The sequence below is a fragment of the Pseudopipra pipra genome, chromosome 6 (genome assembly GCF_036250125.1).
Source record: "Pseudopipra pipra isolate bDixPip1 chromosome 6, bDixPip1.hap1, whole genome shotgun sequence".
Lineage (NCBI taxonomy): Eukaryota > Metazoa > Chordata > Aves > Passeriformes > Pipridae > Pseudopipra > Pseudopipra pipra.
In genome coordinates, this window is record NC_087554.1 from 47,874,985 (window position 1) to 48,123,126 (window position 248,142).

Here is a 248,142-nt window from a genome sequence, read left to right on the forward strand (position 1 = left end):
ACCTCAGTAAAAAATGTATTTAATATAACTTCCCGTATTTTTACTCCTCATAGGAGTAAAAGACTTAAGCCTTTCCTGATTAGTATTGAATATTAAAATTTATATAATATGTTCTGTGTTCATGCAAGCCTTATTGCATTTTATCACATAGTGTTTGTACTTTTATTACTTAAAAGTTCCAAGACTTTTTTAGCATCCTCTTGTTTGTTTCTTTTAATCATGACTTTTCTTATTCATCTCTTTTCTACGATAACTGATCCCAATCTTTCCAATTTCTTCTCACATGCAAGTTTGTCCTTATCTATAATACTTTTTGCCCATTCCTGGAATTTTTCCATTAAAATCAAATCCCTTCCAAGTCAGGAGGTAGAATTTATATGGTCTAAATTGTCATCAAAAAGTTCTGTCTAGTTGAAACCAGTTATCTTGGTTTTGTCTAGCCACTGAAGAGAGGGAGAGACACTTTCTGAGGAGTCATCCCATCCTGCCACAGGTGGGATGAATCATCCCCTGTAAATAATTCTTTAAAAAGATGAGAGAGGAGACCATCAGTTTCCACTGAACCACATGGAGCAACCAAAGGAAAGGAATAACAATTTACAGCATTGTATTACAAACATTCCAATATTGGTTTTCTCTTGTTCCCTTTACTTCCCAGCACTATCTCCGTATATTTCTCATATTGCTGAATACAAGCAGACATATTAAATTACACATTTATGATGGTTTGGAGGCTGTTTCCTTGAGAGTTGCTGAGTTAATTTAGAACTGAGGATGCACATGACTATTGCAAACCATTTCTTTGGCTACATATAAACCTTAATTCTGTAGGTAATGGTGTTCATCTCCCATTGGGCTAACGCTTCCTTGGCATTGAAGGTTCCATTAGATATTTTGATAAACTCACACAGTCTCAACCAGCATTAAAAATCTGATATTCTTTATTAACCAGTAACTTCATTATTCTCCCCCCTTTTGGTTAATATACATTAAAAATGTAGGATTTAATAAGATGCCATCCCACTATTCAAGTCTCATGCATGTACTCTTCTGTTTTCCAGACATAGACATAGTCATAATCCTGAAATTTCCCAAAGGTCTGATTAGCAAGGAAGCTTGTATGGAACAAAAAGTAAAATGTCCACAGCATCTTTGTGGAAAGAAACATTTTTTTCCCAACCTAAACTCACTTTCTGAAAGAAGGTGTGCTTTTTTTCCTACTTCTACACCTGCCAAGGCCAGGTAAAAACCAATTTGAATTAAGTACATAAAAGCAATTAGGTACACTGGCTCCCCCCATGGACCCAAAAGTCCAAGGAAAGTAATGAGATCCCATTATTTAGTAGTGTAGATGTAAAAAGATCATGTGAAAAAGGAGGCAGATGATGGTGTAGAAGCCCAGAAGATAAGGGGCTAATGTGTATGTCTCCAACACTGATAGCTGGATGGCTGTGGAGGCAACCAGGGATTGTTGGTGATAACAGACAAGGCTTGTAGATAATAATTGATGATTGGTGGTAACAACATGCTGTGGGAAAGAACAAGATGTAGCTGGAGAAGGGGTCATGTGGAGGTAGGGCAGCACTTTTCCAGGACAAACATCCTTGTTCTAGTTCCTGGAGATAAGCACAACACAGAACACAGCCCAAGCACAGGAATGAGCTCGAAAAGTGGGCATGGAGTTTACGGGGAAAATCAAGACCACTCAAGAGCCCTGTAGCCTTCTGACCCATTTCCAGAAAGGTCTGAAACAACAGACTGCACATGATAACTGATTTGCATAGAAAGCGAGAAACCTGTCTCCAGAGCAGGGAAAACCTGTATATAAAAAAGCAACCACAGTAAGCCCAGGCAGTGCACCCAGGAGCCTGGACATTCCATCAGCTGGATTGACAATAAAGCCAGGACTGGTGATTTCTTTATTTCTTTTCCCTCTTTTCTTTCTTCCTTCCTTCCTTCCTTCCTTTCTTCCTTTCTTTCCCTCTTTCTATTCTTGCCCTCTTTCTCCCTTTCTTTCCCTCTTTCTCTCTTTCTTTCCCTCTTTCTCTCTCCTCCTCTTTTATTCATCTCTTTCTCTTCCCTTAGTCCTTGGTCCAAAACCCATTGCCATGTATAAGAGGTCAGGGTCTAACATACCATTTTCCATGCCAAGTGTGTCATTTACTGATAAAACTTTGTGAGCTTTTGCAGACCCTCTGACTTTTGTCATTCCTTTCGCCAGTGAACATTTATGAATCTTGGGTGCTCCCATCCCCTTAAGGGTGGGATGTCACAAATGATGAATGTTTTAGAAAAATTAGTAAATCTCCTACTACACTGTATCATTCATCATATGTAAATTTATTTATAATTATTTATTAGAATTTTGTTTTCTCAATGACAAAAAGTCTCTGTGATCAGACATAACTGTATATTTTATACTGAAATACTGCAAACAATCTGTCAACAGCTCTATAAGCAAAACAAAAAATCAAATGAAAGCAGAGTAGTAACTAATGTCTACTTTACTATTTAGATAAAAATACTATATTCTTTCCTATGAAAGCTTGTAGTTGCTCTGTAAATAAGTTACATTTCTGTTTCTCAAAGGAAATCGTACACAATTGGAAAGACACTGCATAAACAGTGGAATGTGTCATTCCACTTAAAAAAAAGATATATGAATTTAATAACCAATCATAGACAGAATCATAAAGAAGAAATATGGCTAGCAAACAGATGGTCTAGTCTAGAACTGGAGGTCTGTGTTCAGTTACTGGTGCTTCTATTTGTTCCATGCGTGACACCAGCCAAGCCACTTCATCTACTCTCTGCTTCAACTTTCTTGTTTAAAACACAAAGAGAATGCAACACTTTATGCTCCCAAACCCTCTCATTATACACCTTAGGAGTGGCTGTAAGGTGCTCATATCATACTCTGAGGACATAAAAGTTCCTAAGAAATTGATGACACTTAACACTAAGGTAATTCATAATTTTATCGTGATATCCAGCATAAGAAGACTTTTTTCCCCATTTTGTCCAACATACAGATAAAATCACCACTGCTTAGCTGTTTAACCATAAGCCAGCTAGAGTTAAGGGGATGTTTTCCTCTTTTCATTCCTACCTGTGCTTCTTTTTCCCTGTTTTCACATAACTCCTGTGTCTCAGTAGCCTGAATTAACCTAATCTTAGCATTAAAAATGCAAGAAAACTAACTTGCTGAATTCCATAGGTAAGTTTTTTATGATCACAGAAGAAACTTATCATCATTATTTTCAATGACAAAAGGAAAGATATTTATAGAAAATTAATGCGACTTTGGGGGGAGTTTGGGGGGGGTTGTTTGTTTGTTTGTTTGTTTGTTCAATTTTTTGTTAGTTAGTTTGTGTTTTGTTCATTGCTGATAACTTGCTTCAAAGGTAGAAAAACGTAAATAGGGCATGGTCAGGCTACTTAATTCTCCCTGGAAAGTTAGACACATGTTATGAAGGGACTTTTATATTTGTATAAGAATATTTCCTCATGCATTTCCAAATGAGTAGATGGTTCTTTCATTTGGAACTCCAACATCCAGTTTCTGTAAGACAAAGAACTTAGTTTCAGGATATCAGTTATGATAAAATCAGTGTCATATTGTCATAATTGAGATAGTTCAAGAACTGAAAATTCTGTGGGAAGAGGTAATATCTTTCATCAGACAGGGGGATAAATCAGGCCAGATTTCAGGCATACAAGTTCTTCAAATCTTGTCTCTTTTATTTAAATTAATTGGATTACTTTATATATAGAAACAATACATTAAATACAAAATCATAATTTAAATAGAAGTAAGATAACAGAAATTTTGACAAAATAAAGAAATTTTAAAAACAAAAATAGCACATGCAAGATTTTAGCATGTTTAGAGGCCACCACTGAAAGTTCTTTTAAGTGTGACATCTAAAGTACAAAAACACCTAGCTACAGTGAATAACAATGATAAATAATGGTCTAAATACTAAAAGATCAACTATATCTGACTCACTCAACTCTTACTAGAGCTAGTGAAGATAATAATTCACAATGCTATGAAGAAATTACATATGAATTTTTATTTTGTCAATACGTGACAATAGTGGTGGCATTTTTGAAGGAGAAACGTTTGCTGACCATCATTCTCCAAAAGTAATTTTCTTCATTGCATCTGACCAGCTTTATCCAGTTGTGCAGAACATAGTGCATTTAGTCTTTTAAAAATTACATTTCCAAAGATCATCAGTCTAAAAGAACAAAATATTACAGTTAAGTGCTGAAAAGTGTACAGCTGCCCATGAATTCAGATGGGCAATTATGCAGGATAAACATTATACATTGTAGCAAATGGTATTTACTTCCATTCCATCCAATTATTTTTCTGTTATAGAGGAAAGTCATGCTTTTAATTTGTAGCTTCTCGCATTTTTACTATGCAAACCAATGAGGCAATAAATTTTTTTGTAATGAAGGAATAGTTCTGTCTATTGAAACTTTAATGATAGTGGCATCACAATACAAATTTAACCTCATAACTATGAAAGAGAACAATGAAAATAAATTCATATGAACTGTAAAATATCCAGAAAGAAAATACAGTTCTGAAAGGTAGAAAATACTGTTCGTCCTTTACTCTTACTTTAGTGGATTGTTCACAGGTCCTAAATTCACTTACTAAATACTTCTGTGCAGATAACATTGTTTTAATAATAATTTTTTGGTTTAATTGTTTTAGAGAAAGAAAACCAATCTTTATCATGTGTGAATGGGTCAGAAAGTAGATACACAAACTAATAAACAAAGAAATCAGTTTAAAGTTTCAACAGAGTTTGAAGATATATGCTACCTGTTTCTTTGTTCACAGTGGCATTTGCAGCCCGATTCCCCATTATCAGTCTTGAATTTTTTCTTTTCTCTAAATTAGTATTTCTAAATAAGTATTCATATTTCCAACTACTTAATCTTTCCCCCTAGTGCTTAAATCGTCATTGCTATTAAAGAAAACATATTTCTTCCTTTTTTCCTTCCTTTCTCCCTTCCTTCCTTTCTTCCTTTCTTTCCAGCTCCCTCCTAAGTTCCTAATAAAACATCCGTGTTGTATTCAGGAACACTAGCACTTGTATGGACTTTTTCTAATTAGTCCAGTAGAAAACATATTGGAAAATGCTGATGCTGTAAATTAGTACTGTAGTGGTTGGAAAATAGCTATAGCTAAATGGTCTAAGTCAGTAACTGTATAGTAACAGTTTCTTTATCAGTGTCTTTGGAGGGTAGGGGAGAAATTGCTAAAGTTTCAATGGATTGGTAAGAATACTATACTATAGAATAGTATTGCTATAGGAGCACTACAAACTGGGTGTTTCCATATCAGAAGATTCTGATGAAGGATATTTTTATGAGTATCTTAATGCTGGGAAAATTAGCAGTTACTAATGCAATTCCCTGTAATCATTACTACGCACTGAACAGTCACTACACAGTATTACAGTTAAGTCTTGTCACGAACTAGAGAACAGTCCTATAATATTTGAGTGTAGGACACATGTTGTGCCAGAACTGAGGGTCTCAACACTCCCAGATAGAAATGCCAAGAGGATTCAAGGGAAACTGGCAGCAGAACTGAGACTTGCAACCAGGAGGGATAAGGAATCTCGTATTTAAAAGGTTCAGATAGGAAACTGAGACACTTATCAGCTGAGACAGGAAGTCATCCAGCCTATGTACTTCCCTACTGAAGAAATTCCCTAAATTCTAACTGATTTGATATTGAAATTTTCAGCAAGAGATTTGGTTTATTTGTCAGTTGTTGCCCTATCTGCTCACTGCTTAAATAGGACATTTAGAAGGTCCTTATTAAAATCCATATCTCATTTTGAGACAGTGAAAAATTCAAAAGAGAGAAAAGTGATAAATACTTAGTATTAAGTGGTAAAATTCTTGACATACAAAATCAGACTGAAAAAGAAGTTCCAAGAAGGCTCTATTGTCTCTCAAAGTAAGACCCACTTCTGGAACACTCTCATTAGTTATATAACCAAGTATTCGAACACATTTTCAAATCCTAATTAAGAGCATTATTTCACATAGGTATAATGGCCTACAAGTAGCAACATCCATTGCCTACTAGTCTTAACTAGTGAAAAGAAAAAAAGAGCATTTTTTCAAAATACAGAAACATAGTGTTTCAAATGATTCTTTGTCTGACAACAGTGAAACTATTCTTTTACCTTGTAGTGTCTTAAAAAAATCCAAAATTCAACTGGTTACAGACAGATGATTATTAGATTAATGAGATAAAAACTAAAATGGATTGCTATAACCATCTAGTTCTTCCTTGATACATATTAGACTGCAAAATTTCCAACCAACAATGCCTCTGATGAAGTAAATTATGCAGTTTGGCTTCACAGCAAGTCCATTTTGGCTTTTACCTTAGATAAAACTGCTTTATTTTCAGCAAGCTTTGAAGAAGTAAGAGCTGTTTTCCATGGGATAGGAATCTATATATTCATTAAATGTTTTAATGAGCTGATTTAGATAAATAGACAAAAGGCAATGGCTTTGATCATAAAATACTGTTTTACTCCTGGAAACCATCTCCTTCACTATAACCTTGGATTATATAGTTAAGGAATATCACTTTATTACATTTTATACTTTCAAGTTATAACAGTATCATTTTATACTGTTTATATCTGAAACATTTGCACAACATTAAAATATTACAAGAAATAAAACATTTAAAAACATAATGTTATAGGTTATAAATCTGAGAGAGGAATTTTTCTTTCCCTGCTTCCCTGTAAGAGAAACAGAGTTCAAATAGGGAAGGAGGAAGGGAATCAATTAGCTTTACAAAAGATCTGGCCAAATTCCCAGCTGATGGCCCATCAGAGGCTGGGGGGAGCGGCCGCCGGGACAGAGGACAGGTCAGACTGCGGAGTTGGCTCTTGGACAGAGACGGGGGTCTGCGTGCAGGCATTTGGGGAGAAGGACTGGGGATCTGGCTTTTTGGCTTCTCATCCTAGTCAACTCGGACTACTGGCTTCAACTTGCCTGGGAGCTGTCTCTTGTCTCCAGTCCGGATCTGCTGTGTTTCATCGGAGAGTTGCGTGCACACGGGAGAGAAGGGAGGAGTTTTGAGACACCTTCAGCTGACACAACAGTGAGTCCCGTGGGAGTGGACCGCTTCCCTTCCCTTTTTTTCTTCCTCCCACTGAAGGAAGGGTCCCCCATTTTCTTCTCCACTTCTCCCGCGATCCGAGACCCCCCCTCAGACCCCTCTCCCTGTGTGGTGACCGCCAGAGCCCAACGGCGCCCCCTGCTGGTCAACACAGAGAACTGCAGGCCCTGCACCTTCAGCGATCCAACAGCGCCCCCTGCAGGCCACGGTTAGGGCTGCGCTAAGGGACAGAGAAGTATTCAGTCAGACCCTTTTTTTCTTTTTTTCTAGGATTACTGTCTAGTTTTTTTGTGTTCTGTTACTGGTTTTGCCAACATACATATATCTTTTAATAAAGGTTTTTTCCACACTTCCTCGATTAAAGCCCCTTAATTTTGAATTTACAATTGCTGAGAGAGAGGAGTTTGGTCTATCTTGTAACTCATCATCTTTAGCAAACATTCCAGTCTCCTCAGACTGAGACACCTAAATTTCAGTTTAGGGGACTCATTCATTAGAAAGTTTTGTGACAAAGATAAAAGATTAGCTAAATTTACAAAAATCCACTCCCGGAACACATACAGTGATGTGCATCTTACCATTCTGTGGGAGAGCTTAAATGACATCACTCATACCTCCTTGGTCTCAGCTGTACTAAGATCTAGATTTTACCTCTCTGAAGAAATAAGAAGTCTGATGCTCCTGTTCATGCACCTCAATTGTATCATTTAGTAATGCTTTAATTTTAATGAATATTATGACTGCTTGAGGCAGCGGAAAAAACTCTGACTTTTACATGAGACATAACAAATTGCAATACAGAGTATAATGTTAGTAAGGGACTCACTTAAACATATACTGAATTCTTTCTATCCCTCACAGACCTTCGCCCCTTATATCTAAGGAATCTAAATTTAACAGTAGGGATAACTAAAGACTAGCTACAAAGAGTGACATTTTCTTTTCCCATATGATTTTCACATTCCATGTTCATAGATAAAGAGCCAAAGATACAATTCCTATTCAAAATCTTTATGAACTCTGCAGAAACGAAAGAAAACCTACCACCATTTAGTACTATATATCACTCTGTCCAGGGCTCAACTACAAAAACTTCTTATAGGAGAAAAGCTAGTAGGAATCATCAGACTAGAGTCTGGTGTCATATGAAACATTGCATATAAAATGAAATACTTTATTTGACTGGTCCCCTCATCAGTCTTACATGCTGATAACCATGGAGGCAGAGTCTATGATGGAAAGATGCAAATTTTGCTAATGATTTCATTCAGCATGGCATGATGTTTCTTGCATTATATCTCTCATATGGTAAATTGAAGTAAAAGTTACTTCTTTTGCCTGACAAACAAAGAAAATAGAATAAACCATAAATACAAGAAAAAAGTTTAAAGTTGTAAAAAACTGTATGTCATGGTTTGAGATAGCCCCAAAATCCAATTCCCTAGTTCCATCCCCCCTCCCACATCTCAACCCAGTGTGAGATGGGCTTTTCCAGACAAAACACACACCAGACTCAAAGTGGGGGAAAGGTAATATATTACAATGACTGTACAAATAAATATAACATCACATTATACACATGATCACAACTATCTCTACCATGACATATGTATTTACAATGATCAGATCTCTTCTCCCCTCCAAATAAAAGTCCAGGAGGGAAAGAAGGACAGATCCCTTCCAGTCCTTAAGCAGCAGCTCCTCTTCTGTCCTCCATGCAGCAGTAACTGGGTTGTTGTAGCTGGATCTCTGTTCAACATACACAAGGGGGTCTCCAAGCCCCTCGGCTCTCCTTCGGTCCAAGCGAAGGCCTCACCTGTGGACTGCCAGCAGGGACAAGACTCGCATCACCACAGGCATATCACGAGATGCAGGGGCATCTTCGTGAAAGTCCCTTCCTCAGGGGATTCAAATTCCCGTTTGCAGAGCTCCGTGCTCTGTCTCCAGGCAGCGGGGGGGCGAAGCCCTCCTCCGCATTCCTTTGGCTGTCCTGGTCCAGCTTCAGGATGAGCACTCCAAGGCTCTTTCAAGTAAGAGTCCATCATCTTCCTCCTTCCAGGAGGTCTCAAAGGAGTTTTGGGGGGTCTGATACAGTCTTACCCCAAACTCTGTCTCTCAGCTGCTGGTTCTCTCTCTCTCCCTTTCCAGGAGTCTTCTCTCTGGTGCTGCATGTTGTTTCTGCTGCTTCTTCAGTTCAGGTCTTATCTCTGGCTCTCTGCCACCGTTTCTCTGGTCAGTGTCGGCTGCTGCTCTGTGCCCATGGAGACAAACATCTCCCGGCATAACTACAGGCACCTAGCCCAGCTTATGCTGTTCCAGGTCCCTGCAGCCCCCCAGCCAGGGGCTGGGAGGGCCCAGAGGGCCCAAGGGGCTTAGAGCCCCTTCCTCGTGGCTCTACAACATGGCCACCTCTCCTACAACAACCAAACTACAACTCTTCTCTTCCGGTCTGGTTGTGATATGTTTACATTTCTGCAGGAGCGCCCATTGGGCAGAACTTCAAAACTTCTAGGGGTTTCCACCCCTTGGGGTCTACCACTTCTCTTAGCCTCGGGGGGAAAACAAGGTCCAAACCACGATAACACTCCACCCCTCGCTCCTGCGAAATTGTCAACATATCACAACAACTTAAAAAACCTCTAATCAACATGCAATCTTCAACAAACTAAAATATAACCAAAATCTCTCTACTACACATCAATAAAACATTATCACAAACTTAACTCTACTCTTAATACTTAACTTACGTTACTATAGCCTTACACTTACTCTACAATGGTACAGTCTGTGTTTTGTCTGGAAAACTCTTTCAGTTACCACAAGCATCATGGCTCTTATCTCTTTCCTCCTTGATGGTTCGCAACCATCCTCTGCTACCATTTATGTCATGGTTTGAGATAGCCCCAAAATCCAATTCCCTAGTTCCATCCCCCCTCCCACATCTCAACCCAGTGTGAGATGGGCTTTTCCAGACAAAACACACACCAGACTCAAAGTGGGGGAAAGGTAATATATTACAATGACTGTACAAATAAATATAACATCACATTATACACATGATCACAACTATCTCTACCATGACATATGTATTTACAATGATCAGATCTCTTCTCCCCTCCAAATAAAAGTCCAGGAGGGAAAGAAGGACAGATCCCTTCCAGTCCTTAAGCAGCAGCTCCTCTTCTGTCCTCCATGCAGCAGTAACTGGGTTGTTGTAGCTGGATCTCTGTTCAACATACACAAGGGGGTCTCCAAGCCCCTCGGCTCTCCTTCGGTCCAAGCGAAGGCCTCACCTGTGGACTGCCAGCAGGGACAAGACTCGCATCACCACAGGCATATCACGAGATGCAGGGGCATCTTCGTGAAAGTCCCTTCCTCAGGGGATTCAAATTCCCGTTTGCAGAGCTCCGTGCTCTGTCTCCAGGCAGCGGGGGGGCGAAGCCCTCCTCCGCATTCCTTTGGCTGTCCTGGTCCAGCTTCAGGATGAGCACTCCAAGGCTCTTTCAAGTAAGAGTCCATCATCTTCCTCCTTCCAGGAGGTCTCAAAGGAGTTTTGGGGGGTCTGATACAGTCTTACCCCAAACTCTGTCTCTCAGCTGCTGGTTCTCTCTCTCTCCCTTTCCAGGAGTCTTCTCTCTGGTGCTGCATGTTGTTTCTGCTGCTTCTTCAGTTCAGGTCTTATCTCTGGCTCTCTGCCACCGTTTCTCTGGTCAGTGTCGGCTGCTGCTCTGTGCCCATGGAGACAAACATCTCCCGGCATAACTACAGGCACCTAGCCCAGCTTATGCTGTTCCAGGTCCCTGCAGCCCCCCAGCCAGGGGCTGGGAGGGCCCAGAGGGCCCAAGGGGCTTAGAGCCCCTTCCTCGTGGCTCTACAACATGGCCACCTCTCCTACAACAACCAAACTACAACTCTTCTCTTCCGGTCTGGTTGTGATATGTTTACATTTCTGCAGGAGCGCCCATTGGGCAGAACTTCAAAACTTCTAGGGGTTTCCACCCCTTGGGGTCTACCACTTCTCTTAGCCTCGGGGGGAAAACAAGGTCCAAACCACGATACTGTATCACTGAGATTATAAAAGATTTGGCACAGTCCCAGATCAACCTAAGAATGGAACTAAATGTGTACAAAGCCAACACACACAAAGCAAATAATTCCTAGAATGGCAGAAACTCACTAATCAAAAGATTTGCATAATAATCATCCATCTGTATGGAGCACCATATGGCAAACAAGACTGTAATTTCACTAAATATGTTTTTCAAAGGAAACAGGTTGCTTGCATTTTCATCTAAGTAAGAATAACCAACCTAGTCATAAATGGCTGATACACCCAAGTGAGGGGAAACTTTTGATGTAAATATGAGAAAGGCATGGAAAGCAGTGTACTGCAAGAATCACACATCTGAAAAACATATTTCATGTGTGTAACAGAATACATAAAAAAACAGTTTCAAGAAGAAGAGAAGCAGTGAGCTACTGGCAATGAATGACATGTTCAAATCTTCGTAAGATTTGTTAACATAAATAATATCAAGTTACTAATGTATCAAAAACTGAATTCCAGTTTAGCTTTTCCTAGTTACAACTATACTAATAAAATGAAAACTTCAATATTACTTTCTTATACATATCTGACAGAACAGAAAATATAATCAAGATTACACATGCAGGGATAAGATTCAGAACTCTTGTATCTGTTTATGTAAATTCTGAGAATATTAATATTGACAGCTTCTTCAGGAACAGAATCAAACTGTAGCATATCTATAAAAACCACATACCAGTCTTTCTATATTTAAATAGCTTTATTTAAACTCATGAACATGAGTTCACTGATTTTATAGTAAACAGCAATTTTAGCAAAGCAATACTTTCAATAAGGATTTTAGGAACTCTGTGGAACTGCATGCTTCCTCTGTTTAACCATTGATGAGACAATTATTTTTAGGACTCTAGGCATTATGGTATATAAATCCATTGCTTGTCTGCTACAAATTCAGGTGACTAGAGAAACATCAAATGAAGGAAGAAACATAATTCAGCAATGGTTGAATGGGCCTGTTTTGTGGATATATTTTTATAGATGTGGTAAGTGTGGTGAGGAGTCCCTTGCCTTTGAAGAGGAGGATAAGCAAATCTATTTTTGTAGGCATATATTCTTAGCTGTTTGGAGCTTTCAACAGACCACTCAGTAAGAAGATACAAGAACAGGTTGTATTAATCTTCAAGGAAGAAACTTGTTAAATTTCAAGCAATCTATGGGAAAAAGGAAATAACATTGTTTAGTCTAGGGAAAACTGAGAGGAGATCTCATTAATGCACATAAATATCTTAAAGGTGGGTGCCAGGAGGGTGGTGCCAGACTCTTTTCAGTGGTGCCCAGTGACAGGACGAGGAGCAATGTCCATAAACTGAAACACAAGAAGTTCCACCTCAACATGAGGAAGAACTTCTTTACATTGAGGATTGCAGAGCACTGGAATAGGCTGCCCAGGGAGGTCATGGAGTCTCCCTCTCTGAAGACGTTCAAAACCCCTCTGGACAAGTTCCTGCTCTAGGTGACCCTGCCTTGGTTGGACTAGATGATCTCCAGAGGTTCTTTCCAACCCTAACAATTCTGTGATTCCTATGATAAAATATTCCTCAATTTAAACCATTATCCAGCAAGCTTTAGCATATTACTAGTGTCTAAGGAAATGTATGCTTGCAACATGGTTTTGAAACATAGGCCTTCTCCTAACCTTTATTAACATTATGCTTTAAATTTCAAAACTGGAGCACAGAATTTCGAGTTTTTATCAGGATCTGCAGATTCCGTACCAGTTACACAGTTTTAACCATTTAAAGATTTCAGTTGTAATGCTTCTGAGGAACCTTAACATTCCTATTATTTATTTGACATTAAAAAAAAGCATAAATGTAAGATATTAATGGGCTTACATGGACGAGAAATTTCACATATCAAACCTGCGATCCTCAGCCATATCCAGTACATGTAAAAGCAACTGCTTCAGGCTCCATATTTTTCTTAGTTATCTTGCAGAACTCATGCTTATATATTTTTATGAAAGAGAAGAGGTAGGTAAGATAATTAGTATTGTCAGATAATCATAAAAAAATACACACATAGGGCAGGTAGGGGCTTCCAGTTTAAGGAACTCTTTTTACTGACAGAGTCTTCTGAACTTCTTATATAGTTGCTCATATCTATCATGTTCATTTTTATGAGCTCTACAAAAAGGTTACATTTTTGACCTCCAGAGCTCAAAGATCAAGTTATCACAGTTTCACTTCTTGTTTAAAAACTCTGGATTCTATTCATATCATGGGCATTATATGACCAATTGTTCTAATGAAAATTGGGCAGATTCTGACATATGAGTCAAAGTAACATATTGCCTACAGCTTCAGGGTCCATAATTGATTCATCTTTAAATAATTACCATATCACCTATAACCCTGCCAAAGCATGTTTTAAGACTCAGGACTCCCTGGAGAGAACCATGTTTTATTACTAATTGGTGTAGAGAAGAGAAGAGAAGAGAAGATGGAAGGAGAAGGCAGCTGGCTTTAACTCTACTTCTTCAATGTTAGCATAAAAACCATGTAATTATTTCTTTTTATGCTTGTCTTTGGTGTTTCTAGGTTTGTTCAGTGCTCACCTTTATGCAACTGGGTAGCAAGACTAACTGCAGGCTAGTAATGGGTCTCCAATGACAAAATCACAAACTTTGCCTAATTTTAGCAGCTATGGTGCTGTAATTTGTTTTCGCTTTGCTTTCCGAGCAGAGATAATGAAGGTGAGGCACACACAGAACCTGAAGCAAAATATAAAAACCCCATGTAATTACTTCAGAAAGATGGCAGTAGCCATGCAGTAGCTCTGAAGTTGAGAACATAACAATGTGAAGAGCCTGGATATATTGTCTGACAGTTCATACTGCCTCTAAATGGTAGCTGTAAAAAGCATGGTCTTTCCTGTAACTTACAAAGAAACCCTAATGGCACCTTGTAATGGTCAAGAAAGCTCAGTTTTGAGCCAAACAAGAATACTACACACTTTAAAAACTTGTTAACTGAACAGAATTATTAAAACTATAATTAAATGTCAATCCTTTTGTCCAAGCTAGATGAGATGGGAACTCTCAGTGGCAGTTATGCCTCACTGTTGTTATTGGACCTTTAATTTAAAGCAGATGGCTGGTTTTGATCCAGATCTAGAAATGATACATCTTGCACCTTGCTGGACTGTCTCACTAGTGTCATTGACAGTGCTGCTGCCAGCAGAGGTCTTGGCTATGTATGTCTACATCATCCTGTGACTCTGCAACAACGGCCTTAGGAGGAGCCTGAAGACATTCTCTAAGAATGGTAACCATGAATATGGATGTGCTTGGTAGCTGAGTACATTATTATGCACACACATATAGGCTGTCTGAGGGTTATTGCAGAGATTAATATGTTAATCTGACTGATGACAAGTGTTCCTCAAAGCAATACAAACAGAGTTATTTGCCTCCTGCTACTGGAACAGGCAATATGACTACTGGCTATTGAGACAATTTTTCATAGATTGATAATTTTAAGTTAAAAGAAAAGATTAGCAAATCTTGTTCGACTTCTGGTACTGTAATGAATACATTTTTTTTGTTAATTGGCTGCATGTGTACTTATTTTAAAATAACAGGTAGTTCACTATTTCTCTTTGATAACTTGATAATTTGTTCCAATGGTTACTCTCTAACTGCCTTTTCACCATGGTTCTTTGCTATTTTCTCCATCTTACAGTCATTGACAGATTCTACCAACACTGACAAATCACAAAATATTTAATAAAATGAGATCTTGTATTAATAACTGCAAAATCCAAAAGGAAATACCTCTGATCATTTATAATTTTCCAATAACTTTCTGAAATCTATTTAGTCAGTTTTGCATCCATATAACACATGTATAATCATAGAATCATTAAGGTTGGAAAAGACCTTTAAGATCATCAAGTCTCATCATTACCCTAACACTACCAACCTCACTACTAAGCCATTTCCCAAGGTGCCACATCTCCCCCCATTTTAAATACCTGCAGAGTTGGTGGCCCCACCACTTCCCTGGGCAGCCTTTTCCAGTTTTGGTGAAGAAATTTTTTCCTAATACCCAATGTAAACCTTCCCTGGCACAACTTGAGGCCATTTCCTCTTGTCCTGTGACTTGTTACTTGGGAGAACAGACTGATCCTCACCTTGCTATAACCTCCTTTCAGGTGGTCGTAGAGAGGAATAATGCCATCTTTTAAATCAGTAAGTTGTATAAATTACATTGTACAAAATTGTAAGTATGTGAAATCTACAGAATCATCTTTATCACCAAAACCTGTATTTCACAGAATGAAATAAAGCACTGTCCAAATTCTGCTGTGCCGTGGACAGTAAGGGAAAACTAAAAAAGAGTCTGTCACACCTATTAATTTTTACTGTCAAATTGTAGAATCATAGCATCACTAAAGTTGGAAAAGACCTCCAAGGTCTTTGAATCCAAATGGGACCCTACAAGGCACAGGGAACACACATAGCTTAGAAATCACTGCTAACAAAATTTCTTGAGCTTGTGATGCCAAATTTGCCCCAACAGGCACTGAAGAACTGCTCTGTTTCACTTGTAGGCATGAGTGGTATGTATATTATAGCGAAAGCCACATTTAGTTCTCCCTTAAAGGCAGTATTTCTCAGAGACATTGGAATAAAAGACTATTTGATATAAAAGATTCAAAAGCAATAGGATCAAATATGACAGCATGCCTTTCAACATAATAGTATTTTCATAAAGATAATTTCAGTCGATCTAGTAACTCTCTGGGACCTTACTTAATTGTTAATTCTTTTTTAGTTACCTGTTTTCATACAATCATGAAATCATAGAATGGTTTGGGTTGGAAAGGACTTTAAAGATCATCTAGTTCCAAGCCCTCTGCCATTGGCAGGGGCACCTTTCACCAGACCAGGTTGTTCAGAGATCCATCCAACCTGGCCCTGAACACTTACAGGAATGGGGCATCCACAGTTTCTCTGGGCAACCTGTTCCAGTGTCTCACCACCCTCACAGTCAGGAATTTCATCCTAATATCTAATCTAAATCTACACTCAGTTTAAACACATTCCTGTTGTCCTGTCACTGCATACCCTTGTAAAAAGTCTCTCTCCACCTTTCTTGTAGGCTATCTTAAGGTACTAGAAGGTTGTAATTAGGTCATCCCAAAGCCCACAAAGTTCTATTTCCCAGACTAATCTAACCCAATTCTCTCGGCCTTTCCTCATAGGAGAGGTGTTCCATCCCTCTAATCACCTTAGTGCCCCTCCTCTGGACTTGCTCCAACAGGTTTGTGTCCTTTCTGTGCTGGGGACTGCAGAGCTGGATGCAGCACTGAAGGTGGGGGTCTCACCAGAGCAGAGTAGAACAAAAACTATCAGACTATTTTTGTATTATATTTAAGAGACAGTATTGAACACTATGCTTATAATGACATTTTACCTTTTCTACTGTACCTTTGCAATTGCCAGCCTTCCAATTCTAAACAATACAGGCACAACATAATTTTAGAACCTGGGAGAGGAAAATATTATGTTGGGTGTATCAAAAGAAAGAAAAAAAAAGAAACAAAATTCCTTTATTCATTTCCAGAATCCATCCTGTGTCTACCGATAGCAGAAAAATAGATACAAGCCTTTTAATATGAATGAGAAAAGTGGTGCTGTGAGAAGAGCAACAATGCTAAGCTAATCAGAAATCACACTCTAACTGTAAAGCATACCATTGATTTTGGGATGACAAAGGACATCATTTAAAACTGGAAATAATTTGAGCTGTGGATGTCATCTGTACACATCCATAGCACAAAGTAACCTGCTTGGATGGTGTGGGGTGAGCAGTGAACACTGGCTACCTGAAATTCTCCAAGGCTTTTGATGTGCTTTCCCACAGCTTCCTCCTAGAGAACCTGAGGCATTAGAGTCTAGAGAAGTGGTCTGTGTGGTGGGTGGGGAACTGGCTGAGGCATCACACAGTGTGGGGTGGTCAGTAGCTTCTTTTCAAACCAGCAGCCTGTCATAGGTGGGGTCCCCTATAGGATTGGGCACAATACTTTATTATAATCTTCATAAGTTATCTGGAAGATGGGATCAAGTGTACCCTGGTGAAGTTCACTGATGATACCAAATTGAGTGGGGAAGTGGATACTTCAGAAGAGAGAGCCACCCTGCAGGATGACCTGGGTTGGCTGGAAGAGTGGGCTAAAAAGAACCTTAGGAAGCTCTACAAGACAAGTATAAAGTCTTGCTCCTGGGAAAACATAATCTAGGGGTGCAGCATGGGCTGGGATCTATCCAGCTGGGGAGCAGCTCTGTGGAAAGGGACCTGGGGATCCTGGTGGACAAGCTGAGTATGAGCGAACAGTGCACTGCTGTGCAAAAGGAAAGCCAAAAGGAAGAAGGTTTTCATCAACAAGGGCATCACCAACAGAGATAAAGAAGTCATTATCCCACTCTTCTCAGCACCTTGTCAGGTAACACCTGGAATACCTGTGTTTGGTTTTGGTCTCCACTATGCAAAAAAGCTGTGCAGAGGGTGGAGAGTGTTCAGAGAAGGGCCACAAAGATGATCCAAGGACAGGGAAGCCTGTCATACGAGGAAAGGCTGAGAGAACTGTGTTTGTTCAGCCTTGAGAAAAGAAGGCTTACAGGCGACATTATCATCATGTTCCAGTATTTAAAGGGTTGCTACAAACAAGATGGAGACTCCCTTCTTACAAGGAGTCACATGCAAAAGCTGAGGGGTAATGAGTACAAGTTATTCCTGAGGAGATTACAAACCAAAATTTTTTCACAATGAGAACAATCAGTCATTGGAATAATCTTCCCAGGGAAGTGGTGGATTCCTCAGTGTTAGACACTTTTAAGATCCAGATAGACAGGTGCCAGGCCATCTTGTATAGACTGTGCTTTTGCCAAGAAAGGTTGGACCAGATAATCCTTGAGGTCCCTTCCAACCTGGTATTCTATGATTCTATGTACATGGTGGAGTTCTTCATGATAAGATTAAACTGAAATCACTCTCAGGGAGTAATATAAAATTGAGTTCCCATTCAAAACTCAGCACTTCACTGGCTACTTTCCTATACAACAGCAGAGGAATTAATCATCACACAGGTCCAGGAATGGACCCTGAAACATCACAGTTCTACTTATTCTGCCTTTCCTCAGGACTTTTATTAGCTGCTACTCTCACAAGATTGATTATTCCCTCCAAGCAAAGCACATGGCTACATCTGATTTAACAAATGTATTTTTAAGGAATCTCTTTTCAGGGTAAAACTTCTACAACAGGTAGTTTGTTACTTTAGGAAAGATTTTTACTAGGAAAAAAATATTACCAAGGAAGTTAAATGAAATAGAATGTGACAATTTGGGAAGTCTAAATTCCTCTTATCTACCCTATAGAACTAATACTTCACAGAACTTTTACAGTAAATTCTAAGCCAAAGGTTTGGATATTTTATTGTGTATCTGTGGAAATGGAGTCTTGCCTATGTTTCCTAATGCCTAATTCAGAGCAGTATTTGTTAACCAATTGATTTTTGTGCATGTGCCAAAGTACCAGTGCAGCTGTTAAAATCAATGGATCTCAGTCAAGTCTGAGTGCATCACTAGTTTATCTACATAAAGGCCTATAATTGGAATGTATATTTGTAGAAGATTTAAAGAAAGATTGAAGAGTCAAGATCAAAGGCCAAATCCAACCTACATATTCATTATGGTAGAACAGTCTTCTGCTTGCTATTTTTTCTAGGCAGCAACATGAGAGTGAGGTGGCTAAGGTTTGATACCTCAGCCTAAGCAACTAGATACCCATTTACAACAGATAAATTCTGTCACAAATTCAAATAAAGATTGAATTTATACTCAAGACTAATAAAGAAAGGCTTGGCTTTCTGACCTCAATAAAAGCTGTTACATCTGAAAACTTCTCCAGTTTTTCCAACTGTACCAACTTGTCTATAGAAAATATTATTTACAATCCTGTCTCATCTGTCTCAGTGTCAATGCTAATCCATTCTCTTACTATATCCATGAAAGCTGAAAGCCAGCTCCCAACTCAAAGACCTCTGATGGTCCTTAAATAATGAGAAACTTTGTTTCAACACACGTAGTGTAATATTTGTATATATTCCAAAACCTGCAAACATGAACCAGGAGAAAAAACAAAGCAAAGCCAAAAAAATGTTTGTCATCTAAAGAACACTTAACAAATGACAGGTATTTTACCATGAGATCACATTTTGCTTCTGTGAAATGAAAGAATGAAGAAAACTGTTATACAAAGAGCTTTGTGATGTGCTGATGAGAAGTACTATACACTAATTAGGTACTTGTGAAGTTTCCACTGCTCACACTCTCCAGAACTATACCTTTTCCTACTTTTGATTAAAAAATGCTCCATCTTCAACCAATGTTTAAAGGCCTTCTGGCCAGCACAAGTGCAGCTAAAACAAATATCACCTTACTTTCTATCCATGCTATTTTCTTCTAGGCACATCTCTATCCTTTTCCTTTAGTTCCAGTTTTGCTGATTGTTTCCCCAGAAAACACACTCTTCAAAATCTGGGGAAAATAATACTCACATAGAACCACAGAATCATAGAATTATTTAGGTTGGTAAAGACTCTTAATATCATTAAGTCCAACCATTAGCCCAGCACTGACAAGTCCATCAGTAAACCGTGTCCTTCAGTGCCACATCTCCATGTCTCCTGTTAAATACCTCCAGGGATGGTGACTCCACCACTTCCCTGGGTAGCCTGTTCCAATGCTTGACAACCCTTTTGATGAAGGACTTTTTCTTAATATCCAATCTAAACCTCCCTGGTGCAACTTAAGGCCATTTCCTATGGTCTTGTCGCCTGTTACTTGAGAGAGAAGATGATCCCCACCTTGCTACAACCTCTACCTCAAGGTCCTCAGCTGCTCCTCATAAACTTGTGCTCCATACCCTTCACCAGCTCCACTGCCCTTCTCTGGACATGCTCCAGCACCTCAATGTCTGTCATAGTGAGGGGCACAAAACTGGACACAGGATTTGAGGTGTGGCCTCACCAGTGCCAAGTACAGGGGGATGATCACTGCCCTGGTCCTGCTGCTCACACTATCTATTTCAGATACAAGCCAGGATGCCACTGGCCTTCTTGGCCACCTGGGCACACACTGCTGGCTCGTGTTCAGCCAGCTTTTGACAAATATCCCCAGGTCCTTCTCTGCTGGGCAGCTTTCCTGTCACTCTTCCCCAAGCCTGCTTTTGCCAATTCTTACTTGGTGGCTGTGAAGCTGCTTCTGTCAAGGTAGCAGCAAAACTCCTTACTATTCATATAACTTTCTCAAATTCTTTAATACAGCTAAGCTTTAGACTTTGATTTATATTTCATGGAATGCATATTTTAGACAACTATTCTCTCATTTGAGCCAAAACAAATATCAAAAAATAAATCTTTCAGCAAAATGAAATTCTTTCATTCAGTTCTATTATCACCCCTTTGCTTCACTCCTGTTATCATATGAAAAATTTTAACTGATAGTTAACATTATTGAAGTTTGTCCAAAATGTTATTCTAAAAAGCCTTCGAAAATCTTGGAAGCTTGACTTCATTTAATATTTATGGAGTACTTGGAAATCATAGTCTTTCTTGAGAATAGACACACATATCTTTTAATTCATTGTCACCACAGAACTGTTAAGGTTGGAAGTGACCTCTGGAATCATCTGGTCCAACTCCCTTGCCAGCTAGCTTGACCGGGATTGTCTCAAGTTGTTTCTTGAATAGTTCCACAGATGGAGACTCTATAAGCTCTGGGCAATCTGTTCCAGTGTTGTGACAACCCTTACACTAAAAAGTGTTCTATTGTCTTTCCACCAACATTTAAATAGTATCTTCATTAGAGGCAAGTTGCATATTGCAAATAAGTTTCTAATTTTCTTATTTAAACCTCACATAAAATTAAAGATGTGCAAGCTAAGATTAACCTCAGTATTAGCACAGAATTCCACAATTTTTGGATTAAAAGCATTTTGGAACCTACTGGATCTAATTTTTCTATTTAATCATTCTCATCCAGTTTTTCTACAAGTCTTTGTTGTCTCCTCTGGGAGACGTTTGTTGCTATGTTTGTATACAGAGTTCACTGGTTCCAGTGTTCTGCAAGTCAGATTACTTACTCATTTTGTTTATTTCACTGCTTCTGAATCAAGACAGACCTACATATTGTAAGAATATAAGTACTTTACACTTTTAGAGCATATTCCACACAAAGTATTGATTTTCCTCATAGGGACCAATTATAAATTATAAAGGAAAATTATATCTCTTTACTGATACTGCACCTTTAAAAAGACCAGTAGAAATCATACCAGAGGAAAGGTACTACTTAGTTTTGGCTCCTTGCAGAAGTTGATAATGATGTAATATTCCTAACGCATTTGTTAGAATACTTATGCACATTGGAGAACTTTAGCAAGTTTTAAACATTCATTTAAATCTGTTTCTTTTCTCTCTGTAAACTAACTGTGAATATTGACCAGAGAGTTTTAAATCTTCTTCAGCTTGGTTTTCCATTCTTTAGTCTTTTGCTTTCATGGCTGAAAAGAGGAACAGTAGCCTTGCTGTCGGTAAACTGTTCCTGTCCCTTAGAGGCTTAAGAATAGGTGTTCCATGTGAAAAGAGACAGCAAAGATATTTGCAAGTATTTACAAACAGGATTGTAGGAACTGCCCTTAATCACAGAATTAGAATCCCTGATGTCTATGCAAAAAGCATCCAGACTGAGGAAGGAAAGGAGGAAGTACTACTACTGACAAAGGGTTTTCTTTTGGTTTTAGGTAATGTGTTCTAAATAACTGGAATAATCTGGGGGTTTTGTTGATGTTTGGGGACATCAACATCTTCACACTTAAATCTGTGATATGCTAACAGTTCTGAGACTTACTTGTACATTGGTACTCTGGAAAACTGTGTACATGGCTATTTACTGTGACCTAGCTAAGTGGAAAACAGATGAGGCAAAGGCAAACACTGGACTGAAGAAACCACTGGAACAGCCAGCAAAAGCTATCTAGTAAATAAATTCCATATGCAACCTGGGACTAAGTTTTAAAGGGCCCATTTAACATTGGAATCTTCCTGAAAATTTAAACTGGAATGTACTTCTGTTACACACCTTCAAAGATTAAAATTAACCTCCTATCTTCTACTGTCCCAAAGAAGCTCCAATCATCTAGCTGGGTTTTTTTTAAAAGTGGTTACACTTTTAAGAACCACAGGCTATGACTCTGGAAATCTCAATACTTACTAGTGGTGCAGTACTAGAGGATACAGTAACTTGAAAATGGTTTTACAGTTTGATTAATTATACCTGAATTAACTTTGCAGAGTTTGGATGGTATGGATTAAGTTAGCACAAGGCCATGCACGCAGCAATAACACTGAGCAGATGCTCATTAATTGAATAATTTCACTTGATGAGTCAGAATGAAACAAAGAAACTGGAATTCTTTCTTTAAAAACAAAAAGAAAGCAATATAACTGAAGACCCTTACAAAATGCATAATTTCCAAATGTCTCAAAGAAAACGTACAGCAAATCCATCTTTGATTGCTTGATTCTGCAACTTCAATATTACTTTAAAACAAACTTTGTAAACATAGTTTCTCAGGTTTTCAAAAAAAAACAACAACAAAAAACAAGTACAGGTATAATAGTATTCAAATAGTGATTAGAGTTGAAATCTATCCTACAATCGTAGAATCATAGAATGGTTTGTGTTGGAAGGGACCTTAAAGATCACCTCATTCCAGCCCCACTGCCACAGGCAGGGACACCTTTCACCAGACTGGGTTGCTCAAAGCCCCATCCAACCCGGCTTTGAACACTTCAAAGTAAACCAGTAACAAGGTTCTGCTTAACATCTTTTTTGGTGACATGGACAGCAAGTTGCCGATGACACCAAGCTGTGTGCTGCAGCTGACACACTGGAGGGAAGGGATGCCATCCAGAGGAACCTTGATGAACTTGAGAGGTGGGACTGTGCAAACCTCATGAACTTCAACAAGGTCAAGTGCAAGATGCTGCAGCTGGGTTGCAGTGACAGTACAGCAATTCGCAGAAGAGTACATGGTATCCTTTGGCAGGTACGTAAACCACAGATCCCCTCACTACTCTTACAAGACAATAGTTTTAAACACATTCATTGATCTGTGTATGTTAGAAACCCTTAACATAACTTTCTAATTCATTGGTGTAGAGAAGAAAAAAGGCTGATATTTATTTTGATAGATTTTTATTAAAAATTCTTCATAAATTCCAAACCGTACTTGAAGACAGTTAAGTGAAAAACTGTACCATAGGAAATTTTGTCTAAGTATTAGAAAAATAAAACTTTAGAAGGAAAAACATGAACACATTCTTTGAAGAAGCAATTCAGAGGCAGAAACTGTAGGAAAATTGGATTCTTGCTAAAAAAGAATGATATTATTTCAAATGCTCATTTTCTAAGTAACTGAAGTAATTAAAAATCTGTGTTGATCCTATGTTGTCAAATAAACTTTTATTGTATTTTACATTTATTATCTAGTTGGAATGTTTTTATATTTTTCTTTATAGTCAAATCCCATTTTAAAATGTATTTTTCCTTAGAGTAAGCTATATTATAGTGAGGCACTATTACAGAGGAAGTTGCTGCCTAATTTTTTTCTAGCTAATGTTGCAGGAAAAAAAAATCAGTCTACAAAGAACAAAAAAAGTTTCAGTATTTCTCTCAACATTCTTTAAATCTGTTTTTTTCTCCATCTTTGCTTTTCTCATCTTTTTTGTATTCTTGGTTATTATCCATACCATGCCATGAACATGCCTTTTTCCTTTAATTACTTTTTGTACTTACTTGTTCATCCACACTTTTACTGCCTGTTGCTAAGCAACATGCATAACATTAGTACATACATTCACTTATCTGTGAACACATTCTACTTCCTATTTGTGTCATTCCTTTCCAATATTTCACCCCATTCCATTCTGCTGTTGATTTCTACATTTTTTCAAACCTCGTTCAGAGTAACTTGCCTAAGAGTATTCATACAATTTTTTAAATAATTCCTAAACAGCCAATATAGTTTTAATACTCAGCGTTGATAGTCTTTTTCTGATTTTTATCTCTTTTCATTAAAAAAAAAGACAGTACAGAAAATATTCTGCATGAAGAAATGTATCTATTAACATGGACAGAGGTATGAAGTCAAGAATACAGGAAATACAGGCTAATACAGGTAAATACAGGCTTAACCAAAAATAGATGCAGGAAGGGCAGAAGACAACATGAATTAGCATCCAAGATAGAGGTTGTTCCATAAATATAACGAGGTCTTGGAGGTAGAGAGAACTGTAAATTTGAGGTAGTTAAGACACAGGAGCAAATGTAGGACTTCAAACACAGAATGTCTTGGATAAACCAATTACTTCATCCATCAGGAAACAGAAGACTTCGGTATTGTATGTTTCTTGAAAGCTACATAGAATAGCAAACAGATTAACTTCAGTAAGCTTTCTCTGAAAGACTGTTAAGACTTACTATACAAACACCACAGGTGTCTACTTTTAAGCATTCATATTTAACACTAAAAATTGAAAAAGTTTGGTTATAAACTATTATAGAATATGAAAGAAATTCAATCACCCATCATCCTTCAGTCTCCCTTAATTCTATTAATTTTTATTCTCTGACATTCTTTCAGAGTCATGGAATATTTTAATAAATTGTCTTTGAAAAGGCAATCAGGGTTATAGCAGGGTAGAAAGGGGTTAATAACGTCCTAAGGAATTAGCCTTGCCAAATAACAGATGCTGTCAGCGTCAATCCAATTTTCTCGTCTAGAAAAAAAAAAATTACTTACAGGAGTAGAAACAAGATGTTTAATGAGTAAAGAAATAATGAATCTAGCCTTCCATAGATTTGCTTCATCTACCTACCACAATAACCTGATTCCTTGGTGACTTCTCACTTTACAATACTTCTGTTTCTTTTCATCTTCTCATCCTTTTCTTTTTCCTTGTTGTTTGTCTGAGTAAGATAGAGTACATGCCATAATTGATTGAAGCTTTAGGCATGTTTAAAAACTACATATATGTAAGAAATTAGTAAATACAGACTTAATAGATAACTTGCTTCTATTTCTCAGAATGAATTAACCATGTTTTCTGCCTCAGTTGGAAAACAACACATGTTGCTACAATTTTAAGTAGGCCAATGTGTTAACAATAATTAAGGCAGGGTAGACAGAAAGCGTGAATGCATAAGACTTACTTCCCTAGAAAACCAGAATTGTATATAACAAAACAAAAAATAGAGGTAGTATTGATCAAAACTCACCATATAGAATGAAAAGCCAAGGTGTCTCCCACTCCAGAGTAGGCAGCATGTTGTAATGTGCTCCAGCTACCTGCTCTTAAGTCTTTCTTCTACACATCAGCACATAACAGAGTCCCTTCAAAAGGCCTTTAACTTTTCACTGAATTATACAATAAAGACTGACCTCTTAAATCAATACTATATTCAAGCACTGACAAAAGTATTCTGTACCGCTCTGTGAAAGTATGCCAAATGGCACCATCCACAGGCAATGCACAAGATGTGTGTTTTCTAAATTTACAGTTATATGATATGTCAGTCTTGAATCACTCTTTTCACACAAAAAAAGAAAGCTTTATTCTTTGGCATAGAACTTCATCTAAACCTAGTTTTTCCATTCATTCAAAAAATTTTCTTCCACTTTATACATGTCTTCCTGAGACTAAGAAACATTAAAAGGGGTAAGGAGGAAGAGAGGAGAAATCAAAAGTTCCATCAATACAACAATTTAATCTAAGATTTTCTCTAATATATGATATCATTCATATATGAGCATGGTTTAGGCAGCAGCAGCCCCAGCAAAGAAGGCATCCAAATCAAAGATCCCATATCTCTCTGGTCACCTAAGGTAAATCACAGCTGGTTGTGGCTGGACATCTGCCATCATGCTGGATTTTCCGGATTTTCAGAAGGTTAAACTAATTTAATCTGAATGAACCTAAAAACTATTAAGAATGCTTCACGATTTCCCATTAAAGCTGCAGTAGTAGATAATGCTTCCTTTAACATCTAAAAGGTCTTAAATGGTCTCACCTTGAATACTGTGTGCAGTTTTGGGCACTACAATATAAGAAAGATATTAAGCTATTGGAGAGTGTCCAAAAGAGGGCAATGAAGATGATGAAGGGCCTAGAGGGGAAGCTGTGTGAGGAGTGGCTGAGGTCACTTAATCTGTTCACCCTGGAGAAGAGGAGATTGAAGGGACACCTCATTGAAGTTACAACTTCCTTGTGAGGGGAAAAGGAGGGGCAGGCACTGATCTCTTCTCTGTGGTGACCAGGGACAGGACCTGAGGGAATGGCCTGAAGTTGTGTCAGGGGTAAACCTCCCTGGATATTAAAAAAAGGTTCTTCACCCAGAGGGTGGTTGGGTGCTGGAACAGGCTCCCCAGGGAAGCGGTCACATCACCAAGCCTGACAGAGTTCAAGGAGCATTTGGATTATACTCTCAAGCACATGGTGTGACTCTTGGGGATGGTCCTGTGCAGGGCCAGGAGTTGGAGTCAATGATCCTTGTTGGTCCCTTCCAACTCAGCATATTCTGTGATTCTGTGATTCTGTATTGTCTTGGTTTTGTCAGTGATAAATTTTTTTCTAGTAGTTGGTACAGATCCACGTTTTGGATTTAGTAGAAGAATAATGTTGATAACACACTGATGTTTTAGTTGTTCCTGTGCAGGGCTTACCCTAAGTCAAGTGCTTTTCAGTTTCCTGTGCTCTAACAGTGAACAGATGCACAAGAATCCACGAGGCAGCATGGCAGGACCCAAACTGTCCAAAAGGATTTTTCACACAGCAGAATGGCATGCCAAGTATATAAATGGGGTGGGTCAGGATGGGCTGGGAGGGTCCAATAGCTATTGGGGAATGGGTTTGGCATTGCTCAGTGGGTGGTGAGCAATGGTATTGTGCATCACTTCTCCCTCTCTGGTGTTACTCCTCTCTCTCTCTCCTTCTCATCATCATCATCATCATCATCATCATCATTATTATTATTATTATTATTATTATTATTATTATTTGGTTTCAATTGCCAAACTCTTCTTACCTCAAATTACTCTAAAATGTTAATTTTTTTTCAGAATCATTATTATTTTTCACTATAGAGTTAATATAAGGAAAAATCTATTAGGTCCTTAAATTGGAATAACACTCATACTCAAAAATTCTAGTCACAGAATATTATGTATATTTATGCATAAGCAGAAGACAATGCCACTATGTATTTATATTCACTAACTTAGATAAAGAATTAACATTGCATTTGGTATTGTAGTACATACACCATATTAATGTTACCCATGGGAGAAAAACCCAGCAGATAAAAACCAATAGAACGAAGACGAGATTTGCTGTCAAGCTTGTGATTTAGGTATGTAAGACAAACAGCTTAGTATTTATTAGATTAAGCAAGACACACAGTCAGTTGCAGTAGACAAGAGAAATCAAAACTATCTGTCAAGAAAACAAGGGCTGTTTATTTGCTCGTTTCCTAAAATTATTTGATTCCAAAAGAGATTAACAGAACTAGGAGCTTATAATCAGGGGACAAAGACACAAACATAAAACACAGTTGTGTGTGTCTGACTAAGAATATACTAAAAATACACTAAAAATAAAAAATAAAAATCCTTAATACAAGGTAGTCACAAAAAATAATTATTTTTGCTTTGTTAATGTACTTGCTAGTTAAATTACAGAGATCATTGATCACTTCCTCAACAGCAAAACTGCATTCTAAGTATGGAATCTGGCTTGCTTTCAGCAAAGACTCATAATCAGCTTGGAGAATAAGACTTTGAATCATGAAGAACTTGAAATAATTTCTTTACCTGTTTCTGCAGGCCATTTGACAACATGAAGAGATGGGTTATCTTCAAAGAAAGATCTGCATTTGTCTCCATATGCATTTTTGAGTGTTCCTGGTTGAAATGTAATTATGAGGAACTATGGAAAAAGAATGGTTTTCAACAGCAACAAAGGAATGAGAGGACATCAGACAAATAAGTAGTTTCCTCCCCCATTACCTATCAGAATGGGCATCATCAGATGTTCCAGATAAAGAATAGTTATGGACACTTTACTATCTAACAAGTTTTTTCCTGTTCCTAGTTAATAGGACATGAACAAAGAAGTAAATATGGAAAAAAAATAGCTGTGAATTCATAGGGAGGGGGTGAGATAGGATGAAGAATTAAAATATTATAGGACTTTAGGGGCTAGAAACCAAATATAAATAGGGTGAGAAATTGCCATGAAAGATCTTTTTTCCAAAGGAAAGGAGAATTTAGTATGAATCAACTACCTCTCCTGCAACTACTACAGTACACAAACACAGCGAAGAAATCTGAAGACACAATTTCTGGTTACATCTGAGAGACAGAAATCTACAGTGGGGCAATTCTCCTCAACAATGAAGACTTTTTCCCATATTCACACAGAAATTTCCCCAATACAATGTGACTCCTGTAATGGTACATCCTTGTGTACTGAAGACTCCTCTTCTGTAGTATCATCACTGTACCAAAACGGAAGATGCAACATATGCTCAAGTGTATCTGTAAACTTATTTTTTCTAGGATTCCATGGTTAAAAGGGAATCTTTACATAATAGATTTTTTTAAGATAACTTGCACAAGTTACAAGAGATTTGGAGGAAAAAAATCAGTGGATACATTTTAAAAACTCAGAAATCATCTTAAACTTTCAGGATTTATGGCATTTTGCTTTTCAAACTTCTGAGGGAGATATTACAAGAAATGAATACAGAGTTATAAATCATATTAAACAAATAATTCTGTGAACAGCTGAACTAATAATGCCTGATTTCTTATAGATTTGCATGTTATGATTGATTGACTTTAGAGTCTGGGATGGAATCTTTGTCTTCTCCACAGCTGGGTCTTTCTAAGTTGTGGTTTCCATGTAGACTCTGTGATGCCTGTTAAGATTCATTAACCCATATAACATTCCTTTCCTCTGTTGGGGGCACTTATAGCATCTCTTTCTTCTTTGTTCACCTATTTTTATGAAACTTGCAGAAATCCAATTATTTCTTTGATCTCAGCTCTTCGTACAGTTCACTGAAACCAGCCTGTAAGCTCCAAAGGTATCCATGAGCGGACACCCATTACCCTACAAGCTTTAAAAGAAGTCAATTAAAAATCCCACAGAAATTCTTGTAAAGCTGAAATATGAACATTTTTATAAACTTTGTCCAATTTAGGAATATAAGGATTGCTAAGAGTGCATGCATCATTTCAATTCTATTAATAATATCTTTAATTTAAACAGAATACTGAAGATGAAGGGACACTGTGCAGCTATGGAGAGTATGTGGTGCCACTTAAATTTATTAAATCAAATAATAACTCAGGTTTTCATGTTAAAAACAAGTACTGTCATCATGTATTTTTTTACATTAGCTGTTAGGTTTTGTTAGGATGTAATAGTACAATATCCCCTTTTCAATTATGTTGCATTTCTGATGCTGATTCATTTTCTCAAAATGCAGCAGAGATTGTAAGAAAAGAGAACAAAATCTAAATCCAAAGAAAACTGGTTAACAATTTGACAAAAGACTGTTCTTTTATTATTGCATAGACTGGCTCATTTTTATTTTTGTCATGTTTTTGCTACTAAAAAAGGGACCCTAGACTTTGCAAACATTTCTTTGCTACTGCAAGTTATTGCTATTTTTATTATTCATACTATCCATACTATATTATTCTGCTATATTCAATGCAGGGGTTTACCTCAGTCTTTAATAATACTGATAGACCTTGGACTGCTCGAGCCCTTGAGTCAGACAACCATGAGTGTGGGAATGGTGACTTTCCATTTGTGGACACTGAAATTGTAAGGGACCAGCTGTATCAGCTGAATGTTCACAAGTCCATGGCTGATGGGATTCATCCCAGAGTTCTGAAGAAACTGGCAGATGTTATGGCAGGATCCCTCTCTATCATTTGCCACAGGTCTTGGGAGTCTGGGGAGGTCTCTGCTGACTGAATGCTAGCCACTGTTATTCCCATCCGTAAAAAGGATATGAGGAAAGACGCGGGAAACTACAATTCCTGGAAAAATTATGGAGATCATCATACTGGGTGATACTGAAAGATATTTAAAGAATAATGCAATCATTAGACACAGTCAATGTGAGTTCACAAAGGGAAAGTCCTGTTTAACCAGTTTCATATCCCTCTATGATAAGATCACCTGCCTACTGGATGACGGGGAGGCAGTGGATATAGTTTTACTGGATTTTGGTAAGGCTTTTGATGTTGCCCCTCACAGCTTCCTTCTAAACAAGTTGTCCAACTGTGGGATGAGCAGTTTCATGGTGTACTGGGTGAAGAAGAGGTTGAAGGGCAGAGCTCAAAGGGTTGTAGTGAATGAGGCTACATCTGGCTGGTGACTGGTCGCCAGTGCTGTGCCTCAGGGTTCATTTCTGGGGCCAGTTCTGTTCAATATATTTATCAGTGATCTGGAAGCAGGAACACACCATTAGCAGGTTTGCTGATGACACCAAACTGCGAGGTGTTGTTGGTTTTCTTGAGGAACAGGAGACATTGCAGGGGGACCTATATTGGAGCTTTGGACAATGACTAATGGGATGAAATTTAACAGGTCAAAATGACAAATTCTGCACTAGGACAGAGTAATGCCAGGCACAAGTACAGATTGGGAAAGGAGTGGCTGTAAAGCAGCCCTGCAGAAAGGGATCTGAGAATGCTGGTTGGCAGCAGCTCAGTGTGAGTCAGCCGTGTGCCCGGGTAGCCAGGAGGGTGTACCACATCCTGGGGTGCACCAAACACAGTATAACCAGCCAGTCAGAACAGGTGATTATCCCACTGTATACAGTTTTGGTGTGGCCTCACCTTGAGTATTGTGTGCAGTTCTAAGCCCCACAGTTCAGAAGGATATGGAGGTCCTTGAATGTGTCCAGAGGAAGTCAAAAAAGCTGGAAGGAATGTCCTATAAGGAGCAGCCAAGGACTTCGGGCTTGTCTAGTTTGGAGAAAAGGCGGCTGAGGGATGACCTCGCTGGTCTCTACAGCTTCCTGAGGAGGAGAAGTGGAGAGGGAGGTGCTCACCTCTTCTCCCTGTGTTCCAGTGACAGGACATGGGAATCATTTGAAGCTCCATCGGAGAGGTTTAGACTGTGCATTACGAATTCTTTACCAAGGGGGTGATCAAACCCTGCAACAGGCTTCCTAGAGAGTTGACCAATGCCTCAAGCTGGTCAGCTGGGGACTTGAAAAGCATTTGGTCAAAGCTCTTAACAATATGCTTTACCTTTTGGTCAGCTCTGAACTGGTCAGGCATTTGGAGTAGATGAACAATATAAGTCCCTTCCAACTGAAATATTCTATGCTACTGATAAAAGTAAAACGACAGGTTTTCATTCTATCAGCATATGTCACAGATTACACTTCAAATAGAAGATGCAGTATATTTTACAAAAAAATCTTTTGTTCTTAACTCTGGACAAAAATCTACTTTTAATAATATGTATGCTCTGAAAGAGCTTAAGGAACAATTTTCTCTTCAGGGTAGAGGTTCAGCTTTGGATAAAAAAGAACAAGAATTGTTGCCATCTAATGGCTGTTTAATAGGTTATTTGAAATGAGTTTGGTTGGGTCAGTCTTTTCTCCAATCTCTATCATCCAATGCAATTAAAAAATAATCAGCATCTGTGTAGGTAGTCCCTGTAAAGAGATCACCAAACTGAATAAATATAAGATATTGCTAAAAGAACTGATTCATATTTGAGGCATGTTGGCAGGTGCACTGCTATTACCACAGATGTTATTCATAAAAAAAAATAATCTTTGATGTCTATTTTATAGCTGCCACATTCTAATTGTATCACCAGGAATGCATTATGGGAACTGACCACATGCATATCCCTATTCCACGGCAATGGAAAATAAAAAGGATTCGTGTGAAATAAGAATTGTCTATGTTAAAACAATTTGCTGACAGAAGGCAGGAGTGGTAACCAGGAGGTTGGAACCAGTGACTTACTTAAATTTTCTAACATAATTGTAAATACTTGTTTGGACATATTCTCAAAAATAGAAAAAGCACAAATTTTTAATTTAAATATAAATTTAAATTAATGACTTAAAATATTTAAATTTTTATTTCATGTAGTAATTTTTCACAAACTAGAAAAATATATTTTGAACTATTTAGAAGGAATAAATGTGTGTGCGGCATATTGTATAACACTCGTGTGACAGGTTTGGCTTTCAAACCTGTGACAATTCATATCTCTGCTTATGTCAAATTTTTTATGAGTCCCTTTCTCTTCAGAAAAAGTGATATGCAAAAAGTTCAGATTTTTTAATGAATTTTCTGTAGGACTGGGAAAACAGATAGACTTGGGTCACATCTGCTAGAAACTCCATTTAAAATTTTTGTTAGGATGATTTGCTGTCAGATTTATTTATAGTGAAAGATCTATGCTTTCACTGGATACGACATAGATGTATAATAGTTTGCTGCTTCATAGGAACGGTATGCCCAGGTCCTGCAGGATTAAGCTAGTGATGTTTTTTACTAGACAAGTATTAGAATGAATGAATAATTTGAATTTACAGTAGTGTACTGGTCTGGCTGAGATGGATTTATTTTCTTCACAGTACCATGAATGGTTCTGTGCTTTGGATCTGTGACTAGAACAGTATTTATAACACACCAGTGTTTTTACTGCTGAGCAGTGCTTGCACATCCTCCAAGTTTTAATTTTTTCCACTCTGTTCCCCGAGTGAGTAGGCTGGAGTTGGGTAACAAGTTCAGAAGGGACAGAGCTGGGACAGCTTACTCAAACTGACCAAAGGGATGTTCCCTACCGTATGAAATTTGTTGCTCATGCTGTGAAGTGACTTATACTATCACCTATTATTGCAATAAAAGACAGGGTGAGAGAGTTGGGGCCATTTAGCCTGCAGAAGAGAAGGCCCCAGGGAGAGCGTTTTGCAGCCTTGCAATATATAAATGGGGCTTATAAGAAAGACAGACATTTTCACCAAGGCCTGTAGTGACAGGGGCAATACTTTCAAAAAAATTTAGTTAGGTTGTAAGGAAGAATTTTTACAGTGAGAGTTGTGAGACACTGGAACAGGTTGCCCAGAGAACTTGTGTCCCTTCCCTGGAAATGTTCAAGGCTCTGATCAACCTGGTCTAGTGGAAGGTGTCCCTGACTGTGGCAGGGGGGTAGGACTAGATGATCTTTAAAGGTCCCTTCCAACCCCAACTGTTCTTTGACATCATGCTTAGCAATAAAACCCTGGGGAAAGGACAAGGAAGGAGGGGATGTTTGTGGTTATGGTGTCTATCGTCTCAAGTAACCATTAGGTGTGCTGCTTTTCAGGAAGCGGCTACATTTCTGCCTGCTGATGAGAAGTAATGAATAAAGTCCATATTCTGCTTTGCTTGCAAGTGTAGCTTTGCCCTCACTCATTAAAATGCCCTTATATCAACCCATTAGCCTTCTTGCTCTTGCTCTTCTGATTCTCTCTCCCACCCCGTTGTGGGGACAGTCAGTGAGTCACTGGCCACGGTCAACCCCCACAAATAGCAAAGTATGTTGTTAAGTAATTTGATTACAAAATTGGTAATAGTTATAGATAGGAAAAGCAAAACAAAACTCATTATTAATACTAGCCAAAAGACACATCTATCTTGAGGAATTAACTCATGTTTTCTTGCAAAGTATCACCCCACTTAGGCAGAACCTGGGACACATACACCCTTCATTATGTGTCATTTCCCTGTGTAATGAATCATGAAAAAGGTACTGCCTTGAGAAAGAACTTGTGATAGGATACAGCACCTCAACATAAAAACCAGTCAGTTTGACCCTTGCTCCCCTCAACACCCCTAGTATTTTTTTTAATTAATTATAAAGATCACCTTTTTCTTCCTAAATAAAGATGCTGAGTCAGGTCCTTTACACTAATGTTCAGTCTGGTTTGCAATTGTCTTTTACCAACTCTAGAGCAACGGTATATTATTTGTGTGCATGGGACAAGCTTTTAACCCATGACTGAAAACAAACAAACAAAAAAAGTACATACACTGATATGCATGGGTAGACAAAAAAAATGCATCTTTTCTATTGGACATGGTTCTCAAGAGATAAGGAAAAAGACTTGTATAAGTGATGAAGTGTGATAATATGAAAGGCTGCAAGACAGTTGCTTAAGAAACAAGCACAACAAAGGAATAAACTACTGCAGGCATCACCAGAGCTGGAATGACATTGTACTGTGTACTATGTTTCCATAGCAACTAGACATAGGAAGATGAATGTCTCATATTCACTGTGCTCTGCAGTACATGTCTATAAATCAAACTTGCATAAAAGAGTATAAGATTTCTTCCATGGGGTGGCTCTGAAAAACAGGTTATTTTCTCATTACTAGATAATTACATGAAAGAAATATGAGACAATTAGGTAATTTTTTCTATGGAAAGTACCAATACATACAAAAGTACTAATATACCTCTAGTGTGTGATTCTATCAATCTAAAGGCCCGGGTAGCATAAAAAGCAGATCTTGAAAGCCTTCTTTTCTTCCTTATGATCTGATTTACACTTGCTAGCTTTAAAAACTGAATGAGACTTTTCTGTCCACTTTTGGTTTGTAAGACATTTTTCATCATCTATATGTTCACTCACATTCACATGTGATTGATTTTCAGCTTACTTCTGTCACTGTTTGCATTATCATGCTCTGAGGTTTTAGCATACAAATAAATTATATTTCAAGAAAATGTTATAGCTGAGACATATATTTTCTCAGCATCTGTAATTAATAATATTGTATACTTTCAATATGACATTCATACTCACAACAAAAAAGGAAAACAGTACTTGAAAATTTTTTTTTTAAGAATTTGAATCCAACTTTAAAAGATATATCTGTTCTATATCTGTTCATTTATAGACAGCCATTTATCACAAATTATTGCTGCAAAGGACTTGACACGCTTCACATCCATGTAGCCACATGCAGATCAGCAGCATTAGTATAAAGAAATTCTTGTGTGTGCTACCCCTTACAGAGAACCCCATCATGAAAGAACATACCACCACACCATTGACCTTAGCAGACACTTCTGCTACTCCTGTGTCAAGAGTGTTGAGTTTTTAGAGTACAATGGCATTTTAATCAGGTGCACACGAGGTGCATGATAAGCCCTTGATCATTTTGTTCAATGTGACTGCAATATTAGCTCAGAAACAATAAACTTTACTCTACTGTTCAGGCAAGATTACGGTCAGTTAATACAATCAAATAGAAACTGACAGCTCGCCCACATTCTCCAAACTTTAGCAACAGCTGTATGCAGTATATTACTGACATTTGTAAGAAAACAACTTCCCAGGAAAAAGAACATCTACATTAAGCAGTATTTTATCAGTATGAGATTAAAATAATTTCCAAAGAATTAAAAAAAACACAAACCCAAACTGACTCTTTACTATACTTAGACTACTTAATGAGGTATCCTATTTCTTTCATAAAGTAGAGCATTTAACACCACCACTCCACCGTAAGCTCTCATCATCATGGCCAGGCTTCGCGAACGAAGATTTGGGAAGGCTCTATCCACGTTTGTTACAGGCACGCTGGTGACTTATAAGGCCAATACGAGATAGACATATCCGATTGCAAAAGGTACAACAGAAAGACTCCTTAGGTGGTGTATTCAGCAGGATACGATTCTTTCCGCATTGTCTTTTCTCCTCAAGAGTGATCCTGCGTGCGTTCTCAAAGGAAACGGCAGCATTATAGATGGTTTGTCTCCAGGCCTCCCGATTTGAGGCCAGAGTAGACCAGTTAAGATGATCAACGTGGCTGAGGTTGAGGTGTTGTTTCAGGGAGTCCTTGTATCTTTTCTTCGAGGCTCCTCTCATGCGGCAGCAAGTTCACCATAAAGCAAGATCTTAGGGAGGCGGTGGTCCTTCATCCTTGAGACGTGTCCTGCCCAGCGCAGCTGAGTTCTCAGCAACATGGTTTCTATACTTGTGACTGCTGCTTGCTCTAGAACAGATGTATTGGTCACATAATCTGACCAGTGGATGTTTAGGATTGTACGGAGGCGGCATTGATGGAAGCGTTCTAGGAGACGCAGGTGGTGGCGGTAGACGACCCATGATTCGGAACCGTATAAGAGAGTAGACAACACTATGGCTTTGTAAACACTGCTCTTGGTGCTTTGATTTTAGTATACAGTTAAAACAAATATTGGCTTTAGGTACCAGGTGGGTCTCCTTTGTAGCCATATAATCCATTATTCTTTAGGTTCCTGTTACATTATATTAAACATTTTAACATTATTTTGATATTAATAATGAGAAATACAAGAATTCCATTTCCAAGCCTCAAATTTGTTAAAATCAGTTCAACATGTAATGCCTCATTATGAGCACTTTGCATGCCCACAAATAAAGTCTACTTTATCCAAAAGCTAAATGACTCTGGTGGGGCCCTTCATTCTTCATATGAAGCAATTACTGGTATTATTCCTTCCCTGTGTTCTGCTAGCTTGAATACACTTGTTTTCAATGTTATGTCTAAGAATATGTTGAGCAAAAAAAAAAACAAAAAAAACCAAACAATTCCCTGCCCTGTATGGCAAGCAGAGAAGCTAAGTATTATGTATGTGCCTTTAACTTTTTTCCCTACTTCCCTTTCCTTCCTTTCCTTTAAGCCTTTGTGACACTAACCACAGACTTAGTTTATTCTGTTACATTTTACTTTAAAATTTAAAGTATAAGACAACAATGCATGCAATAAAGCATTCCAAATTAAAGCAATGAGTACCTGACATGGTTTAGAGACAGCATTTCCACCAAAGTCAAAATTTTATAAATAAACATAAAAAGCCCTTTTCATACAACAGTACCACAGAGCTCTGAAATATACAAATAAGGCTTTTTCTCCCCTTGTCTCAAAATGTCATTATGTTTTACTTTTGGATTTGGAATGCTCTCTTGAGCTGAATCTCCCAGTCTTTGCCACTGACTGTACTACGGGGAACAGTGATCACAGCAGGCAAACTGCATTTCTTCCAGTAAAATTAAACTGAAGGATGTGTGCTAGGCATGCACCCAAAGGACTCCAACTTCTAGTGATCATTCAGTCTATTGACCAGACTAGATTAGTCCAAGTAATCCTCTCAATGAATACAGATACTGGGTCCCCAGCATAAACTTCTTGCTCTACAAAAGCACAATTAATGGGCTCATTAATTGTTAATGCAGACATAGTTTTAAAACTCACATTTTATCAGTCATTGCATCTAAAAATACGAAACATCTTATCTGCATATGTACTGTAAATTATTTTACTTAACATAAAAGAAATATTTTTAAATTATGTTCAGTCCCAAAATTTAGTTTTGATCTCTGTGCTAAAAACAGGGAAGAACAAGTAACACATCTACAAATATGAAATTATATATGCTCTGTTTATTTCAGCAATCTATTGTAATACAGGTTTTGTGTCACAAATACATGAAGCTTCTGACAAATATCTATGTCCAAAACATTTCCTCTGGCTTTGTTTTTATACAATTTTAATCCAGTTGCACAGCTCAATTTAGGACAAAATTCTTACCTGTGTCTCCCTACAAAAAGTTCAACATCCACACTTCTGAGCCAGTCTCACCTTGCAAGAGATCTCACCACTACTGCTTTGCAATACTAACTGAATTTTCTCAAGAGATAGCTCTTGAATGCAGATTTCCTGATTACAGCACGAAAATGTAAAAGTAAAAAGCTTTAAGCTTCTTAAGACACAGTACAGGCAAAAAATTACTTTCTGTATCTAGTGATATTTATTATTTACAGTTATTATTTTTATAAATACCATCTATACAGCTTATATTAATTATTATATTATTAACACCTATTACTTGTGTTTATAATCTTTATTAATAAAGGCACTGAAACAGCAATGGTGCTGAAGCTCACATCTTCAGCTGCATTACAGAATTTTCAATTAACTGAAAAATATAGAGCAAAAAGACTGCTATCCAGGAATAAGGATCAATTTGTTAATCTTACCTCAAGGCTTCAACTATGATTTTTTTCAGATAACTTAGGAGAAACAGAATTGAAGGCTCTCTCGAAGTCTTCGAAAGTCAAAAATCCCCTATCTTTTAAATCAAGATTAGGAATGGAAAAAAAATATAAATTAAGGATTTTTTTTAATCTACTTAATACAATTATGTTTGCATGTAAGCTGATCAATTCCTAGCTCTCAAATAATTATACACTCTTTAAGTTACTGCATTAGCAAAATATTTTAGAAAGGCTACAACAGATGGATGAACAGTATAAACCAGATCTTTTTAGCCAATGTGAACCCTGTTCAAAAGTAATATGCCTACAACTTCTAAAACTCTCTTATTTAAGTTTCAATTTTAAAAGCAGACACTTTGATTTGAAAATTTTGATTTTGTAAAACTTTGAAAATACTCTAAAATATGCAAAATTACATTTCAAATCTACCCTTTCCATTGCCAACTTAGTTACTTCTAGCATTGTGTTCCAAATTTTTTTTTCATAAAAAATTTCTCCTTCAGTTTAATCCTGCTGAATGCATCATATCAGAGCATATCCACTGATCAGTCACTTAGGTTATGAATTAACTTCCAGATCCAACTGGAAAATGAAGCATCTCAAACAGGGCTATCGCAAACTGTGTGCAGCAGACAGCAAAACAAACAAAAGCATAGTGCTTGAAACAGTTAAGTCCTTTGAAGTAACTCACTAAAAATAACACTTCAAAAGCTACTTTTAGTTCATGGCAAAAAGCTGAATGCATGCTTATCAGACTCCCAACATCTGACCTGCCATATGTTGCACTTTTCTTCTTTTCAAGGACCACAGTCCTTTCTGAGACCAGGAAGAAAAAGGCTAAGGATCATGTGAAAGTCCATCATGTCAGAGGTTTCTGATGGGAAATCCTCTGCTGTTTAATAGGAAAGTATCACCACATCTACCTCCCAACACGAACAAGAAAAAAATCCTTGTTGCTTTGGTTTCCCTTCTTTGGTCTATCAAGAGAAGTAAAAATTATCTGTGGCCAAAACCAAGGACAGAAATTGGTAAAACCTGTGACATAAATGAGTGGACAAATATGAGTCAGAGACATAATGAGAGGCAGTAACAGCTCATAGGTAGGGTGAATGGCTAGAGATTTCCTTTAACAGCTGGAGGAGCTCCTACTACAACAGGCAGAGCTACAGTCTAGAACGCTGCAGCCACTGACCCTGACTTTATTTATAATAATATCATCACCACATGTGTCAGTCTAGTACTGCTTTCCTTAAGTTTGCAGCATCCAGGACATCATCTTTTTATTTCCTTCAGGTGTTCTATTTTGCTTAATTGTTTCTGAATTAAAATAATATTCCAAATATTTAGGAGAAGAAACCTTATGTTGCACATAGCGACAGCAAGAGCTGTAAACATTTGACTTGTTTCATTACTGTATAACTGTGCAGTCTTCATTGCACTCATGAGATTTAAAAAACTTCTCAAATAATGGACCTAGAAAAATGTAAAACAGAAATAAATTTCCCTCCAAAACCAGCTAGTTTCATTTTTCCACCTTAAAAATATGGTCTACTAATTATGAATTATTTTAATTATATAAATAAAAATTAAAACGGAAATAATAGCCTTCAAAATTAGATCATGATCATGCAAACATTTCAATATAGTTTAATTTTTCTCACATATTTTCTACACTTGAGTATAATGCTTCTGTTTACTTCTACTTTCTCCTTCTTGTTACCTGCCATCTCATGTTTCTTTGCACTGGAGAGAAACATGGACTTTTTTAAGTCAATAGCATTTGCATGCTATGGATAAATATACATGCTGCATAAACAATCTATCTGGCATCATTCCCAGAAGTGAACTCTGAAACAATGTATAACCTCAGCTATAGATTCCTACAAAATTCATAATAAAATTGAATGTAAAACTGGATTGGTTATTCCTCCTGTATACTATATGAAAGTCTTTACTTGTACATTTATCTTATCTTTCTAATGAACTGAAAATTAAAGAAATTGAAATGCAAATCTGGTTTGTAAGCTCTTAATTGACCTTTTCTTCTAAAATCAAAGTAAAACATAAAAATTAAGGAACAAAAATCTGACCCTCAAAAGCTCAGGCCTCTCCATAAAATACGCAAGAATCTTGAAATAAAAATTCTGCAGACACATGGCTTCTTGGGAAAAAATTCCCACTTCAGCTCAATATTTAAACACAGATGAATACTCTTTTCTCGTAACTTTCTAATATATGCCTTATGATCATGTTAAACAAATTTGTTTTCCTGAGAAGGCAACATGACTGCATCCTGCAGGAATTTTTCCTTTATCTAATAACATAACAAAAGCTCTGCACTTCTCTTTCTTTTGATTCATTCATATCCTATTCTTTCTGCAGTGGTTCAAAAGCACAACTCCTTCAGCTCCACCTGCTGTCTCAATTCAAATCTTAAACTCCAAGTGTACAGATTTCCAGTGCTTCTTTGCTTATTTCTTATTGGAAAATCATATATTAAGAACCATTACGGTCTCAGTTTCCAGGATTACACAGTCTTGCTGCTTTCAACTGTTGGGTTCTGTACATGCATCATTTCTATAATAACAGAGGTTGCCCAAACACACTGAACTTATCTGCATGAACAGCTTTCCATTCAATTGGATAACGATGGAAGTGAAATGATAAAAAGCACTATAAGCTTTCTATCCTTTTATTTCTCCTCTTTCAGAGCAACATAAGAGCACAGAAAATTATAGTATACAATTTTCCTTCTATAGAATGACTCCTATAATAGAGTCCCGCCTATTCATTGATCTTGAGAGTTGGCAATTCATGTGCAGCTAGAACAGGATGTAAAGTTATGTCAACAAACAAAATATCATCTTAAAAACTGTTAAAGCCAATTGGGTATTAATCTATCTTTATATCGTAGTTCACTATTTTTGGTTCACACCAAATACTGCTTTCATGTGGTATTTCTGTTGAAAAAAAAAACCCTGAGTAAAATCTTTATTTTGTATTTGTTGCCTAAATTAAAGATTTACAAGTAAGGGTGTGGTTTAATGAGCACGGGTTTTGGCATCAACGCTAGAATAAACAGAACCAGCCTCCACAATGCCTTTCCAATATATTGATACAAATACTTGTAGAGCCATGTGGCAAAAGGGAAGAGGAAACTTACTGACAAAAACAGTTTTTTGCCACTTCACTTTTTATATGAATCACTTCTCCAGTAAGACTTGCCACATGACCCCACATACAGAAGTTCAGGGGCAAGGACAACAAAAATCAAGCAGAATTATATAAATGGGAAGCTTGTTTCAGAAAGAGATATTTATTGAACTGTGGTGTAAGACTGCAGTATTTTTTCAAGGTAATAGTGGATCAGTATAAAAAAACTGATAGAAACTTTCATCACCTATCAAGTTGAACACTAAAAATTACTAACTACTTTTCTCTCTCATTAATCAATATAATCTTGCTTTTAAGAAATGCCACTTTGAGTGGCAAGAATAAGTTCAAGCTAAATGTAATACAGAAGCACTAAAGATACTACCAACCTAAATGAAATCTATTTCATAGCCATGGTCAGCTCACTTATAGATTCACAGTATCATTTAAGTTGGAAAAGATCCTTAAGATCGTTTAGTCCAACCATTAACCCAGCACTGCCATGTGCACCACTAAACCATGTTCCTAAGTACCACATCCACAGGTCTGTTAAGTGCCTCCAGGGATGCTGACTCCACCACTTCCATGGGCAGCCCGTTCCAATGCTTGACAGCCCATTCGGTGAAAAAATTTTTCCGAATGTCCAATCTGAAAATCCCCTGGCACAACTTGAGGCCATTTCCTCCTGGCTTATCATTTGTTATTTGGGAGAAGAGACCGACCCCCACCTCATTACAAACTCCTTCCAGGTAGTTGTTGAGAGCAATAAGGTTTCCCCTGAGCCTCCTTTCCTCCAGGCTAAACACCCCAGGCCCCTCAGCCACTCCTCATAGGACTTATTCTCCAGACCCTACACACCAGCTTCATGATTCATATATATTACACAACGGTAGTATCTATGGCATTTAAGTAATAAAATACTTTATTCTAATTAAAATAAAACCATCCCTATTTAATTCAGTAAATTAAGTATATATGTAGTCCTAATAGAGTCCAAATCAATACCCAAATCTTAAATTCAGTATGCTTAAACAAACACACTTAACTTTAGACAGATTGGAGTTCCCTATACACAAAGGAACTGTAATATTCAAATCTAACTTTTGGAGCATTAGCCCCCAAATTTGTTATTTCCTTTAAACAATGAAAGAAATTTCTGTTTCAGTATTCAGATTGGAGGCCAGCTTTTTACTGAAGCCATGTTGGATCAAAATTAATTTGGTAAATCTGTCTAAAATAAAAACTTCAACAAAAAGATAGAGAATAAAAAATGAGAAAGAAATTTAAAAAACATATGTGCATCATTTATGCTTCTACAGCTATTCTGAAACAAATTTCATCCTACGTCCTCTGTATTTCCTTTATGATCTTTCAATAGGTTCTTACCTCACAACTTTACCTCATAAGCATACTTGGAGTGACACTTACATGTTGATTAGCGCATTTCCAAGATTCATTAATACTAATATTACTGTGTTACCAAGATTAATAGTAGAAATGCAATAAGCTAAATTACATGATGAGAACAAATTTTTAAAAAAATGACTTTTCAGAACTGAATTAGGTAGTGACCAAGAGATCCCTGTAAAACATCTTTAAACAATGTAAGGGACAGAAAGGGAGTGCATAGTCAAGAAAGCACAGAGGTCCACTTTGGGCTATATTTACATAGTTTTTTTGACATGACTGAGTGCTCATGAGTCTAAACTCTTGCACGTGCATTATCAGAATACAGGAGTGCACATAGTTGCAGAACTGGGACAACTCACATGAGAGGAGGCCACATGTGAGCAGCTTCTAGTGCAACCTAAGCGTAGCCCACCCTGGAGAATGCACAAGCCAAACAGGCCGTGACCAGTTAACCTAAGGCTACACGTTCCACTTGGCCTGCAACACTTTTCCCATGATGGTGTCAGGTGTATAAACAGACTAGGGAGCCCTGTTTAGAAAGCTTTGGTAAGATGTGCCAGGAGAGCAGCTGGAAGTTGCAGGCAGCCTTGAGTTCAGAGTGCCCTCTGTACTCTGTATGTCAAGGTGCACTTCTGTTGGCACTTTCTTCATCAGCAGGTGCCGACCTACTCATGTACCTCCTATTGTACCTCTGCACCTCATAGGAAGGTACAGAGTTGGGTCAAGAAAAACACTGGACACCAGGGCCTGACCTCCTAGGCACAGGGTAAAGAATGCTTTTAGTTAGATCTAAATGTAACAGTATGGGAAATGAAACTTCAGCCGGGGAAATGACATATTTTCATGATGACTGTTCCTGCAGTCCCCGTTTCATTTGAAACACTTAACACCTGAATGTGCAGTTAGTTAGCTGAATGGCTGCTGAAACATGAGAGTATTTTAGATCATTTCAAATAATTTGGGGGAAAAGAGGATCACTGAACCAAACTGTCAGAGGGAAAAAAAAGTTCCACAGACTTGATTCCCATAACGTTGATAGTTCCAGAAATGGTAATTATATGCTAACAAATACATCAAATACACATACAGTATCAGTCCAACAATCAGGCTAATCTGTTTTCATTCTTTTCCAGTTATTTGCTTCAGAAGCCTTAATTTTAAACAGTAATGTTCAGTAAAGTTCAAAATCTCTATGAATAACCACACTAAAATAATATTTTATAAATCATACAGAATTGTTTTAACAAAGTTATTTTGAAAAATGAAGTGGAGTAGGAATGTGATTCAAATTCTTAGGGCCCATGTTTTCCTGTAAAGAGTTCGTTCATGACATCTAGTGGGTAAAGTCAGTATTACTTTTAGTTTACGGAATAAATACAAATACGACCAAAAAAAATATGTAGCAACAATTTACTAACAGTTCAGTGGTTTTATTGCAGTTGATGCTAAGTTACTGCCGTTTCTACCGAAAAATTAATGTTAGTATGGAGTATAGCTGAGGAAAGAGTTCCACCTTAAGAAGTAATGTGTGCACACTATTCTCTATTTCTTGCAAAAGCAATTGAAAGGACCCTTCTTTCCAGGACTGTTCTTAGTAGCTTCCAAAAAAAATACAAGGGCTGTTAATATAATCCAGGATTTTAATAATTTTGACAACGCAGTAATATGCACAATAACACGCTCAAGAACTGGATCCTAACAATCAACTTTCAGGATTGCAAAATCTGTATTTGGTTCCTCTCTGCTGCATAGAGGGTTGTGTTTCTCAGAACTAGATTAAAAACTACACAAATGTTGAAAGGAATACATACAGGGCCTAATCTCCAGTAAAAGCAAAACCTGTGGCTGTGCCATAAACCATAGCCACAAAAAAAAGTATCTGCCTCTCCAGGGATCTTTTAGGGATCTTCACAATGAGCAGTCACTGGGTAAAGAGCAACAGTTGCTGGAATTGGGCCCACAAAAGGAGCCAGCAAAACCATGAGATGACAGAATCAGTCCTAGGACAAACGTTTAATTAATTTTTGTGCAGCTGCATAGACAAAATGGTCTAACAGCCAGGTGGTCACGGCAGTGCCTAGAGACACAGCAGGTGTGACTTGGCACTTTTTCAGGAAGAAATAACTAAACCTGCAAATCCTTTTCTCCCAGGAGTCCTCTACTTCTATTCTCTTTCCAAAGAGGTGCCATAAGTGACTTATGCACAGAACCTGCTCCTGTTTAAATGCCTTAAGCATGTTTTGAGCACTCCTGCTAGAAGAAACATCCAGGGAATTTGACAGAACAGTTAATTTTTAGATGAAGGTAAAAATAAGTAGGAGAAGAGAGATAATGGGAAGCTGAGTATTTTCAAATTCATAATTCAGTAGTTAAGACTCATGTTAGAAGTCTTTATCATTTTTAGATCTGGCCATAATTCACTGAGAAAATGTTTACCCACAGCTGAAATGTATCGAGTTCATTAAAGTTCATTAAAACATCTCTGTGGGTTTTACTTTAAATTATCATAGATGTAATTTTGTTTATGACCTTGTTAAGACAATTTTTGTAAAATATGTATTTAAGTAAAAAAAAATAATAATTAGTCCCAACTGGTCCTTGACGAAGAAGATTCTCAGGCTGGAAAAGAAAGATGAATGATCATTTCTACTTTATACATACTTTATCTATATAATATAGTTTGTATTGACATGCCATCAGAAAGATAAACTCACAATCATAATGTATTTATTCTGAAATCTTGTGTGTTCTTCGCACTCTTTTTCAATTCACTTGAGTAGAAACGTAACTTCCAAAACTACATCAAGCCATATAATTTATCCAGTATTTTCCTGATTATAAACACACTATTTCTCTCAATTAACCTTTCTCTTGTTAACATTTTTGTAGAGCCATAGGTTTACATTTGAGAAGTCAAGGCAAAAAATGCCCAACTGTTACTTGAAACTTAAAACCAGATATATTATTGAGAATACATCATTATTAGAACATGTGTCAGTTTCACATCTTCTGAAACTACTGAGTAAAGAAATTGAGTGTACCACTATTAAAAACCAAAAGTCAATCAATAACAAGCTCAGTGAGTCATTTATTTCATGTCTTGTACACATATGAAATAGAGTACATCCTTCTCCTCATCACCCTCTGCAGCAGGAGAAGCAGGGGTTTGATTATTTTCTTCTGAAATAAATATCTGCAGATAAGAAGATTACTTTAGAATCTGTAGGTATTCTGTGAGACATCTGGATCTTCAGAACATAGATGAAAAAGTATACACCTTTGAGGGTTTCTAACAAAAAAACATTACTAGAGCAACTTTAATATCTTCTCTGCTTAAATAGCCTTTTGCTGTCTTCCTCACGTGCTTTAAAAAGCTAAAAAAAGAAAGTGATTTGCTTTAAAAACAATAAAGGCAAACTAATATTTTTTTACTTTGCGTAACTGTTATAGGAAAAATAAAATACGCACCTGCTGAATAAATTATGCTATAAATAAACTATTGAAGATTAGTCACATCTCTGTCAGAACTCTATTTATCTACTCTGTTCCAGTAGCTGAAAATGGACCAAGCCCATTCAATTTTAAAGTTAAAATAAAGTTTACCCTACTTCTATGTTTTACATGCTTATAATAAAAAGGCCTTTTGCAAACTTAGAATGCATAGTACAGACTCCTATAAAAGAAATTACATTAAATTTGTCTCTGCAAGCTCTTACACTGTTTCTTAAAAAATTCCAGGTAGCTTTAATTCTCAGCACTATGTAGACAGGAACTATGAAGAGAGAGTGGAGCGCCAGCAGAGTCAGAAGCCATTCCACTTTCTTAAGTACTTCTAGAAAACAAATACTGTTTCCAGAGTCTATATTTAGAGACTATGCCCATTACATACAAAACCATGCAACTCTCCTAAGAGATTTTCCCACAGAAGACCTTCAGCAAGGGTTCATAATACAGAATTTAATCTTACAGTAGTGAAGAGTACATCCTCGGAGAGTGTCAGGAAGAAGCATTACATACAACTCTGCAGAAAAGCACCAAGAAAATTACACAGAGCAGCTGAAATTTCATTGAACACATTTTTCAGTGTAGCTTGCCGATTTTACTGCTGACACTTACATAATTTGTTAACTGCAGTCACAAGCTTACAATAAATTAGAGTAACGCGAACCAAACGCTCCCACAGCTCGCTCCGGCAGCCAGAGCGCGCCTTGATGCAAACCGCGCTCCTCTGATGAATGTCACACCTGCTCCCTCCCGCTCCCTCCCGAACTCCTCGCGCAGTTGTCTCATTAGCGGGGCACTTCAGACGCACTGATTAACACCGCGCTGAATGAACCATTATGCAAATACCGCACCTGCCCTGAGCTAATATTTAAGCCAAATAAAGTCTCATTAGATTAATTCAGGTCACTGAGACGTGCTCCCTCTGCCGCTGTAGCCTCTCTGCGCAGCCTGACCGCCCCCAGCTCCCGTGCGCCACCGGCCCGGCGGCGGGGCGGGGCCGCGCGGGGAAGGCGGGCCGGGGCCTGCTCTCGCTCCCCATCGCGGGCTGCGGGCGCTGCAGGGGCGCCGGGCGGGCGGTGAGTGGCGGTGCCGGCGGAGCGCGGCGGGCAGGGCGGGCAGGGCGGGCGGTGAGCCGGGAGGGCCGGTGGGGCCCTTTGGCGCCGTGTCCCGCGCGTCCCCTCAGCCGGGGGCGGCGGCGGGCGCTGCCGTGCCCGGGGAGCGGCGGCGGGAGCCGCGGCAGGGGGGCCTGGGCGGTGGGGGCGGCTGGGGCCGGGTGGTGCCGCCCGGGGCACGGGGGTGGCGGAGGGAGGCCGCTGTCCCGGGCTCCGCTCCCGAAATGTTTTCCCGCGGATGCAGCCGGAAAGGGCGGCCCCGGCCCGGCCCCGTGTCCTCCCAGCAGAGCGGGCGGGATGGCTCAGCCTTAGGTTTGGTATGAGAAATGCCTGCATCGTGCAAATCCCTGCTCTGACTTATGGAGTGCTTTCCCATAGGTTGCCCTATGCTAGCCCGCCTTCCGTGTGCAGACTCTTCATGTTAGCTGTGTCCCATTGCACGTGCTTCTTTGTTTCCTGGGAACAGAAACAAGTAAGCCTTGTACACTATGAAATTTTCCCGAGTCAGAAGTTGCACGGAGTTTCTGCTAAATACAGAAGCACGCTTCCTTAATAATAAACAAATGGGAGCCAGGAAGGGAAACGGACTTGAGCTTAGCAAAAATGCACTATTTTTGTTTAGTGTTTTGTTTTCTAATCCATAGAAACATGCTTCAGGAAGGCGCACATGGTAAATGGACAGTATCCAGCAGTGATGAAAGTGCAGAGGAAGATTCCGATAGTGAAAAACCATCTACATCTACACTGTCGGATGCTGCACGTGGTAGAATAAGTGAGCCACAATATCCATGCTCTGAAGCTAGGAAAGCTGCTCACAAGAGAAAAGCTTCTCCCCTGAAGCTCACTGATGAAAGTCTTTCTACAGAAATACCTCCAGCAGCAAAACAGAGAACTAGCCAAGAAGGCTTAGGCTGGTGTCTTTCTAGTAGTGATGAAGAGCCTGAAGATCAGCAAAAGCATGCCCCCAAAGAAACGGTGAAAGAAGAAAAATATGATGCGCCCAAAGAGCAGCCTCTGAATCTTTGCAAAGATGACAAACTCTCAGAGAATTTGAAAGCAGAGGAATATAATGAAACACCCAGTGAAGCTCAAGATACCTGGGATTTGTTAAATGGAGGGAATCCCTTCAGGTTTTTTCTCACTAAAGTCAGTGGAATTGAACGGAGTTATAATTCTGGAGCCCTGCACATAAAAGGTGAACAAGTGGCTTGTACAGAAGTGGGCTTTTGGGAGAAAGCAAGAGCATGCTTAATTTTAGTTTGTGGGTATTTTTAAATGCGTGTATTTCTTGATGTAGCTGAAGTTTCGTATTCTAAATATGCAGATTTATAGGAATTGGTTCTCTTATCTGGACTTTTCTCTTCTAGAAGTATAACAAAGCATTATTTGCTTACATGTGGTTGTAACTTCTGAGTTATGCTGCACAAATCTAATGTATATTTAGCCAAGGTAATTCAAATGTGCTTTATTGCTGCTTTTCCTATGAGTTAATATGGGGAAAACCACTTGTCTTCGTGGCAGTTATAGGGATGCTTCTCTAGGATGCCTAACTCCTTAAGTAGTTGTTTGCACTTGCCTTCGTGCTGCTGAGGGATTTGGATCTAGTAATTTGCTATTACTTGATGCAGTACTTCTGAACATCCATGTCTGGGATTTATGGGACCATTTGAATTCAGTTGGCAGTGAACATAAGTCAAGATGAAGCAAGGTGTTTGGTGTTACAATACTGATGCTTCAGGATTGCTCTGTAGTTATAGTTTGATTTAGGGGGAAGAGCCTTGTACACCTGTAAGGATCCCCTTATTCAGAAATGAAATCTCATCTATTACAAGACAGAATCAGAAGCAGGCATTAATAAGAGAGTTATGCACAGAACAACAATAAAATGGGGCAGAAAAAAAATTGTAATTCTTTGAAGGAGAAGAAATCACCAGAGACCTGTAAAATTAGGTTGTAACTTTTCCTCAATCTCATGTGCTCCCTATGAGCACTGATTATTGATGCAAGCTGGTATCAGAGACCAAAGTTGCTTTACTGCTGTATATTTTTATGTGCTTTATGAATGTATTGGGGCTTTTGGCTAGTCCTCTCTCAGGAGTTCTGCTAGGTGATTAGTTGAGGTGGTAGGCAGTATTTTTTGTTTAACCTGCAAAACCAGATTTCTGTAGAGCTAGGGCATGAAATATTTTACCAATCCTAGAAAGTATTCATAGGATATGTTTTCAAGTTGGTGCTGTGCTTCAGTTGCTGGGGTTATGAATCCTCAGTTGGATTAGTTTCCTGTGTTACCATGAACGAACAATGGATACACGTATCCTATAATCAGTCTGCAGCAGACAAATTAGCATTAACTATGCCATTATTGCTGCTACCTTGCCACAGTTCTTTAAGCCCATTCTATAGGGGAGAGAGTAGTTTGTCCCTTTCTCAGTGTGATCCTGGACTTTCTCCTAATCAATTTTTAAAACTTGTTTTCTGCTTTAAAAGTATTAATGCTTTTTATAAGCATATGACCCTGAGCGATTCACTGGAGAATCAGTGACTTGAATACTCAGATAAATAATCTCACTTGTGAATGCCTCTGTTACACCAAGTCTTTGAACAATGTGGCCCTTGTGGTATGGTACTTATCAAGCTGTTTAAGATGCAAAATGTTTACTTTAACCTTTTTTTTTTTAAATTTAATTATACTTTAATATTTTTTAATAGATATTTTGTCTCCTCTTTTTGGGACTCTCATATCTTCTGCCCAGGTGAGTTTCCTGGTTGCCAAACTGATTTGACTTGCTTGTTTCACTTAATTAATCTTAAACTTGATAATCCGTGCTTGTGTCATGCAGCTGACATTAGCAGGGAACTTTGTTAAAGTACAGAGGGAATTCTAAATGTTTTCGACTGTTCAACAGTTTCTTGAAACATAAAAATCATCCCATGTTCTGCTTTAGAATTTAGGCAATTATAGGACTACTTTCTCTTTCCTGTTTTTGAGGAAGAAAAAAAACTGCCTTGCAATCTAGAAATGATTTTTTTGTTATTGTCTAGAAGCTTTTGCTATCTTTCATGGCATAAGCACATGGCAAAGAGATGATCCTTGAACCAAAGCTTTCACATTATGTGCATAGATTGCTTTTTTCCTGCATGTTAAATATTATGACCACTAACACATGCTTTTGATAAACTTAAGTTCATTCTTAAGTTGTCAAGAGAAATAAAAGAAGCATGTGAAAGTAAAAAATACACTTGGTTGCTGTGTATGATGGAAACAGTATTGTGTGATGACTTTACGTAAGAGGGTTTTTCACTGTAGTTCACTGTTTTAACAAACTGCTTTTTCTTTTTAATGAGTCTGTTTTCTTTTTCTTATGTGCAAGTTTAACTACTGTATAGATGTGGGATGGCTTGTAAGACAGTATCCACAGGAATTCAGGTATGTTTATTTTATGAAGATGAAATGATGCGGTTCCCAGATCATTCGGTTCATACAGGTTCCTGTTATAAGTGAATGATGAGCACTTGTTTGCAGTTGCAAATTATTGTTACCAATTGTATATGCATAGACTCTTGGTTTTCTTTCTACTCTCATTCCACAGTTGTAGTTCTCTTGATTTCTTGGCTTTTTTTTTTCAAGACTGTTAAATGGTCAGAGTTCAGTATAGCTGGTTTTTGATTTTTATTAGTTAACATTTGGGAGGTTCCATTGTGGGCCACAGTGACAGTGCAGTAGATGACCTATAAAGATGGAGTTAGAAGCTTTTTGCCCTTACAGTTTATTGAGTCAAGAGCCAGATAGTGCAAGAGAAAGGAGGGACTGTTGGAAGGGCAGAAGAAAATGACATGAAAAGTATCAGGATGATGGTGTGGTTATGACATAGTGAGTTGATGGATGTTGTCATGAAAGCAGTTCTTGTTTGCTTGAAATTCCTTTCTGGTAGTTGCAATGTCCTGCAGATGAAGTGAGTGTATAATGTGCATTTTTCTATACTTTTTTTCTTCATTTTACTGGAAATGCAGTAGAACCAGAGTTCACAGAACAGGTAAGTTTGGAAGGGACCACAGTGGGTCGAGCAGCACCCTATTCCTTCTGGGATCCTCAATTACCTATGTCAGAAAATTGTCATCAGTATGCAGCTGGAAAACCGGTAGTGGGTGATAATCAGTGGGCCATACCAGGCTGGGAAATTTCCTGGTGATGTGTCTTAACTGGGCCCCAGGTAGGCAACACTCCCTCCCTATGGATTGGATCCAACTGGCAGGATCAGAAGTTGAGTTCTAGGGAGTGAACACCAAACTACTGCCAGAATAGACCTAGCCCTCTCCTTTTCCCTATCATTCTTCCCATCTTCTCTCTAAGAGGACAGTTTCTAAATTGTCTTAGATCCCCACTGTGTATATCAGTGCTTTTGAGAAATATAATTTGTCCGTTTCCAGCTATAGGGATAAGAATTCCTTTCAAGATCTTGTATTAATAGTTTCTGTTTTGGCATCTGCTTTATTCCGTGCTTCCTGTTTCCCTTTTTTTTTTCCATTAAAATTTTCTAGTGTCTTTTTCTTAGAGGTTGAATTGTAGTTACTGCTATTTTGAGTTTAAGGAGGCATATAAATTTCAGTGCCATCTTTCTGCTGGCTTGTCCAATGTAGGAGCCAGAAGTCAGAGCTACGTGAAGAAATGGTTTATGCCGATTGCTAATTCACTTGATGTTTCAATGGTAATCTCCTTGTGTTTAAGGAAGAAGCCATTGCTGATAGTTCATGGTGAAAAGAGAGAATCCAAAGCTGAGCTGCTTGCACAAGCACGACCTTATGAGAACATTAGCTTTTGTCAGGTAATTAACATCTGTATCATCCTTTGGTTGAAGTTAAGCCATCTGCTGCACTCAAAATCTTGTTATGAATGAAGAAAGACACACCTTATGTGGGAAGTCAAGAGTTTTTTGTTAATTTTTAAGGAATGTACTTACCAGGACTATAGGAACATGGTAACAATGATCCTGGACTTACGTATGTCCTTATGGTAGGCTGTTGCCCATAAAAAATGTCACAGGGTTTACAGAAGAGCTGCTCTCTTTCTCCTGTTCATCTGGATGTCTAGCAGGAACCTTGGGTTCTTTTCTGCTGGCTGTTTCTGAATATGCTGCTGGTAAGAGATGCAGAAATTTTGCTGGAGCAGTTCCAGCAAAAGTTGATTGCCATTTAAAGTCTAGCTTGTATAAAGTGGAGACTGCATTTAGAACTACTGAGGGGGGAAATAATGTGTTTTTTGATCTGTCCACTAGAGAGCAGTGAAATGAAATAAAATTAGAAAGCAGTGCACAATAGGAATTCTTAATGATCAACTTTTTAATTTTGTAGGCTAAACTGGATATTGCATTTGGAACTCACCACACGTAAGTAACACTATGAAGCAGAAAGGTCTGCCACAAAGCTGAGTTTCACAGAAATTGTGGAGTCTTAAAGAAAAATTTCCATAACCATTTTATGTTTAGAGATGGCAGGATTCTTCTAGTTTAAGGAAACAGTTCAGCTGTTGGGTAGATATGAGATGTGCAAGTTAAACAGTTGAAGTCTAACAGGTCTAAGACAGGTGAACTGCAGGTCCTGGCTCTTGCCTTGCACCTTAATGCCAAAATTGTAATGCAGACTTGATCAGTCAGTTTTACCTCTTGGCAGGGCAGGCACAGCACTGATTTGTGGTGATAGGTGAAGGATCTGGAAATTAGTGAATTTGGAGGGTCTTCTCAAAGAAGAAACTTGAATTTAATATTGTAGAAGTGTCACAAAGGAAATTTTATAGATTAAATCTCTTCTTATCTGTAGCTTTCAATCTTACATCTCAGCAAAGATATTTTGGTTTCAGTTTGGTTTTCAGTAAAAAATACTGCAGTATTTTTTAATCAGTTAACCTTTTGCATAACTTGTTTTATGAAACATGACATTACATTAAAACATTGATCTGAAATGCCAGTGTTTCTGACAGAAAGCATACTGACAAACTCATTGCCTGTTTGGAGAAAAACATGCAGATAAAGGGAAGAAATGCGCTTTCTAAAAAGGAGTCTTGTTTCTCTCAGGTTTGGTGGGGGACATAGAATGAATTGAAGTTGTCTTTCAATAGATAATTTTTAAAGCTTTAGCTTATTTTCACTTAAGCAGTATAAACAGCAACTCTCATTCTTTGTGTGTTCAACTTTAGATTTTTTTCTTCAATTACACTTTGGCATAAATAAGTGATAAGGATACTAAATGCTGCAGTTCTTTAACCCTGTATTTTAAAGGGTTATTCTGGGTAGTGTGTTTCTGAATGTATGTTCCGCTGCAGGTGGAAAACAAGTGATTAACAGAGTAGTAGATTGAATCCTGGTGGGTAATAAAACAGCTTTTTTAAGGGAGGCACTTAACAGATTTCACCCCATCAAATATAAAGAGTTAAATTCATGTAATTCTGGTTGTATGATGTTAAACTTATATTACGTTTCAGTGACTTTTTTTGAGATTAGTGGTGTTTCAGTCAGTTATCACTTTTATATACCTTAATCTTGCACTTTATTTTGCTGTAAAATACTTATTTTACTGTCAACTCCAACTGTGCTTAGATCAAGGCATAAGACAGATGTGGGGAACTATTTTATGGTTACAGGGTCTTGCATATTGTGCAGACTGCTGTAAGCATGGGAAAGTGTGTGCAGGTAACATTAAAAGCAGAATTTACTGAATAAATACTTGCCCAAGTTCAAACCTGATACAATTTGCATCTTGTCATGGGGCAGCAATGAGAATAAGAATGCTTTTCCTTATGGCTTCTATTCTTGAGCATGGGTTTCTGTGGAAACCATTTCATCCCTTGGGACCATATGGATATGGTGTCTACAAAACTATTGAAAACTTGTATATGAAAATTTGAGCACTTATGTTACCAAAAAATACAGATGTTTATTTTAAACTCAGTTACTAGTTTTAAAACTTCTTTATGCAGTAGCTTGAGTTTAGAGTTATGGTAGATAAATAGCTTTTTTTGACATCCCAGTGATTAGCTACCTACGCACCTTCTTTTAAAATAAAAGTTCTCATTTTAAGAGTAAGGAACTAGGTTTCAGTTAATTCAGCTATAAGTAAAGGTCTTTTAGTGTTCCTAAATTCTCTTTCTAACTATCTGCAAAGGGATAAGTTTGTCTGAAGAACTTTGCAAATATAGGAAGTGTTCTGCAAGTATTGATTTTGCTGTGGGTGTTGCATGAAATGTTAAGCTGTATTCTAGAATAAAATAAATCAGGACATTCTAATGACTGCCATGTGAGCTTGGCCTGTGCATGGATTGAAGTCTAAGTGCATGCATGGTGCAGAACAAATTTTTCAAAAAACATTACCTTGAAGCTTTTTAGTGAGTTGTTAATTTATATCCTATTCTGTGTACTTAAAATAAATGAAGAGTTCTGTATCTTTTTTTAAAGGAAAATGATGTTGTTATTATATGAAGAAGGTCTTCGAGTTGTGATTCATACATCCAATCTTATTGCTGAAGATTGGCACCAGAAAACTCAGGGGTAAGCAACAATCTCTAGCAGGTGTATGTTTACTACTTTCTGTAGATATTTGCTACAGCTGAAGATGGGATACTAGGACAGATGATCTAGTGCTAAAGTCTTACACTCCTAAGATAGAGCTGTTCTAAAGAAAAAAATAAAAAATTGAACCTAGAATGCTGGTAGCTGTCTGAACCTGAACTCTGCTTGCTTCCTGTTGTAAACAAAATTACATACCCAGTTGGCTGTTAGCTTAAACCTGGTCTGACTGATATCAAATTTTATTATACCATGCTGTTTTTTCATGAAAAAAACTTCTTAACTGTAAAGTACTCTTTATATAGATCTGAAGCAGCTATTTAAAAATTATCTTAATACTTTAAGAATTCTATGAATGTGCAAATGTTCTGCAGAATGTAACCTTATAAATGTTAGGCACTACTGATTCCATAATACAGTAGATATCCTAGTATCTACCCAATATTCTTTCCTTGGAAGGAATTTTCTTCCTGTTTTATTTTCTTTGCAGAAGTTTTTAAACTTACTGACCAGCCTGGGACATAGTTTTGTTTAGAGCACTACAAATAGGACTAATAAATATAAATAAATATAGTAATATAAAGCTCCTCAGCCTCTTGTTTTTTTTGACTGGTTTTGTGGGAGCATTTTTTTAGTTAGATCACCTCAGTAAATCAGGGTATAAAATTTCTTCAAACTAATTGAAAATGGCTTTTCAGAAGTTACCATCACTTTGGCATCCATTTTGCTGCCATTAAATATGGCAGGGTTTTTGAGGCTTTTTGCTTGTCTGAGGCAAGCTCTGATGGAGGTTTTGAGTGGCAAAAATAGCCACTGATTTTTTTTTTTTTGCCTTTAAATCTTAGAGGCAGCTTTAGTATCTTGTGGCAGTTAGCTTCTTAGAAAGCTAAGAAAGCATGAAAATACCTGCTTGGGATACTTAACAAGTTCCCCTACTTGTCAAACATGAAAAATATTTTTCTTTTTAGCTTTTGCATACTGCAGTGTTGTGCAGTATCACTTATATATGGTGGTTCACTGCCTTCTCTGTTTTATCAATTTCTGAATTTCAAAGGATAATGTCAACACATTGTAAAGTTGATAATGCAGAACCTTTGGTTTCCATGGCTCCAATAGTGTGTGACTGGAAAGAAATGCTAAATGTTTTCCCTGTGTAGTGCCCATCTTATTTTATTCTGATGGAAGTTCTGGAGAGCCAGCTTATCGTTGTGGGCTGCTCTTCAAACTATGCAAAACTCTCACATACTTTAATTGGTGATTTTCTTTATAATTGCACGAACCAAGAGTTTAGCACAATGCATTGCTGTGTTCTATTCCTACAGAAAATGTTGATTAAAGGACTGTTGATTGCTAAGTCTGATTCTGGCCTGTTTAGCAGAGGTGAAAACTGTGGATAAATGTTGGGATGGTTGTTTTCATTTGAAAGTATTAGTTTTCTAGTTTTGAGTATCAGATGGTGATTCTGTAGCTGTAAAGGCAAGTCATCTATAGTAAATATCACAGTAAATCTCTCTAGTATTTGTTTAGGACCTTCAGATGTACTTTTTTTTTTTTTTTTTTTTTTAGAATATGGATAAGCCCTTTATATCCAAGGCTGCCTAAGGGAGCAACAGGTTCTTCTGGTGAATCTGAAACTAATTTTAAATCTGACCTTATAAGTTACTTGATGGCTTACAATTCTCCTATACTCAAGGAATGGATAGATCTGATTCAAGAACATGACTTATCAGAGACAAGGTATATATTGTGTTCTTAGTAACTTGCATGTGTGGGGGTTTTTTTCCTAAAAATTGAATATCTCTGTTAGGATCTATTAGACCTTGAGTTTGTTTTGTAAGCTTACCTTGTTTCAGACTTCAGTGTTCAAATATGACTCTAACTTCCCACAGTTTTTAAATATGTCTTGTATAGATTATGTCAAGTTGACCAACTTCTAGTTTTATAAGCATGAATTTTAAAGGAAGAAAGAAAGAAAGGTGCACCAGCAGTAACTTTACAGAAGGTAGCTGTAAAGTAATAAGGATTTGGTTTCATTTAAGACAGTCTGGCTTAAATATTTACTCCAATGAAATTACCAGTGGAAAACACTGTGTGGTATTTGGTTCATCATGTAAAAACAATCATATATGTAAAGGTTACTGTAATGGGGAGAGTAAGAAGAGGCTTCTGAATTGTAAGGCGAAGTTCAATCCACATACATATATAGAGAATTTTGCCTGTAACAGCCATGAGTTGGGTCTGGTGTGCAATGTTGTGTCTACTTGGTCTTGAAATAGTCTTCTCTAATATCACATAGCTGATACTACATAAAATAATTCAGGTTGCTCAAATTTACTTCTAACAGATATATCTTGCAGTTCCACTGAAATATGGGTCCTTAGTTCAGAAAGTATGTCTTGATGACTTAATTGCAGTTTTATAAGCAGATAAAAATTGTTGAAAAGTAAAGCTGAAAATGGTCATAAACTGCAGTGAAAATAGAGACTGAAACCTTGTCTAGTTCATACATGAAAAATTGCTTTTTTCTTTACATGGAGTCATACAAGATTGAAGGGGGGTGAAGAAAAAAGTATGTACTTTATAATCAGGAGAGCTAACAGCCTGAGCTGCTGCTCTGATTAAATTGATCATCTCCATGAGCTTGGCCAGATGAGCTGAGCCCTAGCTGATGTGAGTTTATGCACGCTCTAGGAAGGAGTCACTTCTTAGAGTAAGGATCGACTCCTTGCCCTATGAAATATGTAGGGGACATTCATTCATGGGTAAAGCTAGGCATCAGATGCAGTAGGGAACAGCTTCTTAAGCCTATGTTTGTTGTGACTTTGGGCAGATCTCTTCCCTATTTTCAGGGTAAAGTCAGACAGGTTACTAAACCATTATTTGGAAGACGGTTGAGAGAGCTGTACTTAGCATCTGAACTATTGGGTGCCCAAATGACAACTCATACCTGAATCTGCTGATTTGGATGTAGCAGTAGACTGGCTTTTCTCAAAATTACATGCCCAGTTATGTGTCAAATGAGCTGTTTGTGTTTATTGCTAACATTGTCTGTCTTCTGCATTTTTATACAAAGAAGTAGGTGTAGTTGTTGTCTATGCTGTTAACATCCTGGTGGTGCTTGACAGCCACGCAGGATGCTAATAATAATTATACAGCTGAAAATATACTTTTCTTTGTATTGTAAATTCTGTGAGAAAGATTAAATATTTCTGGTTGCACTTCTATGTTCAATCTTGCTGATAGGTTTTACTTTAATACCTTGCTACTTCACCAAACCAAAACACTCCAGATCTACAAATAACTTCAGGATTTTTTGCTTCTTTCTGTAGAGTGTATCTTCTTGGTTCTACCCCTGGACGGTATCAAGGCAGTGATAAAGAGAAATGGGGTCATCTTAGGCTCAGAAAGGTACCAAAACTGTAACCTTTTTTGTTAATATCCTTTAAAATGTAAGTAGAATTTTGGAGAGCACGCTTGAGTTCCTTTCCAGCTGTCATCTTCAGTCTTTTAATACATTGTTACAGTTTAAGTTAGCAATAACATACGTAAGCTTGCAACTTATGACAATGTAGACTTTGCACATTGTGTTCCTGGGAGTTATTTCCTGGTCAGCTTGTGGTCTTGTCATGTGCTTACAGATACCGGAGGAGTCAGTGTAACTCAAATGAATTCCTGTCAGCTGTTAGTGTTTCTAGCAAAAGTGACACTGTCAAAATCCAGTCTTCTGTGACTGAGATCCAAATGTAGCTTTTTTCAAAAGCACTAACTGAGGAAAGATTTGTTGACATAGAGACTTGTCTGCACATAGGGAGTAGGCATGTTTTATTACTTGAACGTTAAGGTTTATTGCAGTTTCTTTTTCTCTAATGAGCTGGCAATAAACCAATCAAATAAAAAACCAGTTTATACATAGCAAATGTCATCAGTTCAGTCAAGATTTTAGTTATGTTCCCATACATTGCTAGGATCTTGATTTTTTTTTTTCTATTGCATTTTTATATCAACTAAATAATTAGAAACATGGACTTTTTTTTTGTTTTACATCCATTCTGTCCCCTATTTTGGTTTTTTGCTGGATTGGGGGTTTTTTGGGGGTTTTTTGGTAATGTCAGTATACGTGACATCAAGCCTATTGGCAACAGACAGGGTGGATATACTTGTCTCAAAAGGTAAAAAGGACCTATGCTCAGGACTTAGCAGGGCTCACTGAAAGAGCTTTAAACTAGATTTGAATGGGTGAAAGAATAAAACCAGGGTCACTAAAAATAAGCCTGGAGCAGCACACCAGTGTTTGAGGGACACTGTGCTAACAAGGTCCTTCAGTCTGCTATCTCAGTGGAGGTAGGGGATGGACAGTCATTTAGCAGCAAAGACACAAGACTTATTAGTGTGTCAGAAATCATGAAAGTACCTGAGAATGGTCATGTAGGAATTAGGGCTTCTCTCTCCAAAAAGGTGGCATCTGCACCAATGCACACAGCATGGGCAACAAACAGGAGGGAAAGGAAGCCATTGTGCAGCAGGAAAACTATGACATAGTTGCCATCACAGAAGCATGGTGGGATGGCTCACACAGTTGGAATGCTGCAATGGATGGCTATAAACCCTTCAGAAAGGGTAGGCAAGGAAGGAGAGGCCATTGGGTCATCACAGGTAGCCCTGTATGTTAGAGTTTTGATTGTCTAGAGGTTCAACAAGGCCAAGGTCCTGCACTTGAGTCGCAACAACCCCATGCAGCGCTACAGGCTTGGAGCAGAGGCTGGAAAGCTGCCTGGTGGAAAAAGACCTGGGGTTGCTGGTCAACAGCCAGCTGAACATGAGCCAGCAGTGTGCCCAGGTGGCCAAGAAGGCCAGTGGCACCCTGGCCTCTACCAGAAACAGTGTGGTCAGTGCAACCGGGGTAGTGACAGTCCCTCTGTGCTTGGCACTGAAGTCACACCTCAAATCCTGTGTTCAGTTCTGGGCCCCTCACTAGAAGAGGGGTCATTGAGATGCTGGAGCATGTCCAGAGAAGGGCAATGGAGCTGGTGAAAGGTCTGGAGCACAGTTCTGATGAGGAGCAGCTGGGGGCATTTGGCCTTGAGAAAAGGAAGCTCAGGGAAGACCTTACTGCTCTCCACAACTACTTGGAAGGAGGTTGTAGCAAGGTGGTGGTCATATCTTATCCCAAATAACAAGCAATAGAAAAAGAGGAAATAGCCTCAAGTTGCACCAGGTGAGGTTTAGATTGGATATTTGGAAAAATTTCTTCACCAAAAGGGCTGGCATTGGAACAGGCTGCCCAGGGAAGTGGTGGTGTCACCCCTTGGAGGCATTTAACAGACATGTCGATGTGGCACTCAGGGATATGGTTTAGTGATGGACTTGACAGTGTTGTGTTAATGGTTGGACTCTACTGTCTTAGAGGTCTGTACCAACCTAAATAATTGTGATTATTTAGATAATCCATAATGGTAAATCTTCATACAAGATTGCATATCTCTTGTAGGAACCCTTCTTGTTTGTTGTGGTTTGATTTTCTTTATTGTTGTGTTTTTTGGTTGTTTTTGTGTTTTAAAATTAGATTATGTATTTCACGTCATCTGTTAAAGGCCTCTGATAATTGGAGAGTTTTCAACCTGCACCTCCTGCTAAAGTGGCATTATTTCGAGTACTGTCATGACTTTTACATGGAACTCTAATCCTGTCCATGGCAAACTTCTGTGATATACAAAATGTTTATGTATCACATGGCTTTTGACACTAAGTTACTCTTTTAGACTTCCCATTGCTTGTTAAGAGCTTGTCCTTTCTAATACATGTATTGTCTTCCATGTTTTTTGCCTAGTTAAACACAAAATGAGAACAAAATAAAACAGATAAAGCCTGTAAAGGTGGTCTTGTGGCAAATGTTTCTGTGATTTAAAAAGGTTGATATTTTAAGTACCAGTGCAGACAGACCTGATGATACTACACTCATGGCTGAAGCCATTTAGTTATGTGTTCTCTCTAGAGGGGTCAAGGTAGCCACTACATACAATTTAATATGTGCCTATATCCATCTGGTTTTAATGTGACTTTAAATTCCATTCTCAGCTAAAGAACTCTACTAAAAAGATTATTTCAATTTTGTCTTCAGTTGTTTTTTCTCTTCTTATTGTAGGCTTCTATTGTAGCTGGGGCTACAATATGAGAGGAATTTTATGGCCAACAACCACCAAATATAAAAAATATTTAGTTAAGTTGTTGTGAATTCTGAAGCTAATGTTTCATGTTTCTAGAAAGAGTTTCTAATATTCTTTTCACCTGTTATTTAATGGTTGGCTTTGGTGCTTTTGGATAAAACTTGTGATGTTTAATCTTTTCTTGAAGTGGGTTATTTGGAAAGCCTGATAATTTTTTTTATTGCAAAGTTAAATGTGTAGTATGAATGTTAATCTCTTTCATTATCAGAAGTGAATTATAGAGGATTTATTATATCAGAAGTGATATCAAACCAATAAAGGTGTTCTTTGCCTGTTGAAGTCTAACAGTGTTTTAATTCCCCTCACTAGCTTTTGAAGGAGCATGCTTTGTCGATACCAGCACAGGAATCCTGGCCTCTCGTTGGACAGTTCTCAAGCATTGGTTCAATGGGAGCTGATGGATCCAAATGGCTGTGCTCTGAGTTCCAGGAGAGTCTGGTGGCTGCAGGCAGCGGTGTGACACCTTTCCTTAAATGTGATGTCCCAATTCATTTGGTATGTCCTTTAGATGCTGGTGACCTTTATTTAACACTTATTATTTGTTTTTGAAATCTTAGTCATTGGGGTTTTTTTAACTTTTGAAAGACAGTAATGGGGTTTTCATCCTGAAATCCTAAGCGTGCCACTTGCTGATACTTAATTGTGTATGGTATACTATAAAAATGTGCTATGACTTCCATCTGCATGACACTAGAGTATATATAATCTAATCAAAACTGTCTTCTTACTCTATAACTTGTCTTCTGTTAGGTTTTGTAGATGCAGGTATTTCTGCTACTGAAATGTAACTGCACCCTTAGTCATTAATACCTTTGGTTATTAGCACAGTTAAATGGAGGAGCAGAAAGAAGTTTGTGGCCTTTACCATGTGCTAGTTGCTCCTGCGTACTCATATTTGAGATACAAGACTGAAATCTCATAAAATAATGTTAAGGCTAGCTTTGACCACTTAACAGTGGTTGAAGCAGTGTTGAGTCTTGTTAGCTCTGTAAGAGCAGTAAAAATATTAGACTTTGTTACTCGCATGCATGTAGTTTTAAGCTGCAGTGTAATTTTATTCATTTTGACAAGTGAAGCTTTTAATGTGTTTTTTCCTCAGGTTTTCTTTGAAGTGTCCTTTGTTTGAAAATTGGCAGCTTGCATATTTAGAGCTGTTATTAAAGTTACTTTTTTTTCCATGAAGGTGTATCCTACTGTGAACAATGTGAGGCAGAGTCTGGAAGGGTATCCTGGTAAGCAGATGAATCCCCATTTATTAACTTTTTGTGGTTGTAATGTCCTGCAAAATCACTTTAATGGTTGATGTTGAATGAACACAAAGTTGTCATCTTGCTGAGAACATGGTAGAATAGGTGGCAGTACAATCCTTTAAATTTCTTTTACTGGAGTTCTACCTCCAGCTCTCCTATTGTGATTGAATAGAAGAGGCTTTATGGGCATTGGTAGGTAATGTTTAAGTCTGTCTAGCCATGTTCATACATCACTGTGTATTAAAACAACAGCTCTTGCCCACTGTTCTTACTCCAATCATACTTTCATTTTGGCAGAAAATTCAGGTTTGAGTGTGCCAGTTTCTTCTGTTTTGTTTGCAGTGTCGTTCTGCACATCAAATACAACAGAGGCTAAGATGTTTTGCTACTCATTGGTCATTTTTTTAATATTGTAATATAGAGCTGTTCTGTTCAGTCTTCCGATGTTAATATTCATGAAGTCTGGGGACCTATAGGCTTGCCAGCCTCACTTTGGCCCTGAGGAAGGGTGATGGAGCAAAGAATACTGGAAAATATTTCCAAACATATGATGGACCAAGAAGGTGATCCGGAATAGTCAGCATGCATTTTTGAAAGGATAAATTATGCTCAATTAACCTGATGTCCTTTTATAAAGGGATGAGTGGCTTGATGAATGAGGAGTGCACTAGATGTTGTTTATCTTAACTCTTTCATCACTGTCTGCTAACATCATTACAACAACGTGATTAAGTACAGGCTGGATGAGTGGAACATGGGGCAGATTGGAACTGGCTGAACTGCCAGGCCTCACTGACTGTGATCAATGGCACAAAGGCCAGCAGGGGGTCAGCCACTAGTGGTGGAATGTGCCAAGCACTGATATTGGGGTTGTGCATTAATATCTTCATTAATGACCTGGATGGTGGGGCAGAGTACACCCTTGGTGAGCTTGCAAATGATGCAAACTCAGGAGGAGTAGTTGATGTACCGGATGATTGTGCAGCCATTCAGAGGGGCTGTGCAGGCTGGAGAAATGGGCAGACAGAAACCTCATGCATTTCAACAGAGGGCAATGCAAAGTACTATGCTGGGGCAAGAGTAACCCCAGGCACCAGTGCACACTGGGGGTTGACCTGGGGAAAGCAGTTTTGCAGAAAAAGACCAGGGATGGTCACTAAGCTGAAGGTGTACCCTTGCAGCAAGAAGGCTGATAGCATCCTGGGCTGTGTTAGGAAGTGCATTGCCAGTGAGACCAAATCTGGAGTGCTGTGTCCAGTTGTTGACTTCTCACTACAATACAGACACAGACATACTGAACCAAGTACAGCAAAAAGCCACAAAGATGAATAAGAGATTGGAACATCAATCATACAAGGGGAGACTGAGAGAGCTGGATGATTCTTCATGCTGGAGAAGAGAACTTTCCTGGGAGGTCTTATCAACATGTATAAATACCTGATAGGAGGATGCAAAGTAGAGGCAGACTCTTTGCATGGTGACTAGGGAAAGAACAAAAAGCAATGGACATAGACAGAAATCTCCTGTATCTCAATTCATCCTTACAGCAGAAATGTTTTCTGATGTTTAAATGAAACAGGTTGCTTGTAGAGGCTGTAGAGTCTGTTTTTGAAGATACTCAAAACTTGACAGGACACTGTACTGAACAATGTGCTCTGTTCAACACTACTTTGAGCAGGGAGTTATTCTAGATGATCTCTAGAGGGTGCTTCCACCTTCAGTGATTCAGTGATTTTTGACATTGTTGAATCGTTAAATGCACGTTCCAGTTCCAAGCTGGATGCTCAGAAGTTCCTGTGAAGTATGAAGTTGAGTAGCTGTTGAATTCTTCTAACAGTGTATTTTGAACCTGGGGGAAGCAGAAGTTGTTTCAGCTCTTTTTCTTTCCTCTGAAAAGAGGAAAGTGTTTGGACATATATAGAAACTGCAGCCAGAGAATTTGTAGGTATCTGACTCCTACAGGTAGGTTAGGGTGTCTTGAAATACATCTGGTTGTCTACAGCTCAGTGACTTCTTACTGTAATTTCTTTCATATTATGAAATAACTTGGTGAATTGCACAACTCTATGTTTGTGCAGTTAAACAGCTCTGTGGGCTTCTGCAGTTAGTGCATTCCTGAGAGTACTGAAGATTTTGTGATGGGTCATTATGGTGTGTTCTAGGACATGTTGAATGCAGTAGGCTTTGTATCATGCTTTTAAAATACACAGCACTAATATAACTCAGTATGCCTGGATGATTCTTCTTTATTAAACCTGTTTCAAGAAATCACAACAGGCATTAGCCAAAGGCCAAATCAATACAAATACAATTTCATCAGAGAAGTTCTTGCTTTTAAAAATAATGTTGTTTGGGTGTTGGTAGGTTTTTTTTTCTTCTGAAAGCTGCTTGTTTTATTCCTTCTAGTTTGTATGATTCTAATCTGTTGATATCAAGTCCTATCCTAACAGAAAACTACCTGTAATTCCATAGCCTCTATGCATTTTCTCTTTTTCTTAGTGTAAATGTGCTGTGTAGTGTTTAGGAAGTTGCTAAATTATGAGAATGGGGAAAAAAAAAACCAAACCAAAATATATACCATTTTATACTAATGGAGCATTTAAGGACTTCTGAAAGTAACTCATGAGGGTAGTACAGATAGCTTGTTCCCCAACATGCTTGCTGCTTTTAGAATGTCTTTCAAAAAATAAACGTACATGTTCTGTTTTGTTCCTTAAGCTGGTGGCTCACTACCATACAGTATACAGACAGCACAGAAACAGCTGTGGTTGCATTCCTATTTTCAGTAAGTAGAACTCAATTCTTTGGGGTTTTTTTTAAGACTGTATGTTTAAACTGACAATGCTGTAATGTTTGAGTGTTAAAAGCAAATTAAGTGGAAGTGGTTACAAACATGATATTTTTAAATTCCTTAAAATAAAAGCCTTTAGTTCCTTATCTGCTGGGTCTTATCTCCAAAACATAGTAGAAAACATGCTATTTACCTATAAAAAATTATACAGAATACTGTTGCTAATGCATTTAGGATTTTGTAAACTTCTATTTAAGTTTTTCTTCTTTGAACTGGAATAAAATACTTCTCTCTTTTATTTTTTAATTTACAGTTGTATTTCACTTTCCCCACTTGTGCCTCTGTATTAATAGGATTTCAGCTGAGCCACAGCAGGATTAGGAAGGCTTTTTTTTGGTTGTTATTGGGTGTTTTTAATCTTCCGTGTACAGCAGTCCTGCTGCAAAAATTCTCATTACCTTCTGGTAATATCTTTTGTTAAAGGTGCCTGACATTTTCTATTAAGAACTTCTTTCCATGTGCTGCTAGTTTTGCCAAATTCGAACAGTCTGACATTCCATGCCAAATGTCTCCCTCAGCCTGAATCTTTAATAACTTAAACATGTTTTGAGAACAATGGGGAAAAGTTGTTTTGCAAAGATCAAAAAATTATTAATACATCCTGTAACCTCTTACAAGACCACAACATCCCATTCCTTTCATCAGAAACTTTTAACTCTTCCAGATGGAAGTTGCTCTGGTAAGATAATTTACTAAGAAAGAGTATGCTAAGATGCAATATATTCAGGGGACTGAAACAGAATTGCTGGTTGCAGAAGGCATCCCTAATTCTGGAGTGAATGTGATTGCTGCTGTGAGCTTTGCTGGTTAATGTCCAAGGGATGGAACTCGGACAAAAAGCATGTGAGGCTTTGTCTTCTGCTTTTAAAGTGTTCCCTCTGAGCACATTCAGCAAAGGAAGAAAGCTACAATCACCTTCAAATTTTCAAGCTTGTTCAGTCATGATTCAAAAGGTGAGGAAATCATAAGTCTGGAGGTGTTTGTGCAGTCTTAATTTAGTTTCTGTAGTCATATACCTCATGAAAATCTTACTGGAAGAAACATGTAACCTTTTTTTGATTAGTCTCTTATTTAATGCGCAGAATGCTACTTTAGTAATGAGATTATTAATTGATTAATTCCTGTTCAGTGAGAAAATGCCCACGTACCTGTCACATTGGACATACCAGGTTCCTGCTCTGGCAGCAAAAGGGCAAAAGTGATGGGCAACAGATGAAGCAAAGTTCATTTGTTGAATTGGTTGCAGATGACAAGTGGCCCTGCATAGCTGCTCTGTAGTGACTACCCTGATGCAGACCCTTACCAGTAATATACAACACCAGCCCTGGAGGAGAGCCTGCATGTGAGCTCTTAGCATAGAGCAGGTGACATACAGCACCTTCTTACCCATGGAATCTGGGACATATGGAAAATAGTAGGTTTTCAATAGTATTAAATAGAAGATAAGATGTTTTAAAGACTTGCCATAGTATAAAACTTTGAGCAGTAAAGGGATTAGAGAAATTTCTCTTCACTGGAAAATAGTACAAAACCAACAGGAAACTAGAGATTCTAACAGAGCAGAAAGGAAAAAAATACTTTCATACTTACAGGTTAGGGGAAGAAAATAGCTCTGCTTTACAAGGAGGGAGAGATTAATGGAGTTGGAACTCCACACTTTTCCACAGGGGAAGAGAAGTTTAGTTAGCTGGTTCTGTATCATATATCATATCTTAGTTTGTTCTTCAGAAGCAGACTTCAGTGTGGCTTGCATCAAAATATAAAGATTTCTAGTTAGTGTCAAATGTGTGGAGTGTGTCAGTTCTTGCCCTTTAGGAATACGGGACCAGTTCTTAGAAAGGGTTTCCTTTCTTTCATCAGGGGAGATAAAGTTGTTAAAGTTCATGGTCTTGACCCATGGTCTTGACCCATGAACTATAAAACCTCTTGAGTTTAACTTCACTAACTGTAAATGTTAGTCCTGAAAGTCAACTTAGGTAAATAATTCCAGCCCTTCTAAGTTAATCTTCTCAGGCTTTTAGATGAACAGAGTGCACTTACGAGGTTTTTCAGAGCTGATTAATTCTTTTCGATTTCCATTTTAAAAGAGAATGATAAGTTAGGCAAAGAGGATTGTGATAACCAAAACTAGAGACTATTGTATTCTAAATTGAGGAAAGAAAAGTCTCTGGGTGGAAGATGGTGTATTAGAAGCCTTCTTCCTGAATTTGAGTGAGGACTAACAGCTGTTAGTGGAAAGTGCTTCTAAATGCTGTGATTACATACCTTCAGTTATATACATTTATTTACTCCTTGTTTACAGTTTAGTTCTGTAATACTGATGCTGAATTAATCCAGCAATGGCTTGTTGTTTTAAACTAGTTTTTATATATACACGTAGATAAGATCTCTACTTTCTTAAGCTTTCAAATTTCTCAGCAGCTTAGGGGTACAGAAAAGGGAAGAGGAAGAGTAGTGTCATCTGTCTATCAGTTGCTCTCTGCCTCTATGTCATGGATAATAAATTGTAATAAACTTGGAGAATTTTATGAGGTTTAGTTTGGTGCCAAACTTGTGTGCTCAAAGTTATAGCCATTGATAGCCTTCAAAGAAGAAATATTGGCCAGAAGTTTGGACTTCCTTTCTTAAGTGCGAGCTGGAATGGAGGAATGGAAAAACTTGTTAGGAGAATCTGGCACACTGAGGAGAATATCTGTCTGAATTGGTTGTAACGGAAAAAAAAAATCCTGCCCTTCTGACTACTAGTAAAATTGGAATTCAGGATTAAGAATTCTGTTAAATAAGGTATTTTCAACTTTTGTCTGGGGGAATAAGTATTGAATGTGAGAAATATAGGTAGTGTTACTGGAAACATGACACTGTAATATGGTATTTTTTAAACCTTAAAATAAAACCATACATGAAAAGAATTCCTGTTGTTTTTCTAGCAAATGGTCAGCAGAAGTCTCAGGTCGAACTCGTGCTATACCTCACATTAAGACATACATGAGACTCTCTCCTGACTTCCAGAAGATTGCATGGTTCTTAGTAACAAGGTAAACAACTAATCAATACATCTCTCACTTAAGAACTTTATATATGACTTTTTTTGTCAACTGCAAGCCCAGGTGAGTTAACTGCCATAATCTCATAATACTTCAAATAGTGATATGAATTTTTGTCCATATTTAATAGAGTTTTTCAATGACGACAGAATTGCATATATTTTTTGACTCTCAACTTGATCTACTTCATAGCAGATACAAATGAAGGATTAACTACAGCACAGTGCTGAATAACAAATTGAAACAAAAATACTTCTTTGATAAATACTTGTTTTCATAAGTATATCAAAGAACAAAATGCCAGGAGCAAAAGATACTGTTTAACACTCTGTACTAGAACGTAAAATGCAAAGCCACACTGTACTAAGTGTAACTAGTAATAACTGAGCTAACCTTTAATCTTCCTGAGTCAAATTGAAGCTATTTACAAATACGAAATTCCTTTCTGAAATGTGCAGAGAAGATTCAAAAAGCTGAATTTGTCTTGTAGATCTGTATGACACAAATAGGCTTGTATAATTATTCACATGTGTTGTATGAATGCTCTTTTGCATATTGTCTCTGCTGCTCCCACTGTGCTGTAAAAATAGCAATAAGGAATAACACCCAAGTCACTTTTTGTGAAAAGACTATTCTGATGGAATTTAAGTTCTGCTAGAAGAACGTTGCTACAGATATTATTTAAACATTTTCTGCTTCACTAATATGCTTTGTTTCTTTTCATAGTGCCAATCTATCTAAAGCAGCTTGGGGAGCTCTGGAGAAAAATGGCAGCCAACTGATGATCCGTTCTTATGAACTTGGAGTTCTTTTCTTGCCTTCAGCATTTGTAAGTTCATAGTTCAAGTACAAATCCTGGAATATGACAAAAATCTGCAAATATTTATGAATACAAGCGTGACTGAGTAATCTAATCAGTGGGTTCTGTGTTTCTAGGTTAGAGAGCTAATAGGAAATGGAGTTTATATGAGGCATTTATAGTCTGTTTTTCTACACAGCAGATATGGATTTGGTGTTGCTGTGACTTTTGTCATGATACTGAAAGGCAATAATGTTTATAAATTGTAACATATACCCTAAATATTGCTGGAAAGGATGATCAAACCTTTTTCATACTTTTTTAAAATAGGCCGTACGTGCATATTCACACTGAAGTGAGGTCGTGACTTGAAAAACAATTCCTAATGTTGCACTGATTGCTGTTCTTGCTTGTTCCTGAAATGCATTTGCAAAGTCATATGACTGTCTCTTAAAACATTAGGTTCCTTATTGAACTATACTTGCTGGTTTTTAGCCCTCCACAGAATCCTATGGTAATGAGTCTTGTGAGTTAGTTGTACATTATATTTAAGATAAAAAGCTTCCCTTTTTTGCTTAGGTTGAGTTTTGTCTTGCTTAGATCCACTACCTGATAGTGAGATGTAAGATTTTGCTTCCTGTGGCTGATTCCTCCTTCTCTCTGGTGAACCTGTTAGTAACATGTTATCATCGACAGATAGGCTGTGATCAGAAACCACTCAAACTCCTTCCTGTGTGAAATTTCTTTCTCTTTCCCAGAGAAAAGATTGCAAGTTTCTCTGAAACAGCATTTGTTTGCTAAAAGTTCTTAGAAATATTTTTCTGGTGAAGAATGTATCTTTCCTAGATAATGTTTGCGGATGATCACGTAATGTTCTGTCATTTCTGCTGATTAGTAGTGTACTCCCAAATGAATATTTACTAATGTTATGACATTGTAAAAATGTTTGCTTACCATAACTGGATAATTGTAATCTCCTAAGATTGCAATATTAAGATTGATAGTTTCTGACTGCAGCTAAAGAACTCCTTTATCTCACTCTTGACATTTATGATGAGTTTGCATAGTACTGAGGTTTCTGATATTGTGAACCTTAGAGACATTATTTTCCAGCATGGTTTATGTGGAAGACAACTTTTAGAGAAAATGTGTTTATCAGAGTGAAACAAGAAAAATCCTATAGCTTCTTATAGTAGGAAGCATTGGGTTTTATATCTCTGAGCTCTAAAAAAAGCAGACATCACTTGCATAAACAACTAGTAATAACAGAAAAATAAAACATTGAAGCAGTTAGTTACTTATTATTAAGTTAATATAATTAATCCAATTTCTATACATACAGTGGATCAGAACAACAATAAAAGTTATTTACACAAACCTGGCCAAGATCTTGATCTCACCGAGTAGTTGTAGGGTGAGTTCAGATTTGCAGAAAGGATGCTGACACTCTTGCGGTTGTGATAATCATTTTTGTTTGTTCAAGGCCTCTCTTCCTAAAACCTACAACTGCTACAGGCTTAGGCTCTCAGCCTGGAGAGAATAATATATGGTGAAGCTTTGCTGCAACTCAAGATCATGTTTTGGTGACAAGTAAGTTGCTCTACTTCTCTGACTCAGCAGATAAGTGTAAGATAATTAACCGCCCCATAAAATAGGTTGGAATCTGGCATCTCAAACATGTCAAAGCAATAGATTACCTTAACATGTGAAACTGCATCATTTGGCCCTACCACGAGAGTAGCCTGTCCATGGCTGTCTTTACTCTCTTAATTGTACTGGCATCACTGCTTAGTGGACACCTTGTGCTTTAAACCAGCTTAGACTGGCCAAAACCAAATTGCACAGATTTCCGTGAACCAGCTGAACATGATCAGATGAGTGCTAATGCAAGGAAGAAGTAGGAAAGGCAAGTTCAAGGGGGCAGAGTGCAGGAAAGTGAGCATGAGATCATATTGAGATAGCCTTCATTTGGCCTGGTTTTGGAACCATGCCTAGGGAGAAAGCTGCTCAGTGAAGTTTTGGGTGGAAAATATACATGAATGGCTAGGATCTGGATGAGGATGTATTGTGCTCTATAAATGGTGAAGCCAAGCCCCCAGATCTCTCCCTTTTTGTCACACTGGTTACTTTAAAGTGGGGGCCCCCTGGTGGTCTAGTGGTTAGGATGCGGCGCTCTCACCGCCGCAGCCCCGGTTCAATTCCCGGTCAGGGAACCCCTCCGGGCAGATGGAGCTCATCAGCCCTGCAAGGCCATCCATCTAAGAGAAGGTCACTCTAAACAAACCTACGTCCTGAGGACCTCCCTGCCACCGTCCGAGCTTTGCTCGGCCCTGGCAGTTGAACCTCAGGGTTAAAGGGTGGGCTCAGTTCAGCGCACACTGTGTCTCACCTAAAAAATCCACTGGTAATGACCTTTCCCAAATCTTCGTTCATGAAGACTGGCCATACCTACCTACCTATTTTAAAGTAGCCATTGTTGGGGGAGAAGAAGGATTTTTTTATTTTTTTTATTATATCAAAGGAACATCTCAAAACATTGTGATCAAAAGCAGATACTGCTTGTGGAAAAGTATAATGGTCAGGCATGTATGTAGTAGTTTATCCCTGAAGATTTCTTGACTTCTGTTCTGTGAACATCTTTTGTCTTCTCTTAGAAGTCTGTAAGCTTTTAGCATTGACAGTCTATTCTGGCTGAGTTCCGCAACTTGACAATGTCACGAAGCAGTGTTCTGAAAATTACTCATTTGATGGTTTTCTTTTCCTGCACTGAAAGAGAAAATAACTCTGTGATCCCTAATCACCTTTTCCATGCCTCTCTTTCCATAGACCTTTATCTGTTTCTAGACTAAAAGGTTGTTAGCCTGCTCAGCTGTTTTTAGGGTGGAGATGATTTGATCATTTTTGCTGCTTTTCTCTATTTTTTTCCTCTGTATCACTTGGGTTGGAAGGGTACTGAGTGGAGGGACAAAGGTTGCACTTAAGATGGAAATATAATTATGGAGAAACAGATGCAGGTATAAATCTGTTCTCAGGGTTCTCTTCACTGGGTCTGTTGGCTTGCTGTATTTTTTGCAAAGTGATGTGTAATTAGTTAGCTTCTGATGGTTTTTCAGCAAGTGAATGAGAGAGTTGTTCATGTAGAATTGACAGAAGTGTGACATCATTCTGATATATCACACATCATGAAAAGGTTTAATTTGTTGTCAAATAAATTAATTAAAATGTATGGAATGTAAAGATGCATTGTGGAAGTATAACGGTTTCTCTGTACAGCCCTCACAATTTTTGTTTTTGTGAATTATAGAAAACTCCTATGCAGGTAACTGTAGTAAAATTGTCTTATGTTTGAATCTCAGACCTCAGAATACAGTACATACTTTGGAAGAGAATAGTTAATTCTTTTCATCCCAGTTTCCTACATATTGATACTTAATTGTAAAGACTGGCAGCCTGAAGACAAGTTGTCACCTGTCAGTAGTCACATTATGTGGTGCATTTGGGAGCAAAGCAGGGAGGGAAACTGCAGCTGATTTGCTTTCTTCGTTGAGAAGTGCCTGCAGAGACATGCAAGGAAGTAGTCAGAGAGACAAATACAAATGCTTGGCTGATGTACATGCAGCTATCTGATATTCAAGTTGCACTGCTTAGCTTGCAAATCTGTCCTCTGTATATGTCCCGCAGTTAGCTCTGCATGAAAAGTGCTTCTTCGATGACTTGGTCTGGTTGTCACACTGGTTCACTGTGGTTTTAGCATACTGTGTGGCAGAGTAGTCTTAGGTGAAGATAACAGAGAACTAGGAATAGACTAAAATTTTTATAAACAGAAGAGTTTGTTTGCAACTAAAGTTATACAAAATACAAACTAGATGAAGTGCTTTGAATAATAAGTGAGCATTCCTAGGCCTTGAGAGACTCACCATGCTCTAGCTATTGGAATGCTGATTTAACACTGCCAATTTCTGGTAGTTCTGTTTCTTCAAGTTGTTTTAAAGTTAATGACACTTATTCTGGTAGAAGTTCAGACTTAGCATCATAGCATCACACAATCACTTAGATTATAAAAAGTCCTTCAAGATCATATAGTCCAACCATTAAAATATCCCTGGCAGTGATGGGAATTGAACCTGTGTCCCAGAATAGAGTGGAGCCTTAATCCTGCACCTTGGCATGTTTGGCCATGGCTACCCTGGTGTACTTGTGTAGCACACACTTAATGTTACTCATCTTAAGAACTCCTCTAGCATTGTGGCTTGTGCCTTCTATTTTCTGCTGAATACAAATTTGGAAGTGGATCATTCCTCACCTGCTATCAGTTGACTGCCAGTTTTTGTCTTTTTTTTTTTTTTTAAGATGCTTCCAAAATTATGCTTTGAGGTTGGGTCTTGGCCTGGTGTGCTAATACCGACTCTCAGAAATATGCCAAATGGTTGTTCTTAACACAGCAACAGCTGTTATCATTTACAATTCTAGTGTTTAGGGAAAAATCAGCTGATGCTGACATTTTGATCAATAGAAGCTTGTGATCCAAACTGTTTATAGAATTCATGTCCTGTGTTTGAACTACATTTTCCTTTCTATCTCCACTTCTATTTTGTACTTCCTACATCTACACTCCCTCTCTTTTTCAACTTGCTGTTTCAGCTGCTGGGGGATTCCTTTCCAGAGGCTAAAATAAAGTACATCTTTGACAGGTAAAACATGCTGAGAGAATTCCATCATCTAAAAGCATAGAATTCTGGGAAGCATGTTCCAGTAACTACTTTGTTTGAAAAATCTTGGAAGTGACTAATGGGAAGCTTTTTAAGTAAATAGTTCCTCCTCATAGCTTCTGTTTCTGATAAGATTGTAAGGTAAACTGAGCTTGAATATAAAAGTTGGTGGAATACTTAAATCTTTTTAAAGATTTATTGAATATGGTACTAGCCACTCAGCTTTTGGAAATATAAGCTCACAAAAACAAAACAGTTGCTATTAAACTGAAAACTTACCCATAATTGCCTACCTAGGGCTATAAAATGCTACAGTTACATTTAGATAATCAATCCCAGACAACTAACAACAGTATTTCAGATTCTGAAATGCTGTATTTGATGGTAAGTACTCACTGGTAATGAGTTGACTGTGATAATTATAATTGACTGTGGGGCTGGGCGTATGAACTGAGTCTGGATTAGAGAGCAACCAGGCATGGTCAGTGAGATCATCAGAACTGAACTGCTTAAATTTTTGTGGAGTTGACATAACTGAACCAGGCACCTTCCATCATAGCTCAACCAAAATTAAGTAGGTTAAGCTCTTTGACTGTAACATTAGCTTCCAAGGTAATGTAGTACCCCTTTCTTGGAATTCTCTAGTTTCCCAACCAGGAAATGTTGGGAAATATTAATGTTTCAAAATATATTCTTTGAGCAGCAGTTGCAAAGCAAAATAAAGCTGTGGAGGGAAAAATTCTGAAAGAATAGAATATGACTGAGGAAAACTTACAAGGCAGGCAGAATTATTTTAGGCAAGATCCTGCTGCTTGTTTTTTGGAAACAGCAGTGAGAGCTGTCAACATTCAGGAAATGCTCAAAACAGATAAAGTGTGTGAATTAGTTCAATTTCTGTGTGAAGATAGACACATGAGTTATTTTTAAAAGCATGTGAATCTCCTCAGAGAGCCTTGGTAAAGAATGTATTCCATAAACTAGACTCTTACTCCAGGGTGTTTTGAGGAAAACTAAATATCTTTTCTTAGATTAGTATTTCCTTAATGGAAGGTCTCTCTAGGTTAAATTCTGATACGAATAAAACAATTTAGAGATAAACTGATGAAGTCAAGCAGCATTGGAGGATAGCATCAGAGAAGAAATAAGGCTTTCAGAGGAGAGGAAAATATAACTGCTGACTACTGAGGAAGTACAGGCAGAGGAAAGCAAAGTGTGGCACAAGAGAAGGAAACAAAATGCTTGAAAAGAAAGATGCTGAAGTAATAAGGCATGGAGTGTAGAAGAAACTAAGCAGAAACAAAAATTATTACTAGATTGAAAAAAAGGATGTATAACAGGGGTAAAAAAATGAAAAATGTCCTACAATTAGTGCTTTTTTTCCTTTAATGTTGAGTGAAAACACTTCTATGAACTTTAGAGTGAATACATGCAACATAGTTTGTGATACTTGAATTAAACTGCCATTACTTTGTATGTAGAGGCTGAAATAGGTGTTGTCCTGCACTCTGTGCTTTGATCACAAGGGTTACGCAAGTTTCAAACTCGGATGGTGCCAGGCAGCAGCTTTGTAATTTTGGTGCTCTTGATCAGGCAGGAGTATGAAGTTCATTGTAGAATAAGAACCATCTCACAGTATAGCAGAGAAACCTTCTCTGCCATTCCACACTTATCCCATAGCTGCATGTAGAAGACAGAGAGAAGCTCACAGGCTCTTGGGGCAGTCAAACCTCATACATGCCATTTTAGCTGACGATTTCAATGTTGTGAGGGGTATCTAGGACTGCACACTACCCAGACCCTCCACCAACTGAAACCTGACTACTGTGAGTTCTGAAAAAAGCTCTTGACACCACCACCACTTACACAGTTCCTGTAGTTTGTGAGCTATAGAATCGCTGCCGTATTTCATGTTCTTTCCACTACAGACAGAAGTATGGTTATTTGCATTTTACATGGAATTTCTGCCAACCTCTGAATGATCCACAAAATGCTGTGTCCTGGTTTTAATGAACTTTTATGAAAATTCACCTGACTTTAATGGTAAAAGAAGGGGAAGTTCAAAATGGATTTTCATTTGTACAGTCCTTTAGCATGGATCGTGTGTGTTTGTTTCCCCTGTTTTTTTGCTTAAAAGTCAGTGGCTTTTGCCTAGTCCTTGAAATAATACAAAATGTTTCTTACATAATAACTGGTGGTTTGCTCTTACTTTGCGTCATGAGACAAAAGAAACATCGATATTCTAAAGCAGATTCTTGAACTGACTTGCTAGAACTGCTGTAATACAGCTTGACATTGGCAACTCTCCTTTTTCTCTGTTACTATGCTTCTTGAAAATTAAAGAAAAAAGTATAAAGCTACATTGATTCCCATGCTTTGTGTGGTCTTGTGAATGTTGGTTTCTCCAACTTAAAATGATAACATTTCATGATGTAATACTTCAGTGAAGAAAAACTTGCGGTATTGTATATAGACAGGAATCTCAATTCAGCCAGCATGTATGTTTGGATACAATGGGATTTTTCTAGTGGTAATTAAGATGCTTCCTTGTGCTATCACAAAACAGTAATGCAGTAAAACTTGAACTGATGGACCATGGAGCTTGGGTAAAGTGTAAGTTCATATTTGGACATGACCTGGCAAGGTATACTCACAGCCCAGAAAGCCAGCTCTATCCTGGGCTGCATCAAAAGCAGTGTGGGCAGCAGGTCAAGGGAGAGGATTCTGCCCCTCTACTCTGCTCTTGAGGATCCCACCTAAGTACTGCAACCAGATCTGGGACCCTCAGCACAGGAAAGACCTGTTGGAGCGGATCCAGAGGAGGGCCACAGAAGTGGTCAGAGAGGTGGAGCACCTCTCCTGTGAGAAAAGGCTGAGAGAGCTGAGATTGTTCAACCTGGAGAAGAGAAGGCTCCAAGGAAATCTTATTGCAACCTTTAGTAGCTGAAGAGGGCTTGTATGAAAGGTGGGGACAGACTTTTAATAGGACCTGTAGGGACAGGACAAGGGGTAATGGTTTTAAACTAAAAGAGGGTAGATTTAGGTGAGATACAAAGAAGAAATTTTTTACTGTGAGCATGGTAAAACACTGGCATAGGTTTCCCCAAGAGGTGGTAGATGCCCCATCCCAGGGAATGTTCAAGGTCAGGTTGGATGGTGCTCTGAACAAGCTGATCTAGTGAAAGATGCCTTGCTCAGTGCAGAGGGATGGACTCAGATGACCTTTGAACTTCCCAACCCAAACTATTCTTTGATTTTAGACAGAAAAATATAGCTGTTAGTTATATCTTAAAAATAAATAATAAAAACTTGATAGCCTTTAAACTTCTGTTCTAATCAATTTGTACTTGATTAACAATAGGCTATTTGAAATCTCAGGCTTGCATTTGTATAACTCACTACAGTTGATGAATGGGATCCAACTTTTCTGCAGAAGTGGCTAAGCAATAATGTCTGCCCAAGTTATTTGAATCACTTTAAATCTCTTTTCCCTTCTATTGCATTATAGCTTTTTTTCTTTTTATAGTCCTTAAACTTGTTTGACAGTAATACTGTCATTCTGAGTGTATTCTTTGGAGCTTTTACGCAAGCAGTTTCAAATCTTCATTAAATTTTTTAGGGTCTAGGGATGATGTTACCCAAGATATCTGAAAAGCACAGATTTGAAGACTTGTTTCTATAACAGAGAGTGAATTCTAGTGCAGTTCATGAAACACTGATTAACTAACTACTGTGATCATGGTGAAACTAAGCAGCAAAAAGAATTTTTAAAGCTTTTCACTTTAGTTAAATACTAAACGCCAAAGGTGCTCACCTAGTGAATATGGAATCGATATATGTGTAATGGTCTGAGAAGACAGAGTATATCCATGTGTGAGGCCAAGCCAGTGAATGTACTAGAGAAGAGCCTGAAATAGTAGAAGTAAGGGAAGCTGAAGACAGGAAGGTACTTCAGGAAGTATCTAATCTCAGTAATGGAGGCAAAACATTTTGTTTATTAAAATAATTTATTGAGAAAGCATCTATCCTTGATTAGGTTTGTCTTTTTCCCATAAACTAAGTCGTCTTTCTTCTGTATGTTTCCCTACCTTCATAGGGACTGGACAAAGGTTACTTTCATGTAGGAGGAAGAAAGCTTCCAGAAAGGAAAGATTCAGCAACATATTTTCCTGTACCTTATGACCTGCCACCAGAACAGTATGGAAGCAAAGGTAAGATGTGTCTTCAGAAGAAAAGTGGGTGTATTATACATGAAGTAAACTAATTTGAGTAATTCTGAGTCAGCTGAATACTGCTGTGTTCTAAAGCTTTATTTTAACATTTTTGTGGCATGACTGTATTTGATACGGTATCAGTCCATGTTCTGCTAGTGACTTCAAAGAAAGCAACTATAGAGTTCTTTAGTTTTAATTTTTTTCTTTATTATTGTTTAAGTTTTGGATTAACAACTTCAACACTATTTTTTATTCCTCCTCTAGGGTTCTTATGTGCATTAGGAAAGTAGATATGCTTTATGTAACCAAAATGTTTTTGTGCAGAAACAATGGAGGAAGGAGTGTTGAAAGGGGAATGTTTGGAAGAGAGCAGGCATAAGTTAAAAACAATCCTATGGAAGTGGAGTACTAAGAAAATACTGTAGAGCAAATGTGAAAGAATTGCTGCAAATCAGAAGAGTTGCTTTTGATCCATTCTATACTTCATAGGCTATATTTCATAACACTTAAAGAGGTTTACAAAATCTCAACTTTCTCAGTTTCTGAGACTAACTCTAGAATATACAAATCAGGAAAGTGATAAGGAAGTGCAGCTATGTGGTGATGATGGTTCAAAAATCTAAAAATATTGAGGATAATAGTGTTGATGCACAACCTGAAATACTTGGTAAGAGTCAATTTCTGTATTTTTGTTCTTAAAGATAATGTCAAAAGATTGTAACTTCTTTTTTGAGAAACCTTAATCTAAAAAAGACATCCTCTATAGCAGAGCTTGAAATAACAGTAAGAGTGTTTATAGAAACTCACATCTTTCTGTACATTTTTGAACTAACAAATGATGTGGGGAGAAACAATGTTTAAAAGCTAAGAAGTCAGTAGACTTCAATGAAGTCTTATATAGTAAATAAAAGTGAAGACACATTGTTTCAGGGTGATGGGAGTCCTGCAGCAGGATCAGAGCCTGTGAGCATGATGCTTCTTGCTGTGGTTGAAGTAAGAAGGTTTCACCAGCATACTCTTCATCAGGTGACCTGTAGTAAACAGCAATCATGAGGTTTCCTTTGTTGGCTTGACCTCCAATTTTTTGACCCACAAGTTCTCACTCACATTGCAGCTTTTCAAGCACAGCTCTGTGCAGTCAATCCACTTTTTTATATTTAGAGGAAATCCCTGTCTCTCTTCCTTGCCTGTCCCTCCTGAACAGCTGATAGCCATTGATTGCAGTGCTCCAGGTATGTGATTTATGCCCCTAAGTTTCAGTGATATCAATTAGATCACAGCTTTCTAACTGCATAGGGGCTTACAACTCCTGTGCATCATCCATGCTGTGTGCATTGGTGTACAGGCACTTCTCCTGGGCTGCTGATCATGTCACCTTTTTAGAGGAACAAGCCCTAATTCCTTTGCAACATTTCACAGGTGTTTCCCTGTTGGTTCCTAATGCAGCAGCAGCCTCTGGCTCTTCTGTGTTGTTCAAATCTCCATCCTCTTTTACCACTGAGTCTAGAATAAAGCCGTGCTTACAGTTCTGGCCAGCTTGTTGACAAAGAGGCTCTTGCCCCACTTGGTCTGGTGAATCCCTTCAGCTTCCAGCAAACCTGACTTCTCTTCAGTAGGTCCATGATCATAGAAGTCAAAACCTTAAGTATGGCAGCAGCTACACAGCCTGGCATTCACCTCTTCAATATGATGTATGTTCTGTAGCCTGGAAAAATGATTGTTCTGCTCTCAAGAGCTCACTACTTACCTAGAAGTCCTAAGTGGTATTTCAGTTTTCCCAGAGAAAAAAATACTGGCTCAATGTAGAAATGATAATAAAAGCTTTTTATGCTGTTTTATTTAGTATAAAACAACTCTGTCCATTTTAGTACTGTTAATGTTGTGTTGGGGAGCAGTGGCAGGGGTTGTGCCTGGGTTACAAGCCAACTACAGGGCAAGAACATACTACAACTAGCAATTGTGCTCTAGGGTATGTATGCACTGTCTGCTTGTTAACTGATACTCAAACTCATGGTTTTGGAAGGTTTTTCTAAAAGGTCATACTTAGGTTTTTTTAAATTTTAAAACAAAGATTAACAATTAGAATTTGTGTGTATTCTTAAATGTGTTTCATGTACTGTCTTCCTTGTGCAAAAATGTACTTGTATAGTTAATATTATTCTTGCTTTAGTTCTAGCATTTAACCTACTGTGTCAGTGAGCTTTATGCGTATTTCAACTTAATGTGAAATTTTTTTTTGCAATGAACTTTTTTCACATTCTGCATGGAAAACTTTCTTCTGTAGAGGACTCATTTGACTAGTTCAGGTTTTGTGTTCCAGCTTTCTCCGGTGATATGAACAGATGTCAGAATTCAGGTTGTCTAGGCTTTGGCAGTGGAAGTAAAGTCAACTGCCTGTGCCCTTTCACATCTCTTTCCTGAATATTCTATTTCAGTTCCTTGGCCTCATTGTGGAAAAGATGTTTAAAGAATTCCCATGTTGTGGGATGGACTCATAAAATAATCTGCCCTTAACAATACAGTTGTCAACTTTCAAACTCTCTGGAGAGTGATATAAATAGATTTATTTTAATAAAGTCTTGAGAAGCAGAAATGCGAGTAATTATCCTTTCCCTAAAGAAACCATATTGACTGATCCCTGTAATTGAAGGAGAAAAGGCTCTGGGGGATTTTCCATTAACTCAGATTCTCTAACCATGGGAAAACAAAGTACACATCACTTTCATATAATCAGAAAATTCCTATTAGGAGCAGGAGGGAGGAGAAGCGGGTGAAATAATGAAGAGATGGTCAGGAAGAAGGCTGTGTATTTGCTATGTAAAGTTCTGAGTAGAATATAGGTATTCCAAAGTACATTGTTTTTTCCTGTACAAATTCTAGTCATGGATCAAATATACTTGGAGAATTCTATTATATAATGTAACAAAGGGAAAGAAAAGCAGTTTCATATTTTGTGGAACTAATTTAATTGCAGAGATTTTGTCATTCTGTCACAAAGGCTTTCTGTCATACTAATTGGTGTTTATCATATTGGACAGGACTTGAGCATGAAAACTGTTACAGTGAAGTTAATGCATCTTGAGAAGCAATAGAATAGATCTCAGTACATACACTAATAAACTTGTCAGTAAATTATGTAAATAATCTGCCTAAATTCAACCATAATAATTCATGAGGTTGATCTATGGCCTTTTAATGTCCATTAAGTTTAATAATAATGAAATAATTTGGTCCTTGTCCTACTTTTCTCTCACCCATATAATAGGAGGAAAAAGATACAGAAGTCTTGCCCACCTTTGCCTGGTTTGCCTCATTAGTCAATAGGTTTCATTCTAAAAATGAATTATAGGCAAAACAGGAAAATAGGATCTCTTGGAGAAACAATCATGAAGATTTTCTTCCTCTGCTTCTCCCAAAGATTTTTAGAATATAAATTGAGATCATTGTGAGACAGATAATTTCTTGGGTTTGCCTGTTTTTCTCTCCCAGAGAGATGGATTATCCATCACTGAAATGTAATCATAGGCTGAGCTGTAACCACGGAAGGATGTATTGATGTGCTTTAAGATGTCACTGGTAGAGAAATTATGATATATTATCTCTGTGACACATAACATAGTTAAAATTTTCTCATTTCTTTCATTAAAGTTTTCAGCTGTATTTCAGACTTGCACAGAGACATGTTGGACAATATGTGGACAGGTAAACTCTACCTGCTGCTACCAACCCGAGTCATTTGACCTTCCTGAAGGGAACAAAGAATAAAATTTAACTGAGTCTCAAACCATAGCTGGTAGCAGCATTGTCACTTCAAGTTGAGATGAGTTGGTAACATTTTTTCTGTGAGAGGAATCATACCAGAAATATTTTCATGTCAGGTAGCTCATTGTAACTATATATGATGATTAAATAAAACCCGAAAAACCAAATAAACCGACCCATCAAAGCTACTATCAAACACTAAAGTGCTTGAAAAAATATTTGTGAATCAAAAAATTGTCAGAAAATACTGATTATGTGATTAATTAGCTCAATGAGTCACTGAATCTATGTAAAACATACTGTTGTTTTATTAACCCTCAGTATTTTGGGCTACTTCATCTGGGCTTTTTTCCTATTGAGTTGCACTTAGCTTTCTAGTCACCTTTAAGTATGATTAGATTTCTGCTTAATTGGCTGTTTTCTGCTCTTTTAGGGAAACCTCAGCAGGTGATACCTTTCTGAAACATTTCTCTGTGATGTCATTCTGCCAGATTTTAGGTTTATTTATCTCACGTACTTGTTGCAGAACTCTCTTTACACCACTGCTGAAAAGGGGATGAACTAAAAATAAATCTATCAGCAAAAACTATTGAGTTGACTGGGTTACAAGGTAGGAATTAATATAAGCTTTTTCTGAGCTCTTAGTTCAAAATGCTCTGGAACTTCTTAAACCCTCTGGAGGAGAATTCTATAAAATAGAGAGGTAAGTGTATTCTGATAAGTTATTTCTCATTTAATTTTCTCTTAAGTGTATATATTTAAATCAAGGAAAGAAACAGATTGTTTAGTTGATTAATAGTATAGAGAAAACATGTGTATACAATAAAATAAGACAGGTTCCAACTCAGTCAAGATTAATCTGAAGTTAGAGTGAAGCTACATATTAGTCTCTCTACATGCCAATGATATGAATTACATTAGCCTTTGGTTATTTTGCTCTGTGGTGAAGATTTTTCCTGAATGATTCTAACAACTTGTAAAAACGTACTAAAATGTATTTCATTATTTTTCAGTGGAAAATCTATTTTACCCTTGGTAACTAGGGACTAAAACGTGAGTCAAATCTCATGCTATGAGAGGCTGGAAGAATGGGGGGGAAATGAGATGGAAATTAGCTTTAATGCAAGTTGAAGCATTGAGGAGAAATTAACAGCCCACTTAACAATTAATTAGTTCTCTAGCTGAAGTTTTCAACCTCTGACAGCTGTGATTTCATGTTCTTAAGGATGCACAAAAGGATCTGTAACGTCGCACAGGAACAGCTCTCTCCCTTATGAAGGGCCCTGCTCACTGTTCAATGTTCCATAGCCACGCTTACGTGGAAGAGCAAATTGACCTTTTCCTTGTAACTTCAGATATTCAGTGTTTGAAATTTTGTCTGGTTTTCAATGAGTGGGAACTGGAAGTATGGCAAATTACAGTTGGTAAATATTTATAGTGATTTCAGTGAACTAGTAACACTGCATCTCATTTGTCACATAGAAACTGTTGTGTTGGGTAAAAAGAAAAGAAATTAGTGGCATATTTGCCTCCAGCTCTGGTAGGTTTAGGTATTTATGTTTATCCTGTTATTTCAGAGTTGGTATGATTTTCATTTATCCTGCCTTGTCCTAATAACACAGTGCTTAAAAGAAGAGATGGGTGTTTTGTCCAGCTAAGTTAGAGGAATTCTTCATTACTCTGAGCTCCCTCACAAGGACCTGGTGTATCCTCAGGAGGTCAAATAAGTTCTGGGAAAACGTCACTGTATGTGGTCTCTACCTTTTTCCCATCTTTTGTTTCTTGTCCAAAGTTCTAGAATTCTTCACTTTCTCTGTTTAGTAATTCAAATATTTTTTTAAGACATTAAGAAAGAAGACTTCTGGGGAAGTCATTCATATTTTTCAGTAACCTCCTTTTTCTAATTAATATCGCATAGCTACATGAAATCTGTGTACTTCCTAGAGTTTGAAAGAACTAGACTAGTAGCATCCTGTATGCTTAATACAGTACAAAGTCTAAGAGAATTACCCTTTGTTCTGAGAAGGTGACAACTAGGAGCTAGTCCTGTTTCTAGTGATAGTAATACATTGAATAGAAAATATTTCACTTCTTTAACACTCAGAGCAATGGTGAACATAAATCTGAGTATGTTTACAAGTTTAATTTTCAATTTTTCAAGCAGCAAGTATATTTTGTTATTGTAATTCATTGCAAGGGGCAGGGAGTTGGGTTTGGAACCAGTCTCATCTGTGTTGGCATCGATTTCCTTCCTCAGCAGAACCAAAAGCATTATTATTGACTGGTAAATCTGCAGTTTGAGACTGAAGCTCTCTTAAGGCAGCTTGACATCAGATAATTCCTCAGATAGCCTCCCAGAGTCCAAGTGTAACATTTGGGTAGATGGGAAAACCTGTTTGCCTGGAAGCTGTTTATAATGGTTGTGAAGAAATTAACACTTTGCATGAGAGGAAACTTGAGTTACAGGGTCACCATTTAGTTTGACCACTTCTATATAATGTTTTGATAGGGTTGCAGACTTGAAGACCAGAAGGAGCCACTAGATCGTCTGATCTGTTTTGCATATGTTACTAGCCAATTTCTTTGAGCTCAAAGCTTGTGTTTGACTAATGGAGATGTTCCAAAATGTTCTTCAGAGCACCGTCACAAGATGGCAGATTCACCAGGTGGTTGATATTTTGCTTCAATAGTTGGCCAATTCAAGAATTTTAAAAAGCAGCTTAGTTTGGTTATTCTTTCTCAGGATAGATGTATGATGCCCAGTCTAGTTATAGAACTTAAATGTGATTTGAGCCATCTTGTGTAGAGTGCAAAATTTGTAGGTGAAGTCTGAGGAGATGTAAGAGTATGATGTCCTGACAGGTCAGAGTCAAGGTTGCTCAGAGGACTTGGTCATTTTTCCTTCAGAGTATTTCTTCCCAGCTCCTTTAAATTACCAACACAAAACAATTATATTATGCATGATATGCATAGTTTGCATCTTTCATTGCTGCAGAGAATAACATGGGTATTTTACATCTGGCAGTTTTAAATAAAGATTAAGATCATTCTTACTCTGACATGACAAAGGACTCATTAATTTTTAGCAGATAATATTTGTTGTGTGTAACATGTATGTTATTAACTCTTTGCACATTGCTGGTTTGAGTAATCCCAATTGATCACCTCCAAAAGTCAACTGAACAGCAGAAGGTCATTTGTGGGCAGCAGTTGCATCTTTAGGGCAAAACATTTAAAGAATTTTTTAAAATTAACAATATCTGGTAGCTGACAGTACTAAATTTTATCTCTACAGATAAACTGTATAGATACAACAGTCTCTTCAATGCCTCTGTTGTTAACCAACAGATTCAGGCAGCGTCAATGATACTAACATAAATGAAACCTGTAGACTAGCAGTATAATTGTAGAGTGCCTTGGAAGGAAAGCTGAAAATTATCCAGTCTGGTATTTTGGAAACACAACAACCTATCTTACTTGGCAAGATATCTTTATAAGTAAAATTTCTTTGTGTCTTTTGATAGTACTCAGATCTTTATTTCTCTGTAGAATCTTTCAGATGAGTACTGCAATTTTGTTGTATAACATTATCTTCTCATTGAGCTCCAGCATCATATCTCAGTTGTAATATTGCTGTTCTTTCTTACCAATACAAGTTGACCTGTTCCTCTCATGAAAGAAAGCACAGCATTTCATTTAGAGTGCTTGGGGGCTGATTCCCCTCTTACTTTTGTTTCACCCTGTTGAGAAGTTTCTTACAGCAGATTACATTACACAAAGGAATACAACCCCAGGGTTTCTTTGTAACTTTGCACGGAAAAAGGTACAAGCTGCTTGGTGTAGTCAAGGAATATCACTTAATTTGTGATTTAGATATTACACAGTTTACTGACTGAGGAAATCATCTGCGGTATGGGGGCAACTTGAAACTTTAATACGTAAGTATATCAAGGTGTTTTTATAACAACTTGGGAGAGGCCTCAGAGAAGTGCAAAGGACTTTTTTTCTCATCACATCAACACTTTGAGATACAAAACAAATCATGTGTTTAAACTTCAGTACTGGGTTGTGCTTTATACTCCCCCCACAAGTGGTCATTGTCCTGGCCCTCAGGAATCATTACCTTGTTTGTGAATATTATTATAGATTCCACATCAATTCCCCATCTGCCTTTCCTTCTTCATAAGATCTTACAGGTATGATTTTTGCGTTGAGAGGAACAAGATTAGTTCCGTTTTAAATGTCATGCTCATCCAAAGGGAGGGGAGAAGAGAGGCTGAAGTGTAGTGTGTACCTTCTGCAAATTCTAAAGGGGGAACTTTCCAGCTTCATGCAGGAGGGAGTGAGTTTGCTGTGTTAGAATGTATATGCAGAATGACTTGAAGAACTCTGATTTTTTGTGAGTAACCTTTCTATATATGTGAATACTTACTACTTTGAAGCTACATTTTTCAATTAAGTTGATATAAGAATCCATTCTCTGGGTTTAGAAATCAGCCAAGAATTCTCTCACTCAGGTCTCCACTCACAGTGCAAAAGACACCTGTATTTTACACTGTAGGAAGAGAATCACGAAGTTGCTTTAATTGTGTTCTGTACTTTACTATGCAGCTGTGTGTTCCTGGTTTTGACTGTACTGCCATCTGTCACATTTATGAGAATATGTAGTTTTGAGATGGCCTGCCAGCATGGATTCTTTGAGTGATTAATCAGGTGTTGCTCAAAAAAAAAACTTGCTTTGTACTCCAGGTCCTCTCTATCTTTAAATAAAATATGATAGTCTATTCAGTTGTGAGAGGATGTTCAAAAGTATGCCTGAGTACAACTGAAATAGTGCTTTGCCTGAGCTTTCAGATAACCTGAAAGTAGCAGTGGGGTTGGAATGGCCTGGTTCATTTTACTGGATGCTAACTTTAGTGCTGGAGTTCTGCTGTGTATACCTGAGGCCAGAGGGAAGAAGTGGTACCGGCCCACTGCTGTGAGGTGTGGGTGAGACAAAAAAAACCACTGAAATGTGTGGAAGGCAGATATGTTGAAGACACTTAAAAAATTTATTTAATGGAGCTTTTCCTTTTTTTGCCCCCAGAAGAGCAAAGGAATTAACTTTAAGAAGTTTGGCAATCATTTTAGTGTGCAACAGTAAGCAGCTAGAGTCATACAGTATTTTTACACAATCATTGTCTCTTTCTCCTGCTGATATAGTTCCTATTAAAAGTGATAAATAATTTTAAATTTGACTTGATATTTTAAAAATAACTGAATTATAATTTATTTGAGCAATAGTTCTACACATGACTTATTAAAATATTATCAGGTGGCTTATAAAAGCAACAACATTCCACTAATGGAACAAAGTTCCAAGTACATTAATAGCTACCTTGAGAAAACTTTTAGGTAGCCACAATTAGAAAGAACTAAATTAGGTACTGAGGCCTCTCAGAGTGCTTTAAGGGGATGGCTGAAGTTATTTCTGTGCATCTAAGCCTTCCTTTACCTGCATGTTTTGCTGAATTAACAGAGTAACTTCAAATGGTAGCAAAAACCGATAGTTCCAAGTTACATAATATTCTCTGAGTGATAAATTCCAGTGCTTGAGTGGGACTGGATTTATTCTGATGTCATAGCCAGATGTCAGTGTTCAAATCTGAATGTACATTTGAAATTCTCAGTGCTTTTCCCAACATTTGCATACCTGTTTTTATAACTGTTAATGTTTACTATGTGGTAGGGTATTCACCTGAAATACAGAAGGTACACATGGCTCTCCAGCAGGAGACTGATAAAAGAAGCTTAGGGAAATAGTGGTGCTACTTTTTTTTAATCTTTTTAAGAGATCACTTGAAGTCTAGATATCCTGTAGTTGAGCCAGAATCTTAGGGAGCTCTTTTGGCCATGCACTGTGAATTAAGTGTTATTGTTTCTTCCAGTTTCTCACGCCTTTTTTTTATGCTTGGAAATCACCTGTCCACTGTAGCCAAAAGGAAACAATTACCCTATCACCCTCTTCCTGCTGTAAACAGACACTTTGGTAAACCATTTGCATTGCTTGGATATGTTTTGCTACAACATATGGAACTACAGTACTAGAATTAAGGATACAGTAGTAGCAAATAATAATGAGTACTTAGTAGCAATGCTCCCCCTGCCCCATGTTTAATTGGTGTGATATTTGTCACAATGTGCTGTTGTGTAATTTATACAGCCCTTCATTACTGTTTCTGTCATTTCCTTACTCTCCATTCCTTGCTACAGTAATTCTCAATTCTGGTGTTCTGAGAGCTGGCATTGGATCCTGTAAACTTAAAACTGGACAACAATAATCATAATCAGTAGCTACTGCCATCATCTTTGGTACAATTTGGTTTAATTTGTGCATTGTACAGATTAATGTCACTGTCTTCCTTCGGGGCTCATTTTGTAGATGGAGAAAATAAGCAGGCTAGATTTAAAATTTCTTAATTGAGAAAACTCACTGAAAGGGTTGAAGGATTTTTCTCTGTATTTCAGTAGGAGTAGCCTGAGAGAAATAGAATAATAATTTGGCTTTGTAGAGCAGCTGCATTTCTGCAACATGTAGGAAGAAGAGCCTAGAGCAGGTTGCAGAGCTAGCGGTTGGCTCCTGCTGTGTTGCCTTTTCTCCTCTCAAGAGTGGAAATAGCTTCAGTATTCTGAGAAGTGGGAGGGAGGGAACTGTATGTTGAGAACTGTTGCTCATCTAAAGATGCAACGTTTGAAGAAGTGAGGGGTGAACATGAACTTTTCAAAGGTCAGACACTGTCATTCTTTAGGTACTGAATTCTTACCGTCCATGTGAAAAATATTAATATATTACAGCAGTTACTTATAATCCCAATGGGTTAAGAGATATGCAGTACAACAGTTGCTGCCACTGGGCCAAACCAAGTTTATTGTATAAATTGTATATTGTCTGAAATAAAATTCTTATACAGCTGGTAAAGAGCATGTTGGGTTATGGTAACTATACTTAAAAATTATATTTTGGGTGAAAAGCAAAGCCTTTTGAAAACTTTAAATCTTACCATTTTAAAAAATAGCTGAACAAAAATTTCCAGTAAACTGAAATTGCACATGAAGTTATCTGAAAATCAGTGGGAATTTTGACCTTCCTCTTCCTACAGAGGGAAGGGACAAAGATCAAAATTTTGCACTTAATAAATGAATTTGTTTTGTTTTGGTTTACAGATCAACCCTGGATTTGGAATATTCCTTACACTGATGCCCCTGATACACATGGAAATATGTGGGTTCCATCATGAATGTTTCTAGTACTTCGTGATGTTTCACTTGCTGACACTGAGCCCGCCGTGCTACTTGCAAGATTGTTTATTTCTGTTCTGTAAGCTATAACATTTGTCATAATGGCTAATTTGTAGTTGAAATAAAAATTAAAATGTTGATAATGGAGAGATTCTTGGAGGATCTGTAACCATATTATTGTAAAGGGACCTGCATTTTTTAATACCTTTTTATATGTTTTTTCCTTACTGTGGTTCCTAATATGCTTTTCAAGATTAGAACTGTTCTCAGAGATTCCCTCTGCATTTTTAGCTGTAAGGAATTTAAAAATTACTGTTCTGTGAGACTGTTCAGTTGACCCCACTACCTGGAATAAATGTTATTGTATGTAAGATTTAAATAAAAATAAAGTCAATCTTGTTTACATATCCTTGTTCCATCTTCTAAGTGCATGCATTTCAGATTGGATTGGAATTTTGCTTTGCAGTGATCACTTGTAATGCAAGCACTAATATTCACTGTTTTGGTTTCTTGCATTATTTGGTGGCTTCTCAATTATTTCCTAATGTTTTTTCCCCCTTGCAGTCACTCAGACACTGTCCAAACACTAAATTACACTGGATGGGCTTGAGAGCTGCAGAGCAGTCTTAAACAGTGTTGTGGGATGTACGAACAACTGATCCTGCAGCCTGGCAATCCTGTTGTATAGTGTGGTACTTAATTCAGAGTGTTTTACTCTGGATCCCAAATAATCTAACTGGGTAGCTGTTCCATTGCTACTGCATTCATTTTGCAGTGTCATCCCCAAGATGGTTTGGAGTACACTGGGAGAGCACTACTTTCTAATATTTGTCTAATATCTGTTCCTGATTTATTCAAAAATTACCACAGAAAAGGTGCATGTTTAGGAAACTGTTGTGGCGTCTGCCTAGCAAGGCGAAGTTGTCTTTTGTGTTCCTATACCATCCCAGACCAATCCATAGAGAAACTCTTTGAAGTACTGCTTCTTTTCCATCTTTCAGATCCTTTCCCTGTTTTTCTACCTTCTCTAGTTACACTCAAGTTCTCTCAGAAAGGTTATGGCTTTAACTCATTGTTGGGGAAATTATTGTACAGTCTCATATGCAAGGGGTAAATGGATCTAAATAGGGAAATAGGCTTGCCCGTATCAGAGAGGAATTTTACACATTGTTCACAGCAAATACCAGAAATGTGGGTATTTAGGTTGCTCATTTCTTAGCTCATGTTGGCAATATAGAGGCTCAGTAATCATTCTTATTGCTTTATCTGGTTTTGAGAACTTTGGGATGTCCATGGAACAAATAGGAAAATTGCTTTTGCTTTCACCTTTCATTTCTGTATGCAGACTCTTTACTGTTCATGCTACGTGCAGAAACTGTTTGATTCTGTCCCTGATGAGCCTGAAAAGACAGAGATCAGGGAAGGCAACTTGGAAATGGAGCACTGTGCTCTAAAAACTGAGATAGCAACTTCATTGTTGGACTTTCCTTTTAACAGTGTTACTATTTTAGTAATTTTCATCCTGTGAGAATTAGAGAAGTTCTCTAAGTAGGAAAATGTCTTTACATGAGGAAAGCTTTAAGAGCTCTAGAAGGCTGGCTAACAAGTGGTTTTCCTGAATTTGTTAAAGATGTGATTTATTAATGTTACATACATGAGTATTTCTGGTTTTGTCATAGAATGGTTTGACCAGCTCTGAGGCATTCCTGGTAAATTCCAGCTGGAATCTTTCAGTGTCCAGGAACTTGGCGTGATTTAACTTTAGCTCTTCAAGGCTCAGATTAATGAAAGTGTCAGAAGATCCTTCCAAAGTCTGCCTTTGGGGACAAATAAACCAAGTGATCAGTTCCAGTAGGAAAACACTCAGGAAATCTTTCCAACAAAGAGCCGTGACCCAAAGCAACTTGGCCTGTGGAATAAGCATGGAAGTGAGGCAGTGCTGAGTGGCAGAGGGGAAAGAAGAGTGAATGTGAGGGGTTTGTTTTGGTGGACAGTATGTGGTGTGAGTCTAATGGTTCAAATAAAGGCTGAGTTTGGTTGAAAATGACATGCATGTAGTTCTGTTTTAACTGTTTAAACAATTCTCTTCCAAAAAGACAAGGAAAACCCATTTTGAAAAAACCTGTCCAAAGATAACTAAAACTCCAAGGTGGCAACAGTCTTTTGCAGCCAGTCCTATGCAACCCAAACTGAGCTGCACTTCAGTACGCACTGGAGCTGGACAGAAGGCTCTTGGGAAAACCTTTGGCCAGAAAATGTTATTTAATAACAATTTTCTAGACCTGCATGTTCTCGGGTCCCAGGGCAGACTTAAAAACGCTTCTTGATTGTCCAAATTTTAATTTTTTTCTTGTCGGAGTATTTTTAAATTATATTTTTCATACCACCCTAATAAATGTTTTGTTTCATACTCTGGGTACCTAATGTGTTTGACAAAAGCTAGAATGGAGATGTAATGTTCTTTATGGTGCTAGATGCTGCCTAATCCCACAGATATTTTTGCTGACATTCTACAGCTGTGGAATTAATCAGTGCCCCAGGATGTCAGAATTTTAGCCAAACACTTGACAGTGGTCACACCATTCCCTCTACCTTACCTCTGAGTTTCTTTTAATCTGAGCAACTGTAACTGGCATCCTGAAGGGCAAAGAAAGAAACTGGAAAGTACTGGAGGCTGAAAGGAGCTGAGTAAGTTCAGAGAATTAAGTTCCCATGTTAATCTCCAGTTTTTCTAACCTTGACTTATTTTCTTTTTGTAATATACTTTTCTGCTTCTCTGTTTATCAAAAATTTATCACTACTCAAACTAATTCCCGATTACTGCTCTCTGAATACGTTTGTAGTGCTTTCAAGGTACTGTGATCCCATTGTATTAATCAATGTAAAAGTTCATCCTTTAGTTGAAAGTATTTTCCACTGTTTAGGATGGAGGAATGCTTGGAGGCTCCTAGAGTCTTTTACCAACTTTTTTTCTGACTCTGTTCTGTCTTTAAACAAGTTGATTTGTGTGTCTTAGTTCTCCCTTAACTGCAAATTATTGCCTCTGAACTGTGGTTGGTTGGTCAGCAGTTTGAGAAACTAAGCTGTCAGCCCCACAGTGGTTTTCTTACCTGTTGAAATGATGGAAGATAAACAGCATGCAAGTGCAAAGTGACTTCCAAAAGTGGAAATTGTTCTTGAGGACAGCTCTTTAAGAGCCCTTTATAGGGGCTTCTAAGCCCTGTCTATCTCTGCCTCACTTTTCCAATTGTAGAAATTAATTTGCAAATACCTTCAAATAAAAGTGCCCCTATAGGGTGTTCCCTAACTATAAGTGAACTGTTGTCTTCCCCAAGAGGACTAGAATGCCACACTTCAGCAACTGAAGTAAAAGAGATGGAAAAAGTTTTCACATTTCTCATTTTTTGAAAATCTGTTTTATATAGCCAGGTTCAGCCATCTTATCTGCTAAGTGCCTTCTGGTTTGTGAAGGCAAGGAGCGGCATTCCAGCTGAACATGAGCAGCAGTGTGCCCGGGTGGCCAGGAAAGCCAGTGGCATCCTGGCTTGTACCAGAAATAGTGTGGCCAGCAGGACCAGGGCAGTGATTGTCCCCCTGTACTCAGCACGGGTGAGGCCACATCTTGAACCCAATGTCCAGTTCTGGGCCCCTCACTGCAAGACAGACCTCGAGGTGCTGGAGTATTTCCAGAGAAGGGCAACAGAGCTGGTGAAGGGTCTGGAGCACAAATCTTATGAGAAGCAGGTGAGGGAGCTGGGGGTGTTTAGCCTGGAGAAAAGGAAGCTCAGGGGAAAACTTATCACTGTCTGCAACTACCTGAAAGGAGGCTGTAGCAAGGTAGAGGTTGGTCTCTTTTCCCATGTAACAAGTGACAGGACAAGAGGAAATGGCCTCAAGTTGCACCAGGTGAGGTTTAGATTGGATATTAGGAAAAAATCTTCACAGAGGGTTGTCAGGCACTGGAACAGACTGCCCAGGGAAGTGATGGAGTTAAGATCCCTGGAGATATTAAAAGATGTGTAGATGTGGCACTTGGGATATGGTTTACTGGTGGACTTGGTAGTGTTAATGATTGTGGCTTGGACTAAATGATCTCAAGGTCTTCTCTAACCTAAATAATTCCATAATTCCCTATTTCATATTCCTGCTCCTCTAGCAGAATGTTTCATTATGTATAAAGTTTGCTCAGGAGTATATTTCAGCTCTCCCATAGCTCCTCCCAAGATAATTAGTGATTTTTGGTTAAGTGTACAGCTAATCACTTCCAAAGGAGATCTCTAATTAAAAAGTAATTGACCCTATGAAAGAGTGAGAGTAACTAAATCCCTGCATGAGTCTTCCAAATAATTTGATGATGCATTAATAATAAATCTATTCTGACCAGACATTTGTTGGTAATCATTACTAGTGACTGTAGCTTTCTTAATTACAGGGTTGTCATTCAATATTATCAACAGAATGAGTAAGTACATTGATTTTTTTCCTATTATTTTATAATGGTGCTAAGATTCACCACCACCAATCTGTTGTCACTAAATGCCCACACACACAGACACTGGGGAGCTGTGAGCTTGTGGTGCTGAGGGGTAGGACAGACATAGCAGGTTTCCTGGTAATGATGCCACAAGTGGCTGTACTGAGGTTAATGGCAATGCTTTCAGGGCTCAGGCTCTCGAGATGTGAACTTAGCTTTGGGGTTAATTTAAATATCAGCAACATATTTAGCAACTTTTTTTTACCTGAAACTAAAAGATTAATTTTATTTTTTAGCTTATGCCAGTGAACACATTGCATTTTTTTATTCAGCCTTGCTTAAACGTTCTGAATGGGTGACTGCATCATTACACTATTTGTGCTCTACACACACTCCAGTTTTTCCAGGTACCTACCCAAGAGCAATGGAAATGGTGACCTTTGTTACACGAAAGTATTCTTTAGAGTAAGTGACTTAATTAAAACAGGGGAATAAAGGAAGAAAAGGAGCTTAAAACAACAAAAGGTGCCACGCCTTTGATATTTGCCAGCCTCTTCTCATTTTCTTCTTCAGGATTCCAGTCAATATTAACTCACTCTTGGTCTATCGCTTAAAAAGCCACTGTTTTGAAAGATGATTAAATCACTGCATATCCTTCATAGTGTTTTAGTTTGGTGAAGATCAAATTTGACAAATTAAGGGAACTTGCAACGTTTGATGACCAGTGACAGTGGTAAACTTCATCGTCTTTCAAAACTGTGCCAGATGGTTTTACCTGCATTAATGTGATAACTCCCTCTATGCCCAAGACCAACACCAAAATAACTATTCCACACTAACAAAATAATATGTAAATAAGGAGGAACTTAATAACTTTGAATAATTTTCCTTGGATAATCCTTAGGACAGTGTGATTGTTATTCACATTCCTTTGGGCAATCAATTGATGTCATGGTTGCAAACAGTTAAAGGCTCCTTTTCCCACTGTGCTAATCCAAGCCACCCTAGAACAGCTTTCGTGGGTGGAGATTTCAGTGTGGACTGAGGGTGCTCACTCAGTTCTGCTGCCTATGCTGGCTGGGAGCACACTGATTGAGTTCTGTCTTCTTTCTGGATGGCAAAGACTGGCAATAGGTTGGGAGTTTTTTACTCTAATAGGAACTATTAATAATTTTAAAGATATACCAGCACTTTTTATGGAAGCATGTGGTTACCTTTAGCACTTGTCACAGAGTCTGGTTAATTTGACTGGCATCTCGTTTTTCTATTTTTCACTATTTAGTGTCTTCCAGCATCGCTGCTAATTTTGATTGCCATATGTTAGTCTATACTGAAGACTAATGATGAGGGAATAAAAACTTGCAACATGATGTACGTATGTATAACAACCAGGAAAAAAATGATGAGGACGCATGAATCCTATTCATCCTTGGCTGTTGGTTTACTGTGCAACATGAGGAAAGGACATGGCTTTTCCCCATCTGTGCTACCCAAGCAGCTGTTGCCATGCAGCTGGTGATCCTATCCCAGACACTGGCAGAGAACTGCCCACAGTGCACCCCCAGGGCTCAGACCAATACCCAAATATATCTCAGGCTATGAGACCATCAATGGCTCTTACAACCATTATCTACCATTGTGTGGGATTTCTAATTGCTAAGACCTTAGAGTTCATTCCCATTGCATTTTGACTGCAACATAATTAGAAAATAGAAATAGAAAAGAGGTGAAGGGGAGTAGATGTTACAGTAATAGCTCATTAACCTGATTTAAAAAAAATATATGTAGGTTGTCTTTCACTGGAAAGTGTTTATATACTAATATGTTTAACAGAGCTGAATTCTAGCCTCCAGTTATTTTAAAGTAGAATTCAGCACTGTACTAACTGCCAGATATTGCTGAGTTTAGCTTTTTCTTCTTGTAGTAGGAATATTTCCAGAAGATTTGGATCAAGAGCTCTTTCAACCTGCAAATAACGCCTTTTTAAATCACACTGCAGCTGGAGAGCTGCCTCTGTCTTCTCTTCACGACTTCCCTTTGACTGCCCAGCGCTGGACGATGAAGATGTAACACCTTGTCGGGAAGGCGATGGATAACCAGATCTGTGGAGAAGGAGGTGCCCTCTTTTGGCAAAGGGCGGTAATTTTTATGGCTTTGATACTAGAGGCATATCACCGACTGAAGGGTTTCACTCCCGATCTCTCTAAGAGGCGCCGTTGCCTGGGGCGCTCCTCGGCCCCACGGCTGGGGCTGAGCACAGGCCGGGAGGGAAGAGGGAGCCCCTTGTCCCTGTGAGAGGTGGAGGCAGCGGGGTGGCCCGCCCTGCCAGCTGCTCTCATGGAGCTCCGGGGACACCCTCGGGAACGGCGGTCGCGCCTCTGCCGCGGGGAGCGACCCTCGGGGCGGTGGAGGACACCGTCGGGGGCGCGACCCGGGCGGAGGAGCCCCGCGGCGGGGGAGGGCGGCGGGGCGAGCTGGCGCGGATCCCGCCTCGCCCCCGCCACCAGGCAGGAGGCGCCTGGCGATGCCTGTCCCTGCGCCCCGCTCCGACGTGCTCGGGGCGGGGGCAGGAAGGGGATATGAAACTGGCGGGCACGGGAGCCCGGCGCGGCGGGCGGTGGGGCTGACAGGCTCTGCGGGACGGGACGGGACGGGGACGGGCGGTTCCCTCGCCCGCAGGATGCGCTGCAGCCCGAAGCGCGTCCGCCGCGCCCTGCCCCCGGGGCGAAGGTGCCGGCCGGCTCCCCGGAGCGCTGCTCGCCGCCGCCGGGCTCCGCGGCGCCCTGAGCCCCACAGCCCCGCGCACGGCGGGCGGGCGGTGCCGTGATGCCCGGCGGCGGCAGCGGGGCCCCGACGTAGCGTGGCGGCGCGGAGCCCGGTCCCGCGGGGCGGAGGATGGCGTGTGGCGGCGGCTGCTGCTGCTCCAGCGCGGGTCGCCTGAACGCGGACAACGCGCGGTTCCTCCTGCTGGCGGTGCTGATCGTGCTCTACATGCTGTGCGGCGCCGCCGTCTTCTCGGCCATCGAGCTGCCCACGGAGCGGGAGGCCAAGGAGCGCTGGGAGGAACGGCTGGAGAACTTTACCCGGCGCCACAACCTCAGCCGCGCCGAGCTCCGGCTCTTTCTCCGGGAGTACGAGGAGGCCAACGTGGCCGGCATCCGTGTCGATGACATCCGGCCCCGATGGGATTTCACCGGCGCTTTCTACTTCGTGGGCACCGTCGTTTCCACTATCGGTGAGCGGCGGGACGCGCTGGCGGCAGCGGCGGGACGGGCGGGGACCGGGGCGGCGGTGGCGAGGCCAGGGCGGGGGGACCGGGGATGCGCAGCCCCTTTCCTCCTCCCCAGCTCCCGGGATCACAGCAGGCTCCTGCCGGTGCCGGGCATGTTTCTGTCTCCTCGCTGCTCCTTTTTTGCCTTCTCCTGTCAAAGAGGCGCTGCCGCGGTCGCACCACGCTTGCGGGAAGCGCTCGCCTCTGGGAGCGCCCCCGGAGCCCCGGGCAGCACCGGCTGGCGCTGGGGGTCGTGCTCCGGGCGGGCAGGGCAGCGGACACCACACTATTCCCCTCGCCAGTCACTTGCCTGCGCGGAACAACTTGTCCGGGATGCGGTGGCAGACTTTGTGAGAGATCAGCACATCCAAAGCCGAAAGCTCTAAACGATCGCTGTATGTCTTTAAATTCTGGGAAATCTTATAGCAGATCTTAGATCTGGACGTAGATTGTTTCATAGGCTGTAAGATCAGAAGGGCCCTTTCTGAGGATTATTTGGTTCTAACAAGAACCATGAAACAGATTTTATGGTGTCCAGCTGCAAAGTGTGCAACTTGGAAAGGCTGGGTTTCAAACCACTTGGCTTTTCGCTCTTCAGGCTCTCCGAGGCAGAACCATCAAGTCAGTGGGCACAGCTTATTATGCTGTAATAATAAATAAGTAAACCCAAGTTTATTCTGGCTGAAGGAGCCTTCAGGGGAAGGTGATACTGAATAGAAATTCCGAGGGGTCTGACAGGTGTACATTAAGATTAAAAGGGATAGCACCAGGAACTGACATAAGCACCCCAGGGAGCCCATGGGTGTCAACAGAAAGACTTCATTCGAGCAGCTGCAGACAGCTAAAAGCCTTGTTAAAATGGAGCTTGCTTTAGTTAAAGACAGGCAGTCTGTGTGCAGTTACCACTGTGACAAATGGGGTCACTAAATCTTAGTAACGGTATATCCAGTTCACATTAGACTCCCTCCACAAGTGAAACGCACGCTGAGGTGTGAATGTTTAATCCCCAACAGCAGTTCTTCAGGAAATCTCTATTAACAGTTTTTTCCTGAAGAGCAGTTTAGAGATGCCTTGATTTTTGTGGTATGTGTGAGAGTTTGTGCTGTCCTGCAGCACACTCCTCCCTAATACTGACTGTCTGGGGTTATTCTGTTGTTAAAGGTGTCATCTATTTGGTTTAATATTTCCTCAAGGCCTCAAGATTGGGTGTTTTGTGTCCTTAGACCTAAAGTCTGTAGGACGCAAGAACTATGCTTCACTGTTCTGCTGAACTGGTGATTTAGAGTAACTTATAACATTGTTAAGCCCATTTTTGTGAATGTCTGTAATTTGTTTGCCACTGTAACATCTCCCTTAAAGCATGCTTCTTGTATGATCAAAATAAAATGTTTATACTAACCTTTGCTACAGCCATAAAATCGTATAAAGATCCAGGATCAGATCTCAAAAATCCACCTTGTTTGCCTGTGTTCCTAGAAGAGGTCAGTTATATGTGACTTCTTTTTTTTGTGATAGCTATTGTCCAAGCTGTCATTTCACACCTGCACTGCTGGAGATTCCACAGCTTCCACAAGGAATTCAGCCTTGTTCATTATTACTCTGAGGTTTTCCTGATGTCTACCTTACTGCAGTTCAGTGACTTGCGTTATTTTTGTCTTGCCATCCTTCATACCCAGAGAATGGCCTCTTAGGTCCTCAAAGACCGTTGTCAATGTGTCCCTTCAGTCTTCTCTCAATTCAGAAAACCACAGTGTTGAAACCCCCTTTTCCAGTGATACAGTTGCTTCTCACATGTTAATAGTTCTACATTAATATTTGTCTTCTATAAATGAGATTGGTAAGGAGAGAAGTGTATCCGTGGTATTACTAACTGTAGTTGCTCACAAACACAAGTATCCACTTATCCAGTCACACTTTTTGTTAATTTCTCTGGCTTGCTGATTTCCATTGCCCCCATTTTACAGCTCCATCAGTGTTTCTGCAGAAAAGTCCTCAAGACTCCTTTTTCCTTTAGACTCTGTATGGTCTGTAGCCTTTGGCAATTTACACCCTTTCCCTTCTTTTTACCTGACATTGCTTTTCTAAGTCTTATCAATGGTGGCACTTTCTCAATGTGTTTTATGAATTGAATCATTCTTTCTTAATCCACTCAGGGTCATTGCACACTTTCATCATATCAGTGGTGACAGGACCCAAGGGAATGGCCTGAAGTTGTGTCAGGGAAGGTTTAGGTTGGATATTAGAAAAAGGTTCCTCACCCAGAGGGTGGCTGGGCACTGGAACAGGCTCCCTAGGGAAGTGGTCACAGCACCAAGCCTGACAGAGTTCAAGAAGCATTGGGACAATACTCTCAGGCACATGGTGCAACTCTTGGGGATGGTCCTGTGCAGGGCCAGGAGTTGGACTTGATGATCCTTGTGGGTACCTTCCAACTCAGCATATTCTGTGATTCTGTGGCATATCTCTTTCGTAATCTTCTCAGTAGCACTTCTGCTTTGTGAGACTGATTGTGCATTTCAATGCTTTAACTTAGCTTGTGCTGTGGGCTGGGCTCTCCAGGCATTCACAGGATCCTGCTTCGAGCAGGTCCCCTCAGATGTGCCACTCAGGAGCATTTTCCTGCAGGCTCTGCAACCACACTCATGTGTCAACCATACTGGTGTCCTAACAATAGATTTTATTTTACACACCTAAAATTGAGGGAGCCACAAGGATCATAAAGTCCAACTCCTGGCTCTGCACAGGACACCCAAAGAGTCAAACCGTGTACCCGAGAGCATTGTCCCAATGCTTCTTGAACTCTGTCAGGCTTGGTGCTGTGACCACTTCTCTGGGGAACCTGTTCCAGTGCCCAACCACCCTCTGGGTGAAGAACCTTTTTCTACTGTCCAATCTAAACCTCCTCTGACATAACTTCAGGCCATTCCCTCAGGTCCTGTCACTGGTCACCACAGAGAAGAGATCAATGCCTGCCTCTCTGCTTCCCCTCATGAGGAAGTTGTGGACTATGAAGAGGTCTCCCCCTACTCTTCTCTTCTCCAGGCTGAATAAACCAAGCTACCTCAGCCGCTCCTCATAAGGCTTCCCCTCTAAGCCCTTCACTGTATTCATGGTCCTCCTTTGGATGTTCTCTAATAGTTTAATATCTTTCTTGTATTGTGGTGACCAAAACTGCACACAGGCCTCAAGGTGAGGCCGCACCAAAACAGGGTAGAGCAGGACAATCACCTCCCTTGACTGGCTGGCAATGCTGTGCTTATTTAAATTTGTGCAGCACAAGGTGCCTTGTTCTCCTACCTAACATCTTTCTTCTTTAAATATTGTTTTTCCAGAAGGTATTGAAACAATCCTGCTGGTCTTTATTATGTAAATAGAGCAGAACAGGTTTGAGTTTGGATTTTTTTTCAGTTTTTTTGTGGGTTTTTTTCAAACAATGTAGCGTTTGCATTAAGAGGACTTTCATTAAAGATAAAAAATATGTCACTCAATAGGTGTGTTAAAAGTGGAGATACAAAAGAAAAAGGAACAAAAAGGCTTTTCCTGTTCCAAGAGGAAACAGATAGCAGCTAGAAAGATGAAATTAGAAGGAGGGAAGGGAGCTGGCAGAGTAAAAAAAAAAAAAACAAAAAGAAAAGAGAATGTTTCCATGTTTCCTCTCTCATTTTGATACTTTGAGAAGACAGTTTTGTCTCATATATATGAGACAAAGAAAGTCTTCGATTAATTATAAGCCATCTTTAAAAGTGTTGTAATACACCTGCACTGACAGCCTTGAGAGCCTAAAAGACCTGTATTCTCTGAGAATGAGGATGGGTCTGACTCCTTTCTCTTCAACTTGGGAAGGTGCCTCAGGAGAGGTATCTCTAGAGCAAAAGGCTTTTTAGGGAAGTTACAGGTAAACTGAGGCCATTTACTTTCCTTACAGAGACTACCAAGTAGTTGTCAACTCACTTAAATTGTAATTGCCATCAGCCTAGGACTGCATCTGTTAATAAACTAGAACGTTCCCCACCCTTGAAAGACAAGCTTAACTGAATGATTCACTCTTAAATTTACTGAAAGCTTTCTATAATATATGACAGATCTGTATAAAGCAAAGATGTAGGGAAAATGTGAAAAAGAGAATGTTTATTATAATAACAGGGTTGTCACCAGTCTCTGCTATATGCAGAACAGAGTAGAAATCTTAAATAAAGCAAACCATGTAATAAAAAGGAAGTATAAAACTAAATCAACCTGGAAATCTTGCTTTTAGAAGCAAGATCTAAAAAAGGTACAGGTGTGATATCCTAGCATGTTCTCTCTCAGACACTGGTTAAAATACAAGTTAAACCACATGGTTGTAACCCACAAGGTTAGGGGAAAGGCCAGGTCAGTTCTCACACAGAAATTTTCTTACTTCTACTTGTGTCAGTCTTTAAGTCATTCAATTTTACAGAAGGTATCTGAAGTAGGGGCACAAATACGGGTGATCACAGAGGATTCTATGAAGCCCTGAAAACAGCATACAGGCCTACATACCAAGTCCAAAGCCCTCCACTCAGCACAGATGGTCAAACGCTTCTGACAGATAAAACCTCCATTCTGAATCGATGGTTTGAACACTTTCAGACTCCTAGAACGCTTCCATCAACGCTGTCTCCGTACAATCCTAAACATCCACTGGTCAAATTATGTGACCAATACATCTGTTCTAGAACAAGCAGCAGTCACAAGTATTGAGGCCATGTTGCTGAGAACACAGCTGCGTTGGGCAGGGCACATCTCCAGGATGAAGGACCACCACCTCCCTAAGATCCTGCTTTATGGTGAACTTGCCACTGGCTGCCGCAAGAGAGGAGCCCCGAAGAGAAGATACAAGGACTCCCTGAAACAACATCTCAGCCTTGGCCATATTGATCAACATAACTGGTCTACTCTGGCCTCCAATTGGGAGGTCTGGAGACACACCATCTATAACGCTGCTGACGCTTTCGAGAACGCACACAGGATCACTCTCAAGGAGAAAAGACAATGCAGAAAGATTCGTGCCTTGCAGAATATACCTCCTAAGGAGTCTTTCTGCTGTGCCTTTTGCAACTGGACATGCTTATCTCATATTGGCCTTTTTAGCCACCAGCACGCTTGTAACAAACGTGTGTAGAGCCCTCCCCAAATCTTCGTTCACAAAGCCCAGCCATGATGATGGTGATCTGAAGTAAGTCAGATGAATTAATATGTCCTAATGTGCCTGTTTCTCTTCCCTGACTGGAATAAAACAACTGATATGCCAAGTGCAAAGGTTGATATTTATACTAGTGTTGAAATTTAGTGTTGAAATTTAGGTGAAATAAATCCCACCTTACCAACCTACAGATGGGCACCCAGGCAGTAGCAGAACCAGATCAACACACCACTGCTGACAACATGACTCTAATGTCTCTGCCACAGGTTCTCTCTCTCTCTTAAATGAGATCTGTGCTCTGTAAAGGAAATAGTGTTAGTGGTTACACCTTCTCAAGAAGATTGGAATTAGTTCTTTTTGTGAGGAGTTGGCATTCTCCAGGGCATGATTTTATCATAATAGGGCATTTCTCCATATTTACAGGTGTATGTGCTGGGAGCAGAGCACAAGTTCTCTACCAAGTTTTTGAAACATATAAGCAACTTTAGAAAAAGATTTCTGGATTTGAATTTAACCTAAGAAGTGTAGAAGGCAACTTCCGTGACCACAGAGTGGCAGAGTTCATTAGTCTATAGAGAAGAAGGAGAAAGTACAGGAAAACAGGGGATTTTGAGAACAAAACTTTCCATAAAGAGAAATTTGCAATTTGGAATCTCAGAGGAACCAAAACTAAAGAAGGCAGGCTATCAGTTTTCTGGACAAGAGATGTGAATGATGCTGGCTCATGGGATCCAAATGTGAAATGTAAAAGGACAGGAGATGTAATAAAAGACCCACGTGTCTAAATTTTAAGTTAGTTGTTGTTCTCTGTCACAAGAAGGAAGCATATAGAGAATGCGTAGAAAATTAGATCAGTGAAGACAAATAAAAGGAATAATATGGAAATACAGGGAACAGATACAAAATTATGCTATTAGCAAGGGGTGTCAAGGGTTATGTGAACTGATTCATCAGCACAATACTGGTGAAAAAGACTAAGAAAAACATTGGTCTGCTGTATAGAAAAGAGAAAGAGCTATCAACAAATGATTCCAAGAAGGCTGAAATGTTTAATGGCTTTTTCTGCATCAGTCTTCTGAAAAGGTCAACTCTGAAGTAATGTGTGGTACAATTAACACTTGTGAGAAAGAGGAAAGTGAAAGAACAGGTTAGAATCCCTAAATCTGTCAGACCTTTTCAAACCATTTAGGCCAAATCAACTGCATTCTAGAATATTCAAAGAAATTGCTGAAACAATAAGGAGCACCTTGGCAACTTATGGAAGGGGCTGAAATTCTGGGTGACTTAAAATGACAAGCATTTTGCCAGTCTTTGAAAAATGGATGATGGAAGGAAGGAATTTTCAAAGACTAGGCTTAAATTGCAACAAAGAAGATTCAGGTTGTATAAGAAAAAAAGTTTCCTAAGTGAAGTGAAGCAATTGTACAGTCTCCCTAGGAATGCCATAGAGACTTTATCCAGAGTCCCTTATGCTCAGGTTAACCAGGCACCCCAAAAGAATTACAATGTGCAATTATGCTGCCCTGTTTAGTATACATCTCAAATTAAATAAACTTTAAACCAACCCAAAATAGAACTGATCATGGACTGAGAAACACTTACTTAATTAAAGCAGTGAGGTCAGATATAACAATAACTGCTGCTGAAAGGAAAAAAAAAACTGGATGGAAAAATAGTCATCAAAAAAGCAGCTAAAAATAAACAGAATGTTACTTTAAAGAACTTAGTCCTGCAAGGAGCTGTGTACTTTGCTGGAAGTCTGTGTTTTGGCAGATGTAATTAGCTGTACTTCCCTCTGCTTGTGTTTCATACAGTGGTATGTTTTGGAGACAAAGAGCATGAGGAAAGTACTCCTATTGTCCTTTTTTTGCACAAAACACTGCTGAAAATGGAACATAGTCCTTCAGTTGGCATGCAGCAGGGACCTTTGTAGGAGCTCTGTGTGCCTGAAGGAAATGTTGCCAGTTCACTGGGTGGACAATTGGAAGGAGTCTCCATCCCCAGGCTATTCCACTGCAGCCCTTTTCAGAGAGGGGAGGAGATGAGGAGCACATCGTGCTCATGGCTGCCTTTGCAGCTCCCTGGCAGACTGAGCATACAAACACTGGAACAAGGAAAGCTCCAGTAGGTGTTGGATTTCTCCAGATGGGCCAACTGGAGAATGGGTCCATTCTCCAGCCAGGCTGCTCTTGCCCTATGCACATTGTGAACTGATATCGCTGCTAAAATTCTACTTTGTCTGCCTAAGACTTACTTCTAAGGCATCTATAATTTTCCCAGCCAGAAGTTCCCTGAGGAGCATATGCTGCAGGCTGAACTGCAGATAGTTTTATGTACTGCAGCACTCAGCAAGTGAGGTTTTCTGACTGGAGCAGTGACACGTGCAATGCTAAGTTTTCCTATTTCCTGGAGGAAAAATTGCTCTTTTAATTGAAAGCAGAAGCTGAATCAGGGCTGAGAACAGTAGACGTACCATGAAGTGGGATAAGTTGGATGAAGAAAAGAAAAACACTAATTTAAACAAATTACTGGCTGGTTATAGGAGCAGTCTTAGTTTGTCCAGTGAATGAATTCTAGGAATAAAAATGATCTGGGTATGCTGAATAGTGATGCTGTTTAAAAAAAAATAGATAAACTATATTGACTTAAGTGGTTAATTACTAGTCAGTTCAAGTAATGATTTATATTATAGTTATTAATATAAAATAATTATTTTGACTTGGATTAAGCCACATATACAAAGAAGGAGAAATTTGTCCTAAATTAAATCATAAATGCTGGGGAAAGGTTTGCAAACTTGAATCCCAGCATTAGCTGACTGTCTTAACTGATTTAGAATAATTTGGTCAAGATATAAAATACTGGAAATAAAGGCTTTGTTGCTATTTATGTTTACTTATAGATAGCACTGTTTGCTCAGTGGAATTATTTCAGCTGTTAAAGTGAAGCATTTGTTCAGGTGACTGATACACTAACAGTTAATATATTAAAGCTTTTTCAGTGTGGTAAAATACTTCAAAACAGAATTGTTTCAATATTAAAAATGAAAAAAAAAAATTGTATATGAATGGTGAAATATCTTTCAAATATTATTCTGTAATTTAGATTGCCAGAAGATATATTTAGGATTATAACATCGCAATTTTTATAGCATTCGTGAGACATAAGTGTTCCACTGATTTCACACTGCCATCCCTGAAGACAGAATATGGCTTGTGAAAATGTTTCAGTCTTCTTGACTTGTGAAAATTCAGTATATCAGTAGGTGCTGTTGATTGCAAATATAGCCCAGGCTTTTTGCAACCTCAAACCAATTTTGAGGTTGAGGTGGTTTTGTCCTCACAATGAGAATGTTAATAAGACCTTAAGTGTGATTTTATTGACACAAAAATAATCATGCCTATTTTAAGTGTGATAGTTTTTAATAGAAAATGGTTCTGCTGATAATCTGATAGTCATCAGTTATTAGAAAACAAAAGAAGTGGCAAGTATATATTCCTTCAGAGTAAAACTGTAACATTGTAAAAAAAACCCCAAGTAGTAGCAAAAGATTGAATTTAAAAGTACTAAAGGTACAGACTAAAAAAAAAGTTTTCTATTTGGAGCATAAATTTGCATCCATTTTGTACTTTTCTGCAGCACTCTTTTGCAGTAATTAGTCGGAACTTCACAGGCTGTCCAGCCTTCTTGCTAAAATAAACTGTTCCTTGTGTACATCTGTGCTTGTGATTCTGTCATTCATGCCTGCCTGTATGGACAGCTGAGCTTTGTTCATTTTCTCTGGTAGAGGACAATGCCTGCCAAACAGGCATGATATTGAATTTTGTGTTCTTATGCACACAGATAAAGTAATTTGTATAGTCAAGCTTAAAAATCTTAAACAGTTTGGTTAGAGTGAAACCATGTTCCATGAATTGTTTTGAAAATAAGGAAATGTTATAATCCAGTTAGAAGCAGAAACTTTTTTTTCCCTGAAGTTATTTCTATAAAATATAAATAGAATAATGCTGTTAAGGTAAAATCTTCTCTTTAAATGCAACTTTTCTTTCATATTGCAAATTAATTCCTTTTTTTAATATAACTTCCTTTTGTAGTCTTCCTACATCGTATCTCTTTTCATTCCCTGTATGCTGTACACTGGAATCTGTTTTGCTGTTTATTCTAAGAAAAGTATTTTGTAATGGCCAGTTTCTCTTATTTTCTAAGTAGGAGTTAATTTTGTTACACAGGCTGCCCTTCTTCCTTTCATCTTTCATGTATAATGCTTTAAATAGGAATTCTCATCTGCCCAAAGAACTAGAGTCTGCAGCATCTGTCTCAGGCTGCAATATTCCTATTTCCTCGAGTCAGCAGATACAAGTTTGGATTGTGGATTAATGAGAAAGTTCTTTAGACTGTCCTATGTGCTCCAGGGAGCTGTACTGGCCATTCCCTCCTCTTTCACCACAAATTTAAATATCCTTGTGCTGAAGGAGATCTACCTTTCAGACAAGATGTAAACCAAAACCTTGTAACATTAGAACAGTCCTGACACCTCTTTAAGGGTAAAACTTTATCCTTGCCTATATTTTAATTTGGATGCTCCTGGTACAGGTACAGAAAAGGAATTCTCCCCATGTTTTCAGCTGGACACTGTATTCTGGCTGTTCTCTGATATCCCATGGGGATATAACTTTCAGAAGTTATAATATTGAAATATTGCAAAAAGAAATAAAACATTTACTCATGAGTGCCTTTAGTTACTCTTGAGGGCCATTAATGACAATTTCAAGGTTCTCCACATTTGTTTCTTCCAATTTGTTTGTTTAGAATCCAAAAGAGCAGAACAATAGGAGGTAGCATGTAATATGCTTGTCATAACAAAGTACTAAATATTTTGTAATTTATGCAGCTGAAGCTGCATTAAAAAAAAAAAACAACTTTTCAAGTTTTATAAGGAGAAATGCTCCTATTAGTGATGGCTTTTCTCTGTTCCTCCTCCTGAATGAATTATCTCCTCCTTCAAGAGCTAATTCAGGAGAGTACTGGGAAAAGAAATTAACTGGATAAGATTTTACTGAAGAAACTTTTGAACTGTTTTTCTGATGTGTTTAAAATTGAGCATGTAAACAACAAGATGGGTGAGTTTCCAATCAGTTCTAAAGCAGCCATCTTTTGCACTGCACTTCTATATAGATAGTGAAGTGTTTTACTACCCAAATCAAGGACAAAATACTAGTTTTGGAAATAAGATTTTATTTAGTCTACAAGTTTATATCTTATCTTGGAGGGCTGTTGCACTGATGAAATTGCAAATAATTTAAAGTTGTTTTTTTTTTAATCTTACCAGCATTCAAAGGAATAAATACTATGTTTCATACAATCTGCTGCAGAGGCTTCTCCCCCTAAGGAAAACATTGGTATGCCTCAAAATACACACAGAACAGATATGCTTTGTTTACTAGGTGATTTTACAGTTATGTTTCATAACAGACTTGCACTTTTAAAATCAAATTTTGTTTCTATTGAATAAAACCCATCAAATATTATTTATTAATACTAGTTTATGTGTTTGTTCTTCCCAGAGTTCTTTCCCATTATCTCTGAGGCTCATTAACATAAACATGTCCTAGAAAAGGACATGTAAATCCTACTTTTAACCTTCTGTCCATGCTTAAAGGCAGAGCTGCAGTCATCTGGGTATCACCACTCTTTTTAAAGAAGATGCCTGGGCAGCGAGCTGGCAGAAATGAGGAGGGGATGGCCAGTAGTGATCAAGGCAACTTCAGAAAAAAAGCCCCTTGTAATGGGCTAGTAGCAGGCAAGGGTTTAGGATGAGGATCACAAGCTTAGAGTCACCTGCTGAGCTTCACCAGCAGCTCAGGTACTCACTGTGCCTTGCTCAAACTGAAGTGATCCAGCTGTCTTTTAGTGCCACTGAATATTTTCCAGGCTAAATGCCTTTGTCCTTCATTCACAGGTACTTCAGGTATTTTGAAGGCATAGGTTTGGATAGAGTGTTTTCAGTATAGACACTTGCCTTTCCACAATGATGCTGTGCTCCAAAATCTTCTGGCTTGCATGTTCCTGAACTGCTTGATTTAATAGTGCACTCAGCAGTGTCAGGTTAGCAATTGGACTCAATGATCATAAAGGTCTTTTCAAACCAAAATAATTCCATTATTCTATAACCAGTCCTAAGATAGATTTTGTCCCTTACACATGACAATTAGAGCATCACAGAGGTACTTGTTCCTACAACATTTAATTTATTTATCAATGATTTACAGCGTGAGGCTTTGTTGCTAACTGGCGTATCTGTAGTTCCTGAAGATGAAATACCTGTAATATAATGACAGAATCCATTCATTAACAATTTATTTCACACAGGGAATGCTATTCTTCTCACTATTTCAATGGGAAACATTTTAATCAGAGCATATGTAGAAAATATTGTCACTTGGAGTAGATACAGTTAATTTTACTTTAACTGTGGCAAAGGCTTAAAATTTACATAATTTCATTGTAAGCAAGAGCTGTGAACTTAAAACTTCACCTTCAACATGTATGGATAGGGATGGGACCCATCCTATGGCCTTTGTAAGAATTTCGTGAACAAGGAACTGATGTGAACCAGGAACATATTTCAGGTAAAAATGGCCTCTCTATATACATCGCTTCTGTCTTGTCTCAGCTTCAGCCTGGCATTCCTGCTTGGAACCTTCTCCCAGGCTGTCCCAACCATGCTGGAAACCTTCCCAAGGATTAAAAAAATTATGCAGATTTCTGCACAGTTCTTGTCATGGAGATATAGATCATATTGTTACAGCTGCACTATGAGTTCCTCTGACAGGACCAATCTTGATGGCAGAAAATTCTCCTCCAGCATAAAGAGTCACTTTGCTCTGAAACAGCCAGATTGGTATTTAAGCAGCCACCAAAGTTGATGAGGAAAGGGCTCAACAAGTGCAATAACTATCACCAACTCTGCATACTTTTGGGGCATCCTTTGTCAGAGTCTCTTGTGCAATCCTAGCTGGAATTCAAAACTGCGCTGATTCAGTGGGGTCCCTGGGATGATCCATTTGCACACACCCCCACACACCCATACCCACTCATACCCACACCCCACCCAGTTGCTCAGGAGAAAATTCCCTTGCAGTAGAGCAGTCTCTCTGATCATCTGGGGTGTAATTCTGAGCATACTAGGGTAGTGCTGGTTAGAATAAATGAACAAAAGTAGTGTTTTTTCATCTCTTTTTTTTTCTTTTCCTAAAGCAATGCATTATATCAGCAGCACTTTCAGTTGCAAACATTATTTTTTCCATGACAGAGCATGTTTCATAAGAACAAAGTAATAGGAAGTAACCCAAATCAAACAGGAAAATGAGTATCTAGAAGCATACAAAAATATCGGCTCATTTTTCTGCATGTTTGTTTGCTTCTATAGCTGTGAGATACAACAGTCTCATAGCTAGAATTACCTCCCCAGCAGATTAAAGGGGGAGCATTGGCTAGTGTTTGCAATCCTGACAAAATCGTGTTAACTTCTGACAAAATGAATAATTAAAAAAAAAAAGGCATAAAACACATTAAAGTATTAGTTTGAGGTATCTTAGAGGTGACAGAGAATTAGGACCCGGTCAGAAGAGAGAGAAATGAAAGCAAGAAATATGGATAAGCAGAAACTCTGCTCTAACTTCCATAAGCACTTCCCAACATATGCTCCAAGTGCAGGTCAGAGGTATAGCTATCTGCAGCAAGGAGACTCTGAGTGTTAGAAGCCACATTTTGCCTTGCTATGATATTAGAAAGGTCAAGTGACTAAGCTGTAAGTTAAAATAGCTGTGGAAGAAAGAAATAAATGTAAAGGGCTATGAATTTACAGGAAAACAATGAGTATGCACGGCAGGGGAGACTTGTCTGGTTGGGCTGAAGCATTAAAATCACATCATTTATTAACCTTTCATCTTAATTTCATCTTGGTTAAAAATACAGTCCCTTTTTCTCCCCACCCCCTGCTGTTCTGATTCTTATCCTATCTACTAACTGGAACTATGCCCAAGGAGCTGTGCCCAAACTATATAACTGGCAAAACTGAACCCTCATGCCATGGTTGATGCCTGTGATTTGTGAGAAGGAATATGCTCTCTTCAAAGCAGTATGTAGAAGTTCTTTGCTAATACTGGCTACTGTAAGAGTCTCCTGTAACCAGGGATGGGGGATATGTCTTACTGCTTCTCAGTATCCTGTCCACTAGTCCCCCACTACCTTGGAATTATGCCTCTTGTAGCTGAGGAAGGACTTGTTTCTGACAAAAATATTTTTTCCTCATTCTTCAGTTCTATTCTGTAAGTCTTATTTTCCATGCAATGCCTAGTGGGCCCTGACCCTTTATTCTGCTGTAATGCTAAAATTATGATGTCCAGATAACCAGCTACACAGAGATGGGTATTAAGTCTCCTCCTGACAGCAGCTGAATTTCATCTTCTGACCTGGAATAATGAGTATTCCTCTTTATCTGAGTTCTTGTAAATCCAAACATTTGGTCATCATTTTGTCTGCTCTTTAATGGTAAATTAGGCTGCAGAATATCTGTGACTTCATTTCTGCAATGCTACTGCTTAATACAGACTAATGTATAAAATGAAAATGTGTTTCTTAGCAGAACTGTTTACAAAGCAGATACTCTTTGAGAAAGGAGCTGGCTGGTAGTCAGTCAGTAATTGGCCCAGTAAACCCCTTAACTCTGCAACTGTCCCGGGGCACAGCGTTGGTGCTCAGAGTGCAAGAGGACAGTTTGGAATTAGCACCGTGTTCAGAGGAGTTACAGGGACCAGGTGACCTAGTGGAGCTGTTCAGGCTCAAGATAATATTTGCACTGGGAGTCCAAAAGTTTCTACAGATCATATACAAAACTTATCTGCAGGAATACTTCATTTTGTCCTCATTTTTCAGAGTGACATGGAGCAGACAGATATGTAGTGTCAGGGGTTTTGCATACTGCCAAGTGCCCCAAGGACTCCACTTGCTGAATCTGAAAAAGAGTGGGTTTTGGAACATTTCTGGTATTGGGACAGTCGGAGACTTTTCCTGGAATAAGGGTAGTTTCTCCCCATGTCAAGAGGAGCCTAAGGAGTGCTGTGTGTCTGAGAGCTGCCAGCACAGCTGGGCTGTCATGAACCTCTGGCTCTACAACAAACTGTTGCTTGGGCTCTTACTTGTCACCAGACAGCACACAGAGCAGGGCTGTCTCTGAGACACACACAAGAAAACAGGGCTTTTTAGCAGACCACTAAGGAAGATGGCTTCTCAGTTGTCAGAATCCTGTTTCTGTTTTGGGAAAAATATGTCAAAACCAAAATGTTTCCATGAATCACTTGGGTTTGAAGCTTTGTTATACTCCATGAAAAAATGTTTTGTTAGAAAATTCCTAGTTAATTCTACTACGCAGAAGCAATTAGAATATAAGTAATTTTCTTTTTTTGTTCCACTATTGTTTTTCACCTTTAAAAGATACCCTTTTTTAAAATTAGAAAGTAATCAAGCCTCTGGCAACAAGGGCTTTTCTTCAAGTCAAGTAACTATTATGGGACTTGGTAAGAAGGCAGTGTGTTCTGCCTGGTGAAGTTCATCTATGGTGGCCAATAGAATCTTACTTGAATACAGAGAAAACAAATTTTTTGTTCCATAGAGGATGTCAGAAGACTCTGTCTTAACCACAGAACTAAATTCAAATTCTCCTTGGCAAAAAAACCAACAGTGCTGATCAACAGGAACATAAGAAAGTGAAGTTGGCCCTCCCCACCATTTCTGGGGCTTGTGCTGTTGCAGGGCTCTGACTCAGAGAACAGATAACTCAAACCAGTGATCAAACATGGATGTAGACCATGAGAGGTGTGTAGTTCCCTTTCATTGTTTTAATGAGACTTTATCCAGAGCAAAACAACAGGATCCTGGTGCATTTTAAGTATTTTGTTAACTTCGCTTTAGTGAAGCATCCTGAGAGTCGTGAGTTCTGCAGACATTTCAGCTCTTCATATATAATTGCCACTTAATAAAAATATTTAAGTGGAATAACTATACTGGTTGATGCTCAGCAGCAGTGATGCAGAAAATGTTCATGCAAGAAAGGAAAATGAGTAATGACAAACTTTAATAACATGCTTTGTGTTAGATGTAAACAAAATTTATTGTCATTACTTCTTTAATTAGGAGGTGATCAAAGACCTATAGAGAGAAGCAAAAGCCTCAATTGCATAAAAAACAACTTTTAAGTACTTGGAGTAACAACCATTTTGAAAGAATGGCAAATACTTCTGAACAATATGATTACTAATTTTCTAGCAATGTACTGTCTTTAGCACTTGCCCTTTCAGAAGACTTCCGAAAAGTAAACCTATGCAAGATCCCACAAAACTAAGCAGTATAGAAGAATAAAATACTCAGCAGAGTAGATGCATAATTAAACACTGGGTCAGACCATGAAATACCATGAACTGATTAGGTTTTGTTTTCTAAAATAATGAATTCAGTTTTGGTCAAAAAGAAGCAGTAGCTGTAGGGTTTTTCATTTCAGAGGTTTATTTCTAAAATGGAGAGTGCAGTATTTGCAATTAGTCCGTGCAGAGAAGAATATCCCTCTCAGAGCCTCCCTGAGTCTTGTTTTTTATTTCAGGACTCAGTAAAGCTGTGGGGTCTAAAGTCAGCAGGAGTCCAACAGGCACTGCTATGAATGGTTTTTACACTTTATATGTAATCGCTTTCAACAGCCACAGACTTTGCACCCAATCTTCCTTTCCTGCCCCTTTTTCTTTCCTTATTGTCTGCTTGTTCCTTTGTTCTTGACCATTACCTTGCCCCTGATGGCAACAGAGGCATGACTGAGGCTTTTGGGCTGTGTTGGCTTCTCTGAAAGAGTGCTTCTCTAGAACAGAGCTCTGCAGAAGCTCTCTAGGGCTTTTACCAGAGCCAGCTATCCTGTGGGATAAGCTAAGAAACTAACAGAAGTGGTTTTTCCAGGAGCAGATTCATGTGAAGAACCTCATTTTCCTAGGGCAGGGATGAAAAATGATTCCTTTAACAGCAGTCATAAGTGGTGACAATTGGTGTCAGGACTTTGCTATACTGGTAAAATTAAAGAGTAGAGGTGACACAATCATCTTCCCTGGCAGCTCTATGTCCATGCTCCGTTCCTCTTCCTGTTATAGTCAGCATTTTGGCCCAGGTCCCTAAAAAGGGACAGAAAAGGCTTGGTCCCAACCTTGTGTTCAAGTTAGTGATTTAAATACTGCTCTGGGGAACGAAAGCAATGCTTGAAACCTCCCTGTGGCCAAGTAGGACTTAGAGTTAAAGCTTCTGACTTCCCAGATGATTGGTTACTTCACTCCTTGCCTACTACATGCAATAAAATTAGGCACCACTACTAGTGATTCTGAACAGAATTCATAATTGCCAGTGCCTAATAAAGTCAACAAATATAAATCAAGGATGCAAAGAGAGTTTAGGCATCATCCCTTCCAACTCAGAATATTCTGTGACTCTGGATTTCTTTGCATGACTTCTAGAACACAGGGGTTGGATAGTCAGGCTGAATTGCTGTAGGGTATTCATGGCAACTCATATTTAGGTGCTTTGGATATTTTGTGGAGAAACAATGCAATACAATCTGAAATACAGTCCAAATTTACGCAAGTGCTTAATTTTACACATCCTCTGTAATGACCCTGAAGTAACAGAATTACTTACTTTCTTACTAGGGTCAAGCAAAAAATATAAACATGTCTCTGCAGAAACGAGTTTTAATTTTTTCTTCTGCAATGACACACAAAACATATAATAAATGTACTTGAAACTTCTTTTTTGCTTTTTTTTCTACATTTATTTCTTTACAGGAGAGTGAAGTATAGCTAGTTTTCTTGATAGTGTCATTTCTTAAAGTGAGGTGAAACAAGTGAAGTATTCTGTAAAACCACAACCAACCTCAGGAGAAAAAAGTAGCTATTTTTTAGATTGATCAGATTTCAAGTTTTTAGTGTCCATTTAATTTTACTTTTAAAATTTTCTCTTTAAAGTATTATGACAAAAATATATGGGCTTGAAGCTCTGATGTGTGAAGTAAAAGAATAAACCCAATACTTGCTGTTGAGTAAATCCTCCTGCTGTTGATCTGAGGACTGCAAAATCTGCCAAAACTTCTCATAGCAGCACCATGGGAACCTCTGGAACCATTGAAGGGTTCAGTGATTACTGTCAAAACATGCACAGATCAGCAATAAAAACAACAACCGTGCAGCATTTCAGACATTATTATCTCCTTTGAACCTTTCTGGATTGTAATGGATATCAGTTCAGTTTCATTAAATTAAGAGTATTTTGTTGAAAAAACAATCATTGTCCATTTTGATATGACATAATGAACCATGGCAGTAACAGTTTCATGGTCATTATTCAACTGTGTGCCTGAAGTGTGAAGTGTAAACTGTGTGGCTTCCTGCCTTTATATCACAAGGTCTTGGCTCGTGGGCTGCACTGCCAGCGACTTCCTTGACGTGCTGCCAGGGCCATCACGCCTACAGGCTGTGCTAATCTGCAGGTGCTGGGCTGTGATATTAGCTTAGACTTGGGTAGAAATTGCTTTTTTCAGTGCATCAGCACTTAGAAATGAAGATTTCTAATCTTACAGATTCCTTCCTTTGCAGAAGTTACAGAGGAGGGCTGCCCAGGCTATCGTGACACCTGTGTGAACGTGTATTTGACACGCACCACGGCAGAGACAACCTGCATTCATTTACACACCTACACACAAGTGAAGTAGTAAATAGAAAAGAACCAAATCTGCAAAATTTTCCTCAAATTTATCATTGTTTTTGATATGGGATTTTCCTGTTTGCAGATAGCATATTTTCATGTAGAAGCAATATGCATCCTTTAGCTGACTTCTGTGTTTGGTAGGTAATCAAAAGGCAGGAGTAATACTCCTGTATTGAACACCAAAATGTGTGTATCTGATCAAAGTCATAGGGACATGATGACCAGTGATGAGTGGGTAGTCCATGTAGAGGAACTGATTTTAGGGGTGTTTTTGAAGATGGTTCTAGTTGTACCAGGTGCACTGACACATCTGGTAAGAACCTCAGGAAACAAAGCAGAGGTTGTAACTTAGTTTTCAACTGAACTGTGGGTATGCCACATCCCAAATGGCCTAGATGTTTCCGAGGATTTACTGAAAATTAAGATTCTATCCATTCTATCAGATTTCTTTTTAATTTTAATTTTTTACCTGAACTCAATTTCCTTTAATTTATTCCTTTTATTCCCTCAGCCAACTCTTGCTCCAGGAAACACTGAGTATCTTCTGATCCCCTTTATTTCACAAAAGTCAGCACATGCTGACTTATCAAGAGCTACATGACCTTGTCAAGAGCTACATTGCTAAATACTTGTCAATGTGAATATGCTGATCTCTGTCGAACATAATATACAGAAGTTTTATCAGGCTGCTCTTGTTTTAGAATAACATGGAATAGCATCTCTGTCTGTTACCCAAACTCTTATTGTCAGAAAATCTGTAGGATCATAAATACCTTGGAGACTTCTAGCCCAGTTTCAGATGTGACAGAGACTGATCAACATCTCCAAAAATTAGTCAAGCTGAATATGACTGACTGATAATCAGAGAGATAGGCAGGTTGTCACATAAACTCTATTTTATTGCGAAGCCCAACTAATACTATATATATATTTTTTCCCCTCCCAGTTGCTATCACTACAGGGCTTTCCTCTGCCAAGCTTTTCTTTAGATTTCTGAAGGCCTTGAGCTTCAAAGTGTATTTGTGGGTGTAATCGCTTTGTTGTTAGTTCCTGGCCAGGCATGGCAAGAATGTTTTTTGCATTTACATGTTTTATGTAAATGTACATTGATAGGCTCAACAGAGGTATAGAGGGCTTCTCATGACAGAATTAGGCAGGGAAACCATGATCTTTGTCTAAAAATGGTTTTGCTTTGTAAATAATAATCTAAATTAACTAGAATGTAAAGGATAAGCGGGAAGAATATAGACTGTGGATATTCAGGCATACTTGAATTAAAACTTGATTAACTTCTGACCAGCAAATGAAAGTGGGTAAGACAAAACTGAAGTCTTTTATGAAAATTAGTGAGATGAAACTTTACTTTCATCTGTCAGACACTATAATCTGACATCATTATTGTTACCTGTGCCATTTCTTCTCATTGTTATGGGACTGTGAAAAAACTTACTGGGTAAAAATGGAACAGCCATTTTTTCCTTCCCCATAAAATCCAGTGAACCATCTTTGGCTATTAGACATTGCTCCTGATCACATTTAATGAAAATCAAGAACACAATGGATTTTTCTCAGCAATTGTAAGAAAAGAGTTACTGGAGAAAGCAGCCTTTGAGACAGTTGAGGGAAATTCTGCAGAGGAGATTTTCAGTCTTCCATCCCCCAGTTTAATCCTGGGGCTCATAAATTATCAGAGCTTTCAGTACCAAGTAGGGAAAATCCAGGATAAATAATCAGCCTTGAAATGTAAAGAATGGATAAAATTCACTGATTTATCCAGATATTTATAATTTTAAAAATTTGGAACCACCATTTAGAACCAATATAAAGTACCAGCTAGAAAGAATAGTATTGCAGGCATAGGCAAGAAAGCCTGCTGTTCTTATAACTTTGTTAGTTGCTAGGAAAATGTCACTGCCAATGTGGTCCTGTACCCATGAAAATATAAGTGTGTGAAGATAAGATTGCAGTGCTCAGGTTCTCCTGATTTCCATATTGAAATGCAAGTCATCCTAAGACTTTTACCCTCACTTCAGGAGCCATATAACAATGAATTTAATAGCTCTGCCATTAGGAAAAAAAATGGTGATTGCACATTTTACAATGCTAATGTTCTTGCTTAGCACACTGGGAGATGAAACTTGCTGTTAATTGTGATTTTAGTTTTTCACCGATAGAGGCAGTGACATTGATTATTGCTGGGAACTTAATGTGTTTTGAGCCACAGGTCTTCTGCCTTAGATTAGAGCCAAGTGGTCATTTCCTAAGTCTAGAAAGTCCTGAATTTGGAAACTCAGCAACACTTTTATTTTTTGGTAGTCAGTTCATAATAGGGAAGGAGAAAAGGAAATGATATCACAGTTTCTCACCTACACAACTTTGGATTCCATATTTTTTCTTTATTCTGAACTCTGTATTACTGTATATATTCCTTGAGAAGTGACGCTTTGTTCTTAAAAGTTACCATGTGATCTGGAAGGAAAGAAATGTCTGTAAGGAATGGATCATTTAATGTTTTCATGATGATACATCCAGTTGTGTTAATTGTAGTGGTTTGTGTTTAATCCTGAAATATCTTAAGATTGACTCAGTGCTTTGGCATGGGAAATGTGTCAAGAAATCAGCAAGCTACACTTGCCAGGTAGTGCTCAAAGGTATGACTTGACCCAGGTATTTACAATACTGCAAAGAGTGTCATCTTGCAAAGGTGCCTTGACAACATATTTTAAGTAGAAAATTAGAATAAAATTTTCCTCTTGAACTATATGGACTTCATTATCTTCATGCAATGGGCTAGACCCTGAAATTAGTTTTCACACTTGAGCAGATGTGGCAGCAAAGACATTGATGTCGATTTGTTACAGATGGTCTTGAACATTAAAATTGAAGTGGACTATGCTATGATCTGAGCTTCAGATACCTCAGAGTTCCCATTTGTATAAAGTTAGGGATGATTTGCAAGGGGCTGAAAATTAGTGTTTCATTAGCTCTGAAGTGATGTTTTCCTACAGATCTTTCTGTCTTTCCAAATTTGATCTCATATTGCAGTGATATTTGGGGCTTCCCTTTCTCAGAGTTAAAGTGATGAATGCCTCGGCAGGCAGGAATGGGGGAGTATGGCTAGGACTGCAGGACTTCTCCATGCCTTTTAAATGATGTGGGGTATTTACATCCCACCTACACAGCATCCAGGCTTGAACAGAAGAAACACTGGCTTGGTGTCTCAGCATGACAAGAAGCATTTATTGCCTTCTGGCAATTGATAAGCACTGCTGGTCCCTCCTTGGAGGAGTAATTAAAAGTAGAAACAGAAATAGAGGTAGACTGACTTCACTGGAAGAACATCTCTTGTTTGTCTTAAGGTTTCTTGGCAAAGAACCAAGACCCATGTATACCTGCATCATGTAGGAAAGTTTGTGCCAATGCCACTCAAACCCAACATTTTTCTAATGTCTTTCTCTTCCTGTATGTCAGCTGAACAGAACAATTAAATTCTGCAAGAGAAACATGTACTGCCTGTCACAGATACCTCACTAAACTGTACTTTGCATAACTACTTCAGTTAAAGCTTGTCAGATCATGCCCTCATTAATAATAATATATGTATTTGTTGTTATTTCAATAGGAAATTGTTGTTAATTCTATCACATAAAAAGCCTGTTATATTGTTTGAGCTCAGAAATCACTGTCTTTACTACTATATAATGTCAACTGGCCATGCCATAGAGATCTTGCATGTTGCACCATGCAATCTGTCCCTACCAATGTGAGCAGGAAAAGGAAAGAAGATTGAATTCCTTCTATGCAATAATATTGTTGAAAAGAAAAAGGCTAAGTTTAGCTCGTATTTTGTGGGCTGACATGCAGCTGAAGAAATCTGAGTTTGCTAATAAAATAATACTTCAATTATAATACAACAATACAAATTATGACAGATGCAAAGCATTCGGTAATTATATTCTATTAATACCACCAAAACAAAATTTTCAATGCAAAGTTTGGCAAATGTAGGATCTTAAAGGGTTAAGTAAACTAAGGAGAAGGAAGTACAAAGTCCACTGTCAGTGGGAGGCAAAGATGAGTTGGCAAAACAAGATGACATAGAAATTTAGGCAGACATAACAGGATGATTTACTAAAAGTGAAAAAGCGGAACCATTCACAGATTGTTTGGTTTGGTTTGGGGTTTGTTTGTTTGCTTGGTTGGATTTGGTGGGTATTTTTCTGGTTGTTCTTTTTTCCACCTGTATCTCCGCTGAAAATGAAGACAGTAGTTGTCTTTCTGGTGTTGACAATGGCCCGCCATCCCGACACTAATGGACTGTCCATCTGGACTGGGGGAGTTGTGTTAGTTCATCTGGATGGAGCTGAACTGCACTGGGCAGTGATTCCTGCCCATGGGTCCAGGTCCAGCTCCATGTGGGGGCAAGACCTGAGCACACCTGAGGTGTTGCTTCAAGCGATCAGAGTCTGTCAGAGAATATATTTTATGAATCAACAAAGTACACAGTGCAAGTACAAACTAAAAAATGCTTGTATACTTTTAAGAAATAATATAAGAGATACATAAGATACGTACACATATATGTGTGTATTTGGTGTTTATGAAATGTTTGTGAGGGGTGAAAACATTGGTGTTATACATCAGTTCTTCATGTTGTTTTGCAACATGCATGAACGCTGTTGATTTGAGCCCCTGGCCTTTACAACAGTAGGGTTAATGGTCTAGCTTTCCCTGCTTCCCTAAAAAGCTATCTAACCAAAAAGAAATAATTTGTGATATTCTGCCAGGGTAAAAGGCAGTCAGGAAAAATGTTCATCTTCATGAGGTTGTCATCACACATCTCCCCATGCAGTGATGAAGCATTTTGTTTCACAGTATAAGCTTAAATGACAGGCAGGCAGACAAATTGGACCATTTGGAGGTTTTCGACTTACCAATATTTATTGCCTCTTGTGATGGCTTTGCTTCTTGCTGTGTATGAAATAACCACTTACTCACTTGGAACCTAAAGAAGATGGAAAGACAATAAAAGAGTGTGAAGTTATCTACTGAAAATGTACAGGTAGAAGTGCACCAGAAAACTAGGGGAAAAATATTTTGTGATCGCTTTCCTGAAGACAAAGGATGAAATTTGACTTAAATTGTCAAGGAACAGCTGGGCATAGTTTGCTGAAGAAATCATTAGCTAGTTAAGAGACATACAATAAGAAGTAGACATACAATAGGCAAATACATAGTAGGAGTTATAAAGAAAGAAAATACCAAAATATTAGTAACAGCTTCAAAGGCAGATTTGAAGTGGGCCAGTGACTGCTGTGGTGACAGACAGCCAGAGTCACTGTTATCTGAGCACTAAAATGCAGCAACTAGTTGCAGATCAGAGAGTAACTTCCCTAAAAAAAAAAGATGTTGGGAACAATTGTGCAATATCTTGACAAATTAAGACAATGTTGTGCTGAAGAAAGAAAGAGGAAGGGAAAATGGGATAAGAATCTTTCACTGCATGAAAGAAACCTGGAAAGGCAGTTTGAGGAGGCAGAGGGAGCAGTTTGCTGTCTGTCTGAAGAACAGGGCAGGATGTGCCAGGGGAATGGAGAAAGTTTTGGACTAGATGTTAGCAGCAATGTATTTCAGTGCCTTTTGGATCTTACTAAGCAATTAGACAACCTCACTTAGCCTTGCTGTGGGTGGAGTAATAGATGAGATGACCTTTGGAGTTTATTCATATTTAAATTGCAGGAGTGTATAGAGTTCTCATGCCCACTTCTGGGTGGTTTTATGCAAGTGTGTGGTAAAGTGCAATCCCCATTTCTGGTGATTTATATAATGTGAAAATATTTTCTTCTTCTTCAGTATTTGTATGGTGTTTAAAGAAATACCCTCTTGTTCTTGGATTAGAAAATAAAAACAAGAATGGTTCACTTTCTTTACACTATTAAGTATCTTTTTTTATTTTTATCATAGTATATCTTCCCTTCATATTTAACAGCCAGAACCTTTTCAATCTCTCTACATTCAGCAGTTTTCCGGTGCTTTTCATAATTTTTTTATTATTCCTAACCCTCTTTCTCCTACACTGAGAAACCCACAGCTGAAGATAACTGTGATGGGATCACATCAGTGATGTGGACTGGGGCTTTACTGAGCTGCACACTCTGACTCCCAACTCCAGCAGTTTACATAAGTGCTTACTTTAAATTATGTATAGTACCTTACCCTGTATCATATTTTAGATTACTCTTTTCTCCTGTTATTTTTGCTCTAGCATTTGTTAACTATTTTGGTTGTTACTCAGCTCTGTGTCTTTTTAATGATAAAATAGTTTGGTGTGGCAAATCAGCATCTCTTTTTATTGTAGAAGGCTCTGTCCTTTCTTGTCATTCTCTCCAAAGGCACATATTTCTCTAGTATTAAACAGGTTCATATTACATTAATTTATTTCATTAAAACAGTTATTTTAGTTTATACTTCTTCCCTGTATAATTTCCTTTTTTTTTTTTTTCACAGTTTGATGACGTTTTCTATTTCTTGGGGGGATTCTTTACTGAACTACTCCCTTGGCAAAATTCAAGGTCCAACTGTGGTCTTCCAGGCCAAGGATAAAATCAGGACGAGAGCCAGTTCATGCGTGCAGTTTCGGACAGGTTAAGATCCAAATGCTGTGTTGAAGCTGTCCTGAAAACCTCAGAGCTGTGACCAGCGTGTGAGGCCATAGGCTTGCAATGTTTTTCCACAAGGGAAAAGTCAGGGGTGAATGTAGAAGTAATTCATATATGAAAAAAGGGTTCAAGTACCTCTGAGGTGAGGAATTGCAGCACTGCAAAATCCTGCCTTAAATAACAGGAATGCTTTCACACTTGCCATAGTAACAGCAAAATTGCTAGTGATAAAATTAACTCATCCTCTGTATACTTTGTATGATTGCCATTTTAGCACTTGGTGTACTTTTTAACTTTGCCCAAGGCCAGAATATATAATGCAATCAAAAGGGCTACAGTCTATTAAAGTAACCCTTGATAGTGGTGGTAGCCCATACAATGATGGTTTAAAATTGATTCTTGGAAAACAAGTTTTAATTCAGTCTGTCTCCATCAGAAAAAAAACCTGAAAAAATGCCATTCAATCTAAAACACAGGATACTTGAAATGATACATTTACTGCTAACTGTACATTTTACCACTGAAGCTGTGTTTGGATTTTGCAGAGTCACCACAAACTTTAACAGGGACCTACATACAGGCTTTTCTCTTAAAGTGCTCATTAGAGCTGCCCTGAGTTAACTCTAATATGTCATTGTTCAGATCATGAACATCAGTGGAAATTGAGTTTTAGAGCAAGTAACAGTATTAGGCTGCAGACAGCATGAGTTTCCTAATATATCTTCATGTGATTGTTGTAAATATGAATAGATCACACATCCTAGTAATTTTGAAAGAACTCTGAGGAATCAAAGTGACTTTTAGAGACTTTTTGTAATAAACTCTCACTTTTCTAAGAAAGTATTTAAAAAACAACCCAACAGTTTTCTTCCCTTTCTGAGTCACAAACACTTAAAAGCACTAATAGCATGTCCTCATGATAAATGCTTTAGTGGCAAGGAAAATACAATTGTTTTTTGCAAGTCAGATTATGTATTTCTATTGAACTTCTAGAAACCAGAAAATTCAGTTATTGCTTAGTCAGTTCACTGAGTTTTGTGGAGGCAACAAGGAACTAGAGGAAAATGTCCTCCTTCTCTGCAGAAGGCTGTAGTCGAGAGCTCTGCCTCCCTCATTTAGGTAGCAGGGTAGTGCCAGCTCTTGTACTGCCTCTCTAGCACAGAGCCTCTCTAGGAAAATCTTTAAGTTGATGCATCTTGAAACCTCCTAGAAACTCATTTGGATATCAGTGGCTGCAGAGGGTTTGGCAGTGGAGCAAATGGGACATCTGCCACCGTCCTTGTCCACGCCCAGGCAGAGGAGAGGCAAATGGTGCCAGTGGACGGGCAATGAGCTGTGGCAGCTCCCCACTTTAACCAGTCCCTCCACACACCTAGCCAAAGTGGTAGAGGCTTTTGGGACCCCAAAGTGCTTACTCAGATCTTTGGGTAAACACACATAGTTTTTTCGACTATTTTTTTTTCTATTGTAAGCAAAATTGTTACTGAGTAGAGGGAGCCTAAGGGAGAGTCCCACTAATTTCCAGCAGGTTGAGGTGTGAACAGATGACAGAGAATTAAAGAAGGCAAATAGTAATCACATGGTAAGAGTCAGTTATGTAACAGCCTATAAATATTTGATAGTACAGGATAAACTGGTAACAATCTGCAGGTATTTGAAATTGTAACCTTATGGGAGGAGTGGATTTGGTTAACATGCAAAAGAGCATGATTAATAGTAATGGACTAATATTAAGCAAGAACAACTTTGAGAGAAATATCAGGAAAAAACTGGAAATTTTATTAATCACTAGCTCTCAGATTGTGGTTTTGAATCAACAGTGATCTAGAGGATGCTTGCTCTTAAGTGTTCTAACTACGTGGATTATCTGTTATGTTCAAGTCAATTAAAATTTTTGTGGATATTTTCTTATTATTTCCTTACAAGTTTTTAATTGTGTTAAGCTGAGCATGAGATGGACTACAATAGCAAATGCTGAGGAAATGGACATGCTCAATCATAAGCAGAAGAGGCACCTATGAAACAGCTCTTCTAGTAAGATGTGATTCTTGCACAGGAAAAGATTTTTCATTATGTCATGAGTCAATGAGGGATATTTGGTTAGAAGTTATGCAGATCCTAGTGCACAATGTATTTTAGACAATTTAATAACTTCAGTGAGTTAGAAATCTTGAAAAAATAAGGATCCTACTTTAAATTTAGGAATACCACGTAACTTTATTTCAATGGAAAAGCTATGCCCAACGTGTAGCTTTCAGAATATTAAATCTTTTCATATTTTTTCTCTGTAATCTAAAAGTAATGTAGCTGAAATTGTATGTAGCTTATTACTCAACATGGGGATTTTGATGTTTTTCCCCCCAATTTTTGTCATCCTTATCAGATAATATTTGTTTTGTTTGCTAGATACTGAGTCATTTGTGCAAAGTTTTACATCTGTTGTTTACAGCACATTTATATGTCACCGAATTTGCTGTCTTGGTGTCTGACTCATCGCTGTGTTTCCTCAGTGTAAAAAGATTTTTTGTAATGGAATTAAAAAGGCATAAGAAAGAAGTAACATAGCAGTAGACCAAACTCTTTGGCTAGTGTAACATTTTCCTTTGTGAAAATCTGTGCATGGCTAATGAGAATATGCATAAATAGATACAATTTTTTTATAAGCTGTGTAGTTATGCTTCGGGGTCAAACTGCTCTCTAACTGACTTAGACAGATTGTCATATAGGCAACTGGCAACAGCCTTTCTCTTTACATGGACTGGTTATCTGGTTATTTTCAGAGGCATGCTGGGCATGCAGACACCATAATGCTGTATCTATATTCCTTGGGAAATGAAACACTAACACAACAGTGGTGAAATGAATGCAACTTTAAAAACATGCTTTTACCTTTGTTTCATACCATTTACAATGTTTTCCAGCCTGCAACCCAGCGCAGGGCTCCCATGCTAAGCCTATTACCTCGTACTGTGTAGCAAACAGGGTATCTGAATGTCAATGCCCGGGTCTCTTTTACCAGTGCAGAAGTAAATAGGTGATGCTGACATGGAGAACAGCACACAAGGGTGAGGGCAGCCACTGAAACTGGCCTCCAAACCTGGACAGGTGAAAATCTTGGCTGTGCTGCAGGATTAACATACTGCCTTGTTAGGGAGGCTGGAAATGTGGGAAAGACCAGAAGGATGTGAGGCCATTGCTGTTCCTGGCCTTTTGCAGTACAACCTTTCTGCCCCCACAGCAACAGTGTACTGAAGCTTTAGCTATGGAAGTGTACGTGGATTCAAATGTAGAGTAGCTTGTCCATGGGAAGTCAGTTAGGGGGCAGCCATGCAGTTGCCTTATGCCAATATGGTTAATCATGTGGTTACATGCTATGAGTTGCAGTGTCTTTTTGTTGTGTTTAGCACTTTAATATGCTTTCCTGATTAGCACTCATTTTATACTCATAGTACATCTGCGTAGTCAAGGAATTAGTGCTGTAGGTTGATTAAAGAAATGGGAGTCAAAAAGCTTTTAGCATCTACTTGAAATTTTGCCACTAACTGATAGACTTTGTTTCTCCTTTGTCTTAGTTTTAAACATCTGCCCAATTAGGCAAAATGCTTAATTATCTAATACAACTGCAGTGAGATTTCAGTTTAATCACATATATAATGGAATATAATATTTAAGTTTATGAATTATGAAAAGTACAAGCAAATACCAGTGTTAAAGCCTTGTGAGTCATCATTTTCATTAACTTCTGCAGTTTTTCAAGTGATGCTTTGCCACTGATTTCAGCCAAGTCAAGATTTTACTCCAAATGCAGGGAGTTTTGCACATTTAACCCAATGAAATGGGGTTTTTAGTTACCCCATACAGGTTTAAAATTACTGGGAAACATTTTGTAAATTCTGCACCTTACCTGGTTTGAGAATAAGTAATGTGAGGGCACTGATAGTCATTTCTAATCACAAACTCTCTTTAATATCCTGCTTCACTGCTTGCTTTTTTCCATTTTATCTTTTTTTTTTTTTCTTTAATAGGACACCTGGGGTGTATTAGTTAACTCTTCTTCAGATTTCTCTCCCTTGGTCAAGTCTGTGCTTTCCTTCTTGCTTCGAACCACATACAAAGAGTAGGGAGAGAAGATAAAGTTTTAGGAAAGGGTCATGGGAAGAATAAAGTATCATAGGATTTATTTTCTAAGGAAATTGTAATTTATGAAAAAGAAGGATGCTTTTGTGACAACATGAGACAGCAAATCTAGCAGATTGGTTTGTATTGTTTGACCAGCTTAGGCTTTCAATTTTTCTTTCATTTTAGCTACTGGAGTTGGAGCAGAATTTTTCCATCAGCATTGACAGAGATTCTTTCATTCAGAATTTATGAACAAGGATTTTTTTCCTGCTGAAGATTTCATTCCTTTCCCATGTCAAGAAATAGTGACAGCAAGAATATTGATATAATTTCAAGTTAACAACTATGTATTATTTTTATTAATCTAAACTCTTTTATTGCTTTAAACATCATCTTGCCTAATGTATTCTCTTTCACATGTGAACAGTTTTTACTTTTTTATTTGTCATGTTTTCTGAACTTCATGTGATACATAGGGGGAAAAGTTTCTCTGCATTCTGGGCATCAAAATACATGAGAAGATGCTCTGTGGAAGGTATTTCTTTCCAGGGGTAATGTAAATAATAGACAGAAATCTAGTTTAATGTTTTACTCTAGCCTTTAATTACCACTCCATATGCTGATGAACACATTATTGTGGCAGGCATGGTGATTATTTAATGGAAATATTTTTAAATCATTGTATACTGTTGCCTCAGAATCTGTCCAGATATAGCAGAACTCCTACTTGTTTTCACTAACTGCAAACTCACTGAAAAACCCCTCAGAAGGGCCGCAGATGACAGTTAAGGAAATGCTTTTGCTTGTTGTTTTTCTCACTTTCATTAGTATGTTACTGTGTAATTCACATTGAAGAAGGAAACTAACTTGACTTTTGAGTTGGTTTTTATTTGAATTGTAGAGAAAAAAAAAATTCTCTGAGAACCAGTTGTAACTTTATCAGCATCAGTTTAAACCATTAAAAAATAAGATTTTTGTATCACTGAAAGAAAATTTCAGATCCATCTATTGTAATTGAAAGAGCACTGTGGGAGTGAATGGCCATCCGTTGATTTATTCATTTCTCAAAGATGTACCCATGCACTGCAATTTGTCATGGCTTCAAGCTGGTAATTTCTCACCATAGGATAAACTGAGCAAATGTGTAAGTTTTTGAAAGCTGTGACAGTATTTTCAGTCATTCACGTTTTGGTGAGAAGCTCAAGGGGAAGGCTGTGTGTTTGAGACTCAGCCTTGCTGTACACATTGCACACTTGCTTCTTATCTGCATATGCCATCAGCAACTGCTTTTCTTTCTGAAAGAGTTGAAGGTCACGTTTCATGTCTTCACTTTTTTCATATGCCCCACACCATCTGTGCACATTCCATTGAAAGGCTCTAATTTCTATCTGTCAAGCTAAAAGGAAGAATCTCTTCACAGCAGTTCAGTATTGCTCACTGACATTCAGTGGGATTCATCCTGGAAGGCAGGAGAAAATTTTGTCAGAAAAAGAGAAGTTTTAAGCTGTGTGAACAGGACTCAAAGTGTCCACAACCCATGAAGATATACTTAACTTTCCAGGAAGAACAAATATGGCAATTTTCTGCATCTTGTTACTTTAAATAGACCCAACTTGTATTGATGGAACTGTTCACTTGTTCTGCAGTGGAAAATGTTAGAAATTATTTCTTAATTATTGGCGTGAACAATTTCATTTTATCCAGTGTGCTAAAAATGGTGCTTCATCTCTGGATGTGCATGTGCTGCTTTGAAGTGAAATCTTGTCCTGTTCTGTATTTTGTATATAAAGCCATAATTCTCTCTTGCAATGTTCCAGTGAGTTTACGTGCACATAATAGCAGGGAAGAGAAGCTTAAAATCTTAAGAAAGTGAGGTTGTTCATTTCTAGCAGATTATGCCTGTATCAAATGCGAAAAGGAGTAAAATGGGCAAGAAAGCTGAATGCTGTCTTTAGGTAGAACCACCCCTAGTTAGAAGATTTCTCAGATTTTTCTATGAGGTGCTGGCAGACTCTTACTGAACCTGTTTAATGATGCTAGAAAATATTTGGAGATCTGAAGATGTGACAGTTCCTGACATGACTTAGTTCAATTTATTAAAGTTTGGCTTGGATAAGGTCATCCTTCATTGAAAAAATGGCAACGAAATATAAACTGTCATTGACTGTTTCACTATTACTTCTTCAGAGAACTTGCTTCTGTTCTCTGGGAAATAGAAGACTAAAATAAATTATATTATATTAAAGACCTCCTTGCAAATTTCAGGATAAGTTCTTGTTTATTTTTGCAGTCAATTTCTTGCCTTAAAAAGAAATACCATAAAGCAGGAAAGTTAAAACTGCATATGCATAATGTTTGGCTGAAAAAGATCCCAGGAGTCTTTAGTCTCTCTTGGGTTTGTGTTAAAAAGTGAGTAATTTACCATACTTGAAAAAAAGCTTGATTTAGCTGAGCTGCCATCCTATAAAACAGAGGTGGCTGGAGTCTAATCTGGACAAGTGTGTCCCAAAGGAGCCTGGTTGTGTAACACCCCAGTCCGTCCCTCTCCTCCTGAACTGGCTGGCAGGCAAACAAGCTAATGCTTTATCTTGGATCTGGGAAGAGAAAGGAAACAGCAATGGGATGAATTATTAAAATAAGAAAAATCAATTACTTGATGGTCCATGTGGCCTTTGAGATACAAGGAGCAGTATTGAACTCCTGGTTCCCCCGTGCCTGTATCCAAGGGAGAGACCAGGACAGCAGGAAAAGGCAAACCGGAGGACAGAGGAAAAACACTGTCACAGGTTTCCAGCAGTGGCATTGGCATAGCTGATATCTGGCTTTCACAGTGCTTTCTGGCTCGGTGCTATACAGTCATAGGAAAGTTACCAAAGCTGAGGCACGGTGGTACGCATGGAGTTGTCCATCTTGCACTCCTAAATACAGTTGCAAAACAACTGGAAGTGAAACTCAGCTTTTAAATGCAGGTGTGTAATAGCTGTTTCTGCTACTTTTTGTGTTAATAGAAAGAAAGAACATTTTTCTTCAATGGAGGGTTGCACAGAAGGTAACCTGCTCTTTTGCTGGACAGCTGACCTGCTCAGGTTAAACTGACTTGTAGAAACACCTGTCAGACACTCTGCAAGTGCCTTTGGAGAAACTGAATTTCTCTTAAAAAAAACCTGAGTAATGATGGCTTCAAAAAAACAACCAAAAACAACAAAACCCAGAAAATTGTGCACAGCTAGAAATGAGGAAGGTATTAGATTAATCATGATGGACAACTCTACCTGTCCGTATGTCAGCTTTTCCTCATCTTTCACAGGAGGAGAGAAGACAGGAGAGGAAGGTGCAGAGCTGACTGCTTTGCTGTGTCTCTGCACCTCTTTGTCTGCTCCCTGTCCTCAGAGGAACAGGCACCTCAGCACCCTCATTTTAAGAAGGAGGAAAAGTCACATCTGCTTCCAGAAGCAATAAACAATTCCACTGGCACATTGGCTGTGATTTTTTGCAATTGCTAGCAGACTGCTTGAGATGCCGTTTTATCCGCATTTGTACCCCCTCCTAGAGCTTTCCTGCCAGGCTGTTGTTTCTACTCTGCTCCATCCCCCTGGCTTTCTCAGCCTCTGCCTACGTTCTCCTACATACAGTTGCCCATAGCAACACCCATTTGAAAAGGCCCCGGGTGCTGTCATCTCCCCCATCCTCCGGAGGGGAGCTCTGCCAGAGCCAGCAGCAGCACTTGCAGATCTCAGCTCTCTGAGCCTCCCCTGGTGAGCTGGGACTGAAGGAAACGTACCTCCAGAAAACAACAGTTTCCAGGAATGAGAGGACAGCATATCCAACACCAGAAGCATTTGGTGAATCAATCCCACTAGAAGCTGGTCTGGTGGAAACACCACATCCCCGATGTTCTTCAGAGGCAGTGCTGCACCCCATAGCCTTGAACCCGTTCCATATCCAGAAGCACCCCTCCTCTCCCACCTACCTGCTTCTTGTGGGATTGTGCAATTAGCTGAATCGAGAGACTCATCTGGTTAAAAATAGTCTGACAAAAGGGTTATTTTAAAATTGAAAGAGAGTAGGTTTAGATTAGATATTAGGAAGCAATTCTTTACTGAGGGTGGTGAGGCACTGGCACAGGTTGCCCAGAGAAGTTGTGGATGTCCCATCTCTGGAAGTGTTTAAGGCCAGGTTGAAAGGGGCTATGAGTAACCCTAACCCGGTCTGCTGAAAGATGTCCCTGCCCATGGCACGGGGCTTGGTATTAGATGATCTTTAAGGTCCTTTCCAACCTAAGTCATTCTATGATTCTGTGATTTTTAATCTCTCCTCTGGATCAGTGTGAGGCCACAGACAGTTGCATTGGCACAACAAGAAAGCCAGTGCCAGGGTTAAGTGCACAAGAGCTGCTTCTGCTGCCATTGCCACTGAGATAAATGCTTATCATATTTCAGTGGAAATCGAGAAAGCTACATTTTTTTTCTCAGTATAGCTGACAACTTCTGTGTTTGTGTGACATTGCTGGTGTAACTGCAGCAACAGGGCTCAAGCAGAACTTAGTAGGTGGAATCCACTTACTTTGGAGTCCTGCACTCAAATTTGCTATCATCTGAAAGTATAAATGATTTGGTAAAAGATGCACATTGCTGATATGGAGGAAACATCTGTCAAGTCTGTGTTCCTGAAGATGCAAATCCCAGTCTTTTCCAACATTAATGTTAGGATGTTTGGAGTCAGGTCTACATACATTTTTTACATTAGGTCATTTATCCTTATGCCAAGCTCCTTCTGCATCCTCTTTCTTTCCTTCCTTTATCCTCAACATATACCATCACTTGCCATTTCTGTGAAATCATGGATCTGTAGCTTTTGACCCATCACAAATTCCATTTAACCAAGCAGAACTGCAAAGTATTTAGCAAGGCTCAATGTGGTGAGGTCTCTGGGCAAGAACTGCTGTAGTTGGTATGTTGTAACTCAGAAGAGTGGTGCATCTCAAAACTGGGCACTGGAGCTTCAAAGTCCTCGAGCCTGCCCCTCATCATTGTTAATAATGCCTTCATTTTCTCATTTGGTGTGCATTACACTTAATTTATCTTAATAGGAGGGAGTTATATTATCTCTGTTCTTACAGCTATGGCTGTTCTCATGTCCAATTACAAATTAGAAAAGAAGTGTGTGTGTCAGATCTCTAATAAACATGATGAAATAGAAGTATATTGTAGCTTTTCAAACTGAATATCTATTTATTATGTAGAGCATGGGGTTTAGAGACACTGGGAAAATACATAGTAGGTGTGTAAATCTTAAAGCTTATGGAAACAGTAGTGGGAACCTAGATTTTTCTTAGCCAGTACAGTGGGTAGAAAATTTTAAATAGTCACAGATACCTTCCTACTCAAAGCAGTCCACCCATGGTTTAAGGTTTTAAATTTGTTCAACTTGTCAAATTGTATGCCTGATCCAGCTCTCGGAGGATCAGTACAGGCAGTGCTGTTTGCTGTGTGATTTGGAGTGTAAGCATCACTCCAAAGAGGGCACTGCTGCACCAAAGGGTTGTGTAAAATGGGTAATACAGAAGTTTTAAAATTATGTTCTAACATTTTAGAAGCCAAAGCAGTAAATGATGTTTCATTTTTAAAGACATCTATACCAGTTGGGTATCATTATGTTGTGGAAGACCTGATCCTTTAGCAGACTGCATTGGCATGTTCCTACTCACACAGCACTGGAATAAATCTGTCATTTCCTCACACCTGTTCACATCCCTAAGTTGTGACAATGCTGAATCACTGCCCTCACACTGCCAAGATTAAAACCAGTCATTTCAGCCTATTTAAAATAGAATTAATTGGAGGATGCCATAATAAAGACTCTGAGATCTCCTCAGACTCAGTTGTTCCAAGGGAAAAATGGCAAAGACTTCAACTGAAATTGTGCATGTTCTGTAGAAAGACAAGAGTGGGAGAACTGCACATCCTCTTCCCCACAAGCTCCAAGACCTCAGCTCTGGCAAGAGATGTAGAAGGTTATCTACACACTGTGTGTTTTCATAAATGAGTTGTGAACAAAAACTGAAATACATGTAGTCATGATTATTATCTGTTGAAAGGAAATATGTACCCTAATAACGTATGGAGATAATACAATGATTTGCAATTCAAACTATATATTTTTAGTCATAAAATCTTGTTCTCCAATTTAAATTGACATGAAATAAAGTAATCCTGCTTTGATAATATCTCTTAATAATTTTATGAGAACATATTGGTTCTCACTTGAAAACTTTTTTGGGGAGGAGATACCCAAAATTCAACCCTGTGGATGATGTCAGTCAGCCCAGCTTCCCTCATCTCTTTGTTTTTTACTGTGTCAGTAAGTGTGTCATGCTGGAAGCATAGTAAATAGATGTCTTTCTCCTCGGGATTAATCTCAATTCATTTTCTGCCCAGCCTGTATTTGTGTTCGGAATGGCCCTGACCCAGGTGCAGGACCTTATATTTGGCCTTGTTGAACTTCATGAGATTCACACAGGCCCACCCCTCAAGTGGTCATTTGAATTACTTAAAGCTTATTATTCCAATTCTTCTGTTAAGAGAATTATTAGTGGTCCATTTTTGAAAAACATAAATCATAAAGCCATACACATGCCATGATTATATAAAAACATGTTTTAACAAGCCCAGACACACATCTGGTAAAGAATATTATTGTCATGTTTGTAAGCAAAACATCACTCTTGGGACTGCAAGACAACTGCTGGTTTGTTTTATTTTTTTTTGCTAGTTTTTCTTTAACCACTTCTAAGAAACATTAATTGTGATATTTTAAAAACAGAATTTTATTCAAAATCAAACTTTAAAATCCCATCTTTAAAATATATATAAAAGATAAAAATGTATATATATGTCTCAATAAGTACTTTAGCCAATTTTCACTTTATAGGAGGCCAGAGAAGAAGGGACAGTGGTGAGTTTTGTCAAATCCAGTGTGTGTGACACAGATTTTTCTGGTGTTCCCAGGAATCCTGGAAGGCAGCAACACTTAGGACACAGCAAAATATGGCATCACCAGGTCAGCCACAGTTTTCATTAAAGTATCAGCACCGTAGGAGCTCTTATAATCTTGACGAAGCCAAGTGCTTTGGAATAATTACTAGACAATTTTTGTTCTACAATTCCCCTGGCTATTTCACAAAATATTTTTGCACTCGACCAGTAAATTTGGTCATTCAATATTTTAATATTAGTACATGTTTAAGTCATATTATACTCCTAACAATAGCCTGGTGGTGGTTGGGTTTTTGGTTTTTTCTTCTATATTTTGCACTTGTGGGAGTTTGGCAGTTATGATCTGTGTATGCTGTTGAAACAGGGTTAATTTTTCTCAATCCACATCATTCTGCATCATATGTGTTAAGAATTTTTTGAAAACACAACGTTTAGAACTGTCTTTTGCAGAATGTGACTTATTTTTCCACTTGTTAAGAAAGTTTCTGTGACTTTGAAACCATTTATTTCTTCAACTCCTGGATGGGTGAATTTATTTTTTTTTCTATGTAGTTCACAAACCTTGTTTTCAGAAGGAAACAAGGTTCTAATGGAAGTCTAATAGACTCTGTCTCTTCAGCTACTTCACTAACAGGCTTTTTATTTTAAAATAGAGTCCCTCATGACACAGGATTTTGCACCTGTTTTTCAGCATGTGCATTACATGCTGTATCAAAGCACTATTGCCTTTTCATGTATGGCAAACTGTTTTGAACATGGCTTCCAGGAAGCCATTATAGAGAGACAAAAGATGTCACAGAGTCGGTTTAGTGCAGAAAGAACTTGATAAATAGCTTCAAAATGTTCAGATTTCTTTTCACACAGGTAGCGACCAAACACTTACAGTCCTAAGAAATCCTGTTATTTAATTATGTGTTTCTTTTCCAAAGCAAAACGTGCTGCTCAGATGGGGAATAAGTACTGTGAATGATGAGGTTAGAAGCATTTAAACCTATTAGCAGTACAGGTGGCATCTTCAAAACTTCTAGAAAAAACCAGGAGTTTACTTTGACAATTTTTCAAGGGTTTTAAGATGAATCAAGTCTACCGTATTTGGAGTTATCTGTGCATTTCTTCTTCCTCTGAAAGAATATGTAATTAATTAAATAGGTGATACTGCAGTTTTGGGATGAACATTTTTAGTCAAATCTTTCTCAGCTTCACTATTTTCATAAGCAGAATGTGAAAAATAATAGATGGTAGCTGATACAGTCTTTGGAGTAGCCTGACATTACTCAGGTTGAGCAGCCTACTCTAGTGGAAGGTGTCCCTGCCCATGACAGGGAGATTGGACGAGATGATCTTTGAAGGTCCTTCCCAACCGAAAGTGTTCTACGATTACTTGACAAACTCAGATTTTATTCCCGTGTCCATCCATCAGCCCCCTCAGCATAAATTTTTTCTTTCAAAATGTCAAAAAGGTGAGAAATTGCCTTTGCCCCTTTTATAAGTCCTAGCTTTTGAGACACAGATCAATGGGTAAGAAACTCAGAGATGATCAAACAGAAGTTCATCATCATATGCTCATCGCAAGCACTCGCAGAATTGCCAGTTCTCAGTGATATATATTCAGTGATGAATATTCACTGAAATCTCTGATAATGTTGGCTGTCATCACTGTCTGCCAGTTTTTGTAATTTTAATCACAATATTAATATCTGCTTCTGCTTTTATATGGAATATTCTAAATCCTTACTATATACCATGCCAATAGCCTTTTCTGTGTGGTGTAAGCTCGTGGGCCTTGCTTTATATTTGTAGTTCCTGCAGCACCTGCTTGGAAACTGTGAATTTTTTTGCCTTTATTCTTAGCTTTTTGGGGCTTTCTCTCAGTCTCCAAGGAACTAAAGCAGTGTTTGTGCTGTCTTTTATGCTATGCTTCTTTGATCAATCCTTCAGTTTGATGTATCCGAGCATCAGGCCAATCTAATTTTCTGGGTGAGGTTTTCATTTCCTTGGAGGTAGCAAGGCTGAGGCCCTTGGCACATGGTGGTTCTGGTAGCGATTGCTACCAACCTTCCTCTCTGCCATCAAGATAAGACTTGAAATTGATTAGGAAAATGTAATCACACACAAACACACCTGCACATATACTATTCCTTCTCCTACTGAAAATGTAATTTTCTTATCTGTGTCCAGCTTCCTTACGGCCTGTAATGCTGCAGATTTTTTTGCTTTACTTTTTTGAGCTTAACACTCACAACTGAGGTCTTTTTGCTTTAGTTGAACCACAAGGGACATTGTTGCATAAAGTTGTTGGTATTTAAAGCCAGGGAAGAGGATTCAAAAAGACACCAATTGGTTTTTTTCATCAGAGGGGAACCAAAAAGCCTGCATTATTTGCCATAGTTTTACCCCTAAATGAGAAGACATGCTAAAGCTTTACTTTAGAGAAAAGCTGTATATGCCAACAATAAAACTCACAATAAGCAAATTTAAACAGACCTCTGAAAATTCTTAAAATACAACCAGCTTTGTTCTATTTAAAAGGAAAATTTTAGAGTAGATGAACCTATAGCTCAATTAGTACACGTCACTATGTTCCTTTGCCTTGATAGTTGGAGTTATTATGTTTATACAGACTGATTGACTGCAAACAAACCCTTGGAACAGCATTAATTACATGCACAATTCAGATGAATTATTATCCTGCCACAATGAATAATGGCTTGAAGTTACTGTTATTTGTTAGTAAGGTACACTATTCCACAGGAAAAAAAGGTTTTTATACATGTATATGCATTTGATTCAGATGTAATTATATGTATTTTCCAGTTTTGCATATATATGAATCTTGCCCACAGAACTAACACTCATCAGTATTACTGTACCCTTACCGAGGTAGCAGCTGTTAAGGATGTTTCAGCACAGGGTTTCAGGTTGTCTTGGTTTCAGACACATGCAGGCACAAGTACCTTTTCATACAACATATTAAAATTAAGATGTGATTAAATATTAAATAGAAATGTTAATAAAATGTATATGATTTAATGAGACAAATATTTCTATGTTTTGAGGCTAAATAAAAACTACACAAACCTTTAAATGACTGTTACAAGGAAATTTGAAAATAGCAACAAGGTACTTCAAAACTGAGCCCTGTTCTATCCCTATAGAAACACAAAAGATGTACAGACTTAAAAATCTATCTAGGGCTGATGGAAAGGAACTAGGCATAGCACCTCTAGCATCAAAAACTACATAAAAATTATAAATGGAAACCCAAAGGTAGGCGTAAAACATTTATACATTGAATTTATTATCACACAGGAGCTGTAACAAGGCTGTGTACATCTCTTACAGAAGACCTGGAGTGAACCTGAAATAAAATATAACCTTAATCATATAAAGCAGAATGACAAAGTTCCATAAATTATCTTATGTGAAAAACTTACAATGATGAAAATTACAGACTCCCAAAGAGTCATGTATTATTAAGGGCCACACAGACATTATAACGGTGGTGTCAACAGACCCATCAAGATGTCTATTAAAATTGATTTTTTATTATATTTTTCATTTAATGTTGTCCCTTTAGCATTTTTCTACTTATGTCTTTTAGATTTCTTAGCATTGGAAGCTTTTCCTAAGCTAGGTTTCTGTTCAAGGCAGAACATACAGTTTCTATATGTGAAGTGAGAGAAGAAGGGCAGTAACAGGTACCCAGCTCTCCAGACAGGTTTTAACAGTGACTCACTGTGAGCTGAACTTTGCTGTGTTAAATACAGCACACACTAACACAAAACCAGCTTTTCTGATGTTTTACAGAACAAATCAGTGAAAGCCCAAGGTTTTGCTATTTCTAACCTTGAAGTCCCATTCACACTTGGTGTAACACTAGCCTACATTTGTGTCACAGGGTTGCATTTACAAAAACCTGTAATCGGAGGGTGTGCACAACCTCTTCTGTTATGCACAATCTCTTACACAAGTCCTCTACCCCCCTACTGGCACAGACTGAGCACACGACTCATGCAGTCCTTGAAGGATTGTCTCTCTCCAGTCCTTCAGCCTCATTTAAACTGGCAAGAGTGCTGTCTGTCAGCTGTGACAAGTCTTCAAACAAGTTAGAGAGTGAAAAAGATCTCAATACATATGAGAAAGTGTAGCTTGTATTTGGGTAACTGTATTTATTGTTTCATCTATACCTTATACCTTTAGTTTCAGCATCAGTATTGTCCTTTAGGAACAGACTGAACCCCGCTAGGAGCTCTGCAGAAGGTTACATCTCTCATCCTGCCTGTGCATGACATTGCAGGTGCAGACTGGCAGAGATGGAAGCCACAGTACTCAGCAGAGGTCCCAGGTCACCAAGCAGCTAAGCACTCATCATAGCAGTCTGTTTGCAGATATGACTCAGCTGTAATAGCCCTGGAGACATTTCCAGCTTTTACAGCTCTGGAGTGCTGGAGATGCCCAGGCAGGAGGTGCAGAGCTCACTCGGGCGGGTAGATCTGGAAACAGAAGAGCATACAGCACATAGGAGTGCTGTTATAGCCATGTAGCCCTGCCTCCCTGGACAGGCTGAGCCTTTCTGCCCCACGTAGCCATTTGCACAAAAAATTGCATTGCCAATTAAATAAATGCTACCACACACCACGCTGTCCCCAGTAAAATATTGTTTTGTCAAATAATTGTTGCATTAAAGGAAAGGTTCATGGCTAGCTCATCCTCCCCTCCTTATCAGAGAGAGGATCAAGATGTTGAAATTAATGGTTGTAACAACATGTATGGATGTGTCTCACCAGCCAGCCATGCAGTTCAGATGCTGATCTTCCACTGATGGAAAATCACAGAGGTGTCTGTGTGCATATGTGTGTGTGTTTGTGTGTGTTTCTGCATCGATTTAGCAAAATAAATGACACAAGATTTTTTTCATATCAGAAATTGGACCCAAGTGCAGATTTGTTGCTGTCATCAACAAACTGTTAGCTTTTAGCTGCTGTTATTTGTGACAACACTGTGCTTGCTTCCATAGTTGTGTCCTCTTGCACAGTGGACGTCTCACAGAAATGAATCTTTTTCTTCTCTTCCTGGAAAGAAGGACTTAATATCCTCATTCCTTTCTGGAACAGAACACTGTTACAAGCTTGCTGATACAGCAATGTCGTAAGGGCAGTGATGTGACAATATTTGGGAGTACTTTAGCTGTTCCTTCAAGAGTCTCTACAGATGAGAATTACTCCAGTAGAACTAGTTTTGCTAGGACAACTTATTCTGCTCAGAGAGCATCAGACTAGGCTATTATGGCAGAAGTGAATTTTGCCAAATTATTAGTGTCTGCACACTGTCAGAATTGTGCACAGTACAGGACATTTTCTCAAGTCTTTGAAGTATAGCTTCTGTTAGAGTTGTTTCTTCTGTCCCTGTTTTAGAAGCACAAAACATCCTTATGTAGATAGTTCACTGCAGAATGTGTCTGAGGGAAGGAGGATCAGTATCTTTGAAGGTATCTAAGACTCCCTATATTTCTCTTCCCTAATTACTATTTTCTTGATGATTTTTTCACTGCAGTTGAAAGTCTTGATCCTGTTTAGTTTTGTTCACAACTTTCATGATCCTCAATCATTTTCTTGTGTTTCTGTTCCACTGCTGAAATTCATAATTTCCCCAGTGATTCACTTTCAAAGTAGAGCTGATAAACAAATAAACATAAAATACATTAGGAATACAGACACAATATCACAAGGAGCTCTGATTGTAGGCTAAACTGGAATGCTGTTTTCTGATGATATTTATATTTCTGACTTCACGATGATTCATTATTGTTGCTATAGCATTGCCCCCTCTTTCTACCCACTTCCTCTTTGTGGGAAGGGCAGGAGTAGCAAACTGCACACATTCAAAAAGGAAATGAAAACTCTCAGAAAAGAGAGATATTTTGCAGAACAATAGAAAGACCCAATCTCGTGATGTAAAATTAACTGTGAAATCTATATGCCTGTCCTAGTCTTCCTACACACACACACACTGTATGAGGTGCTCCAAGCTTCGTTCATGAGGGATTAGGTTTGATGAACTGTTTCTCATACCCTTTCATGGCACCAAGTGCACTGGGAAATGAAAACTCAAGTTTTAGTTAATGCAACCTGTGAATGTCAGGACATACAGAATTAAAACACAAAATGTCCAACCATGTATCACCAGGCAGAGAGAGATAAGTGTGGGTAATGATCCAGGAAAAATACCAGTGGTTGGTAGCACTGAAAGAGTTTACAGAACAGAAAAGATGAAATGACCTAAGATTGGGCTGAAATGGGCAGTTGGATTCTCTGAGGCTGAGTGCTGTGTGTGTGACATGCCAGGATGTGGGTGGTGTGAGTCCCCTGAGCTGTGCACCCTGGCTGTGTCTGGGTAATGGGATGTGATGGGTCTGGGGGACCTGGGCAGAGCGAGAAGGGCTGGATGGGAACACCACACAGCCTCATAGCAGAGGGATGGCTGTTGGAGGAGGGAGGTGTTTTAATTCACCTTTTCTAGATTTTTAGGGGCTGGTAGATCAGGGTATTGAGGAAAGAAAATAGAGAAACAAGATTTTTTTTTTATAGAAAAAAAGTTGATGCCTGTTTCCTCTTGTTAGGTTTCAATATAATCATTTTACTGTTAGATTCAGACTAATATCTGCTTAACATTTTTCACTGTTTGCTCTCTGTTGGAGGATTCTGCTTTAGGAGAATTTCCTGTTGGACCTCAGTCCTTCTTATCGAACTGGTTATTGATAAGAATTACAGCTGCTTGCTTTTCTCCATTTATACCCAGTACTTACTTCAGGAAATCATAAAGGATGATTATATTGTACTATCGATGTGATTTCGCTTTTTAATTTTTCTTTTGTATTAGTGTATCCTTTTGGAATGTCCACACAATATAAACTGAACACACAGGTGGATTTTATAATGGTTTGCACTAACAGACTTCATAATAGAAATTTTGCTGCCAAAATAAAATCTGAAAATTTATTTTGCATAGGAGGTGTGTTTAGAAAACTTTTACTGACTCTACTTGGAGTATAAATTCCTTCCAACTTGAAAGAAAATTGAAGCTACATGGAATGTACTTCCTCAGTTCAGCTGAATATTAGGAAAGATAAAACCGTTTATAGTGGTCAATGAATCATGGGGCAAATCAGTATCATACTGATTTCAAAATAGGAACCTGAAATTTTTACTAAGAAGGCTGCCTTCATTGCTGGGCTGGTAAAGTTAGGATTTGTCATGCATTTCTATCATTGGTGGTATTACAATGCCATGTCTGCAGACGTGTCTAACAAATTGATTGAAACACTTTTTAGTACCTTAAAAACATTCAATTTTTCCAGCTCAGAATGATCTGATTCCCACTTGATTAACTATAATCTCAATTGTTACTTGAAATAACTCTTTCAAGAAATGTCACCCAACTTGTAAAATAAAATTCACTAAGTTTGATCAGCATTCTCTCATACCATAAAATCATCAGCATTTTTTTCCTGAAGTTGCTTCCTGTTTTTATTTCTTCATCACAAGAAGCAATTTTGTATTTTCAAATAGTCTCCAAGTGTCAGCCACTGGTTTTATTTCCTCTTTTATACAATTTCATAATTTCATTCTGTATTTGCTTCCCAGTCTGCAATGTAACTTCTTTCTCTTTCACTGTTTTGCTCTATGGGTCAGGCTGGTACTGACATTATTCACTAAGTCATTTACCTTTGATACGTTTGACTGTTGGTTTCTCTTCTATTCCTTGCACTTGAGTAGACTCTTTCAAATTGCCAGGACCAAAGCTTTTTGTGAAGGACTTTCAAAAGAACTCAAACATGAAAATGCTGCATAACAGAGTGTGCTTTATAGCCTAAAATCAGGTCTGGTGCACAGAAAAGAAAAGGTAGCAAGTGTGACAACCATTTGTAGAACAGGTTGCAAAGATGTTCCTGGAAACCATGGGTCAGTAAGTCTGTCTTCAATAGAGGCACATTAGGGAAGTGTAAACAAGAATATAATAGGTCAGGACATTTTAAAAGGTGATGCAGCTTTTGCAGAGGGAAGTCACATCTCACAAAAATTACAGTGTATCTGGACTTTCAAAAAGCTTTTACACAAATGTCTTCACCAAAGCCTCTAAAGAAATAAAGAAATAAAACCAATGGGATGAAAGGTGAAGTTCTACTCTTGATAAAGAATTGTTTAAAAAGAATAGCAGAAAAGTCTAGGTATCAATAGTCAGTTTTCAAAATGAAGGCAGATTAACAGCAAAGTCTCTGAGGTTCTTTGCTGACAACTGCACATTTTAACAGTCATAAAAAATATAAGAAAAGAGATAAATACATAACAACATTTCATTAGGATAGTCAACTATAAACCTGACTGTAATGAAACATGGAAGGCCTGTTCATCCCTGGCTCAGTTTGTAAGGTACTCAGCATCCCAAGTGGCATGTCAGAGAGAGCCTCAGCTGCTATGCAGAAACCTGCCAGACATTTACTCACATTACGTTTTGGAAAAAAAAAATTAAATTCCACAATATTTCAGTGGCACCCTACACTCCATTCTTCTTTTCTACAATGAAAGAAAAAAAAGGCATTTTATAAGAAAAGAAGGGAGTTTGTGGTTTCGATATTTTGAAATGAAAAGTTTTATCATAAAAATTCCGAAAGAATAGATTTAATTTAATTTCAACTGTGTCAACCTTTTACAATTTTTCCCTCTTGCATTTCTTGACTGAAGCAATTAACTAGATTTACTTAGATTTATACATATTTCAGACACCTCAGAAGTCCATTTGGGGAAAAATGCATTTACTGTCAAACAAATACTGATCTATAATATGGTGTCACAAATTAATCCCAGTTGTAATATGGTGATGGTCAAAGTTAACCAGGCATAATGTGGCCCAATACATCGAAATACAGAGCATTTCAGGAAATGAAATAATTTCTGGGACTAAAAGTTTACAGCTCATTATCTTTAAAGGAAAATTTGTTAAACTAATATCTTTATACTGCTTTCAGTTTTTCTATTATAGCATTTCTTTGGAAATGTTAGTATCAATTGCTATCATATAGAGGTCTGTAAATAGAAAAACTAATTAAAGTTTTACATTTAATCCAGAAGGTAAAAAAAGAGTGCTCCCCTGAAGAGAAGGAGATGACAAGAGACAGTCACCCTGAGATTCACTGCCTCTCTGGATCAATGTCCTACATCTTTTGGTATTCATGGTTCACCATGATTTCCTGATGCCTGTTGAGTTCCTTTGTAAAGCCTTTGCTAGTGATTTTTTTACCCACACAGAACTGAACTCAGCAACAAAATCCAGTTAACTAAACAAACAAACCTGAGGAGCTCAGGCTCTGACCATGACGCCAGTGGCAGGATCCTGACAGGAATCTGTGGGAGGCAGCCCAAAAGCCTGTGCCAGAGGGTCCCCACCTTTCCATCTCTGCCCAGCCTTCATCTGCTTCTCTTCTTCAAGGAAAAGGGGGGGCCGGCATGTGGCAGCCCCTCACTGCCCTTCCCACTGCTGCTTTGGGCAGATCCCACCAGGCTGCAGAGAGATTCCTCTTGTCCATTGGTCTTTACGCCTCTGTCCACAGGGTGGAGGTCATGACTTGCATATAAGCCAGCCTGCACAGAAAATAAGCATCAAAGCTAGGATTATAGAGGCATCAGATCATGGAGCAGAATGGGAAGGTGGAAAGCAAGAGGAAATATTTGTGTGCCAAGGGGAACAAAAGCAAAAAGATCGTCTTGTCACGAAGAACATTTTGCCTTTGTGGTTTGTCTCTTGTTATGTGCCACCCACACAGAGCTGCAGTCCAGCTCTCTCTAGCACAGAAATTTAATGAGGAGGCTGGAGACTCCTGTAGGACCACTTTATGCTGCAGTTTGATTGTGGATCAGGCAAAAGAGCAGTGACCCTTGGGAACCCACATTTGGAGCTGTTATTAGCAGGGATTGTGCTGGAGGGGTGAAGCTGAGGGCTGTCACTTAACAGTGTGAGGACCATTGTCAGAAAGGAATCTGTGTTGGTAGCAGGTCTCCAGTAAAGGGAAGAGGAAAATAGTTCAGCACTGATGGAAACATGGTCTTTTCACACTGCATTTGTCTTGTCTTCCAAGCACAAGTGTATCACATGAAATACAATTTCCTTTATTTCCAAGAGCCTTATATCTTTATTTCATAATTAGCCTCTCATAGTTACAAAGAGAAAGAAACAAATAATGTCTCATGTCCTGTATGATTTTTCTGTCCTCTCAGCAAGATTGTTTTGGCTCAGTTGTTCAGTTATGTAATCTCTTTTTAATCCTATTAAAACAGCAGCAAAGATTTATCATGAGTGTTACTCCAATTTGCTCAATGGTGTTCTGAACATACTTTTCATTCTTTAGTAATATCTTATCAAAACAAGGTTGTCTTATCAACAGCTTCAACTGAAATAAAATTACTATTTTCAGGCTTTAGGATGGGAAGGATTTGAGAGAAGACCGAAGCACCTCTGGCCTGAGAAATCCTATTACAGGGAGTCAGACCAGAGGAGATTTCTGATAAGACTTACATACAGGCTTGAGCTGTGGAGTGGGACACAGAGAAATAGGAAAAATTCAGCAAAGCTGATTTAAAACGGGATTGATAATGGGTGACAGACACCAGGGTCATGTGCAGGGCATCTTTAACGCCTACTGGGGACCTTCCTGAGGGTCTGCTGATTCCGTTGGGGGCTGGTGTGTGCCCCCAGCCTAGGCATACACAGCCAGGCTACAGTGGGTACTGAGTGCTGGGTGGTGCACCACTTGCACTTACCACAGGAGCCAGGTGAGCCTCAGAAAAATTTCACCTTGTGTTACAAAGATTTGGTAGGGATAGACCCCTGGAAGTCAAGAACCACCCCCAGGACAGACCCCTGGTGCAGAACAGCACCTCAGAGAAGAAAGCAGGTGTGATAATTCCAAAGCCTGGAAGCGATCCGAGGCACAAGGAGAGAAAGAGTGAACCTAGCAACCCGACCAAAACTCTCCACTAAACTCTTTTCTTTCCTATATTTTCTTCTGCTTTTTGTTTCGTTCTGATTCTGGAGGAAATAGTGGCATGCATTCCTTCCCCTTATGGCTGGGACAAGGTCAAGCACAAGTGGGTTACACCTGGGGAGAGTGTCCTTACTTTTTTGCAGAGCTGAGCTGTACTACAGGGGTTTGCTGCCAGTTTGTCGATCTTGCTTGGGATGAAACTCCTGACATGGTAACTATAGGTTTATTTTTTTCAACTGTTCTGCTTTGTCTTCCAGGGTTTGGTATGACCACCCCAGCCACCGTTGGAGGCAAAATTTTTCTGATATTTTACGGCCTTATAGGATGTGCAGGGACCATTTTGTTCTTTAACCTGTTCCTGGAACGCTTGATCACAGTCATAGCTTATGTCATGAAGTCCTGCCACGAAAGACAGCTGAGGAGGAAAGGCGTTCTCCCTCACAACGGCCGGCGGGGCTCAGGGACATCTGAGGTGGACAGCCTGGCGGGCTGGAAGCCCTCTGTGTACTATGTCATGCTGATTTTATGTGTAGCATCACTCATCATTTCCTGCTGTGCCTCTGCAATGTATACACCAATTGAAGGGTGGAGTTACTTTGACTCACTTTACTTCTGCTTCGTGGCCTTCAGCACCATAGGTTTTGGTGACCTGGTCAGTAGCCAGAACATCAAGTATGAAAGCCAAGGCCTTTACCGCTTTGGCAATTTCGTCTTCATACTCATGGGGGTGTGCTGCATCTATTCCTTATTCAATGTGATCTCTATTGTGATCAAACAATCCATAAACTGGATATTAAAGAAGTTGTCCTGCAAGTGCTGCCACAGATGCCAAAGAAGATTATTTCGTTCAAGGAGGAACGTGGTAATGCCTGGAAATGTGCGCAGCCAGAGAAACATCTCCATCGAGACTGATGTTGTCAATGAGAGCGACACAGATGGACGCCGTCTGTCAGGAGAGATGATCTCCATGAAAGACTTCCTGGCCTCAAATAAAGTCTCATTGGCCATCATGCAGAAACAGCTGTCAGAAACTGCTAATGGGTATCCAAGGCAAATGAGCTGTAATTCAAAGCAAAACGGATTCTCTGGTGGGGTTGGAGCCCTGGCAATTATGAATAACAGACTGGCAGAGACAAGTGTGGATAGGTAAAATTGTAACAGTAATAACAGTGAAACAGTGTGAGCCATTTCAAAAAGTATTGAAACAATGTGAATCAAGTGGAAGTAGCTAGGGAGAGAGTGCCACCAGAGGCTGGGATGAATGTGAAGGGCATACCTCCTGATGGAAGACCGCTGACACTTTTTGGGGGCTGTCACTTAATGTTTTTGAATTGCACCAGTCCCAGCCTTCCTTATTTCCCATCCCTCTGCTTCTCAAGCAGGCCACTGTGGAAGGAATTTAATTTAGCCTCCAGATCAAATTTCCATGTCCTGTTCTTTTCCATTTATGTGAAACACAGATTTCAGGATAAGAAATATGTGGGATGGGAAGAAACCAAGTGTGTCTACTGAACGCATCCTTAATTCAAAGGTTTTTTTGAGCTTTCTGTCTTATTGTCATTATACCTGTTTCCTGAAAGTAGTTCATCTGAGACCAAAAGAGGAATAAGACTTTCTCTATGATATTGCAGATCTAATTTAATGAAAAATAGTATGAAAGTTGGTAGGTATATTTTGGGGTTATTGTGATGCGAATGAGGAGAGAATTTTGCCCTTAGAATTTAATTTAGTCTTTCCTTTAAGAGGATACTGTCAAAAGTGATGGAATAAAAATTTATCCTACTTTTGTTTTCTTCTCTTCATTTGCAAAACATGATTTTTTTCCAAGGCTACTTTTTCTTCTAGAATCAAATCACTGTGGCTTTCTGTTTCAAAAATATCAAATTAAATTAAAAACTGATGTATTTATGAGTGGTATGAATTATTTGACAGTAGCAATCAGAGACTTTTCAACTTTCTGTTCATATTTGGCTCAATTGTGACTGAAGCAATTGAGTATCAGCATTGTGTAGTGCAACTAGTAACTGAGTTTACGCAACAGGCTTTAGTATGCAATTAGATTGTCATGCCAGCATCCAGGTATTATTATAAATGACTGTGATCACAGAATCACTTTGGCAGTGTCCTTTTTCTCTTTCATGTAATTCTGTAATTCTTCTCCTGTTTCTCTGGCTTTTGGTGATGATAATGACAGGATCCTGATTAGGGAGGTAGAAAATGTTTAACTCCTCATTTTTCTCAATGAAATGTTCTGAGTGTTCATTATGACTAGAAAAGAAATTTCAATGAGAAGAGTAATTACAGTGAGAAGAACATGAAAACAGGAAAAAAGAGGTGATCTTTAATGACAGTGAAATCATCCTTTTTAATAGGTAACTGGAGAAATAAGGGATCAAATTACCATAAAGTCTGGAAAGAATTTAAGGCAGACTGGGCTGAATTCCTGATTCTCCTTTATCCATGCAATGCATTAAAGCTAAATAGTATATGAGAGTGTAAATAAGCAGAGTTGGTCACAAAGGACTGGAAAGGAATAGTACATGCATCAGGACTAAATGTTGCCTCACAGCCAGAAAGACTTTCAGAATACTACCATTTTAGGGAATTTAAAACACCATATGCAGTTCTCATTTTTTCTCATACAGAATAATGCAAATAGCCTCTTCAGTTTAATTTCTATTGGGAATTAATAACATATCCTATTTCTTCATTCTGGCCAAAAGTTCTTTTATTTAGGTTTCTAATACTGTAGAATAACATTTTGATACACATTTAAAGCAATATTTGAATTTGAAAGCAAAAGCTTGGAATTCTTTCATATAATAAACTAACCCCAGATATTCAACAAATGTATTTAACCAGTGAAAAGAATTGCAGTCTCTTTTGACTTTTATTAGAGGTAAAATCCTGATTTAAAGTCAAATCCTACTGTCCTTAGTTACAAGGAAAGCTTAAAGCTGAAGTCATTAGTCCAAATTCTGATATTTATCAACTCAGCTGTGCAGCAGTGGAAGAGCCCTAGCAGTATCCCTTCATATTTGCATCCATGTAAAATCTGAACCAGCTCCCAAACCCTAACTTTGGTGAGAAAAGCAGTCTTATTTGGTTTTTTGTGGAGTTATGTATTAGCAAAAATTGCCACAGAGTTAATTTAGGTGGTATTATAATGCCCAAGATCCATTACATTGTTACACTTTTTTTTTATCCCAAGATGTTCTTTGTCTCAACCTCACTGAATAAAAATACTTGGATATAAAAAGAGAAAAGTACTACTCTGAAGCCTTCTTTTCAAATTCATCCAGCAATGCCTCTGTTCACTGCCTGTAACACTAAGATCTCATTGTTATCGATGTATTCCTCATGCTGCCAACTAGCAGAAATAGTTTAGGACTTGACCCATTGCTTGAGCAATCATTAAGATGGTCTTCAGATGGTTTCAACTGCTCTCAAGACATGAGACAGTTATGTTGCTCTGTTTCATTCTTTGTGGATCCAAGCCTTGGTTATTCATCACCACAGAGGAATCTTACCAGCTATTTTCAACAGATCTGAAAGCATCTATGGTTGCAAAAGCAAGGGACTAATAAATAGTCTTGATCAAAGAGATTTGGCAAGGCTGTCTGAGATCACTGTTGTACACTAACTCTGCTTTCATTGAGTCCTGACCTTCTGCTCTCTCAAGCACTGCCTTCCTCATGACACAAGCCTGCCAGCTGAAAGGATCTTTTGCACTGGTTTTGTGGTTGGATTTCATGTGCACTGAAGATAATGAGGGAATAACGGCACTGATCACCTCTATTCAGATATGAATTGCTGTTCCAGAGATGAAGGACTGGCATATTCTGTCCCTGTGCCATCTTGTATAATGATGTCATCCTGTCCCTAAAAGACCTCTGATTTTGCCATTGAGTTCGTCTTATAGCAGCCACACTATACATTGAATGAGGTAGCTTTACCAAGGAGACCAATATTCTTAGAGAATATTTGGGGATAAATAATAAGACTTTTAAGATCAGAGAGAGAAATTTCTAACTCCAGTCCCATGGTACTACTACAGTGGTTTTTTCTAAAGGCATTGGACAGAGAAATCCTGAAAAGCTCTGTGCATAATGTAGCATTAAGTTATTAAATTCATAAAACATGTGGAGATATAAACTTAAATGTGCCAAAAAAGAGCAGAATTTAGCGCAGGAGTGACAAATGCCCATCCTGTATAAAAAATAAGTTACAGCAAAAATACAGACAACATCGCATTTCTTGCATTATTTTTTAAAGTAGCAATGAGGAATTAAAGGAAAGATAGATCTTATTTCAAAGCCGTGTAAATTTTAATGCCATATTGTTTAACACTAAAATCTCAGTCAACAACAGAAACTTGCTTTCACAAGTAATGAGTTTCCCTATCGCCTGCTATGAATTTGCATGATGGCTAATGAGATGTGGGTGTGGGTTTTTAAGGCAAAAATGCTTTGGTGGAAACCTTGGATGTATTGAGCCTCTGAATCTGCACTTAAGAGGTCAGCATTTAAAGAGTACTGCTAAAATCAGTGGGTTAATCTGCAGGTTGGAGCCTGGCAGACTGAAACTCAAAGTCCTTAAAGGAGTAATCTACTGGAAGTTAGCCTTAGTTATGCCACAACTTAATAATATCATTATTGAACAATATAATTATTACACATTGGAATGAAATATCTACTGCTAACCAAAATACAATCAAATAAGTAAAGATAGCTCTTAGGATTTTCTGCCTAGTTTAGGTTTTGTAACATTTATGCATCAGATGCTTTGCTGGGTATGTAGATGTCAAAGCAGCTACATTCATTTATCTCCATGAAGGACATGGATCTCTTTTTGCAAGGACATGAATAGACTTTTTAAAGGCATTTAATTCCTGCTGAAAGTCAATTCACTTCCCACCACACATTGACTTTCAGTAGAAGTCAGGTACCTAATTCCCTTAGGCAATTTCAGAATCCCAGCCATATATTAGGTTTTGAATCTAAGCTGACCTGACAGTGTCCCTGAAAAGTTCAAATACTTGGAGCAAAGTTTCAGTGCTGCAGCACTCTAATAGCTGAGTTCATTTATCTAAAAGCCTTTTATGGTGAAAGCTTTGCATCAACCAAATAACACGAGCAATGTTTACAGTTTGTTTGATTTAATCTTGGCCTTTGACAGATTTAATTATATTTGACACATTTATAAATTAGAGAACAAAGAGAAGGTAAGGCTGGACATGAAAACTAAACCAGCTCCATTTCTCAGACTGAATTAATCAAGAGAAAGAGGTCAGGTTTGGAAAAAAGCTTCTCTATTAACATTATATTTGAATAAAGTTTCTCTGGAGATGGAGGGTATTAAGTTGTTCGGGTGACTCCTTTCCAACAACTGTGGAAATGGAGCTGTTTGTGTGACCCGCTGATGTCCCCACTCCGGGAACAGAAGCTCAGTGAGCCTTAGCTGAGAGAAGGGTCAGCATTTCAAGTAATACAGTTGGCATCTCTTGTTGTTTTGATTTATATTACTAACATTCGGCTTATATAGTAATTTCTTAGATTCTTCAAGTAGTGAAGTTATTTTGTCCAATTTCTTGTACAAACTGTGGAGAATCACCAAGTGTTTTCTTTCCCCTGGGTAGAAAATACTGCCAAGTACAATGTGCCTATTTGAGAATGTTCAGAGTAGTCTTTTGCTTAATCCAGGAAATAAGAATGCAATCCCTTCCCTGTTCTGTATTTTCCAAACATCTATGAGCAACAATACCTACACAATACTCCGCTTATTGCTTACAAGGTCACAATTCACTAGGAAAATTAAAGCCATTGCTCATCAATGTGGACCAACACAGTCTTATTTTTTATTAGATTGAAGAGAAACACAGTGTGAACACAAAGAATGGCACTTCAGGTCCAAGTAGTCAGAAGCTTTTTGATATGACCTGTGTTTAAAGAGCTGTTTCATGTCAAACCAGAGAAAAACCCTGTCACTGCAGACTTTTAAGGGCAGTGTAAAAACAACCTTGTGGAATAGATGCCCTAAGTTACATTCTGGTTTTCTACAGTTTCACTCTAATATTTGCCTGCAGTTTTTATTATTGGAAATTATTTGCAATAATAGAATAAATAATATAAATCTGCAAAGATTTTGAGAGGCATGATAGTCAGATATGTTTTAAATATCTTTTTCCTCCAGCTGCCTGGCTTTTTGTAAAGGGGAACTTTGATGAAAGGCAGAATCAACTCTTTCCAAGCAAGGGTACAGTTTCTGGATTCAAATGGATTTCCTGTTAGGTGTACATGCAGAAGCTCACAGAGAGGCAAGATGGCCTAGTTTTCAAACATTATCTTTTGAAGTGTCTTTCAAAGCTATTCCCCTTTTAAAGACATAGAACACTGTCAGTGTTTACTTTTTGTAGTCTTATCTGAGAAAACTTAACCTTGCTTTTTGATATATTTAGAAGAAACAGATGCTCATGAAGAAAAATGAAAATAACCTTACATCACCTTTACATGTATCTCTTGGAGCTGCTGAAATCCTCCTCTTTATCCTAACTTGAAGTTTACATCAGAGTTTAATTTCTCCAGCTCACCAAAGAGGTTTGGTCTTACTAGTGAATAGCCACAGTTCAAAACCAAGAACTCTAAAGTTGTATTTGTTCATCTGTTCTAAATGCTGCAATGAGCCCGTGGGTGCCATCTAGTCTCCAAACCCTTTTCCAAAGCAGGCCTAGCTAGTTCCTGCCCTTCTCTGTGCAAATATCTGTCATTTGCCAGGCAGTGCTGCTTCTGCAGGTAGCAATCTGTTTGCAGTGTACTGAAAGTGCCTTTCTCATATGAAATACTGACCAGCACCCTGTACCAAGAGAAAGTCACAGCCCCTTCTCTGAGCTATTGCATTTAGGCAAGCACTTAGCTCTAAGTTAAACACATTTCTTCATAAATAGCATTCAGGTAGCTGCTTTTCTCAATCTAATACATAGCAGATGGGTATTTTGATCCCTAGGTATCGTTATTGTTGGCACTCTTAATTGAGATGGCAAGGACTGAAAAGGTCAGTCTGTCTGCCCTAGACTCCTAGGCAGGGTCATTAATTACCCTTTTAGCAAGCAACTTATGGCACTGTGGCTTGGCTCTGCACATTGGATGTGCAGAGTTCTCAGGAGTGGATTCTGATCCACTGAAATCAATGAAGACTTTGCTTCTGGATTCTTTATCTGGCATTTTTCACATGAATTAATTCCACTTCACAAAATAATCCAAAGAAATGTGACTATCCTCTTACTTTGCTTTTACCACCAGCTGTGCAAATGCTAATTCTACTCATGCAGTACTGTGTTCTGTGCTAAGTTATTGCCCAGGGACCATTATTTGGTCTACAAAATAATAACCTACTTCTGATGAAGACCTGCTTAAAATTGAAAGTATCCAGATTATTGTCTCTAAGAATTGTTTGGTAGTCATTCATTTCCTCAGCTGAAAAAACTGTGACAAATAACACATTTTCCATGAAAATTCATTCTGTTCTAAAAGGGTAGATTTTGCTCTGCGCTGACTGTTTGTGTCAGCTCATTCTTTCCCTCAGCTTTCTTCTGTCAGTCCACACCTGCAAGATCCTTCTCCCTCCTTTTTTTCTTTCCATTTGTCTTTATCTCAGTTCATCAAATCTTTCTGCTAGCCAAATATACCATGGGGTTTGTCTCTGCTGAACATTGCACTGGGAAGTGGTCTCTGTCAAAAAAAAAGCAGAGCCATACCTCGTTTACTAAATGGAATGATAAAGATGTGGTTTTATTATTTTTCATTCATAGGCATTTGAGTGAAATTTTTTACACCAGTATCAGAGGCAGTGATAAGATGTTCTTAAAGCATTTTTGATGTCTTATGGAAGAAAAGTGCAAGGGTTCAGACTGCACATATGTGTCCATGTGTCTCTGCTCTCTTTTACACATTGGCCAGTTTCAAAAAAAATTGCCAAAAGGGAGGACATCTCACACAGAATCAACATCCTACCCCTTTTGATAAATGTTGGCACCCCACCTGAGAAAAGGTCTGAGAGGCAGGCTCGCAACCTGTTAGATGCAAGAAAAGCCACACAAAGCAAGTCAGGAGGTAAAGAAAGTGAGGCACACAGAGAGACTGATGTTCTGAATGTTCCATCAGCTGAGAAGGTGTCAAACAGAGCTTACACCTCCTCAGACTTGCAGCATAGGTCCAAAGGGTAAACAGCAAGTGTTGTGATATTTTAGCACCTCTAAAAAAAAAAGATCCCTTTATTCTGTCAGGATTTTAACTTCTTTATTCACAGCTCTATCCCTGCTCTTAGCTCTTCTACCTTCTTGGATGTCTAAGGCTCAATAAATTTGCATAAATAACCAAAACTACAGAAATATTTCACCTGATTTGCAGAAGACCTGGTCCTTTTTTGACACCATGTAATAGGTCTGTGCAATAACAAGAATTATAATCCCCAAACTACAGCCCATGATGATAAGAAAATGGAGAACTTTGTCAAGCTTTAATGAATTTCAAGTGTTAGAGATTTTACAGTTGTCCCAGTCAACCTATTGAAGAACATTTTAATTTTAAACGTATTCCCAGATGCTTAATTTAATTCTCCCTTGCTACAGCTGAGGCACATTGTTTGCATTTGAGCCATGCTGAATATGGAGAACAGAATATTCCCTTTCTTTTTGAAAGGGAGGTATTTTTTACAGTAGCTCATCTCACTCTTTGCTATCCCAGACTAGAAAAATACCCTTCCATATGTGACACTTTCTATAGTTGCTCTACCATGCTCCAGACTGTACTTGATCCTTGGTCCACTTTTTATTTTCCTTTCAAGTATGGTGCTCAAAATCAGATACAGTGACACAGAAAATATGTTGTTAATAGAGCATGGAGGAGCATGATTATTTTCCATGTCTTATCTACACATCCTGTTCCTTTAGTTTCTGGGTTGGTGCTTGCTTGCTATTTTAAAACACTGTAGATTCATCTTCAGTTTTTCATGTGCCATCAATGCCAAATTCTATTCTTGCAAAATTGTTACCCAAACTGTAGTGCCTCCAGTTAGTGCCTATGTCCATTTCATGTATTGTTGTTGAATAGTTTCTGTTTTTTCAGATCCCTTTCCCATATCCATTTTTGTTTGAATCCTAGTCCTTCAGCATCTTTGCCATAACTGACTGTCTGGGGTCATCTGCAGACTTGAAACTGTGTTCCCTATCCTATCATCCAAGTTAGTAATAAAAATATGGACCCAGAGCAAGTTTTGCAAAACCTTCTTCCAGTTTGAAGCTAAACTACTGCTCTATACATACTGTTGTCCAAACATTGTTTCCCAATCAATTTTACTCTCATATTGTGTTAATTTCATCAAGTGTAAATGACAGTAAGCTGCAATTGCAGTATTGTTATTCCTGATGTTCAGATATGAGCTAGAATAGATTTAACTTTCAGATCCTGATAGAATTTGCGCAACTGATTAGTCGGTGGAAAAGTGGTTAAAATTTAAAATCAGACAAAAGTGAATCTTGATTTGCCAGGTATCCAACACAAAACTTCACTCTCTTCTTTTACAGTTACATGTTATAAAATAATTGTGTACCCAGAACTACAGAAGTAGATGAAACTAATAGAAAGATCACATGGAAGAATTCAGTCTGAAAAATACAAAAGTGCTTTGGCAATATATGGAAGAACTTGAGTTGGTTTTTTTTCCTCCACAACATGTATTTCTGTTCTACAGATTAAAATACATTTTAAAAAGTGAAACATCATCATGGAATATTTTTCTATACATATTATTTTAATTTATATTTAACCTAATCGGCTAAAAGTACCGAAACACGGAATAACTATTTTACTGTGTGTGATAAAAAGGTTTTTCAAGAACATTCTTCCCTTGATGTGTCTACCTGTTCATTATCTTTTTTGAAACATTCTTCTCCTTGAGGACAGAGGAATAGAACCATGCAACCAGCAGATGTTAGAAACTTCCTTGCTTCAACACCCAAAAAATGTTGTGGATTTAATGCTGAATGTGAAGGACTGCATTATTCATTTGTCTAAGCCATCTTGGCTTATGGTCCAAGCAAATGTTTGTCTGACAGAAAAAAAAAAAGGGTATTAAATGTACTTTGCATTCCCACCAGGTACCCACCATAAGCAAATCTTTCTTGCAGGGAAGCTGGCTTGAGCTAAGGTTTGCTGGAGGGAAGTCATGCTGCTCTCTCTCTGAACCCTGGAGAGTTACACATTAAATATACAACATCGGCTCTGTAGGAAGTACATCAATACAGTAAAGCCATCACTCTCTTATCTTGATAAACTTCAGATGAGATCATGAGAGGAGTTGTATCACGACTGTTTGGCAACAGTAATAACTGTAGTAAGCTGTTTCCAGCACAGAGCTAAATGGGGCCTCTGGAAGCAGAGACGATGTAGAACAGGACTGCAGAGAGGAAAGTGATGAGAATTCACTAAACACACTCCTCATCTTCTTACTCTCTTTAGGAAGGGACACTGCATGTCAAAGACTGGATGTAGGTTGGGACTTTTAAAAGGGAAGCACTGGTCTCCTTTCAGACGTATAGTAAAGTGGAAATTTTTAAGGCTGATTTTTCAAGAAATGTGTAAGCAAATGCATGCAGCATCATGATAATCCTATTGTCATGGTAAACTGCAGCAGGAGAATATGTGATAGTCAAAGTGTATGAGTTGTTATTGTAGGAATAGAGTATTCTTCTGAAGGGAAGAAAAGTACTTAAATATCTTAAACAGTCTAGATTCCTCCTAGATAAAATTTCCAAAATATCTAGATTATTTAGCTGCCTGAATTTGAAATTAGAGTTATTTTCAGCCAAGTTCCTCTGGTCATTTTAAACCAGCAGCTATGTTTCCAACACCAGCCCACTTCAATAGTCCCCTTATACCACAGCTCCATAGAAAGTGGGCAATGTGCCCATGTCACCCCAAATGCCTTCTTTGACACGAACACAGTCACCACACGCTTCCCTCTCCGCACACGCAGCTGGGGCCCCTTCATGCCTGGAGGGTTCAAAGGCATGCACAGCCCTATCCCATGAGGGCTGCTGTGTTTGCAGTAGCAAGGAATTTCCCCACTCTTATGACTTGTTCTTATGGTTATCCAGCTCTGATTTTTCCTGGGAGTGGGCTCTCCAACTAGGCAGCCACTCATCCTGTGTGCTTTCCAGGTACCACGTCTCAAGGTTCCTACCCAGCCACCCACAGTTCATGCACCACAGTAGCAGAAAAAGCTGTGCCTTGGTCTCTGCAGAGATATCGCTGTCCAGCCAGCAGTTCAGTTGCCCAGACCCCCTGCTAGTTCCAGGGACAGGTACTCCATCCCCCTTCTTCACAATGACAGCCTAAACCAATATTCAACATTCAGATAGTCTCAACTCCTTTCTGTAACCATAGCAAGGCCACTGTGAAATCCCATTTCCACATTTTTAATATGCCCTTCTCCTGCACTACCCCTTCCCCCCTGGCCAGAGCACCCTAAGCTGGCAGTGGCCAGACAGGCTGCTAAAAGGCCAGGGAACAGCTGGCCCTTCCCTTTCCTGAAGCACACTTCTCTTCTACGCACTTATATTCACAAAATTTGTGGAAATTTAGTACCTTTCACATTTCTACCTCTGCATATAATGTCTTTGAAAATAACCAAGACGTTCAAATGCTTGAAAGAGCCCAAACAGTTGCATTCCCAGCTCATTACCACCAACAATTGCAAGCAGGAAGCAGCAACCATGACATGCCTCTAATACTAAGTAGGTATTGTGATGGGAGAAAGGAATCTGCATCTGACTCAGTCCAACTGCCAGGACAAATAGTCTAAAAACTAATTAGAATCAGAGTATTTCAAGGTAGAATATCAGAATATTTCAGGGACAGTGGAAAATCTGAACAAAGAATAGTGTTTCACATTTATGGAACTAGAGAAAATTCTGGGGCACTCCAGAAACACTGGTATTAGCAAATGTAGCCACTTGTGTATATCCTGTTTTAAAGGGAAAACATTAAATTGCATGAGATAGGTTCTGAATTATATTTATAGAGGCAAGTAAAAAAGCTATTGTCTGTATTTCCAAAGGCAGCAGAATGATGAAATCTGCTCAAGATGCAAAGTAAACAAAAAAGAAAAAACAAGTTATAATGCATTAAGAAGATGTGTTATTGTACTATATAGATATTATATATTTCATTATCCTAGTTATTAATAGCTTGACAAAAAAATGGTCATGAAAGTAAAAAAATAAAGGTCGAAGAAAAGCAATTAAAAAAATCCAAATCTGAGGTCCCTAAATGCTTACTTCCAAGGTACATACATAGAAAAACTATAGGACTATTTGCAAATCTGAGTCATTAAAGAAGTGTGAGTCTTGCTTACACCATGACTGGAAGGAAGAGGAAAAACAAGGAACAGAGGGCATGACTGAGAAAAGCAGGAGCTGTGCTGGGTGCTCAGGAGGGCAGCTATTCCCTCCTGTGCAGGTGCAACAGAAGTAAGGCTCACATGTCTCACTCAAGTCCCAGGGTGTCCAGCAGAATAACCAAATTACCTCTTGTAGAATAAAAGGAACAGAGCAGATAAATATCTAATATTTCTTTGTCTCCATTGAAAGCATTTAAAAGGATTAAGTTGGGGGGAAAAAAAGACCAAAAAAAAACAAACAAAAAGGGGGGAAAGTGCACTTTTAAGATTACATTTAGTTAAAAGAGTACAATAATCACATAAAAAATGCAACAGAATTTTTATAATAGCATAAACAATAATTGTGCTATCTGATTAAAATAACACTGCTGAATTTCATTCTTCCAGCCAGATGATGTTTAAAAAAAAATTAATTGCCTTCTCCTGCAAAACATAATTTTTAATAAAAAGTACATATGAAGTTTTTCACTTTAAAAATTGACCTTAAAGATTTGTACCCAACCCAATAAACCTCTGCAGCTATCCCAAGCATTTTTCCTGGGTTACTAAAGCTCAAATGCACAAGCAAAGTAAATTTACTTTAGCGGCATATCTGTGCAACAACAATATGGATCCCATAACAGAATAGTTATTGAAAAAGCAAAATATATGTTTATATATTACAACCATATCATAGGTTTAAAGGTTTTCTACTCTGCTGACGAATACTCAGAAAGGCAACAAGTTTGTTACAAATGGATGCAAGCTACCAAGTTTGTTTCCAACATTGGTAAATGGTGTGAACTGTTTAAAAGTGAAGCAGTTACATGAGCAGATTTTGGAGATGGGAGTGAATTAACAGATTTACACCAAAGAAGAATTTGGCCTTTGACACTGTGGGCTGCTCTCTCCAAAGCTGTCTGGGGTGCCCACATTTCTGATTCTTGCAGCAGTTAGTATAGTAGTAGGGCTATATATTTATTTACAATAAAAAGACCTGTGAGGACATGAATACAAGTATGACTAATATATGCACATGTATGAATCTTTTAGATGGCATTTTATATATTGTATTCTGTCATCTTATTCTACTTTAACATCTATTTGCTTTTTGTACAGATTGGGAATTGGTACATAAGCTTAGCATCAAGGATTATGCTAATGTTTCACAAAGATAAGCAACTGTGATAACATATAATTCAAAACTCACATTTTATGAAATTCAAGTCTTTCAAAGTGATTTTCCCACTATTTCTTGAATTACCTATTCATTTGATGAGACTTTCTCATTGGGAGATATTAAGTTATTAACCACCTATTAGAAAGACTGGTGCAGCATGCTGAAAGCAATAAGGAAGTATAAAATCTGACCCTATAAAAGCAGTACCATCACCAAATTTATGTCCTACAAAGGAGAAACTATGAGAGTATTAATAGCATGCAATCCATTAATTTTCCTGCCCAGAAATGGTTTGTAAGTTATTTAAAAATTAAGATATTGATATTTTTCTATTCAATAAAAGACAGCAATGTTATCATATGTGTGTGGATTAATTCTTTTTTTCAGGTAGCACTGACCAAAATGACTACTTGCTTAACAGTACAATCCTGCAGACTTTAGGAAACATATCAGGGGTTTTTCCAAACACCTTTTTGGAGTGTGTAAGGACAGGATAAGTGGCATTGCTACCAGGCACGGAATGTGTGGCCGGTGGTTTGTGGTGAAAATGGGATTTGGCTCCTTGCAACTCAACAAAAAACTGTTTGCCTGAGTCAAAAGGCTGCTGTGTAAGCAGGGATTTCAGGCCACTCCAGTGAGAGGGCATTTTGTTGCTCCTGCTGTAGGACAGGGATGCAGCCTGGCGCCCACAGCAGTCCCAAAGCAGGGGGCTGCTCTCAGCTCCGCACACAGGCCCTGCTCCCCCCTTATGGCTGCCAAGCATTTGGGGAGCACCAGGCAACTCCTCTGGAATCCAACCGTGAGCTGGCCCCTCAGGGGAGCAGGGTATGTGCCATGGCCTGTCCCCACAGGGCTGTGCTTGGCAGGGGGGGCTGGACAGAAAACCAGGCTTCTCATGACAGCTCCTGCCCAAGACCTGCCCAGGGTGGGGGGTCTGGATGAGACCCTGCTGTGGGGAACCGGTGTCGGACACAGGATGGCAGGGATGGGATGTGGGGATGGGGACAGGTGAGACCTCCATCTCAGAGGGCCAGAGCTGCCCATGGGCATGGGTCTTTTGGCTGGTGGAGTTAAGAAAGAGACACTTTAGGCAGGAATATCTCAAAGGGCAGAGGGGGTTTGTGGTTTGCTTCATCTCAGTTTTGATTCCCTGGAGAACCCCTACCAGCAATCCCCCCAGACCCCACCAGCCCTCTGCTCGGCATGGTGTGATGTGACCTGGCTTCTCCCTGGCAGTGCTGGGCCCTACCACATCCAGTGACAGGATAGACAGTCAGTACTCACTGCTAAAACAAGAGCCTGACAATTAAATGTTCCCTAATTGAGTTTGCTTGTCATGGACTTGGCCCGTTCTGTGCCAGTGTCCCTAGCCCAGCCTATCAGTGTGTTAGCACAGCTTGTCAAAACGCTCCCGTGGTCTCAGCAAACAGATGATTGAGACACTTGTCCCTTCTGATGCCATGCATTGTATCCATGCATACAGCTCCCATGCACGCTGTTTGCCAAAGGGCAGGTGCTTCTGTTCATTGAAACTCAGTCACCATAATTAAGACAGTTTTTAGGTCTTCAGTTCTATTTTTTTGGAAGCTGTTCTTGTGCTCCTGACAAATACAGCATGAGTGGTGAGTGAGGAGAGAACTCATATTCCCTATGACAAGGAAATGATAACATCATTCCCAGAGAATAATCTGGGGTTTATGTTATACAGATTCATTGTAATTGTATTTACTCTCCTCCTGCTTTGCTTCATATAAGATAACAAATCCTGCAGGAAAATGCATTGAGTTTGTGTAAGCAGAGAATAAGTATTCAGGTTGAAATCCCTGTGGGAAACAAATGATCAGACCTGATTTTTGTTCTTCTAAAGAGCAAACACCCAGGTTAGTTGTGGGGTCATGGATTGTTTTCTTTAGATTATATCCATCTTACAAAAATGATACGAAGGTCCTGAAAAGTTATCCAACTAGAAAGTGATAAAGAATTCAAATTATTTCAAAGGAAAATTAGACCAACTGGTGGGGAAAAGGTCTGTTAAGGATATTTCCAGGTACTTTTGGGTTTTTAACCAAGTGAGGACTTGTTCTAGGGCATGAAATTCTATGTGATCTATTTTAGTGAATAGCTGGGGTGGTGAAGGACTTTGCTGTACTAGATGAAAGAAAAAAAAAGCACCATTTTAATATTGACGGTAGCGCACTGTGACAGACTGATGATGTAGCAGGCCTGGTAAGTACTTATCAAGCTGAAACAGGACAAATGCATGCAAATGTGAATCTTGTTCTTTATTCATTGACTGTCACTACTCTTGAACTTAATATTTTTTTCATTTTAGTCTCCCTGTTCCTCATTTCTAGTGCAATCAATATCAACCAAGAAGTGCTCTGCTAGAAATGTGTTGTACTTTACACTGAGCATCAGGTTTGTTTGATGTTAATAGCTCTGTGTGAGGCCAGCTTGTCATTACCTGATATTACTCTTCCCTCATATCAATGCCAATGAGTCTAGAGGAACTGCTGGGAAGATACAGGTTTTGAAGTTTCCTGCTCTTCCCCTTTATTTTTTTTGATATATTCAAATCCCTAGTTTAGTATCCTGCCTTCCAGATGATTGGTTTTCATAAATTCTGGTCAGCTAAAGAGTCAGAGTTGAAAGCCTATCCAAAAGATTAGATCTTCAGACAAGGCCAGTGCACTAGCATGGTAATGAAAGATAATAGAAGAGGCTATGCAATGTTTTTTTGTACTCTTCAGTTGTTTACATTCTAACTTGGATTCCTTTAGTCAGCAACTTCTTTTTTTTTTTTTAATCTGTGAGTTCTAAGAATCTCAGTCTTCAGATGAAATAATCACAAGTTCTGCCATTTTTTTTTTCAGTTAAAAGTGTTACTTCTGACATTTATTGGGTGACTGGTTTCTCTTAGTCCTTATTAGTAAAGTGCTAATAAATTAGTGAGGTGGGTTTCGGATGGGTTTTTATTCAGTTTGGATGGTTTTGTTCAGTTTGTATGTTTTCTACTTGATATGGTTACTCGAATCATGTCTGAAAGCCTCGTTCCTACACTAAAGGGTAGTCAAGTAGATTAACTTTTGATAAAGTATTTTTTACCAATACTAAGGGCAGGAGAGGGGAGAATTGTTCTTCATGTCAAGTTTCATGGACCTTCCTGGTAAACATGTCTTGTTTTTTACTTTTTAGACTCCCACGACTTACTTATTACTTTATGTTACTTTCTGATTGACTCAGATGTTTTCATAAAATGTCAGTGACACTGCAATAATTTAAAACCACTTGTTGCTGATGAAAATAAATGGAAGTGGCCTCATTTACGTCTCTTGACCATTATTTTTGATCTGAATGTCAGAAGCTGTGCTCAGAGGAAGTCTATGTATGCAGATTGATAGAAATCTGAGAACACTCATGGAAATTTGCTACTTAATATGTTGGCAGTTTCCTCTGCCTTTATGGCACTCCCTCTTCCCCCTGCATACAGCAGATGTGGCATCCTTGTGAATTAATTATCTGATATACAGGACCAGAATGAGTTTCCATATATTCCTGTACTACAGTCTTCTGCTTCTAAATTAAAATGTTTGATTGAAAACGAAATGATTGAAGGTTCCATTTCTCCCTGATTATTACACTAGGGTACTTGTAGCCTGCTTAAATGGAATTTGTGGCGGGACAGATGACTTCAAAAAGAACAAGGAAATTTGTTTCTCATTTCCATTCTTTATGTGCAGAAAATGCAGAATACTTCATTCTGTCTTCTCTGGGAACAGCTACAAGAAAAAATTTTATTGAGTCAAGGGATTTTACCTCAAGTCTTTTGCCTTAGACAAAAGTTTAGTATTTTTCTTTGGAGTTCCAGTTTTACAGGTTAATGTCTATGCCATTTTGGAGTGCACATCTTTGCAAGTCTACATGAGCACAGCTTAAAAACATAGATATTTTTTCTTACCCTCCAAGATACAGGAGTCTGGGTTTTATTGTGAGCCAAGAAACAGAGCATAAAGTGCCTACAGATTCTGCCCATGCAATTACTGTATGTACAGGCAATCTGCTAATGTATTTAAGGGTTGTGTTTTCATTGCCATTGTTTTTCAGACAGCTAATTTAAAAATTAGCAGTGGATTTATTTGCAAGTGGTACTGTCATATCTACAGTAAAAACAGTTCCTATGCATTAAAGTTGCTTGAATTTGTGCAACTGGATTTTCTAAGATTCCTGCAGAAAACAATTCAGTTTACTTCTTGGAATTAACTCCTCCAAGATTTCACCTTTATTTTGAAAATGTTTCCCTTACCTATGTGCTTTTCCTGGGATGGTAGCCAAATCTTAAGAGAATATTACTAAATAGATTAAACAGCAGCAGTATGTAAGGTTTCTCATACTATAGGAAATGAGGCTGAACTGAAATCTCAAACATAAACTCATAGCCCAGACTGTGCAAGAGGAATGATTGAGATACATCTCAGAGACATATTCAGTTAAACTTCCTTTGAAAATTGCATAATTGTATCTCTTGCATGTATATGTGTACTTTATATTAGCTCTAAACAAATCTTAATATGTTCACCGTGCATAATCTTTTTTTTCACTCATTCACCAGTTTTACTGCTGTGTATCTCTCCTACCAACTTTCAGAATTGTTTGCCTCTTAATGACTCGGTAGAGGACAAGTATGATGGTAAAAGTACTTCAAACCATTTCGACTCCTGAAGATAGAAGTAAAAGAAGTATCTGTAGCAGAAAAGGGGTTGATGATTTCATTTAACTGCAAGCCTTTTAGCAAATCCATGTCCATCTAGCACTTTGTGATTGTCACCATGCATGTCACAGTCATCTGACACCTTTTGTTCAAGCAATGGGAGTTAACTTTACTTCAGCTCTAGCAATATAGTGCAAAGTTGAGCAATTCCACTTGCAGGACAAATGTAAGAGCAAGCTCAATACAGTTCCCAAAGTTAAAAGAATACCTGTATCTGGCCATTAAGTCTATAGTCAGACACTTTTCGTACAACTATACCCAAAGTAGCACTACTTTGAGTACACATTTTGTTAAAATTGCTTTCATTTATAATAGTTCTAATATTCTGAAAATATGTCACAAAGCTGCAAGGTTATTTGTAGATATTCTGCTTCTTGCAAGTACTTTTAGACGCCTACCAGCACCTGCTTTAGAAAAGCACCACAGTGCAGGTGGTTCCCTGGGGTATCTAAGACATTTCTCTTTTGTTGCCACTAGCTATTATCTTGATAAATCTCTTCTGATAACATTAGCTCTTTACCACTTCACCTCACTCCTCTCAGGGAATGAGGAATGAAACTTAGCCATAAGCAGTAATGGGTTACATCCACACTTGGATAAAGTGTATTAAGTGTTTTGCATTTGCATCGTCCTCATTGGTGTTTCTCTGGAGTGGCCTATGCTCCTATTTGTAGGGAATCAATTCAAGCCAACAAATTCATCCATCTGAGAGAAATTAAGTCAAACTCCAGTTCTACTGAACATGGGCTATGGGTAGGGACATTAGACAAGGTTATGGGTGTTGGGTTGTGGAGGGGGAAGAGGAAAATCCTTCTAAGACATTAAAATTAAAGGTCGTGTCTGCAACGATCAGAACTTGAAACAGCCAAGTGACTGTGCTAATCAATACTCTAGTGCAAATGTTGTGGCAAAGACTGGAACTGGTTAAACATCCTTAGGCCTTGTCAGACCACCTCTTCTCAATGTGAAACAAGTAAAATTCAAAACTGTATTGAAGCAAGTGAGCTACAGAAATTATTTTTCTCCCCAGCAGCCTGGACTGTCTTTGCTCATTAGGGTAAGATCCTGCAATTTCTGTTCACCAGTTATAACAGCTACATCTCTTCCTAACAAGACTCAGAAATCTCATCAATCTCAAGTGGCCCAACTGAATATTTTCATGGCAAAAATTATTGGAGTCTAGCGAAAATGGCACAAGAGTACGTTCAGCCTTCAGAGAGCAGCTTGGCTCTGACAAATACAAAATCGGGCCCATAAGGTGGGGGAGGTAATTCCATCTCTTACTAAATCACTCATTTGTGTTCTCTGCTCCTCAGATAAACACTTCAGACAGAAGATGTTGCCTCCCTCTTCCTCTTCCTTATGGATTATCCATTAAGTAAGTGGACTCTTCAAATCTGTGTTGATGAAGAGGCAGCTGAACTATGGTGGTGAGTGCTAGACTGTCTACAGTTAACCCAGGCAACTCGGAACTACAAGTTTGAAAATCTCATTTACCGATCAATAATATTTCTTCTGTGATGTCACTTGAAGACACCTTTTTCTGCTAACTGTGATGAGACAGCAGCAGCTGTCTGCTTCCGTTCCATTTTGCTACAATGGATAGCCATCTCCTCTCCTTCAAGTGCTCTATACTTGTGCCCACATTTCAAACCTTCCCTGGCCTTGCCAACTACAGACTGGATCTGCAGCAGCCCTTTAGTCCAGCTCTGTTCTCAAAATGTAGCTCCCATTTTAATTGTCTCAGTCATAAAATTCAGATATTGGCCAAATGGTCACAAACAAGCAACAAAAAAATCCCAAACTTCTTACATCTAGCCTTGATAGTGATTTATAGTGCCTATGGTTGTAGTATATGCTCACCTTGAAAGAGATCTAGCTTCACATTGTACCTGTATCCAAGTCTTTTTCTTTCTCCCAAGGAGTATATTGCTGAGAACCCATTTTTCATATACAGACATCTATTTCCACATGAACAGGGTATGAAAACCTGGTGTTTAACTTACTAGGTTACCTAAGAGACCAAGTCATTGAACTGTGATTGTTTAAATATTCTATACAAATACTAAGATGTAATACAGCTGCAATAGAAGAGAGGGATAAAAATACCTACTCTACAGTAGCCTGCCTTCTGGTAATTAGATTATGCTCCAACACATAGGATATCTCAGGCCTCTGATTCTCCAGAACCACCACTTCTTTGTGAATTTTTCCTCAGCTAGTTATTGAAAGGTGAAAAAAGCTGATTTACATTTTGTCTGTGCTTTGTCTTTTCTTTCATTCACTGCTGGATATGATGGAATCATGCTTAAAAGGCTACAGTTCACTCATTCTGAAGTCTTCTAGAAGTTCTGTAATTGTGGACACTGGAGTGATCCCCTTCCCACTCGGCCAAGTGAGACCGAACGACAATTTCTGCATAAACATTGTGGCATGCCCTAGATGCAAGAACTAATATCAAAGTTTACTGTCAGGCTCCTGCAGTTAGTGCTGGTGCCTGTCATAGCTTTGCTTCTGTTGTTACTCAATAAGCTGTATAAAGGCATCCTGGGCATGATGTTCCCATCCAAATCCAACAGACGTGTGTCTGGCTTCAAAATCTGTTGTCATGTCAGTCTCTCTTTTAAAATAAAGTCTTTCTGTATTTTAAAAACTGTCAAGACTTGCATAGGAAAAATGTTATCACAATGTAATAATTTTATTTTGTTGTACTTAAAATCCAGATTCCAATGCCTTTAAGGGTGGAAAGGGATTTGGTGATTTTTTTTTTATTCCCCGAAGTATAGTAAACTATTTCTATTATAACTGTCTATTATAAATGAAATGCATTTGAAGTTAAGAGGTAGTAGTGAGCATCTTGAGGTAAAAACTTCAAAACTATAAATCCTCCAACTCCCTGTCTCATTTTACACACACCCCTCCTCAAAAAAACCCAAACAACTAGGACTTTATGGGGAGAGAATATAATACTGGAATACAGATGAATGATATATTCAGGTCTGGCAGCAACCAGTGCAAGGTGCCTTAGAGAAGACTGCCTGAATTCTATTAGTGGGTAACCATGAAATAATCTGGCTATCTGGGACCCTTCTCTTTAATGTCTTTTACTTAGAATGTAGCTTATGTCCAGAAACAGTACAGTGTATATTGCTCAGAAAATTGTCATGTCTAATATTGAATGGTTCTGTTCAGATGGATGTTGCTGTTTTACTTTGTTCTGTGTAAAGAAATCTTCTATTGGAGTTTCATGGGTTGAGTGGAACATTTCAAACATCCACACAAAGTCTGTAAGAGAAAAACAGTGGAGAATAAGGCCTGTACTCAAAACAAGGATGTGTCTGTGGAAAAGGTTCCTGATCAAAGCTCTCCAAGACTTTAAGCATCGAACCATCTTTACTATCTTCACTCTCATAATATGATATTCTAACTGACCCAGAAAAGTCTTACTGATCTGCCTAATTCCTCATTCTCCCAATTTTACAGGGAAAACACGTTTTTCATTTTTAATAAATTATTTTCTATTGCACCTATGTAAACACCTGCATTCCCTTTCAGCTCAACACTCTGCAAAGTTGGTGGCAATGTACTCATTTTCCTTATAAGGCAAGATGACTAATGATACTACTTAGTAAAGTGATAGCAGCAGTAATAAAAAGAACAAAAATATTTCATTGTCTTCTTCTAATGCATCCTTCGTAATAAAAACTACGTAAGCTTTTTAAACTCTGACTAAATTACTAGCAATTTCCTTTTAAGGTGTCTGATGGTACTGTGTATTTCAGTTATTGCTTTCTGATTTCTCGTAGTATAATAGATGCACACCCTTTATCCAAAGGATAAATTTATTGTTTTGAAACAGTCTTTTCTGCATTTTCTGTCCCAGCTTAGGCCTAAAATTAATATTATGGTAGGCATGAAACCATTAGATTCATGCATAAGGGGAAGCAGCAATATACTGATTTATGTAATTTTACAGGTGGCTAGGGAAAGCTGGAACTTGATTTTGATGTTTTTATACTTCTCCTCGTTTGGTTTCTTGATGACAGCTGCCAGTACACTATTTGAGAGAAGACAGAAGCATCCTCCTCTGTGGCTCAGAACAGGGCCTTCAGCGCACTAATCAGCACAGGCTCACAGTGCAGTCTGAGGCCGTTGGGACTTGAACCTGCAAAACGTCCAGTTTAAGAACTGTTCTTTGCATTACAAAGCTGTGTGGCACAGCCATACATTGAGTAGCAGTAGGACATTGTTCCACATATAGAAAAAGGGTGCAGGTGGTCCATTCAGAGGGATTTGAAGGTGTTTATTGCTCCTGGAGAAACCTGCATGTAACCTGCTACAGAACAAATGCTAAGGTAATTTTGTCCTCTTTGGTGTTACCTTGAAGTAGTAAAAAACCAAAATAGGTAGCTTCTCCGCACTGTCAAGAAGTACAGAACTGTGTGCATACATGCACACTGTATAGGTAATTTAGGGGATGAAAGGCTGACACTGTAATGTGAAACACTCCAAGGCACCATAATATTGCTTTTGTAATTGTGTCTGGCACAGGCACTTGCAACTTTGGTGTTCCTGGTCAGCCTGCCATCACTACTTGGTTTCAAGCAAGTTTTCTCAGCTTTGGCTCTTGGTCTAAAAAGTTCTTGGTAAAAATATTTGTAGTTCAGCATTATTTGTTCTGTTCTGCAAAGTCTCCTTCTGTTACTACTCTAACAAGACACATGATTCCAAGTTTTTTCCATGGGTAATGAAATTGGCAGGTGACTAATGTTAAATTGAACAAGAAGAATTTAAACTCATTTGACAATCCTTGGGAAAGACATACTGTGATATGTCTCCCCCAAGCCCCAGCAACTATACAGTCATTGCTTATCCCTTCAGCTTTCCAGTTCTAACACTCAGGAAGAGGGAGTTGTTGGCACTTGTTCATTACAAATTATTCCCATGTTTGCAGTATGTCATAGTTTGCTAGGGGAAAAATGATGAGTGAGAAGTGTGAATGAGCATCATACTGGTTGTTACTCTGGACTTCTTACTCCTCAATGTTACACCTGGGGTTCCCAAACTGTCTTTGCTGTGTGCCATCACAAACAGGAGCTCTGAGGTGTAGGGCAAGCTCTGTGCCACTGTGAAGTGTTCTGCACACTAATAATGTTACCTGCACAGCTCCTTGTGCAGTATAAACTTGGCAATCCAAAACTGTATAGGATACTGTTAGATATTCTCATCTAATTTAAAGATAGTTGGCTAGGTTCCAAACACCTAAGTTTAAGGAATTCAGTTACATAAAATATTAGCTATGTTTTTGAAGCCAGAGGGAGGAACATTAGGTTGAAAATTTATTCCATTTAATCAGTAAGCTGCTGTGGGGCTTTGCAATCATTGATCTGACCTAATCATTCATCTAATTACCATAATCTCTCCTGACATCTGATGCACACATTTTCTTGTATTCGAAGAAAGGTATAAAACAATGGTCTTAGAATTATTTCTGAAATGCAGGTCTGTCCTCTTTCACCAACTGCTACCTTTACTCTCAACAGGACAGAAAGCCTCATGATGCTGTTTGCAGAGAACTTGGGATGAGGGAGCCACAGTCTGATCTCTCCTGATGCTTCTGCCTTCAGCTCCTGGCTGCTTCTGTCACATGGTCTTTGGAAACATCCTATGGCATCTGTAGCACCCATTCCAGAGCATTCCAGTATTAACTCTGACCTCTTCACTGGTGAAAATGTGGAATTATTCCAAGTCTCTTTTCCTGTATTTTGATGGAGAACCATATCTTTGACAGTTTTCAGTCAGTTCTGACTCACCTTTAAGCAGTCCAAGTTGGGCCACATTTCACTAGATTGCTTATGAAAATATTATGAGAAGATGGCATCAAAGCTTTGCAAAGATGTATGGTTTCTACCTCTTCTCCCTTAGCTAGAAGGTCCCCTCCTGTAGAAAGGAATTACACTGCTTTGCCATAATTTGTTACTGACATACTCATGTAGGCATGCTTCATCTCCTTGGAGCCAAGAAACAGGCCTGCTCTTCATTTGTTTTTATAAAGATTTTCTATAAGGACTTAGAGAAAGTTTGGGTTTTTATTTGCAGAGGTAGGACTCTGGTCAGGGCTATTGAACTCTCCCAAAAGTCATATAAAATTGTAGCCTAATGCACCTGAATGAAGACAGAAAAATCATTCAAGGGCCAAGTAATGTAAAACATGTATGCAGCTTTTACATCAGTAGTCATTTGGGCTGTAAAATTTATGTGACTCATAGGACCCAAATCCTGCAATTCAGGCACCCTATTGATTTTTTGTCCTCTATTACAATTATTCTTGAGGATGAAATGCTGTATGTTGCCCTGCGAGCAAAGGAAAACCTCTTGTCCGGATTCTCAAAGCTCTTTGGGGAGGCACAGATGCAAATACCAGTTTGCAAATTTCCCTCACACAGCCCTAACACATCTGTCAGCCTTGTTTAAGAGTTTGATCTGGGTGGGAGTGTTGATCTGCTGGAGGGCAGGAAGGCTCTGCAGAGGGATCTGGACAGGCTGGATTGATGGGCCGAGGCCAGTGGTATGGGATTCAACAAGGCCAAGTGCTGGGCCCTGCACTTGGGTCACAACAACCCCAGGCAACACTACAGGTTGGGGAAGAGTGGCTGGAAACTGCCAGGCAGAGAAGGACCTGTGGGTGCTGTAGCCAGCTGGCTGAACACAACCCAGCAGTGTGTCCAGGTGGCCAAGAAAGCCAATGGCATCCTGGCCTGTGTCAGGAATAGTGCAGCCAGCAGAATCAGGGAAGTCATTCTGCCCCTGTACTTGGTACTGGTGAGGCCATACCTCAAGTACTGTGTCCAGTTCTGGGCCCCTCAATTTCAGAATGAATATTGCTGGAGCAAGTCCAGAGACGGGCACAAAGCTGGTGAAGAGCCTGGAGCACAAGTCTTATGAGGAGTGGTTGATGCATCTGGGGGTGTTCAGCCTGGAGAAGAGGAGGCTCAGGAGTGACTTTGTCACTCTCTACAACTACCTGGAAAGAGGCTGTAGGCAGGTGGGGGGTCAGCCTCTTCTCTCAGCATAGGGACAGAAAGTTTAAACACAGAAGATTTATGCAAGAGAAAAAAGAATTTCACTTTAAGAGGTTTTCTCCACTGGTAAAATAAGGTCTAGGAAAAACCCAGTGTGGGAGAAAATTCTTTCCCTTGAATTTCCCTATCTTTCTGTCTGCTTGTTTTAAGAAGTTAACTTCCCTGTTGCAAGAAGAAATAAAAATTCTCATAGAGATGCCTAAGGTCACTTCTAGGAGAGAAGGAGACCATATGCACAGAAGAGAAGACAGCCTTGAAGTTACACACATGTGAAAGGTGGTGGTATAAAAGTAACAAAACAGGTTTCCTGGGCTGCTCCTTTGCCCACTGCATGATTTAGCAGTGTATTTAGGGTTTCTGACTTTGGAATAAACTTTTTCTTAATACCGTGCCCGTGATTTGTCATCAAGGTTTGCCTGCATGTGTATCAATTCTTACAGCCAGGCAACAAGTAACATGACGAGAGGATGTAGCCTCAAACTGCACCAGGGGAAGTTTAGTTTGGACGTTAGGAGGAATTTCTTCACAGAAAGGATGATTAGACATTGGAATGGGCTGCCCAGAGTGGTGGTGGAGTCACCACCCCTGGAGGTATTTAAGAAGAGACTGGACATGGCACTTAGTGCCATGGTCTAGTTGACAAAGTGGTGTTGGGTCATAGGTTGGACTCAATGACCCCAGAGGTCTTTTCCAACCTAATTGATTCTGCGATTCTGTGAATTGGTGGGGTCAGGAAGCTGTGCAGGAGCAGCCCCAAGTGGGGCTGGCCCCATGTGGGGCTGACCTCCGGTGTAGCCATCACAGTGGACGGTGAGGAGAATAGGAAACGTCAGAAACACCAAGCAGTGCCTCAGGAGTGTCTGACAGTTTTGGTGCTGATGTTCCTGTGTGCTTTATAGCTTAAGTATAGTTTCACAGGATGTAGAAAAATTTCATGGAGACTGCTGTTACAAGCATTCTCCTGAATGGCACTACCTCTTCCCAAATGTGTGGTGTTGTGACATTGTAATGCTCTTAGATCGTTGAATGAAGGTTCTGCAAGCCGTGTGGGTCAGACAGTACTGAAGAAGATTGATGCCTTGGTTGTTGTCCACATGCGCATGGGCTGTGTGTTTGCTGGATCTGTTTTATATGTCCTCAAGGGCTGGATAGTAACAGGACATTCATTTTGAGGATCTAAAGTTTTCATATAGTTGTCTAAAACTAACATTAATTATGCTTTGTGAAGCTTTTGTGAAGACCCTAATTTGGTTTTGCAGTTCTCTTTAATGGTTCTGAGGCTTTCTAAGGACAACTTTAAAAAATACCCTAATTTTGGAAAATATCAGTTATTCATTATCTCTGTTTGTAACTACTAAAACAACTTCTTTGCTCACACACAATGTGTCATAAATCTTGTCTGCTGTTCACCCATTTTACAGCCTAGTGAAATGACTCTACCTCTCAGCAGCATTGTTTAGAGGGAGGCTGTCATCAGGATAATTAGAAAACAACCCCAGGATCTCCCACAACCTACTTGCTAATTATGACCTCTGAGGCTCTAAGGAATGCACCATGCACGCCCCTCCAGGCAGCTCCCAGATGTATAAGAAGCCTCACACATGATTCACAATCTTGATACTATGGATGAAGAAAATGACACGGACACCTCTGCCTCTAGTCCATTCTCACTGACATCATGGGCTATCAGTGGCACTAGAAAGAGTACGTAGCCTCGCTGACATTACCAATAAACATACTTAGGCCCTTTCACAAGGATCAGCTAGTTTAGACATTATCTCTTTGTAAAATCACTGAGACTGGCTGAGACATTTGTGCTGTCAATACAGAGGACCAAACCTCCCAATATCAGCAGCTGGAAGTTGTCAACTGAAAGATGAATCACCCCTTGTAAAATCTGGCCCAGTCTCTCAGGATTTGGGGCTTGTCAGTCTGCTGATTTTTAAACTGGTGATGAGGTGCTCAGATGCCTTGGCAATGGGCAACCTGCCATACAAGCAACTGAAGCAGCTAAACAAATGGTGAGTCGAAGATTCTCAACGAAAATGAAACATAATGGCTTAAATCAAATTTAACATCCAAATACTTCCTGCAAACTGGTGCAATTGAAGTATGACATAGAAACAGGAATTACTTTGTCGGATATGGGATATATCAGGTTCTGAAGCAGTGCAGATTGGATTGTAGGAAGCTAATTAGGTGATGCAGGTAAAAGCTATGTGTGCTTGGCAAGAAGCAAGTCTTCCCCTTCTGAGTAAAGCCTCCACAAACCCTTGTTTAGTACAGGCAATCTGTTCTATAGCAATTTGAAGAAGGGGAAGTCTTGTTCTCAGACAAATACACCAAAATGCCCTACATTGGTGACAGCTTCCTTGGTGGGGCACCACAAAAGCTGTGTTTGCTTTGCCTCTTACTCTCTTTCCTCTCGTCCTCAGAGGTGAAAAAGTCACAGCAGCAGCATTGTGGCTTCTTCTGCTGTGGTCTTTGTGTTGAGACACCAGCAGGGTGATCTGCACTGAAAGGCACAGTGCAGGGAGGGGAAAATGCCTCTATGTGCCTAAGGCTCTGCATCATGGGCAAGTGTCGCAGTCATTTTTGGATCTTAGCTGAGGAAGACCTCTCCTAAAATGTACCACGAGAACAAAATTAAGTCTGATGGTCCAAAAAGTACAGGAACTCCTGTATTGTTCTGTGAGACAGGGAATAGGGGTGGCCTGTGACATGGGGACAGATTTTATATAGTGAAGTGCAGAGAGGGAGGCAGCAGGAGCTGATGGCATGTTTTGGATGGTGTAGCACTGGTGTAGGATGTGAGAGCACCATTTCCTCCTGTGGGTTCAGAAAAGAGGCCACAGTGCAGCAGCTGTGTCCTGTTTGGGCAGGAAACCTACTTGAGGCAAAAAGCAAGTGTACTTGGGCTTGTGAAAAATGGGAAAACAAGGCTTGCTGGCAGCATGTTTGGTAGAGGAAGGGAGACTTTGAGAGCACTGATTATATGCATGTAGCTTTGATCAGGATCATAGGGGAGTTGAGACTCTATCCACTGTTTAAATATAGAATAACTACAGAATGTCCCCAGTGATATAATGACTGTTGAATTGATTCAAACCACTGGGCCTGTCTGGGCAATTATTTGCTGCAATACCAATAACACGGGCTGTTCTTTGGGCAGATATGTTCAATTTTTTTTTTAACAAATACACAATCAGTGACCAGGTCCCATTTTATAAGCCTTAGAATCCTCTTCTCAGGGTCTCTATTTGGGCATATTCGTCACTGAGTACAGATTTTATTGTGACTGACAGAGTAAACCTTCAATTGCAAAAGTAAGTGTTGCCCAACAAGATGTCTCTAATCAAGTCAATACCCTTGGAATTGACATCTTACTTGTGTAGCCAAAACATATTTATCCCATTAACTCTCTCTGTACCTCCGTCTTCCCCAGGCACATGCAGGGGGGAAGCAGAGAGGTGCATGGCCAGCAGCAGTGGGTGGCTGTCTCACCACAAGCACACACTCTGGCTCCTGCAGAGAGTAGTTAGTTGGTTGCCTGTGCAGCAAAGAAAAACAACTGTACTCACTCCCCGATCACTGTTGCTTTTTGCAATGGTTTCCTGTGACTGAGGAATTCTTGACCCTCCACGATCAGAGCAACATTCAGAAGCAAGAATTCCAGCCATCTGTTCAAGAGTGAGCCAAATGCAGTAAACTAATTCAGACAAACACAGAAATGACAACACTCAATACCTGAATATATCACAGCATTTCAATATCTTAAGATCACAGCTGATATTTCCCTTCAGCAATTTACAGCTGCTGTGATTTGTTTGAAAAACAAGAATAATATCATAATTTAATTGCCAATTAATCACCAGAGAGTATGATCGTAATTAATTTTAGTTTTGCTGGCTGACAATGGCCTTTACACCTCCCTTGAAGTATGCTGACTTTTTTAAAAGAATCTACAGCTTGCTATGAGCTGTGAATAGACTTCTAATGAGATTTATGGTGTTATAGGTATAAATTTACAGGTATAAATGCAGATGAGTTTTTATCTTCACTCTGTACAATGAATAAATCAGTGTATGTGTTTTGGCTACATGGTTTTTCATGTTTCTCTTTTGCAAGTTGAGTCCTGTCCTCAGTGAGGGTAAAACAGTATGTTACATGTTTAGTGATTGTATGAGTTCAGATAACCACAGGAGATAAACTCCCCTGTATTAGCTGATGAATATCCCTCTTTACTGAGGAGCTGGGAGAGACTGAAGGAAGTATTCTTGTAATCAGACCTACTGTCATGGTCAGTCTGTAATTGTTAATAGCAGATCCATAGACCATACAATAAAACTTCAAGCAATAAAATACAAATAAAGCAAAGAAAAGTTTTTCTCATACTCTCAGAAGAAAACATTATGTCTGTCCCCTTTGACCCAAAGGAAAGGGAATAGGAGATCTGGTAGTCTGTTCCCAGGTTTGCTCCCATGACATGAGCATGACAGTTATTCCTTCACAGCTAATCTGGTGCAGAGCAGGCAAATTATGAGGGAGTGTACTGGGACATGAACATTCAGCCGTGTGACTTTCCACCCCAGCTGCCCAGCTGGCAAGGTGGTTCGACCCTTGCTGCTGAGGAACCAGTTCTCCAATGCTTCCCCATTGTAAACTCACCTGGTATCTCACTTTGTAGTAACTTGTCCATACTGTAGAAAAGCAATTTGGGGATTTTAATTTGATTATATCATTTTAGTCTACTAACTGCAAAATACTGAATAAGTTCCAAGGTTTACAATTGTTAATAAAACAGTAAGCTAATCTGATGGCATCCTTTGAGTCTTTCAGAGGTTGCCACAGTCAGATGTAGGTTTTGAATGGCATTTGGTAGCTTTTGGCACAGATAAGTCTTCACAGGCTTTGTCCATCCTCAGCACATCTCCTCCACCTGAGATGGGTGTATGGGGTTTGTGTGCCAAGCTTTAGGTAGTGGGGGGCTATCGGGGTGACTTCTCTGAGAAGCTGCTAGAAGCTTCCCCCATGTCTGACAGAGCCAATGCCAGCTAGCTCCGAGATGGACATGATGCTGCCTAAGGCCAAGCACATCAGAGATGGTAGCAATGCCTCTGGGAGAACATATTTAAGAATGAAACAGTTGTTGCTCAGAAGTAATTGTGGCCAGAGAAGAGAGGAGTGAGACAGGGTGGCGTGTGCTGTAAGGGGCAGAGAGGCTGTTTTCATACAGCTGAGATCTTTCAGCTCCTTCCCTGACACACCAATGCATCATTCATTTGCTGAAACACATCCTGAGTCCTGGTGATCTCCTAGCCCATAAGCATAGGCCTAAATGCTCTGTTGAACTGGGATCAAAATGATGACATTTAAATACAAAATGCTTGGTTTTCCTGCTGGTTATTGAAATGACTGAGCCTCAAGCGATAGATGCAACCCAGTGATGGGGAGCCAATCAATAATCATCAGACCTTATGAGAATTCTGTACTGTAAAACTAGTTGAGCAGTTTGCCACCCTGTTAAATGGATAAATTAAAAATATGATTTGTAATTCAGAAAATAATTGGGTTAATTAAATAGTCATGTAAAACCAAAGATTCCTTAAGTAATATGGAACTGAACAGAGACCCATAATTATAACAGAAGAGAGGGGAAAAAGCTGACTAGCAGTTACATTGTCATATATTTTTTCAAAATTTACATGAATGGTACAGTGAAAACATGTACTGAGGAAAGAATGATTGCAGTGGACCATGCTAGATGGCAGTTACATTATTTCCTCCAAAAATTGTCCGCATCATGTGGTTTGATTCCAGGTGTCCAGCTTTTGAAGATGACCAGGGATTAATGTCTATTTTGCATTTAGTTTGGGATGTTTCCTGTCCTACATCAACATCATTACTGATCTGCCCATGTACGTGGCACTAAAAGAAGGCTGTGGTTTTTAATTGGGCTATGAATGGAACTTTGATCTAGGGAGGTAGCAGCATATCCATAATCTGCAGACCATAAACTGAATTTTGCATAACTTTTATGAGAGGCTGTTTTAAGCTGGTTTTACCCTGCCATCTCTTCTATGAGCACAGATTTTTTTTTTAAGTTTTTGGGGGTAGGCAGAAAAAGAGATGTCTGTTTGACATCCAAGGCAAAACAGTGTTAAGAACATGTATTCAAAGTACTACAGATACTGCCACATTTGGAGGGAGGGTACCTGAGAGTCCCGCTCCTCCCAGATCCACTCTATCCCCAACCCAATCAGGTATGCTCCAGGAAGACTTGCAGACAAAACAGCTGGAGCAGTAGCTAAATGCCCCACAGTGCAAGCCACGTGTTCAGCCAAAATTCAGCTCCTTGTGACCCACTTTGAAAACATAACAATGATACTTACTCCAGGCACATCCAGGGCTGTGCAACAACTGTGTTTAGAATTTGGCATCTGAGACCTTCCACTATGGTCTTTTCAGAGAATTTGTGCACATGAATCCTTTTTGAATTTAAGCATTAGTCATGCTAGCAAGTCTTGCCCTGTGAAGAAAGATTCAGAGAAAAACTGGGACCAGAGAGTCAGTGCTGGCTAGATGCTCTTCAGTGGTGATATGGTTTGAAACTGGCTCCCTGCCAAGTCTCCAAACCTTACCAAGTGGGTCCAATGTTACTCCACTGTGAGAGACCGTATGGCCAGACAGTACAAGCAACAATTTATTAACTGACCCCTTTTAAAAATTTTGAAATATTAGGATAAAAGCTGTTTTGCTGGGAAGGTTAATTTTACCAAGGCTTTATTATGATTATAAGGGTTCTGTAGTGATACAACATTGGAAGCAAAGAAAAATCACAAAGCGAGACTTAAGGAGCAAGAGACGTGTGCTTGTTGGGCCATGGTAGCCAGGAAGCCAGTCACTCTGCCTTTAAACAGCACTCCCAGGGCATTTATGTAAATATCAATTCCATGTTCACTTTTGCAATGCACAAAATAACCATAGTTATTGATTAGGCTTACAGCATCTATTGCCTTTGTTCTCTTTCCCATGGGGCTATTACAATGTAAAATGTGTGTGTCTCTCTCCTCGCTCCGCTGGAAGTGTATTTTATTTTAGCAGGAATCACACATTCAGCTCCATTAAACATAATGGCATCAGATTGACATGAATGCTCTTTTTAGTTATCTGAGTGCTTCTGCCCTTAAGCAGGGAAATCATCTCTCTAAAAGCCTCCATTCTCCACATTGTGCCAAAGGATGGCACCACGGGGTAGCAATTGCAATGTTGCTTCACTCTGGGAGAGTGGTTGTGCCCTGCTGATATTAGTTTTGGTGTTGTCTACACTTCCCCAGCTCTGCACCAGTGTGTAAAATTTCCTTCAATGTTTCAGAAGGAGATCTACAAACTTGGTAAAATCATACTTGGTAAAATCCCCAGCTGGCATCATGAGCAACAGTGGCACCTACACCTGCAAGGATTTACTTGTCCTAACTTCTCAGAGTGATTTCTAGAGGTATGAAAAAGAAGTAAGGTCATTCACTGCACTGAATGCTAAAGCACTCACATCTCCCATGGACAAGCAGATGCACTGACATCTTGTACTGCAAAATCCTAGGAGCTGCTCTCCTGTGACATGCTCCTTCCTTCATGCCTCACTCCACACTGAAGGCTTGGAGGTTGCTGCTATGGGAATGAATTACTTCTTCAGCCTGTATCTCTAGTTCCAAGTACCTAGAGGACAGTAGCAGCAGCTGCTGCAAATTCAGGGGTCAGCAAAATGTAAAAGCCCTTGTATTACCGCAGTTGTTCTTTCCATCTTAATGAGAAGAAGACAACCAGCTGCTGCAGGGAGAGTAGTGACTGCCTTGATCTCAGCTAAGGATAAAAGTGTATTCCCTGGGAATACACTCAAGCTGATCTCTGCAGGACTAATATATAAAGCAGAAAGGAAACTGAAAGTTTGGGAAAGCCAGCACTACCATTTTTGTGTTTCATCATTGTCTTGCAGTTCCCTCTGGGTGAGCATTTTTACAGACACTTCTGCTCATGACAGTCTGTCCTGCACACACAGATCACAGCCTTCTACACAGCCCCTGCCAAAAGACCAGCCTCAACTCTCTGGGAAATGGATGCTTGCAGTGTTGGGGAACATGGAGGCTCATACTCATCTGTCCATCATTTTTTTCTACAGACCAGTTCCTCCCTTGACAGACTTCAGATTCTCTGCCGCAGCTCAGGCATGCTTCATGCACTCCAGATGAATCAATAGGAATAACATATTGTGAAGTGCAACAAAGGGCTTCAGAGCATCTTTGACATTCACTTTAACTTTAGTTTTCTCTTTTTGGAAAAGAACCACTGTAGTTTCCAGTTGATCTTTTGAGCAAATTTAGAGCAGAGTGTAACATATGACCACTTGTGCTGGGAGCTTAGGCCTGATAAAATATTATAAATTGGCAGAATGCTAATTAGCAACACAGCCCTGTTCTGTCATTTGTGAATGTTGTTTCTGCCTTTGTCTGAGAAACCAAATCAAATGCAAGTAAACAATCTGGAATTTGCAATCAGAAGTGCTTGGATATGAAGTTGTTTGACAGCTTCAAAACAGAGGCACAAAGATGGCAGCACAGTAACCAAACCATCCACAAAATTTACGGGTATAGAACACTCATTGAAATTCCCCATCCCCAAGTAACAAAAGGAAGAACCTGTAGATGAAAACCCAAACTGAACAGGAGATGAGCTGTCATCAGTTTCTAGATAGATTGATGTGCTGACCCATTAAAGACCCACTGCTGCAGAGACCTGTATAATCCAAGTGCTTATACACCAACACATCTTACATGGCATAAGCTTAGAGTGGATGCTTTGGAGAATTCTATTGTGTCGCTGCCTGGGATCATACAGACTGGGTTTCATGACCCCAACAGCCCCTTCCAGCTTTTTGAAGTTTTTGAAATATGTTATGTGCTTGGTAGTTCTTTTATTCTGATGCACAAGGTAAAGTTTTGCTTGACTCTAGAAGAAGAAGGCTTGAAGATAGAGGCAGCCAAGCCCTGGCTGTGCCTGACTCAGGACAGACAGGAGCTGTAGCTGCCAGCCCAGGAGACAGGAGCACGGTCCTGCTCTGAGCAGACTCTGGGTGTTAAGGGAGCGCATGTTTCACTCACCAGTGCCATCGAGGGAAAGGATTAGATTGTAAAAGGGAGCCACCAGGGTTTGCATGCACCTGCACTCCCAGCTGCAGAAAAGTGTTTAGGCAACCAAGGCAAGTAAATTAATGAGCTTTGCTTAACAAACTGCCCCAAGGGATTTCCTGAAGCAATTTACTTGTTATATGTATAACAGCAAATGTAAAAATTTAGACTAGCTCTTTCTAAGGCATAAAATAGCAAGGAATTTGTAGCAAAGAGGAAATATGACTTGGTAATTAGATAGGAAATGAATAACTGAGCTAAAGGCAGAGTTCAGACAATGAACTGAAACGTGCTTTCAGGAAGATTTTTCTATTAAGGCTAATTGCAACAATAGCTGTTCAATGACATAATCCTGAAGCAGCATTAAATGCTTCTGGTCCCATGCACCTAAGCTTAACTGAAAGAATTTACAGATTTGCAATAGATCTCCATTTTTTTTAGTGAGAAAACTTCTGGTATTTGTATTATTGCTGCTTATGGACTTCCATCAAACCACTTAGTTCTGGCCACTGCTTACTGCAGGAAGACTCTTACAGTCAGCTCTGGTGCAAACTTACTTTCAGAAAGTTGAATCAGCCTAATGACCCAGTTCTGGTTCTGAGTGTTGCATTCATGCTTGGAGAGTGCTGGTTTATTTTCACTTAGCTGTATAGACAAAGGTCTTGGGAACTTTTCTGCTGAACCAGAGATAACATGGAGAGATGGCCAAAAAGACAACAAACAGCTCACATGTTTTCAACAGATATTGTGTTTCAATACAAAAAATACATTAATCTGACAATTACCATGTTCTCACAGCGAGTTTCTACAATAATTAGTTGTTACAAGCCACATGAGAGGAAAGCCTAATCTCTTCTTTTTCTCAACAGTGCACCTACTGTATTAATTCAATGAGCCAGTGCCTTGGTACGGCAAACGGCCCAGCTGCACACGTCAGTCATTGAACAGCATGTGCAGGGAGGTTCCTGACACGCTGTAGGTGATACTGTGTGTGTTTCCATTCCTCCTTATTACTTGTCTGTTCTGGAGGGCTGGCAGCACAAGGGTGATTTTCCCTTTGGGCTGCTTACTACAAGTTTCCAGGGTCCGGATGCTTTCAGTACCTGGTTGTTCCTCTGCAGCTATTCTGGTGAGTTGTCTATTCCCAGTTCATCTGAGGCTGATGCTCCTATCTCACAGTATTTTGCAGCTGGGATGCCTGGCCACCACTTGAGCTGAGGGGAAAGGATTAAGAGACAGAAGGTCATGAAAACTGAACTGCCCATTTGGAATTTTATACCAGGTCACACAAGTAGGGATGAAATCCAGGCTGTCTTCTGCATGTATAGAAATCCTCAGTCACCATGTGAGTATGTTGAGTCATGATGCATGGAGAAGTAGGAAAAAATAAGACCTCCTAGTCCTTCTGACCACTCACATTTCTGTGTGACACTGTCTTTCAGCTGCCAGCAGTGAATGCAGGAGCTCTCCAGTAGCCCTGAGTCACCAGGAAGCCTGGCTAGGATGGGTCTACAGGACATGAAGGGTTGTCAGGATATCTCACTCCAGAACCAAAACTCTCAGGATTGTTTTCCTCTCTTGCATCTCTTTTACCATGGGAGGAATAGAATTGTTTAGAAACTCAGGACATTAAAGCAAGTAAATGAGTAAGGGTTTCCCCAGCAATTTTTGCCTCCTCCAAGGAGACTGAGAGCAGACACAGAGACATCATGTTCCTGCTGGGTTTGTGTGAATTGAGTATATGTCAGACCTCTGCCTGCCCTACACTCCTTTTTATTTGGGGGTGTATGTAAATAACAAGGTAGTGATGAAAAATAAATATGCTCCCATTTTTTTCTATTACTGGTACACATCTCATCCAGACTCTTACTTTCCTCTTCCAGAAATACCTTCTCTGGCTACAGTTGACAGGAGTCAGCTGAAATCCCATTGTACTTCAGCCAGCAGCCAGGAACACTTCCCTTGGAACTCCCAGCCCCTGCATCACTGTAATCCAGGAGAATCTCAGCTTTCTTTTACAGAAGTACTCTTTGTCATGGTCACAAAGAAAAGCTGTAAGGTCATAAACCTGTGGGCAGACAGACCATTAAATTGTGTTTCTAAAAATCATGGAAAAGATTGCAATTCTTATTTCAGTGTTTACAGCACATCCTTGAGATTTGGGATTGGCAGTGCTGTGAATGTTATACACAAGCCCTGCAGCAAGCAGTTGTTAGCATGGGGTTGGATTGTCTGCAGCTTCCACAGAAAAATTATCAGGAGGAGGCAGCAGAGAAGTCAAAAAGAGCCTCTTACAAAGGATTTAGCTCACTTGAGGGGGAGAGTGTTTGGACTCTGCAAACTGTCAGGAACAGAAGGTACCCAGTGCTATGAACATGCAGACAGACTTCCAGGCAAATGGTTCTGGTTGCCTCCCTGGGGGCTGCACTGCCTTCAGCCAAAACCTGCTGCTTAGAATGGACATTGGTGACTTCTGACCTTGGAATGGACATTGGTGACTGCAATTCAGACCTGGCTGCTGCTGTGAACAGCCTGAGCACCAGCCTCCCACTGCTTGTCCAGAACCCACACTGAGTTACCCTGCTCCAGATTCAGGTAAGATACCTCACCAAACAGTGATCCAGCTCTGCTACCTTCCCTGCCAAGTTTGGATTGCTCATCAAACCTGGCTTCCATTCCACAATGTGTGAGTGGTCTATAGAACAAACTGATGAGGACATCAGACATTGACATATTCAGAGGAAGAAAAATAGATGAAACAAACTGCTATTTCAGGATGGCTTGGGGCCTTTTTGTTCAACAAGCTTAAAAAAGAATGCTTATGTTGCACAGGAAATCTGGTTAGTATCCATGAGAGAACTTCTCAATTGTTAATCTCATTTCTGCCAGGGACCAAAACTTGACTATCATGATTATTGTCAGCCTGTTGATCTAATATTCATAATCATATCCGTAATTACACAGTCAATCACTTTTTAACGGGCAGTAGGATCTCTAAAAAATGTATCTGGTTGGGGTAGTAAATCCACCTGGTCTAGACACTCCTGCTTCTAGTTTGTCTTGCTTACAATGTTGAACAATTTGCAAATTTTTACTGAGGTCCACGCAAGCCATGATTGACACTGCTGCCCTTCACTGTACAAATGCATCATTTCTGCACCATTTATTTTGATTCCATTTATCTTGTTGTGATATGGTCAAGGTGAGTTAATTTCATGAGGTGGAAGACAGATCAACTGCTCCAAATATCTTGGGAAGACACAGACTGCAGTTAGTTAATAAAAAGAGAGACAGTCTTCTTACAAGGCAATGAGTCAGATTCTGGTTTAATTTCCTTATATCTTTAAGACAGCATATTAATAGTGTGGGATCTAGCATAAGTGAAAACTACCATGACTACACAGACTACAGATTTTTCTGGCTCAAGAACAAGTATTAAATATTAGGAGTTTTACCTAGGTAACATAATTACTTACAATAACAGGATTGCTTCTCGTCTGCCTGGATATGGTTCACTAGGACAGGGCAGTTTGTAGTTACTATGGAGATAAAGGCCATAAATATAGATTCTCAAGTGGCCAAATGTCAAGTTGGGCTTCAGAAATCAGCCAGAACTCTCTGGGATCACATGATTGTGAATTCTTTCTTGTTACCTCTTGGAAATCATGACCTTGACTTGGCTGCGTGGGAAATGCATAGAAAGTGTCAGGACCTCCAAAATAAGATTCACAGTGTTGGACTGTGTTTAAGACATGCTGTGTACTGTCTGCTATAGAAGAAGTGTGGCATCTTTAAATAGATCAGGACTGAAAAAATGGAGTTTTCACTCTCCTTGATTACAGCTGATTCATGAGACTTCCCAGCTTTCTGGGAACACACCATTGCTGTCACCATTTCAGAGGAGTGCCCCACTTCTCTTGTGAAATCACTCTGTAGATAACATGGTTTGTATTTGCCCAAGCCCTGGCATGGGTATTTCACCTTTGTTGAGATACTTTCAAGGCCTCGGTTGTTGCTCCAGAGGAATAGTGCTTATGTTAAGAAAAAAAAGGCAAATACTATGTCATTGTCAAGAAGATGCAATAAAGAGAAAAATTAATGTTATTTTTTATTCATATTAGAGAGTAGAGAAGAAAACTATTTAATCTCCATACAAAGTCCCACGTTCAGCAGAGTGGAGGTGGACTAACAGTGGAGAGGGCTCCTGGCTACCTTCCAGGGAAACAGTGATAGTTCCCGTTTAATTGCAATAACATCAACCTGGAAGTGCTTCTAATTTACAAAGTAGTAACTGTGCTCCAGTCTGAACAGCCAAAAGCCTGGATTAGGAAAATACCTTGAAATCCTAGCTAATTCTCTGAAAGTTCAAAGCTTAAACAGAAGACAGAAGAACGAAGTATAAAAAGGTTGACAGTGCTGCTAAGGAAACAATAGCAAATTTGGTAGGTTCTCCTCGACTGTTTTCTCTAACCTTTTCTGTAATCCTGCCCCACAGAAGCCATCAAGACACTTCCCTATAGCGTTCCCAGCTGTTGCAGGCAGAACTGAATTTACTTTATTGCAACAGTGTTGTATTCAGTCTCAACTAAATGTGCTCAAGAGATCCATTTTCAAATGTTATTCATACTGTATGACCAATTCTTCATTTACAAAAGGAGCATCCTAAGATAAAAAGACTGCAAAGTGAGTAATTCCTTTTGACAGAAAAGTCCCAGGAAAGTAGGCTTCAGCAGAAGGAAATGAGGTGCCACATACTGCTGGGGAGCAGATTGTCTCTACCCAGAGCCACTCACAGCCAGAGGTGTGTGTACCCAAACATTTGGCTCATTGTCAGTTTAAATGTCTTTATTCCAATACTCTGTTTAGAGGAATACACCACAGACTCTCATCTGGGCAGCTTGTGCAGTAACATTATGTTCTGCTACTTTGTGTCATCCTGGTATCCCTATTTACATACAACCTGTCTCTTCTTAGAAGTTATATTATTCTATTATTCTGTTCTTCTCAGCCCTCGCCATGTATATACCCTGACACACCTTTGGATACTGCTTAGATCTTTTTTCTTTTCTATTTATTATTGATTTTGCAAGGTTAAATATTTCATCCTTGGTGATTTGTTTATCACATCCTATTTTGTCATTGTTTAGTCTCTCACTTTATTATGTATCTACAATTGAGCTAAACTGGCTATAAGTGTCTCGCTTGTTTTCCTTTGCAGCCGCGACCATTCAGTGTAGGGAGACAGTTTACTTAGATCATAATTGCAGAGAAGTGCAGTATCAATAAGAGCAACAGGAAACAATACATGAGTGACTAAGGGGAAAAACATAGCAACCTAAAACAAAACGTACATCTTTTCATGAAGACAAAAAGCATGCATGCACACAAAGATCTCTGCTGGCAAGCTCTATTTGAGAATCACCAAAATGAGAATGAGGATCTAAAAATGTTAAACTCTGTAATGAATTTTACTTTTAAACATAAAATATTACTTATGTATTCATGGATGAATACTGTTATGTTGCCATGGAACTCTTTCTTACAATGCATGATTTGTTCTTAATATGGATTTTCTACCAGACATACTACTAATGTAGTTTGAAAGGTCCAGGCATTTGGCTTCCACTATTTCCCTTGCACTACATAGCCTATGCACTGCTGCCTTTCCTCCCTGATTTGTCCTGCCATAAGCTCCTTCTCAAATTTCAACCCTGCACTCAGAGTTGCACACTTACCTTTTGTACATGCATTGCACTCCTACCATACCAAGGTGAACTGAGTTATTAATCTTTCTTCAATTCAAACATTTCACTTCTTTGGTCAGAAGTGTCTTTATTAAGCTAGATATATGTTAAACAATGTTGCTGGTTTTCAATTTGATTTGGTGAAAGTATAAAACTAATCTTACAGGCAGCCTCTGATACTGCCAGATCTGATGGTTTTTTGGGGATTTTGTACCTATAGCATAAACATAAAGAATATGCTTGGTCAGTTAAGGTTTGTATGACAGTCTGGGTTTGGGAGAGGAGGGAAACGTGTTGCTTATTTCACTTGTATCCCTAAACTGAGTTTGGAGACAGACCTCCAGGCAATCAGTTAGAAACAACTTAAATCTGACACTCAGCACCAGACAGTTTCTGAAATTGCAAATGTTTTTCTACACTGCATCCTGCAGATATATGGTATATCTCTGAATCTGATTACAGAGAAGCACAAGTGGATGGAACACATATACTCACAAAGAGAGATACTGATAATAAAAGTACAGTCAAGGAAGGACAATAATTTCTCTAAATTAAATTACACTCTTAGATCCAATGATAGATACAGTTCTGTATAATAATTACCAATGGTGCACTGTGTTTCACATACCGTTTTAGCTGAAATTTCTTTTAGTTTTGTGAAGGACCATTGTTTCTCTGAATGACCATCTGTCTTTTTCATTGCTGGGCTGGGGAGATTTGATTTAACATGAGCTAAAGAGCTCTTCTTTTAAGAGCTGACAGCAGAATATGTGGACATTGTTGTAACTACTGTCCCTGCTTCATATTTAATTAACTGGAACACTCCCAAGAGGTTCCTGAATCCATGACTCTGCCATGATACAATCACATTTCATGTATAAATATTTTGGGGCTGGATCATTATTTGGATGTGAGACCTGCCAAACAATACACTGCTGTTACAGAAAGTTGTCTTTATGTGTTAAGAGCAATGAAAGCAGGATAATGGAACAGAGAATTTTATACCTTGCTGTTGGTTCACATCTAGTCTGTGTCAGAGGGGTCATTCAGACCCAGCTTGGGGGCACTATCATAGGTTACATCAATTTTTTTTATCAGACTGAGAAAATTACTCTGAAGAAAAGAATGTCTCTTCTATCTCTAACTTGTATAATTTTATATATCCTTGGTTGAAGCCTTTCTCTTGTCTTAGAGTCATCATACTAATGTGGCATAATACTTTTGACATGAAGAACTGTGCACATCAGCCTGTCACCAAAACTCTTCATGGTGCCATTCAAGAAATCACTAATACAGTAGGTGATTTTACATGTTTCAAATGTAGTTAAGAGTAAATAGCATAGCTTCTAAAACAGAAGACTAGGAAAGAAGTGGTGACACCCAAAATGTCATAGCCAAACCCCAGTGAAGTTTAATGTTATTGAAAAACAGTATAATTCTAAAAAAAAATCAAACTCATATGGTCTCTGAACACTTCACACTATAACCACACAATCATAAAATGGTTTGGGTTGGAAGTGATCTTAAAGATCATCTAATTCCAACCCCCCTGCTGTGGGCAGGGATGCCACTCACTAGATCAGATTGCTCAGGGCCTTACTAATCTGGCCTTGAAGAGAATATTAAGTATATTATCCTCATAGATATAACATTTGAATAATACAGTATGAAGGGAACTGCTGTTAATGAAAAAGAAGGAAACTGAAATAGAGAGCTGTATTTACATCAGGGAGTAGAGGCAATTTCACCAACCGTAAACCTATATCTGAAAACCTTTGCCAAGGCTGATTTTATGTGGGACTGGAAGGAAAGCAAACTACATCAGGGAGGGACAAAGTTTTTTCAACAGACATCTTTGTAGAACATAAATACAGCTTCAGAATCACAGCACCTGAATGGCTCCTATGATTTTCCAGACAAGACTGGCATTTCCAAATACTCCTGAATTCATCACCCTGGCAATTATTAGAAAGGCCCATATGAAGAAATACCCAAAGCAAACAGGAATTCATGCATTTCTCATTTCTCACTCTTCACGCCAGTGCCACATTCATTGCACTGAATTCAGGACCTTTTTCAGCTGTTTTGCGTAGACAAGATTTCTGCACAGCCTTTACAATAAGTGCTGACACTTCCACGACTGGACTTTAGTTCTTATTTTCAGTTATCTTTCAATTAGAATATATTTTCTACGAATGAGCAAAGGAGAACTAAAAAAAACAGTGCTCAGCAGCCAAAGAAATCGTCTGTAGAAACTGCTGCTTGCAAGTGAGGATGACCGACTTGACTAACTCATCAGATTCAATTTGCATTATTAACAATAAACATAATTACATAAATATATCAACCATACCTCCAGATAGCACTGCAATTACAGGCTGATTGAACAGACTATGCATCATGAAACCAAAGGCACAATTACTCAACAGAGGATGTGAACATGGTGAGATGCTTGTGCAGTATTAGATTACAATGCTGTAGGAAATGACAGAGAGGAGCCATTACATTATAGCCAACAGATTAATGCAGAACCAGTACTTCAGGGAGGAGCAATTAAACCCAATCTATCTTCATCTCAATTCCAGTGGCAAGGTGGTGAAGCTAGTGACTCCTAGGTTACCAGGGACATTAAGATATATCCACTTGTTTTTCTGATGTCTCAGACAATTATTTCCCATTCTCCTACACTGATGATAGCTCTCTCCCCTCTTTCCACTTTCTACTCCCTTTAATACTCGGGTGTATTCAGGCCACTTATGCTTTTCATTGTTAGGTTCAGCCTTTCTTTCCATCTGCTTCAGTGGGCTTTGGGACTGTCTCTAAATGCTTTCTGACTTCAAGACTCTCCTCCAAACTACTGTCTTTAATGAATGCTTTGCTGGTGTATTTGTGCTGATGTGCTTTGCCCTCTGGCCTCCCTTTGCACCACACTGTGAGGAGAAGCCCCGTGGAGAAGGCATAATGCCTTTCTTGGGCTTTGCAAAGCATAAGCCCTTGCAGCATTAGATGAGTAATTAGAACAACTCTGACCTTTCATGACAGAAAACATACAAATCATTAGTAGTTAATAAAAAACAATGGAACACATAGATTTGGCAAACATTTATTACTGTCTAAGAATTTCAGACTAACAGCCTAAGTAGTAGTCAGTATGATATTTAGAAAGCATTTTTATGTGTCTTTAGAAATACTACTTTCTGTAAAATGAAACAAAAAGCCTATTTCATGCTTTTCTCTTTCCATAAAAATTATTTTGATATCTCTTCATCATTTGACTGAGTCCTGCCAAGTGGCTCTGGAACAAACTAATTTGCGTGAATGTTGATGTAATTAATGATTATGTATTCAGCTTGTTAAAAACATTCTAGACTACTAGTATATCAATGAGTTGACTCTAAGAAGACTGGGTGATGGCATCTTTTCAGCATCAGCAACCATTAATCAGCCAGATGAAGAACTGCCTGCCTACAAGACTATGAGGTTTAACTTAGGGGAGTTGTATGTTGCTTTGAGATTTCCAAATGACATCATATAAAGACATAGTATATCATAAAACATAACTTTTAATAAAATTACTTGTCCTGTAGTATTTTGAAAACGTGTGTGAAACAGTCTTCAAGGTGCCACAGCACTCAGAGATTCCCAAGAATTTTACTACCAAAATTTTTGAAAGCATCCATGCACTTCAGATGTTTTGAATTCTGCTTGTCCAGTTCCAAATAATTCCTGCTCCAAGAATTCTGCTTTTCAGTGGTATTCAGACCACAACACCAGTACATATCAGTGGGAGCTGGAAAACGAACTGATTCAAACATACAATACAGACTTCAGGAAAAACAATGGAGGTGCAGGTGACATTCCTATTTTTAAAATCATCATATTTGAGTCTTGGTGATGGGAGAAGGAGGAAGCAATCATGTTGCCTTACAGCAGGCACTTATTAGAGCAACTTAGTTTAAAAAATCATGTCCCTAGTTCCATGGATGGCCAATGTAAAGTAAAAGACTCTTCCAGAAGATGGTGAGCCTTGTTCTGAGTTGGCAGAGAAACTTCACTTGGCTGATTCTTTGAGGATCCTACAAGGGTAAAGTATCCTGCTAATAACTACCCTTCACATAGTTACATGCCAGTTAGTAGGTGGTAGGAATACCTTCCATTGTTAAAATTTTTGAACAACTTGTAAGCAGAAGAGAAGCTTAATGGTTAATTGGGTACCTTGACATATGCACACTTAAAAAAAAAGCCAAATGGTCCTTAATAACCTGCATTTTTATTTGTTTATTGAAGGGGATGTAAGTTCTTAGCTCATTTATGAGAAGAGTCCAAATTGCAACTTTTGAAAATGTGACCCACTATATGTAGCAGCAAGAGCAAGATTAATCTTTTTCCAATCTGTAGGTTTATTTAATTTTATGCAAACATCAAAAGCTCTAGGCAGCTAGACATATATTAAGAAAGACAAATTAACATCAAAAACACAAGCAATCCTAGTAATTTCCTGTATGTGCAAAGGGAAAATAAACCTCTTTGCTATGTAATCCCAAGCCCAATATTCCCCCAGCCCTCAGCTTCCCTCCTCCTCCTCAAAGGCCTGGGAACAGAGCTGGGGGGTTTACAATATGCCAAAAAGATCAGCAGTAATCTTACTGCAGAATGAAGAAGAGGGAGTAGAAAGCACTAAGAAAAAACAAAGCAAAAAAACCCCACCCTCCCTGAACAACTCTATAAAGAAAAGCTTTTTGATGCCCCCAAGGCTATGTTCATCCTTAACAAGGACTGTGTGTTCCTTCCTGTTACCCCTGCTCGCACTTTTGGGGTTTTTTTTCTAGTAAGCGTAACACAAGAAATCAGAGGCACTTGGATCATTAAACATATTTATTGTTTAAAGTTCCTAATTTGACATTATCTGCACTCTGCGACCAAGCCAAAAATGTGGATGTGCAAAGTGAAGGCAAGCCAGGTTACAGAACTGCATTTCTATAGCTCTTGCAGCTCACCAGCACTACTAACCCCAAGAACTGAAAGCCATTTACCAGATCACCTCAAATCAGAAATTGGTTCAAAACCCACAGCATTTGCCTCCTGTAGTTCTGCCACAGCTGTTTCATAGCATGCATTTAAGCAAATGAGCTGGGGGACAATCTTGACAACACCCTTTTACTATTGCTGCCACATATAATTTGCTAATATTTATAAAGGCTACAAAACCAGACATGCTGTCACAGATTTGTCTTGTGAGCTCATAAGTGCAAAGTTCAGCTTTTACATTCACCTTACACCATTGAGGTCAGCTTGGGCCATAATCATCCCACTTAAACAAAAGCCTCTAAAATCAGGCTTTCATAAGAAAAAAGTGACAAGAAATCTCAATCGTGAAGAGAACTATCAATTACCGGTATAATTGAAAATAAATATGGGTATGTCTGAATCTAAAGGGAGGTTGAAGGGAAGAAAAATTGTATATATTTGAGAGAAAGGATGTTCTAGGACCTGTACCCTGTAAGAAATACAGATGCAATTCTGTAAGACAGTAAATTCCAAAAAGTGAATGTTATTAAAGAACACGTATTTTTATTTAATTTCATTCCAATGTCCTTAAAAGTTACAGAACAGCTGATGCTGCAACAAAAACCCAGCTAATTCATAAAAGAATAAAACCAATAGAAAAGTCAGATTAAATCCACAGTGCACAACAGTAACCATTGTGAACAAATGGAACCAAACCAAAGTAAATGATCAAAACCTCATACCTTTCTACACAACCCTGCCAGTTACATTAATAACTAATAAAGTTCCCTACTCAGACGGGAATGTCAAAAGCAGACACTGGAAGTTTCTACTGCATTTCCCCAGGAATATCACAGACCAGTAGAACTCATTGTATGCATAAGTTATGTTTTTCTGGAGGGAGGGATTTCCTGGAAACTTTTCGAGTGTTCTTACAGTGCTACCCATAAGAAAAACAATTCTTACAACACACACAAAAATAATATGTTTTTATATTGACTAGCTGATGCAAGAGATGGAAGGAAGCATCAGGTCTAGGGAAAAAAAACCTGTTACTTTAAATATAAGGCATGAAGAACATTTGACACTCTTCTTCCTCTGCTTCAGCTCTGTGAACTCTATGAACAGAGATCAGTTGAGAGCAAGAAGTCCTATCAGAAAGGTCACAGTGTCTCTTCTTTCTTGGCAGTTAAAACTCAAGAAGCTTAGATTTCTTTCCTAGACATACAAACCACCACCCCACCACACTCTTTCTTTGATTTGTATTTCCATTCTTTCATTGCAGAGAAGCTTTTCTGGTTAGTCTCTCTGCAAGTAACTTTAAAACAAGGTTGGATGCCTTCATTTATTTTGAAAACACAGATGGAAAAATGCTATGGAAAAACAAACTTTTGGAAGAAGAGCTACTGGCATTTTATACACAGGATGAATGCCTGTTTATATTGTTGGAACAGTCACAAGGCAGCTCAGCTACAGGTGGAGAACCACCAGCACCAGCAGCACTTCGAAATCATTTGCTGTCAGCAATACTCAGTATATCATGGTCTCAGCAGAGATCCTTCCATGCATGTTGCAAAACATTAGCTCTAGTTTGGCTCCTTTACATACTCCAGGCTACACTGCTGTCCTCTACAGTGTCCACACACCTTCCGCCACGGCACCAAGCCACACACTGAAAGGAGAGTTTGCAGTATGTGCAAGGTGAAATTGTGACTAATTCTTCATGACAGCGTATTTTAAAAAACCTCCCAAGACACCTGACAGGAGCAGGACTTCTTCCCAGGCAGGCACACAAAGTAGGCCAGAGCTGCACTCTTTAACACTTCTACTTGTGGCACAATGCACCCTGAGTGTTTTGGGCTTTCCAGGAAGACCCCTCTCAGTGGTTAAGTAGAAGTGCTGAAGGGAGGTGACTTGAACTACCAGGATTAAATAGGCATATTTTCCCAGGATATTCAGAGGTTTTAGTATCTTTTTTTGTGGATATTAACATTGTGGCGGCTGCTACCATGTGCTTCCCGTTTTGTTGTGAACTAAGCTGTAAGATTTATAAGAAATATCCCATGGGGAAAGAACTCTGTTTTCTTGTAAGTTTCAAGGCTGGAGAAGGCGGTTTCACGCTTTTGAAGCAAAATCTGCCTTAGCGAACTGTTTAAAATGTCTTCTCAGCTCAGCCATCACAATGTGTTTCCTCTGTTAAGAAATGTGAAAAGTGTTATTAATCTGAAATTGTATTCAAAACCGGCTGCAAGGAGAGCAGTAGCTGAAATGTGACCGCAGAGTGTCTGTCCAAAGGACAGAAACCCCTGTGCTCTCCAGTGAATGATTCCAGGGGGAGTCATTCAGATGCGGTTTGCCTGTTGGCAGGAGTAACCCACAATCCTGAGTTGGAAGGGACCCATCAATATCGAGTCCAGCTCCCGGCCCTGCACAGGACAGCCCCGAGAGTCACACCATGTGCCCCAGAGCATTGTCCAAACGCTTCTTGAACTCTGTCAGCCTTGGTGCTGAGACCACTTCCCTGGGGAGCCTGTTCCAGCACCCAAACAGCCTCTCGGTGAAGAACCTTTTCTTCATATCCAGCCTAAACCTCCCCTGACACAACTTCAGGCCATTCCCTCGGGTCCTGTCACTCGTCACCACAGAGAAGAGATCGGTGCCTGCCCCTCCGCTTCCCCTCGTGAGGCAGGAATCAGTTGAGTACCGGTGCTGTCCCCGGTAAGGCTCCCCGGGACACACCATCCACAGCCGGGGGCTCGGGTGGATCACGACGTTCCACGGCCCACATCGAAGGCCCGCCGCACCCGCGGGGACACCGCGCCCTCTCCCGGCCGCGGCCGGATCGACACCCGCTCGGCCCCGCCCGCGCTTGTCCCTCGCCGCGGCCCGTAGTGACGCGGCCCGGTCCGGCCCGGTGCCGCCGGGGTGTTTCCGCTTGTCGGCGGCGGGCGATGGTGAGCGGGGCTCGGCCCGGCCCGGCGGGAGCGCGGCCCGCGGGGCACAGTGGGGCTGTGGGCACGGCGGGGCTGTGGGCACGGCGGGGCTGTGGGCACGGCGGGGCTGTGCCGGCCGCCCCCCTCGGGCATCCGCCGCCAGCGCCCCGCGTTTTGCGGAGTCACCGCCGGCGCCTGCAGGCCGGGCAGGGGGGAGCGCGGGCGGAGGGACCAGGCCGGGGAGGGCAATTCTCTTTGTTTACTGGCTTTGGGCAGCCGGTTGGAGTACATTAGTGCTTCGTTTAGACGGGAGAAATGCAGTTAGGGCGTTTCTGTACATGGAACTGACCCTGGGCTCACGATTCATAGAACTGTACACGCATTTGGGGTTTTTTATTTTGGTTTTTTTTTCCCTTTTATCTAGGGGCAAAGTCAGAGCGGTGGACACGGTCCTGGTGGTAGCAAGAAGGATGACAAGGTAACAAATACTTACAGGATGAAGTACAAGCTCTGCTACAGAGCTTGGCTGCAGTAGCCTTTTTTATACGATTTTTTTTTATTATTCTTGTATTTGGAACTGCATAAAACTATGCTCTTGCTGGCTCTGATGAATGTCTTTATCTCTTCTGAGTGCGCATTGGAGAAAACAAGTGCTGTTCAAAATAGGAAAGGGCGCTTAAGGGAAACTGAAGCTAATTGACAGTAATTTATTTTTGAAGAGAATAAAGCTATAAATGTGTCAGGGTTCAGAAAAACTAATTGCCTTCAAGCTATCACTTAAGGAACTGATTTTGGCTTGAAAGTGACATCATACAGTCACCTGCATGAGGTGTATCCTTCACATTTTGGGCTTTTAGAGGCCTTGCTGGTCTCATTTGGGAGTGGAAGTACAATGTACATGGCAGGCAGTGTCCAAGCTGGGACACTGAAAGTGTGTTATCCTTTGATTGAAATGCAGCAGAAAGGTTCAGATTCAATATTTTCCTCAACCCCTCATGTATTAGTTTTGTTTGTGATTTACATCAGGCTTGAGCCTTCCATGTTCTGTATTCACTGAAAACTGGCAGAAGTCTAAATTAGAAAGGGGGTGTAAAATAAGCAGGAGAAGAAATTTTTTCGTAAAAAATAAAAGTCATATTTCTTTTGGGCTTCTCGCTGTAGATCCTGAGGAGACAGTTTTGTTATGAAGCCCTTCACCTTGCACTCTTTCTTGGTTTGTGCACTTAACACCTGTGTGTATTTTCTCATTGTTATTGTCCTGATTTCTTTTTTCTTTTCATGGAATTCTTTTTATGAACAAGGATAAGAAGAAGAAATATGAACCTCCGGTTCCAACCAGAGTGGGGAAAAAGAAGAAGAAAACAAAGGGACCAGATGCTGCCAGCAAACTGCCCCTGGGTGAGCATTCTGCCTGTCCAGCAGTGCTGGGCTGTTTGCTCTTGAGGAAGTGTGGAGCTGTCCTCTCCTTTAGATCTGGCTCTGGGCAGGTCATAAACACAAAGCCAAATGGAATTTTGTTTCTAATTAACATGGAAAAAAACCACAAAATGCAAGATGCAGCCTGTGAATTTCTCAGTAAGAGAGAAAGGAATTGAAGTGAGAAGAAATTCAGAGAAAACATTATCTTTAAATATGTTTTTTGTCTGGAATTGCAGTGGGACAAGTAAAGTAGTGACTGCTGCTTATGTAGGAGTTACTACCAGAAAAAAAACCCCAGGATTTCTGGAAATGAATTAGTGAATAATTGGTACCATGTCAAACTTGGTCTAAAATACTGGGATTCTGTTTTGGTTACAGTGACTCCTCACACACAGTGCAGACTCAAATTGTTGAAATTGGAGAGAATTAAAGATTATCTGTTAATGGAGGAAGAATTTATCAGAAATCAAGAACAGATGAAACCTTTGGAAGAAAAACAAGAGGTGAGGTTTGAGTGAACTGGTGCTTCTAATGTTACAGTAAGTGCTCTCATTAATGTGAACTTCATACCAAAGCAATGGAAATAAAGTGCCACGAATGTGCAAGTTGATACAAACATATTAGGTTTATCGCAATTCTTCGTTAACTGGCTAAATGGTTTTAAACCAAGCATGGATTACTACAGATGAGGCCACAGTGATTTTTTGTTTCTTAGTGCTCTGCCAAAGTGTAGCCCCCAGATATCCATCAACAGAGAAAGAATATTCTACTTATTCACATCCATATAGTAGAGTCCATAGGGTAGGACTAAAATAATAGTGGGTTTTGTTACTGGCTTCTGCTTTTATGCCTTTTGTGGCAGCAAAACAACAATAGAAAGACTGGTTTTGTTATGTTTTGTCTGAATTGTTGAGCCAGTGTTGTACAAGAAGGTTTTTTGCCTGTGTTGTCTTTTCTTGGATTCCCTTAACAACAGGAAGAAAGATCCAAGGTGGATGATCTGAGGGGAACACCGATGTCCGTGGGTACCTTGGAGGAGATCATTGATGACAACCACGCCATCGTGTCCACGTCGGTAGGATCAGAACACTATGTCAGTATTCTGTCCTTTGTGGACAAGGATCTGCTGGAGCCAGGCTGTTCTGTTTTACTAAATCACAAGGTGAGTTGTTTTTATAAAATTAAGTTTCTTACAAGTTCTTGTACTGTTTTTAACTTGCCTTTTTTTTCTGAGAACCACAGGAGAGAGAATGCTGTATTGTATGTATGTATGTATGCTGAGTGTGCATTTCACACACCTAAATAGAGGGGCATTGAGATTAGGTTTGAGCTTGTATTCATAACACTGCCTGCCTTCTTTGACAACTCTTAATTCTTGAATTAGGTTCATGCTGTGATAGGAGTCCTGATGGATGACACAGACCCTTTAGTGACTGTGATGAAAGTAGAGAAAGCTCCTCAAGAAACGTACGCTGACATTGGTGGCCTTGACAACCAGATTCAAGAAATCAAGGTATTCAGTTGTACTCACAGAGTTAAGAAAGCCAACAACGTAGCTGTTGTGTTAGGAGCTCAAAAGGGAAACAGCAGGACCAGCTGCTGTTCATGTAGTGGTGGTTTGCATGCACAGGAACATTTCACAGTTGCTCTGGAACCTGTAGAGCCCAGAGCTTGTAAAATCTCTCCAACAACTTATTATTTTGCAACATATAAAGTTAATGATTGTTGCAATTAGAGAGTTAAATTGTAAAAAGTGCAGACGTTGTTTTGAGTGTCTGATGCCCTGCGATCTGAGGATTTAGTGCTTGGCTTGTTTTGTGTTTGCATTCATTTGTTGTTTGGTTGGGGGTGAGGGGGTGTTTTCTACCAGCAGAGCTGTGCCTGAACCCTGGTGAAACTCAACCCTTTTGCTTTGGGTAGGTGTCCAAAACCACAAATGCTCTTAAAATACTGATCTGTAGTATCTGGTAAGACTTTATAGAAGGCATCCTTCCATAAAGTGTCCCCCTGCGCCAAGGTCCTCCATGAGTGGATCCCTCATGGGGCTCTAAATTCAGCATGATGCATTGAGGTTGGAATAGGGGAAACACTCAACTGCTCCTCTTCCACATGTCAAACAGAAATAATAGGAAAAGTTGTGCAAATAGAGTAGTTGCCTGCCTTAGGATTGGAGGCAACAGAGAGCTATGCTTTTCAAGGTCTGTCTTGAAATCAGTTAAGTTCTTTTTGCCTTTATTACTTTTAGGAATGCTGTTCTGGAGATCCCCACAGATCTTTATAAAAACACACATTTGTTTTTTTTGTGCTGCAGGAGTCTGTGGAGCTTCCTCTTACCCACCCTGAATATTATGAAGAGATGGGTATAAAGCCACCCAAAGGAGTCATTCTGTATGGACCACCTGGCACAGGTATTTTACAGTGCAGTAACATCTGTGCTAACACAAGTAAAATAAATTATGCTTGGTCAGTATTTAAAGCATTGCCAAGTCTGTCACAAATGTCACATGACTGTTTTGTTAAGGCACCCCTCCCTCTCTGCCTTCTTCCCTTCCCCTTCTTTCCTTTCTCTCCCCCCTCTGCAAACTAATTACAATATTTCTTTCATCTAAAAATAGGTAAAACTTTACTCGCCAAAGCAGTGGCAAACCAAACTTCAGCAACCTTCCTGAGAGTGGTTGGCTCAGAGCTCATACAGAAGTACTTGGGTGACGGCCCGAAGCTCGTGCGGGAGCTGTTCCGCGTGGCAGAGGAACACGCTCCATCCATCGTCTTCATCGATGAAATCGATGCCATTGGAACAAAGAGGTACAGTGGCTGAGCTCCCACCTCACACACGGGTATTGCCAGGGACAACAAGGGGTTTACTAGAAACACTCCTTTGCAACTATACTGGGACTCAGTTTCTTAGTTCTGCGACTGTTTTCATATACTATTGTTGATGTAAGCATTTTTAATAACTAACACTTCAAATAACTTCTTTGGAACCAAAATATATTGCAATATTTTCATATTAAATAGACATGACCAGAGACTTAACCTCTGTTCTCTTGCTACCCGAGGGCATCTCTATGAGAGAGTGTCAAAACCAGAAAGACATGCTGTGTATATGTGCATATGGGATCCCCTAACTGCAAATCCAAGTGCACAGTAATTGGCTTTAGCGATCCAACAACAAAGCAGAATACTTAGTACACAGTATATCCATTTGTCATTTGCCTCTCTGGCTAAAAACTTAAGCTCTGAGAACATTACACAGTAAGTTACTGTCCTGGAGAAGCATTGCTTATGCCACACTAAACTGTTGTTGAGCCCATATCCAAGCTGTATTACTTTGAAAATTCTGTAGGCTTGTTGGAACTGTGCAATACAAATAGTCTTTAAAGTAGTCGGTGTTTTATAAATAAATTAGAAGGTGCTCATACACATACATGGCCACTAGCCCGAAGTGCCAGTATAGGCAGCTGCTTCCCACTGTATGGATGCATATGCTTTTAAGAATTAGGTTTTTGCCTCTTTTTATGTTAATTTTCTTGGAGGGAAAGAAGATATTTCCAAATACGTAATGAACTGTGGAAAAAGAATATATTTCCTTCGTATGATGACTGTTAATTCCCCAGCAACAAGAATAGTCTCTTTACGTACTTAGATGCCACAATGATTTTGAAAACCTGTGTTTTGTTTTGCAAGCATAAACATTAAATGTGAAAAAAAAATACCCCGTGGATGTTTAAAAAAAATACCCCTTCCCCCCCCACTTTGCCATTTTGTGGCAGTTTACATGGTGCTTTTTCTGACTGTGCTCTTTTTCTTAAAGGTATGATTCAAATTCAGGTGGTGAGAGAGAGATCCAGCGCACAATGTTGGAACTGCTGAACCAGCTGGATGGGTTTGACTCTCGGGGAGATGTTAAAGTTATTATGGCTACAAACAGAATAGAAACACTGGACCCAGCTTTAATTAGGCCAGGTAAGGGACATCCTGCTGTGTATGCTTAAGCCACTTTTCTTGTGAAAGGACTTGTCTAAACTGACAGACTGTTTCAGCATCACAGTATCTTTCAGCTTCAGTAGCTTCCTGTTTATTGCAAATAGTCTGATATCACTTTCTACTCTAAGACATGATTCACTCTGGCATGAAGAATCATAGAATTGTTTAGGTTGGAAAGAACCTTTAAGATCGTTCAGTCCAACCATTAAGCTAACATGGCCGACTCCACCACTAAGCCATGCCCCCAAGTGCCACATATACATCTCTTCTGAGCACTTCCAGGGATGGCGGTTCCATCACTTCCCTGAGGAACCTCTTCCAATGCTTGACAACCCTCTCCATGAAGAAATTTTTCCCAGTATTCAGTCTAAACCTCCCCTGGTGCAACTTGAGTCCATTTTCTCTTGACCTATTGCCTGTTACCTGGTAGAAGAGACCAACCCCCACCTGCCTACAACCTCCTTTCAGGTAGCTGTAGAGTCATAAGGTCTCCCCTGAGCCTCCTTTTCTCCAGGCTGAACACTCCCAGCTCCCTCAGCCGCTCCTCATAAGACTTGTGCTCCAGGCCATTCACCAGCTCCTTTGCCTTGCTCTGGACAGACCCCAGCGAAACAGTTGCTGTCAGTCAGACCTTCACATGTTCTTCCTGCGCTATTTCCAACAGCTGCATGCAAAAAACCTAGGACTGAACTTTTTTTTTTTTGCACAGGACGTATTGATAGGAAAATAGAGTTCCCTCTACCTGATGAAAAGACAAAGAAACGAATTTTCCAGATTCACACAAGCAGAATGACGTTGGCAGATGATGTGACTTTGGATGAGCTGATTATGGCAAAAGATGATCTCAGTGGTGCAGATATTAAGGTTAGTGCCCATCACCATTCTTCACTTCAAAGCAAAAATTCAGTCTCATTTTTACTGCATCCAAAACTGTTGTCTATTGAACTGTTCTCTAGTTCCTTGTGTTTATGCTACTGAGGGACAGTTGGATGGCTTTAAAATACCTTTTATGCATGACATGTACGCTGTACAAGTGGGAAATTAAAAAAAAACATAATTATGAGGAAGCTTGTGCTGGTAAGAGTACATACCTGTGTTATATGAATATGAAATTTTAAAAGTAGCAAAGTGCAAAAAAGGGGAATGTGGAATTTTGTGCAAGGTATATTAAATATTACTTAAGATAGTGCAGGATTAAAAGCAATTTTAGGGAATATGTTGCAAGCAGATAAAAATTTAACTGTGGATTAGAAAATTTCAGGCTTTTCTAAAGCCCTGGCTGGAGTTACCACACTCATGAGCTTAAACCAATGTCATGTCTCTTATCTCCCTGCAGAAGGATCACACAGTCCACTGGGGACAGAGCTGGGTCCGTCTGTCCTCGCAGGAGGGAAACAGTGTTGTTACAAAGCTGCCTTTCTGTCAGTGAAGTGTTCCTCTGACTATTCTGTCCTTACCCAGCCTGTTTTACATGCTTCAGTGCTACTGAACAGCATCAAACTGCAGAACATAGATTTTGTTAACACTCCTCACTTTTACAGTCTTCAGAGCAGTATGAAGATGCAGCTGCCTTCAGAGGTGTGACTCGAAGGGGTTGCAGAGCAACCGTAACTGTTCTTGCTTTCTGTGTTGCAGGCAATTTGTACAGAAGCCGGACTGATGGCTTTGAGGGAACGGCGAATGAAAGTAACAAATGAAGATTTCAAAAAGTCTAAAGAGAACGTTCTCTACAAGAAGCAGGAGGGAACCCCTGAGGGACTGTATCTTTAAGTCCTCTGTCTCTGTGGGAACTACCTAGAACTCTCTGTGTTGATGAGAGTCTTGTGTAAAACCACATAGCTAATTTTCATTCATGAACAAGTTAAAAGCTGGTGGGTTGTGGTTTTCCAGTCAGTGTAACTCTTCATTTCCCAATAAAACATTTATTTGAATTGAACCACTTTGGTGGCAAAGCCCTGCTATTTACATGGAACTGTCTGTTGCATTATCAGACTTACCTTCAAGAGAAAGTGCTGGTGACCCATGAGTGCTTGTCTGAGTGACCCACACCTTGCCAGGCAGGGAGCAGTGCAGGAGCCCCACCTCTCAGTCCTCTTTAGGCATGGCAGTCTCTTACATCTACTGCAGCATTGCTACTGCTCTTAATTACCTTCTTGTTTTTAGGGGCTAAGACAAAAGTCACTTTTGAGTAACCTCAGTGTCATATATACCTGAAAATAAATGACAAATTTGCAACCCTGAGTGAGACACACTTTAAAAGTACCCATCTCTATCACTTGTGCCTGTAAGAGAGCAAGATGGACACTCATTAGTAATCTTAAAGATCCAAACATGTTTGGATAAGGTACTTGTGAGATTAGTTTACAAATTTGTTTTTCCCAAGAGGGTAACAGTTCATTACATAAACATCGCAGCTAGATAATGTCTCTGAAAGGAACAAAGCACAGTAGGAACAGGTTCTAGAGCCCCACGCTGCCCACATGCACACTGGTCAGGCAGAGACACTGGCCAGCCCAGGTGCTGGAGGTGCTGGGTCTGTCACACAGCAGATTGCACAAATTCAAACTTGGAAAAGTTTGAAAGTCACACTTGGTGTTCTGCAGCATAATCTTGAATTCTTCCCATCTACACAAATCTGTTGCCTGCAGCTTCATCTCCATAGGGGTTACATTTCTGTTGGCTCAGTTGTAGCCATGCATATACTATTTATGAAGTATTCTGTATAGTGTACTTCTGTGAAGGACTTGTGAAGTTCTAAGGAATAAGTTTCCAAATGTTTTACATGCGAAGTTAAAGGTTTATATAAAAGTTCCATATACAGACCACAGTTAAGCAATGTGCAGTCTTTGTTCTGGAAACTGGGAGCAAATGCTGGCTACTAAGAGAGCAGAGTTACACACAGAGCAGCCTTTGATAACTGCCAGTGCTGTAACAACAATGGTAGCACCAAGGCCAAGAGATTTCATTTTTCCATGTAAAAATTATGTGGCTCATTGTTAAAAACAAACCCTACAGATGAATGGAGTCTTTTATTTAATCTGGATGACAGAAACCCTGAAATAGAATTGGTTTTCATCTGCAGATAGAAAAACAAGTTTTATTACCCATTCTTATAAACCTTAGGAGATCTGTCTCCTTGGAAAGGTCACAAAAAGCCAAGGATTTTTTAGCACTTTCTAATCATGGCAGTTGCTCTCATCATTGCTTGAGGGGCTGAAAAGCTTTACGATGTCTGGAGAGCAAGGCACTTTTTATTTGGGACACAGCTGTTAATTCTGGCTAGAAGCAACAGCCACAAAGAGGTTGGTTCAGCTCCCTGAAGAAAAGCTACATTGCATTAAGCAAATCCAAGGACTCTGTTCTGGTACCATGTCTGCCACCACAGGAACTGAAAACCAAACATATTTGGAAATTTGGTTCTTACCTTTTGCAGCAGAATTTGACTTACACCTCTTTGGCCAGCATTTCTGAAATAGAGTCTCAAGATCAAGACAAAAGTAATAAAGATCAGGAGAAAGTGAACAGGACAGAAAAAGCTACTGGAGTAGCTTTTTGGGCAAGACTCCATGAGCTCCAGGAAGTGAGCAGCCTCTGACCACCCAAGTGAAGGAAACAGCGCAAGTGCTGGATTGGGAAAAGCTCTGCAAAGGAAAGGACTCAGGGGACAGGATGCAAGGAAGAGAGAAGTGATTGAAACAGAACTAATTGCTGCCATCACTGGAGTTTTCAGCTGTGATTGGAGACAGTGCTGGGTAATCTCACCTAGGCTCCCTGTCTCACAAAATGTTGGACCAGATGATCTTTCAAGGTCCGTCCCAACCTGGGCTGCTCTGTGACTGTTAAGCAGGAGCACAATCAAGCTGATCCCCACTTCACGGCCCTTTTAGGGCTTCAGAGGAAATGGTGTTCTGAGTTGATGGGAAAGCATAAACAAACACAGGCATAATTTGTCATGTTACTGTTCAGACATAGAGTAACTTCTACCTCCATTTCAGGAGCTGTCATTTTTGTAAGAAGCACAGATTTAAAATATAAAATACTTATTTCTCACGAAGCCTAATCAATTACTTCCACAGCAAAACCAGCATCACTTGGAACTGCAGCAATATAATAAGGCTCTTCAGAAGTGCTGTAAGGCCATTTAGAATTATACATATTCCCTGTAGCATTTAAAATAATTTTATAAAGAAATAAATGAAGTGTAGCCTGAACTAAAATGTATTCTATCTTGTATTGTGGTGCTACAGGCAAACCCAAACCTTGTTGTGTGGCTTTGTCCATAGTTTCACATGTCTTCATGTCTCACCAGCTGGATGATCCCAATTATTTTAGTGCTGTTAGTGACAATTAAGTTTTTTCCTGAAAAACATCTGAAGCAGTTCTGGGTATTCAGTGGCTGCAGGTACCCTCTTTTCAGATGAAGATCCAATATCTGAGTTCTTAAGAGTAGGGATGCTAAACAGTCTTTTCCATATTTCAGCATATTCTGTCTTATAAAATAAATTGATAACATAACTGTATCCTTAAATTGTTACCATATTTCATATGACTTCTCTAGGAGCTTGACTAAAGAGTCTTGGAATAGAAGCTACTATTTAAACAATCATGTTTTGCCTACTCTGCCTTCTCTTATGATGATTGCCTGGATTTGGGTCAAAAGCGAGTAATCAATTACAAAAACTTGTTTAGAAGTGAGCTGCTTAGAGATGCATTATGGACACATTTTCATTTTTAATACACTTACAGTTCTATTAATAAACAAAAAACAAGTTCCTCTTGAATTTTTAAATATTCTGGTATATTTTTCATAAATATTTGTATTGAAATGGTCATCCGTCAAAGTATACAAGTCCAAAATAGGTGCTTGATCAAGCAAAGATTTATCTTTTACTCACAGGATATGTACAGATGTAATGGTTGTTTGACTTAGTAGTTATATATACACACACACATACCAAGCTGAAAGAAATTACTGAAGTCTGCCAACTGGAGGACAGTGGAGCATCCATTTGGCAGATGTTTATTTCCCGTGCTGCTCACCAAACCATAGTTGGCATATACTGAACCTCTGCTGAACCCTAGGGAATGCAATTTCAAACAACAGAATAAGAAACTGGGCAACGTTCACCAGGAGGCTATTTAGAGGGTAGCCTTCTGTGGGAGCCAGCACCACTTCAGAGAAGTAGTGGATGCATTTTTGTGGGCAAAACGCAGTCCTTGATTCCAGAATACTTGCAGCTAGCAGAACTCCATTTTGATGGGAATTTATATTTAAAAAAAATTAAAAGAAAGTACACAGTACCAACGTGCCAACAGAATTCCTGTATGAAAACAAATGGATCTAACTGTTAGCTTTGGAAGTAGCTTCTGAACTTTCTCCATTTCTGCAGTCTTCTTTTAAATCTCTAATAGTAGATCCAGCTCTTCCATAGGTACCCTCACTCTCAATTCTTTTTCGGTCATTAGATCAAGTGTCTCTTGCACATCATCAGGGAAATATTCTACTGCATCCATATAGAGCACCTGAAAAGGCAACAAGAATGTTTGCTGTGTCATCTTTCCATTACAGAGAGAAACATGGTATAAAGAAGTAGATAGGCAACAACTCTGTAGCAAGAACATAAGAAATATATACTACTTTAAAATAATACAAACAGAATTAGTACTTCTACAGTGACAGCCAAGTAGATGCTTAATCAACAGACTTCCAACTTTTACTAAATAACTTTATTTAAAAAGATAAAACAGAAGTCAAGAGGCACTGGAGTATTTGCAGCATATACAGACATTACTTGAGGAGTTGCAGGTGTTCCTCAATAATTTTCTATACTATTAACTACATACATTTTTATTTGCCTATGTATTTCTTACCATGCTCATGATAAAACACAGTCTGAAAGACTCAGTCACTTCTAGATCACACAGGACTTATTACTGCTGTGCCTCAATGCAATGCAACACTTTTGTGTCCTGAAACACAAACGGCACTGAGTACTAACCATGTTTCCATTTCAGATGCATCTCTTATTTGCAGAAAATCTTAACAGTACTTCCTCAGCAATTTCTTCTTTTATTTGCATATAACTCACTACAACAGCTACTAAAGTCTAACTTTTTTTCAAATACAGAACTTCATAAATTAGAATATGATAGGTTTACATGTTTTCTGTGCCTACCTTTGCCCAAGGACAGTTTTGAAGGGCTTTATAAAACAATCCTTTACTTTTTTCTTTTTTCCCTAGCGAAGCCTGTGCGAGAAAAAGAAATGTTCATAATTCAGTGCAATAATAGCTGAAATAATGAAACAATTACCTCTGAGATAAAGAAATGACTGCTAAAAAGCTCACAGAGTTCTTCTGCTGCTGGGGAATCTTTATTATTATATCTTGTGGTAGCTATTCAATTTGTCACGTTACACTGGTTACACTCTTCAGATGTCTTTAAGGAGTTTCAGAACTTTACTTGTATGACAAATAATAAAACAAGAACTCACAGAAAGAACCTCTGCTGAGTATTTCAGTTCAAGTCAGTACCTTTGCCTAGATAATAATGCAGGAGTGCAGATTATTAACCAACATTTATATCTGATATGCTACACATACACTGCACAAGAGCATCTTTGGTAAAGTGCAGGTGATAATCCATTGGTGTTATGCACTGAAGAGACCACACACATACATGTTCTTACTCAGCAGAAGCTTTGTAAGGCTGAACCTCCTTACATATAAAAATGTATATGACAAATTAGCATCTGTCTGGAAGGAGTTAAAACTTCTTCCTCAAAGTATCCATTTAACTATGGATAACAAGTACACAGCACACAGCTATCATAAAATTTAGAAGAGAAAGGCAGCAGAGGTCAGAGTGCTGAAGTCTCCTTAGCTTCAGTCATCCCAGTTACAGATAGAAATAATTACACAATTTCTGTGAAGAAATCTTTTGAATTGAAAAACTTTGAAAAACACTTCACAAATGCAATTTTATGGCAAATCTAAAAAAGCACCAATTTCAAAGAACTGAAAACACATTAAATATTTTGTGATCTTTGGAGAAGAGATCTTCCATTATGAATTTACCTTTTCTTTTGTTCTGACTACATCAGTACTGTTGCTAAAAATCAGCAACTTGTTCCTTGTCAAGTTTTAAAATATAGAAATTATTTTTCATATTATTGATACATTGGTCGTAGAAACTTGTGCTGTTCTGGTGCAATCAGAATCACAAAGTCTATTAGGTTGGAAAACACCTCTGAGACCACAGAGTCCAAACTTTGAACAAACACCACCTTGTCAACTAGACCACGGCAGTAAGTGCCACATCCAGTCTCTCCTTTTACTGAACAGCAATGAATTTCACTCACTCACAGGAAACCCAGGGCTGCAGCTCTGCAAAGAGCTTTCTGTAACATTCTGCCTTTGCATTCTTCACAGTCACTGAGGTTGGAAGGAAGCTCTGGAGACCGTGTGCTCCAAGCCCTCTGCTCAAAGCAGAGTCAGCAAAAGCAGGCTGGCTGCTCAGAACCACATCTCTGTGGATAGAGACTACATAACCTCCAAACCACCTCTTCCAGTGTTTCACAACCCTCACAGTAAAAAACCTCTTTCTCATGTCTAAACAGAATTTGATATATTGATTCAGCTTGTGGCTTTTGCCTCTTGTCCTGTCACTGGGCAGCACTGAGAAGAGTCTGGCTGTCTTCACACCCTCTTATGAGGTATTTCTATACATTGACAGTATGTTCCAGGACCCTTCACTCCTCCAGGCTGAACAATCACAAGTGGACATTGTCTATCTGGACTTCAGTAAGGCCTTTTGATACTGTCTCCCATAAGATCCTCCTAAACAAGCAGCTGACGTAAGAGTTGGATGCACAGACAGCAAGACAGATGGAAAGCTGTCTCAAAGTCTGGGCCCAGAGGGTGGAGATCCATGGAACAAGTCTAGTTGCAGGCCAGTAACTAGCAGTACCCCTGGGGACAGTATTGGGTCCAATGTCATTGAACATGTTTGTTAATGACCTGGCTAATGGTGCAGACTACACCCTCAGCAAGCTTGCAGAGAGCATAGCTGATACACCCGAGGGTCATGCTGCCATCCAGAGGGAACATAATAGGATGGAGAAATCAGCTGACAGGAACCTCAAAGTTCAACAAGGAGAAGTGTAAATTCCTGCAACTGGGAAGGAACAACCCCATGCACCAATATATGCTGGGGCCTACTCAGCTGGAAAGCAGCTTGGCAGAAGAGGAACTGGGGTCCTGGTGGACATTAACTTGAGCAGGAACAAGCAATGTGTCCTTGCTGGACTGCATCAGGCAAAGCACTGCCAGCAGGCTGAGGGAGGTGATCCTGCCCCTCTACTCAGCACTGGTGAGGTCACATCTGACATCCTGCGTCCAGCTGCTGGCTTCCCTGTAAAAGACAGACATGCAGATACTGGAAAGAGTCCAGCGAAGGGCCACTAAGATGACATGGGTATCTCTCTTAAGAGGGGAGGCAGAGAGAGTGGGGACTCTAGCCTAGAGAAGGCTTGGGGGGTGAACTTATATATAAACGCCTGAAGGGAGGGTGCAAAGAAGAGGGAGCCGGACCCTTTTTAGTGGTGCCCAGTGACAGGATCAGAGGCAACAGACAAACCAAATCACAGGAGGCTCTGTCTGAACATCAGGAAACAGTGTTTTACTGTGAGTGTTACTGAGCAGTAGCATGGGTTGCCTGGAGAGTTATGGAGTTCACAGGAGATATTCAAAACCTATCTAGACACTGTAGTAGACAACCAGCTCTAGGTGGTTGAACAAGATGACCTCCAGAGGTCCCTTTCAACTTCAACCATTCTGTGATTCTGTGAAGTTAAAAAAAAGCAGGATAGAGATTTGACTGAAATATCAAAGACCTTGTAATTTCCTTTCAGAACCACAAAGTAGGTCTAAAACATAAAGAAAAGTCATCTTTTCTGATTTTACTCACATAAAAAATAATAAAACATACATCCCTACAATTTACTTCCTCTTTTCTTAAGTTTTTCTCCCCTGACAACTTATCTTTATTTTGTAAGATTGGGTGGAATCCATCTATTGACATTTTATGACATATTTTTATCTATGTAAGATGACAGACACAGTAACTTGCCTGCATCCATATTAAGACTACACTGTCAAAGCTACTACTCCTAATCCATGTGAATTACATTTTCCTTAATATTCCCAGCAATAAGAACCAATACAACTCACATATATCACCTTGCAAATCATAGAGGCATGGCAGCATTTAGTATTCATTCTTTTATATAGGATTGCAGCTGTGTTCATGAGAATTACAAATATGGTAAAATAAACCAAAACTGATAAGTCTTCATCTTACCATAAAGTTCAAATACATTCTCCACAGCAATGGACAATGGGTACCATTTTCACTCTGAACTGCGTGTTCAAATAGAGCTACAATGCGATTTGTTAATCCAGTTTCAGGAATAGTACAATGTACTTCACCAACATCTGCCCTGAAACAGAGACAAAAGCAGAAACAAGAGTCCTTTAAACCCAAGCTAAGGGACCACATCCAGGTAAGAGAGGGTAAAGAACAATGTACTGTCTCTGCAGCACTGTATATAGCCAGGTTTTTGTAATTCACGCTACAAACTCTGCATGTTATTAAAAGTATTTTTAGCACTTGCTAATATAATCAACACATTTTTAAATAGGAAAAGTAGTTAAAAAAATATATATTTTTGTGAAAAATTCTTTTAGCATAGTCAAAAGTAATTTCTTTTTGAATATGATAACCCACTATCATATGACCTTAAAACATCTTAATTCAAGATAATTTCTTCATTCTAAGCTTGGCATAGCATCTCAAACCAAATTCAAGTCTAGGTCAGTAGATCTCCTGGTGCCCAGGCCAGTTTGTTCAAATTTACCCCATCATTCATGTATGGCCGTACACTGGTCTTCAATCCAGGCCAAAATTACAGCTCTGGATCTCAACCATGATTAAAATAATAACTTTCACCCAGAGATTCAAATTCCTTAAGTTCCAGGCACAACACAAAAGCAGGTATTTTTCACCAAAGCATTGATTTCCATCTACAGCTGATACGGAGTGGCTTGAGCTTGATGAAACAGCCTGGAGCACTCACGGCAATGTTCCTTCTGTCTGTGCGTGCTTGCTTAGCCTGCCAGCTTGTCCCACTCACCATCAACACTTGGCTCCTAATCTGCCTCTTTTTTCAAGGGTCTTTGAGGTAATTTGTCCTCTCATCTTAACCTTTGCCCCGAGGCAAAATTATGAAATCTATTCTGCATGGAATCAGATATTTGAAGCCTTGTACCTAACACTGACTTCCATATGTTTCTGTTTTACCTTTCATGTTCATTTCTTCATCTGAATTCCGTGCACTTAAACAAGCAGAAATACAAGCCAGAATAGAAAACAGTCACATACAGCACAGACATTTTCTTAGTTTGTCACAACATCACAAAACATTAGTTTTATGCATGAATGACAGGCCACTTATCTCCCTGTTGCAGTAGTTCAGCTCTGCTCTTGCAAAATCCAATTTGTCCCTTACAAATAAATATAACCTACAGGAAAGGCTATGCTAGCAGCAAAAAATCTGGAAAGGAACTCAACATCAGTTTCCAGTAAAAATAATGAAAATCTATCATAGTGTCAATCTGTAATTAACAGTAAATTGAAATCCAATCCTCCTTTACATCTGATGCCTGTAGAATTCTTACTGCAATTTAGGATGACAGAGTGACAGCTCAGGAATGTCACTATCATGTATCAATGCCTGTTGCCCAACTGCGGCAATCAAAGCAGTGGATGTGCCCTCATTTCAAAGTATATTGATAATTATGTAATTTCACCAAGTGTGTAAGCTTACAGCTATGTAAAACTTGCAGATAATACTTTACTAGAAATCTGTTGCTACGTGCAGACGCAAACAACCAAGCTGCCCATGTTATTAGAGATATGTAGGTAGCAGATAGGTAGCTTCAATCAACAAGCAGACAACAGTTAAGAGACTAAGCTCTAAGAATGAACACATACCTTGTTCCCCACATTTCCTACCCTTTCCTCCTTTCTCAGGAGCAAAAAGAAAAATCACAGACCACTGCAAATAAAGAGAATTTCCAGCCTCTTCTACCTAGCAACAGCCCCATATGAAAACTAAACTCTCAAGGACTCACTATGGAAACAGATCTGCCACAATTGTATTCTGTGATCCAGAAATAAAGTAGAGCAGCCAGCTCAGACAGAAACTGCAGCATAGCTCTGTATTACACTCCCTTATTGCTGTAGCATTATAATGCAGCAGTTTCTAAGCTCATAGTGTCTACCTTGGCCATCTACACAGGCTTAGTTATTTAAAAATTCTTTAAAGGAATGTGTACCACTCTGATGCCAGTAGCAAGTAATCAAACAAAGCAACACAAAATCTGGTCCAGTAGAAAGGACATGAGGGTATCCCCTAGGGCTTTAATTCTATTCAAGATTCTGCTATTGACTCCCTGATCAGCCTTGAACAAAAAATCTTCCCTAGTTACAGCTTCATCTGCAAAATGAGAACTATGACAGCATTTGCTCTCCTCTATTAAGTTATCAGACAGATTTAAAAAAGCATAATTATAACAACCTGCAAGGTATTACCTCTGGACTTTCTCTGTGAGTTTTTTTCTCATCTGCTCTGCTTGGATTGCAAACAGCCATGGCTCTAAAGAGTTAGTAGACCTTGTGACATTATCAAAAAATCTTCGTGCTTTGCTAGCACTGTGGGACTTTCTTTGGATGTGGATGTATGACCTCCAAAGAGACTGGTTGCTAGGATACCGTTTCAGAGCCTCCGTTAGTGCCTCTCGCAGAGGATTCAAAGGATAAACACTAATTTTCATGTGAAATCTCAGTAAATTTGTATGCAGCAGCATGACAGCTTCAAGAGCACTGGGAAAATTTTGAATGCCAAAATTCTCTCCAGTTTTTTCACATTTCTGTGGACCAGAAGCTTCAAGTTTTTCTGAAGCCTGTGTATATATTAGTACTGCGGCATCAATCCCAACAGTCAAATACTGGAACAGTGCATAACAACCAACCAAGTTAACCAGCTGATCAGTATCACTGACCTGATCCTGATCAGAAACTGGCATTTTACTTAAATAATCTTGCAGTGCATGCTCATATGTTTTACGAGCTTTCAAGACATTAACAGATAACACTTGTCCGCTATAGGGCACATATGGTCCACTTTCAGTCAACTTGGTCAATATATGAACAGCACGTGACATAACAGCCCCTTCTATACTTTCTAGCAGTTCCACTTCCAGCTGAGCATAAAGCAGGCTGAGGCTGCAGAGGTGGGCACTCTTCAATCCTCCTGTCCCTGCTGTGCAAAGAGCTGTGTCAAACACCTTCCTGGCATCATCTGTGTTACCAAGCAGCCATTCTAGGTAGGCATAGAGTTTCCAGAGAGTAAGGTTGTTTCGGTTGTCAGGTGCTTTAAGGAAATTCTTGGCCAGCTTTTTACTTCTCCTCCCTTGTGCTTTTAGCTTCTTTTTCTTTTTTGCTTCGAGACATTGAATCACCTGCAGGGTAAATAAACAGAGCAAATTTTGAGAGGGGTGGAAGAAGAAAAGAGAAAAAAATCCTCACAGCAATTTTTTACTTCATTACTGTGTTTTGTTTTCATATTGTTCCATATTTCACCACCAGCCAGATCTGTTGCTACTAAGTACTCTAAGTTGCCACAACTGCCTGTTGTCAGCTCCCTCCAATACAGCCAAATTACACACACTTATCATTCTTATTCCTGCTGCTGACATTAAGTAATATCACATTTCACTCTTTTAAAAGGCCAACTGCTCAAACACAGAGCTGCTAACTTGCAACGACTGAGAAAGGAAAAATAAATTATGCATCTTATGACTAGCACAAGTAAACCCAAGTAGCTTTTCACAGCAGGAAACATTCTGACAGACAAATCTGGAGATCAGATGGGAAGATTAAAGGACAGGAGACCTTCTGGTCAGGTAGTGTTGAAGTAAGAGACAGGGATCTTATCCATAAGGAAACACAATATCAAACTTTCTTAAGCATTAGGAAGACAACCTAGATTCTCTGCCCTTCTGTGGGCATTTATTAGAACAGGTTTACTTGAATAAATCCATATTCATAGAATGTTAAGGGTTGGAAGGGACCTTCAAGATCATCTAGTCCCAACCTTCCCTGCAGCAGGCAGGAACACCTTCCACTAGACCAGGTTGCTCAAGGCCTTATATAACCTGGCCTTGAACACTGCCAGGGCTGCAGCAAGTGATAAGTAAGATTGGAGTGTTCAATAAGACTCCAAATGTAACTTGTATAAGAAGTAGAAAGTTTCTTGATTAGGTGCTTGTATTACGGTATTGGGGAATTATGCACTTAGTAGAACAGTTTGGTAAAAGTACTAGGTTGACTCACTTTGCCCTGTAAAAAAACCACTTGCGACCATTCCTGCCCAGCATATAATGTATCATATAATAACATTTATCCAAAACTTTAGAAAAGTTTGCTGAATGTATGCCAGTGTGTAACACATATTGAAGAAAAGGGTTCGTCAGTTTGCTGGTTTTTTTTACCCCCAGTGCAATCTTAACTAGCATTTCCTGATTTGAATACTTAGTCCTGCAAGACAATTTTCATCAATATTTATTTTAATTCAATATAAACATGAATATAGAATAAAGCCACAAATTACAAAAGTCATTATATGCAGACTTCTCATTACCTTATATATTTCATACTGTAACCAACAAATAGACAGATTAGATTTTTCCTTTCCTGTAAATATCTGGAATAGAACATGGAAAACATTCTGTATGAACTCCTCTCCTTCTTTACAGTGGCCTATCTGACGTCTCCCTCGTAGCATTGTGTCCATATGACCAATACTGTTGAATCCAGAAAGTGGAAAATCAACAGAAGTCAGCGGTTTATCATCATAAAGCACACTGTCAAAGATGTTATTTTCATCCATGGCAATATAGAGACTGGAAGGAAAGAGTTTACTTGTACATGGAACTCCTAGGAATTGCAAAAATGAGTACAATAGTTGATGTTGAAGATTTGGATTTGAAAGACGGATTAAAGATGGTCCAAGATCATCAAATAACACCTAAAAAAATCCAAATTACAAAACTCCATTAATTCAGGCAATCAAATAAAAGCAGTAAATCTGTAACTTATGTAATTAAAGAACCTTTTCAAGTCAATAAAATTTAGAATTACTATTAAGTGGTATGAGAATGTGATTCAAATTAAAAAGAGAGAAGTAAAACAACAATATGGTTTTCCAGTCAGACTGTTACTTTGCTATGAAGAGATTTCTTCGCCCTTGAGCATCAAAGACCTCCACAGAAAACTTACACAATGAAGGTCTGCAGACATTATTGGCTTAGGCCATTTAACACATTTTTATTTGAAAATCAATGTCTGACTATTTCCCAAGGGAAAAAAAAAATCCAACTATCTGACTTAAAGGCAACAAAACCTTTGTTTATTTAATGCCTAAATCTTCTTAAACACAAGATTTCTGTGACATTCCCACAAACAGATGACAGGCATCAGTGAACAGCAAAGACAGACTATTTGCCTGCAGACCTTCCAAAGTTTACCATGAGCTTCCTATGGATTTGAGAAGTCTCAGCATAAAACCTCAAGTAAATCTGGAATTTCAAAAAAAGAAAAGATCTTTCTTCCAAATGAAGAAAAGTAATACTCTTCTAACATATCCACTAGCAATGAATTCAAATTAAAGGATAATTAGTCTTATCATCTCCCCTTGTTTTATTATATATCAGTGACCTGTCTTTCTGGATCTTCACAATCTTCTTCAGTTTCCTTTTTGGTTTTGTCTGGCCTCCAAGGTAACCAATGCCTTGCTTCACGGGAATATTCAATATCCAACCAAATATGCCACTTGGGGAGAGTTTTATCCTTTATTTCTTGATCCTCATCTATCTCTTCATCATCCTCATCATCTAAAATCAAACCAAGACACACACACACAAAATTATTAAAGAAAAATTAATTCACCAAATCCAAAGGTCAGACACGACACACAATTTAACTACTTTAACAATGTAAACAAATACAGTGCTAATAAAACAGACACAAGACAGAGCTGAGAATTTCCACATTACAGTTCTGGGGTTTGACACCAACTCTGTAAGAGTGGGAAGTTTCCAAACTTTCAGAAGGTCTGAATCAGTGTCAGCACTCAAACTTTCTCATAGAGGAGAAAACACTGATGGGTCGTGGACCACTTTCATCAATAGCAATTTGCAAGCAACAGCCAAGAGTCAGTCATCTTTTTGTGCAATTTAGGCTCTTCATACCTAGGTATAAAATCTCATATATGCTCTATGAATACTTGTGTGCATAAAACATCTTGAGAAAAACACTGTATGAAAAAGTAGTACTTCAAAATTAAACACTGCAAAACAAGCTTGGACATATTGTTTTAAAATACCTGGTATTTTCAATATTTGCATTAATGTGCAATTGAAACAACCCATGTAGTTAAACACACACAAAATGAAGTGCTTAACCATATCCACTTTTATGATAATCTTTCTGGACTATTAAATAAAATTTTCATATTTTTCCTGTGACAGCAATATATTAATTCTGTGCAGAACCTGTAGGCTAAAGGAAAGCTTGTAGAGATTTTTCTGACACATTTTTTCTTTCTTGTTCTTGAGGAAAAAATAGCCCTCCAAATTTAATGGTTACCTGCACTAATTTTTTTTTTTGGTAAGAAAATCAAGCCATTTCTACACCACCTCCACATTCTTGATCCTGACATTTGCCATTAAATAGGTAAAACACTCCCAACCCCAGTTCTTAAATGTCAGGTAAAACAAACAGGTGGTTGCAAGATTTTTACCTTCTATATATTTTTTGTGATCAGTAGCCTCTCCCTTAGCCAGTAAGTCTGTGAAAAACGACAGCATTTCCACGCTCTAACCAAAGTTTGATAAAACCTGGCAGTTTTAATGATCGCACTTGATTGTAGACTGCACCTGAACTTTTGGAGTTGACACGTAAGGGGAAAAGCACTTGTATGTGCCAAGAAAATTCCAGCTTAATCCAGGGACAAGGGAAGTGCATGATCATCTTTCAGTTCCTTTGTTTACTAAAAGCAGAGCCAAACTTGCTTCATTAGAGTTGCTGCAGTAGCAGGAACAGCGAAAGCAGAGACAGCTCATCTCTGGTCAGACACATTCCAGTCCCCTGCTTCCCCTCACAATTTATCTGATTGAGAACTAGTCCTTGGCATGAAGGGAAGCGCTGTAGACCAGAAAACAAAGTGAGACTAAGCAGCAGGGAGGCATTTTCTGCATCACTGCCCACCCAGAAGCACTCCAGGCAAGTGAAAATGGAATTCCTTCATTTTCTGCATCACAAAGAAAAAGGAAAGGTTTTCCTCCTCCTTCTACTATATCTTTGCTTAAGAAACTGAAATCTGATTCTAGAAATAGAATCATTAATCTAGCTATCCTTGAGGCAACTATCATCTAATAATGTAATCCCACCTCATCTACCAATATGATGAAAGGGTCTTAAAGGAAGTAGATTCCTTTCACTTTTAGTGTCCACTAACTACTCACACTTTTAGCCTTTTCAGCACAGAGTGGCAGATATGCCATCCTCTGCCTTAATTCTCATCCTAGGAAGGACAGCAATATTCCATAAACAATATTGTACAACATTCAACACATACTATTCCCTGGAAAGTGTGATAGACATTATCTTAATCTCCGTAAATACTTTTAAGAACTTCTACACAAAAACATGAGAAGAAACAGCTTATATCATTCTAATCAACATGTTTAGGAGAACACACGGACATAAAAATACACATATTGACACACACATACCATCCTTAAGAGCAACCCATCCTCCCTTTTCTTGTTGGTGCATCCATGCTTTCCAGCCTCTTGCTCCTTTTTCTCCAATTCGTGGTTCTCCACTATCCCAAAAGGGTTCAAAGAATTCCACCTGTTGTTTCAGGCAGGGGCAGCCAAAACAAAACAGAGAAAAATCATTTTTACTGCTGTACAAACACCACCTGAGTCAACTTAGGTTTTCCAGACCCTACAAGCACCTATCTGGGTGCAATTGCTGTACTTGAAGACTTTTTTAGATGCTGCTTAAGATTCAGCAGGGACTCAATACTTCAGTTATGCCTGTGACACATAAGGACTGTCATCAGCTCTTCTCATGAACATAAAGATTGTTTTTAAAGGTATTAGGCTTTAAAGATAGCAAAATACTTTTGCTATAATAGCCTAATGTCCTATATGGATCCTTCAAGGATAAAGATCCGAAGTCCCCAAGGCGTGGCTTTCAGATCCCAAACCTCCCCTCCCCCCTAACTTCCATGGGACTATGAAGATTTTGGCTAATGGAATGGTAACTGAATCACATACCTATGGTCAAATCAAAATGTTACAGCTGAACATTAATATGACTGGACTAAGGACAAGAGGAAAAGATCAGTAAGGCCTTTCATTTCTCAGATTTCAGGGTGGTAAGTAAGGTCAGGGCACCTTCCAGTGAATCAGAAGTCCAGGGTTCTAGTCCTGACTGTCACTCCCTCTATGCAATTGGTCATCTCTAGATTCATCAATTGTATATCTTTATATATCTGTATATATATATTTGTATATCTGTTTTGTATATCTTTAGCTCTAATGACCATCTCTCTCTGATTACACGCTTCTGCTGAGTACTAACCCTTGGCCTGGACACTGACATGTGACTGTTAATACAAATATTAACAATAAAATTTACTCTAAGAAAAATCAAGCGTCAACACATCAGAAAAAGCATGGCTTACAGCAACTGCAAATTCTAATTCTGCTCCTCATGGATTTATTCTTTGCTGCAAGTGAGAAAGTGAACTGTGAAAACAGTGCAGAAACAAGTAATTCCAGACTGAGTCATAACGCTGCTGCAAGAGAGCAGAATGTGTGATCAGCTGTAAATCTGGCATTTTCCTCTTTTCAAGAACTGCACTTTTCAACCAAAACACTGCCCTTGTAAATCAAGGTTCCTTTTCATCCTGCTTTAAGATTTTTTAAATACTATAGATAATCTTGAAGTTTTTCAAATGACTGGAACTATAACTCTGTATATGTGTATCTGTGCAACTATATCAAATCCCACGTGATAGCTGTGACTGAACTCTTAACTTTTGGCTCTTTAAGGAGACGCCAAAATTATTTAACTTTTAAGATTGCTCCATTTGTGGGTAACAGTACTAACTGAGAGAACAGAAATGGAGACTCAATTGTGGTTTCTGAGGAAGAAGGTGAGGTAATGGAAGCAAACTCAATTTTTGTTCTCTGTGGTAGCTCAGCTGTCTAAGTGGTGGCCCTCCCTATCACCCATTAAAAATAAAACAGTTCCTAACAGTTCAGTGGGATGATGCTACTGGCATCTAAATATTATCTTACTTATTATTATTGGGGTGCATGTCCAAAATTCTCCTGAGCAAATTAAGAGAAAAAGCATTTTACTACTTTAGCATTTAACACAATAAGCTGAACAGAATTACAATGGTTAAATAAAAGGCACTTGAAAGCATGAAGGTGTTCCTAATGGAGGCATCAAATTAATGAAAACACGTAACAGAGAACCTAAGAAATTTTTTCAAGAACTGTCTAGAAGAGAAAGAGATTTTAGGTCATATCAGATTTCTCCATCAACAGTAACAAAACCACAGCATTTCTGGGGAAAAGAAGCAGGGCAAGTGCTAACTAGACAAAGACATTGGTCAGCTAGTTCTATTTTTTCCTATTTTTTCGATTTTTTTTTCATCTTTAATTAGTAAAAAAGAAGTCATGAAATGACTGTTTATCACACTTGTATTATATACAGCAGAAGTAGCTGTTTGGCCTGCAGTTCCAGAGAACCCACAAGCATTTTTTCAAGGAAAGCATCACCTTGAAGAATCACTAAGTAAGTGGTTATCCAAAATATTTCCCTATGTCCTCAAAAATTCATCAACATGTTCCTGGTACTGCACTCTCTGTAATAGATAAAGACACACACCCATTTAAATGGAAATTGCTACCTGTCCCCTTGTTGGCAGATCTTTTACACTGTCAGGTTTAAAGAAGGTGAAGTCAATCAGAGCCTGAAACAAAGACACTGCTTTCTCAGAATGGCCAGCCTGTCTCAGAAAGTGGCACTGCTGAATAAATATAGCTGTAAAGTAAAGAAGACAAAATTTTAGTATTTCAAATTAATTTTGTTGCAAAATATTTTATTACAGCCCACATATACAAAATACATACATGAAGTGCTGTAGTGCATAATTGTTTTGGAATAGTATCAAAATCCAAAACATGGGGAGTAACTAGCACAAATGCCTGTCAAAACTGTCATAGTTGAGTTAACTCTAAGACTGTCCACTTTAAATGTACCAAAGAGATGACTTTTTATTTATGCTGGACACGCACTGTCCTTATTGATGAAAAAGACAGTCAATGGTCCCAACTTCAGTGTATTCAACATCTGTCAGTGGGTCACAGCCCTCTTTGAAGATGCTGGGTGTTATCACAATGCACACAGTAGCTGATAACAACAAAAATCCTCTTTGCCTCAGTTTTGCATGAGATAGTTACATTGGTAATATTTTGGTAATATACCATTTTCATTCCAACAGTCACTCCCTTTTTCTTCACCTTTACATAAGACCTGAGTTAAGAGAAGTCCAGTCTTTTGGTCAAGGTGTTACTGCTTAAAAGTAGAGAAGAGCCCTATCCCTTGCTCTTCAACAAATTTTATTTGTAATCACTGCCATATCCCTACTGCATACTGAGCCTCAGTCCCAGCTCAAAAAGGGGAGCAAAGCCCCAGTTTTTCTAGTCATATATTTGCAATGAGGGTCTTAAATGAAACAGCTGGAAAATAACAGGTATTATAAACACCTCTATTAGCAGGCAGCTCAAGAACATTTCAGAGATACTTAATCACTCCAAATTACACTCCAGTCTTAACAAAATAGAGGCTGTTCAAAAACCTAATTGCTTTAAATCATAATCTTAATTGGCTTGCAAAAAAACCCACCAAAACCCGTAAATAAAGACTTAAATAAGTCACTGACAGCTTTGAAACTAGTTCTTAAAAAACTTTTTTCTTCACTAAATGCACAGGCTTTGGAGGGTTTTAAACAATCAAAATATTTATGTGTCCAGATACACACATGCAACAACATAGTTTAGAATCAACTGCTCCTAAAGATCATGCTATTTTTTAATAAAAAGTGGAAAAAGATTTACTCCTTTCACCTGTATTCAGATGTACATCAGATGTGTGCACATAAAAACCTGAATTCAGCTAGAATATACAAACCAGGCATTTAATCCAATCTTTTTCTGCAAAGCTAATGATTGTTTCCAATAACAAAGACTCAGATTCCTGAAAATATTTAGACAACTAAAACAATTATTAAGTATATAACAGAATCTTCCAAAGTATTTTAACCAATTTAGGCACTGTGTTCAACTGACATGGAAAAAGTTGTCCTTTCCTAGTCTCAAAACTTCAAAGAGATGAACTTTGATTAAAAGAGTCTGAATGAGAGAATATCTCACCAGGATTTGCTGCCAAACTGGTGCCAAAAATAAATTACAGTGTAAGATTTTCTGCATTATAAAAAAGAAAAAGATATTTAAAGAAATTCAAAGATCAGCATTTTCTTTGCAGTAAATAGAACGAATATGTACTTAATTCAGTCCATGATCCTAAGACACTTCTGCAGCTGAACTGACTTAAAAGATAAGGATGTTTCTTCCAACCAGTAGATATAATTTGAAAAACAAGATTCCTTTTACACAGCAAAATTTGAGAATGCTTTATCTGATTAACAATTCCTACTAAAGTATTATAAATTTTTATCTCAAAATTTATGTAAAAGCTGATCTATCATTTTAAATTCAGTTTTACCTTTCTTAAATTTCATGTTTTAAAAAAAACCCCACCCACTCATTTCCAAGTAGATAGTGCTGTGTATTGAATTGAACACTAGATGGCACAGTGTGCTGCTATTTAAAATTAGAGCTCTTACACTTTGTCCTTAGCAAAGGTCAAAGGTTGAAGATACAAGCCTACTATATATCCATACTACTACTCCTCATAATTAATTTGTGAAACAATCTGTCTTAATGAACAGTCTGCTAATCTTCCTTACTCTCAGTTAAAAATCAGCCCAAGAATTATATAGCTGAGTCATTAATAAAGAAATCTCAAATCAAGAAGTCTCCCACTGGAATTTTCTCTACTTCAATCATATGAATTCCAAAGGGGAAAAATAAAATACTTGACAGTGTTCATGAACAAATCACTCTAGGCTTAATACAGAACAACAGGAAGTAATTTGTGTTTCTGTTCCACTTCTAAAGTTGAGCTCATTTTCATTTTAACCTATCTATGGACACTGCCAGCAAAAAAGTACTTGGAAAACCATCAATATTAGCTAACTAGTTAAAGGGACTAAAAAAAAAAAATCTCATAGCAGTTAACAAACGTTTTTAATGAGACACATGTTCAAATGTGTGCAGGGAAACAAAATTAAAGAAAAACCTTCCTGTAGCCAAAAATAGATTCTGAATAAAACATTTGTCCTGAGAATCATTTATCATGGTTAGTGTACAAAGTGACTGAAGTGTGGGAAATTAGAGACAGTGGAAGCAATTAGAAGCTATCAGGCTGTATAATATCCACCTGCCAGTACAGGATTTTTCCTTTGCAGCACTTTTTCCAGTGCTTGATCCAAGATGAATCAGTCAAAGACCACATGAGATCTGAACACCTGAAACTAATTTGTAAACCCACCATCAAAATCTCTAAGTCCAGACTGGACATTGCAAAACAGACAGCATCACTGCTGAAACAGCAGTTACAGGACTCAGATAAAAACAGGAGGTCACATATTTTAAAAAATGGACTCTTTCATCATAGTCTCTTGTACATTGAAAAAAAGTTTTAAAAGAAAAAAAAAGGCAAAAATATTCATGATGACATTAATATTTCACCCTCCTCAGTGTACTCATTGATTAATAATCACAATGACACTCCAAGGTAGAGAAGCAAAACTGCAACGGGAAAGGATAAGCCATTTAGCTCCAAATAAATTTAAAGACCATGCCAGAACTGAGCATGAACTCATTTCTTCCCTGGATCCACTCCAGCATCCTAACCATCTGACTAATTTTCCTTCCAGGGATAATTATATAATCAAGTGGTAGATATATGCATAGAACAAATACAAAAGACATGTTCACATGGTATTACAGTTTAGAATTCTCTATTTACAAACCGGGGTGCTCAAGAAAATTTCACATCAGACTTGTCATGTTCCTCCTCTTTTCTGGATTAAAGTAATTAGCTGTAAAACTTTTGAACAAGAGATAATTGTTTTTTTTTTCACAAGCCACTCTTTCAAAAGCGCATCCCTCGGCTGTTGGCTGCGATTCTCCAGTCCTGACACTGCACTATAAACCACTCAGCACATTAGACTTTACTGGATGTTGTATCATAAACTCTCCTGGGGAACAAAAAGATCTGCTATATCCATATTTGGTTGGAATATCTCCTTTAATTCTCAGCTAAGAAATCAGGATGCCAGGCATTCTGAAGAGAAGAAAAGCTTCACACAATACATAGGAAAGTCTATTCTTAATGTAATTAGCTCCTATGAAGACAATCTGACCATAATATGAAACAGAAAGAACCTTACCCAGCATGGCTTCTTCTGTGCCAGGCAGCAGAGGATGGGATACCATGCTGCCATCCTGTACAGCTGCCAATGTTGTCAAACATTTTCCATAGAGACTATTGATTTTTGAAACAGAAAAGGTAGTGAACTGACTTTGACAGAACAGAAGGTATTTCTTCCACATCTCTGGATTATTGGGATGCAAGAAAATTAGCTTCTGCCATTCTTTGATCAAAGCTGGTGGTTCCCAGAACTCTGCGCAAAGCTTCAGCCTGGCAAGTTTCAGATCAACATTACTGGGATTACTTTCTATTGCCCTCTCTAATATAGCCAGTTTCTTTTCTAAGATCAACTTGAGTGATTTTCTTCTTACTTCCTGCTCTCCCTTACTGGCATAAGGGCTAGGTCCTCTCATTAATTCATCCTACAACAAAAAGAAAAACCATTACAACATTAGGAAGAATCATCACTAGAATCACAAGAATACTGACATTTGTGAATATGAATTAACAATTCATTCTTCATCGACAGAAGATATACAGTACTAAACAAATGAAATTACAATATAATGTTTATGTATTTATTACTTATAATAAGCAACAAGGTCTATTAGAATACATACCTGAAAAGAAACAAATTCCATCCAAGCATTAATATCTCTTGGGTTTTCTCTGACTTTCTTGTTATGTTCTTCCACTTTTGTCATTAGGATGGGGTTCATGTTTATCCCAGGCTCTTGAATTGTTTGCTGCGTATTTACAGACTCATTGTCTGCGCTCTTGTGCCCTTTTCCTTGTAGCCACAATGCAGTTGATGGATCATAAATCCCAAGAGGATTTACCTCTTTTCTGTCAGAAGAATCATCAGCTTCTGCTTGGGAAACTGGTATAAAAGCAGGTGGGTCAGATGGACAATCTTTATTGCAAACAGGAATCCCATCTGTGTTCAGCATCTTCACATTGCTCTTTGTAAAGTAGCGCTCAGGTTGAATCTGTACTTGCTTCCTTTTTGATGTAGAACTGTCCCAAGTTATACACTGTTTCTTCACATCTATGCCAAGGCAGGACTCCCCTCTCCTTTTATACCTTAGAAGGGAAAATACAGTCAAATGTATTCTACAATACACATCAGAAAAAACACCTCCTTCTTGAAAGGAAGCATGGAAGAAACACTTGCATTCAAATTGACTCAAATAACGTACACATAGACCTTCAAAAGTTTAAGAACCTGGTAACTTTCTGCTTATTTAAGACTTCAGTTTATGAAGTCTTAATATGCCAATTTATGCCATCACATTTCTAATATCATAATAAGCTTCCTCTGACTTCAACAATATCTGTCATACTCAAACAGAAGAAAAAACTTTTTTCTTCCTATCATTTTAAGCCAAGTAGAACCTGGAGAAAGAACAACATACAACATCATTTAGGGCTACTTAGATTAGACTATTTTAAACTGAAAATCAGACAACATTAGTTCAGTCCAGTAACTTCTTTCTATGTCCCTAAGCTCCTGTCCATTTTATATGCCAAAAAGTGGACAAGGGTGTGGAGAGAAAAGAAAGACCACATTCATAAAGGCTACAATAGTCCTATGGATTAAGAAAGGAAAATACCATCTTCAAATATTACCAAGAACGTCAGTGGCAGATATAGTGACATGTAATGCTAAAATAATACTTTTCATCTCAGAAAACAGCTGACAATCCAAAGGTGGTAAAAAATTGAAATTAATTGTAACCAGGCAATTTTATTGCAAAGGTATATAACACTACAAAAATATAACCCATAAATTCTCCTTCTTCCACAAGTAATTATATACAGTATTATTTTATATACAGTAAACAACTTTCAGGAAAATCACGAAATGTACATAGACAATGCACAGGCCAAGTGTAGGCACCTTTAGATGGGCTTCTGTGTTAATGCAGGGAAATGTTCTGAAGGGTCAGCATAGTACCAGTAACTCGCTAAGGATGTTGAACGTGCAATTTCATCTATACTAATCTGAAATGTAGCATTGCATAAGACTAACACCTTTTGGTACAATGTCTGGGTGATTGATCTATCACTGAATCTGTTTGCTAAGAAAGTACCTGTACCTTTCTTTTTTTTTTTTTAAACAAGGATATCAAACTAATCAGTACCTTCAGTTCCCTTTCAGACATAGACACAGAACAATAAGAGACCAAAAGGGGTACTCACCCGATGATCTATAACACAACCTGGTATTCCTGACCTCAAATCATACCTTTGAATCTGACCCATTCTGCCACCACCAGATGGCAGTTCTACAGACTCACATGCCTGCAGTTTGCTACACAGACAATGAAAATCACACACTTTACACCCATTATTTAATGCCATCTTTTACCTTTTAAAATATTTATGCAAGAATCATAGAATGGTTTGGGCTGGAAGGGGCCTTAAAGATCATGTCGTTCCAACCCCTTGGACAGGGGCACCTTTCACTAGACTAGGTTGCTCAAAGACCCATCCAGTCTGGCCTTGAACATTTCCAGGAACAGGGCAACCACAATTTCTCTAAGCAACCTGTTCCAGTGCCTCTCCACCCTCACAGTAAAGAATTTCTTCCTAATATCCAATGAAAACCTACTCTACTTCAGTTTAGAGCCATTACCCCTTGCCCTATCACTACATGCCCTTGTAAAAAGTCCCTCTCCATCTTTCTTGTAGGCCCCTTCATGTGCTGGATGAAGCCTTCTCTTCTCCAGGATAAACAACCCCAGTTCTCTCAGCCTTTCCTCACAGGAGAGGTGCCCCACCCTCTATAATCAACTTGGTGGCCTCCTCTGGACTTGCTCAAACAGGTCCATGTCCTTCCTGTGCTGGGGATTCCAGAGCTGGATGCAGCACTCCAAGTGGGGTCTCACCAGAGCAGAATCCCCTCTCTGGACCTGCTGGCCACACTGATGTAGCCCAGGACACGTTTGGCTTTCTGGGCTGCGAGAACACATGGCCAGCTCATGTTCAGCCTCTCATCCCACCAGCACCCCCAAGTCCTTCTCAGCAGGGCTGCTCTTGATCTGTTCATCCCCCAGCCTGGATTGATACCAGGGTTTGCCTTGATCCAGGTGCAGCATCTTGCACTTCTGAAATCTCATGATGTTTCTATGGGCCGACTTCCCAAGCTTGGCCAGGTCCCTCTGGATGGCATCTTGTCCTTCAGGAAAGTCAACTGCACTGATCAGCTTGGTGTTGTTGGCAAACGTGCTGAGGGTGCACTTGATCCCTCTGTCCATGTCATGATGACATTAAATAATAGCACTGGTCCCAAAACAGATCCCCAAGGGACATGTGACATTGGTCCAAAGGCAAGTCAAATTCTGAAATAAACTTATTCAGTTATCTTTTCTCATCTTCTATATCAAAATGTCACAGCCAGACTCAAGTTAATAAATCACAAGATAGTAATGCTGTGATAGTTTGAATACCGATAGAAAACAACATTTTGTACCTTGCTATGTCCCCACGATACAAGGATTTGTAGGTCCAGTTTCCAGGGTCTGGTTTCTTGTCTATTCTGAAGGTGTCTGTTGTGAAAGCCTGGACATCATCGAGCCAAACAGAGCGACTGCTGGTAAGATTTGATGTTTTCTTACCTAGACTGTAGAAAAGGAGGAGGATATTCTAAGCATTTGTGCACATATTCAGCATTTACAAAACCCAGGAAACATTACATTTCCGTAGTTCATAATAATTTAATTTACTCAGTCATGCTACGTGATCCACTATCTCACAGTCAGTCCTGTGCTTGGAAAAAACCAATTAGAAATACACTAATCAGACCATCAAACCAAAACACAAACACTCCCTGCATTTCCAAAAACTGAATTTACAATTGGGAAAAATAAACACATTTAACCAATCAATCCAATCAATTGCCTGGCAAACTGTAACCCAAAAGCTTTATATTACTGCTTCTAAAATTTACTTTTGTCTTAGTAAGATGTGACAATTAAGAGAAAGAGGACAATCTGTAAGAGGATTAATTACACTGATTAGCTGTAATTCTATCCATGCATTTGATAAAACAGTGTGCATCAAAGTGGTTTCTGGATTACAGTTATACGAATGAACTTAAGTGGAAATTGCCACCTGCCTCTGAGCTGTAGACAACTATGAACTTCCAATATGAATTCATGGTACATATACATGAGTTTTAGAGTCTTGAGATGTTTTCTAAAATTTCACAAGACCTTTCACATTCAGAGCAATTTTGTGGTTCAGATTTCAAAACCAGTCTCTTGACAATTTAAATTCTTTCAGCATCAACAATTTATGGAAAGAAGTAAAAATAGACACCATGAAGGAACTTCAACACTTTCACTTAGGCAAAGCATGGGCTGGTTGGCCCAATCTAGCAAACAGCTTATGAACCAGGCCCAGACAGCCCTCCAGCAAAAACGAGTGATGAGACAGAGTAGAATGGTTTTAGCAACCAAATGATTTTTACTGTCCTTCCTGACAGTCAACCTGAGCCACCCCAAGCCAACAAGAGAGTTCTCATAAAGGAGGAGGCTAGCATGGCTAGAGATGTCAGACAATACCTGCAGCACCACTGCCACTCTTCCACATGGAAACAATGTGTCTTGGCACAGACACACTCCCACAAGCCTGTGCATTTGGCTCCTTGTTCATCTGCCTTGAGAAAAGTAGTAAATTGGTGGAAAGTCAAAGTCTACCTGGTCTACACGCAGTTATAACAACTCCTCAATGTCACCAAATCCTCACTCTATCCCTGGGAGTAGCTGCAATGCTGTGAATTAGAGCCAGAGCTGCTGATGCCAAAGAAAACACAGGAACTAAGCAAACAGAGAGAGGCAAAATGGCTGCTCAAGCTAGCAAACATGACGAGAGCCAGGGAAAGGTGACTTACAGAGCCAACTGGATAGCGACACTTTGAAATGCTCAAAACCCAACAGCCTGAGAAAAGCACAGCCAGGTATGCCCAACCTGGATACTCAGTGCATTCACAGAACCTCTTTCACTGCTCAAAGATCATGATAGTCACTACATACCTACATCTTCACTAACTACACAGGACTTTAGAGCACCTGGAATTAACATAGTAGATCTAACAAAACAATTTCAATACCCTTATAGATGTACTACAGGCAGGAAGTATGGAGCATATGGAGTAATAAATGCCTGCATATAAAAGAAATGTTAAATCATACAACAAACTTTGTCTTAATAGCAAAAAAAGGAAACGTTAATTCTGTGGGGAGGAAGTTATATTACAAGGCAAACTCAACATATATTAAGAGTTCTGCACTAATTAAGAATGTTTAATGTAATCCCACTCCAAACTCTCCCAAAAGAAGGTCCATGAAAGGAAACAAGATGCTTACAAAAACTAAACATACGCCTCTACATGTCTTTAAAAATGTATTTCATTACCACCATATCATGCTTTGATCTGCACAACAGTACTGCACTGAATATTTTCGTCACAGTTTTTCAATATGATTAAACAAGTGGTTCTAAATCTATTTTCATTGCTCTGAATGCAGGCTTAGTCATATACAGCTTAGAAAAAAAATGGTGAACTAGTGTTAAGAATTTCAGTTGAAAAGACAAGCACGGGAACCCAATGAATTTCCATCTCGCACAGTGTTAATAAATAGATATATACATACTTTGCTGCTGCTTCCTTTTCACCATTTCTACCACTTCCTTTGTTCTTGATGTGCTTACTGTCCACATCCGATTCACTGCTACTGGAGTCCCCTTTGGTCTTCCTTTTTGTCTTCTTATAGTGGTGATGCTTTTTCTTTTTTTTTTTCCTTTTCTTACTTCCCTCTTTCAGACTCTCATCTGTATCACTTTCTCCTGACAACTCAGATCTTGAAGAAGTCCTGCTGGGGAAAAAAGTATATACATCTATATATACACCTTTATATCCAAGTAGTAAAACTGTTAAGAAATAGCACCATAAGAAAGTTCAGAATCTTTTACCCCTTACCTTTACTATCCCTGTATTTTTTGGAGAAAGTAGCAGTAACACACACAATGAAAGTGATATAAATCTGTATTAAATAACAATTATATTTTTCAGCTGTTGGAATTACTGACAACCAGTCTTAACATTTTAATTGTCAAGGCATTTTGACGTGTGATCTGTATAAACATCCACCTGTTAACATTGCCAAATTAAAGAAGATGACTGAGCAGATAAAATTTCCTAACTTCACTAAACAACTTAGGTCAAGCTAAAAGATTGAGAAATCTTTCAGGGTGACCTGTTTCTTTAGGACTTATCTAAGAAATATCAAAAACACACTTTTAAAATCACTTCCAGATTAGAAATCCAAATCTGACCAATCAAGGTACAATTTTTTATGATTCCTGAACTAATGTTATCATATAATATAATAACACTATATGCAACAGACAACTGACTGAAAGATCACAAAAAAGGACAGTTTTGGCAAAACACAGGTATACCACTATACATACCACATACACTCCCATACTTAATAATCAAATGAACAGTGGAGGTCTTCTCTATCCCTTAATTAAAGCACAACCTCTTTTTAAACTTTTTTTTTCTGCAATCTTCCAATGAAAGAAAGGAGTGAGGAGTCTCAGTATTCCTAATATATCAATAAAAGAAACCGCACCATTTCAGAAGGAAGGCATCTCAAGTAACAGCCTTTACACAGTTTTTTAAAGGACACTAAGAAAAAAGCAGCCATAGAAGAACCATTAGCAGGCCTTTAAAACAAACACACACACACTCCTGCAAAACAAAAAAAAACAAAACAAATCCCCCTAAAACCACCAACTAGATTGGAGCAATTAGTTTTTATGGAACTCAGATAAAACTGATTAGTTTTTATTAAACCAAGTACCCTAGCAACAGGCAAAAAAATAAAAAATTCCTCTGTACGTTATTTTTTGACAAAGTCTTTTTCAATAATAAAATTAATATGGTGGGTTTATTATGTCATTCTGCCTGAATGGTAACTTGCAAAATCCTTAGTTTTATGACATTAAAGTCCTGACAAGATTTGAAGAAATATATGCAGAATATAGGACTGATAAACAGAACACTGATTGCATTTCAAACACACAATATATGTAAATGCAAGAATACATATACAAAAAGATGTATTCAGCTGTGCTTGGGATTATATTCTCTACCATGACCACCAACAATCATTGTAAACACGGGAGCTTGTATCAAATTAAAAGTGACTAAGGTTTTGAACCTGACAACTACAACTTGATTCCATTTATTATTAAGTGCTAGTTACGGTGTAGATAAGCCAAGTATAACAACTAGTCTAGTGATTGTATTAAAACTAGTTCTTCAGCAAATGTGGCTGCTTAAAGATCATTTTTGTAAAAGAATATAAAAGCCACTCCAGTGATCGGCATGTTCTACAGCCACACAACTTGACACATGTAGTATTTCATCAGTTCACATCTTCAACTGTCTTTTAAAAAGTAAAAAACTCAATTCTGAAATGGCTGATTTCTCTGGTTTCCACAAAGAAATCACAAAGATGATGCTTAATCTTTACATTATTTCAAGGGTCACTTAGGACATTCAAAAGCTAATGAATAATCATGACTGCTCACTTCCCTTTCCATTCCGAAATAACAATGATTTAAATGCAGCTCTAAGGAAAAGAAAATTGGACTGTAATTGCGTAAGTACAATTTCTCATTATTTTAAGTTAAAGGACATGGAAGCATTATTCATACTTTTATACATGACTCAGTTCAGGCCTTTTTAAATACTGAACAGTAGAATGAAAAGCGGCTTTTAGCTCCTGATTTTGTTCTCATATAACAGAAGATAAGCAGGACAAAAGAAAGAGGCTATTTTAAAGTACAGTGAAGTACAGTCTACCTTTTTAGTGGTGATTTTTCAGGAATGAGATTGGCAGCTTCTGTAGTGCGCTGGTGCAGTAATAGTGCATCTTCTGTAGAGAAGCTCGGGTTACTCAGCCAGTCTAATTCTGCAGGTAAAGAAAAGTGTGAGATCAGTACAAATTAGCTTGCTACACTTTTTTTAAACTGGGGTTTAATATAGTCAGCGGACAGCTCAATTCACAGCAAATGTCACTAAGTCATGTGTGATAACTGAGCATATTGGAAAGCAGCTCATGAAATTTCCATTTAGTATATTTTATACACAGCTCTACACTTTAAAAAAATAATCTGTCCAATATTAATTTTTATAATTTAAAAATTCAAGCTTTACTTATTTATATACTGTATAAATTTGTTATTTATAATAAGACTGTCTACTGTATAATATATTTAATATTATATGTTACTTGTCATATACATTACTTTTAATATACTATATAATATGGAAATATTTACATATTTAAAGAGTGAAATTAAAGAAACTACAGAAAAGCATAATTAAATGAAAGGTGCAGTTAATGAATGCAATACAATTTATATAAACTAACAAAAGTGTACTTTACCCATAGTACAGGAAATATTCTTAACATGATCTTATTGATAGGAACATCCATCACTGATAAGAATACTCAAGTGTTTTATACAAGGTCAAACCAAGTCAATTCTCTAACCACTGAAATACCATTAGACTTTTCACTAGTGTGAATTTTATGCTAATCTTGATATATTAGTCAGCATTAAGCATTCTGCATCTAGATCTCAGCCATTTCAGTCATCAGATAAGATCAGATACTGACAGAAAGCAGAGGGGGAATTTTTTGTCATAATTCTACTAGTATTACGAGTTCTATAACAATTTTCATAGATGTCATTTCTAGAAGTCTTTTAAGTATGTGAAATTTTCTAACACATTAAACAACAAAAGTTCTGTACTTAAGTACAGAATTTAACAGCAACCTCTCCAGTGCCAGACTACTGGAGGTAACAACAAAAGGAACAAATTTGGTCTCACTGCCTCTTCTCTATGCTCTTTAAGATCACTTTTGTCTCAGTGTTCTTCCTGTCACACTCTTGTCTTTGTGCTCTTGACTACACTGACCTCTACTCCTTAAACAGCATGAACACATTGTCTGCCAAAACTTATATCTCTCCTTCTCCTAAAGTATTTCTTTCAGAAATAGCTCTTCATACCAAAATTCTTTCTTCTGTCTCATGTCCCTGAATTGTTGTGCACAAAAGGATTTAAAACAGAAAAGGCTGCAAAACAGTTTGTTAACCTGAGTTAAATTCATCAAGAAGTACATTCAGTAAAGCAAAGCTCCACTTTGTGTTTCCCAAGAGACTGACTCTGTTACCAAAGGCCCCATGGGGAGGGTCACCTTCCCTGGCTCATCTTGAACCTCCACTTCTGTGCACAGGAGAACCTAAAATCCATGGCACTGTCAGGACCAAAACACACTTCCCATGAGCACCCCAACCAACAGGCTGCAGAACACCACCATGCACCATTTCCCAGCTCACCAACACATAGGACGGAGACTGAAAAATAAAAATTCAGCTGTATGATAAATATCCATACTATTGTGACTTTCTGCTTGCCAATTAGAATCACCAAACTTAAGGCAAACACACTACCACATTTTGTTGCAAATAAACATGACAACTTTTTTCCCCTTTCAGGAAAATACTTAAGATATGTGAATGTAAAATTAGAATAAAAATTGAAACCTCAAAACTGCAAACTTGCTTGCCTATTTAAAATATGATAAAAATCTACTATTTAATTTCAGTTAATCCACTCTAGCACAAATGTCTTTATTTATGATGTGTCTGATTTTAAAACTGTACATCTACCACAAAGCATCCTTCCTAAACCATGGTAAGCTTAAAAGAGAAAGATTTATGCTGGATAATATCCAAGCAACATTTCACTTGTCTATCAAAATAATTATTCCCTCTGCTGGGGAACAAAGTATCATGCAACAATAAGTTAATTTCGTATTTCAATACTGTAAGAGATGTATTAAGAAGTAACCTAAAATCAGAATTACTTCTTAGGAGAATCGTATTTAGCATTTTCCATGAAATACCAAAATGTTTCTCATGGACAAATCTGTAACCATTATATACTAAAACTACACAGGAGTTACATAAGTTCATACACCTGATAACTGCATAAGCAAATTAGAGGTATTATTCACTATGTATGTCATGCAGTATACTGGGTGCCACTTTATACATGAGATTTTTGAGATATATTTATTAAATGTCATATGGATTTGAAAAATTATCTTCCTTACGTTAAATTATTTCTGCTAATTTTGGTAATGCAGACAAGGTGTACAGGAACACAGGAGCAAACTACAACCCTACAAGGTTTTTCCACTGGTCACACTCTGGTCTTTACTAAACACAGTCAAATTCAGAGAAAGTACAATAGTTGAGAACACTCCAGATTTCAGTAAATGCCACTAGTTTGTGCAAAAAACCTTTTTTTATTTATTTACAGAAATAAAAGACAAATTTAATTCTCTTAAAAAAAATAAATCCATCTCTGTTTTGATTTGCATTCTACTACCCAGATGGACCTAACAAAGCAGAAAAATGTACTGGCTGGCAGAGTCTCTGGTGTAAAGGTGTATCACATAACCACACAAAACTGTAACTTAATAGCTAGATAGACCACCTTAAAACTATTGTATCTGTTTCAAATATATACAAAACTTATGTAATTTGTCTTTGGCCAGATCTCTGATAACTTACTTTCAGGCACAGAAATATTCTCCATAGCCTTTGAGCTTCTCTTCTTTTTAATAAAATGTAATATGTAATAAATAATTTACTAGTATTGTTTCTTGACAGAAATAAATTTATTGTAAGGTAGTTCTGTATTGAGGAAGAGAGAGATACTGAGGAAGTAGGCTGGCAGACAGATGCACAGCAATCATGCATGAGATCCATTTCCATATGAAATTTGCCTCAAATACAGCAAAACAATAACTATTAGAAACAAACTTCCAAGATGTCATTTTCCCTTAATTTTACCTGAAAGAACCTGTTATTCCCTCACAAATGTGAAGTCACTCACTAACTTGGTGCAATATGATTACAACAGTTAGCACAAGCAGAATAAGGTTTGGGGTTTTTTATATTTTAAATTATTGTTTTAGGGCCTCCAAGGTCCTAAACTCACCTGGAGAAATGGAGTGACAAACATTAATCCCCTGCCTGTGCCTGTAGCTTGGTTCTACATGAGCCAATAAGATCAAACTGCATCTTTAAAGCACTGAAGAATCACACTGCAAGAACCAACCCCTGTAGCACAGTCGATGCACCTCTGTGGATACAGCAGGGAAATGTTCCAAATTTTCCAAGTACAGCACTTCCTGAACAATTTAATTGAATTGACCTAATACTTGGACAGAACTGAACAATTTTTTCCATTATACAATATTCAAGTCCAAACAGCTTGTAAATAATCTCAAGTGAATCAATTAGCTGGATACAAGCATTTCAAACATCATAATGCATTCCAAACTCCAAAACGCTATCTCTTCAGTTCTTTGCTTTTTTTCTTGTGGAATGTCTAAATAGTTTATCATTTTTGCAGACTGGATTTATGTTCTTAAACATAAAGAATAAAAACATATAGAAGACCTATTTTGTGATATGTTCTATTCTACCACCCATGTTTATGAGCACGACAGTAGCAGCAATCCAGTGGCATGCTTTTTATACCTTCTAAAGGAAAAAAAAAAAATTTACAGTCCATGTCTACAGACACCATTTTTAAGAGTTATACAAAGCCTTTTGTTGCCTCTCAGGATCCTGAAAATCTGCTTTCAGCAAAAATCACTGCACTGCCTGACCTACAGCATATTTCAGACTGAAAGTAATGGTGCACATAATGCCTACTAATGTCAGCAAGGTTAATTATTACCACTGCTCTCCTCATGGCTACTGATCAATCTGCAATTTAGCTTCTATCAGAAACTAATTAAGCTTGACAACATACTTGTAAGAAATCACATACAAAATCAGCATTCTTGAGGCTGCTGCAACTCAGCAATCAGGCAGGACAGGTAGTATAAGCAACACTGGTGTTTCAGGTGGCACTTGTACTTTAGAAATGGTTTAGGAAGGTTTGTAAGAGCATGAGACAGAGGTGGTTGGCACAATGAAACATGGTCAACATATTCATATTATTACTTCAACTTTTACAATAAAGCTATGAAGCAGTCCTAAATGTCTGCTAAAGGTACCTCAGTTTTGCATAACATGTTAAAACCAACATACTCTGGGATTTCAGTATTATGACGGACTTTGGCTTCACATCAGCTCTGAGCAAAGAGAACCATCTATCAGACAGATACCAAAGTTGCCTGTCAAGTTCTCAAGTTCTCATAAGCTGAATGTGTGAAATTTGATATATGCCACCATAAATGTGGTTCTGAGTTAATACTTAATTTTTATAACTTACACTAAAATGTCGTTGTCAACTGCAAAGTAAAATATTGACTAAAACATAAACCAAACAAATTTTATCAATAATTCTTACACAAAATATTCCAGTATACCAAAATGTAACTCATAAACAGTGCTAACAACTCAAACTTGGACTTAAAAGTCAGTCTTCCATCTTTTTCTGTATAATTTGATCTTTCAGACAGGTGGCCTGCAGTGACACAGACTACATGTAACAAACCTAAAGGCTAAATTCCATGTTTTAAAATATAAACAAGGTCTTATTACCAGAGAATTTTTCTGTACCTCTGCCTGGCATAGCAGCTCCTCTATTCCTAGAAGACGCAATTTGGGATCTTATTATGTCCACTACTCCCTACACTAAGTGTCATTACCAGAAAGGTTCCTAAATGTGGCTAGAAGACCCCTGTACTGGCAGACCAAGTATGAACAACTGTAATACCACGAGGTGGTAATGCAGAACGGGTTAGAACAGGGTTTAGCCTGAACTGCTAAAAGCGTCACAAACTCATCATACAGACTGGACCAAATATACAAGAAATTTAGCCTAATTAAAGAATGCTCTTCGTATTTCCCCTTGCTGTGGTGTCTAGAGAACGGGAAGATTTCAAGGGTGGTGGAAGCTGGCAAGCAAAAGGCTTAGTTCAAATCCTCTCCGAATAGAATTAATAAACCTAGTAACCACTTCACTGCTTGGCAATACACCAGAAAGGGTTCTTTACTTATTTAATAAAAGCGTAACTTGCTAGACAGCAACGGTAACAATCAAAATGAGACACTCGTTATCATCTCAGCCGTGAGACTGTCGCAAAAAATGTCGCTTACAACTAATAGGCAAGGAACTCAGAAAACACTTTTTACGTTATCCAAAGATAGTGGCTAAAAAAAACCCCAAAAAACAAAAACACAAGCAAACAAACAAAACAAAACAAAACAACCCAGCAAACCCAAACAAAACAACAACAAATCAAAAGCCCCTATGCCGCGCTCCGCAGCCTCCGGGGGCGATGCACACAGGCTGACGGGCCCAGGCCCGGCGGCAGCACCGCCTCCATAGCGGGGGCGGAGCGCGGGCCAGCACGCGGCCGGAGCGGGCCCGGCAGCGTGCGCCGAGGGCCGCGGGTGGGCTGTTAGGGCAAAGAGGGTTCTCCCAGGACTTTACCTTTCCTGGAGCCCTCGGTGCTGCCGGCGGGGGGGTCCTCGGGCTGGACGGCCCCGGCGAAGGCCGGGAACAGCGCCATGTCTGGGCCGGCCGCCGCCACCGCCCACCCCGATGCTCAGCGCCAAGATGGCGCCGCGGCGCAGAGCGCGGTGGGACTTGTAGTTCTTCCGGCCGCCCCAAAATGGCGGCGGGGCTGCGCTGCTGAGAGGAGGTGGGATGGACATTAGGGTTGCTGCAGGCGTTCTGCCTTCTGTGGGCCTCCGGTATCGTGCGCCCGCTGCCGCCGTCACTCTGGCACTGGAGGAGGGAACTGCTCGGGGAAGAGGAGAGATGGGGTTTCCAGAGTCAGCCGTTCCTTCCCACCACTCTTGTCCCTCATGGAGTTCACTGGGATGGGACACCTCGGGACTGGAATGCTCGGTTGTGTAAAGGATAATGCTCTAAGAGGCGTTCATGCTTTCTGTTGGTGGCCACTGTGTGCCTGGAGGCTCGTGTATCCAGATAACCTGGATCAACACCGACAGGGAGAGCAGAGGGGAGAAATAGCCTCCTGCCGCCTGACCTTAATCGGTCTCCTAACCGGGTGGTCACCCATGGTGTCTGAGAGCGCCCATGGGCCTGCTCTCCCCGAAGGAACTGCAAAAATAATTTTTTATGCTTTTACACTTTGCACCTTCTTGGGCAGGATGTTCCATTTTTAAATATGTATTGTCTGAAACAGTGTTTTCTTTTTGTCTCAAGCCCAGTGCCTGATTCTTGCATTGTGAGGAAAAAATAAGCACCCTATTCACTTTTTTCGCAAAATATTATACACTGTTAATATACTTCAGTATTCTCCTTTCTGGACTGAAAAGTTCACCTTTTTTCTTTGTATATTAAAGCTCCTTGTTGAATTTCCCTAATTTTTCTAATTCCTACACTAATACTACTGCATGACCAGAATTTCATGTAATGATTAAACTATGTGTACTATGGGATTAGGGATTATATAGAATTATGATGATTGGTTTGCTTTGGGTTCCTTTTCCAATACCTTCTGATCATTCCTGAGCTACAGTGTCTGTCAAGAACCCATTCCTGTGTAGCAAAATAGTTAAATACTGTTTATAGATATTATGATTTGCTTCTCTATACACACCACTTTGCATTTACCAAACTGATTTTTTTTTGGTCATTTTATAATTTATTTCTGGAATACTTCAGTGACCTTTTTCAGTCAGATTTCCAGTTGATTGCTGTGAATAGTTCTGCAACATTTACAGACTTTGTCAACACTACAATCGCTGCTGTTTGCAGCCTTTCTGTAGATGTGACTTCATCCTTTAGAAAACTATAAAACTATTTTTTAATCCTTGTTTCCTATCTTTAGTTTATTATTAGTTCATAAATGCTATCCATCAACAGTAGAGAAGAATATAAGTACAGAGAGAAGAGGATTTAGAACAAAATACTGATCATGGACACTGGTAGTCTGGAAGTCATCAAATGAGTGGGGCCTGATTGCCAGCTTAGAAAGTTCAGCTTTAAAAGTATGCTCACATACTGGTGTGCAGCCAAGTTTTAGTTCAAGTCTGTTAACTATGAAGTTTTGTAGTAGGAAAATAGACTGTGGAAAATGTAGTATGTAACATACAGAAATATGTATCTACCTAGAACAGATACATAAGATAGGAAAGAAATCTAAAAGAAGCACATTACTAACTTGTAACCAAATTCTGAAGAGAAAATTTAAAAAAAAATTACCTTGCCACATACAATTTTTAAACTTTTTCCTACGAAGAGAAAACCTATGTAATTATGCAACCTGAACAAGCAGTTATCTTTCTGTCTGTGTGGCATAATTTCACCAGGTAGTTTTAGAACTTGTGAGCAATTTCAACCAAATTTAACAGAAGGTTACAGGTTATTACGTTACTGCAAATCAGATCAAAACAGGTGGCAATGCAGAGCAGGATTTTCAGTGGGAGCAAAACTGTGTGCATGCATATTGGGAGTCTGACCTACTGGGAAAGTTGAGTCAGAACTCTCCTGTCCACGGAAATATTTGTTATAATCTTATTTGGATAGTTACTGAAATCCGTAAACGTGTTTATTCTGTATACCTCAGCAATGGGAAAACTACCACCTATCTACAGAAAAATAATTATTTCCCTATTCTCTTACAAATGAGACCCTTTCGAAGCTATTGATGCTCTTGGTGCAAGATAAACTAAAAGGATTTAATAACAAAAGCATTCAGTTTATTTGCTGAATATCATGATTCACATTGTCTCTCAGCTGCTCACAATGATGGCAGCTAATGGCTTCTCAACAAAGAGAATACAGAAAAGGTGCTTTTTGAGACTAAAGCAAATGACCAAAGGGTTTCTAAGAATCCTCAGTACAGATTTATGCCCTGCATCCCTGAAAATTAGACACCCAATTATGGATAAAGAGAAGGATGAATTAACAAAGGGTGTTATTATTGCTGCATACATGTATTACTGTGACATTAAGAAACCCCCCACCATATTTAACACTACCACATAATTGCAAGCAATATTTCCCATTATCACAAGTGCAGTTAAACTTGTGTGAATGTTGCTTTTGGGTTACTGCATTTATTTGCACAAGTAGTTCCTATTTAACATTAATAGAAATGTGCCACCTTTGGCTCTCCTGACCAGCCCTTATGGGATGGACTTGCAGGCTTCCACCTCTGTGCTCCACCAGCCTCTTCAAACCTCACTGATATACGTAGTGCTGCCAGCATTATGTGATGATGCACTTGTATCATGATTAGAATGCTTATGCAGCTTACTCAATAAGAAAATACGCGGCTTTAATACGATGCATTTAGCATGTTCCAAGAGTGAAACGGGATGAATGTAAAAGGAGGGGACTATAGCTGTATGTCCCTGCAGTGAGACCTATGGAGTACAACAGGGTTTCCAATAACACAGGTGCCTGTTCAAATGGTGTGCCAAGTTTCCAGCCTTCCTCTACCTTTTCCCATCGCCTCCTCAGGTTTCCTTCACTAAGAAATCCTTTTGTCTATGCCAGTGATACTCAGATGTATTGAGATCTACTTTGTAATTTTACCAAGGGCTAATTTTTTATTGAGACCCACTTGGCAGGCAGAAATGCAAGAATGGTTTCAGCTCGGCCAGGAGTGGCACATGGCTGCCAGGCTGTAACCTCAGCACCATCCCACGGCCGGCCTTGTCAGGAGAACAGCACAGAAGAAATTATCTCCTGCAGGAGCATTGCATGTTTGGGACATTAATGGTGCTTGGTAAGCACCTGTAGCTATTTTATTTCCTCTTTCTGCCCTGCTGACAGGGCGCTGTGTGGGCTGGCTGCTCCTGGGGGGCCAGGACAGGAGCTCCCCGGTCAGGAGCAGCACTGGGAGCACCAGGGGCAGCCCTAGCCCAGAATCAGGCACCATCCTGGGGAGAGGGGTCCAGCCTGGCAGGGCCCGTGGCTGAGAAGCGCAGGGCTGAAGGGAGCTGGAGATTGGTTCTGCGCCCTTTCCCTTCAAAGCTGCTGTTATGTTTCCCATCCCTTCACCCTTCCCACCTCTGGACTGGCCTCCCCTGTGTCTGGATGTACCCCACCGGCTCTCCTCCCTGCCTGCTTTCTTTCTCAAGTAACCAGATTCATGGTGTTAGCATAAGGCTGGGACATTTCACAGGGGAAACCATGTAGAGCTATTATCTCACCTTTACAGAGAAGTAGCTCAGGAAGACGCCTTCTGAGAAGTTCTTCTTAAATGTTTAATATTGTTCTTCCAATCCTCAAAACTGACACATCAAAGCTGAACATAGTTTGATGCAAAGGTATAATAATTTTACATGTGTTTTTCAAAAGTGCTTCTGTTGTATTTTTAAAGGGAAATAACTCATATTTAGCAACAAATTCAAATTACTAACTTTCTCTTCAGTTTTTAATTATATATTGTATTACATGTACAGTAAGTATTCTAGGTAATTATATTGTATAATACTGTAATTACATTTGATGTATCATATTTTACCCTCAAAGTACTTATTTTGCAGGTCAGTATGTATATGCTTTCTAGAGTATTTTATACAGAGATTTTGAAAATTACCTTATAAAAAATGCAATTCTACCACCTTCTTCTTACAATGTAATAAACAATACCTGACTAAAATCTTGGCAGTTTAAATTATTAAGAGAACAAGAATATAAAATTACATGAAAGAAGTGCAAACATTTTTCCCTCAACAGATAAAATTAAACAGAAATAAACACATATAAGTTGATCTTATTCAGAGATGCATTACTGCTAATATTTTTACCAATGCTGTCAGGCCATCTTTCTAATGCTTTAATAAAGCTGGTGGTTTATTTACTGATCCAAGTTCTATCTGTAAAATCTTCACTTATGGAAAGCTTTCTGGGTTATCAAATGCTTGTTGGATAGATCAGTTATTACAGGTATGTTTGTGATGGACATATGTAATAAAGACAACTGGTTTAGTTCAGATATACACTCTGATGGTACATTTCAAAAATCTAAAGGAGATTTTTGCACTTGATTTTTCAGGCTGCATGGCAGCACTGGCCTTGAACTTCAAGCTAAAACCATGGTCAGACTGGCTCAGTAGGCATGTATGAAATATGTATACACCATTCCATTATACAAAACAGAAACAGCAACAAAATTAATGTGAAAAATCTGTTTCAAAGCCATACTCTAGACAGGCCTATTAGGTGTTTAGACATAAACCTCAGACTTGTAAAGTATTATAACTTCTGCTATACATGCATGTATGCATGTGTGAATATAGATCTGTATTTCCGTATAGATTCCAAAAAAATTAGGGCCTTGATATTGTTCCCAGTACATTTACTGGAAATTTAGCAGTGACTAAAACTACATCCAGAAGAGAAAGGAGGTATTTTGCAGACATAAACAGGGCATTTTGTTTGCTAGAAAGGCCCCCTAGCATTTTATACAAGCCTTCTCAGGATGAAGACTAGAGAATATTAAGAAATTCAGAATGGTCAGAATTTACTATATATATCCAGACCCATGCAATTTTATCCAGCTTCTTTTTGCAGAGGAACGGAGGCAAGGAGTTTTAGTCCTGAAAAAACACAAACCAAGTCAATCAAACAAACAAAAAAAAAACCACCCCACACCCACCCCTATTTTTGGCCTATTTTTATATTTTGTATCCTGTAGTTCAACCATCTTTCTTTTTAAAACAACACAGGAATAGATCCTCCTATAAGAAAAGTTCATGTGACATACTTCTTATTTTCTCAAATCGAAAGAAAACATTCAACTTACTGCAACATTTTGAGGTAACTTTGTGGCTTCATCGTGCAGCCACTGCCTTCCAGTTACTGTAACGAGGTGGTTTTTTTGGTGTCTTAGGATCATAGGATCAGACGTTTTAATTCGAGGAAGAGGTAGGATTCTTAATGAACCTTTCAAAATCCAGCCTCTGAAACAGCATGCCTAAATAGTCAGTATTTAAAAAATAGACTACACTAACAATCAGGATTTTCCATTTGCTATTGTATTAAGCAATGCTTCTCCATTTTCCATTGTATATAGCAATTCTTCTGGATGTTCCCTTGATTTCATGATTTCTTAAGTAAAATTCATGCTAATTTCTCATTAGACTTTTCCCCCAAATAAAGTTTATCTCATCATTTATGCCTAGTCTCTAAACTTTTGTGAACGTATGCCTAGAAGGGATGGTCTGAGTCACTGAGTTCAGCCTTCTCTGCAGAAAACCTTACCACATAAGTCTATTCATAAATTCAATTTTGAAATTTGTTGGGCTTTTCTACCCAGAACTCCTGTTGAGAGACAGGTCCAGAACCACGACGTTCCAATGCTTAGACGCATCCTGACTTCCTCCTTAATTACGTTCATGTTTATATCCATCTGTTTCTGGGCCACAGCATTTTCCTGTGGCTTAAAATAACTCCCTGCTTCGTGAGGGTGCTAACCTGGATGTAATCTACACACAGACAATAATCATATGCCACTCAGCCTTTCTGCCATTAAGCAATTTTAAAATTTTGCTTGCTCAGTCCACTTATTTTTTTACACTTTTCTCAGTTCATATTCTGAACTGGAATTGTACACAATATTCCAGAGATGGTGGTACTTCTCATTCTCTACTGGTAATATTCTATAGCCCTGAATTTATCATTTAGTTGGATGAATTATACTAGTGGCTCATGACAACATGATCAGTAATTACAATTGGGCATTTCCAATCAATTGCTTCCCTTGGATGAATCCCTCTATTATACCAGAAAATCTTGCTATTAATCCCTAAGGACATGGCCTTGTATTCTGTATTAAATTTAACTTTAATTCCATTTCTGCAGGCTGTTAGGTCACCTGTTTTATAGAATTGAAATTTTTTATATGTCTTCTTGTGAGCAAGGCCTTTGTTTTTGCCATCAGGAAGTTTAATTAGCACACTCTTATTTTTGTGCCATTGCCTTTGTTCAGTAATATTGGCCAAATGTCGGTATAAGGAGCTCAAGTTGAATTCTCTCTCTGGTCTCATAGTCACCTTTCCAGCATAGATCTACTGTCATCCCTTTTTTAGCCACTTTTTTCTCTAACTTACATTTCTTGTGCTATTTCCCATTTCACCTCATAATCTCACAAGTACTACATTGTCAAATGCTTTACTGAGATAAATATCAACTGGATCTACCAGCTTTCCATCCATAAAAATTCTACTTCCATTAAAATACACTCAGGGGTTAACCTTTAGTAAACCTGAACTGCATTTTATACCACCTTCCATTTATATCCATAGTGTTCATTATTTTCAAATTTTGTTTTAAAGCTTCGTGTGTGGTTGTAGACTAACAGAATAAATGCAAATATATCAAATGTTTATAAAAATAAAAGTGAACCTTGCTATATAGCACCACAATTGCACAGATGGATTAAAATCTCTACCACAAGCCATAAAACTGTGTGCCCTAGTTCTTTCACTAGTCAGTAATGCTTCCCCCTTTGAGCATGTTGAGCTCTCCTAGTTTAGCTTCCATGCCACAGTTCTTATTACTTTGTGTATATTCTCTTCTGGCTTTGACTTTACTTTCTAGATCTTTGTCTGTTCTGAAAGGTGCAAAAATTACTCGCTGGCTAGGGAATGCAGCTAGATTATACAAAGCCTTTAGGGCTCCCCCTTCTTTATGTGCTAGTTGCAATGTGCTACTTAGATCACTAAATAGTCTTGCTTTTTGTTTCACTCTTTTTCAAGATCTAGCTCTGGGTTAGGTTTGGCAAATCTCCTCCAGTCCTGCACCTCCAAGTCTCCAAATAATAACTTTCTTCATTCATTCATTTCCCTTCTCCATTCTATACAGACCTTTTCCTTGTTTTAACTCTGATGGTGGGGGTGGTTACTCAACCTGCTTCCATACTTGGAATGTGAATTCCAGGCAGTTTTTGTATCTGAGTTAGATAAATTCCAGATCTCTGTCATGTTTAAGCCTCTGATTTATTCAGTCCATTCAAATACCGCATGTCTAATCCATCAACATTTGTTCTTATAGTATTAAAAAAGCCCTCTAAAACTTTAATTGTTGGAACAGCTTTGTTTATTCTTCCATTCCATTTGGATTTTTCAACCAGGTGGGGATAGAGAGGGAACTGCTCTGTTTTTACTTTAACACAACCGCTTTCTCCCCATCATTACTACCTATGTAAAATTAGTCTAAAATAGCATCAGTTTGTGGTCAGAAAGAAAAACAAACAACAATGCTCTGGTTGTCACTTGAACAAGTATCTGCACTGTAGTGGCATTATTAGCCCATGTTTTCCACTGTACAGCTGCATTTTTTAATTTCTCTTCAACTTTCTCAGAAATCTCCCTCATCCCTATGTTTCACCAACAACTGAGCTGTGATGCTGGTAGACTTTCTCCAATCTCCATTTCTGCTGCAAAATTACATTAATTCAGCTGCCAACGAGACTGCAAACTTTCCTCGAGTTTTTTAGAAAATTTCAATTTGTAAATAGTATCACATAGGTATCCATTACTGGTATTGAAAAGTTTTATTACCAGACAATTTGTATAATGCTTGAGTTGTATGCAATGTCACCTCTCTGACAGAATGCTGACTGCTGTCACTAGACAACTGATATGACAGGCATCGAAGCCAGTTGATAAATACACAGTTAAAAAAAACTCCTACAATATAATGACCTGGAATCCTGCTGTCCTCAACTATTACACTGTTCTTTCAGCACACTGAAGATTATTATGCCTATAAAAAACCCAACCTAATATACCTAAATTAGGGATGGCATCACTAAGTCATAATACTATATAAACTGGGACTAAGCAATTATATATTTATTAAAATCAAATCCTCAATGTTACTAGCAGTGAAAATCTTTTTATGCAGACCGAAATTATTCTGCTGAAGTGCTGTTATTTTTGATCCAAAAAGCAACAGTATGCTGCACAACCTTGAAAAGAGGAGAATGCTTTGTAAGCTCTATAACAGCATTATGAAATTTAATTTTCATGTAGAAAGGAAAGGACATTAATTTTATTTTTATGGTCCTTCCTCAAAGGTATGACCGTGATTCTTCCATGCACTTCTTTTTCACCTTACTTGTCCCTCAGTGTTCTGCTACACCCATTAAATTATATAAAAGCAGATGTTTTGGGTCAGAACGCCAGAAAAAAAAAACAGTTGCACGTACATTAAATGTATTAGGAGGAAAAGTAAGGATGATGGCAATTCAAACCTAGTTCTTAGTGCAAGAAGAAGGATAGCCTAAGCCAGAATAATTGAAATGCCCATGTAAGAGTGAAAATAAATAAATAAATAAATAAATAAATATGTATGTGTCTATACAATTTTATATTCCATAGCTTATTTTATACACACATACAGGAGTGGAGCAGTTTGAAATTTACAAATTTCCAAGAAAATTGAGTATTTAAAAAATCTGCTACTCAGTCTGTACCACAAACATGAACATGCACAATGTCATCAAAATGTTTGCAGATATGTTCATTCCCATGTCAGTAGGAGGGTACTAGAAGATCTGAAGGCCCTTCCAAGCCGACCCATGAATTCTGCCTCCCTCTAGAATTCTCTCTCTCACAACCACTATTCCCCACCCAGACATGCAAAAAAACAGATGACAACCCTTTGTCAAGAAGCTTGCAGCATAGATCTGTCTCTTATATATACTTACTCCCTTTTTGGTACCCAAACTCAGGGTGATCATCACCACATATCACCATCTGTTCACAATGGCCAGGCATATATTGTTCTTTTTCCAGCCTCTCAGTATTGCACAACAATCACTTATGTCACTGTCCATCCCAAATACTCTTTTCTCCCTTAATAAATGTTACTTTCTTTTTTAATTTCCCACAGAGTCTTCATCACTTTCTCTTAGATCATCAATTTTGTTCAAAGCTGTTGGGCTTTCATGAACCCTGACCTGATTTCCACAACTGCAGCCATTATCTGAAATACTTTCTACCCATCTGGCTATAAGGTTTCTTTTGGTCAGAGGACATCTTACCTATTTTCATGACTTCACTTTTGGACATATCACTGGGAGGGAACCAAGGCATCACTAAGACAAAGGAAAAACAACCTTCACATCAGTCCAGGCTAGACCTCAACAGCATGCAAAAGATGCATTATGTGTGGTTCAGATGGGTGAGGAGATTTGATAAACACATGGAGTGTGAAAGATTACCTTTTCCTTATTCATTAATATCTACCAGTCTGTCTGGGATTATGCTCTGCTTCTCAAATACTATGTGCATCTCTGCAAAACAGCAAGGTGGGAGGTAGCCATAGTAACCTTGATGGATAAGACCTCTCTAATTATCTAATCATTCTTGAGAGGTCAAGCAGTGGAAACCAAAGCCCAAGGCCAACAAATAAAAAGAAGTGTTACAGAGCTTGTAATGAGTGACTCCATGAACAAAGAAGCCCAAAGACTGATTTCTATAACCAGTGCTGCTTGTTTAAAAAATGTTTTCTGTTATGATTGAAATAATCAGGAATACTCTTCCTCAAATTCTTCTAAGTCAATATGTCAATACCTTGTCAATACACAAGTCAATATATCATTCTGATATAGCATTTTATCAGAATGATATATTGCTTATATCAATATAAGCATTCTGAAGACCCCTCTCTAATAACACAATCCCAGTTACATTTTTGAGGTACTGGAGTTATTCTAGAATTTATTTTTCACTGTAGATTAAATACTATATATCTTTCATATTTGATTTATTGTCTGGTCTCACTTGTTAACAGATTTAGGATTAAAAAGTGGTATAGCCAGCCTAAAGCATTTCTTACTCACTCAGATGGAAAAGGAGTGCAGGCAAAACCTCCCATTCTCATTTACATTTGTTTGTTATATTAACATACAAAATATAGAAACAGCTTTCTTCTGTAAGACCCAATCCCATGTCTAGTGTGATCTGCTGTAGCTTTCCCTCTGCACATTTCCTACAGGTAACACATTCCCTGAAAGACTCTCTGACATTGCACAAGGCCTTAGAAAACTACTGCTCTAACTATGGTCCAGGTTGGTTTAAACTAAGACAACAGGACATAACAATTGTTTCCCCTAAAATATTAATTGCTCATGGAAAACAATACTTGGATAATAAAGCTTAGGCACACAGTTCATATTATTTTATCAATCTTGCATTGTGGATTTTCCCATTTCCCAAAGAAGCATTTCCAGTTTTCAACCACCACTGGATTCTTTGCCACTGTCCATTGTTAAAAGAAATTTGCAGAGAAAAAAAAATAATCTTATCTACTGGTCCAAACCACACTAACAATTTGCTAGAAGCTGGAGAGTTTCTGAGAGATGAAATATCAGAAAATGTAAGCTAATGTGTCTAGCTTAAAGCAAAAATTAGGCATATCTGACCCGCAGCACAAATCCAGAAACAGGTCTGTATAGCACATTGTAGATACCTCTCACCATATTTTGTTGCTGAACTTCTGAATACAGAGAGTCCTTCTATTAGACTAGAAGGACAGCAATGGCATCTACCTCTCATCTCAACATCTCCTAACATCTGCTTAACCATCTGATAGATTACTGGTGCAGTGTGGGGTCTGGTTGTATTTCTAAAAAATGAAGCCCCAGTTCCCATTCCACTGAAATTAACATGAGCTTCTCTGCACCTCCAGTCAAACACATGAATTCCTCACATGCACCTGATGGATCTTGTTTTCAAAATTATCTTGCTTCTGATTATAGATTTGAAGAAAATTAGTTTGTTTTGCTATTTAAGATTTTGTGAGGGAGCAGGTTAAAATACAAAAGGCAGGAAACATTAACCTTTATCCTGCTAAAGGTTAAATACCTCTGGAAACCTATGAGGTTTGATCCCAGAACTTGATAGGACCAAGGTTGTTCATGATTTAAAACACTAGACCAGAAAAAGAATTAAAAGTTCAATTTAGTACTGTCTCCTTTCCTCTTCGAACAAGTGAAAAGTTTTTCATTGAGGTAAAAGCTTTATTGAGATAAAAGTATTGGGGAAATTAGACAATAAAATCCCAGTACTCCAAATGCTATTACTCCTCTTGATCAGAAGTCACCAGAGAAAGAATTGTGAAAATAAAAAAAGTATTTCTCTAGAGCTACATGAGGTCATGTGAAAAATAATTACATGACAAAAAAGGGTAGGAGAGTCAGAAAAATGTAAAAATCTATTGAATTGGTATAATTTAGTATTATTTGTCAAAAATTTCTTGTACAAGTGGAAGTGTCATGTAAATACAGAAAACCTCTAAAATGCTTGAGATGGTTTATTATTGCATACACTTTGCTTTGATAAACAATTTTTGTCCAGTCGTTTCATTATTATCCACATTAGATATAAGTTGTTCTTTGTATAATTTAGCCTAGCAATTACATTAGGTTACTATTCCAAACTAGAAATCATATATATATATAAAAAATACAGAAAATCCATATAGAAGTAAATAGGAATCCAGATAACACAAAAATACATACCTGACCATATTTACGCAATTAATCAATGACTAAGAAATTATTATTAGTGTTCATCAGTATATCCAGAACAACTTCACTAAAGTTATAGCCAACCATGGTAGACAATCTTGTACTGGAAGAAATAAAACATTGCAGCTGTAATTCCCAGGAATCATAACCATTGATTCCTGATATTTAGGACTGTTCAAAGTCCTAAAATCCAAACAACACTGAAATAGTATTCTACCACCTTTGCTATCAAAAGGGTGCCAGTGAGTTTTAGAATTAAGTCCTTCTCTTGAGCTAAGTATATTGCTGTTTTAATGAAGAAAGCACACCATATGCTTAAATCAAAAACTTCTGGCACCTTCACACTGAAAGGAGAAGCTGCACTCCACATCAAACTATTTTATGGCCTTTGGCAGAAGGGTACAGCAGCCTCATATGAACTGTGGAATCTCTTAACACTGTCAAAGCAGCCTTCATTTAGGAAGAGCTGCATAAAGCAAGCTCTACTAGGCTCATCCGAGTTCATTTATAGAACACTCTACCTTGCATGTGTGAGTTGATATCCCATATTTGTTAGCAAAAAAACCAGCAATGCTATACTAGAAAGGAAAAAACCTCACATTATAGAAGTACTTGAACAGCCATAATCTTTAATGGAAGCCCTGTATTAGAGTACCACTACTGATATATGAACCCTGAAGACTTCAAGACCTTGTCTGTAAAGTATCCTATTTTAAAATGCTAAGATCAGGGTTTTTCTCTGGCTGCTAGAAGTAATTACTTTTTATTGCTATTTGGTAAATAACTATTTGAAAAAGGTAAATTACTAGGACTAGCAGTCATACACAAGCCCAGAGAGAAGGACATTGAGATAATCAGGACAATATGTTTAGTGAATTCTCAGGAATGGGAAGGGGTACATGTAGAAACTAAAGAGGAAAGGGAGGGAGGAAAGCAGGAAGAAAAGCTGGAGTTAGAAAATGCCAATAGCATAAATTAATAGAGTTTCCTGGTGACAGAATTTGTTCTTCTCAAGTAAAGAGAAACAGAGCATTTACAGGTGATTTCTGTTGATCGGGGATCTCCTTCCCTGGGATTGGCAGCTGTGTTTTGATAGCCAGATTATGTGGGAGATTCCTCCAGCAGCAGATTGTGACATCTTTTTTCCATGTCAAGAAAAGAGCCTGACAGTCATCAGTTTCGTTGCTTGTCAAAAGGGAATCTGTTTGTTCCTTGGCAAAGTGCCTCCTCTCTATTTATTCCCTTTGTTTGGATTTTTCCTTTTCAGTGATGTTTTCTGCACACAGGGATTCTCATCCTCCTAAGGAAAACCATGGTTAGACCTTCGCCTAGAAGGTATTTCTGAAGCCTCATGACCATCGGGCTCCCTCCATCCCCTCAAGTGGAGTGGAGCAAGAGAGGCAGATGCAAGGATAAGCAGGCACTTCTCTGCAATTTCTGGCCCTGTCACATCAGAGCTGGGGGGGCAGAGGGCCCCCGTGGCCACTTTATTTGTAGCCTTTTCTTCACTGAAGTCGGTGAAAGAGATACCTGGCAAACCCAATGCTCCATTGTTTCTCATTCCCAACAAGCCATGAAGTGCACAGTGGTACACGGCTCAGTGAAGCAATCTAGTGTTTCAGAGATTAAAAACCAACCACCCTGCATCCAGCATAGGTATCAGCTGAGGCCCATCACTGTACAAATGTCTCTTGCAAAACTGTGCCTAGCTTGGAAACAATACATGCACCTTCACACAGAGCCAGAGATCATAAATTCTGTCAATGCAAAGTTGCCTCTGTGAAGAAACAGCTGAAGCTTTTCCTCACCATGTCCCCAGAATCAGGAGTGACAGACAGCATGCTGCAGTCACACCTCACCGCTTCCCCTCAGAACAGTTCAAACTCATCTGGGCTTCAGGCCAGCTGCAGCCGCCTTCATGTGGAGACAGCTGAAATGATCCCCAGCAGGCGGGATTATGGGAGGCCTTTTAGGTCAGGTGAATACGATACATATGCATGGATCCAGTTTGGATATCTGACCCAACAAACTCTCCTACAGGGAACTAGGGAGATAGCATTGAAACATCAGCAGCAAGCATCCTGGCCAGCTTCTGGAGGAAAGTATGGGAGCAGAATGAAAAGGCCAAAATGTCATAGGTGACACCACCAGTGAGGCATTTACACTATAAAGTATT

General features: G+C 38.8%; 4 protein-coding genes and 2 long non-coding RNA genes across 9 annotated transcripts; 3 read left to right on the forward strand and 3 right to left on the reverse strand.

The window, feature by feature from the left end:
- Positions 1–46,132: 46,132 nt before the first annotated feature.
- Positions 46,133–47,527, reverse strand: LOC135416151 (uncharacterized). Its single transcript, XR_010431466.1, has 2 exons — positions 47,420–47,527; positions 46,133–46,438 (listed from the first exon to the last, which is right to left on the reverse strand). It is a non-coding gene; the product is annotated as an uncharacterized LOC135416151 (long non-coding RNA).
- Positions 47,528–47,577: 50 nt separating this feature from the next.
- Positions 47,578–89,769, forward strand: TDP1 (tyrosyl-DNA phosphodiesterase 1). 3 transcript variants are annotated; one of them, XM_064658954.1, is made up of 16 exons: positions 47,578–47,644; positions 48,325–48,875; positions 50,390–50,433; positions 51,052–51,107; positions 52,407–52,503; positions 53,030–53,064; positions 55,126–55,218; positions 56,803–56,973; positions 58,566–58,644; positions 61,770–61,955; positions 62,644–62,692; positions 65,429–65,495; positions 68,489–68,596; positions 69,332–69,434; positions 78,207–78,321; positions 89,290–89,769. In XM_064658954.1, exons 2-16 carry the CDS (start codon positions 48,329–48,331, stop codon positions 89,361–89,363), a joined length of 1,824 nt encoding a protein of 607 aa, XP_064515024.1. In that variant the 5' UTR covers positions 47,578–47,644; positions 48,325–48,328; the 3' UTR covers positions 89,364–89,769. The 3 variants fall into 3 exon arrangements, with proteins under 3 accessions (XP_064515024.1, XP_064515026.1, XP_064515025.1); XM_064658956.1 differs by lacking the exon at positions 89,290–89,769 and adding an exon at positions 70,888–70,994 and having other exon boundaries at positions 78,207–78,319; XM_064658955.1 differs by lacking the exon at positions 47,578–47,644 and adding an exon at positions 48,059–48,152.
- A 6,234-nt stretch (positions 89,770–96,003) lies between these two features.
- Positions 96,004–153,649, forward strand: KCNK13 (potassium two pore domain channel subfamily K member 13). The gene is made up of 2 exons (XM_064658974.1): positions 96,004–97,073; positions 144,134–153,649. Exons 1-2 carry the CDS (start codon positions 96,734–96,736, stop codon positions 145,024–145,026), a joined length of 1,233 nt encoding a protein of 410 aa, XP_064515044.1. The 5' UTR covers positions 96,004–96,733; the 3' UTR covers positions 145,027–153,649.
- A 35,000-nt stretch (positions 153,650–188,649) lies between these two features.
- Positions 188,650–192,060, reverse strand: LOC135416164 (uncharacterized). The gene is made up of 2 exons (XR_010431469.1): positions 191,979–192,060; positions 188,650–191,467 (listed from the first exon to the last, which is right to left on the reverse strand). It is a non-coding gene; the product is annotated as an uncharacterized LOC135416164 (long non-coding RNA).
- Positions 192,061–192,170: 110 nt separating this feature from the next.
- PSMC1 (proteasome 26S subunit, ATPase 1) lies at positions 192,171–199,549 on the forward strand. The gene is made up of 11 exons (XM_064658973.1): positions 192,171–192,228; positions 192,632–192,685; positions 193,509–193,605; positions 194,005–194,129; positions 194,603–194,788; positions 195,011–195,139; positions 195,938–196,034; positions 196,242–196,431; positions 197,441–197,592; positions 198,323–198,477; positions 199,249–199,549. The coding sequence occupies exons 1-11, from the start codon at positions 192,226–192,228 to the stop codon at positions 199,381–199,383; spliced, it is 1,323 nt and encodes a 440-aa protein (XP_064515043.1). The 5' UTR covers positions 192,171–192,225; the 3' UTR covers positions 199,384–199,549.
- Positions 199,550–202,389: 2,840 nt separating this feature from the next.
- On the reverse strand, positions 202,390–234,071 carry NRDE2 (NRDE-2, necessary for RNA interference, domain containing). Of its 2 annotated transcripts, none has more exons than XM_064658963.1 (14): positions 233,933–234,071; positions 228,263–228,371; positions 226,041–226,259; positions 223,856–224,005; positions 221,001–221,463; positions 220,400–220,802; positions 216,731–216,864; positions 214,530–214,650; positions 212,452–212,627; positions 211,376–211,762; positions 209,266–210,194; positions 206,974–207,112; positions 203,790–203,861; positions 202,390–203,136 (listed from the first exon to the last, which is right to left on the reverse strand). In XM_064658963.1, the coding sequence occupies exons 1-14, from the start codon at positions 234,009–234,011 to the stop codon at positions 203,011–203,013; spliced, it is 3,507 nt and encodes a 1,168-aa protein (XP_064515033.1). In that variant the 5' UTR covers positions 234,012–234,071; the 3' UTR covers positions 202,390–203,010. The 2 variants fall into 2 exon arrangements, with proteins under 2 accessions (XP_064515033.1, XP_064515031.1); XM_064658961.1 differs by having other exon boundaries at positions 226,041–226,262.
- Positions 234,072–248,142: the final 14,071 nt, after the last annotated feature.

What these genes read in the sequence shown, in the direction of transcription:
- TDP1 (XM_064658954.1), top strand. Translation starts at nt 48,329, where the DNA reads ATGCTTCAGGAAGGCGCACATGGTAAATGGACAGTATCCAGCAGTGAT. An exon ending in TGGAGCCCTGCACATAAAAG is followed by an intron (nt 48,876 to 50,389) that starts GTGAACAAGTGG and finishes ATTTTTTAATAG; the next exon opens with ATATTTTGTCTCCTCTTTTT. An exon ending in GCATGGTTCTTAGTAACAAG is followed by an intron (nt 68,597 to 69,331) that starts GTAAACAACTAA and finishes TTCTTTTCATAG; the next exon opens with TGCCAATCTATCTAAAGCAG.
- KCNK13 (XM_064658974.1), top strand. Translation starts at nt 96,734, where the DNA reads ATGGCGTGTGGCGGCGGCTGCTGCTGCTCCAGCGCGGGTCGCCTGAAC. An exon ending in CACCGTCGTTTCCACTATCG is followed by an intron (nt 97,074 to 144,133) that starts GTGAGCGGCGGG and finishes TTTGTCTTCCAG; the next exon opens with GGTTTGGTATGACCACCCCA.
- PSMC1 (XM_064658973.1), top strand. An exon ending in ACCAGATTCAAGAAATCAAG is followed by an intron (nt 195,140 to 195,937) that starts GTATTCAGTTGT and finishes TTTGTGCTGCAG; the next exon opens with GAGTCTGTGGAGCTTCCTCT. An exon ending in TCAGTGGTGCAGATATTAAG is followed by an intron (nt 198,478 to 199,248) that starts GTTAGTGCCCAT and finishes TCTGTGTTGCAG; the next exon opens with GCAATTTGTACAGAAGCCGG.
- NRDE2 (XM_064658961.1), bottom strand. Translation starts at nt 234,011, where the DNA reads ATGGCGCTGTTCCCGGCCTTCGCCGGGGCCGTCCAGCCCGAGGACCCC. An exon ending in CACCGAGGGCTCCAGGAAAG is followed by an intron (nt 228,372 to 233,932) that starts GTAAAGTCCTGG and finishes CTTTACCTGCAG; the next exon opens with AATTAGACTGGCTGAGTAAC. An exon ending in CTCACAGAGAAAGTCCAGAG is followed by an intron (nt 207,113 to 209,265) that starts GTAATACCTTGC and finishes TCTCTGTTTCAG; the next exon opens with GGCAGATGTTGGTGAAGTAC.